Genomic DNA, 288,358 nt, shown 5'->3' with positions numbered 1-288,358 from the left:
ATAGTTGTTTACATAGACCCTGGAGATGAACGTTCTAGCGGATTAGGTGAAGATATACCAGAGGTTCCCAAAGTTGAGAGCTTATCAAACGGAAGCAAATTTTCTGAGTTCCCGAGTAGTTTGTCAGATGCTTTTACAAAATCAAATCAGACCGATATAGAGTTTAACAATTATTTAAATGAAAAACCTACACCGAACAAATCCGTAGCTATTCATCTTGCAACGGCTTCAATCAAAGAAAATAAAACAATAGGTGTCTTATCAAAGCTCGAGATAAATGGAAAACTAAAAAAAGGACAGCATGACCAAAATTCTGATTTAAAAACGTACGAACACAATACTACAAGCAATCAAGCAACATCAAATCTATCTGCTTTTAACACCACTCAAATGATAATTCAAAAGCAAAATGAGAGTGCTCCTCCTGGAAGATCTTCGCATAAAAACGTAAAGCTATGTAAGACAACAGATCGACTTTATAATACAACTTTAAAATATGGACTTAAATCGGGCATTTTTTTCGACGAAGGAATGGTTGCTAGCTTTGATACCTGCATTAAAATGTGTTGTAAGAAAAGCGAATGCAATATTGCTTTCATGCTTAAGTCACGGTGTTACTTAGTTGCATGCAGCGAGTATGATAAATGCACCCCTATTTTGTCAAAATCTTCGTACTTCTCGCCGAGAATTGCATATGTTCCGAAATCCGAAGAAATGAAACAAACATTTAAAAAGACAGTGAAAGAATTTCAAGATAAAAGTATGAAAGATAAAAAGATAGTAAGACATGAATCTGAAACCACTCCTCCAAAAATTCAAGAAGCTGATTACGAAAAAAATCCAGCGACCGAGGTTTTAAAGAACAATCAAAATTCTTTAGCCCATATACCAAACAGTCAGCATTTTTTTCTTAATTCAAGCTTTCAGGTTCCAGCTCCATCAATGAACTTGTCAAGCATACTTTACTTCATTAATTTAGAACCCAGTGAACTCCATTTAAACGGAAACAATAATCAAAGCTCGGAATGGAAGTTAAGCACACCCTCTCTAATTGACAACGGTTTTGAAGCTAAAAATCTTTCTGCAAATAGCAATCCCATTTTAGCAACGTCCTTACTAAATATAAAACCAACCGAAAGAGTAAACTCTTTAGAATATAATACAGAAAGCTTATTTCAAGTAAAAGCAACAAATTCAAAGCCAGCTGTCCAATCAAATATAAGAAATTTAACGTTAAATCCTAAAAGTTTAGAGAGCTCGTCTAGCTACTCGCATAGTAATGATAATGATCTGAGTCTCGTTTTAAAGTCATTAGAGTCACAGTTTGGGCGAATAATGTCATTAATAAAAGGCCAATTTAATGACTCGGAATACAGCAAAACAAGTATAATAAATATCTTTAGAAATTTAACTCGTGGCAATCAAAAATCAGAGGACGAAAGTTTGAAGCTAGTTATAAACAGCTTAGACATTATTCGCAAAAACTTGGAAAACATAAAACCGTCTCATGTAAGTTTGGACAGCAATGATAATGGGAATACGACTAAATTAATGGCGCCCATTTTACCTTTGCTACTTTCTTTAAATACTACAAAAGATTTTCAGGGTTTTTTGAAACCGGAAAAGTTAGAAAAAACAGATCTTAAGAAAGACTTAGATCTAAACAGTACTTTAAACAAATTTGCTGAACATATTATTGGGATTTTAAAAAAGGATTTCTCGACAAACCATGTGATATCTCCAACGCTTGAATCAAATCTGCAAACCCATAGTGAAGATCTTAATTACAAAGTTAACAATACTTTATTCAGACACGGAAATCAATATGCACATTACGTCTCAAAATCTCCTCACGGAACCCCTGGATCATTCAAAACGCCCAAAATATCTAATGAAAAAAGCGAAAAAACAATAGAAAAAGTTGCTAAACTGGTGGAAAAAATGGAGTCATTCGTTGATCACATAGACATTATTAACAAAAAACTTACTAAAAATCCACAAAACAAAACAGAACACGACGAAGAGTTTCTGAAATATCTTCATAAAGAAATTAACGTCATAAATATTACAGATATACTAACTAAGATACAAAACCAGGTAAAAGGATATCTTCATGAGGAATCCGAGAATATGAAACATGTGCTTGTTGAACCACTTATTGGAAGAATTGATGCAATTATGGAAAATATAACATCTTTTGAAACAAAGAGAGCTTCTCCCACCAATGCATCCTCGTTCGATAAAAGCTTTCAATACACTAAGCAGTCAAATTCCAAAAGTTTTTTAGATTCAAATGATAAAATAAAAAGAAATCAAATACAAAATGCAGCTTCCAGAGCCCTCCTTCAAACTGAAATGGAGTCCATTGTGTCAAACTTAAGACAAGAGTTGCACTCAATGAGAAAAGAAGTTCACAAGTCCATATTCAAAAATAAATATGGAAAAAATGATAACAGCATTTCTAGAGATGATAACGAAGATAATTTTCTTGCATCAGTATCTAAATTACCTTCACTGCAATGCAGCCACACTTTACCGTCTGTTGGATATACTTTTGCGCAAGGAATAAAAGCTATTGAGTATTCAAGCGTAGGAAAGATGAAAACCTTTAGCGAATGCATTGAACATTGTTGTCAAAATGACGTATGTGACATAGCTTTCATGATAAATAAACACTGTTATTTGATTCACTGTAACTTACCAAAAAGTTGTCAGATTGTCAAAGCCAGAGATTCGGTTTTTGAAGTCAAGCTTGCCGTATTAAGTCGATACAACGAAAAGCAGCTGAAGATACCATTAACCAAAATAATGCCCTTAAACAATACATTACTTAAAGTAGTTCCATTGATGGTCACAACAAAAGTGATACCAACCAGACATCCTTTTACAAAAGAAAACTTCCCAAGCGGGAAGAGCAATAAGAATGAAAGCAAAAGGATAATTGAGCCAGAGAAATTACTCACCAAGTTCCCAAAGTTAATGCCAACTACACATATCAGAAAAACCACAGCTAAGCCTTATTTTCAAAAACTTTACACGACTCCTAAAACACAGACAATAACTTTTGCTAAGCCCTTGCATATACCTGAACCATGTATACATCAAACAGTTAAAGATGGGTTTACATTAAGTAAAGGAATTAAAGCAGGAGTTTTTTCAAAGGCAGGAACTGTAAATGATTTTCCTCAATGCATCGAAAAATGCTGTCAATCAAACACGTGTGATATTGCATTTATGATTAAACACATCTGTTACAAAGTACGTTGTCATCAAACAGATAGTTGCGATTTAGTACCCGCTGTTAAATCCGAATACAATCCCAAAGTAGTCATTATGAAAAGGTTTAGCGACAAGCTTTTAATTGAGCAAAAAAACTTTGTAACGTCTGAAAATAATTTTATTCTCAAAAAACTTTCTGATTTTAAGACTCCCTTACGACTTTGTGACCATATGGCACCAACATTTGATGAAACTCTAGAAAGTGGATTGGATATAGCGAATTATGAAAGTATAAGTGGTGTTGAAAACTTTGACAGATGTCTTGAGAAGTGTTGCGTATCAAAGTGTGACATGGCTTTAATGATCGATAGACATTGTTATCTAATTGATTGCTCCAGACAAGATTGTAGGTTAGTAAAAACGAAAGACTCAATAGTTACTCTATCAATTTTGAAAAGGTACTTTGATAAAATACTACTTAACAAAACAATATTAGAGAAAAAGTTCCATTCTCAAAAAAATACACCCAAATTATCATTAGCAACAACTTTTTCCCCGTTTTCAATGAAGGATAAAATTATCAACATCATTTCGAATATTACTCCATACGAGTTATGCAATCATGGTGCTGTTCTGTCTGGTTACACTCTTTTTGGTGGTGCAAGCTCGGGAGCTTATACATATCATGGAAAGTTAACTTCATTTGATGAATGTTTGAATCTATGCTGTCATGATGAATTTTGTAATATTGCTTTTATGATTACAAATTATTGCTTTACAATACAATGCAACAGCGTCACCAGTTGTAGATTGGTTCGATCCAAACCATCTGGTTATATACCTTTAGCCTCAATTGTACGAAACTTTGTAGAATCAAAGTCTCCAAAAAATCTAACTAAACTATCGTCTCTTAAATCTCAAGGAAAAGAAGTTCCAAATAAGTTATCCAATGTTCCTATACAATCGATGCGTGGATTTTTTGATCAGCGAGATGAAGAAATCATAAATAGCTTATCTCCTCTTTGCAAACACAGTGTACCGAAAATAGGTTATACTTTGTTTGGCGCCATGGCTTCAGGAAACTTTACTAGTTTAGGTAAAGTAACTCAATTTAAAAAGTGTATAAAAGCTTGCTGCCATTTCGAACTTTGTGATATTGCGTTTATGGTAAAAAATCATTGCTATGCAGTTCACTGTATGGTTGAAGAAGAATGTCATCTTGTTCCAGTTGCAGAAGATACACTATACTTTCCCACTGTTTCCATTATTAATGATGAAAAAGTAACTATCCAAATAGCAACAACAGTATCAGCACCCGTAAAAAGTAAACTAGGCTCAGCATTAAAAGCCACACCATTAACATCTTTGAAGGGGTTTCTCGAAGAAACAGTCACGACAAAGACATCAACTTTGAAGATAAAGGAATTGGCAGCGAAAAAAACAACCCCAAGACTGCTACCTACAGTGAAACCCACAATGACAACCACAACAGTATCAAGAACAGCATTTAAAGCAACACTGAAAACCACTACAAAAACAACGCCGAAAACAACTACAAAAACTACATCGAAAGTAACACCGAAAACATCACCGAAAACATCACCGAAAACATCACCGAAAACATCACCGAAAACATCACCGAAAACATCACCGAAAACATCACCGAAAACATCACCGAAAACATCACCGGAAACATCACCGAAAACAACACCTAGAACAGTACTTAAAGAAACGCAAAAAGCAATGCAAAGTACAATCCTCAGAACAATAAGCAAAGCAATGCACAAAACACCGACCAGAAAAGTGAAAGCCATAACTTTTGTTCCAACAGGTAATAATCTTAAAACGGTTTCAAAACCAACGTCTGTGTATAAAAAGAAAATTACTTATGATCAATTAAAAGTTACCTCAAATGAAGAGAGTATATATTCAACCAAAACGGCAAGACTATTACAAAATCTAAATGAAGATAAAAACATACGACGCCTTATTGCTGGATTTACACCAGAAATTGATTGTAAACATAATTCTATAAAACCCGGTTTTACTTTGCTGAGTGGAGCAAATGCAGGGCTCTTTGTACCTATGGGAAAAGTTAAAGACTTTGATGCATGTATTTCAAAGTGCTGCAGTCGAGCAGATTGCAACGTTGCCTTTATGATAAAGTTTAAATGTTATGCGGTACATTGTCGATCAAGGTATGACTGCAGGCTAGTTAAAGCAAAACCTTCTGAATTTTCTCCAATTGCCGCTTCTATGAAATCATTTTACAACGAAGAAATTAATGACTCTGGTAAATCTCCTGATAAAAGTATTACCAATGACTTTATGCAAGAGTTTGGATTTTTACTTAAGAAGAGAAAACTAGAAGAAATGAAGAAAGGAAAAGAAGAGTTAGAAATCACTCATCAATTCAATGGTAAAGATAAAAACTTGAGAAGCAGAATTCCAACTGCAGATGTATTAGGTGATGATCAATTAGAGAAGGAACCCCTTTTAACAAAATCCCCGTCACATTTTTCTGACATTAACAAGATAAATACCATGTCCGGGCTACATGGTGGATCCACGACACACAAATCTTACACACACCAATCTACTAAAAATTTGGCACATCCCCTGTGTCATTATAGCCCGGTTTCTTACAATGTTTCGCTGCGTCATGGAAAGGAGTCGGGCTATTTTACTGATCAGGGGGTTGTGAAAAATCCAATCCACTGTGGAGTGAAGTGCTGTCAAGTTCCTAATTGTGACGTAGCGCTTATGCTAAAAAATAAATGTTATACAGTTTCTTGTATAACGGCGAGGGGTTGTGAAGCAGTTGCGGACTCTACTCTACCGTTCTCTTCGGCAGTGGTTTACATTATGCATAACAGCCATCACGGTACGTCTGAAAATCTAATTGATTATCTTCGTAGCTCAAAATCTAACAGGAAAGCTTTTACAACTCTTAATCAGCTAGAATCAAGACTTAACAACAAAGAAAACACTCGAACAACAAGTACACCAACCGTAACAGTACGTATTCCTATGCCGACTGAAAATTTAACTACCATAAATAAACACAAAACAGCGGCTGTAAGGTTGTCGGCCGACGATATCGTTTTTCTTAAACAATTAAAATCATCGAGTTCTATGAACTTTTTCCCAACAAAGGCTATGACAAGAAGTAGAGCAAATATGGTTCTTCACGACGATGAAGAGGTTCCAAATCATTTTAGTTCGCCTGAAACAAATAACATTGGTCAAACCAAACATACAAACAACTTAGTTACGTCCACTAGTACTGTTGATCTTAAAGAATTTGGTTCATTAGGTTCAAATAGTCAAGATGGAAGCAGGGTAACTAAAAACAAAAAAAACTTTCCAACAAAAAAAAATTATGCTGCATTTACTTCTTCGTCAACGCCTTATCACTTTATATTTACGAAATTTTCTACACATAAAGAAACAAATAAACCTCAGATAAAAGAAGATCAAAACATTGAAAACAGCCCAGAAATAAAAATTTTTATTCCTGAAGAAGATTACCTATCCAATATCGATTCAACATTAAAGGAATTAGGCCCAACAACTCCAAAACTTGATCTTCTTTTAAAAGAAAGCTTGAATTTAACAAAATCCATCAGGACTGGAAACAATTTTACAACAAGTAATTCTAAAATAAAGAACAGTATTTATGCTCCACAATGTATTTTTGGTGACCTTCAAGATTATGTTACCTTAAAAGGCGGGTTGAAAGCTGGTATTTATTCAGATAAGGGGATTGTTTCGAACCCATCACTATGTGCACTGTATTGTTGCAGTGATATAAAATGCGATCTAGCTTTCATGATACTAAACAAATGTTATAGTGTATCATGCTCCAACTCAATTTCTTGTCAGACCGTCGATGCTGCTGGAAATCCTTATCATCCACAAGTTATCTTTGTTTCAAGAAACTTTGCACCTTCCGACCTAAATCAAGACACTTTTTGGAAAGAAAATACCATCAATACATTAAATAAAGTTTTCTCATCAACCAGTCCTCCACTGATACCGACATCTACACCGCCATCGATGCCGGCATCACCTACTCCGTCACCATCATCCTACGCCAACGTTTATTCACTTACATCCTTAAAAGCGAAAGAAAACCAACTTACACAAATGAAACTTTCTGGTCATAGGAAAGATATTTTGCCACTGAAGACCGATGTTTTATCAGAAAAATTGTATTTTCCTACAAAGTTAACTACGATTGTCGAAGAAAATGACGGCTGTTTGAAAACCCCTTTTATGACTAATATCTCGTTCACAAACGGATTAAAAACAGGGCAATTTAAGGAACATGGTCCAATTAAAAGTGATTTACTCTGCCTTGAAAGTTGTTGCAACGATAAAGGTTGCGATGCTGCTTTTATGCTAAACAACTATTGTTATTTAGTAAAATGTTTTAAAAAGCCGTGTGAAGTATCCTATTCAAAATCCCTTCTGTTTAATCCCAGAATTGCATTAATAGAAAAAGCCAAAGAAGTTTTGAGAAAATCCTCCATACCTACCACACCTCTAGGTACTGATCAGGGAGACCCTTTACAAAAATACTTCAGTACCTCTGGTATTGCAAAAGAAAATAAAAATACCATACAAAGTGCGATAAGTATTGATTTTGTTGCTAAAGAACCAAATAAATTGGAGAAAAAAATTTACAACCAGGAGACAAGTTTAAGAAGATCTCAAATACTCTCTAATAGATTGAAAGAAAAGCCAAAGAAAAATAAACCAGGAGGTGTTTATGACTTGGGAGCAACAGATGTTGACTTTAGGGCTTGGGATAAAAGCAGTATCCCTGATGAAAATGACAGACCAATACAATACGATGACGACCTAAAAACACCACCAATTTACGGAACTCCTTTACATTACAAAACAAACGGAGGTGAATTAGATCCGACTTTTTTAAAAGGAGACGAAAGTGTTCCTGTTATAAAGTTTATAAATGACGACGATGATAATATTAACAATGACAGTTTTAATGAAGATCTAGAAGACGAGGGTGATGATGACAGAAAAGATATTGATTCGCATTATAGAAACATCGATTCGCTAAAGTTATTTAATAGAAGAAAAAATCGAAACAACACGTTCAGCTCTGAGAAAAAAAACACGAAATCAAAGGCACCAGCATTGGTTGTTTTGCAAAGTTTTACTAATGAAGGCTTAAAAACAACAAAAAAAAAGTTGAAAAAGAAACATCTACAAAGACACGGCATATACGGTAAGTTAAGTTTATTACTAACCCATCTTCGTCTTTTTGTTTTTAAAAAGAATATTGAGTAATAATAATGTTGATATAAATAGTTGTTTAGTAAATCAGAAACATTTTTAGAAAAAGCATACGGAGACATTGTAAAACCAGCTCCACACGCGCATAATATTGTTCGTGTTATGACTACACCTGCTTTGGCTACATCAATTCAGATTCAAAGTTTTGCAAAACCCCTTCCGTTACAAGATTACGTTAAGGTACACAAGTACGAGAAAAAATTTTTATCTCCAGTACATGATGATATTTCACCGGATGAAGAAAGGTATGTGGTAATTCCAGATTATAAAACAAAATATTTAAGTCTGCTGCATGAAGATAAGTTAAATGACAATTACGATTCTTATTTATCAAACACCCACAATGCAAAAACCAACTTACACGATAAAACCATAAACACAATGAGTAGTCCAAACGATCTTTTACATATTTCTAAACAGATAAATGAGCCATTGGCTTTAATATCTCACTTCAACAACAATTCAGTATATTTTAATAACTTTGAGCTAAAAAATTCCGATAAAAACAATTCTATAGATTCACCTGCACACAACATTACTTTTAACATGCACTCGCTACTACATGAAGATACTCCAATTATAATAAGCTCAAACGGGGAGCTAATCACTCCCATGGAACTAAAGACCTTGGACAATAAGCCAGTTTATTTGTTGAAACCAACTGCTTCAGCTTTAACAAAAGCTCCGTTAACTTCATTTTCGACTGGAGAACGAGTAATTCAGGTTTTGAAAGGTGTTCTTGATGAAAATCGTAAATCCTTGGAGAAAAAATTACAAACGCATTTTTCAACAGAAAAACCGATGATAAATAAACCTGCATTTACAGGTTTTACTGAAAATCAACTTTTTGGAATTATGAATAATGCTCTTCAAGAAGGAAAAGAAGTTAAAAATTTTTTTTCCACTAACAAACCACCGACCCTTTCGTCAGCAGAAAGAATTCTAAATGCCGTTAAAACGGCTTTGCGCGAGGAAAAAGAAGAGCTGTTAAGAGCAGTAAAAATCACCCCTTCTTCTAAAGTGATAAGTCGACCCACATCGTCAGCTAGAGGTGTAGTTATATCTGAAGTCAAAGTTGAAGCTGCAATTAAAACAACGAGCAATGATGACAAAAGACACTCTCAACTAACCCTTAATAAAACTACATATTTTTCGGACAATAAAAAACTGTCATCTGAAGAAAGAATAGTAGCTGCAATTAAAAACTACGTAAAAGAAGAAAAAGAAGACATAAGATCAATTTTGAATAAAACGCGCCAAATAGCCAAATCAACTGCAGCTCCATTGACCAAAAAAGATAATGAGGAAGATAGAATTATTTACGCAATTAAAAAAGTCCTTGAAGATGAGGAAAGAGAAATAGAAATGTTAAAGAATGAATCTAGACAACTTTTCACAACTCCAATTACCAAATTTACAACGCAATCGGTTGACGTAAAAATTGCTGACGCTCTTGAAGGTATTCTCAGAAATAATTCGCAAAATCTTGAACCTGAAAACGGAAATTTACGTTTAACTGCTGAAGAAAGAATTGCTATGGCGATAAAAAGAGTTCTCAGTGTAGAGAAAAGAGAAATCGAAAAGTTGAAGAACGAATCAAAGAAAATACTGCATCCGACTACTCCCCCGATTCATCCAACTCTAATATCATCTGAGGAAAGGATTGTGTCTGCTATCGAGAGCGCGCTCAATGAGCAAAATAAGAAGAAGAAATCAAAAGAGAAAAAAGTAAAAAAAAAGCAGACTGCACGAAAAAAACAATCCAGCAAAAACAATCTTATTTCAGAGATAAAAGACACATTTCGTAAAGAACGAAAAGAAGTTGAATCACTAGTGCGTAATTTAAAACCACGTTTAACTCCTTCTCCACCACCCTCAACGGTTCTCACAATGAAAGATAAAGTAGCAGAGGAAAAACTAAATACCAAAGTTCCCCAGACACTTCTTACAACGCCTAAAACAATCACTATAGTAACTCCTTTGCCAATGGAGAAAATCATTAAGGTTATAAAAAACGAAATTAGAGACGAAAGAAGAAAAATAGAGACCTTAGTACGCAAAATTGAATCAACTGCAACTCTATCAACAACTACTTCAACACCACTAACAACTAAAAACACACTGCTTGAGGATATTAAAGCAATTATCGCAAAAGAAAAAGTCAATAGCAAAGACCCTCGGACCCTTTTACCAACAACTAAACCTATTGTTATACCAACTCCTGTACCTATGGAGAAAATCATTAAGGTTATAAAAGCGGAAATTAGAGATGAAAGAAAAAAAATAGAAAAATTAGTGCGCAAAGTTAAATCATATGCATTTCAATCGAAAACCACTTCAACACCACTAACAACTAAAAATACGCTGCTTGATGATATTAAAGCTATTGTCGCAAAAGAAAAGCTCAGTAGCAAAGGCCCTCATACCCTTTCACCAACAACTAAAACTGTTAAAATGCCAACTACTATTTCAATGAAGAAAATTATAATGACTATAAAAGAGGAAATTAAAGATGAAAGGAAAAAAATAGAAAAATTAGTGCGCAATGTTAAATCAAGTGCAACTTCCTTAACAACCACCTCAACACCGGTAACAATTAAAAACACACTACTTGGTGATATTAGGACGATTGTCGCGAAAGAAAAACTTAGTAGCAGAGATCCTCGAACACGTTTACCAACAGATAAATCTATCATAATACCAACTCTTGTACCAATGAAGGAAATTGTAAAGACTATAAAAGAGGAAATTAAAGAAGAAAGAGAAAAGATTGAAAAACTTGTAAAAACTGAATTAGCAAATTTGGAGACAACCCCTTCAACAAAAAGCTCAACAAGTATTGCTAATAACACTTTAGTTTTACTAATGAAAAACATATTAAAAAATGAAAAAACCGAAACTGCTTCTCAGTCTCCCTCTTTGTTAAAAGGCGTTGCAAATAGCATAAGTGAAATTAAAGATTTGCTAAAGGAAAGTAAACAAGATATTGAAAATCTTGTAGAAAAATCTAGAACGATAATTCAAAGTAATCCAAAAACCTCAGCACGCAGAAATAATGAAAGTAAAATGGTATCAGACATTGAACAAGCTATTCTAAAGGAAAAACAAGACATATCAACTATGTTGAACAAAAGTTTCTCGAACCCTCCGAAGCCAACGATGCAATCAGAAACGAAACCTTCGGAAGTTCAAGTTCTGTCTGAAATTAAAAATATCCTTAAAGACGACCAGTCAAGTATCGCGACTCTACTAAACGCTACTCGCAATGCATTTAAACCAAGTTTGCCACACAAAAAGGAGGAATCCAATTTAGAAGCCGCTGAATTAATCTCTACTATGAAAGACGTTTTGCAAAAAGAGAAAACTGATATCAATGGCATAATCCAAAAATTAAAACCTTCAACCTCGGCACCGACATTTTACCCTACAAAAAATCCGTTAGTGGTAGAGATGAAAAAGGCATTAAGTGATGAAATTCAAGAATTCAAATCAATCATAGCAGAGGTTAATCCAACCATAACCACTGTAAGGCCTAGCGTTTCGTCTGCCCGGAAGTCTACTAAAAATGCTCCAAACGATAACATGGTTGAAGTTTTAAAAGAAGTTTTTCTAAAGGAACGTAAAGAAATAGAACAGCTAAAAAGGAATAATAAACCTTCCGAACAGATCTTTAAAAAAATTGATGACAGAAACAAAGACGCAATTGTTGTTGAAATTAAGAACGCCTTGAGTGCAAGCACTAACAGTATTAAAGATCTTATATCAGAGTCAATGCAAAAAACCCTTTCAACAGCACGAAAACTAACTCATGATACACAAACAACGAGCAAACCTTTACAAACAACTCAAGCGTTTATTAAAGCAATAACAAAATCCAGCATGTTAGGAGAAGTTAAGAACATTCTTTTATCCGAAGAGTCATTAATTAAGGAGATAGTAAATCAAACAAAAACCCACTCACAAACAACGCCAAAACCTTTAACAACAAGTAACAAAACAAAACAGATATCATCGCATGATGCCGTAATGGATGCAATAAAAGAAATAAAAAATTTTCTTGATGAAGAAAGAAACGGGTTAAAACTTGTTAAAAAAAGCTATACAACACACTCTCCAACTCATAAGATACACACAGTATACGCACCAACTCACAGACACCATACAACTACAAGCAAACCAAACATTAACTATTTAAAACCTGGATTTAGGCCAAAATCCCGTCAAGATGAAGCAGCCAGTAAACACCAAATTGTATTAATTGAAACTAATGATTTAGCCAACGATTTATTTGATGGATACCCACCTCAGTATAGAACGGAAAATCCAAGGAAAGTGTTAATTGATGATTTGAAAAAATTGGAGGAAAATAATAATCTTGAGAAAAGATTTAGAAACATTGAAAGAATTTTAAAATCCCAAGTTAAAACTCCTCGCTTGTTAAATAATGAAGCACCCCGATATTTTCCCACTTCCAGACAGGTAAAATTAGATACAACTAATGCTTTGAGCCATATGCCTCCTAAAACTTTGCAAACAAGTTTCACTCCAGCTTACCGCTCCACAAAGCATATTAGAGTGCAGACGACAAGGCATGCGCCAGTTCGTAGACACACAACTCCACATCCTTCTACAAGAAGAAGAGGTCAAAAGATGCAGCAGCCAACTCAAAACCTCAAGATTTTGACACCTCACGGAAACAGACGTTTTGTTAACCACCATACAACTGCGAGACCAACAAATGTTTTCAAACACACAAAAACTGTTTCTTCCCAGAATCACCCAGCGATTGCCAGACATGTTGTTGAGATTTCTCCTAGTAAAGGTTTTCCTTTTATTTCATTTTAAGAAACTTTTGTGTTTTTTAACAAATATTTCTCTTTAATGTTTAGGTAAATACTATTTTCTTTTTAGCAAGTAAACTTGAACAAAAGCTTGATAAATTAACCCGTGAAATGGAAATATTGGAGAAACTTGAAAATGATTATAGAAATGCAAAAATGCGAGCAGTTGAAACGACCACTACTTCATCAACCACCACACCATCAACAACTTTGACAACAACAGTGATAACGATAAAAACAACTACGAAGACTAAACCCCCAGTTATCACTACAACAACACGACCGACAACACGACCGACACCCACAAGAAAACAAAAAAGAACAAAGGCTGCTTCGCACCATAAAACTATAGCAACAACTTTTAGGCCGACCAGCTTCAGAGCAGGAATACAAACACTAAATCATGAAACAACTCCTCGCCACACGAAAACAACAAATGCAAACGTTTATCATAACAAAGCTGCAAAGTTAGCATTGGAACTTGGAAAATGGGATACACCAGATGATGATGAAAGAGGTGATGAAAGCTTTGCTCGAAAAAAGGAAAGTAATCAAGAATTCGATCAAGCAACCAAACAAACAACACCGAATCCTGTAAGTGAAAATTTCATGAAGTTTGTAAAAAAGTTAAAGAAAGTAAAAGCAACATCAACAATCAAAGACCATGCCTATATGAATAGCTCTACAAAACCCCCACATGTTCATGCAGATTTAACTCCTAAAAGGAAAGTTTTCCATATTTCTAAATCAAACGATTATATTTCGCAACACATGTTTAGTGAAAGTCTAATTCCCAATGAGTTTTCTAACCAGCTCGAAAAGTTAGATGATAATGTCAAAAGCAAAGTTCAACTTTCAAAATCCGATGTAACCCCCCCGTTACAGGACTTGTTGGCAGGATCTAAAATGCCTACAGAAACTGAAATGAGCTCTATTAGTTTAAATAATGAGAATCAACTTCCTGGACTTGAAAACGTTAAAAGTCAATTGAAGGTTGACTCTGAAGGTGAAAACAGAACTAACGTGAACAGCAAAAGTGAGGATATAGTGGTTGTTGTCAATGAAGAGGATGACAATGAAGGATTAGGAGATGTTTATGTCGCAGAGAAAAGTTCAGCTGTTGAACCTCACAAGGAAATACTAAACGAAGATGACACAGATTTTAAACCGACGTTGGGAGATTTTGCTCTTCCTAATTCTGAAAATAAAGATACAAAAAAAATATTTAAAGCAACCTTGAAAGCTTCAAAGACTTTTGAAAGTATAGCTTTAAGCCCAGAAAACCCTGTTCCCCCAGATAATGTTATGCTTCCAGACAACACCACGGTTTCGTTCATTTTTCCTACGCAAAGATCTACTAAGTTTTCTGTAACTGAGTTTCCAGTCACAACAAGAGAGCCAGAAACGGATCGAGAAGGACCTTCTGTTTTTGATATAACAGAAATAAAACTTCACCGACCCGGAGTAAATCAAGATAAAAAGTCAAACGTTCCAAACGAATCTATCTCTTCAAAGCTTATTTCACAACTTGGAGTAGCACATTCAAATATGAATCTTAGTATAAACAAAGTGAATTTGTCAAATTCTACCTTAAAAATGCCTTTCAATGAACAAAAAGTCTCCATGATAAAAGAAGCTGATTCTTTAAATCACAGTGGTAAGAAGTTTTATGATATCCAAAAAAGCAACAAAAAGAAATTTCAGTACGGAAAAGATTTAATAACTTCAATACTATATCCTACTAACCCTTATAAAACAGACTTTGAGAGAATTGATAAAGGTCATATTTCTCAAGCTTTTGGAACTGATCATTTGGAACATAATTCGAAAAAAGACATTTTAGTGCAAGGTAATTTATTACTGAATAAAGATTTTTCTCTGTTTTTTCAAAAATTTCGGTAGAACTTTATATATATTTTTTTGTTGCTATGTTAATGCTATCTTTTAGCATTAGCATAGCAACTATCTTTTAGCATTAGAAACGTCCGCGCGTTTTTTCAGCTGCTATTTTTTAGGGGACGCATGAATGAAACGAAGCGTATCAAATTTCTACTGAATACTTAAACGCAGCGTCGCTCAAGCGTAACTTAGTAAAGTTAGCGCCGTCGAAAGTTTTATTGCTGATTTCTAAGATGTTGTAGCTTCTTACCAACGCGCTGCTTTGAGTTGATCTTTTTTGTTGCTGAAAAATTTAAATTAGGAAAATTTAGTTAGGCAATCACAGCATGATTTTTTTTTCATGCTTATACATAACAAATTTATTATCGTAAAAATTGAAACTGGGATACTATTATTAATTGCTTGGGTTCTATTTATACTGAAACCATTTTGTTTGCTGCAGTATTTTTGTTATGGTTACTTAGCGGTAAGTTGAGTTGCTCTTTACTAAATATTATATGCGATATTTAACTTGTTAAAAACTAGTTGAAGCTTATCTACTCCCAGGGTAGCATAACATTGTAAGAAACATTTATTGCCTCTTACACTGCTGTGCTACCCAGTGTGTAGAAATAAAAATTCACTAGTTTCAATGTAATAAAGATTTGAAGATAATCACCTTAAGCGAGGAAATAAACGAGTGCCGTACCTAATACTTAATCAATATATTTAAGGTGCCGGCTCGACCCTTATCCATTATGGCTTTGAGAACTACAGATTAAATGAAATAAAAGACGACAGTGGCAATAATATCAACGCAGTTTTAGTTGGCGGTGCTCGTGTTACAAAGTCAGATTCAAAATGCGGAGCTGCTGTGGAGTTGAGCGGTGGGGAAATCGTAATTAGCAATGAAGGATTGGTTAACAAAGAAATAGAAGCGATTACAATAGCCATGTGGATAAAACTAAAGCGTGATGAAGAAAATCTGTCACTGTTTAGTGTTGAGCCAGGACCAGACAACCAAGGGGCATCATTCTCTCTTGAGATAAAAGATGGCAAAGTCCATTGGAGTCATAACGACGAAAATGAAAACAATATATTTGATCTGTTGATTGTTCAGCGATCTTCCATGCCGTCAGGTCTATGGACACACATCGGTGCTTCGTATGATTCACATAACGGCTTAGCGAAACTTTATATTGACACACAACTAATAAAAACGGAAACAGGTGCGGGACGTATGTCATCAAAGTTTGTTGGAAAAGTAGCTGTTGGAAAAGGCGGCGCATTACCAGGGTTGGTTGATGAATTTTATTTATTTTCAAAAGCTCTAGTTCCAAGCGATATTAGAGATATTTCAGAACTTTGTAACCTTGATGCTAATTATCCGATTCCCATGGAAACTAGTACCTTGACTGGTTCAGAAATGATGAATTTAGATAATCGTTTAGCCCATCGTCATTCAAATATTGAGGTACTTAATTTTTCGCAGTGTCAATTTGTAATATTTATAGTCCTTTATTTATAGTATTTTTAGTGTTAATGTTAACAGTGTGACTCTTTTATTACCTTTACTTCTTGGTTTACTTAAAATTTATTCAAAATTTTCGCGGCAAAAAATAGTTTAAGTTATTTTCACTTTTTATATTCCCTCACTTATGATATTTGAATTCCTCAATTTGTGATTTTTTATTTTATTTCTTTACTTGTAATTGTTCAGATAAAAAATGGAGACCACAGTTATGCACAAAACCAATGCAACCGACAAGCGGTTTTTTTTAATACTGATTTAAGTGGAGGAAAAACGGCCGGCGTTTTTGTATATGATGGAGATACAAGTTCAATTGAGGAATGTATTCAGAAATGTTGCGACTCGTCTAAATGTCATTTAGCGTATCTGGAAAAAAATAGATGCTACAACATTATTTGTCATTTTCCTGCTTTATGTCAACCAATAAAGGCTGGTAAAGCGCTAATTACTTTGGGATATATCGTGAGAGATGGAAACTCAGTTTATGAGCCAGGTAAACTAATGCACTAGCTACACTTATGCTACGTTAATAGATGATTGCATGATATTTGAATATTTTTATTTCTTTTTATAGATGAAATACCAACTTTAAAGCCAAAGCCAAGTATTCAGCCATTTACCCACGTAACAATACAACCCGTAATCCATCAAAAGTGTTTACAAAGCATGGTATATTATGGCGTTGCTTTGCGTGGTGGTTGGACTTCAGGAAAGTTTACAGATATGGGCATTGTTCCCAGTCTTCAAAAGTGTGTCCAGTTATGTTGCAATGATAGCACTTGTGATCTTGCGATGTTAATGAGCCAAAAATGTTTCACAATTCATTGCTATTCACCTGAGGATTGTCAAACTGTTCCTAACGGACATGCTCAAATTGCTTATGTTACTAGAGAAGGCTATGCACCGATAGGTAAACATATTGGTAGCAATTAAAAGATATAATTTTAAGTTAGTATAAATTAAAATGAGCAATAAAATTTTAATCAAACAAGATATTTCATCCATAGTTCCTACGAAACCCACAACTTTGCTAATTGGGCATAGGCATCAACACAAGACAACGTCCTCTCCGTCATACCGACCTGGTGTAACATTTTCACCAACAATAAGCCGTAAACGTTCAGATATGTCGCTGCATTTAACATTTGATCACATGGATGAAGATGAAGTTTTGGATGAATCAGGTTACAACAATAACGGTCAGATGAGTAACGGTAAGTTTTGGTTTTTTTTTTTTCGTTATAACAAATAATTCTTTCCCACCTGTAAAGAATGTAGTACCTCAATATATTTTTGCTTACAAGGTAATGCATACTTTCTTCACAGGAACTAATATCTCCCCCGGAGGTGGCATTAGAGGAAATGGTGTGATGTTCCAAGGCGGTGTACTATTGTTAGATGGAGGGCAATTTAGTCCAAAACCATTGAATGCAATCACTATTTGTCTGTGGATCAAGCTTAGGGATGTTAATGGAAAACGCACGCTTTTCGAAGCACTAAGCAGTTTGTCGCAACCCGGAGTATTAGCAGGGATATTTTTAGAAGTAAAAGATGGAAGAGTTCGATGGTTCAGCAACAACGAAAATGGTGTTCAAATATTTAGCGTAGAATCCGGTGACGTTATACAAAAAGACACTTGGTTTTTTATAGCTGTAACATATGACAGTGAGAGTGGCGAAGCAAAGATTTTCGTTGACGGAGGTTTGCAGTCAATTAGCGTTGGACGAGGTATCCTGATACAAGATTGGTCATCAAAAGCAGGATTCGGTGCACATCAAGAAGGAAGATCCCTCCATGGATTTATGGATGACATTTATATATTTACTAGCGCTTTATATAGAGATGAAATTGTAAGTTACATAAAGAATTTTAAAGAAAAGCATGATATAAAGCCGCCTGCTCCTTTATTGACAGAATCTACTACAACAACTACAACTACAACAACAGTATTAACTACTACTAAAACAACAGCTACAACACCGCTTGAAATCAAAACAACAAGACGACCAAAAACAACTGTTTCACATAAACCTCCGAAGGTTTTTCGACCAACAAAACCTTTATTTAAACCAACAACACACAAAACAACCCCACATATTGTTAAAACAACGCATCATACTGCCACCGGTGCACCTTCCTTAAGAGCAAAAAGTAAGACGACGCCTAAAAGATTGCAATCGTCTTCTAAGAAATCAACAACAACCACCCCAACAACAAAAACAACGACAGTTGCAACTACAAAAACTACAACACCCACAAAGTCATCAACAGCGCCTTTATACGCCCCAAAACCTACTGATGGCGCTGCACCTGTATGTAAAAACGGTAACATTTATCGGTTTACAGACCTAAAAGGAGGGTTAGTAGCTGGTAATTTTTTAGACCGTGGTTTAACTAGCGGAATTTTACCGTGTATGGAGTTATGTTGCTCGCATCGTAACTGCGATCTTGCTTACATGATTTCTGGAAGATGCTATTTAGTAGAGTGCTACACCGAAGATTTATGCTCAATTGTACCCAAGGGAGTAGGAATAGTGTCACCAACAATTGGACTAGTTGTGCGTCCCAATGGTCCAAAAAGTGAGTTCTGTAAGATGTAGTTAAGTAGCTTGTAATAAAACTTAGGTTAAAAAAAAATTCTTTAAAATATTTTAGCAAATACAAGTTAAAAAACGTTTTGATGAGCTTAGTTAGTCTAAAAAAAATTTCAGTTTCAACTAAAAGATATAAGCATAACCAACTATTTCTATGAATATCTAAAATTAAAGCGAATAATTTTTGTTAGTTCCAGAATTGAGCGACGCGTTAGACACTCTTCCGAAGAATCAGCCTACTTTAAAAGAACCTAGTTCAAATAGTTTTATGAATGATGTAAACGAGTTAGAGTTGGAGCTGGGAACGGCATCGAACGGAAAACTTCACAAATGCGTATTTCAAAACACCCTTGCTCATACCACATTTGTTGGAGGACTAAGAGCAGGTAATTTTTCCAATAAAGGAAGAGTTATCTCGATGAAAACATGTCAAGATCTTTGTTGCAACGATTTAAAATGTGATGTTGCGGTGATGATGAAGCAATCATGCTTCTTAGTTGCATGCAACAGCATGGAGTTATGTCAGCCACGAGCAGCAAAACTCGAGAGATTTAGCTTGCTTTTGTCTTACCGTGATAGGTCCGCTGAAAAAGAAGGTATCCTGAATTTGATCATTGAATTGAATTTGATGCGTAAAACTAAATATTATGAGTGATTTTAATCTTCTTTTTCTTTTCCTTTATTACTTAATTTAAGGTTTTTGTTTTGTTTTTTTTTAAGATGTAGATTCGTCTGCTATATCTGTAAAACCAGTTTTCATAACTGAAACAGCCAGAATTACAACTACAACAACGACCGTTAAACCTACTACAATATTAGGCAAACAAGAGCTATCAAACGAGACTATTGATATGCCTGAAGCATTAAAACCTGACAATGAGGTGAAATCTTGGTGCGCAAAGTCGTTTATTCTTCCCGGAATGCGTCTAAATGATGTCTCAAAGGCTGGGGTATATCAAAATTTTGGAATAGTTTCTGATATTAAGGTTTGTATTAAATATTGTTGCGATTTGTCAGACTGCACGGTTGCATACTTGGATGAAAATATGCACTGTTATGTGGTAAGATGTTTCAATCCAAATCTATGTAAAGCAGTAATTGGTGCGGCAAGCAACAAAATTGGTTATGTTATTAGAAACGGTTGGTCGTTATTTAAAAATGAAAAAGAGGCAATTGAAGACAAAGTTTTAACGGATGATGATACCAAGAATATTTCAACTTCAAAAGGAGATATTAATGTAACCACACCGTTTACTAATAACACTATGCATTTGACAGAATCAAAAGTTATAGAGCCTGCTAATAAAATTGGTTATTGCAGAGAAAAGGAAATTCTTAAGGATCGCCGATTTATTATGGGAATGAAGGCAGGCATATTTACAGAGCATGGTGAAGTAGTAAATTTCCCTTCGTGTCTCGTCTACTGCTGCAGCGATAAAACGTGCGACATAGCTTATATGGTTGATAAGACCTGCTACAGTGTAAAATGCTTCACCAATAGCTCATGTGATACATTTGCTGTACCAAACTTCTTCCTTAACCCTATAATGGCCATTGTTTCAAGATCACCAAGTAATGAAGGGCTAATGATTTCAGCTGCTATCAATATTTCAGAAACAAACGTTGGCCATCATTATACCGTAAGCGCATTTCCTGGATCAATTAAGATGGATAAATTAAAACTTAAGATCACTAAGAAACGCAAACCAAACCACAACTACAAACCAACAGCCATTCAAAACCATCGCAATGTTAAGTTTTTAAATAGAGGTCACAAAAAAGCGAAACATGTTCAACTTGTTCACAAGAATAACAAAGAAGTTAAGCCTGATGATAAGAATATCATAAGTAAACTTGTTCATGAAATGCTAGGAGAGAGTTCTTCAGCATCTGGTGAAATAAGTAGCGTGGAGTCAGGAGACGGATCAGGCACTCACAAGCCTATAATTTATCATGAGGCTCGAACACATCGTAAAAAAAATCTACACCAGCATCACCATAAAAACCACAAGCATAAGAACAATAAACTGAAGAAACTTCATGGTAAAATGCACCAAAAACTTCGGGAAAAGATTAGCTTTTCTAATTTACCTTCGTTAGCGTATTTAAATTTAACCGAAGACGTAAATCCTGACAAAAAGCATTATTTTCCCATGGAAAAAGTCGATATTCAAATGATTCAAGCGCTTAGTCCTGATAAAGGTAATTTTACTCACAACAACTCATTGACGTTTTAGCAGCTAAACTGTTTATCTGCAAAAAACGTTTTTTAATAATGTGATCCTATTAAGGAGTGTTGATAGAAGATTTTTTTAGCAATTTAAAAACTGATTTTTTAATTAGCGACAATTGAAAACCAAAATTAAGTTAATGATTTTATAATATTTCAGATTTCACGAGATGCGATGCAAACAAATACGGTTGTGAACATTTTTGTATCAGTCTTATCCACGGAGGTTCACGATGCATGTGCAATATAGGGTATAAGCTTGCTCTTGACGGTAAACACTGTCTTTATGAAGGCGATTGTGACGCTCGAGCACACGGATGTCAGCAAGCTTGCAAGTTTAACGAAGATGGATTCCAGTGTTTTTGCCGCAGCGGTTTTTTGATGAAAAAAACACAGGAAAATGAATGTCAAGGTATGGCAACGAAGTTGTTTTTAGTACTTTTTTTGTTGTTGCTATGTTTGGGGTGTTGCTATTTATCGTATATAACAATTTTTTTAAAACTAGATATGGATGAATGCACTATGGGTATTCACGGCTGCAGCGATATATGCATAAATACAATCGGCTCCTATCTTTGTCAGTGTCATGACGATCTTACCTTAAGCGATGATGGTATGACATGCGGAAAACATAACGGTAAGTTTAAATTTTAGCAATATAAAATTTTTAAACTTCCCTTCTACTTTTTTTAGAACATCATTTTTTTTTTTTTTTTTTTTAGACTTGAAAAAGAGCAATATTGCACATGTGAACGACACCTTCACTAGTAAGTGACTGATTTTGTTTTTCAAGATTTTATTTAAGTATTGTTTTATTGGTGATATGAGTTTTAAAAAACTTAACCTTGTTTAGTTCCCGCAATGATAGTTTCTGCGCAAAAGAAATCAACCTACGTTACACAAGGACACAGCGTAGTTCTTGAATGCAAATCATCAGGTTATCCAACGCCAACTATTGTATGGGCGTACCGTGATAATAAAACGTATGTTATAAAAGATGATGACCGTCATAGGAATGTAGGAGGAGGTGCTCTTGTTATCCAAGACGCATCGATGAACGATACAGGTAAGAGGTTGTTTTCTGCTTGGCAAAAAAGCTTTCTCTGCTTACTCTAAGCATTATCTTAAAGATTTTTTGTATCCTCACAACACATTTTATCAATTTCAAATCAATAGGTGCTTATCTTTGCATTACTTCCAACATTGCTGGTACTGACTCCGTCACTTACAACTTAAACGTGACCGATTTAAATGAATGCGAATTGCCTGTCCATAAATGTGAGCATGTTTGTCAAAACACTCTCGGAAGTTATTATTGCTCTTGTTACAATGGTTATTTGCTATCTGATGATCAAACAAGCTGTATTGGTAATTATCCTTATTTCTGCTAACTATTTTGAAGGTAGGGACTGAAACAGAGGTTGTTAACATCATATGTTTATATATATCATATAGATCGTAACGAATGTTTTGAAGTTAACGACTGCGAACAAGTTTGTCAAAATGCTGTGGGGAGTTACCAGTGTGAATGTTTTCAAGGTTTCCATCTTGCAGCGGATAGGAAAAGCTGTCAAGGTATTATTAAGATCTGTGTGATAGATAACTCAACTAAAAATAGATAACCTCTACTAAAAATAATAATAACAATAACAACAACAACAATAATAGTAATGATAATAATAATAATAATAATAATAATAATAATAATAATAATAATAATAATAATAATAATAATAATAATAATAATAATAATAATAATAATAATAATAATAATAATAATAATAATAATAATAATAATAGTAATAATAATAATAATAATAATGTTAATAATAACAATAATAATGATAATATAATTAAAAATTTTCATTAAGATCTGAACGAGTGTTTGAGCAATCACACAAATGCCTGCTCTCAAATATGCAACAACACCGTGGGTGGATACAGTTGTAGCTGCTTTCCAGGATTCCATCTATCTCGTGACAACAAAACTTGTGAAAGTAAGTTGCTTTCTTTAAGGACGGTAATTAATATAATCAATTTTTTTATTTCTAATTGAAATAGATTTTTTGGTTCGAATTCAAAAAGCTGTTACCTTTATCTTTTTTTACCTAGAAACAATACCAATGCCTCAGAGACACACTCAGTTATTTCTCAGTCAAGTTCTAAATGGTTCTTATGCTTACATATTGTTGACGTCATTCACCCTCTTATGTCTCGCGATGTTATGTGGTACGATCATTTACTTGGTACATCGTTACAGAAAACAAAATAAACTCCGCGAGGAAAACTGCGGCAACGAAATTCCTCCAGTAAGTATCTTTCAGGAGATTGTTTTTTGACTTAGCGTTTTTTAAAATCTGAATTTTTAAATTTTTTGTGTTTAATTCGAAGTTTTTTATTTAGATTAATACGCGAAGTTCAGCAATATTTTCATGGAATAACTAAGAAATGTAATTAAACGCAGCTGGAATCAAAATGATAAACCTGCTTTATATTGCAGATTTATTTTTTTTTTGGTACTTAAATAACATATTAATTAGAAATACTTTTCGTAATTTTAGTACATAATAATAAACCCTTGTATATAAGTCATTTATATCACTGATGAACTGCATTGTAAATACATGAAATTGTAATTTAATATTTATAAAAATAAAATATAAAATTGTACATTTAGGTCTTGCATAAATATGACAAGATCGTGATTTCATGCTTTTATTGTTAAAATGTATATATATATATATATATAAAATTAAGAGAATTTTTAAATAGTGTAAATAAAAAATCTTTGATTGATTATGCTGCTAGTGAAAATTCTTTGAAATTCAAACGGTTGACGTGCCTAAAATGAAGTTTAATTGGTTAAAAGTATATAAAAAAAAACTCAAAATAAATAAATACTTAAACTAAAAATGACACTGAAAATTCTTACAAATAGAAAATAAACCAACATACCTATTGACATTTTGGGCAATAATAGAACCACTGGTCATTGACTTAGTGCCGTGAGATGGACGGAATATTTTTTTTTCACTAACATCAACTGGCTTTTTTACTATGTAAGGCTCATTGGAATGAGAAGGATATTGAGTAAAGCATCCAGCTTTTGAACCCCCTATCTATAATTAAACACAGATACAAAAATTAAACATAATAACCAGCAGAAGATTGTAAGCTAACTTCAAATTCAAGCTAACTAATTTTAAAGAATAGAGGCATCTTATTCCCCTATTATACTATTATTAAGAAAGATCTTTTTAAAAATCTTTTTACAAAAACTATTTTAGACCTCTTTGCCAGGGGAGCTGGGCTTGAAAGGCATTAAACTTATGTTTTGCTTGAAAATTTCTTTAAATGGTGACAAGGAAGCTAAAACAGAAATTTTAAAAATATATTAAGAGTTCCATTTCAGTATAAAAATTAAAAACTTATTTCATTACAAAACAATATTATGATACTAAGTGCTTAAGGTTCTTTAGTTCTTAAAATTAGAAACTCAAGAACTTTCAGATTGTTCAAAACAATACACTAAAAAATATATTTCTGTTGTTTGAAAGCACTTTTACTTACGATTATCAGCTTTATTAGGATTAGAGTCAAAGAATGCTACAGGATGCAAACTTGACTTAAAAGGAACTCCCATCATCATTTTTTTACTTGCAGCATCATCTTTCTAAACAGTTTATAAACAAAATTCTATAAAAAAAAATTTGTTAAATAAATCAGCTACAAACTTTTTTTTATAAACTTACAGCTCTAATTTCTCGTGCATGATCATAGGGTTCTGAAACATAATGTTGTGATTTGCCTATTAACACATTAGTATAACCATATCCAGTTCCTTTCTTGCCAGGGTTTGTAATAAAATTTCTTCCAGGTGAAATATAAGGAGTTCTATCCTTAGATAAAGGGCTAAATGTTGATATTGGACCAGAGAAGGTTCCAAAATAACTGCCTGCTCCAGAACTGAATCACAGAAACCAGATTTTAAAAAAATCAGAATACGAAGAACTGAAATTTTTATTTACAATCATGCATTTATTCATCAAAAATTCTAACTTAATTTTTATAAAACTATGCAGTTATTAAAATACTTACGGTTTTTTTCCTGCATGACTTGGCATAAATGCTTTTCCTAAATTCAATTTACTTTTCTCTAATCTATCTTGTCTGCGGCGTTTCATTGGATCAGTATAAGCCTCTCCCTCCATAATACGGTTGAATTTTTTATCAAAATAACCTACTTGTAAAGCACAAATTTTCTTACTGCTGCCTGGTAACATTTGTTTGCCTTTGGATGCTGAAACATTAAATGGCTCTAAAGAGAGAGAGACTTTAGGAGATAGAGATCAAAAGAAAAAATGTTTTTATATTTAAAGAGTTTAGAACTCTTTTAATAGTATTATTTATTAACAATATTATCAATGTTATTGTTAAAGAAACTAAATTTTCAATGTTAATAATTAAGTTCCTAATATTAATAATGTTGAATAAACATAACATAACTTGCTTTTGCATGACTTATATTGACTTAAACTACTGTGCTAAAAAATCTTGAACTTTGCTGAACTAAAAACATTTAAATATGGTAAAATTCAAAACTTAATTACTTACTCCCAAAAGTATCCTGAAATGGATCACCAATTGAAACATATCCTAATTCACTGAACAAGCCAACTCTAATTAAATCATTCTTTGTACTAGTTGCCATAGTTACTAAATATTTAGCACTACATAGGTACTATACCTTAAAGATAAATTAAAATATTAAGTTAATATATGATAGTAATAAAGTACTAATCTCATTCCAAGATATACATACCATTATATATATATATATATATATATATATATATATATATATATATATATATATATATATATATATATAGAGAGAGAGAGAGAGAGAGAGAGAGAGTGAGAGAGAGAGAGAGAGAGAGAGAGAGAGAGAGAGAGAGATTGAGAGAAAGAGAGTTATGGTGTTAGCCTATTCATAAACAAACAGAAAAATGACAAATTTGGAGTTATGAGTCTTGTATTAGGGATTCGATATGTTAAATGAAATATTATCTTCAATACTGATAGTTTTAGATAATATATAAAATAAAAATAAAAAAAATTAGTTTATTTTACTCTTGTTTTTTTTAAAAAAAAAAAGCAAAATAACAATGTTATTTCTTAATCATTTCAACTATAAATTAAGGAATATCAAGTTAATTGATTTGTTTTTCTTAAACAATTAACTAAATCACCTAAGCTAAATCGCAAATGCTTAGAAGTTTGAATTCTCTCAAAGGTACCATATTGCAATCTTGGTTGCTATAGACGCAATCTTTCGGGAGGTGCAAGTCAACATCTTGGAAAGAGATAGGAACCTGCGTTCCGGCTAAGTTTGATCATGTTTAACCGCAAATTCCGGGTTCCATCTGAACCGGGATTTTTTCTACTTATATGAAACTACGAAATTAACACATTTCGAAATTTTAAGTTTTCAATAATACCTAAAACGAAACTTTCGAATAAGAACTTTTAAGTATTGATTTTTCAACAACTTTCAGTTTCTTCAGAAGTCTCTTCAAAATTCTAATTCCGACTAAATTCGGAACTTGTTATCAAACGCGATCAAAATCGGCCGGAATGCAGACCCCTAGTGAGGAGCAAGGGAAACTGTCAAACATCCGTGCCTCTCATGTATGTAAGCCTGATTCCGCTGTTTTAATTTTTTAATATTTTGGTTAGTGGAAACGGAGCTTTATTTTAGAAAGACTTGCTTTGATAAAGCTTCTTTTTCACTGACCGATTTTTTGTAACGTAAACAAATTTCTATTAAAGAATATTACAAAACGCAAGATTTGCACTTAAATTTGCCAGATCGTATACAAGTAATCTCAAAAATAACTTAATTACATAATAAGTATACTTAAACTTCATACAATTGTAGTTAGCTTTTGACTTTTTTAGCTGCCTGTAGCCCTAATAGAGATGCAGTTCTTCTTTTTCTTTTTTTTTTGATATTAATAATCAGCATTTTGTTCTTATTACTACCCAAAAATAGTTTGATTAGATACAACCTTGCATCTGTGCAAAAATTTAGTTTCTTAATTGCCAATATACTTTGATCATAAAAGTGTTAAATATCAATATTCAAATATATTGCATTTTTTAGCACACAAATTATGATCTAACTTCCAAAAAAGCTCTATATATCAGAACAGTTTATAATCAGCCATCTTTAAAACAGATGATGACTTAGTTAAAGTTTATATAAGTTAAAGTTTTTCCCAGTTATTGTTAAAATAAATAAACAAGGAAGAGTTAAACTTAACACAGCATCAAGCCTCTGTGTTTTAAACTGTATTGAATAAACCAGACTAAGTTCTAACAACAGTCTCATCTTTTAGGAACAGTCTGAAGACTTGAAATGAAAATTGAGAGATAAACAGTTTTTTAAAGAAAATCCTTCTGTATTAGTTTCATGTTAAATAATTTTAAGAATTTAGTTTACTCATTAAAAATTTTTTTTCTGTTAGAGTAATTATAAATTACCAAAAATTAAAATGGCTGATGTAAAGGAAAAAGAGAACGATATTTTCAAAGAAGCAAGTAGTCCAAAAGTAATTAACAAGAAAGATAAAAAGAAGTATCAAGCATTTCGTTCTGATGATGATGATTCTTCAGAACAAGATGAAGCTGAAGTATCAATAGCAAAGTAAGTCTTTTTATGCATCTAGAACTAATTAATTTTTGTTTTTTTGGAAATTGCGTTTTTTTTTTTGTTTTTTTTTTATAAATGTTATAAAAATTTTTTTTCTCTTTAACCTCTGCCAAAAAAAAATGTTTTTGTAACTTCAAATCTAATCAACCAAGTGAAAATCTGTAGGAAGAATGATAAGTATTTATTTCATATGAAGTAAAAACTACTCCCAGGTCTGACAAGATATCTATGCATAAATATTGTAATCTAACATATTGTGTATGTGAGAAAAAATAGGCCTTATTGTCTCAAGTTTATACAGTAAGTAGCAAAATCAAATAAAGAAAAAGTTCTCCATTCATACTTAAGAGCTTTAAAAGTGACCAAAGAAAATAAACCAAATATAAGAAATTTGTTTTTAATTTAAAAAAAAAATGTTTTTTCAATAAAGTTTGTTAAATACTTATGCTATGAATATTAACATATGTATAGATCAGCTTAATACTGGTTATTTTTTGTTTTAAAAAAAAACAACACAAAGATAGATATTGTAATCACCTTTAAGATAAAATGTTTCTTAAGTTATTTTGACTTTTTTCATTCAGCAAAATCATCTAAAATTTGTAATAGACTTCCTAACCCTCTTTAAATTTAGAATCCTCAGGATTATCCTAAGTAAACTCTCGAAAACTTTTATCTTCCTGATTACAATCCTAATAGTTGACAGCTTCTTTCTTTAAGTCGAATGGAAGGTTTAATTGTTCAAAATTATCATTTATAATTATTAACTTAAGTCCCATTAAATCACTTTACATTTAAAATACTCTTTTCTACCTTTAATTCCAAGTTTATCTTATTTTTTTATGTGAGTTTAATTTTAAAAAATTTTTATTTTAACCTCAGTATATTAAAAACTTCACCGTGGGAAACTTTCACTAAAAATTTTATTAAAAAATTAGTGTTTTGTTTCTCTAATTTAAATATTTCTTTGAGATAAAAACCTGCAACATAAAAGTCCATAATGACAAAAGTGCATCAAAAATGTTTCTACTTCAAAATTACATTCTTGAGCAGTATTTTTTTGTTGTTGTTGTTAATTAAAAATAGCTGCTGTTTAATAATGTGATAAAATTATTGTTTTTAGATTATAAAGTATTGCACTCAAGCATTGTCTGCTGTGTCAAAGTTTCAATCCCTAAAACCTTTAAAGTTTTAGGGATTGAAACTTTGACACAGCAGACAATTTCCAAAGTGTGCCTTCTTTTTTTTTTTAGTCCTTTATGATTCCTAGTAGAAGAAAATTTACCAATCTAATGTTTTTAAATGATATATACAATTTTATAACACACTTTTTTTTCTTGCAGGCTTTTTTCTGCTAGCTTTTGTCTAAGAGAGTTTTTGTCTTGAGGGACTTTGTCAGACACTCTATAGTGGATACAAATTTTAGTTTGGTTTAGTTAAAAAAAAAAAATGCCAAAAAAGAGATTTAAGAATTAAAGTAGGTTTTTTTAAATTAAGAAAGAATAGAAGATAAGCAAAAAAGTTGTTAAAAACTTTAAACATTTTGACTAATATATATACATAAAGTTTTTTTAGAATTTAAAATTTAGAAGAATTCTTCACAATGGTATTAAAGTTATCACTTATGATTTTTATATTTTGTATTTTTAATTTGACCTGATTGTGTTATAGTAACTGTTATTTTTGTTAATAAACTTAAAATATACATCCGGCAAACATCATCAAAAAGTAGCCATATAAACTTTTTTTGGACCATGAGAGTGCATGAATTTAACTTTTGCATCTTTGTTCTTGCTGTCAATATGCCAAGCCACCAAAAAATATAATACTTGCGATCTCCAAATTCAAATGGCAACATTATATAAGTAGTCAGCTTTTGGTGAGGAGTTTCAACTCTACTATTGATTATATTAAAATTTTGGAACACTGTATCTTTGTTTGTTCTTTTGAAAGAAATCACTGTCTTTGAGGCAGGTTTATAATGATAGTAGGATCTTGTACCAGGTACTGTTTTAGCTGCTACAAATCTTACAGCAAGGTTGATTCTGAGTAATTGTAGAACATTTTCAGTTTTAAAATCTTTTCAGTAGCTTCTATTTTTCATTTGCTTCAAGTCCAAAATTAAAAGTAAAAGAGTGTTAGTAAGTTTTTTTTTTATGTGAAAACACAAGTATAATTTTTTTGACATCTAATCATTAACTGAGTCTAAACCAAGCTACACTCAATATCATAGAAAAAAGGTGCATAAAAAGTTCATAAAGTCAAAGATTTTTGTTGTTGTAAATTATTCAGCATATGAAAGCACAAACAAGCTAAGATACTTAAATCTCTTTAAGCCAAATTAACTAACATTGGGGGACAGCCAGAATGTATTTTTCCAAATGATTTTAAGAAGGAAAAAAAAACTTTTTAAATGTAAACCTTGGTACAGTAATAATATAGATTTCAAACTATATATCCCAAATAATTACTGGTAAAATATTTTTTGTAATTAGGGTGTTGAGCATGTAGAAATAATTAGACAAAATTGTTGTTTCAACAGAAACTGGTTACTCAGAAAATGTTGTCACAACAAAGAGTGAATTACTTTTAAATAATAATCAGATCTTATTTTGCCATCCATTCATGTATGTCACTAATTAGATGATGAGGCATTTGCCTAAAAAATTATTGAAGCATTTTTAAATATACTCTTTCAGCCTTTTTTAGCACAATGTAGGTGTTGTTATTTTTAGAATTGGGAATAAAAAACTCTTGTACCACCATCTTGTACCCTGTATTATTCATTAACATGTTTTTGTTTAAATATAAACTGATTTGTGTTTATGTAAAAAGTTAAAATTTCATGGAGTTTTTTCAAACTCAAAGAACAATATGAAAATATTTTAATTTTAAGATGATTTAATATGAATAAGTGCAGATTTGAGGTTCTTGATATTTGTTAGTTTTTTCTATTATTATTGATTATTATTATTAGTGCTATTTTACTCCTATAATTTCTAGATTACAGAAACTCAAAAAAGATCGCAATTCATTTAAAGTAAAAATAAAAAATATCAAAGGAAAGAAAAAAGACAAAGAGAAAAAAAAGAAAGTGAAAAAAAATGTCTTAAATGTTGAAGATGTGGAAGATGGAGCTGTTACTCGTGGTATGTCTTTTTATTTATTTAATTTTTTTTTCATAAGTGATTTTTCTAAAATAATTTACGCTTACATTTTTCATTTTGTCCACAATGTAAATTACCTTAGGTCAGGAAACTTCATAAAATAACTGCAGCAGTTAAAGCAAAAGTAACAACTCTCTGTTGAAAAAAGTTGAAAGAGTTGAATGCAATTTTAAAGTTTTTATAGAATTCATTGGTTTTTAGCTTTTAAAAAAATTTCAATATCTGCTATAATAGTTGCTTTATGAACACAAAAGTGTGTGACTAGTTAACAAAAGGATTATGGGTCCTCATTAAAGAGTTCTCTGAATTTCTGTGCTTTCTGTGTCAAGAAATTCTTTAAGAAATTCTGAAATAAGAAATTCTTTTGAAAGAAATTCTTTTAAGAAATTCTCTCTGTTGTCAAAGTTTTTGATCCTTATGAGAAACCTTAAGTTTTATCTAGTGCAGTAAACATTTGGAAATTTAATTGGGTTTTTTGAATCTTGTTTTTCCCAATCCCTAAATCTTTTGATTGAACTGTGATAAAATTTATTTTGAGATAAGAAAAAAAACCCTATATGTTATCCTACCCTCCTTCATTGCATTAAAAACATTTGAAATGCAAAGTTTCCTTTAAAACAATCCAATTCTATTGAAAAGCAATTAAAAAATTTTATTTTATTTCTGTTTTATTTTCAAGTATTGAATGGTACTGCATCTGAAGTATTTTATTTGATAAAAAGTTTTTGAAGAAAAAATAAAAAAATAATTGTTACTTTTTTTTATAGAACTTATATTTGGTGTGCCATTAGAATTAGCAGTTGAGCGAAGTGCTTTTCCAGACAAAATTGCTCTACCTCGTATAGTAAGGGATTGTATACAACATATTGAAGAAACAGGTAAAAATATGATTTCATGATATTAGTCATATGTGTTACATTTTTTGTAATCTTTTTTAAAATTAAATTTGAATTTGATTTTGGTCTAAATGAAATTCTCATCCCTGGCCCTTTACAATTATGTATGCAAAAAGTGCATGTTAAATAAAATACATTATCTCTTGATTTAGTCCTAGCATTTCATTGTTCGCATTGTCATGTTATTGTAGTTTCTTAAAGCAAATAACTTTCTTTATAAGATAAAAAAACTTTTTAACACAAATAATTATCAACCTAATAAGTAATGAAGTTTATAATCTTTACAGGTTTTAAACACCTATCTATTTTTATTTTTCATATTTAGTAAAATCTTGTATAAGTGTTTGATGTAATTAAATGCACTTTAGATTCGAATAGTGATAATTTTACTTATATGTTTTATGAAAAGTCAATTGAATTAATATTTACTTATGTACATTTACATGACAGATTTCTAGCATGTTTGGTGTAAGCAATTAGAGTTATTCTTTCAGAAGTTGTCTGAAGTAGTCATCATTTTTAGTTGGTGGAAAAGCTGTTGCAGCATTTTAGTTACATAAAAATATAGTGTAATAACGTGAGCTCTGAAGGGTAAAATAACAAAATGTGTAAATGTGTAGTTTAAGAATTAGATATAAGTTATTATTTATTATTTATAAATTATGATAAAGAAAATTAAGGCTAGGTTTTTTCTTTCATTACAATAGGTCTTGAAACTGAAGGTTTGTACAGAGTTTCAGGGGTGAAATCAAAGGTAGATCAGTTAAAACAACTATATGATGAAGGTATGTTCATAACATTTTTCTCTAAGGTAAAATTTACCAATATCTATTTTTTAGGTTTTTATTGCAGTATAAGTTGCATTTTGTACTCATTTTGTATTCATTTTGTTAAATAAAGTCTTTTGTTAAGGGAAATATTTTCATAAAACAAAAAAGTTTTTTTTTTTAAACTCTTTTTTAGGAAAACCTGTTAATTTGAGTGATGTTGATCCTTGCGCTACATCCAGTTTATTGAAATTGTATTTAAGAGAGTTACCGTCAAGTGTCCTTACTACAAGACTTGCACCAATATTTGATTCTTGTGTAGGTAATGGTTTTGTGTGGGATTTTTTTGATTATTTTTTTTATTTTATATTTTGTTGATATATTGATACTGTTTTTATTTCCTGCATTTTAAATACCCCGGAGTTTTAAATTTTTGAAAAATTTTAACAGGGTTGGATGATGTAAACGAGCAAGTTAAAAGGTTCCAACAACTTATCAATGACCTTCCTTGTCCTAACAGAACTCTGTTAGCATGGCTATTTACGCATTTCAACCATGTGATGCAAAAAGTAAAATTTTTATTCTTTATAGGTTTTTTTTTTAATGTGGTTGATTTTTTGAGACTAGTTTTATATAACTAAGTTAGAGAATGATAGAATGTAAAGGATATTATAATTAAAGATAGGATTTTCATTGTTGATTCTAATATTGTTGATCAAATAAAAAAAATCATCAACCTTTTTATATGAAACTTAATGAATTAAAGTGTTGTTTTTTTTATTTGTCTGTGTTTTTAAAGCTTTTTTTGAATGATTTAATTTATTAAATAATTCAAAAAAATTTACTGTATTTTTTAACATAATTTTGAGCTTTCAATTTTATTATTCATTAAACATATTGCAATCTCCAAAAAAAAAATTTTTATTTCTATTTTTTCTAAAAAAAATTGTCAACAAAGTTAAAAATATGTGCTCTTCATTGTAAGTTTGTGAACTGTACTAAAAGAAAAAATAGAGAAAGTATGTTTTCTTTTTTATAGCACTCTGCAAACAAGATGAGTATTCAAAACTTAACAATTGTCTTCAGTCCTACAATGAGTATTTCTCATGGAGTACTTAATATTTTCTTTGAGCACACGGAACAGTTTTTTCCTGATACAGAGCTTGTGAGGTAGTTATATTTTGTTACAAAAATTGATATTTGATCATTTAATTTGTCTCTGCTGATTCGATTATCTAATTCATTACAATATTCTGCTAAATTATAGAAAGTCATGTTACTTTTAATAATTTTAAATGTTAAAAATAATAAGGGGGAGGGGGGGAGTTAAAAGAGAGAATTTTTTGGTAGTTAAATTTTTTTAATTGTTAAATATATTTTGGCTAAAAAATTTTTAAATGCACTTTGAAATTTAAAGAATGTTTTAAATTATAGCAAAAAGTTATAGCGAAAAGTTTTTGAGAAAAATTACAGTGAAAAAGTAATCCCATTAGGTTAAGTTAAACAAGCAGCTGATTGATGGACAGCACATGATTCAATGATAGTTTTTTTAAGTTGATTTTAGAAGTGGTAACAAAAAATGATTAAAAATCATTTTTTAAACTGTTATTGTAAGTTTGTAAAATTCAAACCCCAATACTGAAGAAGAATCAATTAGAAAACAATATTTTTTTAATAAGTTTATAAAACTGTTATAGGAAGGAAAATATATAGAAATAAGAAAAAACTAATTTTTAATCATTTTAGAGCTTGTTTATAACATCCTAATCAAACCCATATACAAAAAACTAATAACTTCAAAGCCAAATCAGAATCCAAAACTGTTTTCTTTTTTTTAAAAAAACTTGCATCAAAATAAGTTTTTACATTTTATGTTATTTTTGCAATGGCGAATGAAAAATTTTTAATTGTTTGGTTAATTCTTTAAACACCAGCAATAATCTCTCCAAATAACTTTGCTATCAAAAAGAATTTTGGTTTTAGAAAAAAAATGAATGCAAAAAGAATAAGAATCAATTAAAAAGGTTAACAGCAACTAAATATAAAACAAACTAAATATAATTAGCTATAAAAATCAATCCAAACATTTCAGAGTAATAATTTGCATATTGGTAACTTAAGATCGATTAAAAAACCATCTTCCATCCAGAAGTCTTGCAGAATTTACAGTGTCCAAAGTGAGGAAACTTGGAGAAAGAACAAAGCAAAATGGAACAAAATGTAGATTCAAGAATTGATTTTTAAAAAGTTTTTTAAAAGTATTTGTATTGAATAAAAAAATTGTAGATGTTTGTTTAGATGGTGATGATAAATGCAAATGCAAATTAACAACACTCCACAACAGCAAAGAAAAAAAATACGCAAGCAATAAAAATTAGATTAGAAACCAGAGAAAAAGACAAAAAAAGTACTTATAATCTTAAAGTTGACAGTGTAACATGATGTATTTCCAGCATTTATTTATAATTTCTGGGGAAAATGTAATACTTTGGTAATATTTGAGCTACTGTTAGATATATTAAAAAGATAAAGATATAAATTTAAATTAAAAATAAGTTTTGATTATGAATTTAAGTTGTAAGCACAAATTGAAAAATTATCAAATATGTTTAAAGAGCTGTCAATCATTTACTTCAGATTGCAGCCTTTTTTTTTTTTCTTTTTTTTTTGTTTTTTCTTTCTGTAACTAAATATAAAATTTTACTGAGGAAAATTCTGTTTTATTACTACAAAATGTTCTTGCTGTTGAATAAGTTTTATTTATTTATTTTTTTTTTTCAATTGCGAGAACATAATTTTTAACTGCATTAGAAAAACTGCCATTTTGTTTACTTTTTTGCAAAAATTAAATTTTGTTGTCATTACTATGTTTTTATTTAAAGGGCTTTGTGTATGTTTATTTAAAATTTATGAAAAATAACTGTTACTTTTAAGTTATATTTATAATAAATATTGATTGATGATTTCAATAATTACATTGATTTTATTTAAGATATGTCCCTCCTCTCAAGAAAGAAGATAATGAAGATTACCCAGAGGCAGTTATGTTAGTTTTTAAATTTAAAAATGATCAGCTTCTCTCTCATTTTAATGAAAAGAGAAAAGAATTCTTGATTGAAATCTCACAGTTAAGCACTTTTCTTGTATGATCCTCATACATGATGATCATCAATTTACTAATTTAATCATCAATTTATTTATAATAATGATATAAACTTTGTACCCGTATTATAATATTAATAATGTAAAATGATTGTTTTAGAGACTTACAAGATGCATTGAGGGAAAATGAAAAAGTATTAGCTGATTTACACGATCGTGTGAATCAAGGATGTCAAGTAAAGATTTATACATGTTTTACATTTCAAAAAATGCTACATATGCATGTTTTATATTTCAAAAAATGCTACATATACATGTTTTATATTTCAAAAAAATACTACATATGCAAAAAAGATTTATTAATAGTTGACTCCTTTATTTATAATTAAATAAGTTTTGAATAAGCACAATTTTACAAATGTTTGGAAATAACTATGATGCAATAATATTTTTTTACAATTAAATAGGTGATTTGAATAATCTTTTAGCATTCAGTCATCAATGAGATTTTAGAAAAATGTTAAATTTTTTTCCCAATTAGGATGAAGTTGTTATGGAGGAATTGTGGGATCGACAGAGGAGATCAACTCAGATTAAACGGAAGATTAAAGTCAAAATACAAAAAGAAAAACAATTGCGGGAAAATTTAGCTCTCCAAGTAAAAGAGAATAATTTATCAACTGTAAACGAAAAACCTGAAAAATTGGCTTCTGCAACCAAAGCACTCTCTTCAAGTCAAAGTTCTTTAAGTTCAAAAGAAGAGTTGAAAAGATTAAATAGTAAAAGCTTACCTAAAAAAAATTCTGATAACAGCCCTAGGACAGTTGAATTAGTTAAATCTAATATTGAAAGTGAAGTTCCCCCACAACAAAATCTAGACTCAGTAAGTGAACCAAAAGTAGTGCAATCAAAAACATTAGAAAGAACTGGTTCTGTTAAAAGTGTCTTACCCTCTCAACTTGATCCTATGAAAAAAGGAGAAATGGAGACTGAGAGACTTAATGAAGAACAAACCATAAGCCAACCTCTGAAGCAACAGATAGATGGTTATATTTGTCTTTTATTTGAAATTTTCATACTGTTGAGCGCCATAATACTTATAAATTTATAATGTATCCATTTTTTTAAAAACAATCATTGTCCTTCACTTCTTAAAAACTATCAGTTGCTTAATTAGTGACATCATTGTGACATCATTAGTGACATCTGTTATTTTTAAGCACATTTTAGAATTCTATTTTTTAGTTGAATTTAAGAAGTTGCTGTTTGAGGAACAACGACTTTTGTTTGAAAATGAGGTAGTTTTTTTTTTTCTTCTTGTCTGACGTGCCAACTCAACTGAAACTAAAAAATTACACTTATAAAAATTTTTTACTGTAATTTCTTAGTTTCAATTAAGTTTGCACCTTTTCATTTTAAAAAAAAATTTTTTTTGTGTATATTTTTAACATTAAGTTATTAGTATTAGATAAATAAAATTTTTTTTTATACTAAAAAACTTTTTTTTTTATACTAAAAGATTTTGTTATAATTTAATTTACTTCCTTGAAAGGATTCTAGGGTGAAAAAAGATTTTCAGGCTTCTAGCAATATCATGATACTGTAAGATTAATTGAAAAACTAACAGCTTGAAGCCACTTATAATTATTACATGTAAAATTTGTTATAATTTTCAGTGCTAGAAATGGGAGCAAGTATGTTTTAGGAGTTGTTGATAATATGTATCAATTAGTAGCTATTTTAATATTTATTAGATAAATATTTTAGGAGCTGTTGTTAATTGGAGAATTAATACAAAAGAAAATACAATGGGAAAAATCAGAAGTGGATCGTTTAAAAGTTAGTTATTTTATTATAGTAGTAAGGGAAATGATTTGCTGTATCAATGTTTTGAGACATTTGGCTACAGTAAGAGATTCATAGTTACTCCCACTGTTTATACTCCTATGTCACAGAGTCAGACTAGAGTCAAGCTCAACAGGGTCTTCTTTCCCTTTGATTTTGCCAAGGGAACAGCCCTTGGCTGTGGTTTTGCTAAACAGTAGATAGAGAAAGTAAGAATCTTGTCAATCCATTTATGCGTGTCACTAATTAGATGAAGAAGTTATGGATCCAAAGAAAATTTAAATAGAAAGCTGTATCAGCAAAAAAACAAGTGGAAAACCAAATTTAGTTTGTTACATCAAAATGATTGCTATATCAGGGATAAATTGTTGCAACATTAATAACTAATCAAAGTTGTCTAGACAGTTCCTATAAGTCACCCTAAAGTGATACTGTGTTTTCTTTAAACATACTGTTAGTTTATGATACATACTGTTATGTTAATTATTAATAGAATTTGTATATTTTTGTTGTCGTTGCTTCGATGCAGTTTTTACTTTTTCAAAGATTTTCTGTTTATTGATATATTTTTTACTGGTACATAGGCACAAATTTCAGAGTTCGAAAATCATAAAACAAGTACTTCCTCATCATCATGCTCTTCAATAAATTCTTCCTTTACTGATGAAAACATTGAAAAGCTATCTGTATCCTTTTTGAAGATGATTTATGTAATTACAATATAATACAGAAAATTTAATTAACAGAAATAGGAAGTAGATAAATTTTGTTTTTTAAACTTTCTTTTCCAAAATTTAAAACTGTCTTTAACACTTGAATCAATTGCAAAGGATGAAGAAGAAGACAATAATGAGTTAGGGCGAATTTTAGAAGATCTTGAGTCCAGAAACAAACAATTAGAAGTATGTCACTTTTTACATAAATATCATTTTAGCAACAAAATTATTTTAAATTTTTTTTTGTCTATTATTAAATTATTATTAACACATTTTGTTTATTTATTTTTCTTTGTTTAAATATTTCTAATGTAAGTCAATTTAAATTAAAATACATTATGACAATTTTGAAATAAACTGGTTAATAACACAAGGCAGGAAAAAAAAATGGTGTGAAAACTTTTTAAATAATTGCAGCTGAATACGTGTTGAATGTATTTTTGGATGCTACTATATCTGGCTTCAATTATTTGCATCATTGACAACATGATTTCTATTCTAATTAAAATGGGGCAAATAGACTATAAACAAAAAAAAATTACCTGATATTGTACTTTTCTTTAATTATAGATTTCATTTGATTATAAACTTATCACATATATAGCAATATCTGTTGTATCTGTTTTTACAACTACGGGTAATGCTTGTAACTTGTTCTCAAATAAATGTAGACTGTCCTCAGATAATTATAGGCTGTCCTCAGATCACAAAAGCACAAGCCTTTATATATAAAGGCTAGACTTATTTATAAAGGCTTGTGCTTTTGTATTAATTAATGAAATGAGTTTTAGCTAATATTTATTTATTATAATGTTTTGTAACACTAATTTATTTATTAATTATTATATTTTATAAGGATAAAGTACTGAAACTCTAAAGAAAATATACTTCTTAAAAATCTTTAAAAAAACTAAAAAATTTGCTCTTCTAGTTCAGCGAACTCACAAGAGGAAAATGTTAAGGATAATTAGATCAAAAAAAGTGATGATAATCTTTTTTTAAAAATAGAACTCTCAAAGTTCAGCAATGGATTGACCCATCAGAATTCTTTTTCTGTAGAGAGGGTAGCGTGATATCAGCAGATATTGACAACAATCATGATTTACTTCTTAGGTCTGTCAGACTGATAACTTGAAGGAATTAGATCAAATAAATGTCATTCTTTTCTGTTAGAGTATTATGAACTAGTTGAACTGATATTTGTGATCTGTTTAACAAAAAAAGCTTAAAGACTGGACCATTTTCTTCCCTAAGGAGGACTCTATATGTGCTGACTAAAAAAAACATGGCTGCAGAAAGTCTGACCACAGAAAGCCTGACCAGGTTTGTCTGGTGTAAGTTTTATGTCAGCAATAGTATCCTTGAGTTTTGCAAGAGAACTCTAAGAATTGGAACATTTACTAAAGGCGGTTATCAAACTATTTGTATTCTACTTTGGGACAGAGATTTGAACATCCATTTCTGTTAATCTGGAGACTGGAAACCAAATAGTTTTCTAAAATTTCAATACTCTATGTTCTGTGCTTCCTTAACTCCTATAATCAATATAAATTTGTCAACTTTTAAAGTAATCTATGTTAATTGTGTGTTTTACCGCAAGCATATACAAACTAGCTGTCCAAAAATGTGAAAACTTAATGAAAAATTTTGATGTGAATTTTTTTAACTGTTTTATATTCAATTGGATTTTACCAAAAAACCAATTTTACAACTTGCTAATTTAACAATTTCCAAATTTTTCTAAATATGTATCTGTATTAAATCTGTCATTTTGGTGTTTATAAAAGTGAAAAGTTATGGGCTCCCTATTTAAAGCATCTTGGCATCATATCATCATATCATATCATAGTGTGAAATGCTATTTCAATTGCACCTTATCTATCTTCTAGTAGCAGATGTACCTTTTAACAATCTTGTATTTACTTTATCTCTATGTATCCTGCTTTATTTTTCCTACTTTCAATAGTTTTCCATGTGTTGCTCTTCAGATCTTATTGCATACCTGGAATACTCCAAATATGATTATTTACTAAGTTGTGCTCAAAATCATTGTATTTGCATAATTTGAATGAGTTAAGTTTTATTTTCTATAGAATTTTGATCCTTGGTGCTAGTTTTTCCATTTTAATTTGTGACAAAGATTGATATTTAAGTTTACCTTATAACATTTTACCTTATTATTTTTAGCAAAATTCTCATAAGTTCAAATATTGCTAAAAAAAAAAAATGAATCTTCTGATTTTGGTAACTTAGTAAAACAAAAAAAAATCTCATAAACCTCCAAATCTTCAGTTGTGTCTCAAACTACTTGCATTAAAAAATTATTTTTTAATTTGTTCTTTTGTCTGTCTGCAAATTTTATTTTTATTTTAGCTGGAAAGTAATGAGATGATTCAAAAGATAATCGAAGAATGTAAACTCTGCGCAAAACTAAAAGCTGAAATTCGGCTGTTTGAAGCAGAACAATTACTGTATTTATGAAGGCGATATTTTTTCATAATAATTATTTTCGTCATAAATATTTTTTCATAATAATTTTCATCATCATAATTACTTTTTCATGATAATTATTTTCTTCATTATTTTTTTGCTCATGTTTTTGTTTTTTTTGGTTTTCCTGTTTAAAATTTCAATTTTTGTTTTCTTTTAAATAAATAGATTTGCATCAAGTTTTCTATTGTTTCTCTTTATCTAAATGGAAGTTCTTTAAGTTTTTGTGTAGAAATCCTGAGAAATTTTTCTCCATAAGCTGTATATATTCTAATTATATATTAACTTATTTTTAATGATTTTGAAAAAAAGTTAAGCTTTGTGTTTTTTGAAGTTGCGATATAGCGATATATGAAGATAAGCAATGCGGTGCACACATTTTATTGAAGATAATCAGTTTAATACCATGAAGAATTAAAACTAGCATTATTAATGTTTGTATAACTTCATCAAATAAGTTCTTCAAAATCAATCATTCCATGTCATAGGCATTCACATTTCAAAGAACTCTTTAGTTTTATTTTTTAAATTTTTTAAAACTAATTTTTATTAAATGTTTTTGAAATGGTTTGGTTTTTGAAAATGTATTTTATATCATTAAACACATTTTTTTAAACAATATATTTTTGTAGATTTTAAAGCAAAATAAAAATACATAAAAAGATGGCTGACTCTGAAAATGTTACAAATGAAGATACACTTGCATTGCAACTGCATGACACCTCAACAACGTCAGAGGAACTAAATTCTTCTTTGAGCGATTTTGCTTGTGAGTTTTATTTTTTTTATATATTTGTAACTTGATTCAAATTAAAATATAAACTATGTAAATATTTTTGATTACTAGAAATTATTTGTATTTATGTGCATGTTAAAAGTACACCAAACAAATGTAAATAAAATGTTCAAAGTATTTTTAGTATATGTTGGCAAACAAGTACAATCAGTCCCTTTAATTTAAGCTACTTTAACACAACTAAAACCTGATACTGTTGAAATTAAAACAAGTTACAAAATTGATGTTAATCTAGTTGGAGTTTATTACCACTGTATTGTTAAATGTATTGTTAGTTGTCCTCTGACATCAAACATTCAAATTACACAGTGTGCTGCAAAACTTCTGATTGTAATACAATTTTGTTTGTGTTTATATTTAAGTTTATTCAGGGTGGTGCTGGTAAATCAGAATGAACTTTATTGTCTTTCAAAATCTACAGAAGCTAAAACATAAATATAGCAATGTCAATTGAATATGAAAAGAAAGCTGCCATTATTGTTACTCATTGTGCCTGGAAGAACACCCAAGGAGATTATTGAGTTCCTCATACTACAAAAGAACTTAGTTTACTGAGTAAAATGGGATTGTGATGCTGTTTAGACTCAGAAGACATTAAACCCTGCACATAATAAAACTTACCAGTTGCTGCAACATAAAAAGAATGAGTCATTTGTCACATCAGTTACTGATTGACAAAAATCCAGCCAAGTCCATGTGAACCATTGCCAAATAAATGAATATAAACCACAAAACCATCTCCAAAATAGTCACAGAAGACCTCAAGTCTTCTTCCATAAGAACTTGTTAGCTCCTGACAGACGCCATGAAGGAGACATGCAAAGTAAAAGCTGCTACTCTGCAATAAACCACAATCATAAAACTGCCAGCTTGATAAGATTCTTCTTTGACAAGTAGGACATTGGGGGTGGGAATGTGTGGTGGGGGTGGTTAATTATATTGGGTAAACTAATTACAGCGTCATTGTTTTTCGTGTTTAAATTTACAAATAAAATAAATATTTGTTTTATAAAATGTTTTTATTTCATGGAGCATTAGCTCTAATTTACCGGTGGTACCCTGCATTTTTGAGATATTGTTTATAACATCTATTTTTTGTTTATAATATGTATATTTGTTTATAATACTACATTTTGTTTGTAATACTTTTTTATTGTTTATATAATAAAAAAAGTATTATAAACAAATATATATATAAATATATATATATATAAGTATATATATATATAAGTATATATATATATATATATATATATATATATATATATATATATATATATATATATATATATATATACACATATATATATATATATATATATATATATATATATACACATATATATATATATACACATATATATATATATATATATATATATATATATATATACACATACATACACAAATAAAATGACCTTTATAGCTCCTGAAACATCTTGTACTCAGACTTTTTCATCACGCTTTCAACAGAAATCACTTCCAGAAAATGTTTTAGAAGAATCTTGTAAACAAATGACAGAAACGGTTGTGGCATATCTTAATGGTGAACTAACAGGTTTTGAATTAACTTTATCATTTTTAAAATGAGAAACTTTTAATATCAAATTTTTTCAGGTGTCTCAAAAAGAATGGCGCATTTTTATTGTTTATGTATCTCAATTTTTAATGAAATCGGTCTAAATATATATTTTTTTAAATTTGCTTTTTTTTATCTTTAATATACTTCACTTTCATTAATGCAAACAGTTTCCGTTGTTTTTAGGCACACGAAACATTCATCCAACACACATAAATTTCTGGCACGTGTTCTAATTTAGTTTGTTTTACTGCCAGCTTCAATTCGTCAATTGTTTTCTACTATTATACTTTTTCCTAGTTTATTTGGTAAACAAATTCGTCCCAAAAAAAATAGTCTAACAACTTAAGGTACAGAGAGTTTTGCATCCATTTTTTTTTTGTCAATTACATCTTGAAAGTTTTCTGTACACCGTTTTTGGGATAGGTGATGGGTGTGAGCCATTGAACCGTCTTGCTGAAACGTCCTATTATCAAAGACTTGGTTGCCTTATTTTTAAGCTACTGGCAAATACAAGCCTAACTACACTATAACGACATTGTAATCTTTTTTTGCTTTACACTACCTCCATTGGCTTCTTCACGATTTATAGCCCAGATTTCGTCTTGTGCATTTAACAGGTCATTTTGCACCCAATTGCAAATTTAATTGTTTTGGTTTTTTGACTATCCTTTTCTGGTATACCCGATTAGATCACTTTTAAGTTTTTGGTGAATCGAATCCTTTGAAGTTGAAAGCTCTCCGGCTTGTGTTCTGTGGAGCACCTTTTTCCTCAGATTTAAATGGTTTTTCAGTAGGCGAGCGTTTGTTTTTGTAGGTGCGGTCCGTGGTCAACCAGGTGAGTGACATAAGTGGTTTGCACCATTTAAACCATTGATAATCTTTGATGGTGTGTCATTTTTTCGGTACTTAGAAAGTACTACACTTTAAGTTGATACTCTTATCTAAAATCAAACATTTTTTAAGTTGAAGAGAAAAAGAAAATTTTCTTTGTAGAGAATTAACGAATAAGTCTTTGCTATTTTTCAATTTCTCTACATTTTTTTCTCTACAATTTTTCTTCCTCATTCATTTTCTCTACAATTTTTCTGTTACTTATTTTTCAATTTCTCTACAAAGATTTCTTTTTTACGTATTTCACTCAAAACTTGAATGAGATATGTAAAAAGTAAAAGTGCGCCAAACTTTTTGTGATACCCGTTTTATCCCGTTGTTACGGTTTTTCATCATAATTGGCCATTCTAGGTTGTACTTTTTCTTTTTATCACTTCACTTTGATCTTACCTAGCGACTGTATCAGACTACCAACTTCTCACTAAAATGAATACTTTAACTGCGAACAAGTACGACGAAATGTCATCGTCAGCAATCACTTTAATCTCGAAAATGGCTGAGATGAATGAATCATGTATGTTCGTTTGCTCTTTTTAATAATCTTATTTTGTCTTGATTCTTTTTTATTTTAATGATTTTTAATGATTTGATATTTTTTTAGACAACCTCCTGCAACCTTACTTGATGCAAATTGATCTGCTTGAAGAGAGCGTTAACAAATTGGAGCAAACAGCGTACAAGCTAGACACCTACTCAAAACAGCTAGGTTGTTGTTTGTTATTTTTTCTAACAAACAAATCTTTGTTGGTTTATTGATGAAGTATTTGAACCCACGGTTATTGGTTTCAAATCATGCTGCTGCATTTTATTATTATAATTTTTATTATTATTATTATTATTATTATTATTATTATTATTATTATTATTATTATTATTGTTATTATTATTATTGTTATTATTATTATTGTTATTATTATTATTGTTATTATTATTTTTATTTATATTATTATTATTGTTATTATTATTATTGTTATTATTATTATTGTTATTATTATTTTTATTTATATTATTATTATTGTTATTATTATTATTGTTATTATTATTATTATTTTTATTTATATTATTATTATTGTTATTATTATTATTGTTATTATTATTATTATTATTATTATTATTGTTATTATTATTATTATTATTATTGTTGTTGTTATTATTATTATTATTATTATTATTATTATTATTATTATTATTATTATTATTATTATTATTATTATTATTATTGTTACTATTATTATTATTATTGTTACTATTATTATTATTATTGTTACTATTATTATTATTATTGTTACTATTATTATTATTATTGTTACTATTATTATTATTATTGTTACTATTATTATTATTATTGTTACTATTATTATTATTATTGTTACTATTATTAGTTTTTGTGTTTTTTTTGACAAGGAGAGATGGGTGGTGTTTTGCAGGTTATATTTTTTAACGCTGATAATTATTTCTAGAAACAAAATTCAAGAAGATGGAATGGAAGTAGCAAAACTCCGTAATGATTTAAAATGGGACAAATGAAATTACACATAAGCTAAGAAATGAGGTTTTTAACGAAAGCTGTTGAAGCAAAAAAAAGTCACACTTTCGGACAAACTTTTCCCGAAGAATGTTATTTTTCGGACGAACTTTTCCCGGAGAATGTTATTTTTCGGACGAACTTTTCCCGAGAAATGTTATTTTTGTATTATAAAGATTTTTTTTTCGACGAAAACTTTTTTAATAAGTTAAAATTGCACTTTTTTTTTTATAAGAAAATATAAAACCATTCACTGACGGATGCTGTACGCTCCACACAGATATTTTTCTGCTAATTAGAAGTTGTTTTTTCTGAGTGTTTATGGCTTTTTTATATTGCGCGTTTGCGTTCTAGTGTTTTGGAATGTTGAAATATTTAATATAACAATACAAGCGATTTGCATAAGATTGCATAACATGAATAGTTAAATAACCAAAAACTTGATTTTTATCGATAATAAACTTCGTTTAAATGATCCATTTTAGGTCAGTTATGGTGGTTTGTATGTTGTAAGTTTTCCGATTCTACAAAACCGATTTATAAGCTGCTGTTTCAACTCCATTTTTAATCTTATAGCCTCTAGAAAGAAAAAAAAAATCGTAAGTAAAAGAATTATTTGATTGCAACAATAACATGCTATAGCATGATAAATGAATAACAAAAACATTTGTAACATTTTATATTGTAGTCATGCTTCTACTCTTCGAGGGAGGATTGAACTTACAAAAGGAGTACTGTCCTCCCTAAAAGAGCTCGATTGGTCAGCTTATCTAAGATATCTAAGAGTCCTTACGAATTATTAAAAGCATCATTAAGAGTAAAAATCGAATCAAATCTTTTTCAAGCTGTGAAAACCAACCAAACCTATGCAAAAAAATTCAAAAATCACCAAACAAATTCAAATGTCACAAGTAAAGAGCAGTAAAAAGTTCTATATTTTATGGAAGAATCCTTATTTCTTAAAAGTTGCAAAATATGACGTTTGTTTTATCCCCTATTGTCTTTCAATACCCTCAAGTTGTTTTGAAAATAGATTTCGTTTCTGGAGATCGAGTTTGATATCCAGAAACGTAACCGATTTCCAAGAATTTTAAAATTAGTCGTTCGATTTCTTTCGAATCGAAACGGCTAAACGTTTTTTATTCCAGAAACTGCCATTAAAATTAAGTATTTGAAAAATCTTTACCGAGAAAATGCCAGTAAAATCAACTTAATGGATGACCTTCGGTTGATTATGTCTAACAATCATTACATATCCGTTTCACTTCAGGGTCATCAGAAATAGGAGAAGGGGGGGGGGGGGGTTGGGGGTGGAGAGGATATGTGAAACTCTTGATCGATTTTTTAAAGATTTGCAAATTTTACTTGCATTAAGCGTTTGAACAAGTTAAAGTTGTAATCTCGCAAAGCTTGCTGGATCCAACAATTAAGGTGGTCCTATACCATCAAGCTTGTGTCGCTGACGGTTGACCTTAAAACACTTTTTACTGCATATAATAGGATGTCCAGGTATAAAAAAAGAAAAAAAACTAAAAATATTTAAAAAAAAAATTTTACCGGGTTAATAAACCATGTTTGAACCCGAAATACCCCAATTACTGTTTTCTTAATAATTTTTAACCCATATTTACTTATTGAATAAAATTTTACAAAAATTTTTGTATTACTATGAAGAACAATTTGAACTAAAATCAATAAAATTTATTGAGTAGTTTGTATTTTATAGATAAAAGACCATTTATATCAAAAAGTGACTATAGTTGTATTAGTTCTTAGACCGAAATTTCAAAAAATACAAAGTAAAAAACTTTCATTTTAGATCAGGCTGTAGATCAAACTTAAACAAATAACTTGGGAAATTTTTAGGTCAAACTGTAAAACCTAGGAAATTTTATTCTGGAAACGGTGACTAAAAATAGGCAAAAATCAAAAACTGAGAAAAACGAAAATAAGAAAATAAATAGAAAATAAGAAGCATCAAAATAACATCACGATAACATCAAGTTGACAAACTATACTTTAAAGATGCATTGGTAACATTTTCAAACATTAATTTTAGCAGAGGGTAAAAACGTTTTTGATTTTAAAAATGCCGTTGCTAGAGGCGTAACTACGGAAAACAATTTCAGCACTTTGTTTAAAATTAAAAATATACCAACTTGTGCTCTGAATTTATTTAAAATTATTAAAAAATCTTAAACTAGTATAAATTTTGCACAAAATTATTAAAAAAAAAAATTGGAAATTTTCTATTTTTAATGGTATAGGACCACCATTAAATAAAACCCAAATTAAAAAAAAACTAAGTGAGCGTAAAATCATTGAGTTTTTAAAGCCTTAACATTTGAAGACTGCAAGGGGAGACCCACAGTCATCCACTTTTTTAATTTTTGAGAAAAACGGAACTTCTTATTTGAAGATACCAGAAATATTTAATGTTAAATATTTTTAAACGTCTCGATTGTTCGGGTTAATCTCGATAAAGGTGGTTTTTTGCTTGTATACTGTCAGAAGTAATAGGTCAGCACCAATACATGATGAAACAGACGCAATAGCGAAAATAGGACATTTGTGGTTTTTTTCCCGTGCAGTTTTCAGAGTAATCTTGAAAAGGTTTGTCCTGTTTAAACATCTAAAGGGGAATTTACGAAAAATCTTCCGTCCAATATTTTTTTTGCGAAGGAATTGGACTTCCGTCCAATTCCTTCGCAAAAAAAAATTTTTTTTAATCTAATATTTTGCGTAAGATGAACCTTAAAAAAATGGTATTCGCAATAATTCCTAATTGAACTCACAAACAATCTAACCCAAATTTAAGGACAAATAAACAGGTTCAACCAATATTTGAAATAACTGTTTAAAAACCCGTGTCACTAATTTTTAAAAAAGTCTTTTTTGCACAAACCTATTTTCTAGAGGTAGGCACACAACTTTAGCTATACATAAGTCAGGTGTGTGGGGGTTGCCCAAATTGAATTTAAAAAATAGAAAAAAAAGACGAAACCGAGGGTTTTTACCAAAAACTTATTTTTTTCCAAAATTCTTATAAAAATACTTTGTTCTTTAAAATGAATCTAGAAAACAAATGACTTTGGTTGAAATGAGTTTAAACAGTACTTTATCTACAGATAATAAAAAGAGAAAGAAAGAGGCCAAAAAAAAAAGAAATTCAGTTTAAAATGCTCGCGCTAAGAGAGCGGGGTACGTAAATTGGAACAATAATGTTGGACTTGTAATTTCCTTTGGTTTAAGTAAAGATAAATAAAGATTGGAAGAGAGTGCCAATATTATGTGTATGGATATGTATGAACTTACCTTGTTTTGAAACTAAGAATAAATAGTCTGCTTGGTATACGTTTCTGTTGAATAAACTTCGTTATTTCTTATAGTTTAATTGCTTTTATATTTTTTGTAAATTGTAGAATTAGATATGTAATTTTAAGTCTGATTTATTTTCTCCTGTAGGTGTAGGATAAATACTTTTTCTAAAATTTGTGAAAAAGATAGCTATATGATAAAAAAATAGGATATTTACCTAGTTAATGAATCTACTGAACCATCTCGAAGTTGCATTTATATTTTCATTCCTTTTGCCAAGTCTTTAAAGCAGCTTTTATAAATTTGCATCGAATTAAATGCAGTAGAGTTCGGAGACTTAGCACGTTTGCTGTTTTACGTAGATCATCAGTGAACATGAGAGGAAAATCTGCATTAAGAAATGTTAACCAGTAATTGAAAACCTGGACAGCATGGTGAGACAACACATTTTTTTGAACCTACCTCAAGAGGTGGGAAGACTTCCATTTTACTGAGGTATGTTGGGTATAAAATAAAAATCATACTTTAGTTTGATTGATACCATCTTTAATATCGACAAAATGTTTTCAGAGAATCCACAAATACTTTCTATTTGAAGAAATTATTTTTTGCCTAGCGGCAGAAATTTTTCTTTTTTAAAAAGAAAATCTAAAAAAAACAGACAATTTACACGAAATATAAACGAATTTACTCAACTAAACAATAAAAAGCTCCTCCACAAGGCAAAAGCTTGAAGTGTTTATAGCTGAAATTAATGACATAAAAGACTAAAAGAACTCGTGGTCCCAATATAATAAAAAATGATGAATTCTGCAAAAACCTCTAGAAAAAAATGCTACATTTTGATGAAAGTACATTTTTACTCAAAACAATAAAATAAAGCTTATAGAACTCCCGTTTGCATTAGGGCAATCCTAGTATTAAATAAACAAAAAAAAACAGAAGCTCTTTGACTTCCAGATGAATTTGCATACTTTAAAAACAATTTTGTTAACTTGTTTTTCAAGACGTACAATTAATTAGTGGAAAACGTGGACAATTATCAATAATAATAAAACCTTATTATTATAATGAAGACTGTAACCTTGTGAATGTAATATAGACATTTTTTATACAAAATTTACTTTAATCATTTTCATTAACTATCATTTTCAGATCGATTGCAACTCTTAAAGCTGTTCAGAAGTAGTGGTCGGCGGATTCGTATTCAGATACTTTGAATCTACGACTACTTGTATTTCTAGGATTCGTTTTTGACTGAAACGAATCTTGACTCAAACCTATTGGTTCGGGTTCATAGGACTTGTATAATATATGGATTCATAAATACGAATCCATGGATTTGTGTTGTGAGTCCACGTCTAACTCGTATACGAATCTTTTACCAAACCATGAAAAAAATTTTAAATTATTGTATTTTGCATTTAATTGCTCATGTAAAGATATTTAAAAATGAAATAGTTTAATTTCCATGAAATTTCTTATTCAAAACGGCCTGAAAATTAAAAACGTAGTTATTAAGGAAAAGATCCGAACCAATACAAAAACCCATGGAAAAACGCGAGGCTAACTATAATATTTTAACTAATAATAATTTGAAAAAAATTTAACTATAAAAATGTTTTAATCTTTTACTTAATCAGGATTATCTAAAAAATAATTAGATTTATATCTCGTCAGGTTAGAATTAATCTGTTCTATCTTCCATTTTAAACGTTGGGAGAAAATGAATTTTTAATTTTACTAAGTAATGATCACTTTTAAATTACATTTTATTTTTAAATCTTTGACTGTTTAAATTTCTTACTGTTGCGTTTTTGTCTTTTTTTTTTTAAAAAAAAAAATATCCGAATCAAAGTCTTATGCTTAAGGCATTTCGAAGCCGTTGACATCAAAGTCGTTGTTTCTGAGTCTTTGGAATCTCCATAAACATCGACGAGCACATTTTGTGCAACAAAAAGTAGTATTTCTTATGAATGTTGAGCTGTTCGCACATTTTCTGACAAATTTAAAACAATAAAAGGAACATTTGCTGAGTGATCCCGGAATCATCAGCGATTGTCCGAATCTCAGATAATCTCGAAACAACGATATGGATTGACCACATAGCAATTAACTGCAGTCTAAGTCCTAAGTGAGGCAGTTCCATTTCATAAATTTTCAATTCCTTTTTGAAAATATTTTCAATGGTGAATTCTATAGAATGCTGCTGTTGGAACAACCAATTTTTTTTTTTTTTTTTGTTATCGGTAGAATGATGCTATGTTAAATTACTAGAACCAACTCATGCATCATCAGACTATTCACACATTTATATGCCAAGCTCCTTTAAACTGTCTACAGATCATCCTCGAATAAGTTTCGGTTGTTAATAATGTTCAGTCATAAATAATGGAAATAAAAAAACACCACTAGCAAAAATATACAGTTATATTTACAATTAAGACACTGAAGAAAATAAAAGAATACTTAAACGCAATTATTATTACAAATCATATTCTAACCTTTTATCTTATAACACGCATAACTGACTAAATTAATATACAAAAATTATACAGCCACAAACAGCGTGCTTATGTCAATTTATTACTCATTATATGATCATTCATATAAAAGGAGTCGCAACGACAGCCAGTTCTCTCATTTCCTCCATTATTTAGAACTTATGAAAACTTAAGAAACATTTAAACATCAATATTCACATAAATACATAAACAAGAAGTCATAAATAAAGTCGTCATAAATAAATCCCTTTTTAACTGAAATCTCTGTCGGGCCATAAAACGGGCGCTAAAAGCGTCCATATGAAAATACCGAAGCATGCCCAGCAAGATACAATCTTGACCCATACTGTGGACCAGTTGCTGCTAAGAGTTCTGAAATTTGATCCTTCAGGGCTTAAAGACAAATAACGTAGTAAGGTAAAAACAAATAACGTAATAAGCTAAAGACAAATAACGAAAATACAAATGAAAGTACAATAACAAGTGTTATAAGTAACGTAAAACGAGGGCGGGTGAGAACAGCGTACCTGTACCAGTTTGTCAGCATCATCATAATGTAAAGAGATGCCAACATGAATGTTAAATGGAAAAATGAATAACTGTATGCCACTTGGTCTTTCTCATCATCGTACACTTTCTGGCCTTTCCTTTCATGATCCTAAAAAAATTAACAGCTTCTGGAGATGAACTGTTGTAACTTTAACTACCCATAATATTACATAACTATTACGAATTATAATTAATACTTCTTTTAAAATCAAGAGTTAGGGAGTTTCAAAGATTGGTTTAAATATTTTCCTAAAATAAACACCTCATTTTCATCACTTCCATCTTCAATTAAAATATCCTCCATTGCATCATCAGCTTTAATAGATAGATTTTTGCCATTGCTTGTACGCAAACATGAATATACCACAGTGCAAAACAGTACAACTGCTGCAAATGTTGTTTGACCACCAAAAGTTGGGACCAGATTCAATTTACTACCTATAAGAAGCAGTTAAATGATAAAAAAATTATGAATTGCAAATTTGGAATCCAATCTTGACAGCCTAGGATCATAAAAATTCTATAGGAAACTTTATATTTGTATTCTTCCCTGATTAAACCTCTTAAACAGCATTTGTTTAGGAAATTCTATCTCAGCATAGAATATACTCAGGACAATACTTTTAAAATATACTAGAGGCTTCAAATCAATTTTTCAAATAACCATAGAACTCTTAAAAATAATTTACTCGCAGGCAAATGTCTACAGCCTGTGCAAAGCAATATGGTGTAGTTCAGGGGTGGGGAACCTGCGGCCCCCAAACACTCTTTGTGCAGCCCCGAAATGTAAAATTAAGATTTAAAATTTTTTTTTAAATATTTTAGAGAAAATAATGAAATTTAAAAAATTACTTTATTTTTACATTTTAGTTATAGTAAACTGTATGAATGCTAATGTTAATTAAGGGAAAAAATTGTTTAACTTGGCAAAGCTGGTACAGTAGTAATTGATCGACAGAAATAACAACAAAACAAAACAAAATGAATAAATAAAAACACCGTACGGATTTTTTTTTGTGACAGTAGAAATCAATTGACTGTAAGTTTCTGTATTATAATGTATATCATGGTTTTCTATTTGTCTAATTTTTCAACTAGTATCAAAATGTCAGTTCTCCCTTTTTGGTCTTTTAATGAAAAATGAGAGGAAGATTACTTCATGATTTCAACCAAGGATAAAATGCTTTGGTTGTTGTGTGACCTCACAATTGCTACTTTGAAGAATGCTACTGCAAAGAGACAAAAACTTTCATAAGGTTCATAAGTATGCAAAATTAGAGGGAGAAGGTCGAAAAAATGCATTAGCAAAACTGAAGTCTCAAAAGAGCAAACAACAGCAGACATTTTCAATTGTTCAAGAACATGGAAATAGAGCAACTGAAGCAACATATAAAACTGCTCTCATTCTTGGCAAAGGAGGAAAACCATATAGTGATATTGAAACCTTGAAGGCTTGCCTCATTGAAGCAGTGTCATGTATGGATCCAGATAAAGTGGATAAGTATAAGCAGCTTCCGCTTTCTCGGCGAACAATTACGGACCATCAACATGAGCTTGCTACAAATAGTTCTGAGCGATTAATCTCAATATGTCAAATGGAGGACGCATATTACTCAATTGCTTTAGATGATTCCACTGATGTGACTGATTTTGCCCAACTTCTGTTATTTATTCGGGTTATAACTGCAGACTTCAAAAGTTATGAAGAGTTGTTTTCTTTAGCAACACTAAAAGGAAAAACATGAGGCTGTGATATACTTGCTACTTTCAAAGAAAAAATTTGTCAGGCTCAACTTCAGTTGAAAAATCTAGTCAGCATTTGTTCTGATGGAGCTCCTTCTATGAGTGGAAAAAATGAAGGGTTCATTGCTTTCCTGAAAAAAAAATTGCCTGATCCAGATTGTCTGATTACATTTCATTGTATTCTCCATCAGCAAAGTCTTTGTGCAAAAGCTGCTACTTTGGATGACACATTAAAAAGTTATAGGGATTGTAAATTATATACAGGCAAATTCTTCACACCATTGACAGTTTTGAAACCTTCTGCAATCTGATGAAGAAACATATTCTGTGGATCTTCCTTACTATTCCAATGTTTGTTGGCTGTCACAAGGGTTATTAATGCAAAAATTGCTTGAGCTTCGAAAACAAATTGAGGAGTTTTTTACAAGTCAAAAGGAGATCTGTGAGCTTTCTAATCCAGAACTTTGTAGAGATGCTGCATTCCTCTGCGATCTGATGGAAAAGCATAACATGCTGAATAGTTCATTGCAAGGTAAAACTAAGTCAATCTATGAAATGTAGCAACAGATTCAGGCATTCAAGAAAAAAGTTGTTTTTCTCAACGATGTTATTTCTAAGTCAAATTTATCTACAGAACATTTCCCAGAGCTCACAAAAATTATTCTTGAACAAAAAAATGAGAAAAGGTTGGAAAATAATGATATATCAAGATATGAAACAGCCCTGGATTCTTTGATTGCAGAATTTAATGACAGTGGTTTAAAGACTTTGAATTGACATGGTTTAAAGACTTTGAAGAACATAATGAAACACTGAAACTAGCTTTTCATCCTCATCTTGTTGAAATTTCAACAGCTCCAGAATATTTACAGATGGAATTGATTGAGCTTTCTGAGGACAGTATACTAAAATCTCTCTTTGACAACAAGAAGGATCCATTGGAAATATGGAAAACTGCAGTTGAGTATCCAAAACTCCGTCAAATTGCCAGGCATCTTCTGAGCTGCTTTGGTACCACCTACTGCTGTGAATATATGTTTTCACACATGACATTTATCAAGTCTTATTTAAAGTCACAGTTGACCAATGAGCATCTGGAAGACCAACTGAAGCTTAAAACTACAATAATAGAGCCAAATATTCAAGTTCTGGTTCAAAAGAAACAGAATCAGAAAAGTCATTGATAACTTTTGTGATACATGATACATTAAGAAATATTGTAATACATGCGTTAAGATATATTGTGATACAAGATGCTTTAAGAAATATAACATTAGTACGAGTACTATACACCAAATTTGCATATTTATTAGTGCGGCCCCCAAACAATTTTTTTAAGGGTCATGCAGCCCCCAAGCTCAGAAAGGTTCCCCACCCCTGGTGTAGTTAATCATATTGCAGTAACACTAGGACTTTAATACTGAGAATAGATTCCATATTTGTACCAACATGATCATTTACATGAAAACACAGACAATTGACCTAAACATAATCAAGATTGAATACTGATATTTTGAAAGACATATTTTTCATTTTTGCAATTGCTTTTGTGGGTTCTCCTTGAAACATAAAAATCATGAAAAAATAAAAATCATGAAAAAATAAAAATCATGAAAAAATAAAAATCATGAAAAAATAAAAATCATGAAAAAATAAAAATCATGAAAGATTACAAAACCTGGGTTACACAGGGTATCAGGCTCGTTTGATATAGCAGACCATGTGAGATAAGAAGTATATGAACTAATGCATGCTGCTTGCAATAATCCAGATGTAGCTTGTGCTTCTTGGACACTTGGATGAATTGACATGAAAGAAACAATAACTGATAAAAACAGTGTCAAACTGATGAAGAATTTGTTCAAGGAGCAGCCAGCAGACTAAAGAAATCATAAAACTATTTAAACAACTTGCAATTAAATTTAAAGTTTTTTTTCTTTGTTAACCTATTTGTTTTCCAAATTAAAATGTCAAAGAAAATACACCTCTTCATCAATGTAAGAATCATTGACCATGAGTATAAATACTAATGATCAATAATAATGATAAGTAAAATATCTATGCAACATCATGAATTTTTTGCATATAGTTCATACATCAATAATATTTATAATAAAACTATTCTACATGTTAATGCTAATAACAACTTTTGATAATATGCAAAAATTCTGATAGTGTTTTAAGTATTATTGATGGTGTGCCCTAGAAAGTCTCATCAAATTTTGTTTGAAAATTGGATAAAACAGTTTTTTTTTTGCTCATGGTAATTTTTTTGGCAGCACTAGAAAAATCTTTATTAGTTGAATCTAGGATACAAAAAACTTTTGTAAAAGGAAATTTTATTTTAAGGAATATTTTTTTATTTGTATTATTATGTATATTAAGTGTAAACTTTGCAAGCCCAAACTTGATTGAAAGAGATGTGTAGCTCCAAAGAGTTGTTAAAAGTTGTTAATGGGATTTTGAGGTCAACACCAACAAATGCCATAACAAGCTGAAAGATCTTTTAATTGCCATTCCCATATACATTTAGCTAGTGTCATTATCACTGTCACAATGTTTCTTCTGACTCTAATGTATCACAATTGAAATGTGGTTGATAAGCCAATGACTTTAAAGTTGATTAGCCAAATATTTAGCTTAGCTGTTTTCTTTAATCTTCAACCTCAGCATATTTTATACCTTTACACTTTACTTTTCAATATTTTACAATTTCATTGTATGCAGTTGGTAGCAAATATGTTATAAGGAATATTTCATTAGGAGCAATTTTAAATTTTCTATGTGATGTTAAAAGTCGTTAATTATTTTTTCTAAATTATTATTGAAAAATATACAAAATAAAACTTAAAAACTTGGTAAAAATATAAGAAAAAGAAAGTTTATATAGAAAATTTGTTTAATTTCAAGTCTCCTTGTTTTGATCAATTTAGAATTGATTCATAATGAAATATATGCTTTCTTATATTTTTGAAAATAAATTTAATTGATAAAAATAAAAAAAAAGCAACAGAAAAACATTAATCAGGTTTTTTTTTGTTCATTTGTGGAACTATAAAGAAAAATTAAAATCACAGTGTATCAGCATATGTTTTTATATATGTCTTTAGGATTTTAAAAAATTTAGAGGAAAATTTTAAAAATTTAATACCAAAACTTACAGCATAAAAAATATAGCAACACACAATAATTGCAATTGCTATTAAGTACATCAATCCAGTGCTCACTGCCAAACCTAACAAAAAAAAAAAATATGAAAGAAAATGTAAACTACCATCAAAAAAAGATTAAATATTAACAGGCCAATTTATCAATCTTTCAGGCAGATTTTATATTAACAAAACCAGTAAAATGTAAGACATTTGAAAAAAATTAGCAAAAAGAGTTGGGTGCTAATTTCAAAGAACAATTTTCTAAAATAAAAACTTAAAAATAAACCACCTACCAATAAACCATACCTTGTTTTCACTTTCCTCATAATTAGTAATCCTTAAAGATAAGGTTAAATATAACTCCAAAACACAAATCTCTAGTAACATCATGGATATTTTAAAATCTATAAAAATATACTAAATTCTATCAAAAGAGATTAAAACTATACCATTTTTCAGACCATCGATGAGCAAAATCAATCAAAAAAACAAGTTGTATAAGTATAAACAAGAATCCTCCAACCAGCCCAAAATACATCCATACTAAAAATCCAATAATACCAATCATAAATTAACGCCAGGTAACATTGCTGTTGAAATTTATAAGCATCTCAAAAATTCAGTTTCAGTTTTAAATTGCTTTATGTACTGTAAATATATCTCAATTTTGAATGTTTTGATGATTGTAAGAATTAAAAATTTGTTCAAAATGTGAAGAGTGATGTGATATGATTTAAACAACTTACAAAATATTATACTCTGAAATGATTTTCAACATTTTTAAAAAACAAATGTAAACATTTTTTAAAATGTGGAAAGATGCACTCAAAATACATCCTCTAGAAAGTGAAAAATACACCCTTTAGGAAGTGAAAATCCCAAAATAATATGAACTGAAATGGTTTTTTTTATTACCTAATTGCTAAAATTTTACATCAACACCAGTATTAAGTTGTGTATATATACATCCATATAAAATATATGTGCATAAAATATGTGTATAATATACATACATACATACATATATACATACATACATACATACATACATACATACATACATACATACATACATACATACATACATACATACATACATACATACATACATACATACATACATACATACATACATGTGTATACAGTCTGTATACACATTTACACATATACACACATTATAAACATGAAATATACAATACTTAACTTTATAGATATATACAATACCTTTTGAGAAATCACCCTTAGGAATGAAGAAAGCTCCAACTAGCAAACCAATAAAATAAAGGAACTTAATACCCCAAAACCTAAATATGAAAGACTGCAATAAAATTATTAAACAAGGAACAAAAAAGTTATTTAGGTTTACTCCAGGATAAGGAAAAAATAAATATGAAAAAATTGAAGAGTAAAAAATGTTTTACCAGTTTTCATTTTATTTTTATAAAAGATAAAAGATAAAAGTTAAAAGATAAAAGAAAAAATTAAATTCAAAGTAAAAAACAAAAATTTCATCTCAAAAGAAAGTCCATCAATTCTAATATGCAAATATTACATCATAAAAAACAAATTTATAAATTCCTAGAGTGCCTTGGCATCATTTTGTAGCATTTAAACTTCGAGTTCTAATGCATACATTTACCTAAATTTTTGATGCTTTATTCTTCAAATAAATTATTATCATATCCAGCAAAATGAAATGAAATTTTTAGAAGCTTACTTAGCACTTGGTGCTTAATGCAGCCCCAAGAGTGTCATTTGGGTTCAGCCATTGGATCGAAAAATAACTTAAATCATCATCTATTATTTTAGGGTATTATTGCCTTTTTTTTCTATTATTAAGCCTAGTTGTTAAAAGTTCAGGACAACTTGGAATATTTATAATGGAAAAATATTTTAATACTTCTAATGCAAAACATGCAGCATAAATTCAGAAGTGACCTGGACTGTTTTTTTTTTTTGGTTTCAATTGATCTTTAATATTGATTTAGTTTTGTTTGTGTTAACATTCTAAATAGTAATGCTTTTATCAGTTATCTTCCAACAGTTATCTTCCATTGAACGCATTTTTTCACAGCCAGATGACCATGCATTAAATTTCTTTGTGAAAGTTTTTGCATCTTAGATATACCAGCCCGTCTGTTTGACTTCACATGATTTTTTTATTTGATGCAAACCAGCTTGTATCAATAACTTTGCATTCAAACTGCAAAGTTATTTGAGGCTGAATAATCGCTGAATACCTTGCATACTTTCATAAAAATTTATACTGGTGTAGTTAAATTACACCTGGCTTCATCAAAATTTAGGAGCATAGGATAGTTTTTGCAAAATTTGTAGGGCAAAGTAATGTGTAAGATAATTGAATATATTTTCAAAATTAAGTGTTAAATCAAATTTGGGCCCTGTACTAGTACTAAAGCTCTTTAGAAAAAAAAAAACTTTTGAAGCTTTGAAAGCTACTCTGGGTAAAACACATTTTTGAACAAAATTAGCCTGCTGAATATATTCATTAATTTTTATGGCTACACTTTGTATATGGATATACCAACATCCTTGTTTTTCTATTCTTACATTTATAGCTTAGGTCACAACAATACAAAAAAACTTGTCTTTCACACACTTACTTTATCATCTTAAAAAAATATGCTTTTTCAACTTTTTACAGTTTAAAATCAAACATTTTCCCCAGCCTTAAAAAGCATAAAAAATTCTTCATTTACTATGCAACCACTTTTTAGTTAATTTTTGAAAAAACCATAACCATGCTTAATCATTTGCCACACCCACTTAAGTTACATATCTTTAAATAATCCTGAACATCACAAATATCAAAAATAGCCAAAACTACAACAAATTGGCAAAACCATATGAAATTACTTTTCCCAGCTAAAAAATTAAAAAAACTCAGTCTTTCAGCTCTTTTACTAAAAAAAAGACCTTTTTACTTGTTTTCCCAGCTTTCTCATCTAGATTGATAAATTTCCTTCACTTTAATTTGAAATATTTCACAAAATATAATAAAAAAAGTTAAATTTATACTAAAAATAAAATAACTTAGATGGTGAAATTCTATTCTATGAATAAGATAAGAAATGTAAAATATAAAAGTTTAATGAGTTGTTTTTGCATTTGGGTAATAATTAGGGTGTGCTGAAGTCATTTTCAGTTTTATATTGTTTAGAAATCTCATTTGCAACTGCAATTACTTATTTTTAGTATTTGTTCACTGCCACTCTTGCAGCTAATTTATTATTCTTGATGTCCTCAAGAGGTTATTTCTTGTCAACATTTTGTAATAAACATTTTAAAAAAAAACAGTAATTATAAAAGTAAATTTTAGATTAAATTTTTGATGGTGGTAATTTTGGAAAAGATGTTATTATCTTCTGGGTCATATGAAGAATAGCTTGGTTGGAGCTAAACTGCCATCAGTTGGTGAGGTAAAGTCCCTTTATCTGCATAAACTTACAAGTAGTGCTAAAAACAAACATGAGGTTACATCTCATATAATACATGAAGTGGAACCATTCTGGCACAGGACAAGAATCAAAAGACTGTGTCATCATGTTATTGAACAGTTGGAACAGTTAACTTCCGAGTGGAAAAGGCTTAAGAAAAGCAAATAATGTTGAACTAGAACACAGATGTCAAACAAAGAAAGTTTAACTGATACATTCTCTGACATATTTGACATTACTCACCAAGATGCGTTAGTATTATTTACAGTGGAAAAAGACAGAGCATTCCTGCTAGCACAGCATGAAAAAGGTAGGAAAGGTGCAGGTGTGGATACAAAACTGGTGAAGAAAGAAGCAGAACTGAGGCAAAAATTGAATAAATGCTGCATGTGGGAAGAAAAACAGAAAGTAGAATTAGATCTTTTCAACCAAAGGATTGCACTGTCATCAAATGATGATGATACTGATTCTGAACCATTTTCAACAGAGAAAGAATTTGGAAGTTCAGTTGTAGGAAACAAATTAATCAGAAAAAGAGGAAAAAGTAGCTTCTGCAGTGCAGTGCACACATTTCTGCTAATATTTATGGTTCTGGGCAGAATGTCAAGGACTTCAATACCAACCACTTTTCAATCCAGCATGCACACATGAATCATAGTTTACTCATCACAAGTGATGTGAAGGCAAAGCTTGATCCAAAGAAGACATTAACTCTTCATTGATAACAAACTGATGATGGATTCAACTCTTGATGAAAATGTTGACTGTCTTCAGATCTTTGTGTTTGGACTTTATCAACTTCTCTGCATTCCCAAATAACAATTGACATCACCAAAAACCATGAGATGCAGTTTCATGATTTTGTGATGATGATTTCAAAGAGGTTCTTTCACTTGCTGTCAATTCCTTATGTTTATGACAATTTCTAATTTTTTAAGCAAGATAACTGTGATATTATATAATGAGCAGCTGTGCAGTGGCTACAGACTATATTTTAATTTATAATCTGTTATGTAAAAACTATGTTTTTGCAAAAAAAATTGTATGCCACACCCTAAATGTCAACTGATCTCAATAAAACTTTGCACACTTCTTTCATTTGCATGGAGACTTTGAGAGGGTGAGAGGTTTAAAATTCCAAAGTTGAAATGCAAGGGTCACCCTGAAACAGAACTTAAAATTTTTCTAAGGAGTACTAATTAATTTTAAATTACAAAAAATTATTATAGAATATTATAAAAGCTAAATTTCATTAAAAATAATTGTTAACAATCAACAAATAAATTTATCATCTTTCAGCAACAAATCAAATTTTACAACAGAAGTAAGTTTTCTTAATAGAATGGAACATTTCAAAATTAAAATATCTTCACACAGATGGAGAATTTGTAAAGCAAAACAAAGGTTCTCTCAATTTTAGATCTTAAAAATAGCAAAATCCAAAGATGAATTTTACAAATTCCTATTTCTCAATATACAACTGGAAAAATATCTGAGATTAGTGTTGAAGATGAGCAGCAATTTTTAAATGACTTGCATTCAGATAGGCTCTGGATTAATCAACAGATTAAAAATAAAACTCAATTGGCACAATTTATCAGATATGTAACATCAGATGTAATTGTGAAAGAAGAATTACTAGATTTAGTTAAGCTAAAAGACACTATTAAATCATGGAATTGATATAAAGGAGCCCTTGAGACAGTTCTGGTTAAAGCCTACCAATAGATATGTTAGTGTTGCTACAGACAGTGCAACAGCAATGGTTGGTAAAACATATTTAACTTTATTAAAAAGGGATCCTAAGTATCTAGAGCTTTTTCCAGTTTATTCTGGGACTCCAGTTCTCGGATTCATCAAGAACATTTAGTAGAAAAACATTAAAACTTTTGAATCATTCTAAAACTAGTGTTGGAAAATGTAAATTACATTTGAAATGTAAAAAATCACAACTTAAAATTTCTATTAACGAATTGAATCTTGCTGACAAACCAAGTGAACCTGTTGTTTTAATGGTGCTGTAAGGTGGCTTTTAAGTATGATTCAGTAAAGTTATAATAAGATTGAACTATTCAGGAAAAAACTACAGAATTTACTAGAAGAGTTTCAAAACAGGTTTGTATTAGATTTTCAGAAAATAGTTCCTGAAGTTATGTATTCTCAACTGAAAAAGATTAGTATAAAATTCATTTCATTTTTTGGTTCAATGTACACATGTAAATCTTTATTTTCCTAAGATTTGTCAAATCAAAGTGTTGTACAAATCTAACCAGTGAGCATTTGTCAGAATTACATACTGTCAGAGTTACTATTACACCAACTACAAGTTTCAAACCAGTAAAGTCCAGAATCTTAATGCCTTTTGATTATTTAACAACTGCCCAAATTATTATGCATGAAAAATTCTTTAAAGGTGTAAAGATGTTTTTGCAAGGTGTTTCACAAAATAATTGATCTTTGCTGAATGATAATATTTTGTTGATTGCAAATGTAGTTTTAAGAAATTCAATTTTATTTTTACTGTGAATTAATTTCATAGTCATTATTTGGAAAAATGTTCCTTTTATTTTGTAGAGGTTTTTTAATTTGTCATTTATTTGGCATTTCGTAGATTTCATTAGATTTAACAATAAGTATTTTTAGCTAATAATTTAATAACAACAGTAATAATAACAGTAATAATAATAGTAATAATAATAGTAATAGTAATAATAAAAACAATAACAATAATATTAGTAATAATAATAATAACAATAATAATAATAATATTAGTAATAATAATAATAATAATAATAATAATAATAATAATAATAATAATAATAATAATAATAATAATAATAATAATAATAATAATAATACTAACAATAATAATAATAATAATAATAATAATAATAATAATAATAATAATAACAATAATAATAATACTAATACTAATAATAATAATAATAATAATAATAATAATAATAATAATAATAATAATAATAATAATAATAATAATAATAACAATAATAATAATAATAGTAAAAATAATAATAATAATGATGATGATGATGATGATGATGATGATGATGATGATGATGATGATGATGATGATGATGATGATGATGATGATGATGATGATAATGATGATGTGATGATGATGATGATGATGATGATGATGATGATGATGATGATGATGATGATGATGATGATGATGATGATGATGATGATGATGATGATGATGATGATAACAATAATAATAAAAATAAAAATTATTATAACAATAATAATAATGATAATAAAAATAATAAAATGACAATAATAATAACAAAAATAACAACAATGATAATAATGACAACAACAATAATTTAGTATTATAAACATAACTATAATATTAGGTTATAAATGCTTCACTCAGTAAAACTAGAATGAAGACTAAATTTGAGTTTTAATCAATGTGGAATGGGCCAAGGAACTATGTTAATAATGCAGTAAAAATATCAAAAAACTTATTTACAAAAAGTTAAGAAGCAAGTATAAAATTTATTTATAACAGGCAGTCTTTTATTGAACTTTAAAACAATAAATTATACCCATTTTGGATCTTTGCTCTTGGGTCTCTGCTACTTCGAACTCTAAACATAATAACTGCCATTAATAAAAAAAATGCTGCCATAGCAAAACACACTCTGTACACAGCCATATAGCCAACTAGTTTGTCACAGTTCTCTTCTCCAACTTGAGAACACAGATGAGGCACCTTATTCATCTTTTCACGGATGCCAGGAGTTAACATCACACAAGACATAATAAATCCAATAAAAAGGATAAAGACATAACCAATTCTTGCTGCAGTTGAATTCTTGCATGATGGGCAGGCTTTACAGCATAAACTACATGCTGCTGAACCACAGCAGCAAGCAAGCTAAAATTAATTAGTTTTTAAAAACTTTATAATAGCTTAAGTTGGTGTATAAGTTGAGTTGCACTGATGACTAAACTGTTTAGAATGGGTCAAAAAATGATCTCAACTTATACACTGAGTTGTCTTATATTTTGACACTAAACTAATTAACATTAAATGCCATAAAAAAGTCAGGCCTAATTTCATACCAGCTCTGATTTTACTTATTATATCATTAACAATAAGTATGAAATGTAGCCTAGAAAAGTCTAGAAAAAATCTGAAGCTGATCAGAAATAAAAGTAACTTAAGCTTTAAAAATATATATAAAAAAAATTTGGTCTGAAAAACAGAAAAGCTACAATATGTACCAGCTTCTTCTTTAATGATTTTAAAGAAACAGAAAAGTCAGAAAAATATGAAATGGAAAAGATATCTGCCAGTTACATTTGCAGTTTGTTTGGGTAAAAAAAAGGAAAAATCTATAGCGTTTTTGAAAAAACAACATTCAGTGGTAAATAACTTAAACTGTTAATGGCATAAATCATCTGAACAGATATTTAACTCTATAATGTATTGCTAAATGTCTATTATTTTTAAAACAAACATTTTACATAAAAATAAGATAAAGATATTGAAGTACATTTCTGTATATAAAACATTTTAGTTTTAAGGTGAGAATCCTTTAAGTTTAACTGTTGTAACTATAAACAAATCTTCCAGGAAAACTCTAAAGCAGATATTATACAAATAAGTTAACCTCTGTAGTTGAATAAAAAGTAAAACAAAGAAAGTGCTATGAAGCTTTGCAAGTATGTTGGTATATCTACTGTTGAAGTGAACAATGTCATTAACCTGATGACATCATCACAAGAAGAAATTTAACCTAAATGTAAAATAGAACAGGATGTCTTTATTAGAGATGATGAGGCTGTAACAGAACTTATGCATGGTTCTAACAAATTGCTCAGTATACTATGGTGGAAAGATGCTTTCACCTTCTCTGCACTATTCTACACATATCCATTGACAGAAGTCACAAATTTCTTAAAGCAAATATAAATTGATAAAACAACAAAAATATATTTTTACTTACATCAGATATAAGTGTTTTATTCTGGCTAATGTAGAAGACATATTCAATTATAATGGAAAATCTTGAATAGATCGCCTCTGAATGATGTTAGTTATAACCTGGCATATGACTTAAAATTTGCTAACATTTCATACCTTCTTGTAATATAAAGGTAAATATTTTTGAAAGAGGAACTCCAAAAACTTTAGGTTCTCTTAATAATTGGTACAAACTTTGTTATGCTTCAAAATTCAATATGTTGAAAATGGAGGAAAGCAATCATAAATGGCAGACTTTTTAAATGTGTTTCATCCTCAACTGCATTTTTTAAATAAGAATCCTCAAGTTGAAATTCATCACTTAGTTTTGTCTCCAGAATTACATCTTCTTATAACGATTGTAACAATATATAAAAGCATATTTGAATGCAAAAATGAAGTTTACCTGGAAAGTGTATGTCCGCATTATTTTCCAAACTTGGATAAGTTGGGCTCAATATAAGTGAAAGAACTGGATAGAAAGGTTATGCAAAGCAATTGAAATTTATTTCTGTTACTTTTTGAATGATAGTATGGTTTTTAAATATAAACATGTCAGTGTCGTATTTTTTTTGCTTACACCAAAACTTTGTGACTGTTATGCTGATTAGGGCATAAATGCAGTAAAAAAAAGATTTTCATCTCATTTCTGATTGACTTCAAATTTGTACTATGCTCAAAAATAACTTATCAAACCTGTAATTCATTATATAAGAAAAATGCTCATACCTGAGTTACTAAACATCCTCCAATCGATGGTAAACAGCTTGTTACAGAGAAACCACTTAACAGGCCTATGACACCACCCATGAATCCTTAACTTTAAATTAATTCTAAAAAATACAATATCCAATTACTTGTCATAAAGTGAATTAATACTTAACAAGTATATATCTTAAATGCATACATACATACATACATACATACATACATACATACATACATACATACATACATACATACATACATACATACATACATACATACATACATACATACATACATACATACATACATACATACATACATACATACATACATACATACATACATACATACATACATACATACATACATACATACATACATACATACATACATACATACATACATACATACATACATACATACATACATACATACATACATACATACATACATACATACATACATACATACATACATACATACATACATACATACATACATACATACATACATACATACATACATACATACATACATACATACATACATACATACATACATACATACATACATACATACATACATACATACATACATACATACATACATACATACATACATACATACATACATACATACATACATACATACATACATACATACATACATACATACATACATACATACATACATACATACATACATACATACATACAAATCAAATTTCTTTCTGACAAGGTACTACTACCGAGTGCCGTTCCTAAGTTATCCGATATAAACAACACTTTAGCCGGTTCTTGTTTATTAATATAAAACAGAACGTTGTTATACGGCCAGGAAATTTACACTCTCCACCCTTTCAAAACCTTATTTTTGAGCCCATAGTTTTTAAATTTTAAAATCGAACAAACTTACTTATTGCAATAAAATTTTTATATTGAATAATCTATCTTGTTTCATTAAAGCAAAAAAAGGAATCTTATATTTTAAGATTCCTTTGTTTAGCTATAAAATAATGATGGAAAATCTTTACCAGTCCCCCTTAAATCACCATGTGTGGAATCAGCATTATCATGCGTTCTTTTCCTAGCAGTTGCTGTTACGCTAACCTTGTGTTCACTTGTAGGCTTGGGGTTTGTCGTCGCAACGACTCCTAAACTACATTTAAATGTTATAAAAAATATTTTAAAAAAATTAAAAAACAATCATTAAAAAAATAAAAAAAAAAGAAGACATTAACTCATCAAAAGATTGCTTAGTTGATATATTATCGTTTTGAAGGATAAGACGAAGTACTAAACAGCTGCGTTTCTACAATTTACAATGCAATCAGGAACACAGAGTTATCCAATTGCCTCACTGTATGTGGGTGACTTAAACCCTGACGTTACAGAAGCTATGCTGTTTGAGAAGTTCAGTCAAACTGGTCCGGTTCTATCAATTCGCGTATGTCGAGACTTAGTTACAAGACGTTCTTTGGGTTATGCCTACGTCAACTTTCAACAACCAGCTGATGGTAAGAAACTGTCTTCATATAGTTCCTCAGTAGTAAAAATTATGTTAAGCAAATTTTTCTAATTGAATAGTTTATTAACAAAATTAAAAGAAATAAAGTTTAACTTTGTTTGCATAAATAATGCAAAAAAAAAGGCTTTAAATTGAAATTTAATACATAGATAAGTTTAATCAATGACAAAAGAAAGTGTTAAAATTTTGTAAATATGGAATTTAGTGCTTATTTTTTGTAGTTAATATTATAAATACATTATTTTAGCTGAACGAGCAATTGACACTATGAACTATGATCCCATTAAAGGACGTCCTTGTCGAATTATGTGGTCACAACGCGATCCAACTCTACGACGCTCTGGTGTTGGAAATATTTTTATTAAGAACCTAGATAAAAACATTGATAACAAAGGGCTTTATGATGCTTTCAGTGCTTTCGGAAACATTTTGTCATGTAAAATAGCCGTAGACTCAAAAAATGTTTCTAGGGGTTATGGATTTGTTCACTATGAAACAAAAGAAGCTGCTCATGAAGCTATTGCTAAAGTCAATGGAATGATGTTAAATGACAAGAAAGTGTAAGTTATTTTACTGGCATATTAAAAAAATCTCTTTTACTTTAAAGTTTTAGGGTTTAAGCTGATTTTTAATGTTAACTTTTATTAATCAATATATTATGTACTTTTCTAATTTCTATTTGCTAGACACATCCTTAAATTTATTTTGTATTTTTTTTAAAAAAATGTTTTCAGCCTTCTTTTGATTTCAGTTTCGTTGGTGAGTTTATGTCTAAGCGCGAACGGCTTGAGAAACTTGGTGATCAGGCAAAGAAATTTAAAAATGTCTTTGTTAAAAATTTTGGTGATTCATTGGACGAAGAAAAGCTGAAAGAAATGTTCTCAAACCATGGAGAAATAACAAGTTGTGTTGTAATGGCTGATTCAGGCAAGAGTAAAGGCTTTGGGTTTGTTGCTTTTGAGACTCACGAAGCTGCTGAAGCTGTAAGTGAAATTTTTTCTTAACCTATACATATAAATTAATTATAAAACAAATATATGCAGTGAAATTGCATGTTGTCTAATTCTATCAAAGTTCCTGAAGCTATTACAATTAATTGCTGAATCTGGACATTTTAAAAAGAAACTTACAAATAGTTTTTTCAGTATTGTGCAGCTAACTAGGCCTCATTTGCCAATATCCATAACATGCATCCTTTGAACTTTTACTAAGACTTTGCAATATTGATTAATTCTTGTTTATAGAAAAGTAAAAGTCTGATATAAGTGCTGGTGCACATTCAGGGATGTTGATTGATCACTCTCAGTGAGTCTGCAATCTGCTTGTTCTATATGTACACATATACTGGTGAGTTATATGAGGATTCGGGATTGTTTAGAGGATAATCATGTGAAGACTTAGTAGGGCTGTAACTGGTTAAAGAAATATATTAAACCAATATTCTATTAGTCATTTATCTGTTCTGGTGGGCTGTTCTATGAAGTTAAAAATGTTAGTCTCTGATGGTGCATATAGAGTCAGGACAGAAGTATTAACGAGATCTCTGTAAACAACTCATTGTAAATAGGCACTTTATGATAAAGAGTAGTTTTGCTATATTAAGATCACTTCTTGTTTAAATCAAATTATAAATAAAGACAATGGCTGATGGTTGTCTTTGAATGAATTGCAGTATTCTGGTCAATATTAGCTCACAATTCAGAAATGCAGGAATGTTTGGTCTTTGATTTGTCCAAACATTGTGGAAACCTTTCCTGTAACCTATTAACTTATTAGCATAGTTTCTACATGTAAACAAAAAAAGTAAGTTACCCAACTGCTGCATAAGAAGGAGCATGCATCATTATCTTGATCTGTATTACTAGGTTTTGGTATCAATAGCCATTCTGACTTGATCTTCAGTTGTTCAGAGTTCCTGGTGTTGTTTTTGTGTCCTCAAGTATTTTCGTAATTTTAAATCACCAACTGTAACTCTGTCTTAAGTTATGTCTTAAAGCAATTTTGACATTTTTGTTTCTACCATTTTCATTTCATATACACTTTCTGATGTTATTGGAACAATTATGTTCATTACTATTTTAGAAACTACTTAACATAGTTGAGGTACTTTTTATGATCTGCATTTTCCAAAGTTGTTGGAATAATAATAATAAAATGGTCAATATATTGTATTTTAATTCCATTTATAAATCTTGCCTGGGTTTTTTTCAGTTACGCTTTTTATTCATTTGATTTTTTGCTTATGTTCATGTAAACAATGCTAAACATTAGCTTCAGCTCGTTTTTAACTTTCTTATTCACAAAACGTCTTTTGGTTTCTAGATATATTCTTTTTCAGATACATGTTTTGTCTATAATTGTTTTCAACAGTAAATGATGTTCTGATCCAGAGAGTTTTCAAGCTCATTTCTATATAAAAAGCCATTCGTTTGCTGTCATTTTTAAACTTTTTGTTGGCTGATGACAGATATCTATCTTGTTCTCACACAAAAAATTACCGTTTTTCTTAATGGCTAAACTTTCTGCAAGTTTCTGCTCTGCATGATGTTGTGATAAAATTAAATTCTTCTAATAAAGCGCTGTAAACATTTACATTTTCTTAAACTTACATTTCCCTTAGTTAAAAAAAATCTTCTGTGTTAGCCTTTTTCCTGAGATAATGAATTTCAGAAAAAAAGGCTGCTGTGGAAGATTTTTTGAAATCTTTTAAAGAAATAGCATCAATTAGAAAGCACTAATGCACTAAGACATTAAACAAAATGTTTATTTCTATTCTGTAGAAGTATTGTTGAAAACATTTTATCTTAATATATTAAAAAAATTACAACAAAAATAGATAGATTTTATATAGATGTATAAATAGTAAAAAACTGTGTTTGCTAATGTGTGTGTATGTATGTATGTATATAATAGGCTGTGGATCATTTAAATGGTCTGGAGATAGATGGTAGAAAGCTGGTTGTTTGTAGAGCTCAAAAAAAAGCTGAGCGTGCGTTGGAGTTAAAAAGTAGGTTTGAAGCACAAAAGATGGAAAGAATTAATCGATATCAAGGTAAGATTTTTAACAGATTTTAACAAACTTTTGTTGATTGGTTTATAAGTATTGCCAATTTTAGTCATCAATATGAGCTTGCAATCAACTTTAATAAAACAGAAAGAAAATAGAGTTTAGTGTTACTATCAATGAGAGGTAAAATGTAATTGGAGCCATTTTACAAATCCTTAACAAATAAATTATAAAAGTAGTGGTAGCTATAGTTCTTGAAAACCATGTTCATTAGTTACTGCATATTAAGTATTTTTAAGCATGGGAGTTTTCTTTTTTACCTAAATAAACAGAAAAAAAAGTTATAAAAAGTACCTAAATTAGGTTTTGCTAAATAAATCTTTTTTATACATTTATTTCAATACAAGAATAACAATAGGATCTTGAGTATATTGTTTTTAAACAAAACACATTCCATTTTACACTACTAAGTTTATGAGAAGTTAACTACATGTGTAAAACTCTCAATATGATGTAAACTTATTTTAGTTCACTTTTAAAAGATTTTCTAAACCCTCAAAGTCATTAGGCTGGAAGGCATGCTTTCAATATTAAAATTTGTTAAAACTATTGTTTTCTATCTAATTGTAAGTTTAGCCTTAGATTGTCATTTAATTTGAAGAGTTTAGCTTCATAAAGTTGTTATTTACAGTTGGGAGAATTTGGTTTTGGATAGTAGTTGAAACAAATAAACCTCTAAAATGTTAATATACTTATGTGGAGCAGTAAATAAACTTGAAATCTCCTACTTTAAATTTTAGAAAACCATATTATAACTATTGAATAAAGAGATATTTAATTAAAATGCTGTTTTAAAAAATCGTGCACATGTTCTATAAGGTTGTCTCCTGTTCAGAAATTCTGCTGTTAATTTTCAAACAAATGTTTCTTAGGTGTTAACTTGTATATTAAAAATCTTGAAGACGGTTTGGATGATGAGCGTTTGCGATTAGAATTCTCTACCTACGGCACAATAACAAGTGCTAAAGTAATGAAAGATGAAAAAGGAGTTTCCAAAGGCTTTGGTTTTGTTTGTTTCTCTTCTCCAGATGAAGCCACTAAAGCTGTTACTGAAATGAATGGAAGAATTCTTGTTACAAAACCATTATATGTTGCACTAGCTCAGCGTAAAGAAGAAAGGCGAGCACAACTCTCTACACAGTTCATGCAGCGTGTTAATCCACTTAGATATAGTGCTTCTGGAGTATGTTTGTTTTTCTCCCATCTAAACTTTGATTTAAAAATGTTTTAGAGTGTTACATTTTTTGCTAAAGTATGCATGAATGTTAATGTTATTATACTTTTTTTTTCTATTATCTTTCAAGGCTATGCCACAAGCAGGTTATTCATTTCAAGCTGGTGGTCAACCTGGTTTTTACATCCCAACTGTACCACCAAATCAACGTCCATTTATTGCACAATCAGTTAATCAAATCACTCGTCCACGTTGGCAAACCCAAACACAAGTACAACAAATTGCAGCCAATAACACTCCATATCCATCTCATGTTAATCAAATTAGAGCTGGCACTGCTCAACCTAGACCACGACATCAAGGTGCCCCTAATATTGCTCGACGTGATGCTCCTTATCAACCTGGAATGGGTGCTAGAACAATTCCAAGTCAGCAGGTCCAAATTCGTCCTAATGTACCAGCAGTTTCACAACAGCGTGCACCATACAAATATACTGCAAACACACGTAACCCGTATCCAGCAGGACAAATGATGGTTCAGGGACAGCCTGATCAAGCTGCTGCTTTAATCCAGGTACTGGTGTTAAACTAAATTTGTATTATCTTAAAAACTTGATTTTAATTTATAGTAGGTTAAGTTTATAAAATTTTTACCATTGGGAGTGTATATCTATGTCATAAGTCCAGTTAACTAGCATGTAATCAGATATTGTTTTGTCAAAAGACAACCTGGAACCTTCTTTAGCATTAAAAAAATTACAAAATTTTGGTCAAAACTCAAAAATATATACTGTCCCTTAGAATCAACTCATTGTATGTTAATACTTTAAGTATGCTGTTGAAAACTTTTCTTATATAGTTACATTGACATGTTTTGTATATATCTAGGGTCCAGAACAGTTGACTGCAACAATTCTTGCCACTGCAACACCAACTGAACAAAAACAGATGATTGGTGAGCGTTTGTTTCCATTAGTCCAGGAATTCCAACCTCATTTAGCTGGTAAAATTACTGGCATGTTACTAGAGATTGATAATAGCGAATTACTGCATATGTTAGAGTCACGTGACTTGCTCCGTGCAAAAGTAGAAGAAGCTGTCCAGGTCCTGCAAGCACACCAAGCTAAAGAGGCTGCAGCAGCTGCGGCTGGTACAGCAGTTGATAAAAATTAGGTTTTTTTTATGAACAGAAGTATGCAAATAACTGATATTTAATAGATACAGTGCCACTTTTGTTAACAATTTCGCTGTGAATTTTTTAAAAGTCTCTCTGGGATTTTAAGATCTCGATAAATCAGTAGTCCCTTAAACCTAATAATTTTTTTAGATTTCTAAATTTCAACTATTGTTAACAAAAGCGATTTTATTTTGAATATCATTTTTAAGAGAAAGTATAGAAAAAATTTTCGGTTGTAAGTTGTTACACGTTTTTAACAACTTATAATTGATTGCCAAAAAAATCATTAGATTTATCTTTTAGTACTATATAATGTGAAGAGTGACAACTGATTATTGTTAACTCTTTCCCTTTGAATCTTATTCTTGTCATCTTCCATTTTTTAGTTTTAAAGGATTTTCTTTACTTTTTTTTTTAACGCATAAATTGGTCTTTTTTGAAATAGTATGCCTCTGGATTTTATCCCATGAAAAGCATTATTGTTCTCTGTAATTATATCAGAGAGGATTGTTGGAAATAAAGATGGCCAGTTTATGATTGTACTTGGAAATGTCGTCAAATATCTATTAGAAAATGTTAATGTGAAAGCATGCTCGCGTTGCATAATGGAATAATATTATCTAAAGAACTTGATAGTTTTTATTCCTTTCACTGTATAACTGTCAAAATCCAAATAGATAAAGTTGTCTTCTTAAATTTTTTATTTGAGATTTAAATTTTAGGTTAGGGAATTACATGAAGGTTGGTACTGGGAGCTAATTAGGGGTAATTCACGTTTTGCAGGTAAAATTTAAAAGTTCATCAACATCAAATGCTCTTTTTGCACCTTTTGGTCAAAAAATATAGTATAATTTCAATTGAAATAAATTCAGTACTGCTTCAAGGACCATAAACTTCTGGTTCAATATCTTCCGAATAAATTTTCTAAATTATAGTTAGTGTATGAAGTATCTTTGACCCCTCTGTAAGTTATTTTTTAGACAACTTTTTACTAATAGCGTGTTATTGTTCATACTTAGGTATGTCATTAAGTAATCAAGAACTTAAACAAGAACATTTAGGATTCTATCAGAGCAAACTAGATGTCAGCAGTGTTAAGATTTGTGGGGGATTAATGGGTGGTGTGAACAAAGATTTCGTTCATTCAGGAAGAATATACTCTTGGGTGGTGTGGACAGAACAAGCAAATCTAGAGCACAGTTAAAAATTCGTTTTGAAAGAAGAGGAGAGAAATAGACAGTCTCGAAAATTGAGTCTGTTCTGACCTGGCCACATCATGTTCAGCATCAAGCAATTCTGATCATATTAAATCTGAAAAGTTTATCCAAGAACAATATAAAAATATTGTTGAAGATCACTGTCAAGATTCAGTCAGCATCTAAGCGAATCAAAGTCAGTACTTCAGATATTATTCCACCAAATCTTGCATCTGCATTGGAACTGCAGCAGCAGTGTTGTATCGTATTAATGGCGTATCTAATTTTCCACTGTCGGTCAGTAGCATTTTCAGAAACATGATGAAGAACCGCTCAAGTTAAGTTTTAATTTTCCACTGTCTGTCAGTAGCATTTTCGGAAACAGGATGAAGAACCGTTTTCAACTCTCAGCAAGTGTAAAAGCTGATGGACAAGAGAAAGAAGATCGAATTGCCATTGTTTCGGAAAAATAGGTAAAAACTTTTCGCCATTCCAAAAGTTGCTCAAGGAACAAGTGATCTAGTTGCACAGGCAGCTGCCACGGTATTTAACGAAAAAAAAAAAAGCAATTGAAAATAAATTTGTTGCAATATCGCTTTACACAAGACCATCCAACACAGATCGCCTGAATGGAGAATTTGTTTTTTTAAATAAGAAACTCGAAAAAATTTTAGTTTGACCAAACATTTTGGATTGTAGAAACCACACCCATGAGGTGTTGGTTTCATGGCGATATTTGGCATTACAATTGGTCGAAAATGTTCTACTGTTTCGCAGATTCAAATAGTATTGGTCTCGAATTGATCAGTAAGTACAGCCGTATGATAACTTGTTATGGCTACCCTAAGTTTTTCTTGAAAACTGTAGGAAGATATGAACTTTTAATGGTAGTTCGTAATTTTTCGACTTAAAAGTTATCAAAATTTTCAAAAATGGGATTTCTAATGACAAGCAATGTATTATTTACTTTTGATAACATGTTTTGTTGAAAAAAAGCTAAAAAGTTGAGTCAAACAAATTTAGTTACTTCAACTTTTGCCTCTATGACAGCTTTTACTCTTTTCGGCATGCTTTAAATACATTTTTCAATTTTATGGAGAATTTAGTTTTAATTCCAGTGATTGATAATTTTTTCGATCAAAACAACTTTATTTGTGATATACTCATTTACGTTCTCCATCGGATTAAGGTAACCAGGCCAATTTAACAATGGAATATTCCAATAAAAAACAATTTTTTAAAATTAATTTAGACCTATGGCATGTTGCCCCATCTTTCATAAAGATTTTTTTTTTACCTGGACAAAACCATTTCGCTAGTTAGGGCAACAATTTCTGTTCTAGATTGTTTTTATACTACACATGATTCAACATTCCTTCAACAATATAGAGCTTTCCCACCCCTTTTCTACAAATAGCAGACCAAATCATAACATCGACTATGACCAAATCATAACATCGACTATGAACAACTATTTCGACTAAAGATCTTTGATCTATGGGAATAGAAACAGTAGAGATCAAAAGTCTTCTGAAAGCCGTTTACCAAGTGCAACAAATTTGGCATGAAAGTCTAAGACATGTCCATACTGATCCAAGACATGGTTTAAAGTAGATGAAAGGCTCTTCGTGACGTTGTTTGATCTTTTGATCGACCTTTACTGAAACCATGTTTGAAGCACTGATGCAAGGACTTAGATATGAAAGTTTTAAAGACTTTGTAAACTCTAAAATCAGAAAGAAAAATAGTTTAAATGTAATAATTAAAGCAAACACTTAGTATGAGACTAAAGGATGAAATTCTTAAAGATTATCAATATCCCTGAGTTTGAAAAATGTTAATTGGATGCAATACATAACTGAGTTTTTTTTTTTTTTTTTTCAAAAACAGTTTTTAGTTTACTAAACAAGTCAGGTATATGTGAAGTGTAGCATAATAAATTTTATTGCAGCTCAACGAAAATACTACTTTATTTTATTGTAATTATAAAATTTTTGTTGCCAAATAGAAATTACAGATTAACTGGTAATTTTTCTGTGAATTCTGCAAGGCTTATACTTTTAGAGTATTATGTTGCAACTTACCCCGTTCACTGTTGCAACTTGCCCCGATGCGTGGTAAGTTGCAACATCTTTTTTTTTATTTTTGTTTCACTATTGCGGAATAGCTAAGTTTTATATTATATTTATCAATGTTGGATTAATATGTCATTAAGATCTATTTTATAACCCTGAAAAAAAATTTCAAAAATACTAAAGTTTAAGGAGGTAACTGCTGTTTTTTAAATTTTGTTGCAACTAGCCCCGGTCTCTTCTACTCTTATCTATAAGGTGGGAGTCAGGGGTTCAGAAAAGTAATCAAGGGGTTAATTATTTTTAGTTATTTTAAAAGTGAGTAAACAATCATTACTTATCTCTTTTAGGCATTTTATAGAAAATCTTTATTGTTTAAACAGGTTAGATTCTTAATTTATCAAATGATGTTTAACAACCTATATTCAGCTCCCCCCCTCCCCTCCCCATTCCTCTTATCTTTAATTTAAAAATTCTTAGGCTGGAGTAGGGTTAGGACTATTGTAATTGTAATTGTAAAAATTAAATACAATTACACATTACAATACAATAATATTGTATTGTAATATTACAGAAACAATAAAAAAATTTTATTTTGGTATTGTAATGTTGTGATGAAAAACAAGTACAATAAGTATTGTATTGTTTTTTTTTTTCTAACAATACAATAAAATTCGAGAACTATGGTATTGTTTTGTTTTAATGAATTAAAATTACAATAGCTATTGTATTGTTTTGATGAAAACAATTACAATAACTATTGTAGTGTATTACTTTACATTAAAGTAGAAAAGCTAACATATTTTAACGTATATTCATCTCTGACGAACTTACTATTATTTTTGCTATTTTTTATTTACGGATTTGAAATATATTGCAAATTTTATTTTTTACATATTTAGATTTCGCATCACCTATCTTGTTATATATTTCTAAGCTCTAAATGGCCGCAAAATATTGTCTGTCTGATGATAGCCTTACTATTTAAAGTTGCCCAATTTACCATTCTGGCACCCCTTCCCCCTCCCATTATGTTTCAGTAAAATAGAATCAATCATTAAATATTAGTTGTAACCTATTTCAAGGGTACAAGGGTATAAAGTTGGCAACTGGACTATTAAAACATTTATTAAATTTTGACAATAAAATAATTTTTTAAATTACAATAACAATATATTGTTATTGTATTACAAAGACGAACTACAATACAATATTTATTGTTATTGTAGTGGGTCATTACAATAGATTTTTTTTCAGATATTGTTATTGTTTTATAAAGATTAATTGAAATACACAATATTTATTGTTATTGTATTACAGAATTACAATTGTTGTAAATCACAAGTATTGTTATTGTTTCTAAATTAAGTTAATGCAACAACAATAATTATTATTACTGTTATTGTTTTCATTACAATTACAATAGTCCTAACCCTAGGCTGGAGCACATAAGTAAAATTCATAATAGTGCACAAAAGACAAGGGGGTGGTTTAAGAGATTCAAAACAACACTTTTTAAAACTTTTTAAATTTATAATATCAATGAAAAAAAGTTTTTTACTAAATGATTTTTGATATTCTCTAATCTAAGGGTGGGAGAAAAACTTAGACGACTTTTGATGCTTCGTAATCTAAGGGTGGGAAAAAAACATAGACGATTTCAAAAATCGATAATAAACGAAGCGATACAAAGCGAAGTTTACAAAGTTTAAAGGATTTTTAATTTTTTCAGACTTCGGAAACCACCATTAACTTTTGTTAAAGTGGAATCAAAATTGAAAAATCTTTATTTAACCAACTTCGATCACCGAATTCGGTCTCGAACATCGTCTAACTTCTTCAGAACACCATTAATTTTGTTAGAAATGCTGTTTTTAAAGTCTTACCCTTTCTGTCGATTTATAAGATGAAGTACAGTTTTCAAAAATTTTTTTTTCACATTTATTTTTGTAATTATTTTTGTTGTCTAACTGAAATAACTAATCAAAGGGGTTGTATTCTTGGAACCAATCAAAATCGTCGCTCAGTTGCTGTCGAGCAGTGTTGCCAGACGGTCGCGCCACAACTTATAAAATCTTTAGTATTTCATTTTTGGTCATAAGTGAGTAGGCAGTTTTCAAAGTTCGACTTAAATGTTTCAGACATCATACTTTTACTTAGTTAAATTCTTTTTATCATCAAAATACTTTTTATCGTACATTTGACGAAGAACTTCCGATAAAAAGATATATAAAAAAATCATATGCATGTTAATAATAATTTAACAACCGGGTTTTCGGAAAATGAAAATCTAAAATAGTTGACAACTTTGATTTTCCATTTCTCTCTCTTTCATATTTTTTAAACAGTTTATTAAGTAAGTTTTTGTGCGAAATGTTGATGGATGATTAGTTTCTAAAATATAAGTTTGTATTTTATCAACTTGATGAGCAATTTCTAAAGCTTTATTATATTTTCCCATTCCATACAAACAGTTTGCTATGTTAAGTTTTGTATCCAATGTTGATGGATGGTTGGTTCCGAAACTATTAGTTTGTATTTTATCAACTTGATAATAAATTTCTAAAGCTTCTTTATATTTTCCCATTCTACTCAAACAGATTGCTATATTACTTTTTGTATTCAATGTTGATGGATGGTTGATTCCTAAAATATCAGTTTGCATTTGATTAACTTGATAATAAATTTCTAAAGCTTCATTATATTTTTCCATTTCATTCAAACAGGTTGCTATATTATTTTTTGTACCCAATGTTGATGGATGATTGATTCCTAAAATATCAGTTTGCATTTGATTAACTTGATAATAAATTTCTAAAGCTTCATTATATTTTCCCATTTCATCCAAACAGGTTGCTATATTACTTTTTGTGCCCAATGTTGATGGATGATTGATTCCTAAACTATCAGTTTGTATTTTATCAACTTGGTAATAAATTTCTAAAGCTTCATAACATTTTCCCATTTCATCCAAACAGTTTGCTATATTACTTTGTGTACCCAATATTGATGGGTAATTGATTCCTAAACTATCAGTCAGTACTTTATCAACTTGATAATAGATTTCCAAAGCTTCATTATACTTTCCCATTCTACTGAAACAGCTTGCTATATTACTTTTTGTATTCAATTTTGATGGATGATTGATTCCTAAAATATCAATTTTAACTTTATCAACTTGATAATAAATTTCCAAAGCTTCATCATATTTTCCCATTCTATACAAACAGCTTGCTATACTATCTTTTGTATCTAAAGTTATTTCATTCTCAGCTCCATAATATTTTGTGTTATAGTTTTGAATGGCATCAAGTATGTTTATTGCTTCTTGAAAAAAACCTTTATTTGATAGGAATGTTCGGATTTTCTCACTCTGTTGATGGAACTCTTCACACATTTTTGATTTGTTATTACGAAACATGTGAATAAAATGGTTATAGAAATGCTTCCCATCGTCAACATGTTCCTTTACGTCTTCAAACTGCAATTTTAAAAAATTGACGATGTTTTCGTTGGATATTTCTGTTACTTCTTTGCATTTTTGATAACATTTACACGCTAACTGTACCATTTCGTGCATCGCGAAACTGTTATCGTCGAAACGATCAAGTAAAGAATAACTTACCAATAATCCTATTGCTTGATTAATCAAAAACTCTTCGTTTGTTTGCAGGTATTTTGAAATACTGTGAATAAATCTTTTTGTAATTTGTTGACCATCGCAATACAATAAATGGTTTAAAAGTTCTAGTGATTTTTCATTCAACGTTTCTATTTTATTTAATACTATGCTAATTGATGTTATTGCAGACTTTGTTTCCGCATCGGTGGGGATACCTTCCTCGAGCATTTCAATCGGGTATGATCGAAAAAGATCCAAATATTCCTGCAAAGAAATGCTGTTGTTATTTATATAGAGAATAGCTTGATCAATCGCGAGTGGATGATATCGAAGCACTTTGGTTATTTCTTTGAGGTTTTCGTCATCGTTTGTTAATATTTCTTTAATATTTCTTTTTGCGAAAAGAAGCGCATCTTGATGCGAGAAAGAATTAACTTGCACTTGATGAATATTAGTAGACCATGATTTCGATTGTGAGGTTACCAAAGTAAATGCATTTTTTTTATTCGACACGTATTTTTCAAAATTCTCTATACTTTCATCATCTACGTTGTCAAAGATTTATAAGGTTTTTACTCTTTCAAAATAGTGATGTATTTTTCTAGAAATTACTTCAATATCGAACGGATCGCCTTGAGAATTGTTTATGCTTAGCCCTAATAGGTGACAGAGATTAGTCATAGAAACTTGTATTTTGTCTAATGCTGCATCCACCAACACAACAATATCAAAATACTTGTTGTAAACTGCTGCATACTTTCTAGCGAGCTGAGTTTTTCCTACTCCAGACATTCTAGCTAAAACCGTGGTTAATTTACCCGAATTGTTTGTTTCGCAAACGTGTTTATGAATTAGACTAAGTTCATCATCACGTGAAAAGAACGCTTTTGACGGCGGTGGGACAATTAAAATTGAGCGTCGAGATAATATTTCTAAAATACAAAAACATTTTCTTTTTAATCGCGCTATAACTTTGTTGAGGATTGTTTAAAAATTACTTAGAGCGCTCATTTTTTCACTACTTTTTTCACCCATTTCTTTTTGTTTTTGATAGGAGAAACATAACAAATTAAATCAACGTGATATATATATAAAAAAAAAATTATTACAAACTTCTTAATGTATTTTTTGGATGCGCTTGCTGTTGCTACGGTGAAATATTTTATTTATGAATTAGTTTTATTTCTAAACTATTTCAGTTATAAACGGTATTTAAAGCAATCACAGTTTTTTTTTAGAAAAAAGTGTTTCACACGTAAAATTCTCCCAGTGGAATATTTTTAACATTAATTTGAGAATCTTGCAGTAAAATTATCATCCTTTCGAAATCGAAATCGAATTTCTGAATAAAAAAAAGATTTTTAAAAAGTTGAAAAACTTTCTTTACGTAAGAATCTTACTCGGTTATCATGGATCACGATACTGCCAACCTAGCTGACCCAACAACGCTACTTATATGGGGTGATAGCGTACACATCAAGGTACCCTGTGATGCAAATTTTTAGATCATTATATTTTGTCCGCGGAAAGTAAAACTTCATTTGAGTGCTCAAATTGAGTGAAATTTTGACTTCATAGTGCGCCAATAAAAATACCTGTAGAATGAGAACCACTCAATATAATTTGATAAAATTTGGTGCAAATGTTGCCTATAGCCACACTAAATTTTGGATAAAATTTGAGTCGGATTGGTTAACGGGTTACGGATGGCAGTTTCAGTTTAAATTTTGTTTGTTTTTTGTTACTTATACCTCAAAACGTTACCGATTGCTGTGATATTTGGTCACTATTTTCAAAATTATGGTTATATGAGTGTTCTACTATGCAATACCAACAGTTTTTATTATAACTGTTTAATTGCTACATGTACCATTTTAATTTTATAGACCAAAATATTGGTTTGCTATTTAAAGCGTGGTTTGACTTGCCTTATACCTATCGTAAAAATCTCGGCATTTCCCAAGATATAAACTACTGCCAAAATGCAAAAACACACTAAAAAATGATTGAAAAGCTTTTCTAAGGATACTTACATATAAAATAAAAAAAATTTATTTCTGTTAAAACAGAAAAACTGTGAAAAAAGCAAATATTTGTTATATTGACTAAAAAAGTTGGCTTAAAAAATTTAGATAACTTAGATAACTGACCGATAAAAAGTTCGGAGGGCCAGTCTGAGGAAAATCAATCTTTACAGATTGGGGTTTTTTTGAAACAAAAGTTTTAAAAATTTTATAAAAAGAATTTCAGAGACACAAAAAGAGAAAATCTCTATTAAAAGTTTTCTAAAAGTGTAATAGTTTTTGAATAGAGAAAAATGTGATGAAGGGCAGAATAGTTCTTTGAAGAGCAGTAAAAATCGTTTGTAGTACTGTCTCATCAAATAAGATCTCTTCTAAATTGTCATTGACAAGTATCATTAATTTAAATAGTTATAAGTATGTTAAAAATTGTAATTGTTAACAAGTGTCATTAACAATTGTTAACAAGTATCAATAATATAAATAATTATAAGTATGTTAATAATTGTAAGTTTGTTAAGTGGATTGTTATCAAACATAAATTTAGGTTAAATTTTGTAAAAGACAGAGTTTGATTTAGTAAAGTTAGATCAAGTGAATTAACACAATGCCAAATCAAGCAAAGATTCATGATGAAAATCGAAAGTTTGTGTGCTTGATCTGTCTGAAAAAATGGTTAAGACAGCTAACTGTTTTCCTAGCAGATCGAATATGCTAACTATACAAGACCAAGATCAGTATCAGTGATTCTCAGGTACTACAAGGACTCTGCGAATCGTGCATAACTACTTGCGCAGGAAAAAACAGGGGGAAGAAGTTGCACTCCCCCCTTTGTTTGATTTCAAGTCAATACAGTTGAGATTTGAAACATGAGGCAGGACGTCTCATTGCCTAATCTGCTAAATTGGTTGTTCAAAGCTGCAAGAAAACATCCTCTTGAAGAGGAAACTACCATTGACAAAGAACCAAGTGTGCACTGCAGCACATGCCTCAGCCCTTTAGGAAAAGGTTTGCCACACCAAATTTGCTCTCAAATAAAGTACAGGGAAAATCTTTAGCAGCAAAAGATCGCAAAGCAGCCGAAAAATTTGCATCTCGAGTTATTTCCAATAAAGAATTATCCCCGGTAGGAAATATTCGACTTGCTAAAGCATCCGGCGGGCCTCCACTTTCAATAACCCCTGGTAAATATTTATACGTAAATAATTTTTACATGCATATATTGAAAGAAAGTCTTGACTATTAAGAAATGATGCTAGGTAGATTTCAGGAAACATATTTTTGACAGTTTCTAATCTCTTTAAAAACGAATAATTTAAAAGCTTTAACAAACGTCCTAAACAAAGTTTATAATAAATATTGTGCCCAGCCACCATCAAGCGTTCAGCCACCATCAAGCGCTCCAAAATTGACCACTCTAGCTTTTGTAAATGTACAATTAAATACGGGCTTGTCAAACAACGGACTAAAAAAATGGTCAGAACTGTAAACAAAATATCAAGCAACAAGGTGGTAGAGCCAAATTTTTACATGAATTTCCTAAGAGCAGGTCAACACTTAAGTGATTTCTTCACCTGTAGTGACTTAAAAATCACAGAAGAAAAAGGAGATTCTGGCACAGTTTGGGCTGTTGCTCACTGCAATCATTTGTCAAGTCTTGTGAATCATGTTATTCAATCTCGCAAAATTTCTGGTAGCTATTTTATTAAACTCGGAACTGATGGTGGTAAAGGTTTTCTCAAATTTTGTCTAAGGATTTTCAATACTGCGTTCAAAGATGAAACCAGCTCACCGCCACAAAAACAGCCTCTCACTCAAAGGACTGGTAAAGACAATGGAGTCAAGTGACAAATTCTTGTTGCGGTATCAGAAGACTTGCCAGAAACTCACTTCAATGTTGAACAAATCTGGTCACTAATTAATGCAAACGGGCTTAAACTAATTTTGGCTTGTGATATGAAAGTTGCAAATTTAATTTGCGGTCTTCAAACTCATTCAAGTACGCACCCTTGCACATGGTGTGACGTCAAATCTAAGTGTCTTGCCGAATCTTGAAACTTGCGAACACTGGGCTCAATCTAGCCGCGAGCCTTTTCAGCAATCTGGCGGACATGTTGCTAATGCAAAGCTGTTCGTCAATTTCATTCAAAAGCCAATCATCAACGGGCCTGAAAATGTTTTGATCTTGGAAATCATCCCACCAATGGAATTGGATCTCCTCATAGGAGTTGTCAGTCATCTTTTCAAGATCCTTAAAACTGCTTGGGTAGAAGCTGTAAAGTGGCCAGCTGCTTTCCACATTCAACTTAGCCCTATCATGGGGGGCAGTTCGACGGAAATGAATGCAGAAAGCTTCTTAAAAATGTGGATGTGCTGCACCAACTTACTGATACAAACTTGGCTTCCAACATCTTTCACATAACTGAAGCATTTAAAAGTTTCAATTTAGTTGTCAAAGCTTGTTTCGGATTCATCCTACAGCCGGACTTCGCTAAAAGAATTGAAAATTTCAAATGGTGTTACTTAATGATAACTGATGTAAGCGTAACACCTAAAATTCACACCTTCTTCTACCTCATCAAGGATTTCATCAGCCATAAAGGATCCCCCCTGAGGCCTTATAGTGAACAAACTGTCGTAACCGCTTATCAAGATTTTTATCAACATTGGTCAAGGTATAAGCGAAATAATAATCAAACCAGAGTACAAAGAAAGATTGTTGTGCTGCATTACTGATCTAAAATGTAAGCATCTTTAAAGAACTGCTCGCATGATTTGAGTTATCAGAGATAAACAGCAGAAAATCATAGCTTACGGTTTTTAATGAACATTTTAACCAACTTTATCCTTAAATGCTGTTAATTCAAAAATTATGAATTTTGATATTATACTTAAAAATAGTTGTTGTTAAATATTTTAATAAGTTTTTTGTGGAGAAAATCAAAAAACATTTCTTAAATTGTAATCCGATTTAATGGTAACATAATGTAAAAAAATAAGGACTTTAATGGTAAGTTATTGGTTATTTAATATCTATTAGCTACTTTATCACTTAATTTTGAAAGTAAATCTATTTAAGGAGGTTTCAAGAGTCAATAAAAATATTTTAACAGAGATGTATTTTTTTTTTTTTTTTTTTTTTACCAACTGGTAGTCCTTCGACCAGGTTTTTCACTTTTTTTAGGGTTTATTTGCACTTTGGCAGTAGTTTATACCTTGGGAAATGCCGAGATTTTCACGCTAGACATAAGGCAAGTCAAACCACGCTTTAAATAGCAAACCAATATTTTGGTCTATAAAATTAAAATGGTACATGTAGCAATTAAACAATTATAATTAAAACAGTTGGTATTGCGTAGTAGAACACTCATATAACCATAATTTTGAAAATAGTGACCGAATATCACAGCAATCGGTAACGTTTTGAGGTATAAGTAACAAAAAACAAACAAAATTTAAACTGAAACTGCCATCCGTAACCCGTTAACCAATCCGACTCAAATTTTATCCAAAATTTAGTGTGGCTATAGGCAACATTTGCACCAAATTTTATCAAATTATATTGAGTGGTTCTCATTCTACAGGTATTTTTATTGGCGCACTATGAAGTCAAAGTTTCACTCAATTTGAACACTCAAATGAAGTTTTATTTTCCGCCGACAAAATATAATGATTTCAAAATTTGCATCACAGGGTACCTTGATGTGTACGCTATCACCCCATATAAGTGGCGTTGTTGGGTCAGCTAGGTTGGCAGTATCGTAATCCATGATAACCGAGCTTATGCATTTACGGCGTTTGGGTGAGGGGCAGAGGGGAGGAGGGTTGAAAACGTGCAACGCATGAGGGTGGCAAAAAAAAAATTAAGGCAACGAACTTTGAGTCCTGTCAAGCGTTCAGTTTTTATTATATATCTTTTAAATATTAAGACTGTAAACTAAACCAAATTTAAGTATACATAAATTTATATTAAAAAAGTTAATATAAACAAAGTTTACTATAAATAAAGTTTAATACAAATAAAATTTAATACAAATAAAATTCAACAAATAAATTAAATTTAAATATAACAGTTTAAATATAGCAACTGAATTAAATGGAATAATGCCATAAATGTCTTTTTTTTAAATTAATTACAAGTGTGAATTTAAATCTGAAAAATTTCTTAATGCTTTCGCTGATGAAAGGGCTTGAAAGATTTGCGACAGAAAATCACCATTAGAAAAAATAAATTTCGAAAATGTATGTTTTAGGTAAAAAAAGATTTTTCTACCCTATAGTGCTTTGGCCTTTTTTTATATATTTTGTGTATTTTTTTTTATCTTTAAAAATTTTTTAGGGGCACATGTGTATAATACTTGGCATATTTTAACTTAGTATATCTTAAAACCTTTAAAATATAAATACTTGTAGGTACATACATACATACATACATACATACATACATACATACATACATACATACATACATACATACATACATACATACATACATACATACATACATACATACATACATACATACATACATACATACATACATACATACATACATACATACATACATACATACATACATACATACATACATACATACATACATACATACATACATACATACATACATACATACATACATACATACATACATACATACATACAGCTGAAATTTTAGGAGGCTGAAAAAAATCCATCATTTTCAAAAAAAGGAATGGTATGAAGGTTTTTGTTCCCAGTTTCTTTACAATCGAAAAAAGATACTTTTACAGAAAATCTAGTGAATTGTCCATAAAAAGAGTTAGTGAAGTTTGGTTGGTAAAGTTTGGTTGGTGAAGCAAGAAAAGGATTTTCTGAGCAATATTCTCAAAAAGCATGGAATACTTTGGAGTGCGGATCCAGGAATTTGTAACTGTGTGGCCAAATATTATTTTCACGGTTGAAATTTCGATAAAAGATCGATATTTTAATACTTTTTCACAGCATTTATTGATTGAATAAAACGTCGGTAACGTATAATAAGAACTGTTGCGGCCATGGCAGGAATCTCTATTGCCAAAATCCGTAAATTGTAGCAGACAAATTTAAATTTTTAGAAATATTCCTTTGGCGAAAAAACCCAAAACTAACGTGGCTACCGTTAAATTTAAATTATGTGGCCATTGTGGCAATGGCCACATAGTTTAAACAAAAAAATGAGAAAAAAAAAATGAAATTACCTCAGACTGGCCTTAAATCACTCGAGTGGGAAACATTAAAAATATGTAGTTACCCTTAATATCATCGTTCTCCATGACAGCTTCGTCTTCTAAAATTGTCCTGTGAAAAAGAAAGTCAAAAAAGAAAATTGGTGACGATAAATTTCATTAAAACGCTCTTGAATACATCAACAAAATGTTTTCGCGATAAACAAACGAGTGTAAGGAAACCGGCGCTGCGACAAAATTATCGGAGTTTTAGAAGTCAAATATTCCGTTTGATATACTCCAATTCAGATATTTCAGAAACCCTATCAGTCGTTGAACACAAACGGTTTGAAAATGTAATAAAGTTGTTTTCCCAGTAAACCTTTTTCCAAGTAAACCTCTTTTTGATGGAATATTCTTTTAAATATCCTTCAATTAGAAATTTAATTGACTGTTTAAGTGGCTTAACTTACGGGGTCTGGAAAGATAGCAATAATCCATCTTTCCTACAGTAACTATTTTAAAAGAAACTTTAGCAATTTATGAATAATGCAACTCTTTTCCTCTTTTTAATCTGCGCTGATGAACTGACGTTAAAACTCCTATCGTCCGAACTCGTTTTCTTTTCAAGTTTTGTTTAAAAAAGCAACAAAGTTAAAATCGTAAAAATTCGCGAACCAAAAATGTTTTTTTCGGCAGAAAATTCATAACTGGCTGATGGTTTTTTTTTTTTTTTTTTTTTTTTAAAAAAAAAAAGGCTTTTAAAGAATAATTTAGGAACTTATGAAACTGATTTATGTTGTTTTTCGTTAAAGTTGTGTCTACCTCTAAAAAATCAATTTGGGCAAAAAAGGTAATTTCTGAAAAATATTCATTTATGGGGTTTTTAAAAGAGCTGTTTCATGTTTTTTAACGAAGTTTCAAAAAATGATCGGAACTATTGGTAGTTTTTGAAAGTTCTAACTCTTTTTCGAAGTTTCTCTCCTTTTAGAATGTTTGGCGTTTGGCGGAAGTTATGGATAAAAACTAATATTTCAGCTTAATATCTGATAATGATTTCATTTTTTTCCTTATATCTGATAAGGATTTTAACCGCATCTTAATTATTCTATTAATTGAACTTTTCTGTTCAAAATACATTCAACTATTAACGAAATAATCCTCGTTTCTTTTTTTTTTTTTTACCTTTTAACTAGAACTTTAACAGTGTACTTTGTAAAAACATCATGAAGTCACTCATTATACTTCAGCGAACAAGTAGATTTTTTAGGATGTAATCCGTGAGGAGAGGAATAGATTTACAATATGTCTCAAGAGGTACAGTTTCTTGTACACCATCTAAATAGACATCTTAACGAAAAAAGAGATTGTTATTAGGAAAAAACTAATGGAAGCTATTTCAAAAATAGGAAAACACAAAATATAAGTTTGTGCTGTTTCCCTTAGTTTGTTCCTGAGTTGAATTCAAACGTAACCTCAATTTTTTGAGGTTCGGTAAAATATCAAGTAAAAATACATTCGTAATTTAATAGCAAGCTATGGAAATTTCAAAAATTTTCTTTTCTATTTTTGTTGATAGAATTTACTAGATTTATCAAATTCTTAATTAAAAGTTAAAACTAATATTATAAAAGCATAACTTATGATAATTTATGCTGGTCTTAAACTAAAAGAAAAGTAGCGAGGAGAATGAGTACTAGCCAATTTTCCCAATAGAGATTGGGAAAATAGAACTGTAGGGTTCTTTGGGAATGCTTTTACCTAATGAGATGATAGAGTAAGGAAACGTAAAATTTCATTATTGAGCAGATATTGCAGCCTCTTTTTCATAAAGTTAAAGAAGCATTCTCTGAAACTGTTGTCTAATATTAACTTTCTGGTATTAAATTTCTCATATTTATGTTCTGATATTCAGTTACAAAATTTGTTACAATTTATGAACTCTCGCTTTATTATGCTTTATCTATTCATTTCTGGGAAATCATTTTTTTCATCTACTTTTCCCGGCTTTTCTAGCAATGAAACAAAAGTTAAAGAATTTGGTAACAAGTAACGCAAGTAGAGCAAAAACAGATGACGTACCAGCTAGTTTCGAGCTCTGATATTTCCATTTTCCTTACTATAAGTATTCTTTTCTGCGATCTTTATGTGAACAGCTGGTTGATGGACAAAACCAGTGTTTGTCTCAATACTTTTTCTTGAAATTGTATAAACCAGCACATTAAAGAATTTCAAATTGAAAGTTTAACCTCAACGCTACATAGAAAACACTGAACCAAACAACAGCAAACCATAAAAAACAAAAAGCAAAACAAAAACCTACATCAAATCAGTAAAAAATTCAAAATAGTTTAGTAGAATGAAAAATTACCAAAGGAGAACTTTAATGAGCCAAACTGAGATCGGTGTGATTGTGTTTTAATTGATGAACTTCCCACTTTCAAAAGTTTCAAATAAATGAACTCTCCTGCATTGAGATTTAACTAAGTTTTTACTTTTTTTTAAATTGGTGTCAAATTTTTTTTTTCTTATATATATATATATATAGGTATGTGCGTATCCGTCCAATTGCGACACCGATTTTGTAATCAAAACCTACGACCATTTTATCATTGCGTGCTGGACGTATGTTTTCTGAGAATCCGTTTTGTCGTGTTAGTTAAATATATCTTTACTTAGAAAATAACTCGAAACATATTTTTTTTATTTATCTAGCCACAAATCTATTTGGCTTTCAAAATAAATGATTTTCAAAGACTATTCTAGAAAAAAAAAAAAAAAATTTTTTTAAAACCTCCTTTTCACCTCTGGATCCACTGTGACTCTTATTTTCCATTTGAAACCTTCTCTGAAACAAATTTGTATAAAGGAAAGATAATGCAAAAATCAACAACAGCTGTAACCCTTAACATCAAAAACAGCAAAAATGTTTATACCATTTTTGTTTCTAATATACCTTTGCTACATTATTTTATGCATCGTTTCATCCCTTTTTTCATCCCTTTGCTTTCCATCTCTTTTTGATAATCCCAAATTATAACATGAAATTTTAGAGAAAAAAAGATTTATCCATATATCTGTAAAAAATGAGCAAAAATTATGGAATACAATTTAACACATTAAAAAACTGTATTTGTATCTGTCATCTATCTTTTTTTTAATTTTTACCTCTCTTTTTTTTAGCTATATATATATATATATATATATATATATATATATATATATATATATATATATATATATACAACACGTTTTTATATATAACATATATAAACACTCCCATTTGTACTTGCATATCCTATAAAGTATAGATTTCCCTTCCCGATGTTAAAAATTTCAAAGAGTTTTAATCAAATTTTATGTAGTTTTCATCATAACACAAAATATACCGTCCATAAACGAGGTATACCATCCTTGAACGGATTTACCTTATTTTACAGTATTTGTGGAAAAAAAAAAGAATAAAATAGATATTTTATTATCGACTTAAGTCAGTATATGACCACAATAGTAGGCAGGTTAGTCATTAATTGTACCAGGTTTAAATGTTAAGTTTAAAACCTTATTCAATTTAATGATAATAAGCATATAAGTAATGTAAACATAACACATTTTAAATGCAGCTTAAATTTTAATACAGTTATTGATGTAAACCAGGCTTAACTAGAAAAACGTTTTTGTAAACACTCAGCTTTTTCTAGGAAAGTTATGCTTAGTTCTCGGAAATAAACTAAGGAAATAAAGCAACAAAAACGAAGCGTTATCCCATTTGATTGTTAATATCAGACTTACAGTAAGAATGTATTAGCAAAAAAAAAACTTATGGATTTTCGTTTCATTTAAATGAGAACATTGCAATTAACTGCAATCTGCTTGATCCACTTATTTCGAACTTTTAAACCACTCACGACATGTTTGTCTGCTTTTTTTAAAAATATTAAGTATACACTACATTCAACTAAGTCTTTCCGAATTATTTTATTTTGATGCAGATTTTTTATGATAATATCCATGTATAAATATGATATATTTTGTTACAATCAGCTAAATCAGATAAGGAGTGTGTTAAAAAGCTTTTTAATCGATTGCTTGTCTGTTTAATATCTATTTTATGTATTCTGGTTTTAGTTTGTTTACCATTAAAATCGTGTTAAAATAAATAAAACCTTTTTCTTATCAGAGTTACAAGTGTTTAAAGACAGGATTGCTTCACTTAAATAAATATTAAAAGAATTGAAGACAAGATGAAAGAGAAGATTAATCAATGCAAAGGTAACTTTTAAGTAAGATAATTTTAATTCTTTATTGATAAATTTGATTGCGTTAAATTTTTTGTTCTATTATTTATTTTCCAAGTAACCTCTTGGTATTTACAATATTTATCATACCTTTGAGTTTCTGTATATATTTTACGTGTCACTTTGAACGGAAACTTATTTCTTCGTAGGTGTCAATCTTTGTATAAAGAACTTAGAAGATGAAATTGATGACGAAATCTTGCGATTGCAATTCTCCAACTATGGAACAGTGGTCAATGTGAAAGTAGTAAGAGATGAAAGAGGAACTTCAAAAGGTTTTGGTTTCATTTGTTTTTCTTCGCCTGATGAAGCTTCAAAAGCTGTCAGGAAAATGAACGGGAAAGTTCTTGTCACGAAACCTTTGCATGTTTCATATGCGCAACGTAAAGAAGAGAGACGTAGACAACTCGTCGAAAAATTTATAAAACAATTTGATCGAACTGTTTTTAATACTTTTAGATGCATGTTATTTGGTATTTTAGATATTTATTATTTGAAATATTGAAGTATATCTTAAGTTTTAAATTAAAAAAAAAAAAAAAAAAAGAATGTAACCAAAACAAGTGAGCATATCCTCTCGTTAAAAAAATTTTATTTTGCTTTTTACCAAATGCAAACTTTCACAGCTTCAAAAATTTTCACTAAGTTCATTAAGTGCTATAAATACTTTTGGGCAGAATAACAATAAAAGTAAACCATTTCCAGTAACCTGTAACAAAACTATTGATGAGCTTGCTTTTGATGCTATTGTAAAATATTTTTATTAAGACTTTTTCTAATTCAAATAATTTGAAATAAACAGTTGTAGTGTGATGTTGTTAACACTATAGTTTTTCTTTCTGATTTAAGACCATGAGTTTTTATGTTCTTATTAAACTATTTTAACCCTTAAAGGACGGGGAAAAAATTTCGTTATGGCCAGGGGGTTTTACGCTGGGGTATGAAACTACCTGACTCAAAAACTAACTTTTTGTAAATATCATTTTTGTTTATATTAATTGTTTATCTACTATCAACAACTGTTTTTTTATAAAGTTTTTTAGAAAGAATTAAAGAAATTTTTTTTAAAAATGCATTAAAACATTTTTTTTCCTAAACAAGACAACTGTTACATACAATCTTGCTATGAGCCTTACAAACTGAATGATTGCATGAAAAAATTTGAAGGTGACTTTTTTCTGTCACTTACACGAAGACACATAAAACATCTTTTAATCTGCTGTCTTTGTATTGATCGAACTGGTTGCTGTAGGTGTAGAAGATTCTTTTTTTGGAAGAAAATTCTTTTAAAATCTCTCTTCTTCTATGTGAAGCCCCTTTTATAAATTGGATGAATTGACAGAAACAAAATTAAAGCATTGTATGCTGCAATATCCAAAATATTACAAAACATTGTAAGTGCTCATTAAACGACTCAAATGGTATTTGACAGCCTGGTCTAATGTGTAAACAACACCTTTATACTTGTTTTAAGCCAGAATAATGAATGGTTTTTCATTTTGATCCATAGCAACTTCATTATTTTTATGAAACTTTGATAATAATATAACAGCTTTATTTTTCTTAGAGATATAAGAAACAATAGTAGAATTGTTTTGAAAACCAAATATACCAGAATTTACAAGTCGCTGTGATCCTGGCAATAAACTGTGAGGAATTCCTCCTTTATTTTTATTATGGTGCCAATGTAAGACAGTTTTTGTCCTAGAAAAGCATGTGCAAGATAAATATTAGTGAAAAAATTGTCTGCTGTTATACGTTTACCACTTCCATTTAAATGATCAGTTAGTTCAAGAACCACTCTTGCTCCACACTCTACCAATTTATTTCACTCAACCAATGCACTCCACCAATTTACTTTACTCAACCAACACACTAAAATTTTTTAGTTTACTTGACCAATGCACTCCACCAATTTACTTTACTCAACCAACACACTAAAAATTTTTTAGTTTACTTGACCAATGTATAATTGCAGGTTTATACAGTAAGAGGATACAGAATGACATAAACCCATATTTTCCGCGCTACTGCAATTTCTTCCCCCCCCCCCCCCACCCCCACCCCTTTTTTTTTTTATGATTGATTATGATAGAGAATTTTACGCTGATTCAGAAAAATTAACGCAAAGTGCTCTAATTCGAAGTCAAAGTTGTAAAAAATCCCACTAAAAATCCTAAAATTCGCCATTCACTGTTCTCCAAATTGACCCCCAGGTTGAAACTCTCCCCACTCCTGATTTTTGTACATTTAATCAATCATATGCATTAGTAAACACAATATATGTTGTCAGAAAAATCTGAACTAAGTGCTAAATATGTATACTTCCAAAACTAAAACGCATAATTTTTGGCTTTTTTTCTTCCAAAGTTTTAATAAAGTCAGCCATTATGGTTGTCAAAATAACCCATTAGTATTTATTTCATTTACAAAAAAAAACCATAATATAAATACATTTGTATCCCAAATGATATAAAAGTTAATGCTTGTTTAAATTAAAATTTACCACAGTAGGTTTTAGCTTTTCTCCATAACTTTTTTGTCCTATGTTTCTTTTATAGTTCATCCAAGTTTTTTAAAGTTTGTGATGAACTGATTCACCACATTGTTTTGCATAGCTACCTATGCTAATATTATTGCAATCTACAAAGGTGAGAATGTGACACACTAAAATATGTATTTTCCATGAAACTGTCAAGTCATAGCCAAATACATCTTTTGTATATAGTTGAAGACTAAAAAATGAACTTTTGAAATCTTCAATTTTAACAGAAATATCTGTACCCATTTCCAAACCAAACACAGCTGATTTCACTAATGAAAACTTATGCAAGCAATTCCTTATTGTTAAATTATTGATTGCTGCAGTTAAGGTAACATCCCTCTCCAAAATATCTAACAGGGGCATAAATCAATTATGATTGTTTCCATCTAAACCTACACCATGATACCCTCTCATTAATATGTAATGTGTTTTCAACCAGCTTTGAAAAGCTGGCCAAACATATCCACAACTCCCATCATAATGTGAAGCTCAGGTGACGGAACAATATGTTCAAGAAAAGTTTCTTGATCTTCTTTTAAGTAAATGAAATGAGGATTTATTACATTTTTGTATTCCTGCATTTTCAATCTTTTTTTTCCACCATATACATATTGATCAAAATATAAGTCTATGGAGCCCAACGTTCTTAGTTTTCCTGCTTCAAGGGAGCATTCTCCTTCACAATACAGACAGGCATACTTGTCAGAGTGACTTGAAAGTTCTAAAAACACTTTTTGCACACTTTAGGTCAAATGCCATACTGAAGTTCACTTCTTCAAGTTGAAGAGGTGCCAACAATTTTTGGAGATTGCCATTATCCTTTAAGACCATCTCCACAATGGCAAGAATATAGCATTGCTTCACAACAGAATCTTCATATATTTCAAAGGAAGAATAATGATTTTTTGGATCGAAAACATAAATAATAACTGTTAAGAAGTTTTGACCACCATTTAAAGATATTCAGAGTTTCCTGCAATTCTGTCATTTTAACATTAATAATCGATTCTACAGCACTTGTTAGATTCCTGTGTAAAGTAGAACATGATTTTTTTGGTTTTATTTTTAGAGAGTTCTAATGCATTTGATAGCTCCATAATATTTTGGAACAAGATATGATTTACTTTCTTTCTTTTTGACTTAATTTTATTTACTCCAACTGTAACAGAGAGAAGATTTCCACCTGTAGACATCTTGAACTGCTCTACACTTACAATGCTTTCACTCTCCATTTTATGCTTTAACAATCCAGATGCTACTTGTTCTGCATGTTTATCTCCAAGTGATTCACTAATATCTATGATATTGGTTACAGCTTTACTTTTGCAACAATCATGAGAAACTCCTCTAAAATTAATAGTAAGAATTTTATAACAATTTTTGAAATAAGTAAAAACAGTAAAAAATCTATTGAATCAAACTATAAAATAACATAAAGAGAAAAAATGTTTTAACTGATCTTATTTTAACCTTTTTTTTAAATTATAAAATCATAAATATAAATAATCTATACTAAGATTTAAATAGCAGAGTCCTTTGATTTTTTCAGCCATATTTAAAGTATTTGACCCTGGCTAATTATTTGTCTGGATACATATCAGTGAAGAGGTTCGCCTAATAGTACTCCTATTTATCTGAAATACATTACTTTCTATCAAACACATTATTCTGCCTGAAGTATATCATATAATATCAATATGTGTGTGTGCGTTAATGTATATATATATATATATATATATATATATATATATATATATATATATATATATATATATATATATATATATATATATATATATATATATATATATATATATATATATATATATATATATATATATATATATATATATATATATATATATATATATAGAGAGAGAGAGAGAGAGAGAGAGAGAGAGAGAGAGAGACACACACACACTGGCTAGAGAGTATATCAAAGGTACTTTAATGTATATATATGTTAATGGGTATTTTGACTACCATAATGGCTGACTTTATTAAAACTTTGGAAGAAAAAAAGCCAAAAATTATGCGTTTTAGTTTTGGAAGTATACATATTTAGCACTTAGTTCAGATTTTTCTGACAACATATATTGTGTTTACTAATGCATATGATTGATTAAATGTACAAAAATCGGTTAGCAGATAAAAGTATCACTCAAAAGGCGATCAAAGTCCACTTGCAAATTATACTTATTTATGCAAAAATTATTCATGCAAAATTATACAAATTATGCTAAACTTGAGTGCTTTAATTGATACACGTGCTTGTATATGAAATAGCCGCGAAAAAACGAAAGAAATCTGCTAGGCATTCAGGAACGTTTGGAAAGCAAAATAAATGAATGGAAGAAAGCTGATGCCTCTGTAAATATCTTTTTCCGACCTAAAGAGAGGGATACCAGTGATGAGCTCCTGTTTATATACCAAGTATTTTGGCAAAAAAAGCTGTTAAAAAAATGTGGGAATGAGATGGTATTTTTGGATGCAACTTATAAGACCACACGATATTCATTACCTTTGTTTTTCTTGTTAGTCAAAACAAATCTTGATTATCAAATTGTAGCTACTTTTGTGAGTGAACGTGAAACTTTTGAAGCAATAACTGAAGCACTTGCCATCATAAATCTTGGAATGAAGACTTTCAACCTCTTTATTGCATGACTGACTATTGCACTGCTGAGATACGTGCTCTGAAAACTATTTTTGTTGGTGTGTATTTATGCAAGAAGTTTAGTTTCTCTTTTTATTTTTCATAGAATTAAATCATGTTAACATACCTGTAATGCATAAACTCATTTCTATTATTGCATTTCTATTATCATCGAAACACATTTATTCTGAATCCATATGTTTAGGATGTGAAGTTTTTATCTGTGACTTTCACAGAGAACAGTCTTTTGGATCGTTGGCTGAAAAAGTCCTCCAGTGGTTGCTGTGCCAGAAAAGATGACATTTTGTGTCTCTTAGATATATTGCTTGGTCAATAATATGAACAATTTATTTTTTGTACTTATGTGTTATATTGGCGTTTATTTAGACACCCTAAGTGTTATTTTTTTTACGAATATTTTTGGGTTTAACTAACAGTTTCTCAATTACAAAATATATTGACTTTTTGGGAGGCATTCATGCTATTCTATTTTGATATGATATACAGTGAGGATAAAATGCTTCCAAATCCAACTTTTTCAGTTTTGCTATGAAGCATACTAATTTTTATGTAACATTTTTATTTAACAGATTTATTCTATTGTATAATTATCTTATAATATTTTCAGTTGTAAACAAACACATTATAATGTAAATTAAAGTTATGTTTCTACGGTAAAATTTACAATTCTTTGTTGTATTTAAATTACAAATAGTAAAGATAAGAAGGTTAAAGAAATAAATTAGCAACATAGGACATAGGTCGCAAAAGTCCATTTCAGCTTGGTACATATAAATAAGAGTGCGTCATTTATCTCTCTGTTAAGATTGGAGATAGGTGTAGACAGAAACGTCAACTTTTTTCCATTCATTTGTTTTGTTTCTTTTAAAGTCTCATCATTTTACTGTAATATTGTCTGAAAAAAGAAAACTGTTAGCCAAGGAACAATTGTTTGAACAGAATTTCTCTTTTAAAATAGTTTTAAAAGATTTTAAAAATGTCTTATAGCAACAGAAATCTATTAAATGGACAAGAAAAACTAAAAAGTATAATTGGTAGGCTTACCACTGCCCTGCAGTTTGAACAAACTGAGTCAGAATATTCAACAATTCCATCACTAATAGGTTGATTTTGGTAACTTGTTAAGCAAAGAACAGTAATTTTCTAAGTCACAGGCTGCAACAAATCTTTAACTTGATTTAGACTGTTGCTTATTGCTGTAATCTCCCAAAAACTGAATTAAAAAGAGCAGAGCCCATTTAACACTTGACAATCAATAATGCAATTGGAAACAAAAAAACGATGGTAAATGTTGCTTGTTAATGGCATTACAAAAGAATTGCTTTATCATGAAAGTATTCAGACTTGACATATTAGTTCAACTTGGCAATGAAGCAAATATTTATCAACATTTTTTTTCCTACAAAATTTTCATCACTTAAAATTTATTAAGAAGCTCTGATGTTTGAAGCTATTTGGGAACATTTAGTTTAGCATAATTTTTATGCTAAACTAAATGTTCCCAAAGAACAACAAGGAAAGTGAATACTTCACACTTTAAAAAATCATTTAATTAGAAAATTTATGCACATTTAGCAAAAACTGTAAAATAAGATTTGCTTTTAGGAAATATGCAAATGTATTTACTTTTTTCTTCAAATTTCCTTAAAAAATTGATGATAGATGAGTGGTGGCCAAACATAAAATCTTTTCAAATTTGATATGTGTAGTCACCCTGCAGTTTCATCAGATGTTGTTTCTACTTAATTCACAATATGATTTTCGATTCATTGAACAAATTTTTACTAGCATTTTAAGTCACTTAAAGAAATTATTAATCCATATCTAACTAAAAAATATATGTGGGAGTAAACTATGAGCATTCAAACTAGCAAGGCAAGCAATTTCATTAAACATAGTTTAATTTTAAATGCTTAAGTGTTTTAACATAAAGTTTTTTTTATTTATTTTATACTAAATATAATAACTGGAGAGCTACTATCTATTAACTTTTTGAAATCACTAATAAGTCTCTAAAAATTTTATTCTTAATTAAGTTTGTTTGTTAACAGTCTAAAATATGTTTTTCCTGTGAATATATACTTTTATATTTACTTTTCAACTCCAACATTGTTTGGGGTTAAATGGGTAGCAAATTTAACAGCACTGTGGATACTGAAAAAACTGATCACTTTTGAGATGTAAATATAGATCTAATATTTTAGATTATGTAAGATAAAATGAATTATGCTAGCTTAAAGTAGATGAAAACTTTATTAAAACAATAACAAATCACAAGGAAAAAGAAAAAGTGAATAAAACCTTTCAAAATTGAACCTTCTTTAACCTTCTGCTTCTTTAACTGATATATCTGACACCTTCATCTGACATCTGATTAGAGTTGATAGAATAATTCGAAAATGGGTTAACACATTTGTGTGATATATTTACAGCACATAGTACTTTATTTGAAAAACATGAAGTGAAATTTCGTTTAAATTATCTAGCTGATTGCGATTAAAAGGAAAAATACACATCTTTTTCTACTTTACACATGATGTATGGCTGCCTCGTACTGTTTTGAAATTGCGCGTTAGTGTATTAGCACTTGAAAAAAAATTGTTTTTGAAAACAGAAAAACAATCTGTTTTGCCATTTTTAAATGTTTTTAAATTATTCTACCACATTCTTTTATTATCGGAATAATTTCCACATCAACTATATTAAATTAGCAAGTGGACTTTGATCGCCTTTTGAGCGATACTTTTATCTGCTAACCATACATCTTAATTCACCATTCTTAACTTTAGACAAAGAAGAAAATACTTTACATGACAAAATAAATTTCTTTCAAAATAAAGAAGCTACATATGCAACAGACGGATGTGACATTAGTTTACCAAATTCTAAAAATCTAGAGTTGTCAGAAGAAATAAAAGAAGAAAAAAGATGTATTATGGATTTAAAAAAAGGAAGTGTTTCTACTTGGGACTGTAGCGAGCTCCTTAGTTCAATCAAAAATTAATTGTATGAGGTAAATAAAAATGCCAATCCTTTCACAGAAGTATATAGTCTGTTATTGAAAGCGTCAAAGCTTTTACAAGAAAATACTATCCATGAGAGTGATATACCTATTAGTCAGCACCAACATGCTAAATATTTTAAACTTTTAGATTTGCCAAAAAAACGTAAAAAAATTACATACTCGAATCGTTGTGGATTGGCTAAAGACAGAAAAATAGCTGCTGCCAAGATAAATTTTACAACATTAAAATGTCATGATGTTGATTTAGAGGAGGAAGTAGTTACGGAAGACATTGAGCTAGATGGCCTTCCTTCATTTACTTCTAATGTACCAAATATGTCTGTAAAACCTGAGGGAGAGTTTGAAAAAATGCCTGCTATAAAAGAGAACTTCGAAGACACCTCCTATCTTTCAAACCCTTGTTTCAATATCACCGACCAAGACTTAAAATCAATTGGTAGCAATGAAATGCTAACTGACAACATCTTTGTGTGCCAATCCATAAATAAATAAATTGAAAAACATAAATGAATAACAAATTAGATAAATAAAAACATTGACTTTTGCATCTTCTATGCTCAAAATGTGATGCCTTTTTGTCAAGACAGTATTGAGAGCATAATATCAAGATCATGAAAAATATTTTATTGAAAATAATTTATTGTTTCATGTAGCTGGCAATAAAAAAATATTAATGTTAAAATTAAATGTTTATAAATTATTTTAGATAAAATATATTGATGTTAATTATTGTTACATTTTTTAGGCTATAAAGTTATTTTGACACTGAGTCAAAATAACTTTATAGCCTTTAATTTCTATCCAAAACAATCAAATTATGTTTATTTACTAACATTGTATACCATGCAATGGCTATAGAGAGATACTGGTATGTAGCTACATATCAGCTACATCTCTATGTAGCTACTACAAAAACTATGTGGATTCCCCCTATATTTATAAACTGTTATTACTACTGTTTTTATTATTATTGCTATTACTATTACTATTTTTATTATTATTTTTATTATTATTATTATTACTATTATTATTATTATTATTATTATTATTATTATTATTATTATTATTATTATTATTATTATTATTATTATTATTATTATTATTATTATCATTATTATTATTATTATTATTATTATTATTATTATTATTATTATTATTATTATTATTATTATTATTATTATTGTTTTAAAAAATTTAAATTCAAAAAAAAAATTACCCTGACAAATAATTAAATTAAAACAATCAATGTTATTAGTATAACAATGACTATAATACTTATAAGTATGATAATAAGTTACTGATTGATAAAAATGGTGTCACTTATAAATAATCTGATCAGAGGACAACACTTTTTATGTCTTCTTCTAGCACTTAAACGACTAAAAAGAATTTAAAAAAGTGTAATGTTACACTTATTTTTGTTTAAAAATAGTAATAAAAACAATTTTTGTTTAAGTGTATTTACACCTGTATTTGTTCAAAAATAGTAATAAATACACTGATTGTTTTTATTATTGATCTTATTATGATGTTCTGTTAAGTTTTAACTTTCTATTATCATTTGCACTATTTGTATATACTAATTTCCTTGAATGTAATACTTTTCAGAATATTTTAAATTTGATTTAATACGGCTGTTAGTTTATTTGTTTATTTTTATTTGCGCTTTGATTATCCAAGGACGTATTAATAGATGGACGTTCAACGCATTGTTTTATAAAAAAGATATGCGTGTTACGCTATTGTTTAGATAACAAAAGCGAAGCAATAGGTGATAATTTCGAAACCGGGGAGTATTTTTATTTTTTTCGACGTCGGAAAAAGATCGTCTCGACTATCCAATAAAAATATTTTTAAAAGTATTTTACTGAGCATCGATACATAAAATGAGTATGACAGAAAACTTTGCTATTAATCAAGATTATTCTTTTTTGCTTGAAAGTATTGATAACCAAATTGAATTAGTTGTGGATGATTTTATTGAGATAGATCTTGAAGAGTTAGCGGAATTGTTATCAGAGGATTTTGAATTGGAGCTCATACCACCAGCAATTCCTATAGAGAAGCTGATTGCAGAAAAAACCAAAATGCTGAAAAAAAACAGAAGAACGCTTAATAACTAAATTTACCTGTCTGAAATGTTACAATAAATATCTTAGAGAATCGAATTTTAAAAAGCATGAAAAGAAATGTTACATTGCCACTAAAGGTGTGCTTATACTCACATGTTGTGGAGCTTAACGCCTAAACGGGTGCTAATTTATATTTGCAAATACTCCCAGATTATGAAAATATTGTAATAACTCTTAATTTTGATTTTAGAAATTATTCAAAACTGTAAATTGTTGTAATGTACTATTGAACTTCCATATAGAAAAATGCAAGTTGTCTTTATTACATTTTTTACATATACTGGTGTAAGAAAATGTACACAGTTAAAAAATGGCTAGTTAAAGGTAATAGATGATTGACATTTCTCTTTAACCTGGGTTCCATTACAGCCAAGTTAGTATGGTAGATGGTACTAAAATCACAACAGATTTCTAAACATATTAATGAACAACCTTTATGTATAATAACTTTAAAGTTTTCAACTGTATTGCCTTCTCTCGTTTCAATTATTCCAACATCCTCATTTGATGTGCTTCGGAAATTTTTAAAATCAGAAAATTTATTTCTGATTACAAAAAAAGATACTGGAAGTCATTATTACATTTACAGATGTTTATGCATGAAATGTTGGAGAATATAATATTAGCAGATTGAAGATTTAGTTGATCTGGAAGAGATTTGTTAATATTAATGGATAATGGTACTTCACAATTTAAAACAATTAGTCTCCACATGCCATTTGATTGGCGATAACTATTGATTTTAACTATTACAAAATAATTTTTATTATTTTAATTGTAACAGTCAAAACCATGTTTTGATGCAAATGCTTTTAACTGTTGATGAATATTTATCGCATTTACTTTTTTATTTCTTCCAACTCTTGTGAGTGTGTTACATACATAACAAGTTTTTGTGTGTTCAGAAAAAGTGAAGAATTTATCATTCCTCTCAACTTCAAAGCCTTTTTTTGATTTTAAGTCTAACCTGTATAAGACCATACAACATGATTTGCATAAATATTCAGGATGAACTTTTTGATAGTCTGAGGTTGTATCCAGCTTGTAAATGCTAAGAATTGCTTGTTTATAGATAACAAAAGGTTTTATTTGATAGTGACTGTCCTGCTTTATTATGCAGCCACACTTTCTTCATAAATGTTTTAAATATTCCTCATGAAGACTCATTATTTATCCTGTAATGAGATAATAAATATGAATATAAGATTACTTCTTTTGATATAATATTTAAAAAAGGTTAAAAATAAGGCTATGCATCACTTGTAGAAGGCTCAAGAATATGCAACTAAAAGTATGGTCTTATCATTTTTATTATTTCTGTTATTACTATTAGTAACAACAGTAATATTTAAAAAAATAAGATCATTATTAATTAAAGTCTCTACATGACAGTTTAAAAATGCTTAAACAAAAATGCTCATTAAAAATACATACTTTATATATCTTTCCAACTCCTGAAACGAATAGTATTTTATGAACTTTAAGATGCTTTTAGTTATAATACCTTTAGGCAAAATGCAGTTTAGGTATCGAAAGTAAGAAATTTTTTAACTAAGTCGTTCACGAAAAAAAAAAATCACAAATTCAAGAGAAAAAAAAAAGCGAGGCAAATAAGTTCGACATTTCCGACAAAAATAAGAAATACTCTCTGATTTGAACCTTAAAGTGGGAAGCATAATCTGAGAGTGGGGTGAAAAGAATACTAAAAATATCTTTTTCGACCTTTAAACTATATCATAGCAGCTTCAATTTAATAAGGAAAATTTGTTTCACTTTACTCTATCCATTCTAGTAAACCAAACATAGCCTTTTTGCAAAAACCTAGTTTTAGACGTCAAAGTTTAAACACAGCTAAATTTTTATTAAGCAAAGTTCATAGCTCAATTCAACCTTTTTCAGATTTGTGAACTATTCTTGATTAATTTTTTTGTCTTTTATAACCATAAGCTTCAGTAAATGCATAATTATAATGGGTTTACTGAGGGAGGTTTTTTGACGGAAATTTGACGGGTAGAAGTCGGAGTATCTGTATCATGAATTTAGAAAATTGACGGTAACACGCATAGCTTTTAGCTGATTGGCGGCACCTTTGATCTATAACAATGCGTTGAACGTCCGTCTATTAATACTTCCTTGGATTATCCAATAAATTCACGCAAAGTTAACTGACGTAACGACAAAATTTGCATAATTAAAAGTCACATCGTGAGCCATTCTATCTTCTGTTTACCCTAAAAGCGAAACTGCACACACACCGTATAAGTAAATGGCTTTGAAGAAAAAACTTGAAGGTGAGCAATATTGATTTTATAACAGGTGATCAGAAAGTTTTGGGACAAAAGTAAAATGCTTATCTCTACATCACTTTTCGCTTTCATTTTCTAATAATTTCATCAACCATTAACTGATACACAATTTCTCCCCCCTTTTTTTATGATTGATTATGATAGAAAATTTTATGCTGATTCAGAAAAATATAACAACATAGACCTGAAATTTAACGCAAAGTGCTCTAATTCGAAGTCAAAGTTGTAAAAAATCCCACTAAAAGCCCTAATGTTCGCCATTTTGAAAATAATAAGTTTATGATCTTTTTGCTGACAAAAGCAATACGTTAATAGCATGGTTTTTATGTTAAAAAAGTTGTAAAAGTATGATTATCTTGCGCAATTTTTTGTGGCAATGAAAATAGCCGTTTTTTGATTTATTAGAGAATAAACTATATTGCAAGTAATGTACTTTTGTAATAAATTCTAAAAAAGAATTCAACAGTTTTTTTTCCTAAAAGAAGAACTTTTGAAACTTACTAAATAGTTGTTTTATCACATGTAAAATTTAGAAAATGTAACCTTCAAACCGTTTTTTTTAATTAAAAAAAAACCAGCGTACGATACAATAATAATTATTCTTCAATTTTTTTACATTCTCACATTCTACGTTCAACCCTATATTTGAAATCATCCATTAATTTCATTTCGTTTTAACACTTTCGTTATAATACTTTAAAATAATAATGCGAAGGTTGATGGAAACCAGGTCTGTTTATTGCGCAATGTAACGGTAATTATTTTTCGTTAAAAATGAAAGCGTTTTGAAAAAAAAAGGCGAATATCAACTTTTTAGTGGGATTTTTTACAACTTTGACTTCAAATTAGAGCACTTTGCGTTGATTTCCAGGTCTATGTTTTTATATTTTTCTGAATCAGCATAAAATTCTCTATCATAATCAATCATTAAAAAAAAAAAGGGGGGGGGGAGAGAAACTGCAGTAGCGCCACTTTTAATGATTGTCTTTCATCAAGAAATTCATTTTTTCAGTTTTGTGTAATATAGATGTTAGCATCAACTGCTGGTCCTTTTGTATTAATATGGTGCTTAAATTTCTTTGCTGGATAAAGAATTAGACTAGTATTTTAGATTTAAATTTTTGTTTTGATTTGTTCTTTAAAATTGATGAAGTATTCAATTTTTCAAAAGATAAAGATCTATTATTTATGAGTATATCAGAACCTGACAATATAGAGTAGTTTTCATCATTAACAATGATAAAAGTTTAAGAAATCATAACTTCTTAGTGTAATTTCTGGCTCTTGCCTGGTACTTTTTCTGCTTGCTTTTTACTATATTATAGTGTACATTGTCACTTGTAGTATTTTAAGCATAGTGTCTTCAAATTTTCTAGAACAGTGATATAAAAATTGACCAATTTAACTTTGAAACCAGTCTTCTTTTTGTCAACACCCAACAACTAAAATTTAAAGCTGTTACTCTTTATTATACAACTTTTATGGGCAACAAAAAAAGGTCAACCATGTAATGACTATCATTTCATTACATGCTAGACCTCTTTTGAACCCATTGTGGGTTCAAAATTGTTGATTGTGAAATGCCTTCAACTTGATAATGTTTAACATCAGATTTTATCCATTGTCCAACTAAAGAACAGATGTGTTGTCTAATATAAGCTTTACTTTCCACACAGGAACTCATCATTTAAATATGTTTTGCACATCAAGAATGATGTTTAAGCTGGTTACAAATCTATATAAAAAGGTGTTTTTAATTCAAACTTTAAGATGGATTTTTTTGACCAGATATTTTGTCCTAAAACTTTCTGACCGCCTTTTATGTCAATAATGAAAAATATGTTGTTTCAAGACCTCTTGCATATGTTCTGTAAGTTTGTGTCTCCTGCTGAGAAAATCTGTTGTTGATTTTTAAAAAAATGTTCTCAGGTGTCAACTTGTACATTAAAAATCTTGAAGACGGTTTGGATGATGAGCGTTTGCGATTAGAATTCTCTACCTACGGCACAATAACAAGTGCTAAAGTAATGAAAGATAAAAAAGGGTTTTCTAAACACTTTGGTTTTGTTTGTTTCTCTTCTCCAGAAGAAGCCACTAAAGCTGTTACTGAAATGAATGGAAAAATTCTTGTTACAAAACCATTATATGTTGCACTAGCTCAGAGTAAAGAAGAAAGGCGAGCACAACTCTCTACACAGTTTATGAAGCGTGTTAATCCACTTAGATATAGTGCTTCTGGAGTATGTTTGTTTTTCTCCCATCTAAACTTTGATTTAAAAATGTTTTAGAGTGTTACATTTTTTGCTAAAGTATGCATGAATGTTAATGTTATTATACTTTTTTTTTCTATTATCTTTCAAGGCTATGCCACAAGCAGGTTATTCATTTCAAGCTGGTGGTCAACCTGGTTTTTACATCCCAACTGTACCACCAAATCAACGTCCATTTATTGCACAATCAGTTAATCAAATCACTCGTCCACGTTGGCAAACCCAAACACAAGTACAACAAATTGCAGCCAATAACACTCCATATCCATCTCATGTTAATCAAATTAGAGCTGGCACTGCTCAACCTAGACCACGACATCAAGGTGCCCCTAATATTGCTCGACGTGATGCTCCTTATCAACCTGGAATGGGTGCTAGAACAATTCCAAGTCAGCAGGTCCCACTGGCAAACCCAAACACTAGTACAACAAATTGCAGCCAATAACACTCCATATCCATCTCACGTTAATCAAATTAGAACTGGCACTGCTCAACCTAGACCTTGGCATTAAAGTGCCCCTAATGTTGCTCATTATAATGCAGCTCCTTGCTACCAATAATACTACCAAAACATCAAAGTGGTTCTAATTCTTATAAAAAATTATAAAGTAAAAATGACTCATGGGGTATGAAGTCCCATTTATATGCAATTCACTTTAAATATACATTACTTAATGTCAGTATATATTGCTTGAAATATACTGACGTTAAGTAATGGATATTTAAATTCAATTTGAAAATTTCTGACATAGATGAAATGGAAATTTCATCTAATCCAGAAAATTTAGAAACACCAATTTTTTTTCAGTTTTTAAAGCATAACTTTTCACAAACTTTCTAAAATCAGCTGAAATTTCTACCTGATGTTCCTTATTAATTCAATTCATAATATAAACCACAAAAATTACAACGGTTAATTAAAATTTAATTTTTTTCAAAAAGGCTTCGATGCAAAAGTTTAGAGACAACTAAATTTCGAAAATTTTATTTCAAAAGTTATTAAAATGTCAGTTTTTCAATGAGATTGATTCAATAAGATAGCTAGTATTCGATAGCATATCCATTTACTTTTAAAACAGCATTACAGTGACGAGGCATCGAATCAGCTAAATTAATGAGCATCTTGAGGAATGTTATACCATTATTCTTTAATTAGACCAAAGAAATGGTCTTTGTTGGTTTTCTACCAACTAATTGGCGGTCGATGTACTCCCAAAGATGCTCAATAGGATTGAGCTCTGGGCTCTCTGAGGGCTATTCAAGAACTTTTATTTTTTGTTATATAAAAAAATCCTTAATAGTTCAGGCATATTGCTTTGGATCATTATCTTGTAAGTTCCATTTGTGAGTCATTTTATCTTTTGCATGTGGCAACGGCCTTCTTCATGGTGTCTAAAAATCTTTTTGGTCCATATTACCTTCTATGCAGTGAATGGGACCCACATTATCACGACTAAAACATCCCCAAACCATATTTCTTTCGCCATGTTTAACAGTGAGTAACTGATATTATGGATTGAGTCTGTCTCCTACAGGATGTCTGACATACCCAATTCCGTCAATACTGAATACCATAAACTTGGATTCGTCAGAGAAAAGGACTTTTGACCAGTCATTAACTGTCCAATTAATATGATCTACTGCAAATTTTAGCCTATTTTAAAGTAATCGATGTTTAGTTGTATTGACGCTACATTTTGTGCAATGAAACTGATGCATAATTGTATTAAGTTCAACAGCAGTCCTGTGAGGATCTTTCTTGGAATACCTTACCAATAATCTATCGACCTTTTCAGCTGTAACTTCACAAGGTAATTGAATTATAAAATTTCAAAAATATTTTGACGACTACTTATATTTCACTGCTTTTTAAATATTTCAAAGTAATTGAATTATTAAGTTTCACAAATTTTTTTCGCCTTTAATTTTGCTTGTGTTTACAAAAACTTGATTTAATTGTACTTTAATGTACTGTGTAAGTGTTTTGTTTCTAAACTTTTGCACGGATGGTTCTTTAAAAACTGAAGAAAACTTGGTGTTTCTAAACTTTTGCACGCTACTATATTCTTAAAGAAATAATTCAGGATTTACCTTAATCGTGGTTTGTGGCATTAAGATCTTTATCACGTGATATGTGCCATTAAGATGTTTATGACGTCTGTTAAAAAAGGAGAAACTGTTTTTGTTTTTTTTGTATAGTTTTTTGTATAGTTTTTTGTATAATTTTTTTAACAATTGTATGTTATGCTCTAATTTTAATAATTACTCCGCAATTTTTTTCGTTACATATAGCTGTTCGTACTTTTAGAGCTGGTGTGTTTAAATATTGTATATGTTATGCTATAGCAATAAACTGAGAAATGTTTCAGGAAATATATAATACTATTTTATTAATTTCAAATTATGTAATTAGAATTAAAGATAAAGCTTCAGAAATATTTGATATTTCATGTTACGTAATGCGCAAATGGCGAGACTTATTTTCGGTTTGGATGACCTTTTTTTAAAAAAATTAAATCAAATTAATGTCTGATCACTTTTGAACAGCAGTTCAGCTGTCTATGATTCAGGATTAAGAGGCTACAAAAACCAGTATATACACAGAAATGTATATAATGGGTTTTTGTAGCCTCTTAGTCCTGTATCAAAAGTGCGAAAAGGGCTAAATGTCGGAAATTTGATTTATTGTCTCAAAAGAGAGGAAGTATTGCATGCAAGCAATAAAACGACTGCAGTGGGTCTTTTTAAAACGGAGCAACTAAAGTAAATTGAACGTAACAAAACTAGAATAGGCAATCCAATAAATATCTATTAATTTACAATGACGGATTGTAAAAATCTATTAGATTTTGAGCAAAATACCTGGAGAAGAATAAGTAAAATATTCTGGATGTAATCGAAATTTTCAAAAATTTTTTCACAGAAAATGTTGTAACAATTGAAATAAATGGAAATCCGATGTTACAATATTGGACAAACATGGTGGGTAAGGTAGTACCTCTCACCCCAATTTTATTAATTTTTTCCAGGGTTCGTCTTACAGCAGTGCGGTCTTGCATTATCGTGTTGCAGAAAAACGCCTTTTCTGTTGCATTAAAAATTGAATTAATCCATTTCTAACAGTAAAAGTCTATATTTACAGTTTGAACAGGTTTCAGCACTTCAAAATGACCGATTTCGCGAATACTTCACCAAACACCCAAAAATGTAAACAATGTAAACTTGGGCTAGCAGTACTTCGTGGCGATTCATTTGGAGAGAGCCACTGCCTTTTGCGTTTTTGATTATCATAAAGGATCCATTTTTCATCTCCAATGATCAAAAAACGCTTTTGTTTTGAGCTGTTGAATAAGTTGGATGTGGTAGATCGGTTAGCTTTGTTTTGTCCAGACAGATTATGCAAACCCTAAGACCTGCTATGCATAATTTAGCAATCTGCTGCAAATGTTATATGATGGTCGACCAAATTTGGTTAAGAGCGTTTGACAGTTTTTCAAATGTCTGACACGGATTTGCTTCCATTTTTGTCATTAACACGTCATCGTCTAAAGTTGTTCGTCTTCCTGATTGATACTAGTAGGATCAATAATGGATCAACATCGCGAATCTTTTTGGTAGTTGTATTACCCTTGTGAAACTCAAAAAGCATTCAATGCTGGGTATAAGAAGATAAGATGAGTTATTTCCTCAGATTGTTCATCATGCCATTCTGAGATTAATTTAACGGTGCGGATTGCGGCATTGTCATTCCGGAATATTGCGTTGCCTTCCAGAAACAGTGCCATGAAGTGCCATGAAGGGATTCTATTGGGCCGGCTGATTTCCACAGTGTTGATTCCCAGATCACCACAGATCCTCCTCCGTGTTTCACAGTAGGTATTGAGAGTTGTAATTACGTAAATATAAATTATATAAGTGTGTTCATATGGAATATATTAAAGAAAAAGCGCACAAAAAGGAAATGAAGAGACATTAAAGAGATTAGAGTTCGCTTAGTATTTAAAATTGTATAAAACTAGTTTTGTTAATTAATCTTAAAATAAATATGCATAATAAAAGCCCAGTGGTTTGAGATAATGTAAATAACGATTCATCTGAGAATATCACACTCTTCCACTGCTCCACGGACCAGCCCTGGTGATTTTAACACCACTCTAAGCGTTTTTAACGTTTGTTGTTGAGAGCAAAGCTTTCCGTATAGCAGTTCTTTTTTAAAAACCGGCATTATGAAACTTCCAACGGACAGCTTTTGTAGAAAAAGGTTTTTTTTCCATCCGGAATTGTGCTTTGGTGACTATTTTTTACCGTACTTTTCAAATGCTGTCATTGCTCTCAATACTGTTGCTCTTAAAATATTTAGCATCTGGGCTGTTTTAGTCGCGCTTGCTCCTGCCAGATAGGCACCGACAATGTGGCCTCTTATAAAATTGGATAGGTCTGTCATGTCCGAGTAATTTTATTTTGTTAAACCAATTTTATCTGAAAAAAAGAAAAAAAAAAAAAAACTTTAGATATGTAGATTTGGAACATTAGAAATAAATAGTAAAAATAAAATGTAATGGTCATTGACAGCTTTACAGACACTTGAAAATCAAGTCACTTTTATTAGTGGTGTTTCCATTATTTTGTCCAACAATACGTTTGATTGTGCTTCCTGATTGTAATTCGATTGTAAAAAGCGATAGAAATCTTTAAACAGCTGCAAATCGAGATTTTGGGCAATGGCCCTTTCAGCTTCAAGCCACAGAAAATTACCCACTCACAGAATGCTTTCAAATGCCATTAAACTAAAATCTTTAAATTAAATTAATTTTTCTAATTCGGTAAATTAATTACATTTACTTAAAATTTATGAACCCCTTGGAACCAAATAAATTACAAGCTAAGAAAAAGAACTGAAAATTAAAATGAAGTCTATTACACTTTTTTGTTAACTATATTTACTAAAGAATAAACCCGTTCCATGTAACAAGTTTGGTAAGCTAAATGTATTTACTAGTATTACATACTCATACAAAACATGTACTTAATACTCACATTTTATAATTAAAAGCAACATAATTATTAAATGTAAGAGATTTTGCGAAGATCTGAAGTTACTAATAGAAAAGAGATTTTTGAAGCTCCCGTTACAAGCATCATTCTGCTGTTTGAGGTTCGTTCGGGGGAGCCAATAACCAGCTCTACTCCTTATAATACAATCGAGTTCAACCAGTCTTTCTTCTAAATTCCTTTATCAGCGCCTACGCCTACAAAATAATGTAAAACGTTTGGCTTGGACTAGAAAACACAAAAGTTGGAAGATTAACTACCAGAAAATCCTTCGCAGAGCAAAAAAATTGAAAAATTGAGACAAAAACAGAATTTTTAGAATAATAGAGCGTTTAAACATATTGCATTTACTTTCAAACCTTTTTCAAATGAATTCTTTTTTCACTTGATAAGTTAAATGATTATTATTCGTAACAACGCATAAAATCATTAAGTTAAAACTAATACAGTTGCTATTTTTTTTGTTTAAAAAAACTTTCGTTGTTGACATCATTTTGAGTGGGTGGTGTGTAAATTAAGAAGAAAAATGAAATTAGTAAACAACTTTAAAGTGTTTAAGTTTCTCATTTGTCTTGTGAAGATAAATGAGTTGAGCAATTTTTTATTGACCAGTCCAGTCCACAACGAAAACGTTTTCATTGTGGACTTGCCATTTTAACCGCTAGCCTAGGCCTAATTTTTCAATTTCAATTAATTTCCTAGACTTTAAATCGTATATAACATTTTATTTTTAATGAAAGTTTAATTTCTTTTATGTATATTTAGGTTTTTCAACAGTATTTCTACATTGTTTTACTTTTGTACTCAGGCCTATGTTTTTGAAGTGAGTTGTTGATTATGCATGATTATCATGACATGGTGCTCTGCGCCAAATAGCAATCGCTATGTTGTAACAAGAAAATAGTAATTACTATGATGTACCGTATATACTCGCGTATAAGTCGAGAAATTTTTGACGAAATATTTACTCTAAAACAGCAATTCGACTTATATGCGGGTCAGAAAAAAAAACAAATTTATTCCTAGAAATTTTTTTTTCGTATTTCTTATTTTTTTATTAAAAAATGTTTCATTCAAATTCCCACTTCGACTTATATGCTGATCGACTTATACGCGAGTATATACGGTAACTAGAAAATATTAATCGCTATGATGTAACAAAAAATTAGTAATCGCTGTTGTAACAACAAAATAATAACCTCTATGTTGTAGCAAAAAAACATAGCTTAGGTTGACGACACAAATTATCTCTTGATTTCTCTTCTTTCTAATCTGAAAAGCGAATTCTAAACACCCTTTGATGATAAAGACATTACTTCTGAAATATTTATTTAAGTTAAAATATTTGGTATCGTCCTAGTATAAAAACGGGTCAAGATTTAAAACAAATCTATGAAGGATGATTTAATGGATCAGATGATTTAATGAAGAATTACCCGTGTATTATTATGTAAACTATGTGAAATTATCTGTTTTTTATCATGAGCTTATTCTTTTTTGATGTTATTTACATCTTCATAATATTTAGTGAATCACTATTTGCAATTACTTCTGTTTTGTAACATTCTTATTCACACGATATATATGGATATTGATTGATGTTATATTTCTAACTTGGTTAAGTATCTTGGATAATGCATATATCTTTAAGACGTTGCGCCAATTTTTTTACAAATATTACTTATTAATTTGAAAACAAATTTTTTGCGGGTATTTACTTACTCAAAATGCATTTAATTATAAATAATTTCAATGATTGAATTTATAAATATCTTAAAATATTTTAACATTGCTTTTAATCATTTATCAACTTATCATAAATAATTAATCAGCGAAATGGGCAAATATTGTTCCTATTCTGTTTTTTGTACATTTTCTTTGAGTTTTTAAATTTATATAAAACATTCATAAATGATACAAGAATGATTTATCTATCCACCAATTAAGATTGCACAACCTTTTTGTGCAGTTTTAAAAAACATTTGCAACATATAACAGATTTTTTATTTATCAGGCTTTTCTCATATTTAAAGTATTTAACAAAAAAAAGAGGTTTTTTTTCTGTAAAAAATACATAAATACCAAATCATTGCTTCAACCATTATTTATTGGGTAATAATGAAGTAATGGTTAATTATTTTTTATTTAAATATTATTTATATCTTTTATATTAAATTATTAAATTTCTTTTGCAATAAATATTTAAAATTTATAAATCTATTGAAGTAAAAATCAATAAAAAAAAAAAAAAAAAAAAAGTGCTGTACAAAACATTTATCACATTTAAGTATACTACACATATTTATGCATAATATACAACACATATATGGATTGCGCATATGTATTTAATGCAAGTATGTATTATCTAAATGTACAATCCAAGTCTATTAAAAATAAACCTTCATATTATCTGTTCTTAACTTTCTGTAAAAATAACTAAAGATGATCCATAGGAAATGTTATAAAATTGCTTTAAGTACCAAGATTAGCTTCTTCATGATGATGCTTCAATTTATATTATTAATGGAAGGTTTATGCAAAAATTAAATTCTGCCATAGGATTGAATTTGATTTACTTTGAACAGTTTATCTGTTAAGATAAAGTAGCCTCGTCTAAATTATCATTACTTCCATTATAGCTAACAACTTTATTATCATGTTTTAAACTGGCAGTTGTACAAGTTAATGTTGGTCGCATTAATGTCTCATCACTTGTCATTAAAATGATACCATTTGATTCTGAAAATCTTTTGAAAGCTTCCAATTTAAGTAAAGCATCGTCTCTTTCTTTTTTAAGAAGTTCATTTTCACGCGCATAATGTTCAAGCTGTTCCTCTAATGTCATTTTTTCATTTTCTAACAAGTTTTTTTGTGTTGTTCTTTTCATTCTACTAGTTTGTGCATAGCCTCTATTCTTTATAGTTCTTCGCTTTTGCTTCAGTTTTAAAACTTCACTATCTGGAAGCCCTCTTAACAAAGAATTCAGGTCTTTAACAGGTATTTCTGCCAGTTGCTCTTCAGTCAACACAATTTGTTGATTTAAAGGCTCCTTTATTTCATTAATAACAAAGTTTGGGGTATGATTAGTGGAAAAGGAAGAGCTTTCATTTATAGTTGAGTAATCTCTTTCCAAATCATCAGTGGAAGAGTATATTTCTGGGCTTATGATTATCTTTTCCTCATCATCAACCATTTGAAGTGCCTCCCCATCAGAAGACACATTTCCGAGCTTAACAATATAATCATTAGGTTTGTGCTGTTTTGATAGAGGCGGGAATCCTACTGAGTGCTCTAGGACGTGATTTGCTGTGTCAAAGGATCTTTTTGATATATTTTTAATATTAGCTTTTGCTCTGTCAGCTGACTCTCTTGATTCTGTTTGAAGATTGGCAGCGATAATTATTTCTTTAATAAGTGTTTGAGCATCAATTACTTTTCCTTTATTGTCGTTTTTATTTGAATTCATTGATAGATGTGAATAAAATATAAAAAACAAGCATGGGTTTGTTTACTTCTTCCAGACCTTTCCTGACTCAGCTTCCTTGTGCCAACTCAGCATTCAAAAACATAAAGCGTTATCGAAAAAGTGCAGCTTCAAAATCGCACAAACAGAGGCCAATTAACAGCTCGACTTTAAATTCTTTACGATGGAGAGTGGCACGCACTTTTTTCGGTCTTTCCTTCGTTAATACCATATATTGGAAACTATTGTTATTAGTCTTAAAAATAAACGTCCTTTTTAAAAGGGAATTTTATATATATATATATATATATATATATATATATATATATATATATATATATATATATATATATATATATATATATATATATATATATATATATATATATATATATATATGTGTGTGTGTGTGTGTGTGTTAGGGTGCATCAAACGCCCCAAGGTTTTTAAATATCCTTGTACCCATTTTAAAAAGTTTCCTTTTGAGCCAAAATGGTATAATATAAAATATTTTTTACTTACATTAACATTTAGGGGGTCCTCCAGTCATTTGAAAAATTCACATTTACCTACCATAGACTATAAACTGTTATTAAATTATTCAATGGTTTTTTATGTTTAAGTTTGAAATAAATAATGTTAATTTAGTTTAATAATACTATATCTTTGATTATTATATCCTTGCTGTCTGCATTTGACTGAATTAAATATTTTTGGACTTCCTTATTAGAGAAAAATCTGGGATTTTTTCCTGTTTTTGAATATATTAGTTGGTAAACAACTATCTTTTTTAATTGTATAATAAAAATTTTACATATTTACTAATTTTTATCATTTTTCATAGCATGAGTGATAATAGGGAAATTTAGTAGCATTAAATAACTTCTCATTATTATTTACAAATTTACTTTTAATGGCTAATGGTACCTGTGGTGGTTTCTTTTACCTTCAAATTAACACTACTTACCTTAACTGTAACTTACCTATTTTTTGAGTAGTAATGGCATATCCTTCCAATTAGTAGTAATGACCTGTAATGGCATCTCCTTCCAATTCACAATCCAAAGGTACAAGGATGTCCCTTGCAATATTTGGTTTGGGTGAAGCTATTTCGCCTGAAGATGCAGTGATCACTGGTGCCCGGATTCCAACCAGACGTCAAATACTCCGTTGCATGATGTACCACACAAATGTTCTAAATAAAATCACTAATGTAAACCGTTCTTAATAGAAAGCAGCAAGACTAGTATTGAACCAACTAGTGGTATTTTATGGCAAAGCAAATTTTCTAATGATTTTAGAACTCAAAGCTTGTGAACACATCATACAACTGCTAAAGGAAAATGCTAAACTCAGGGCGATACCAAAGGAACGCAGGTTAAATGCATCAGTTGTAAGCAGGATAAATGCTGTGAAAGCTTCACTATGTGAAACTTTTCCACTCTGGCCAGCTGATGTAGAAAAGCTTCTTGCAAATGCTGAAGATATGGCATTTCTCCACTCCATGAAAACTAACAGAACTGCAACTTTTGGATCAAAAGATAGCATATTAGATAAAAAGATTCAACAACGTAATGTGCGAAAGCAATTGGCACAGAGAAGAGCTGTTAAAGAGAAGCAAAGATCAGATGAAGAAGGAGAAGAAACAGCAACTCGAAGCCTATTAGATACAGATATTAGCGATGAAGAAGAATGTGACATGAGTTTTGAGACTCCGAAGATAAGTAAAAGATGCCATCACCGTTCCTCACACACTGGGACATCTGCATTTATTTCTCATGATATATTGAAACGCCCCAGACTTTTTGCTTTAGCAACACGCTTGAATATGTCTGCAGCTCAACAAGTAACATTTACAGCAGCTTTGATTGAAGAGTCACAAAGAAACAGTTCTATGAGTCTACTTCTTATGCTACTGCAGACAGATCCCGAAGAAATGTTGTTCAGCAATTGGCAGAAGACTATAAAGAACAATGGGTTGCACCAGACTTGGCAACTCTTCATTGGGACTCAAAATTGATGACTTGTTTAACTGATAAGAACGCGTCTGAAGAACGGCTTTGTGTAGTGGTTGGAAATGCAGAAAATTTGAAGCTACTTGGCGTTCCAATATATCCATCTGGCGAAGAAAGCTCGGGCAACAAAATAGCTAATCTAAGATTTGATTTGTTAAGTTCCTGGCATTGTACAGAGTCAATTGTCAATATGACATTTGACACAACCGCCTCAAACACAGACCACGTTTCTGCAGCATGTGTGACAATCCAAAAAAGACTTGGTAAAGTCTTGCTATGGTCTAGCTGTCGCCATCATATTGGGGAAGTTGTGCTTTCACATATATTTGAAGATCTTAAAATTGAAACTTCCAGATCACCTGATGTAGTTCTTTTTTCAAAATTCTGAAAGAACTTTAGTCTTATAGGTAAAACGTTTAAGAAATCGTCTCTAACACGCTTTGACTCGACGAAGTCTTACAGTCAAGAAGCCTAAACTTTTCTTTCCTCATGCAGTTCTGACGTCCTGAGGGCTACTCAAGCTGAGCTTAAACTGAGACGTAATGATTACAAGGAGTTTATTTATCTATGCACACTCTTCATTGACACAGACGATAAAGAAGACAGAGTTATCACCTTTAACAGACTGGGTGCATTACACAAGGCAAGATGGATGGCCAAACTAATCTATTCTATCAAAATATGCCTGCTGCAACAGCATATTAACAATCTTCCTCGAGGGAGTATTACAACCGCCCACCAAGTGCAAAAAATATATATGATTTTGTTGTATTTGTGACACATGTCTATAGCACATGGTGGATGACATGCTCATTAGCTGCAGATGCTCCTTGGAACAATCTTCAGCTCTTTCGCAAACTTTTGCAGTATGAAGCAGTAAATGCTAATATTGCAAAGAGTGTCATAGGTGCATTTCAGGACCATTTGTGGTATCTAACTGCAGAAATGATGCCTCTGGCTCTATTTAGCCATTTTACACCATGTGCTGAGAAACGTCTGCTGGCCGACCGGTTGTTCGAAATTCAACCAGCCGTACTAATTACATCCCCAAGAGGACGATATGGGACAGGTTTTGGGAAGCCACAGTTCCCTTCTAAAAAAGATATCACATTATCAACTAAACTGGCAGATTTTGTTCTATTAGATTCATGGTTTACGTTTTACGCACTAAAACTGCAGCCAAGCTTCTTAAATGAAGACGTTTCTCACTGCCCTGAATCTAGAGCATATCAAGCTTAATAAAAATTATTAATATAATGTTTTCCAGCTGTTTTTCTTACTATAATTGTCGCGTAATACATTATTCGCTATGTTAATCTATATACAAAACTTTGCATCAATGGAGGAGCCCTTAAACACTGACTTTTCACACAAAAGCTTAAAAAAATATTTGGAAAAAAATTAACTTAGGTACAATCAAAATTTTTAATATTTACAAAAACAAGGGGCGTTTGATGCACCCTAATATATATATATATATACAAATTTCGATTTTCGATTTAATTCGAATTAGTCTAATAGAAGAAAATTATAACTTGAAGTAAGAAAGCAAATGGTATTTAAAAATGCCGAATATCAATTTTTGTACGCCAATTATTTTTCTACAAGGTTTAATTTAGAGCATATTGTGTTGTTCAAAAAACAAAATGATTACCAATTTTCAATAGAATTAGTTTTTTAATTCTATAAATTGAAAATCACTTCCATGTAAAAAGTAAACGGCTTGTTTTTTTTTAATTCTTAAAACTCCACAGAATTGTTTTTGTATTTATTATTGTTGTTCATTGATTGTAGTTTTTAAAATTCATATTTTTTAAATTTCTGTATCGAAAATATAGAAATTTTTAAAGAAAAATAGTTATTCATCACATTAATAATTTTTTATGAAGTATTTCATAATGAATTTTTTTAATGAAGTATTTCTCATATTCACATGTATGTTTTTATGTGTTCATTAAAGTCCCATTCCACGTCCTATTTTAAATTTATATGCTGTGACTGAAAAACCATGCATTTTAATATTGCATGAAATAACGTAACTAATATGATTGCGGTTGCGAAAGTGAACAAGCGCCCAATTTTCTTCATTTTAAACAATGTAATAAAACTTTTTGTTAAAAAGGGGCAAAGGAGGGTGTGAGTTGTGCACTACGCCGAAGGTATAAAAACTTATCAACTTTAAATGTTTTTTAAAAAAATTTAAAAATTTGCTTCCGACATCAACTTACACTATTACAGCTTGTATTTGTTACGGTTGTTACTTGTAGTTTATTAAAAATCCTTTAACATGAATTCAAGAAAAAGAGTATGTAGCATTAACGTATTTTGTTAAGATGATTCATAAACACAGTGTAACCTGTAATGTACATACTTTATTAAGAGAAATTTGTTTGATATTTGATAAATGCTTTTATTTCTTACCAATAATTATATTAAGAATTATCATTAGTAATGTTAGCTTTATTTTATGCTATACTGTGTTTAAATACATTTTATGATAAATGAGTAAAAGTTTGAGAAGTTTAAAAAAAAACTTGTTTATTCTGCTTTATTGCTTTAAAAGTGTTCATGAAAAAAACTTACATATATTTAAAGGGCTTTTGTAGATATTCTTGTCTTACTTTGGTTAACATATTATCTCAAGAATGTTGCTATTTAAATGTGTTTCAGCTTACGTTGGCAAATCTCATCAGCTATGATATAAATGGAAACATTTAAACCATTGCGTTGCCAGTCTGATTCATCTACAGAGCCACAATTAGCACATCATTATCATGACAATGATGGACAAAATCTTCGCAATAAATATGGGATTGAAGTTGATGGAAAAAGTATTCCTAACCTAATGTTAACATTTGAAGAAATGGACCTTCCTTACTGGTGTATGAATTTCCTAAAGGAAAGAAAAAAATTTTCTAAGCCTACACCTATTCAGATGCAAGCTATATCATGTATATTGAATAATCGTGATGTTATTGGCCTGAGTGCAACAGGTTCTGGAAAAACATATGCTTATCTGTTACCAATATGTTCCTTTTTAAATAAGCAGAAAAATATTATGCAAACAGAAATATCTCCTTTATGCTTAGTAGTTGTTCCCACGCGTGAGTTAATGTTTCAAGTTAAAAACGCCTTCATGGAAATCCTTGAAGATTTTCCATTAAGTTATACAAGTTCACAATTTAATAATCAATACATACCACAAGCTGCTTTCTATCATGATACTCAAAGTAATAATTATTCTGAAAATATGTACAATTTACCTTTACATTCAATTCAAAGTAGATTCTTCCAAAATAGTATACCTGATTTTTCAAACTTAGCATTTCCTTCAAAGTCAGATTTGGTCAGGAAATCATGTGTAGCAGGTTTGTGTGGTGGTATGTCTGTTAGTCAAGATGCCTCTCAGTTAACACCATACACTAAGGTGATTGTTGCTACTCCTGGAAGACTAATTGATCTCTGTGAACGAAATCTTCTGTCTATGGCTGGTATAAAGTATTTAGTTATTGATGAGTGTGATAAAATGCTTGATGAATTTGGAATGGAAGAGCAGTTGCGAAAGATAGTTGCAATGGTAACTATTAATGAAAATGAGTTGCACACATCTCTTTGGTCAGCTACTTTACCTGCATCATTAGAACGTCTTGCAAGATCTGCCACTATTAATCCTATTTATATATGCACAGGTGTTGAAATGAGTGTACCTAGAAATATTAAACAAAATGTTATTTTTATGCATACTTATATGAAGCATCAGAAACTAGCAGAAACACTCCGTCAAACACCTTACCCACCAGTTATTGTGTTTACAAACTCAAAAAGTAAAGCAGATGATTTAACTGAATATTTACTTTCAGAGCAGTTTCACGTTGCAGCTATACACTCAGGTAAAACACAAATGGAACGTAATCAAATCCTTACAGATTTTAGAGACAGCCAATTTGACGTTCTTGTTTCAACTGATTTGATAAGTAGAGGACTTGACATAGTAACAGTCACTCATGTTATCAACTTTGATACTCCAGATACTATTGAGGATTATATTCACAGATGTGGGCGTACAGGCCGTTTTGGACGACCAGGATTAGCAACTACATTTCTAACTTTAGATTGTAAAATCAGTAAAGAACTTAAAGAATTGCTTGAGGCCTCAAAAAGTGATATTCCTATAGAGTTAAATGACATAAAAAACTTTGGAAGAAAAATTTTAGTTACTGAAATGGGTGATAAGGTTATTGATTAGTTTTGTAGTTTAGTATCTTTCTGTTTTGTTTTTTTACTAAATATTACCCTATTAATACCCTATTAATTAATTATAATTGTTAAAATATTACTCTAAGTAAAATTCTGCTTTTTGGGATTTTTTAAAACCCTAAAAACTGAGTTTTGGGGGATTTTTAAAATCCATAAAAATGGATATTTTATGCGCACCATTGACATGTACATTTCATGCATGAGCGTTTATTTGCATGTTAGGTTTGTCTATACATGTTAAAAATAGTTTTAGTTAAAATATTTATTTTATTATTTACATTATAACCATTTTGATGACTTCCTCTGGTAAAGGTTTGATAATTCTTATGTTTTCTAAAAGTTGTGCTGGACATAGGTACAAGTTAAGTATTAATCCCTGTACAACAAGCATAACTGTACGGGGATTGCTTGTACCTTCTTGTACACAACTATGTACAGATATTGCCCATACAATGTGTAATTTGCCTGTATATGCTTGATAGATTTTAAGTACATATTTGTTATACTCAAATATGGCTGTTAAAAAAAAGTTAGATATAAGGTTTAATAAAATCTCAGAGTGAACTTTTTCTGTTTATTTATGTTTCTCAGAGAGAACTTTGTTAAACAGAAAAAGTTCACTCTGAGATTTCAACTGAAGACAACAGAGACACTTCACACCACATAGTAAAAAAATATTTTAATCTCAAGTTCAGTATTTGGCAGTATTAAGTTCGGTATAAGACTCTTCTCTTCTCTTCTGCTCCCCTTGCTCTGCACAGTCAGAAACTTTGAATTTTTAATAAAATTATGAAGTTCTTAGTTTAGAGTTCAGAATTACTCTCCCCATAATGACTATAAATTGAGAAACTTTCAGAGTTCAACTCTTATTGAAGTTTTTGATTTATTCAACTACTTTGTACTCATGTGCCCATTCACCAATTTTCACCATATCACTCCAATCTGCCATTTAGAACTTCTCCTCTAAGCAAGAGGATTCCAAAGCAAAATGCAATCTATGCTCCAATCTTGTGTCCTGTATCAAGGCCAAGGCTACAACCATGAGGAACCATCTTAAGGGTGAGAAAGTTATTTTTATTTAGCTGTTTTACTACTATTTTATTTTAAAATGTGTTTTATTTTATTATACTTTGTTTTGTATGACCGTATATGGGCAATTGCCCATACGTAATGTATTCTATTTGTAAAACTATTTGGGTGTTTATTATTATTTAGGTGTTTATTATTTTGTAATGATTTCATTTGTTTTTATGTGTTAGTGTTATTTATTAGGATGTTTATAATATTGTTTTATAATAATTTTATAATGATTGTTTTTTCCTAGGTATTCATCCTGGATCATTTGATCAAATCAAGGCTCATGGTACCCAAATGCAACAAGTAAGAGCTGAAGCAGTCTTACAGGTAACTCAGGCCCAGTCTCAACCTAAAACTGCTGCCAAATTTCCTCTACAAAGTGTCAAACAATTGGACTTTAACATAATAATCATGGAGTTTATAGTGGATGCCAATTAACCATTTTCTATTGTTGAAGAAAATAGCTTCACCAAAGTTATTCACTATTTAGACAACCGTTTTCCATTATAAGGTGCCTCAACATTTACCAAAAAAAGACTGTCACTGATGTACAAAAGCTTCAGAAATGCTCAGGTAAGATGAATTCCTTTATTTTTTTGTAAATTTTTAAGGGCCTAAACAAGTACTGCCAGTTCGTAATGAGTATTTCAAAATTTATCAAGTTTTTACAGTTTTTCAAGTTATTTTGTTTTGGGCAAGAACAAGTATTATTATGGTGAGGTGAAATAAAGTTAACATTAAAAGTTTAGTCCAACTTAGGATTTCTTTGAATCAATTTCTTGACTCAAAAAAATCCACATGATAATTTTTTAGATAAGTTCATCATACAGTATTAATTTCATAGATGTTTTGTTTTCTTTTTTTTGTTTATTTTGACTGTTTTTCATTTAATAAATAGTTTAATTTCTAGAATTCATTAAAATATTTTAAGAAATATTTTGAATAACATTGGACACATTTAACACCTATGTTTTTATAACTTTCATTTACTTAGATTTAATTTAATTATGTAAGATAATGACATCTAGATCCCGTTTACGTTCGTACACGCTCGTTTATAACAAGGATTTAACGAGTAATTTTACGGTTTATGCTCGTATATGCCTGTTCTGAACATAATATTCGTAATATCTTTTTTTTTATTATTTCAGCTAGAAATGTTCAATGCAGACCTCCAGGATGCAGAAACTTTGCATCAAATGATGCTTTCACAACACACCACTGGACATCTTGCACAGGAGATGATTAACAATTGTGCACAAGTTTATGAGGCCACGAAAGCTATAGTTTGGGATTTTAACAATATTTTTATCTTCATATATTGATGCATTAGAATTATTAGTTTTGAATAAAAATAGACGAGCACTTTTTTTTTAGTAGCTTTTCTGCTTTCACATTCATTTCATTTACACGCTTTAAGTTAAATAAAAAAAAAAAGGCCGAGGTCAAGGAATGAATTTTTTTTATTTTTCAAAAGCATAATTGTAAAACATTGTTGTAAAAAAGTTACACTAAGCCTACCACGTGGTAGACTTTATCTAACTGTCAGACCAGTTCGACTAGTAGAGCCAAGTTTTTAACAAAAGTTTGCTCAAACTGGGCAGAAGCTTGGTGATAACTTCACAGTAACCAAGAGTTAGTTTGTCTGACAGCAATTAGAAACGCCAAATTGTCCTATAAAAATCTTTTTAAATAACTTATTACGTTATTTAAAAACTAAAAATAAAATGAAAACATATAACTTTGGGTATGTCAACTTTGTTGATTAATATGAGAAAACCTCCCCAACAGTTTTAAAGTAACTACATATCTATAATTTTTCTTCATAAAACATGAAGTAGGAATCTCAAATATAAATCATAAAGTTTTGTACTTTGGGTTAAACATTCAAAAAAAAGAAAAAAAGCTGCACCAATTTGAAAGAGCCATGTAACATATATATAAAGATGACTTCTGCTCTGTTGTCAACTCAGATATTCTAAAGAAATGATCTTTTCATAAAATCTCATACGAATTGCATAGTGGAAGTAATTTAAATTAAAGAATTAGAAAGTCGAAGTTGTACTTTGGTCTACTTAATGTTTAATTGTTCAATGGTTTTTAAAAGTCAAGCTCTATGTATTGGTAACATGTTATTGAGTAAAAAGAAATTTCTCTCTTAAACTTCAAGTTTAAAAGTATTTTTGGTTATTTCTACTTTATAACATCTATTAAAGAATGTGAAAACTAAACCTTTTTCAAACCAGTTCACCCTATTTAAAAAAAAAATCTTCCACTTCAAATTCTCGAAGCTAAAATTAATTTTTATCAAGCTAAAAAGGCAGTTTTATAAAAAAATTTATAACGTTCAAGATTCTTTTTTAAAAACTGAATTTGGAAGTTCAGGAAAAAAGTTATGAGTGAAAAAACGAAGAAACGTTCGGGAGAAAAGTAAGCATGTTAATTATTCGTAATTCATTAAAGCATAAATATGATTTAAAATAAAATTTTTAAAACAAAATTGACTTGTACATACAGTAGCGTCCAAAAGTAATTGGACAAACACCTTTTTTGTTATATTTTCTCATTAAGTTAACATTTTTAAATGAAATTTCGCGTAAGCGTGTCAAATTATACTACAATTATGAAAAACAAAACAAAAATTCCCTTTTGAAAGTAATTACTCAAAATTTTGCTAAATGAATGGAAATGATTGGCTCAAAAGTAATTGGACAAACTAAATTCTAACAATGTTGATATAATTTAGACTATTTTAACTTCTTTTTCTGAAGGCAGATTTTTATAAAAACATTCAATTATCAATAATTTGCAATGGGACATAATAAATATTTAAGCGAGGCACTGAAAAAGTTGATTGTACATACGTCTAATAATGGTAAGACTGTGCGGCAAATGTTAATAGATATGAACATTCCGCGATCAACAGTTGGTTATACGTTAAAAGTTTTTCAACAACGGAGTCACTTTCAAAGAAGTCAGGACGCCCGTAATCAACAACTTTTCCCCAAGATAATGTTGTAGTAAGATCGTCAAAGGCAGATCCGCGCAAGAGTGCTAAAGAAATTCATAGAGAATTTACTCAGTCACATCAAAATTCTTGCGCTTATGCAACAGTAAGGCGTCGCTTGAGACAAAACAACCTTTTTGGCCATCAACCTGTTAAAAAACCTTTTGTTTCTGCAAAAAATCGTAGAGAACGGTTAACATTCGCTAAATTAAACAGCAAACCAATGGTTGAAAATACTATGGAGTGATGAGTCAAAGTTTAATATGTTTGTTCCTGATGGTATTAAATCTGTTCGACGTCCATTAGGTGTTCGAAATGATGTTAAGTATCAAGTTCCTAGAGTAAAGCATGGTAGTGGTTCAATAATGGTTTGGTCATGTTTTGGCCGTGATGGAGTAAGTCCAATCTATCGATTTCAAGGCATTATGGACCAAAACATGTATAAAGGAATAATCAAAGATATAATGCTGCCACATGCAAAAGACAAAATGTTGCGTGGTTGGACTTTCCAACACGACAACGATCCAAAACACACCTTCAAGCTAGTCATGGAATTTTTAGCTCAAAAGAGAGTTTGTATCTTGGAATGGCCGTCAAAATCTCCGGACCTGAACCCAATCGAACATCTTTGGGAACATATTGAGAGAAAAGTTAGTGTTCGGAAACCATCTAATCAGCATGATTTATTTGAGTTGATTAAGCGCACTTGGGAAGAAATACAAATTGATGTTTTATTTAATTTGGTTCATTCAATGCCACGTTGATGTAATGCTGTCGTTGTGGCAAAAGGTTTTCCAACAAAGTACTAGGATTATGCACAGATTATATACATTATGTAACAGAATATAACACTATGTAACATTATGTATATTATTTAACAGAAATCTTCATAAATATTGCTGAAAATTTATCCTTTGTTGAGAAAGTGCTTTTTTTAAACAACATATTTAGTTTGTCCAATTACTTTTGAGCCAATCATTTCCATTCTTTTATTAAAAATTTGAGTAATTACTCCCAAATTAGGATTTTTGTTTTCTTTTTCATAATTGTAGTATAATTTGACATGCTTATGCAAAATTTCATTTAAAAATGTAAACTCGATGGAAAAATATAACCAATAAGGTGTTTGTCCAATTACTTTTGGACGCTACTGTACATTCACAAGTAACTTACACTCAAGAGCAATTGCAACACTTCACAAGACTTGAAGGCAACTTGAAAAATGTTTAACAGCGCCACCAAGTTGATATAAAAAAAACAACAAAAAAACACTAAAAGAGTCAACATTCCGAGAGTTGAAGGCCAGTATCTAAGTATATCTGAGGCACTCGAGAAACTAAAGCAAGCGATGAGGGCAAAATGTCAAAGGAATTAAAGAAACGCAAGGATTGACTTTCAGCTAAGCTTCAGATGAAATTCAGTAAGCGTAACATTTAAAAAAAAAGGATAAGATACATCAAGTGTCGTAATGTTTGGGAAAAAGCAGTAGCAACCCAAAACAGCATGTGGTACCAATTTGCTGCTTTTGGTTGCAAGTTTAGGGTTTATAAATTGTGCTTACCCAAAAAACAAAAAACTAGTAAAGAGATTTTCTGGCATGAAAAATATTAAGCCTTAAAAAATGTACATCGGTCGCCGCCATCTTTGAAGGCCAATTTTGGTTTCAACCTTTTTTGAAAAAACAATAGAATACGCTACTCTAATTAAGATATTCCTTATTCAACTTCTTAAACATTTAATAAAATAATAAGTAATATGATTAATATTTATTAAATATCTCTTATTCAATTCTAAAGGTAGTAGTTTTATTCAAATTAATCGTCACTTTACGAGTTTGTTTTATGAACTTAAAGTATGAGAAAGTATTAGATAAGGAAAGCATTAGTATTAATACTTCGAATTTATTCTTTAACCCTTGGTTCTCCGTTGTCGCCGCTTTTGCGACATTAAAATGCTAACATTAAATCCACTGTCCCGACTACGGGGACACGGTTGTTTAAAAACAGTAAATCAGCAACGAACAGACATCAGAACACGGATTCAACGGGTCAATAATTTTAAGGATTATATCAATTCAAAATTTGCGGAATATTTTGTACCTGGACAAGATGTCGTTAATAAAATTCAAAGGTAAAATTAGTTTAAAAAACCTACAAACCGAACAAGCCTACTAAAAGGAGCATACGCGTATACGTTTTGACTGACTCAGAAACTAGGTATGTGTACAATATTCTCCCATATTATGGTAGTATTACCTCCGGTAATCTTTTTTAAATCTCAAATTGCCTGTCAGTACAAGAATTCGATTGCATCTGTATAAGAATTTAATGTCGAAAGTACCAGATGCTCAAGGTTATCGTATGTATACAAATATATATTACACTACCATTGTGCTGGCGGAAGAATTACAACAAATGAAAATCAATTACAAGGGCATATCCGATCCAATAGAGAAACTTAAATTTGGTAAAAATAATTATTTGCTTACAAAAAGGGAAGAACGATGATATTGCCAAGGAAAGATAAAAGGTTGGTTACGCTGATAAGCACCAGTGACAGCACTAATTACAAAAACAAGATTTGTAAGAGAATGTGAACAACAAAAATGTGGGAAAGCCAAAAATTAACTACGCGGCTTCAATCGTGTTAATTGATTCTCATCATCCTTCTGTTTCCAAAGAAAATCTCTTAAGTGGTGGAAGAAAATGTTGTTTCGGGGAATGGAGAGATCCGTGTAAAAAAATGTAAAAAAAACAAACATTTGAAGTTCATCAACTCGTGAGTTCCGCGAAGATCTTCCATTTCAATACACAAAACAAGGCTGGGCCAGAAGACCACACATATTGCGAAAACACAAGGAAAGAGATTGTCTCGGGTGAACCAATAGACAGTAAAAAGGTCAAAGATGCGAAACTTCAGAATACTGTGATACTTGCTGGAGTTATTGGTAGGGGAGAACCTTAATGAATGGGACGATTATTGAATTGGACAAACTCAGATTCTTATACAAGCATCGATGTAAGGATATTCAAATTTCTGTAACAAAGAGTGATAGAAACAAGAACTCAACTGACCGACTCATCCATCCTATTGCTCTATGACCGTAATGACAATGGATGTTTTCGAATGTAAAAAGTAACTTTTAAAAACGTTTTTTTCTTCTGATTTTGCAGCAATTTTTGAAGTTACGGAAAATAAAATTCCATGCTTAAATAGATAAGTCTCTAGTACTACAGTGAGTAAAACATTCAAGCTTAATTAATGGTGTTATTGGTTTGACTAATCATTTTTGGATAAAGTGATGTGCATATTGAATGGGACAAAATACTACCTATTGAATGAATTTAACAAAGTATTATTTACAGCTCAGCAGAGGGATGCTGCAGTCCCTTACTTTTATCCCCATGGGTAATGGGTATTATTTGCACGCTTTTATACTGCAATATTTTACTTAAATAAAAATAACTAAATATAATATTCTAAAATGAGAAAGTTTGCTTTGATTGAAATTTAATTAGAGCTAAAATGTTTCAAGTTAAAAATATTTTTTGTATGGTCTTTATGTATCTATATTTAAATTAAATACGTTTATTTTTAGTTCTTTTATGTTTGTCCCATTCAATGAGACATACTTAATGAATGGGACAAATGTCATGCTCCAATAAAACTCTCTATTTTCCATTAGCCAAATGCAAATCCAATTTTTGTTTTACTATATCATTGAGCAAGAGTCGGTTGTTATCAAACATAGTTAAATATATATATTAAACAATTTTATCTACGTTTAAAAAGCATTTTGCAAAAACTGTCCCATTCATTGAGGCTTTCCCCTATACTCTATGAGTTACTAAGACTGGAGTGCAAAGGGTTAATTAGTAAAAAATCAGTCATTCATATGTAAGCAAGTTATTCTTTTAACACACTAAACGTTCAATCATTTCATTTTCTAATGACTACCTAATATCATAAAATATCCTTATCATACACTGAAATTCAATTAAATATTTAAATTTGGAAAAATAAATTCGAAAGGCTGGTGCCACCAAACAATTCTTAACTGAAGACAACAGAGACACTTCACACCACACAGTAAAAAAATATTTTAATATTAAGTTTAGTATTTGGCAGTATTAAGTTCGGTATTTAGCGGCAGCTATGTTTGCTAACATCCGGTTGCCACCAAGAAAAGTTATACCGCCGACAATGGCAAGTCCTTTCAATGTTTGGAACATATCCTAAAAAATATGTATTTATTGTAGTAAATTGATAACAAGAAACTAACAAATAGTTTAGATTTATCAACAGAATTAATTGAGATAATTAATTTTAAGACAAGCATTTAATTCTCTAGTTGGAGCATTTCTCTGACAGGCTGTCATTTATTTTTTTAAATTTTTGAAATTAAAAAAAAACAAAAAAAAAACAACTTGACAGCTAGAGCTCTGATTAAAAACCTATACAAAAACAGAGTAAACACAAATGAGCAGTTCAGGAGTACATATCAAATATAAAACAATTACAATGAACAAAAAAAGGCATTTATGTTTATTAAAGATGGGCATTTACGTTTTTAAAAGTTAAGTGGTTTAGGCAGCTGTTTTCAAATATCATTCATTGAAGTATTTGAACTGCAGTCCCATGTTTTTTAAACATTTAAAATTAGAAATATCATTAATTGGCTTAAGATTTTTTTTTAACTGCTAACTGCTTAGACAATTCTTAGAAGCAGTAATGGAATGTATAAAGAAGAAAAATTTGAATTAAACGTTTGAATTTTACAAAAATTTTACTTACTAGTTGTATCCAGAACATGTAGTAGAGAAAAAATACACCAGCTAATCCAATATGAAAAATGATTGTAGAAAGAGAAAACTCAAAATGGGAAATATTAGCCCCAATCTTGAACCACTAAAAAACAAAAGGCAAAATTATAACCCTCATGATTTAACTTCAATTCAATTTTAATTCTAATAAATTTTTAAAAATAATTCTAATAATTTTTTTAAAAATAAAATTACCATAGCAAACATAACCAAGAATGGAGATAAAGCCAATAGTGTAAATGCAGAGGATACTACTGCAGGAGGGCGAGTTTCAGGTACTCTGAACAAGTGCTAAAAAATAAACTCAAATTTTAATACTTATAAAAAAACTAAGAAAAAAATTAAGAAAGAGGAAGTTAACAAATATAATAAATTCACCTCAATAACTGGTTTTGGAGTCACAATCCTTTCTTGGCGCTTGGATTTTTTTGGCTGACCAGCAAAATTAAGGACAATTTCACCCTAATATTTAAACTTAAGAATTTAAATTTAAAACAACTTTTACCTTAAAATAAAAAATAGTTTATTTTACTTATTGCTTGCATTTAGACAATAGAAATTCATAAACAATTTATTTAGTTACAGATCTTGGCCACCTTCATTCCGTCCTAGAGACTCATCATTTAAAATCAGTTCACTATTAAGTATAATCATAAGGAGGCTAAGAATTTTATTAAAAATACGTATAATATAAACAATGTCATCCCACTGGGTAATGCTAGAAGAAAATTGGATATCAACAAGCGACCTAAGAGGGTGATTTCACTATTACCATATAATGACTGATGAAGATATTAAGAAATTTCAACAGCTTCGAATATGGTTTTCAGCTATAAATATAGAGGTTAGTATAAGCTAAATAAATACTAGTTAGCTTATACTAAGTTTTAATAAATGCAAAAATAGAAATAGAATTACCAATGACCAACTTATTGGTACTTGAACTGTAGCATCCCCAACAACAAGTGCCTAGTTTAAAGAAAATGATACTTTATGTAAGAGATGACAGAAATAATTATGTTGAGTCAAAATAATTTGATTAGTTGTATTCAAGGCATGAAGCAACAAATCATATTAAAAAATGACTGTTGAGATTAACTTGAGATTTATATACCCTACAAACAGAAAAGCATTATCAAGCCTAAAAACAAGATCAAATGCCAAAAATTGCCTGTAGGTAAGTATCTAAGTAAATCAACCAACAGAAAATAGGAGCTAAATTTACCATTTTATATTTTCCTGATAAATTATTGAAGGAATCCTTAGCTGTTGCTCCAACATCCTAAATAATTCAAAAATAGTCTACAACTTGCAACTAATTTTTGATAACAAAATTAGCATTTTAACAAATATTATATAGAGAAAAGGATTACCAGTGTAAACTTGTAATGATCATCACTGTCAGGTTCACTCACAAAGAAAATTTCTTGACCAGTCAGTTCATGAACAAGACGGATAAAAGCCTGATGCACAACAACTAACTGACCAGTGTTAACATCTTTTAAATTAAATTTCATCACCAGATTTTGATGGAAATCAGCCTCTAAAACTGATGAAAGCTTGTTTGGATAAGTCAGCCTAAAACATAGTTAACAAAAAGTAAATTTTTAAAATGGTAATTATTTCCAATAAAATCTTAAGATAGAAAAATTGCTAACATACTGGAACTCATGCTTTTTAGATGCTTGATCTTTTTCACCTAATTCAATTAAAACATCTTCGACTGCAATTTTGGCCAAAACTTTAACATCAATAACATAAGGATCTTTAACAATGTATTGAGCTTGATCATTCAACAATTCCACTTTAACTTCACACTTATACATGCCACGTGAAGGGTTAACACTACCAACATCAACCCCATAAGAATTAGCAGGAAAATAACCTCTAGCTACTTCACCTTCAACTATTATATAATCATCTTTTTCAGGACTTTTGACAAATGGTCGGTTATCAAAAAGAGTTGTTCTTTCATCAGAAGTAACAAAAGATTTGACATTTAGTTTAACGTTGGCCAGTGAAACATCCAGTAAATTAGTTACACGAACTTTCAACAATGGGCTTTCTTTAGTAATAGTATTTGAATTAAAAACAGAGACAAGCAAAGGAACTTGATGCTATAAAGAAAACAACAAAAAGATAAGCAAATTAGTCCAAGATAATGTAAATCAGAATCTCAAAATTTAAAGAAACCACTCAGATAGATTATTAATTTTCATTTACTCAAAGTGAGCTGAGAATTTATCATCAGTGTGGTAGTAGACAATACAATTTTAAACAATTGATGCTATTTTACATTGATTGCATTAATAGTGAAAAAAAAAAAAAAAAACCTTGTTGCCGGATAATGCTGATAGAACAGAAGTTAAATGATGTATATCTTTGAGCGAGTAAACATGCTTGCGATTTAAAAAATAGCTTGCAAATTTGTTAACCTGCTCCTAAAAAAAAATTTTTTTAATCATAATCTGAAAAACTCAAACTTTGAGTTGAGGATAAACATGAAAATACATAAATCAGTGTAGCTAAATTCATAAGAATAAGTTTAATAAAAAGAAAATGCCTCAGTATTTTATATCTTACAAACATCTTATAAAGTCTAAAACTTTGTCAGGGCAAGGATAACATACATCATAGGCATATTTAATTCTTTTGTTTTGCATAAAGAAAACATACTTCTTTCATTAATGGTTTTCCTTGCTGGTCTGCTAGATTCAATATTCCTCTGACAATTTGTGATGTTAGAGCCAAACCACCTTCAAACTAAGATATAGTTAAAAACTGTTTAAAAAAGACATCTTTTTTACAAAAACCAATAATACTCTCAGAGATTAGGAGAAACCAATTCCACATAATTTTCAGTAAGTACACTAAAATTCATCACGGAATGTTATCAACACACAGCTTCAAAAACATAGAATTGCATATAGTAGAAAGACTATTTATACTATAGCAATTTAGAAAGACATCCTCAGAAATTAAGGGAACCAAATCCACATATATTTCAGATAGCGCATGGATTATAAATCATCAGCGAATGTCTATTTTATCACCAAAAAAAACAAACAAAAAAACAAACAAGTCTAACCTGTAAATATTCATTATTAACTTCATCAGCTTGTGCAAGGATATCCTTAAAAAATTAAGTTAAAGGAGGGTTAAAAGTTGACTTTACAATCATTTGTTTTTAATCTATAAATATTATTCAAAAATTGTCATTTCACCTCAGACTGACGTGCTTTCAACATAAAGCTTATGACAGGGATAACTATAAATCATCATTGGTAAATGACACAAATTACATTAAAAATTGATTATCGTTTAGCTAGCTCAGTGGGACTGTTGAATTTTCATAAAATCAAAGAAAGTGCTTCTTCAAAGCCAGCAATAAAGTTTTGAAACTGAAATTTAAACAGATACCTCAACCATTGACACAATAGGTGTCAAATCATCTGATTTAGGCAAAATACTTGCTGCATAAAATAACACTGCAGCACTAAAAAAAATTAAATAAAGTAAAAGTAACATCAAATTTATATTAAGTACTAGAAAAATCCAATAAGAGATTTGAAAGGGAAACCAATACCTAGCTGGTGTGTCATTTTCTCTGGCAACTTTGACAAACTTCTGAACCAACTCCTTCGGAACTAAAAAAAAAAGTATTTGAATAAATACACACCCAAAAAGACTTAAATTGACTAGCAACTTGTCACTTGCTACAAAAAAACAACAACAACAAAAAAAAAACAAAAAGAAAACAGCCACCTACTCACCTGAGTGTCCTAAATTCACCAAAGAAACAACAGCACGTGAATATGCAACTGAGTCACTATCATCATGCAATAAGTTCAAGATGCTTATTGATGGAACATTCTAAATACAAAATAAATGATTTATTAACTTTTTTTTTTTTTTTCTACTGTTCTTGTGACCATAAAATATAAGGAAAGGATATTTGGATTAAAAGTTAAAGTATTATGACATCTCAGGCTGACGTGCTTCTCAACATATGGTTATGACAGGGATAACTATAGCTCATCATTGATGTCTTTAAAAAAAAAGAAAACAAACTTACCTTACACTTTAAAATTTTAACAATTTCTGAGACTTGATAGATGTCAACAATGGCTTTATCATCAAACAATTTTAATGCATTGCTACAATAACTTTCAGAATGAGCAGGCTCTTTACCAAGTGAGTTAAGAGCAGTGACTGCATAATAGATTGACTTAAGGTCTTTAAACTCTTGTTGTAATTGAATGGTTATTCTTTGCTGCTCACCAAGAGAAAGAGGGGTCAACAAGCAATAGGAAGTACTAACCAAAACTATTAAAATAACTAGAAATAAAAAAACAGGGTGTTAAATGTTGCTTTAACTATTTAAGAATTGAAATTACTTAGATAGAAAATCAAACAACACAAAAAAAAAATTGATAGTACGAATTAAAATTAGATATAATAGAAATAGGGTTTAGCCCAGGCAATCCTGAGGCTTTAATTTAAGTAAGAACAATAAGGATGTTTTTTAATTTTTTAAACTTTATCTTCTACTTATAAGAATGTAATGTTTAAACAACTCGAGCAGACAAGAAAAATTTACATCAGGTATCAGCAGGAGAACTGGCATTACCGATTTCTTCGTAGTTTATAGAGTTTTTTTTTTTTTTTAAACATTAAATAGAAATAAGTGTTACCTATCGTTTGCTTCGTCATCTCGACTGCACTCTTTAGAAATCAGTCAGAGAAAGAATTATGATGCATAAATAACAATGTATAAATTGAAGAAACTGGGAACAAGCTATATGTTCACGTGTCGATTTAAACTAAAAACCAAATTCGATAGGAAATATTTTAGTAATTATTTCTTGTTTCTCTTTTTTTTGTATTTTTATCCAATAAAGACATAAAAATTACTCAATTTTATATTAAACTTAATATCTTTATTTAAATAATAGCGCAAGCAAATTTAAATTTAAAATTTAAAAAAATATATATATCTGTCATGGTTTGAGCACGGCTGCTCAAGTAACATTTGTATTTAATAAACAAAAATGGAAGAGGATTTCCAATCACCAATATATCTGATTGAAATTGCTGAAACTTGTCCTGAATCAAGTTTAGAATATTTAAAAACATGTTTAGTTTCCTCAAGTTTATTAGTAACTGATGAAAAGCTTACAGGCCACAGAGTTTTATCTGTAAAATGCTCATTTTCTGATCTTTGTCATCAGGTAAGAAGGGTTAACCATCCCACATACTTGTGTACGCTGTTTAGTAAACTATCACATGAGGAATTTAAATACTAAACTGGTACTCGCTAAAAGAAAAACACTTTAACTTTTAGGCTGAGAAATTGGAGCTTCTCAAAGAGGTTGATGGTCCAGAAGGGGTATATTTTAAAAATCGAAACCTCAGTATCTATCATGCAACTGCAATTATTATGTTGCATTTAAAATGCACTGAAATAATTTTTCCTTTTGTTAAAAACTCTATTGTTTGAAAATGAAAAATAGCTTTTTATTTGTAAGTAACATCCTTCTAATGCTGAGAATGGAGTCTAGTGGTATTATTTTGTTCTTGTCTGCAGGTTAGAGAATTTACTCAGAAAGATTTACAGTTATTTAAGTTTGATTCAAAGCAAACTTTTTTTACTTCTGCAGAACAATTGTTTCTTCTTGAAAACATTTTACATAATATCACATACTGCAAGGTAAGGATTTTTTGTTATTTATGACAGTACTGTAAAATTTGGTATATCTTAGTTGCTTAATTCCTTTATTTTTGATTTTTTTTTGTTAAACTTAAAATACTTTAAAATTGCATTTAGAAATTTGAGCAAAAATTGACAGATCTTTAAATAATTTTAATCATATGAAGAAACATTACTGATATAAATAAAAATGGACTCCTTATAGTTTGGGAAACATTTTTCACAAATTTAAAGGGATGGGAAAATAGAAGAAAGAATGACAATATTAAAGATCACATTGCTATTTTTGTCAACCTAGTGATGAGATTGATAAGATGTTGAAATGCAAGAAAATCAACAACTGGATAAAAGCTCACAAAACAAACCAAATCATGAAGACTTAGTTCAAAATTTAGTTTAGCCACAGAATTATTAGAGCTGTTATCCTTGAGGCTTGCTGAAAAAAACTTTTTACTTTTGAATGTTATAATACCATTTCATAAACAATTCTAATAACCTCAGAAATTTTGTAATGAAGTTAAGTTGTCATGGGCAAGGCTTTTGTTTGTTGTTATTGACCTGTTTAATTTTTATTTCTGAACTTAAGTTATAGTTGATAACAGTTTATTATTATAGTAAATATCAGATTAAAATTTCAGGAAGAATTTTTGAAGAGTGGCATCAAAAGTTTTGGTGCCAGTGATTCTATACTTACAGGATGTATGCACTCTAAACCTGTTATCATTGAAAGCTACATGCCTATGCATACACAAAATGAGCTAAAGAAATTATGGCAAAAAGTCTTAAGCAACCCTTTTACAATTCCAGTGAATGGTTTTAGAGATTATTATGGTAGGTAATTCTTTTTTTTTATATATATATATAAAAGTATGAAAGACAAGTAGTCACAAATGCATATTTCTAAAATAGTAAAAAAATAATAATAATAATTTGAGAATATTTTACAGAATTTTTTACTATGCTTATTTTAGTAAATATTTCTCAAAGTTTAAACTTCTTTTTTGTTTACTGTCAATAATTGTAAAGAAAAAATTTCAAAAAAAATGTCTTGAATGTTACTGAAGACCTTCCTAATTAGGTAGGTTACTTAAGGGTAGAGAATCCTTATTGTCCCTAGAGCTCATTTGTAGGATATTTTTGTTTTCTTTGCAATTTCTCTAATCAAATAATGTTCTTTGTGCAAAGTGATTACTGCACCTCAGTTTGCAATACTTATAACCTTTAATTTTGTCTGAATGGTTTTGAACAAATCATTCAGATAACAAAATAAGACATAAAATGAAAACATTGATGCCAAAAATTAACACATAACTTAGATAAAGTATGATTTGTTATTGTACAATAATAACTTTGTCACTTGTTTAGCTTCACCATATAACTTTTTTTTAATTGTTTGTAAAAAGTGTTTTAGCTACAATAAAATAGCAATATATAGGAATATTTCTTAAATGTTATTTAGTATTATCTATTTAAACATGGATACTATACAAATAATAAACCTTGCAGCAAATTAGAATATTGAAATCAGTTTTTTCTCATAGAATGAATGCTTCCTGTGTTGATGCCAGTAGAAATTGTTTCTCTCCTTCATTCTTTGTTAAAGAGGAATTATATTGCATCAGAGTAATTGCCCTCTAGACAAAATTAATGACTAGCAAACCAAGCAAATTCCTGTCAGAGTGGCAAGGCTCCACATAGTCCTTACCTGTTATGCAATCTGGAACTCTAAGTAGCATCTTTTTTTTATCACCACCTGTGAAAAAAAAATTTCAACAATTTTTCTGTCTATAGTTTCTTTTTTGGGTAATAATTGCCACTATAATTAACAATTTGGGTAATAATTTGCCACCAATAATGTTGGGTTATAAATTGCCACCCCAGTGAAGAAATAATGGTGCTTTGCTCATCAATTATTTCAGGAAAAAAGGGTAGTGTCTGAATCTTCTATCTGATTTGTAGACACTGAATTTAATTGTTTGAATCATCAAATGATTCTTTCAGAGATTCAGTTGATCTTGTTTCCCAAGCCTGTCTTTCCTGGGCTCAAGTTTATCTTTAAGATAAGAAGCAATCATTCTCCCTAGTTCTCTGCTAATCTAAAAAATTTTCTTTGTTGATTCAAGTTAATCAATTAGTCTTGAGCTCCATCTGGTTCTGGAAAAGTTATTCCAACTATTGTATAACAGAAGTTAAAAAATATGGCAACATAAAAGTTTTTTGACATTTTGTAAACTGCAAACTAAAATTTTTTTAAACTCACATTTGAGCTTGCATAAATTTGTTTTAAAAAATAAACTTTTCCTTGCTGAAATATTTAATAAACTTTTAATAAACTTTGTTTTTATGTGTTATAATTTAAGTAATAATGTAATATAACACTCATGACGTCACTTCTGAATATTTCTGACGTCTTCTGAATATTACAGTTATTAGTAACGCTATTTATAAAACCTATTATACATACGGTTACTAGTTACGCTATCTTATATACGATAAATGTTTGTGGTTCTTGTATAGCCTTTTTCTTATATTTGATAAAAGCCAAAATATACATAAAAGACTTTTTTATTATGGTTTACAACATTATGTTAAACTTTTCAAGATAAGAATGGAAAACTTACCCAGAATTCAACATTTTAAAAAAGTTTTTGTTTGTAGTCCAAAAACTTTCCTTGTTAATATATTTGTTATTGATTTGAATTAACATTTAAGTTATTGTATATACTTTTAAAAAACTCATAAATGGGATTTTAATTTTAAAACTTAGTGTGTTTTATTAAAATGTTTTTTTAGGAGAAGATGTTGCCTATTATTTTGCATGGATGAGCTTTTTAACCTGGGCTTTAATACCAATAGCAGTACTTGGTATCTTGATTTTTCTTCATCAGCCAAATGAATCAGCAGATGACAGCCATTACTTGCCTTTTTACGCTCTTGGAATGGCTTTATGGACAATAATTTATATAAAAGTAATTTTGTTTGTTTAATGTTTATATATATATATATATATATATATATATATATATATATATATATATATATATATATATATATATATATATATAATTCACATTTTATTTACAAATTATATCAAAAAGTTTGTAATTTTTTATAAGTAATTTACTTTTCAAGAGCAAAGTAATTTTAAAGTAATTTTTTTTTTAAGCTGTGGAAAAGACATGAAAATGTACTTGCACTTTTATGGAAGACTTCTGATGTTGAAAAAGTTGATATGATTCGACCTGAATTTTTTGGCGAAACTCGACAAAGTCCTATAACAGGAGTTAATGAAAAGTACTTTCCTGCATGGAAAAGAAGAATTCGCTATCTTCTGAGTTTCATGATGTCTATACCATTTCTATTGTTAGGTGTTGGTGCTATGATTATCTCCTTGAATCTTAATGGTTATATTAGTGATCATGACAGTCCTATTCATATACATGAACTTGCTCATTATTCAGATCCAGTAAACTTTCCTACTATTATTGTACTAAAAGCATTTAATAGTGTGTGTTTACACGCACACACACAAGCACAGTTGTGCACATATTTATAGATAAACTTAATTTTTTTTTTTTGTCAGATAATCATAAATTTCAGATATCAGTTTATCAGATAAGGTTATGTTTTCCATAAAAAAACAAAAATGAATTAAGATATTGTTTTTAATTCCTTTTATTACTGATAGAAAAAAGCACAAATTTTAAAAAATTAAAAAAAAAAATTCTTTAGCTTAAAAAATAAAAAGAAAAAAAAAAAAGAAAAATTGAAATTTGGGACCAAACTCTCTTCAACTCTTGTTTAAGATTCACATGAACACTATCTTGATAAGTACCATTTTGGAATCCATATAAATGTTCTTGATTAGGTTCAGGTCACATTTACCTGAAAGATTGAGCGCTTCACTCATCTCACAGTTCTGTTTACCAACTTTCACCAAACCAATAATTTGCCATGGGACTGTTTTGGATATGCTTTTTTTGGCCACTATTTCTGCAAAAATTACCAACTTATTGTCTGAAATAACTTTTAAACTAAATTATCAGTTTGAACAATTTTTTTAGTTTAGGTCCTATTAACAATAAAATTTACCAAATGAATTTTTTAGAAATCAACCTTAAGTGGTTTTTCCTTAATTTTTATTTTTTTATTTTTTCGTATATAAATATGTGCAGACTTGTTTAGTCTCATACTAATTAACACTTTTGTTTAAATCCAATTATTTCTCAAATGACAAAGTACATACATACATGTATACATACATACATGTATACATACATACATACATGTATACATACATGTATACATACATATATATACATATATATACAGTTATATACAGTTATATACATACATACATAAATACATACATACATACATACATACATACATACATACATACATACATACATACATACATACATACATACATACATACATACATACATACATACATACATACATACATATACATATATATACAGTTATATACAGTTATATACAGTTATGTATATACATATGCACACATACATGCATACGTATATATACAGTGGTTTTCTTTTCACTGTTATTTTAGAATTATTGCTGTTATTTAGGGAAATATCTTTGCAAATGACAATAAATATTATGGATGGCTCATACCTACAATAGCTCACTCAATTGTTATCAACATTTTAAATAAACTTTATCGAACAGTTGCCAGTTACTGCACTGATTTTGAAAATCATAGGTAAGTGCAAGTTGTGTTTCTGAATTATTAAGTTAATCTCAATAAGTTACCCTTATAGAATTTGTATCTTAACAAGTTACCTTTATAAAGTTTTGATTTCTGTTAATTTTTTCTATTATAGTTTTAGCCACTTGTTTCAAATTAAATTAAGTATTTTTTAAATTAAATTTGAAGATAATTATTACTTTACAGAACAGAACACCAGCATAATGATTCATTGATTGTAAAGCGATTGCTCTTTGAGTTATTTGACTGTTACCTACCATTGTTTTATATTGCATTTTATCAATTGGATATTGTATCCCTTAAGCGGGAACTCATTGGATTATTTTGGGGTATTTATTTTCAATTTAATTTGGTTTCAATTTAATAAACTACATTTTTAATGTTATACTTTATAATAAATGTCTTTTTAGGTGATGAAATTCGTCGTCTGGTAACAGAATCTATAATTCCATTTGCTGTTGAAAAAATAACTGCACAACGCCGTCTCGCAAAAAGTGCTTTAACTAAGAAAAATGAAGATCTGAAGTCTAATGATAGTGAAGTCAGTTTTTGGATGTTTTTTTGTTTTAATCTGTTTTGAATCTATTTCATTGATGAAATTTATGTGTATGTTTTTTAATTAGATACTCGAAAATTTATTGCTTGAAGAATATGAGCCTTTTGATGACTATATAGAAATGGTTACTCAATACGGTGTATGTAGATTTGATAATATTTTTCAATTGTTTTAATATTTTTAAATATAGTTTTTAGTTTCAGCTATTCCTTATATAGGTTGCATATCCTATAGAATGAAAGGTTTTGAATATTTCATAATTCATTTTTTTAAATATTATTAATAATACATGATAACATAAATAGGGGCTTTTTCTCAATTGGGTATTAAAGATAATATCTTTTGATGTTTCTAGGTCAAGATGCTTCTAGGTCTACTAATGAATACTCAATCTTTAAAAAGTTTCAAAAAATTAAAATTGCTGCATTAATTAAATGCTCCTGAGAGAGTATGTTATAATCTCTCTTACTCCTGAAAAAATACTCACTCTTTTGAAAACCGAGTTTGAGGATAACAACTGATTTTAACAACTTTTTAACAACTTTTTAACAACTGATTTTAACAACTGATTTAGAGAATCTTTCCACTTTTGTTTGATATGTAACATAATTTATGTTTACCATTGGCTTAATTTATAACGGTGTATGAGCCTATAATCCTTTCAAATGCTATTTTGCACCAAGTAAGTCTAAGTTGCTGTAATTCTTGTAAATAAAATGCTCTTGGATTTTACCCCAATCTTACAGTTTGGTTTTAGCTGTTAAAATGAGTTTCATGCTTCATTGTAATTGGGATTATATTTATTATTTTCTAATGAAAAATTGAATTACAAAGTCTATTCACTACTCCGCTCTTCTGAGACTCCCAGGGTTGATATTAGTTCATCCTAAATGTTTTTGCTTTAGTACAGCTTATGTGTTTAGGAAAGTGTTTAAACTGGTTTTTAATATCTAAACTAACTTATAAGCGTTTTTTTATTAGAAAAATTGATTTATCCTATAACCTTTTACAACATGCTGATATGCATACTTATGCTGATACATGAAGGGAGTAGATCAATCAAAACACTTCTCTCTAGACCAAAGGTTCCCTATTTAAGTCTCCACTTTTTACATTTTCTAAAGGTCTAACTTTAACCATGAAAGGTCATTTTAACTAAATCATAAAAGGGATCTTTTAACCAAGACTTTTTTAGGTTAGAAATTGAAAGTGTGGTTGAAGTTAATTTTATACATGTTTAAAAATATTTGACAATTTGCATTTAGTCAAAGATTTACTAGGTAAATATAATTTTATCACAAAATGTATTATTTTTAAAAACACTTTATACAACTCAAAAGAAAAAAAATTAAAAATAAAGAGGGCTGTGACTAAAGAAGAGTTTGAAACTTTAAATCCATTAAATGAAATTTTAAAAAATTTATGATAATTGTTTATATAGCTTATATTATAAAAAACTAATAATACTTAATTATAATAACAATTAAATGAAACTTACAAGTTTAACAAAGTATGAAAAAGATTACTTTAAACTGTTTATTCTAAACTCAATCACACTTTTCTTTAGCTGTATTGCAGTCTTCAATATATAATATCTCTTTAACCCTAAGGGAGAGATAATGTGTTGTACGATTGTAAAGGTTTGTTGAGATACACACTTCATGTAGAAATACATTTCTTAAGTTCCTTTAAATAGTTAGGCTTGCATCAATCTGCAACAAACTTGTTGTAGTTGACATCAAAAATTGAGACATTTGTTCTTTTTTCTCCAACCTTAAGAATACTTTCCCCCTCACACCAGAGACTAAATAAAGAACTATCACATTTATGATCAAATGCTCCTAAATATTTTACATCATTCAGACCTTTCAATAGTTTTTCAATGGTTTCAATAGTTTGTTAAAATTTCCATCATGTTCTGAAACATCTTCAACTAAAGCCAAAATCAAGTATCTCTTAATATCTAGATTTTTAGATATTATATGATTGCATGGCAAATAAAAAATATTTACAATACAGTGAGATTTTTTAAAATTTTAATATGAAGATCCTGTCCTGCGTCTAATGGAATCCTTGCAACAGTGCAATAAGGATTTATTTTCATACAAAGAATTAAATCTGAAGTATCTTTTACAAAAAACTAAACTGCAAATCTCTACATCCCCTGAAATGAATGATTTAGTTTTGAAATTATAAAAGTGTGAAAATTAACTACATAGCTCTTCAATCTGACTGAATATATTAGATTTTGACACTTTCCTGCCTAAGTTTCGTCACAGTTTGTAGAAAAGGAGCTTTATTTTTCTTTTACTTTGGTTTACATAACTGACATTTCTATTATAGCTTCTAAAGATAATTTTTTAAAAGAAACGCTCTGCTAGATCTATTATCTGGTGCACCAACAGCAACAAGAATGTTGTTTCCAAAAGTCTTTAGAAAAACCTCGTCTCCAGGTTTTATGTTGTCTTTCTCCTTTTTTTTTTTTAGAGTCTCTGAAGCAATTTGCTCTCTGGATACAATTCCAAGACCTTCTGTTAGCTTAATCAGATTTTTAACAGCTTCACTCTTACAGCAGAAGTGAGAAATTCCTTTGGCTAAATAAAAATTGGAATTATGAAAATAATTTAACCCTAATACACTATTGATAATTTTAATACTTTATAATAAATTTTTGTAAAAATTAAAAAAAAAATTGTTTACTTTTTAAACATAAAAATTTAAGACATACCCTATTTAAATAAAATTTATTAAAATTTGTTTAAATAAATCTATTTAAATGTAAGGATATGTAAGATAAAGCTAAAAGATATATCTTAAATTAAAGGATATATCTTTATATTCTTTAAATTTATCAACTTATTTATACTAAGTAAAATATAAATATGTTATTTTATTATAATGAAATAACAAGCAGAAGTTAGTCATTTTGTTTCAGTCATTTTGATAACCTTTTAGAACACTTTACTAAACCCAATAAAAAATTAGGGTAAACTAAAGTTTACCTTGGTGGTCTTAGGAGAGAACAGTGTCTCAATAAAATGATTGAATGGCGTGTTTCAAAGTACTGGTACAAATGAATTGGAATGTTGCTCTCCATACCTTTTGCACTAATTGTGATAGAAATCCCTCAGGTTTTAGTAGAAAAAAAAACAAACAGAAAAGATAATTTTTTAAAAACAAACCATTTCTGCAGTTTTTGTTTGTTTTGTTTTTTTTCAGAAAAAATGGGAATTGCAATATTATTTTAAATCTTTAGTGAAAATAAAAATTGTGGCAATAAAATAGGCTTTAATAAAGAGTTAAATGTATGTCCAGATTTTATCAGTTCTAATGATTAGAGAAAGACCTTTGTTGAATAAAAGATCAAGCAATTTTCTCTTAAACTGAACACCATAGTTCAAGGTTACAATGATACTATATTTTTTTGTTACTAGAATTTTACATATTAAAATGTAAAAAAAAGTTCCCAAGGTTTAATTAAAAATTGTTAAAAACTTTTTAAACAAAAACATTTAAAAAAGTTTTGTGAATTTTTTACAAAAGAAAAAAAAAGTATTTTTATATGTTTTTTATTTATATTAATTGTTTTAAGGAAATCATTACAACTGTTGCTCTAGTCATGCTCTAATGAATCTAATTTGTTGTTCAGAAAAAACTTACTGCATCTGAGTAATTTGCTGAACTCTAGTGCTGTAGTCTAGTGTATTGTGGCATTCTGAGGCATTTAAACTTGAAATGTTAAGTTTTAATGCATGTATCAGTACTTGTGTTTTGGAGATTTTGGCGCTGCACTACTTGCCAAGGGCTTAAAGGATTTTCTTTAGTTTAATGAGATTTTGCGAGTTAATGTCAAGTTGCTAGAAGATTAAATCTTAATTTTATGATGATCTCGGTGTAAATTGACATTCAATGATGGATGATGAAGCTGCAACAAGGGGCATTATTTGTGAAAGGTTCTTTTGAATATATTCAGAGTATTATGAGCGGAAAAGTTATAGATCATCTGTGCATATTCAGAACTATTGATGGAGATCAGTGATTTTTTAAAGTAATTGTAAATGGGATTGATGAAAACAACAAAGATGTGTTTTATTCTAACTATTGTAGAAGACATCTGAAATCTGAAGATAATCAAAGTATATTATATAATCTTGAATAGATTGAATATGGATGATGCTAGTTACCTTACAACATTTTTATCTTTCTACTCATTCTGATAAATATGTCTGCTTGTGCTGTGAGGGTGAATGTTCTTTCTCCAAGAACATTAGGCTTTCTTGATGATTGATACAAATATAGGTTAAAAATAGAGCATAGTGGTCACAGGTAAAAAAAAATTTCAAAAATGTGATCAATTTTATTGTTTATTTAGATAATAATCCTGAAGCTGAAGTTCATCACTTAGTTGTATCTCCATAGTTAAAACTTGTTAAGAGAATTCTCTCAAATAATACTTCTTGGGAGGCAACACCTAGATTTTTACCATCTATTTATAAATTGGTTCACAACATCATAATACATCGATGTAATCATGGGATAGACTTTGATGGAAACAATGCAAGTAACCTACTGGGAAAATATGAATTTTTTAGTGAGAGATATGTTTGCCTCTCAACTTAATTTTCTACCTATAGGTTACTGTATATGGAAGTTAAAGTAGTGCATCTTTGCATTAGAATTAGGCAACAATGTTCCACCAGTTTTTAAAGAATTTAATAGGTTAATTTCTGACCTGTAGAAAGCACTTAAAAGTGCATTTGAATATGAAACTGAAGGTTACCTGAAAACTAAATTATTTGCCATGTTCTCCTGTTTGAAGAAATGAATTATTTTTTTATGGCATCTTACGCTGAACAGATGCACCTGTGCGCAATACCTTCAAACCAAGTTGAGCTCTATATAAGTGAAGGTTGTACACAAAAATTATCCCTAGCAATTGAAGTCTGATCCTTTTTATCAGGACAAAATCTACTTTGTAATTTAAATTTAACAGAAATCAGCAGACTAAAGCAAATAATTATCAATAATTGTCTTTTTTATTATAAAATTTCTCTTTCTCAACCTCAGTAATTTTTCTTTTATTTAGCTTTTTGTCTCTCCTGTAATGTTTGTATTTTGAACTTGTTTTAGTCTGCAGAGCTATGATACAAAAATATAAAAATACTTTCAATGTCGTATTTTTCAATGTTATATTTTTGTTACAAACATCATTATAAGACTTCAAATTTATTTTATGCTTGAAAATAAAACTTATAACTAATTAAATTTAAAAGTCAGAGGTAGGGAGAAGTTGAATCAGGCTGTCTATATGTAGCACACTATTAGATAATAAATTCATATTAAAGTTTTCATTATAATTTTCTAAATAAGAACTAGTCATGTATTCAAGCCCTTTCATTCTCTATGCACCACCCTTCAGTTGTTTTATAGTTTGATTTTTACTCAGAAGAGAAAATTAAGTAAAAAAAATTTTTTTGCTGGTTTTTTTATGCTTTATGATGTTTACTGTTTTTTTTTTTCAGTATGTAACTCTTTTTGCATCAGCATTCCCATTGTGCTCAATCATTACAGTTTTGTTCTTGTTCATCGAGGCACGTTCAGATATCTTCAAATTAATGTTCTTGTGCAGAAGACCTCATGTTCGAAGGTTCATTTACTTGCTTTAACAAGCTTTTTTTGATTAGGAAATGTTTTACTTAAAAAGTAAAGCATGTTGCCATATATTTGACTTGAAAAATTTTTTTTTTTTTATGCAAGAGAACAATGCATTAAGAACATCCTAAAGTTAAGAGACAACACTTTAACATTGTAATTTACATTAAAATATTCATGATCTGTAGAGACTGCAATATTGCAATCAAAATATTTTCAATGAATGTTATTTTATTTATTATTATTAGAGCAAGAAGTATAGGAGTTTGGTACAAAGTACTTACCCTGATGACGCTATTATCTATGGTAACAAACTGTTTCTTGTTCGGATTTGCTAGTGAACAGTTGGCTGAGTGGGTACCAGAGATGTACGAAACACACGCTGATGGTGACCAATGGATAAAGCTTGGTTCTGGAAGGTCAGTATTGTTTTCATAAATGCAATTCTTTTACTTTATGTGTTGTAGTGTGTGTCATGTAGTGCCACATAAAATTAGTTTAAATTCCTGTCGTCATTGCGTGTTGGAATTTAGTTTACAATTTTTACATTCAGATATATTGTCGGATTGGTATTTGCTGCTGAACATATCCTTATATTGTGCCTTATGCTTTCTCATTATTTGATTTCCAATGTGCCTATATCCGTTAGAAATGAACTTGCAAGACGAGAGCATATCAAGAAGCAAGAATTTAAATTTTTAAAAGAGAAGAAAGCCCCAACAGAAGAAAATTTCTAAAACTACTTTTTGTGTTTTCTAAAGTGTTGGTGTTGGTGATGTTATTTTCTACTTTTACACGGTTTACATCAATTTTACACGGTTTGCATAGTTAAATTGTTGATGCAGTCTTTGTACTTGTTCTAGTTTTTTTATTTTGCTAGAAATTTTGTTTATATTTTTCTACATAATTCTTTTTCCCAAATTTTTATATTTAGATTTTGTTTTAAAAGCTTTGTAAATTTGTTGTAATTTATTTTTATTAACTATTAAAATATTTTCTGATATACATTTTTTAAATACAGAGTTAAGGTCTTCTAAATTTTGTGCCCGCCTTAAAGACAAAAACACACAGTAGTTAACTTGACCTAGTTGTCGCCAAATACTTGTAGCAAATTTTTCAACAAAACATGGTTGATTACGTTTTTTATATAATCAAACTTATTCGATAATGTACTAAACACAGGAGGTATAATGAAAATGAAATGAAAGAGAATTTACGAATTTTAATTAGAAAAATCAAATAATTCGCATTTGACAATTTTAAAGAAGAAATAATTTATCGAAATGCCGATTGTTAATATAATACGAGGGTAGTAATCGGGTAACTAAAATAATCCCTAGAAATAATGTTCGACAATCTATGATTTTATTTTTCCTAAATAATACAAAAAAATTCTCAAAACGCTGATAGTAAAGAAAGGAAACAAGCTCTTATTGTTTGTATTCTGATGCGTCAAGTTGTGAACCCTAAAAACAGTTCAAAACTTAATTTGAAGGCATATGTTTAAGATATTTGGTAACTATAATTAATATATTTGACACTGTATTTTGATTTTAGATTTTCACTCCTAAGATCTTGAAAAAAGGTGCTCTAAATTGATTTTTTTTTGTTTGTTTTTTTTTTTGTTTTTTTTTGTTTGATTGTGAGTTCGGTTGAAAAGATTCTACTAGATACCATGGCAATTTTAATATTTTCCCAGTGATAGGTATATATGAAAGCAGGAAAAAAAAGTCAGTTGCTCAAACTTTCCCTAAATCAATATACAACCTTTAAAAAAGTCGAATGTAAAATTCTGTATTAATTATCTTTCACAAATTTTTCAGGTTTGAGCAAGAGTTTTTGAATGTTGGTTTTTGAGATAGTTTATCACAACTTAAAAACCAGCATTCAAAAACTCATGCTCAAACAAATCTTGCGAATTTTTAAGCCTCAAAAACCAGAATTTGCATGATTTAACAGCCTAAATAAAACTTGCGTACATAATGACGAATAATAGTTCATTACTTACATTCATTATGAAAAGAATGCATTAAGTTCCAATGATTCAAGAGTTAGGAATTAATCTTGATAATTTACCCGAGGCTCTTCTAGTTTAGTTTAGTAGATTAGAGGGTCTAGACCATAAAAGTTTTAATGAACCTGAAATGATAAATCTCAAGAAAACTCTATCAATATTTAGATGCAAATTAAAATCTAAATTGGTGAAACATTCAAGAAGTCTCTCAAGACTTCTGGAACAGAAAAGACGTTGCAGCAGGTCCAGGTAAAAAGATTAAGAACTGGGAAGATCTAAGTGAGAGAAGCAAAAGATCTAAGGTGGTGTTAAATCAATCGAATTCAAACCAATTCAAAAAGTAGTTTACTCACTTAAGTATTAAATATTATTTTGTTTGAGGTTACCAAGTTCGCTGAACATACTGATGAAACTTTGGCATTTGATTCAATAAGAAAAGCCTCAGGATATTCTAACAAAAAAGATTTTGTTGTCATGAAAAATGCTACAAATCCAGACAAAGTTAAAAGCATGGAGGTTAGTTTTCCAATAAAAATGAAAATTGAAGATGCGTTGAGCTTAAAAATTCAATGTGATCTTTCTGATGAACAGTATCAAGTTATCAGAGATTCATCCATAATACAGAATGCAGGTATTTATCCTTCACTTCATGAAGTTAAGAATGAAAGACAGAAACTTTTGCTTCAACTCCTCTACAGAGTATGTTTGATCATACTCTGACAAGTATACTAACTTTTACTGAATGCCAAGACTCTATGAGAATAATTGCTGAGAGTGGGGAAAGTTTGAAGGTGTACTTCACTTTAAAGGGGATTTTAATGGTGCCTCCAGTCAAAGTGTGTATAAACAAAAATATACTTATACAATTATTGGAGAAGCCCTAGTTAACGAGCAAAGTCTTTTTCAGGCAACTAATGTTCCACGTAAAATAACCATCATGAACAGTATGGTTGAATAAGAAGCCCTCTAGTACACATTACTGTAGACCCCTACATCTCCAATATCAAAAGGAAATGAACGAGTTGATCAGAAATGAATATGAACATCTTAAAGCTGCAATAAATAGACTGGTCGAGTTTGAGGTAAAGTTAAAAGTAGCAGAAAGCAAACCTGATATAACCATCGATTTAAATTTCAAAATAGGTTTAACAACGTTTGATGGTAAAGTGGTGAATGCTCTCACTAACACTCTGTCCTCCCAATCATGAAATAATTGTGGAGCCAAGCTTTGTGAATTTAATAATTCAGTATCGATCAGATCTAAACCAGTCAATGAAAAGGCTTTACCTTTGGGGCGTTCTTCTCTGCATATCTGGCTCAGATCTTTTTAGTATATTTTACATTTGGGATACAAGATGGAGATTAAAACATACTTTGCCAAATCTTCTTCGGAAAAAGCGTAAGTAAACGATAGAAAGAAGAGCATTCAACAGAGGTTTAGAGATGAGCTAAGCCTTACAGTTGAAATGTCCAAGCAGGGTTTTAACAACACTAATGATGGGAACACTACTGCTCTTATAGCCTATGATGGCATACTTAACTTTAACGTTTTTCTGAGTCATTACCTGAAAACTTAAAAAATAATTTTTGACATGGGTGTATTCCCTCTAGCATGCAGAATATTAATGAACCTCAGAATTTTTACTATTTTGCTTTTTTATAAGTATATACCGTTAAAAAAAAAAAATACAAGTATGCTATAATAGGCAACTAACTGCTCCTATGATGGCACACTTTAAAGAAAATAGACAAACAAGAGTTTTTTTTGTTTTTTACTAATGGAAACATAACTTATCAAAAAAACAAAATTAAAAATAAATATTTGGTCTTTAAGCATAGTTCACATATAAATTGTTTTCTACTTCTCTTTATGCTTGCTGATAAACAAAGACACTAAGATCCGCATTTTTGACAACAAATCCATGGTTCTTTAGAGCAAGACAGCGAATAAAGTTCATAACAATACAAAACTGCTGTATCAGGTTCAAAATCCATTTTATATTTACTTCTTTTAATCTCCTCACTGCAGTATTTTTCTTCAACAGTTGTCTTTCTTTTGGTTCTTCTAACAAATTTTTCCTTTTCTTTGTTATCTTTTTCTTTTGGCTTATCTTTTATTTCTTGAATATCCGGTGTGGAATTCAGAGGTCCAGTTTTCCCACGTTTTCGTTTCCCTTTAAATTCGATTTTAGAGGTTGTTAATGGCACCGGGCACAACTTTTGTATACTAGATCTTATTCTTTCGTTGAAACAGAAGATCCAGTGCTTAAGGAAGCTTCTGATGGGGGAGATCTCATTTCCAAATGTATTGGTATCTCAAACTCTTGTATTTCATCTTTGTTCTAAGCCTGATCACTTTTTTATGAGCATTAAAATTTATTTCAGGCATTTTTTTCAATTCATTTTGCAGACTTTCCTATATGGCAACTCCTCGGTATGCCATCATAGGAAAGAGTCATCATATTTATTAAAACAAGCTGTATCTACCTTATTCTACAAGTAGCATTAAAATAAGTATTCTAATAAATGTACAACGCCTGCAGATGAAATGCATGAAAATTTCACTTCTGTATGATCTATAATAAAATTGTAATCCTAAATATATGAGGGCATTAAATCTACAACACCACATGCGAAAATTTATGTCTGTTGATTACAAAAGCATTATTTATGACGGAGGGATGAGTTTTTACCAGAAGTAATGAATTACTAATATACACATTTTGGTCTAATCACTTATACACCAAAAGTAATATTTTTGGAAATATGACCAGTATGCCATCATAGGCGCTATGCCATCATAGGCACCTTTCCCCTACTAGAAAAGTATTCTTGGTATGTGATTCCTCCAACTGTTCATAAGCTCTTAGAATATTGGGTGCAGATATCTGAGGCATTAGAACTGCCTATCGGTTTTTACTCTAAGGAATCACAATAAAGCTTTCTTCCCCAAGAGTTTGTCTTTGTTAATGACTTAATAACAAAATAAAGCTATTTTTGCTAACACAAGTTTTTTCTTTTTTTGTTTTGGTTATAGAAAAGTAAGATAATATTTTGGTTTTTTAAATCCAAGTTTATTGTTCTAATTTTTGTTTATGTGCACGTTTTCGCTTGAGGAACCCGAATTTTGTTATTTAAATCAATCTTTGTGCGCATAAAGACTCCAACATGCTTAAGCGTGTGTAGTACCCGCTTTAAACACTCGTAAAATTTATTTAAAAAATACGTGGTATTCTAATATATGGTATTTGGATATTTTCTAATATATCGTCGTTGTCGGAAGCAAACCACTGAAGTCAAAAATTTCGAAGTTTATTTTGTTAATGAAAACTGTTGTTTAGTACAAGGAGCATTTGTGTTATTTATTTTATTTATTTGTATCATATTTCAACTATTGTTACAAAATTATTGAATTCACAAAGATTTAAAGCTGATTACATGATATTGACAAAATAAACAGTTGTTTTGTATGTCCTTTAAGATTTAATTTTTTGGACGCGTTTTGCTTGCTGCAACGACTATATGGTATTTGGGATCGAGAAATCCGAATTTTTTTAAAATTATAATTTGCGCGCGTATTATAAATGACACTGACATGCGTGCGTTCCTAATACGTGTCTAAAGTATGTGTAAAGTTTATTTCTTTAAGAAATTTAAATTTCCTGACCCAAAAACGCCAGTATTGATGTACCGTGGTGTGACCTAACAAAGTGCTATGCTTTAAGAAAGTCCTAATTAAAGAAATGACAAATTTCGTATACATAAAATAAACATTTAGAGAAAAAAGTTTAGTTTTTTTGTCTAAGTAATTAAATAACTAACTAATTATATTGTCTAATTAAAACTAAGTTATTTTCGGTATCACATGTTTATATTTGATGGTCATAGAACTTTTGCCGTTTTTTCACTTTTTTGATTCACTGTGTGACGATAAGTTGTTAATTTTATGGGACCTTCTGCTCTTGACCGACTGCAAAGTTTAAAGCCAAGTCCAAAATCTTATTTTGCTCTAAGTGGCTGCACAATCTGATTAACTAAAAGAGCATCGAGAAGAAACTTATTCTTTTCTCAGATGCACATCACTCTAAAAATATCTTTTCTGGCCTACATCTAATGATATCACATTATGCAAATGGAGTAGTTTTGTATCTTGAAGAGGTCGCAAAAAGTTTGTCGCCTGATCGATGAATTTGGGCTAATTTTAAAAGAGTGGTTTACGCGACGAGCTGGTATGCTAAAATAAACATGTATTCGTAAATCGGCTTTCCTAAAATGCTCGCTTGAGTTGGAAAAAAACAGAAGAAATGGTGTTTCGAAAATGTCTGAGATGAAATAAAACAGAGAAGAAGAACTCCATCTTAATCTTTTTTTTTTTTTTTTTTTTTTTTTGATTTTAAAAAAAAAGGAATTATGGCCTTTTGAACTATCCTAAAACTTTAGTAACCGTGCGTTAACTTTTGTATTTAATCGATTTGTAAACACCAACGTTTTTTAAAACGCTTCAATTACGAGCATTCAACTTTACTTAATTACAATTGCCGATATCTACGGTGAAGAGCACAGTTTGTTTTGAAATAAAGCCAACTTATCGTTTCATAATAGAGATACTTTTGTATGTCATTATTCAAATAACTAAGCTTTAAACACTTTGATATATACGTAAGTTTTTTTGTTTTTTTTAACTGCTTTTTTATTTGTCTTAATTTTTAATTACATTTTTAAAATATTATTTCTTTTTTATCTTTTATCTTTTACTACCAATGTTTTTGTGTCTCACCTTTTAGGATTTGCCATTATGAATGTGTTGTGGGCGATAATTTGGTTTATTGTACTTTTATTTATTGCTTGGCCGATTGCAGGATTTTGTGCGAGTTGGTATGTCTGCTGCCTTCCGTTTGAAGTTTGCATCGAGCAACTGAAGCCTCTAAATGAGATTTTATTCAAAGGTGTTAAAATCCCTTATGAAGTAGCTGTTCGCTTAAAGGATGGTAAAGAGGGTTGGTAATTACTCTAATGTCTTTCGGCAAAGTTTATATCTCAGGACCTTTTCGCAAAAGATTTGACTAAAAACAAGCTGGAATTTGATATCACCAATACAGTTTTTTTTTTCTGTTATGTTCGTTAAATTGTTATTTGTGTGACTTTTCTCTCTCTCTTTTTTTAACCCATATTTATGTAAAGCAAAAATCAGTAAATATTTAACTAAGAAATTAAGTTCTGATTAGCTCGGCGAATGTACGATTAGTTGGGCGATTGTACGATTAGTTGAGTGATTGTATTTGGGTCTCAAATATTCATAATTATCTGGTATTAAAGGAAATATCCGGCCTGCTTAAGATGAAAAGAAGTGCTATTCATTAGCTTAAAAAAAGTTCTTGCAGGAACATTTTCTTTTGTGAAAAAGCTGTTAACCGTGAATAAAGCCTTTAACAGAATCAATGTTTACATTGATTTCGTTTGAGATATTTCTTTTAGTTAGGTGCCAATTTGATGTTAAATTTGAATTTTTTCAGATTTATGTATTCGAAACTATTAACAGTTTTCACAATGCAGCATCTACGCATATATCATGCAGTATCGACATATGCACAAAAATGAAAAATGTTTTTTTTACATATTAGGAAGGAAGGATACTTTCAAACCGCATTACAGTTAATTCAAAGACGTCATTTTCTCATATTTAGGCCAAAAATTTTATAACTGACGCCGGTTTGTTATTTTAAATTATCAAAATCCAACTCGATTAGTTTCTAAAAATATTTCTTTTTTTTCTTCTTATAAATTTAACCTCCTTAATTTTTATGGACTAAATTTATTTCCAAACAAGTTGTTTTGAGACTTATTAACTATTAAAGTAATTGAAAAATAATTTAAAAAGTGGAATTATTGGCAGTACTTCACTTTCTAAAAAATAAAGTCCTCATATTCCGTAATTTTCAGATGTGAAAATGATGCTGGGTGATGCGACTTTTTTATTATTACTCACGGGCTCAGCACACATAGTCATAAGAATCCGTAGGAGATGGTTAAAAAAGATTTTTTTTTTTTTTTTTTTTTTTTTATCGCTGGCATGTTTTATTACGCCTTGCTTTCATCAAGAAAATGCTTTTGACCACATTGCATGAAATAATAAATAATCTTTTAATAGAGTTAAACTTCTAAGGAAGATAAGCGGAGAACGGGGGGTGGGGGTGCATAATTGATTTAAAATTTCCATTTCCTTTATTTTAAAGGAAGCAGCGCAAGTTTTGTGCCTATTGTTTTATCAAATCAATAAGTTGACTTATCAAGGCAACATTTTGACTCAATATTACACACATACCAAGTAGACAGTAGGCAGTTTTAATATAAAAGCAGTATAGGACATGTTGATACAGTAAAGATTTTTCTTCTCATGAGCTTATTTTGCTATATTTGCATAACAGCAATTGGTTTTACAACTGATTAAAATGTGAACATGCAATATCTAAATTACTACCGGTTGTCTAATAGACGTTATTTAAATAAGGGTTTTATGAAGCGCCCTACGCATATCCATGTACTAATTTAGTCGTCCATGTTAATTAGAGATTCATTATTGAATAAGTGACTTAAAAGTCAAACCTCTCAAATATCGGCTTTTATTAGTTTTTGAAAATGTAAGAGCATCCGAACGGTTGTTAGATTGTATGATTCCGAACGGTTATTACTACTGGTCGTGTAATTAACTAAGCTTTATTGTTTTGTTTTTTTAAAAAACAAAAAACAAAAAAAAAAATGTGAGAAATGAATATTCTGCTCTAATAAATTTAATAAGTATCTTAACTGTAAAATATTTCATACCGCAGCATTTTTTTTTATTATTATTATTAATAAACCATGCTCAAATGGAGTCCACACGTGACAAATGAAAACACTCAATGATAAACTAATCGAAGGTAGGCCATGTGGAAGCCATCAAACTTTAAAAGTTGTCATATTTTGGGTTTACATATTTTTCAGTAACTTAGTAAAATAGTTTATTACCATCAATTAGGGTGACTTTCGCCACTATTTGTTATTTTGTTTTCCTGAAAGTTATTTCTTGTGTTTCTTGGTTTTAAGTTCTTTTTATGTAGATTTCTCTGATCCGCTCATTTTTAGTGAATAAGAAAATAATTTGCAGCAAAAAAAAAATCACAAAAGTGTCACCTCAGTTGACGGTACTAATTTGTTTGAACACATGCGATTTATTGTATCAACGCGTCGGAATGTAATCAAAGAGCCGAATGATTGTTGTAACAACAATCCTCATCCATTGAGTCTTTCATAAAGTGACTAATAAACTGAAACTAATAAGAGGGCTTCACGATTAGTTTATATTTTTCACTTGTGTCACATTAATCTTTTTTTGGATTCTAGAGCGAGAAATTTAATTGAATGAATTTCGTTGCATGTTTTGATCTCAATACCGGTTTTGGTTTTAAAAACAGGTTTTTTTTTATTATAACAGTAAAACATTTAAGAATTTTTGAAAGATTTGGAAAAAAAACTTCAGGGGAATCAAGTTAACATCCAAATTTTTTTGCAGTTTCCTCTACCCAACCCCATCCCACCCACCCCCTATCAGTGGTATGAAAAAAAATTAAGTTATGTTCAAAATTATGACTGACTTTTTTTGGTATAAAAAAAAACACATAATGAGAGAATTTAAATCACAGACTTTTCTCCATCCATGGAATTATTGCTAAATGAATGTAAAGATTTTTTTATTTTCTTCTATACAAAATTTCTGTTATATTTTTAAACTTTTATTAAGAGAGTTCAAATTTAACAAACATTGTTAGTATCTTCTTGTAAGAACCGTAGGTTACCATTTTTTTTATCTGTTATTCAAAAATTAATTCCTAACTAAAATGATAGAAATGTTTTCGTACACAACTACTTCCATTATGTGTAATTACAGGTTTTAAACTGAATAATAATACAAATTTTTAAGGGCGGCTGCTACCGGCAGTGATATTTGGTTTTTTTAAAAAATACACCACATGAAATTTCGAATTTTGCACAAAAAGTCAAATATTTCTTCGCTCGTCTACTATCATTTTTCAGAATATTCACAACTTTTAAACTATCAACTAAACTATGATTTGGATACAGTGTTATGCAATGGAATTAATATATAAATTGTAACGATTTAATGTTAACATTAATTGACGATTTAATGCTAACGCTGTCGAACTTTTGTTAAAATACCGTTGGAACGGCTTAATTTGCTCGAAGCCATTGAACGAGGCTAGCCTATATCCTGATTAGTATATCTTTTTTATTCTTTTAAGAGAACTTGTAATTGAAGATTAGTATCATCAGCGAAATAAATGTTTGATAGAAAGATCAAGAGCATTGATATAGATAGTAAAGAGGAGAGGACCTAATAAGGATCCCTGAGGGATACCAATTAGAACGCTTTTAAATATCTGAGATGCCATTTAAAGTTACAAATTGTTGACGATTGGAAAGGTATGATTTAAACCACTGCAAGTGTATGGCGTATACCATAATAGTTAAGCTTTAATGGGAGAATTTAATGTGTTATAGGATCAAAAGCTTTTTACTAATTAATAAAAACCCTAAAAACATTGTTTCAATTATCAATAGTTACTCTAATATTTTTTATAATTTCGATAAGAACGAGAGTCGCAGAATGCTTTTTACGAAAACCAAACTGGTGTTTGTATAAACATCACTTTTTTACAGACTTTGCTCACATTAGAAAAGAAGATATAGTTGGTGATTTTTCATTCTGCAGTTTTTTTTGTTTTAAATAATTTTTGTGAAGTTTTTTTTTAATTGTTATCGTTTTGTGAATACCTTTCGTTAACCAAGGTTTATTATGACAGCTTTTTCAGTTTTTCTTTAGCTTTTTGAAAAGGTAATTGTTTTTCAAGGGTCATCCCATCCAATATTTGAAATTTCTTAGATAAATTCAGCTTTTTTAAAGTTTTTAAAGCCCCACCACGAACAGGTTCAGGTGAAATTTGCGTTTTGGAATGTGGAATTATCAACTGAGCAAGATTATCAGATATTGAAGTGGTGAGGTTACCTGAAATTATTTCAGGAAAATAAAAGTTTAGAAAAATATTATCAATTATTGTCTTAGAATGAGTGATTATCCCTACAGCCTGCATAATAAAAGGAAAAAGAGGATTGGAAACCAGCCATTTTAAATTATGTGAAACCTCATCGGAAGTCAAAACTGAAATCTCCCATTAACATATTTTTTTTTGTCAAAGCTAATTTTCTCAATAAGAAGATTTAGGTAGTGATTAATCATTTCAGATGGACCAATTGATGGGTGACTATGTAAACCATTAGTTTCATTATAATAAACTATATACATAACTATATTGTCTAAACTTATAGAATAAAATATGATCTTAACTAACATAATTTTTGGATAAAACTTATCATGCGTTTAACTTTTTTTTTTAATCTTAACGGGTTTTTGTGATATTCTTGTATTTGTTTAAATTTTGACTCTGAAAATGATTTTTATATTTACTTTTTATTCCTTTTCTTTTTCTTTAATTTTCCCATAAAATTTATCTTTCAACTTTCAATAAAAAGGACGTTTGTTAAAGCTTTACTATACACCACGTTTAATTTTATTACAAATAGACTAAACGACGTTAACGATGTTGATTTTTTCATTACCGTTGCAAGCAATTAATTGCAATTATTTCATTTTGTATCCTTCGCAAAATGAAAAATATCCAGTAAAAAATGACGTTTAATGACGTTTAAGTTGGACGCAAATATTCGTCCCTTGTAATACTTACTTAAACAATCATTAGTTTCTTTGTTCGAAAATAGAAAAGTTCGATTTTTAAAAGAACTGGTCTCACAAATAAAAATTTAATATACTTTTTATATTTGTAATAGAATAAAGACTTAAAGAAAGGGGCAGAAAAATATTTTGAAATAATTTTGTAAGAATTTTCTAAAAATTCGTCAGAGAAATAATATCATGTTAATATTAATTTGCTTTTATTATTTTAATGATAAAAGAAAAATTTTAAGGGTGCAAGTCGAGCTTCATTAGTAAATGTATTAGAAAAGCTATGCTTGTTATTTCAATTTGAATTTGCTGTATGTGCAGTAGATGCATTTAGTAAAATCAAGAAATATTTTTTCATATAGTTTATGATCTTAACATTGTGTAGATGGTATTGAATTTATTTATGATGTTTGAAATGAAAACATTAAATTGCATAAAACGGCCAACAGTAAAAATGGTAGCGACCTTAATAAAAAGTTGTCCTTCAGAAGAAAAAAATAAAAACATTAATAGGAGAAAGTAAAAAGAACAAAGATTCATTTATTTACCAAACGGAAGGCTTTGTAGAGAAGAATAATATCCCTTCTATCAATCCATGATTTGCATACGGACGGTGTTTTGCATAACTAGGCCACATGGCTTTTTATTTTTTTGAGTTATAAATACCATCATAGTGTTTTTCATGAGTTCTACATTTTACAATAATATACCAGATGATAGCTAATGAATCGACTCTTTTAAAGATTAAAAGAGTATGTTGCAAAATTTGGAATCCTACAGATTTCGAAATTTCAAATGCATTTTTTAACAAAATGCGAAAAAGCCGTGCGATCGAGTTTTGTACAACACCGCCCATGTATAAGACTTGTCGATGAAACATTTACAGTTTTATTTAATATCTTATTTTTGAAATGTATTTAGGGTGATTGAGGCTGCTGAACGAGTGAAGAACTTACGAGACAGGTTTTACCTAAGAAAGGTAAGAATGCCGATAGTTGGCTTTCATACTGTTAATATTTTTCAGCGCATACTTGTTTTCCTCTAAATTCTTAATATTCTTGATATTTTAGGCCTATGAAATAAACTTTTTGATATCATCGCAGTCAACTGCTGTGGAAGCGGTGCGCTTGCAAGCGCTTGTCCCTTTAATTCCTATAAAAATAGAATTTAAAGATTTATTATCTAAAAAGCAGGTATAGTTTTGATATAAATAGTTGAACTAGCCGCCATTCTATTACGTTTACATAAAAATTGTTAAAGAAACAATTTTTTTTTACAATTTTAAATAAAACAGCCTTTAAATTAATTTATAAATTAAGTGATAAAGATTGCAAACCTTAATTCTCACTCCGATGATGAATTTTATTTTATTTTTGTTCTGCTAACTAACATTTATTTAAAAGGTCACTTTTCGATAAAAAAACCTTATGAATGAACCTCCACATCCTAGATTATGATCTCAAAACAAGCAATAAAACGTTAATATTAACATGGACAAAATAGTTTTTCCAAATCCTAAATAAAATTTTAAGTCATATTTAGATAACTTGCTTGTTATTTTCCTTATAGCGTATACGCGTTGAAGCGTTGATGGAAGATGAAATTGGGCTCGAAACCGGACGCATTTTGTGCTAAACAAAAAGTTTTTTATTTCTAATGAACAATAAAATGTCAGAATTGAAAGTTTTTCTTTTATTTTATCCACCTTTTTTTCTCTGCATTCACTTCTTACTATTTTTCGTAACTGAACAATGTTAATTGTTTGATCCCTTTCTCCCAAATCCTTTACTGAGCAATATTTCAAATCAGAATACCTTTAGGCTCAACTCGCGAGGTAAGAATTACTTTGTTCTATCTCCTATTTTAAAAGTTGGGAGAAAATGAGTTATTTATTTTAGTAAGTAATAATTACTTCTAAAATGCGCTCTATTTTACAAGTTTTTTTCTAAATAACTTGTTTAAACAAATTATTTAAAGCATTAGTTATTATTTTTTTAAAAATTAAGGCTGAAATTTTCAATAACCTTTACTTTAAGAAATAAATCAAAAACTTTCTCCCAACGTTTAAACTTGGAGATAGAACAAAATAATTCTAACCTCGCAAACTGTTGGGAGATAAAGTAGAAAAGTACTTTTCAAAATACTTTTAAGTTCAACTTTAAGGAGATAGTGTAGAAAAGAAATGAAAGACGAAGAAGAAAAAAAGGTTATGATTGAGATGAAACTTGAAAGAAGGGGATTATAAGACCTTTCATTTTTTAAAATGAAAACTTAAAAACTTTCCCAACAAAATAATATTCGCGCAAAATATTTATTATTATTTTTTAAGTTTTTTGAGCTCGTGTAGTGTTAAACTAAAAGTTCTTTTAATACAGAAAAATTTTATTGTACAAAAAAGCTTTAATGTTTACCAATGAAGTTTATTAGCTGTTATTGAAAATTTGGATTAAGTTATGATTTTTAGTATGTGCGGTATTTTAAGCTTATAAATTCTAAATTAAGGTATGCTTAACATATTAATTTTACTCTTTTTTTCTTCTAGTCTTAAACTTTTTTTTTATTATGGTAAGATTAACTTAAAATTTAAGTATACTAATGATAAAAAATTAAGTTTTTCGAAAAGATCATTGAAAAATAAGATTAATGAAACATAAAAACAATCGTCTAGAGCTGGCTCTGTTAGGTAACTTTTGTCTCGTGTCCATGGAATTTCCCATTTCACTTTAACCGGGCCACGGTGGAGTATTTATACGAAAAAGTTGATCAAAAGTCAATTTTCAAAATTTTGTCAAAATCTGTTTTTATTGGCGCATTGTTAAAGCTTAATAAAGGTTACGTCCCTAAATGGTCATTTCGGTTACCCATCTCCCTCCCACCTTATTGGGGCAGCTTTAAAAATCGAGTAATTGTGGTAATGAATTCAATTGTTTTTCAACGTTCCTGTTGACGAGCATTATTACAAATCGTTTTTTGAGTTTGTGGTTAGTGACAAATTTTAAAAATCATAATGGATATTGAAAAAGAAAGTAAGCTCATACTTTTAGTATATTTATTTTTTCTATTTTATATGTTACTGTCACATTTCTCATCAATTATATTTGATGTAAAAAATTGAACGTTTTTTTTTTGCATACAAGATATTAAAAAGTGTTTTTGAATATCAATTAAGCCTTACTAAGCTACGAGCTTGTGCTTCACGTAAAGCTCAGATACTCTATTTACCATTTAAAAAAAAAAAAGTTGCGCATGTGCGCGCCCTAAGATTTTTTTAACTTTTTTATTCAATAAGGCAAAAACATTTTTTTGTGATTAAAATTTTTATTTAATTTAATTCATATTTTTATTGCAGAATCTCAAGCTATCACAATAGAGATGACTAGATAATCACTTTACGAAGTTTTGGAACAAAGTTCCGAGAAAAAAATTGACGACAAATTCGTGTTTTTATTAGAACACCTTAAAAACATAACTAAATGCCCTGCAAATGAAGAAAGTGCACTAAAAACCATTTTTTCACCTTTTAAGTTCCAATTTAAACAAAAATGGGAAGACGCTAGCCGTAAAAGAGAGCGTTTTTTAAAAAATAATAAACAATAGCTCAATACTACCATAGCTCTACCAACTTGGACGGTAGCAAAACCCGGCCGACTGTCAAAAGAATTTTGTTAATCGAGTTCACCAACGAGAAGGCGAAAAACAAAGGTTTTAAGGGCACATATACCTTGTGAGCAGTTGATGTATGCTGCTCAAATGAGTCAACGTGCTGCAGGGAACAGTGACGCGTCTAACGTTATAAAGGAAATTTTATTTACACCAACAAAAGCCAAATAATATAGAAAAAGTGACACATCTACTGAAGATATCATTAAAAAGCACACAACATCAGAAGCGTTGTCAATTTTTGTGGAAGCTGATATGACTAAAAAACAATATGAAATTATTCATGCAGCCAACAAGAATATCTATCCATGTTATTCACTTATAAAAAAAAAGCCAAAGTGGAATGCTATCCACCAGAAGAATTGATAACAGTTACAGAATCTTGTTCAGAAATTAAATTACAAGATTTTCTGGATCACACGTCTAGACGATTATGATGTTATTTGAACGAAATTATTGAAACTTTAAATGAAAAAGAAAGAAATAATTTAGAATTAATTTCGAAATGGTGTTGTGATGGCTCGCAACAACAAACGTTTAAACAAAAGTTTCAAAACAGCGACGATAGCGACGATAGTGACGCTAACATATTTCAAAGTTCTTTTGTGCCCCTACGGCTCATATGCCATATTGGTAACCAAAAGAAGGTGCTTCGGCAAAATCCAGCACCATCATCTACAAGGTATTGTCGACCAATAAGAATACGTTTTATTCGGGAGAGCAAAGACGTAACGAATGATGAAATCGAATGCGTAGAGAACCAAGTAAAAAGCTTGAGAAAAAGTGAAATAATAAACGCTTTTGGTGGTAGTTTGCAAATAAAGCATGTATTTCTTTTTACTATGATTGATGGAAAAGTTTGCAATGCTGCTACAAATACGACATCAATAATGAGATGCTATATATGTGGGCAAACTTCAAAAGATTTTAATGACTTGAATAAAAAAACCACAGAAAGTTGTGAATCACTGAAATTTGGGCCATCAATACTGCACGCAAGAATCAGATTTTTTGAATCCTTGCTGCATATATCGTATAAAATACCAATAAAAAAAATGGCAAGCAAGAACAGAAGAAGATAAAAAATTAGTAGCGGAAACAAAACAAAAAATTCAAAATGCCTTTAAAGATGAATTAGGGCTGTTGGTTGATATTCCTAAGGCTTGATCTGGGAACAGTAATGATGGGAATACATCAAGAAGATTTTTCGCCGATCCCTTAACCGCTTCCCGCATCACAGGGGTTGATATAACTCTTATAAAAAAATGTAATGTCATTTTGGAAGCAATTTCGAGTGGGCATCAAATTAATTTTAAAAAATTTAAAAATTTTGCAAATGAGACGGCTAAACTTTATGTTGATTTATATGGATGGCACCCAATGACGCCGACTTTGCATAAAGTTTTAAGACATGGCACCACAATAATTGAACAGGCTATACTGCCTATTGGCCAGCTATCAGAAGAAGTAGCCGAAGCCAGAAACAAACATTACCGTCTTTATCGGCAGAATTATGCGAGGAAGTCTTCGCGAAAAAACTGTAATAGAGATATTTTAAACAGACTTCTGCTAACTTCGGATCCTTTGCTAAGCAGTATGAGAAAAAGAGCTCAGAAAAAAAGAAAACCGTTCTCCAGTGAGACAATAGGACTCTAGATGCCGGAAACATTAGAAGACTCACAAGCGATGACGATTGACGACATATCATATATTAATTCTGATTGAAAACGATTGCATTGACATGTACAAAATATTTTATTTTTTTTAGGATTAAATATAGGGGTATAATAATAAATTTAAATTGTTAATTTCAAATTGTTTGGTTGTCAAATCATTAGTCCCTTGTAGCGGATTAACCATAGGATTTAATTCTTTAACGAAAAATAATTCATGACAACAGATATAACCTAAGGATTAAGTTCAGTGATTAAGAAACCCAGTATAGGTTTAAATGCATCTTTCAAGTGTGATTATCCTTTTCAGTATTATTAATTTAACTATTTGTCATTATGTTAAATAGTTGTAAAGTTGTAGATATTTGTAAAGTATGTAAGATGTATAAAAACATGTATTTTTTGTTTCAATATATAAATTTTTTACATTTCATGTGTGATCAATCGTTTTTAATACAATATAATGACCCTAAACTTCTTTTTACTACATATCACATCGATAATAAACACAAAATAATTTTGTTCAACTTTTCAAGTGAAATACTCCACTGTGCTGATAAATTGTTTGTGCTACGTGATAATCGAGAATAGTTTTATTTTTCGAAAAAATAAAACTATTCTCGATTCGTCGGTTATCCTTTAGCTTCCGGGTTATGCATATCTATTTTATAAGCATAATTATTATTGTGATATTACTTCTGCAGCTACATGGGTTATTACTCGGTTGTTAATCGTTTCGTGTACCATTAAGAAAAGCCAATCTTTAATATTTTCAAATAGAAAAATAACCATACTGAAATAAAAAAAGTTACAAATTTTATTAATGAAATTTTTTCAGTGCATTTAAGTTTCTTATTTTATTGTAAACTAGTGCAACTTTTATGTGCTGCTGTTGCGGTCAGATGGCTTATTGTTGTATTTGGATTTGACTTTCAAACATTTAGAATTTAACACATGTGCATTTAAAATAAATATTTTCAGCCCAAGCGTGCTTGGGTCTTCACATGCAAAATTCTAATTATACCTAGGATCCTGGTTAAATTAAATGAAATCCTACTTAGAAAGAGTTGCTCGCTTCTCATACATCGATACTTTGTTTTTAAGAAAATTTTTTAACTAGAGATCTCCGCCAAATGAGCCAACCTGCTGTACAGATTATAATAGTTCTTTTAGGTATACGAACGAAATAATAAATCCCCTGATACAAACCTTTTTTTTTTTTTTTTTTTAACATTATTAGGAAGAGCAAATGTTACTGTGGATCCAAAGTGTTACTAGCATTGCAAGAGTCACTCCCCTTCAGTCTGTTCGTCCGATAACTCAAACAAAAAAAATCCTTATCATACTTTTAAATAACTCAACTAAAAAAAAAAAAAGCTGTGCAGAGTATTTAAAACAGAGAGTTTATTATATTTTAAGAACTTATTTTGAGGTATATTTTTATTTTAGATATTATTTAAAACAAAATTGACTAAGAAAAAGGGGAAGAGCTTTGCCAACTTTTAAAATTTTACTTTTCTGGTCTTATAGATATAAACTCTTGGATAATTTTGACAATTTAGTGAATTCGCATATTTATTCTCAATAGATGTTATGCATAAATTTGCAGATAACACCGTAGAGGACCTGTATCATAGAGGATCTGAAGTAATTGATTGTTAAATCAGTTTGTTAAAACTGCTTTCACACGAGACTACAATCACAGGAACACATGATGCTAACGTGGCATGATACTGCAATCACAGGAACACTCAAATCAATACTCGCGAATACTCAAATATACTCGCAATGCTATTTCGATGTTGGGATAAAGACTTTGAATTTCATAACCATGAATAAATTTTTTAACAATTCAAGTAGTATTTAATCCAAGTCATTCAGTACTAAAACGTCTCTTTGCTCTTTTTGGACAAAATGTTCACACCTCAGGATTAATGTGGTGTAACTTAGGATTAATGTTGGGGGGTGTAACTAGCATTAAATTGCATCGGACCGCCTTATAACTATATTTATGCTGAAGCACCATTTCCCACTATAAATCAGTATGTTAATCAGGCATTAGTGGACAAAGATTTATGCCAAACTCAAGAGGAGTTTACTGAACCATTTGGAATGAATCAAAAAGCGATTTCAAACCGTCTCGAGATCATGAGTGTGGTGAAAAACAAGGAAATTGAGTTCCGTATGAACTCTAGCCAAAAAAAGGTCGAGCGTTTTTTTTTTCATTTGTGAACAACTGCTCCAAAATCCATATTGGAAAAGTGTATCTACTACGATAACCTAAAGTACAGAAAACTTTGGGTAAACCCAGCCGTGCATCAACTTTAATGGCAAGACCGAGATATTTATGAAAAGAAACTAATGCTGTGTATTTTGTAGGATCAGCTCGGAGTGATCTACTATGAGCTACTCCAGCCTTACAAAACCATCACTGGGAACTTTACCAAAAACAATTGATACAATTTTGTCTAGCATTAAAGCTCAAACGCCATCAATATGCCAAAAGATGACTGAATGATCTTTCAGCCTGACAACGCTCGGCTACATGTTGCAAAATTGAACCCGTATGTTGTCTGAAAAATGGGGAAAAGTTGTAGCTAACGATGGATAATTCTTTAAATAAAATACGTTGTACCATGTTCTCTAAATAAAGCTTCTGAGTTATTGAAAAAAACTTCAAATCCTTTTTGTAACTCTAATAAGTAATAATTTGTAAATTTAACTGAACACATTATGTAGCACAAAACAGTAGAATTTCGCATACTTACCTTATCATATGTAAAATGTTATTGAACTGTATTAAATACAGGAACAGTAAACTTCGACAAGAGGCACTTTGTTTCCAAAAGGGGGGCAAACAAATGACAATATCTCTGTGCATGGTAAAATGCATAATTTTTTTTAGTTAGAACAAACAAAACTGGAGAACATTAGTAATACTAAAAGAATTGATGTAAAAGTAAATTTTCTCTCTTAATATTTCCAAACTTTAGTTGATTGGTATTTGAGTTAATATTATAAATGTCTCCAATATAGCCGCCCTTCTTTCGTTTTCACACTCTTCTTCTAAAACTTGTTCATTGTTTATAATATTTTTTGTAGAAATTGAGCTCTGGTTTTTCCTCCTTTTCGTTCCCGAGGTGCAGTAGTATCAAGACCACAACTGGGTTGTTTTTGTTGATTTGAAAATGGTTAACTTTCTTCTAGGTCAACAAGGAGGATACACAAAGTTCCTTGTTTTATTTGTCTCTAGGACAGTCGCGACAAGAAACACCATCGATCAAAAAAAGTTCGGTCAGTGCGGAAAGAGCTGAATGTTGGTACAAAAAATGTTATAAACGTACCTTTTGTTAGCCGAGACCGCATATTCTTCCGCCAATTCAACATAATGAAATACTCGACATAATAAAACACTCGACAATGAAATACTCGATATAATAAAATAAAATTTATTTGAATGGGAGTAGGGAAATTCCTTTTTCAAAAATGGTGAAATTCGAATAAGAATTTCATTAAAAAATTATTTTGTACTAACTTATTATCATAATAATCTAGAAAAATTTATTATCGTAATAACCTAGAAAAATTTCCTTTTAAAGATTTACAAAACAAAATCAAAAAAATCAATAAAACTAAAAAAAAAAATCAAAGTATCCTAATTACATGTTCAAAAATAATATCTCAGTATCTATAATCAAAAACAACTTTTGAGATTAAAAAGTAATATAGGTAAAAAATCTTTAAAATTTGAAAAAAAGAAAAAAGAGAGATAATTTAGAAACATTTTTTTCTTCCAACAAAACCAGCCATTTGAGATTCTAGTTCTAAATAATCGGAGAGCTTACACGAAAGACTAAACGGCAACACCCTACAATGGTAATAATAATAAAAGATTCAGAAAAGAAACAATTTACAAATTATGTTTAGAATTACAGACACTTGAGCATAAAAGAATTCTAAAGAGTTAAAATGAGAAATTGAAGTCATTACTGAGAACAAATGATATATATATGTACACTAGATAACTAACTTGCAGGATTCTATTGGACGAAAAGTGAAGCCGCTTTTTTTTTGTTTACAAATTTAATCCGCCATTTGTAAAAAGGGCAAAAACTATATCTGACGTGTGAAATAAAAGTTAAAAATGCATGTTGAGAGCATTTAAAGTTCCCAATAAATTAAAGATCATTGAAAAACTTGTTTTAATAATTACTTAGTTAAGTTTTTTTTATGAGCCTAGGTTTTTTATATTATATCATAATCCATAGAAATGCTCTAAAAGTGCCTGTCCCAAGTTAAACAACTTGGAGTTTTTTTATTTTTTGAAATCTGTGAAAAGGTATGTCACTTCCTTTCATGTATCTATTAGAACAATCATAAGTAGCACAGGAATTCACCATTTAAACGTTAATTTTTAAGGTATCATATAGCTAGATAAATTTTTTTGCCCTAATTAGAAATGGCTTCCACAACATTATGTCATTCGGCTTCACTTTTTGGATAGAAGTTAGACATCTACTATATGTAATATATCATTGCCCAGAACACAGTCAACAATAAAAAAAAAACATTAAAAACTTACTGTTTTAAAATAATCAAAAGAAAAACTTTTCTGGGAATAACAATACGCGTCTCATCATTGAGAACCCCAGCCACAATACGATCAACAGTGTATTCTGGATCCAACATTGGGCAAAGCACTGGTAAGCTGAAGTGAAAGTAAAGTATATTTCCTAAGAACGTTCTTTATTATTGAAATGGATCAATAAAAATACAATGTTTAATAAAAAATATTTTTAGTTAAACTCATAAACTCCATCAATTTTTTGTCAAGATTAAGTCAAGAGTTATGTGCACTAAGACACAGATGCTAAAAAAAAAAAAAAACAAGATTGATAGTTGCTTTATATATAGTTATTGGCTTGAAATTCCTCACTTAAAAACATTTTTATAGAACTTTATCTTTTAAAATCATTATACAGCGCTAAAAACCTTTCTATGAAACTTTATTTTTTAAAATCATTATACAGAGAATTTGTGTGTACGTGTGTATCAAAATATAAACATTTTAATCAAATAGCGTTTTGTGAAAATTTGCATAATTAATGAGATTTTCTAAATAAAAAATGCTATATTGGTATTTTAAAGAAATATTCAGATTAAGTTGCACATTTTTCAACCTATAGATTTCAAACTTGAATTTCAGAATTGCAGATAAAACTTTTAAGCTAACAAGTCAAACATTACGGGAGTCAGTGACCTTCCAAAACCATAAAATTTTGACCTTTTGAGAAACAGTTTAAAAAAAAAAAAAAAAAAAAAAGATAACTGTCACCAAATGAGAACACTCTGCACTTGAAAACTAGTTTGCTCATAATTGCTTTTTTTTAAAAAAACAAAAACAAAAACAAAATGCCCATAATTTGTTCAAAATGTTTTTGTCAATAAAACTGCTCATTCAAATCTTTTACTTAATAACTAGAATGCAACTTGTATTCTTCTCTATGTTATATGGATTATAACTGCATTAATTATCATACAAGTTATGCATAATTTTAAACAAATACTACATACAAAATATACCTATTTATGTAAAATTAGAATATGCTAGAATCTGGTAACAACTTTGAATTAAATTTGGAAAAAATGAAACATACATGAAGCTTTTATAAACTTATCAGTCGTATCTTACTTTAATTATTACCTGCTCTTTGCTCCTTCAAACATGCCAGTTTTTATAAACCATGGACACACTGATGTTGTTTTTATGCCTTTTGCATAGCCATACAGTTCAAGTGATAAAGCTTCATGCAAACCAACTGCTCCAAATTTGCTTGCACAGTAGTCAACAAGTTGAGGGGTTGAACCATAGCCAGCAATAGATGCTATTGAAATAATATGACCTCTATTATTCTTAATCATTGAGCCAAGGAAAGCTTTTAATGTCTAAAAATCAAAAAAGGGAAGTATTTAGCAAATAGAAAATATAACAAAGTTTTACTTCTTCAAACAACAAAGGAGCAAAATGTTGTTATATTTTCTCAGCTTCAATTTTGTCTTTCAATCAATTTAACATAAGGGGCATTCCACGTCAAGTGGAACCACCCTTCCAACATCAACGACTCAGATTTTGATGAAAATTGGCTCACATGTTGGGCATATGGACAGAAGAAAAATATGTAAGTTTTTTTGACTTAGGTCAATAATTTCCTGAGATATGACCTTTCAAAGTCTTGACCTTTTCACTTGACCTTGGTTTTTTAAAACATCATAACTCTTTTGCTATTATACTTAGGAAGTTGATTTTGGTGGCAAACAGAAGCTCTTGCACAGACAAACAACTTTGTGTCTATACAAAAAGTTCAGTAGAAAAGTTATTGGTCATTTGACCTTTGACCCTGGTCAATGGCAAAGGTCAAAGATCATAATTTATTTTTTACACAATGCTTTTTCTCTTGTGGAGGTCCCATAAAAAAATCTTTTTGGGATTCCCATAAACAGCTTTGGGATTAACATTAAAGTATGAGTAGGTTCTAAAATATTTATCAGCCTTACAAATGTGCTATTTTGAGATCACTTTCTGTAAATAGCCTATTGTTGATATATATTAGATATAAATTCTCAGTGCCAGGAAGTTCTTCCTGGCACTGATAATTTTCATCTCCCTTGTCACTACAAATATCTTGAGATCTGGAACTGCCTTGAGAATCTGACTCTTTATTACAATTTGCAGAGTTTTCATCACCACATAATTCTATTTCAAAAGGTAAGCCAGTAATCCTCTTTTGGGAAGTATTGCATAATTTTGCTCCAGCCGTAAGTTTTGAAGGATACATAGCTACTTGCTGACTAGTAACTACCCTTAATATTTCATATTATTTTTTCTCATGGTATTGGAAAGGATTATAACAATAGCGTTGTCTCTTCTTTAACTCTTTTACTTGCGCTTGAAATGCCATTTTTAATCTAAATTTAACTTGAAAGTTGCTAAAAACTTTCCTAAGTTGTCTTTTGATGACTAATTCAATGGAAATGAATTGATTACTTTAATATAAATATATATAGCTTTAAGCCTAATATAATTTAATACTGACTTAGTATGTATATATAAAACTAATAATTAAATTACAACCTAGAAAATAAAAGGAAAAAAGGAAATAATTAATAATATATATCTACAATAGGCTATTTACAGAAAATGAACTCAAAATAGCACATTTGTAAGGCTGATAAATATTTTAGAACCTACTCATACTTTAATATTAATCCCAAAGCTGTTTATGGGAATCCCAAAAAGATTTTTTTATGGGACATCCACAAGAGAAAAAGCATTGTGTAAAAAATAAATTATAATCTTTGACCTTTGCCATTGACCAGGGTCAAAGGTCAAATGACCAATAACTTTTCTACTGAACTTTTTGTATAGACACAAAGTTGTTTGTCTGTGCAAGAGCTTCTGTTTGCCACCAAAATCAACTTCCTAAGTATAATAGCAAAAGAGCTATGATGTTTTAAAAAACCAAGGTCAAGTGAAAAGGTCAAGACTTTGAAAGGTCATATCTCAGGAAATTATTGACCTAAGTCAAAAAAACTTACATATTTTTCTTCTGTCCATATGCCCAACATGTGAGCCAATTTTCATCAAAATCTGAGTCGTTGATGTTGGATGGGTGGTTCCACTTGATGTGGAATGCCCCATAAGAAAAATAAATTTTATAAAATTGATTTTTTAGAAATAGTAAAAGAACCCTAAAAGATATTTCATTTTTTATTTGCAATAACTAAAAGTATTTTACTTATATAAATATAATTATTATATGTGTAAAAAAGAATCAATATACACAAAATATGTATTCTCACCCAGAAATGAGATATTGTGTTAACTTCCATTGTTTTTATAATAAGTTCATCTGGGCATTCCATAAAATGACGACCTGTGACAATCCCTGCATTATTGACCAGCATGGTAACTTCACCAATTTCATCACGAATTTTTTCAGCAAGAGAATAGACTTTTTTTCGATCTGTGACATCCAATTGAAAACTGTGAGCTTTTCCACCAGAGGCTTTAAAAAGAATCATGCATTTTTTACTGATCAAAATAAATAAGAAAAAAAAAGTCAAACATCAAACACCTTAGTATAGAGAACTAAATCTACAGGAAAATACAATTTATCATATTAGCAGTCTCCAGAGCAGTGGCACCATTTAGATCAGTAGCTATTATAGTTGCTCCACATTTTGCAAACTTAATTGCCATTAAACGACCAATTCCACTCCCTGCCCCAGTTATAAACATTATCTAAACAAATGAAGAATAAATGTAGGTGAAATTAAGATCTCCTACAATTTTTACTGAAATAAAATTTTTTTATCTATGAGTTTGTAAAATAACTAACTGTATTAGATAGGGATATAGTTTTAGCATCAAACTCTAGTTTATTTTGTATACAAATCTACATTTCTTTTGAAATACAATAATAGTAAGAAGAGTTAAAAGGTCATTTGCTTTAGTCAGTCGAATAACATATTAACTCTTAAAATGCTATATAACAGAAATAATGAAAAATAACTTTGTTAATCATTTTTTAAAAATCTTTTTAGAATTGTATTACAGAAAAATGTTTTTTAAAAATTTTACTCAAACAAAGCTAATTACTCACATCATTGGAGATATCTTTCCGGTTTTTTGGTAAAAATGATTTGATTATTTCCCAGGGCCAAAAGGAAAGTTGAACCAAAAGTACAAAAAAGCTATATAGATCTTGAAGTATAGCCATCTTCTTTATTCACTAACAAAAAAAATAAAAAAAAATATAAGAGTTAGTTAGCTGTGAGTATCAAACTGGGTAAAGCTACAGTTAAGCGGCCTAAAATAAATTTAAATTTTCGCTTTTAAAAATACGGTGGAGAGTTTGAATGCATTTAATTAGAACAAAAGTATGCACGCATGAGTGATTTCAAAAAAGAAATAAATTTTAGAAGTGGAATTAAATAAAGTTTAGAAGAAGTGGAATAAAAGTAGTACAGCGCGCTTGATTTTAAATTACTATATCTTAAATTTCTATAAAACTTAAAAAATTGTCAGGTAAACACTTGCTATTATAATACGGCTATTTTCATAGCCACATGTCTCTTAAAAACACATCAGCATGAACAATTATCATTTAAACTTATATTCTTTAACTATTACAAATAACTTTAGTAAATAAATAATCAAAAATAAATCTCCGCATAACATATTAAAGTAACAAAGTAAAAACAATATCATAAAAATCACATAATAACAATAGAAAATGTTATATAAAAATTATACAGTTCCAAATTCAAAAAAAAAAAAAACTAAAAAAACTACTTTGAAATTTATCTACTTTGGTTTTATCTACTATTCAATGATGCTTTTAGTCTCCACGAACGAGAGCGCAAAAAGCGAAAATGTAAATTTATTTTAGGCCGCTTAACTGTAGCTTTACCTCAAACTGTATATATCAAAGTGTTTAAATAATTATCTAAATATCGTAACTCTAAACACGCTAGAATATAAAATGATTAACATTTTAACATCAATAGACCAAACTACTTACAGTTTGAGTTTGATTTTTTTTCTTTCGATTTCATATATTTGTTAAGGAACTTTTTTTTTTGTCTTTAGATGGATTAACAACTCTCCTAGACAATCGCAGGAAAGTTAATAACTCAAGCCCGCCAAAACGTCTGACTGGATTAGCTCGGCAAAAAAAAAGTACTTAAAACTAAGCATCGGCGGTTAGTTTTTCCACGAATTACGAATAATAACGAATAAAGTACAGACTATATCCGTCTTTAAAAATGAGCCAAATTTTCTGAAGTTTATCAAAGAATAAAATCTCTTTATGGGTTAAAATCAGCAAAAGTTTATGGTGCGACAATTTTTTTATTAACAAAAATTTTTTATTTTTTAAAAATTAATTCAACGGATTTAATCGAATAACATTTCTGCGCATTTTCTTGAAAGGTTGAAACAAAAGTATTACATATCACCTTGTATTTTGGTTTACTCTCTTAAAGTTCTATTTGTTTTGTTGCATCTAAAAAAATAAATTGTTAAGCAACATTAAAGTATATGATTATAACAAAATTTTTTATTCAAATATTTCGATTAAATCGACTTTTAGTCGACTTAGCCGATTTTAAAAATGTATTAGTCGATTTTTGTCGACTTTGAAGAATACATTTATCGATTTAGTCGACAATCGAATAATTTCAAAGTCGTAACAACACTAATATTATTCGTTATTATTCGTTGATGGAAAATCAAAATGTTGATGCTTACTTAAAATGTATTATCAGTACGCTCACATTTATTCTCAAAATTCACAGGCCCGAAATAAACTTTCAACGATTACGTCTGATTTTAATGTTTTTTTGGGTGCAACGAGTCCGAAAGTAAAAAAAAAAAAGTCGTCTCACCCACCATTTTTTTGAACTTTGAATATACGGATTGTAAAATTTCAATTTTCTTATACCAATTATCTGGGCTTTTTAATTCTCAAAAAACAAACAGTAAAATTTTAGGAAATCTACGTTAACTGTGTTGGTAAATGACAACTTCAATACTTTTTCTTTTCCTCCTTGTTCTTCTTCTTTTCCTCCTTGTTCTTCTTCTTTTTCTCCTTGTTCTTCTTCTTTTCCTCCTTGTTCTTCTTCTTTTCCTCCTTGTTCTTCTTCTTTTTCTCCTTGTTCTTCTTCTTTTCCTCCTTGTTCTTCTTCTTTTCCTCCTTGTTCTTCTTCTTTTCCTCCTTGTTCTTCTTCTTTTCCTCCTTGTTCTTCTTCTTTTCCTCCTTGTTCTTCTTCTTTTCCTCCTTGTTCTTCTTCTTTTTCTCCTTGTTCTTCTTCTTTTCCTCCTTGTTCTTCTTCTTTTCCTCCTTGTTCTTCTTCTTTTCCTCCTTGTTCTTCTTCTTTGCTTACTGTAGTTTATTTTCTTTCAGTCAACACTTTTGCCCATGTGCTCTAAGTATGGTCAACATTTTTGTTATGTATGTGGTCAACATTTTGTAAAAAAACATCAAAATTTTTTAAAAAAGTGTAAAATGATCATCTTTTACACATTTATACGTAGGAGGGTCGAATGGTTATGTTTAAAAAAAAATTTTACTAAAAAGAAGAACTCTTTTTCAATAAAACATCATTTTCAATAAAACAACATTCTGAAAAAGATTTGTTATAAGCTAAAAAGTTAGCTGTCCGGTTTCACCAGAACATGATGGAGAAGCGTTACCAGGGACGGTAGAATACCAACGAGTCCTTTCATCGAGAAAAACAATCAAACAAAAAAAAACTCAGTATATATGCATTTTTATATAAGATTTGGTGAGTTAAATAAGGCCTGCAATAAAACAAAAACTTCATAATAAATCCATAAGATTAATCTGCATTTCTCTAAAAAGTATTCACGCCATATTTTTTTGTTGCCCTGTGATGTTAAAGACCAACTGATTTCTAAACTCAGATTTACATACTTTTAGGCATTAAAAAATTGTTTGACAAGCTGATCAAAAATGCAAAAAAGGCAAATTAATGCTTTTAAAAATGAATGGGGAGCAGAGATGAGAAAAGTGGTAAAGTGGTCACTGTGTTATGCACATGCTTCCTTTGCCAATCAGTTATATACTTAAATAAGTGACATCATACACGTGATGGTTTTGGGAGTTGATTTCTTTTCAATTGTGAATCCTTCTTATCACTAAAAATGACATTCTTTGGATTTAATTTCGCGTGCTGAGCCTTCAGAAGATTTGCTCGTTGGAGTCTTTCTTGAGAGCACCTGCTGCATAAGGCTTATTCTTCCGACATTTGAATCCCAACATATATAGATCATCTTTAATAATACTTTGAACTGAAGTTTGTGATAAATTGTAATCACAAGCTAGTTTCTGCTTGGAATAAGTTGGATTTTGACAAATTTTCCCCAATCAACTAAATTGCTTTCTTTCTAGTTTTTGATGCACGAGAACTTCCTCTCTTTTTTCTTTCGATAAATTCAATCTTAAGAAACCTGTGATAGATGTTGTACACATTCTTGCGTTGATTTCGTGTAAATCCCAGCTTCTGTATGACCGTGGAAGAAACAAAACAGCAATTGCAATACGACGGTCTCTTTCATTCGTCGCTACAGTCTGAGGAAAAGAGAATAAAGAAAATGTGATTGTAAATAATCTCTTTATCCTTAGCAGACATTTTAATCATTAAATGAATACAATTGGCACATGCACTACCTATAAATAGCATATTACGCTGACATTTGAGTGACTGAAGAGTCCTTTAGAATTTCTTGTTTTATTAGTCAGCTTTAGTATTCAAAAAGTTTTATTTTCCAACCTTGAGTGTCAAATAAAATCTAAGTATAACTTCAGGAATTAGTGGATTATTTTAGGACTGATGATGGTAATTATAATAGAGGGTTCATTAACAGACATCCTGTTACACAATATTGCTTACATTTTAAATTCTTTTAATCTACACAAATTACTAAAGTGAACTTAACAAGTACGTTGAACTACTGATTGAACGTGCCCCTTTATATTTGGTTGAACGTACTCCATAAAAGGGGTGGGTTTTACATAAATTGTTTTTTGTCATAGTTAATAATTCAATTGTAAACTTTTATTTTTAAAACATCAAAGAGAAGGAAATGAGTAACTAAGCTATATTTTTTGACATTAAACTAATTTTTCTTTACAAAAACTTTTAGTTCAAAAGAACTTTTAGTTAAACAAAAATAAATAAAGGCACATTAATGTTGCTAAAACTGATTGGAGAAGGGATCATACGCAACCTCTGTCCCCAGCTCTAACAACCCAGCAATACCTACTGAACTTGTACCTGTTTTGTATGGAAACATCGCAAATAGTTCCAAATAAAATTCCAAAAATAATTTGATTAAAAAAGTTTATTGTTTAATAAATCTCAAAATGAAGAAATAATTATAACCAATAAAAAGCTTAACAAATAAATATTGCTTTTTTTTGTTTGTTTTTTTTGTTTTTTTTTATAATAATGATTAAATTTAAGATCTAAACGAGAAAAATTTATTTGTCCTTGAAAGACAATCTTTACTTTAAAAAATTGCGTTAAATAATTACAAGCTTTACTAAAAAAATCTTTTGAATTTCAGAATTCCAAAGTTCTTTCAAAAACTTATGAAATCAAATTCAAAGCCCAGATTTTCATTTTGATCATCATACCTGTAATAATGACATAAATAGAAAACAATAACAAACTTGTCAAAAACTATACAGTTCAGCCATTACTAATGATCAAATTTTTAAAATTACAGCGACATATTTTAGATCTCAATCAACATGCGGGGCATTTAAGACGATGACGAAGTTTACGTCACTACCTTTACGTGGAATACGGTTAACTTAAAAATTCTTTAAACAGTTTTTTTAAAAAAAGGTAATTTTAACAACCTTCTACTAACCAAAGTGTCACATATTTATAAAGTGATCTAAAAATTTAAAACAAGTTAACCCTTAAATTATTTAAAAAAAAATATTTTGATCGACCACTGAATTTTTGTTAAATGAATCAAACAAATTATTTCATCGACATTATTAGTTGTCTTCGAGCTGTATATACTTGTCTTCGACAAACAAAACTTGCGGACGCGTAGGTTTTGCACAGAACTCTAATAACTCTAAATGTTGATCTGCGATTTAAATTTTGAAACGGGTTACCTATAGCAACAAAATGATTTTTTTATAACGTTTAAATTTATATAATCGTCTATTGCAAAAATTAAACCTTTGGTTTAATAAACATTGTATAAGACATCCAACACAGCTATTATTAAGTCTTACTTATTAAGCTTAGAAAAACCGTCATTTAAGAAGATTTTAACATTAATCTCACGTTTTTATCTTTTTATCTTCCGCCTCACTGACGCAGCTACATTTATCGGTTTCCTCCAAAAAGACGGACGTAACCAGCCACCCTCGTACCTTAGTTATAACTCCACCATGTCAGATGAGTAATCTCAACTTCATAAGAGATTAAAAAATAAAAATGAAGCCATTTGAAGTTATAGCCGCAACTCTTATTGGTCGTGTCTATTGTATTTTATTTTACCTTAAGAGAATAAATATGTTAAAAAAAAAAAAAAAAAATTCTAACTTTTTAAACAGTATTTTAAGGATAAAAAGTCAATAAAACTAAGTTTATGAAATGTGTAACGGATTTTTTTATAAAATTTATAAACGTTTAACAAGACTCCCGTTGAATCCCAAAAATCTATTGAAAGAATTACCAAAGAACTTTTTTGTCCTGGTTAAGCGTGCTTGCATGTTCGTGCATATATATATACGCTAATGCAGATGGTATGCGCGCTATGACAAAAGCTTTTTATAATGTCATTATAAACAATTACACGATTAGTTTTTCCGATAGATATAAAAAATATGAAAGTTTTAAACATGCAAATCTAATGAAAATTTTGAAATTCTTCAATGGCACCATTTAATCCTAATGGCATTTGGCTTAAAATAGCTTGTCTGATTATTTGGCTTTAAGTATATGAGATTTGTTCTAAAGCAAATGACTTTTGCATTTAGAATAAAAACGTATGCTGAATTCCATCCATTGTGCTAAATTAATTACACATTTCCCGTAAACAATCTTCAAAACAAACTAAAAGTAAGAACTATTTTAGCGTGATGTAACTAAAAGTGTATTTTATAATTTTTTTTTGCAAAAATATCGACGAATAAAGTTTCTTAGCAATCATGACAAGTTTCGAACCAATTACAACAGAACAAGCTAATGGAGAGGTTAACGTAAAAAGTGAAGATATTTCACATGACATAATTGTCAACAACACTGTTTCGAATTCGGAATCAATTAAAAATGACAATGGCTTGTCTCCGCATTCAAAGAAAAAAAACAACCAGGCCATAGACATCACTAAAACTCGTCAATATAAAGAAATATATGCAGATAACTTGCGACAGTATGGTTTTTTACTAGCAAAGGTGATTTTCGTAATGTTTTTCTGCAAAGATTATTGGTTAAAATGGGTGCTAAAAGCATTAACATGAATCTTTTTCATTCTAGCAACTTGGCATTTCAAATCAAAACACCATCGAGCTTCGCAAGCAATACATGCTCAGTAGACATAAAGAAAGCGAAAGAAGAGCTGTAGCTAACCAGAAAAGAACCGAAGATAAAAAAGGGGATTTAGAAGAAAGACGCGATCGATTTTATAAAAAAAGTGTAACGCTTTCAACTTTAACTCCGCTTAACTTAAACAAATATCGTTGTAATATTCTTCGAAATGGGAGCTGTCCAAACTTACAAAGTCCAGAAGATGAAAAGCAAATATTTAATGATGACGAACGTAATGAAGACAAAGATACAAAAGATTTGTTTTCAAAGTCTGCAAATACTTCTCCACGATGTTGCAGAAAATATATAGGCTCTATGACGGATCTAAAAGATATTGAGAATGATTGTCAGCGCAAACTGATCACTACAGTGAAAAAACGGAAAAGTAGGGTTGAGAATAAACGATATTTCAATAAACGCCTGTCACAACCTGATATCAAAGTAGATCTTAGAATAAAAGAGACAATCGCACGAAGCGAGAGAAATCGAGCTCAATCCTTAAAAGACTTATCGTTACTTAACGATGAAAACAACCTCATAATAGAAAAGGTTTGCTTTTGTTCTCATTCCCTTGTTCTTGATAACTTATTCACAGGAGAAACATTTGTAAGCAAGTAATATTTGTTAAAAAAATTTTCTACTTAAATTCCTCATGATGAATAATTTTCTTTTAAAAATGATTCTCTTTCAGCTTAATTTATGACATTTTTTTAAAAAAATAATTTAAACTTTTTTGTATGTAGGAAAAACTGACGTCCATTGCTGATTGTACATCTCAACGCCAACGTGAGGCCCAGGAAAGATATCATTGGCGTTTGAGTCGACTGGAATCATTTGATGGGATATTAACAAAAGCAACTTCCTTTATCAATGAACGAAAGAAAAGTTTACATTCCAACTCAACAAACCTCAAATAAAAGCATCCGAGTTGTTAGATTTTATACTTCCTTTTAACGGAATTTACTAATTGTAATTTACACCTTTTATATTTTGTATAGATTTATATAAGTAAATTAAAATACAAATTTAAATGTTTTAAAAAAAAATGTGTGGCATGCTATAAACCGATTTTTTACGTCAGACAGTATGGCTCTTAATTTGAAGGGTGTAATATTTAAGTCGTGACATCTACAGATATAATGTAGAACTCAGCAAATGAATTTCATTTGTAAATGCAAAGTAACACTTCTTTAGAGTCTCAAAAAAGAAACTTTCTGAAAATTGATTTAAACAACTTTTTTTAATGGGAAAACGAAAGTGAGGCGCTAACTTTGCGATAAGCTAGAAACTTTTCTTTAAGTCATTTTCATGATGCATAATAACAAAATATGATAAGAATAGCTCAAGACTATTTGATACGATAATGTGCGATAAATTTTTAATATGGAAGTTATGATGCTCTTTTTCCTTGGCAAACATAAGTATAAAAAGATGGAATCAAAAATATACTTCGGGCGTTCTGATGAAAGATTTTCAGAATCCTGTAAGGCATTGAATGAAAGTTTATTTAAATTATCCAAGACTTAAACGATTATAAATTTTCTAATACCATTAGCATACCATTCTATGCGAAGTGAAAAACATAAGAATGATTCAAAGCACTAACTTTGCAAAAAGATGGAAATCTTTCTATAAACCATTTTGCATATTAACTCATAATGAGAGTTACAAAAGATACCAAATACCTCGACACGAGTTGTCAAGTTTCAATTAGATTTTTTTCAGGTTCGACATCATTTAACTAATGGAAAAAACATTAAAAATTTAACAGTTAAAAAAAGTGAATGTGAAAAGAACAGAAAGTGATGTTAAATTTCCTTCCCTCCGATCAAACACCTTCCATTAAACATGGATTTCTAAGCATTTAAACCAGATCTTGAATGTCTTTTTTTTCCGGTTAGAATAGCAAAAGAATTAATTTAAAATAAAAGTTACATAATATTTGCAACGGCTCACTCAGTACTGATAATCATAATTATCTCCTGCAAAAGATTAGTAAAAATAGAACAAATAAAAGCCGCATAACACATAAAAATGCCATGCATAAAATAATTTGCGTAATGTTATATTCTCTTTGAATACACTAACTAGTTGCACTCTACTTTTTGAACCTTTCGGAATATATAGAAAAACTTTGCTTTTAACATAAGAAGAGTAGTAACCAATCCCCCGAAACGACAATGCTGGTCAAAAACCTTCCTACATAAACACATAAATCGGACTAGTAAAATCCAAAATTTTATTCACAACTCATAGAAGTTAGAGACAAAACACTAAGTTGAAAGAATTTTTTGATAGAAGTTATTACACTTAGTCACTGTCTTCAACAACTCGATTATAACTGTCTCGTTTTTTGTATTTGGTATAACTTTCATCGTTTTTATTGCTCCGAATGTTTTTATATTTGTCTCGATCATTACGTTTACTGAAACTACTCTCACGATTGTCATTACTTCGATAGTTATTTGGATTTCTAAAACGGTTTGTCTTTAAAGTCAATGTTTCAGTACTGTACTCTTTAGGACCGGAATACTCGACCAATTCAGGCAATTTCGAAATTTTTTCTAGAGTCGCATATCTATCCCCTTTCCAGATTTCCTGCAAAAGGGAAAAAACTTATAAAAAAAAAAAAAAAAAAAAAAAAAAAAACAGCAACCAAGTTTTTTTTAGCTTAAGAATAAAAAACAGAAATACAAATGACATTTATAAAAATAACTTTATAACAGAATTAACAAAGAATAAAAAAACAAAACAAAATAAAAACAAAAAAAAAAGACAAAAAACTCATCACATGCGAATTAAAGTGATAGAAAAATTAAAACCTTTATAACTGCTATCTTCTCGGTAGGAACATCAAATACACACCCCTAAATTGACCGTCAAAATATTCAAATGTAAAATTTCAATTCATTCAGTTTCATCAAATGCATGTAAAAAAAACAAACTGATTTACAAAAATCTTCTATTTTATTTACAACTGTTGATTTCTTTTACTTTGTTAATGTTAACTTGATCATTTTCCAAAAAACGGTGCATAAAATTTTTTTTTTAAAGGTTTTGAAAGGATTTGCATCGCGAGAACAATCTTAGATTTTTAACCAAAGTTAGTTATCGTGAACTTACCAAAACCTTCAACGAAACTTGCAAAATTAGTTTCTTTAAGTACAGTTAAAAAAATGTCTATTTAGGAAAAACATCAGTGTTTATGCAGCCATTAGAAAACCCTGATAGCCATAGATAAGCTCACAACATTAAAGTGGTGTAAGAGGAGAATTGTGTGATTTTTGGGAAAGTGGAAAAGGGTTTTAAAAAGGCAAATAAGTACACTTTTAAAGTAACTTTCTATTTGCAGGAATGTTGTTTGTAAAAAGTAAAATATTAAACCTCATATGAACAAACGTTTAGCATGATTTTGAAATGAAAAATATCAATCATAATCTAAAAATAAAGACCAGGAATTTTTTTACGGTAATAAGTGATTGTAGGAAACCCTACTTGACCCCTAATAGCCCTTCCCTAGGGTATAATTCCTAAAAACCATTTTCAATTTTTTTTGTTTTATATTAAACTAGATCAAAATTCATTGACAGATTTCAAATTAAATCAAAAAATAGTTTTTTTTTTAAAAAAATAAGACCATTTAAAGTTGTTTCAGAGGATAATTGGGAGTAATTTTAAGCTGTGCATGGTTATAAATCTTAAACGAAAAGAGATTTTTTGATGAAATTTGAAACCTGTCGATGAATTTTGATCTAGTTTATAATAGAACAAGAAAAATTTTATGATTAAAGGAGACATTGCTCTAGAAGGGGGTAGTTAGGGGTCAGGGCGGGGTTGGCTTAGCTCCAATTACCCTAATTTCTTGCAAGTCATCCTCATTTGATACCAGTATCAACATACTAGAAATTTGAGTATGCCCCATGCCTCTTAGTTACCTATCTTGAACAACAAAATTCCTGGACACTCCCTTAAAATATGTGATTTCTCCCCAGGCCCCCGCTAAAAAAACTTGTTTACAATTTTTGAATGAGCGAATATTTTCTGATGACAATCAAAAAAAAAAGTTCTGGGGATGTGTTGCAAGGTCTTAGAACATGTTACTATGCATCGTGTAATAAATAGGGAAAGCAAAATTCTTGATAAAAGATTTAAATCTGAAAAGTAAAGCAGTTGCTTTGTTGCAACCCAGGTTGCAAAGTGATGGTGAAAGAGTTAGTATTTGGAGCTAAAGACATAGCACCAGCAAATTGAAACGAATGGTGGCATTTTCTTAAAGATATGACCTCATAGTCAAAGCTTAGATGAAAGGGAATGATATAAATTTATTGCTTTTGCCAGCTCAATTACCAGATTATTGTTGTTAAAACCCAGGCTTATTACAAGTACAAATCTTAAGAAAAACTGAAGGCCGATTAGTTCAGTAAAGTAAGTGGAAGATTCTTCATATTATATACAACATACACAACATTTGCTCAAAATTAAAAAAAAAAAACAAAAAAAACAAAAAAAAAAAAAAAAAAAACAAAAAAAACAATTATCTTTCCTAAGACTAAACTGATTATGCCTTTGAAGTTTTGTTACTAATTGTTCTACTAATTATTTAATGGACAAAAAGTAAAGTGCTATTAACAGATTACCAAAAAATCCAGAAGATGCAAAGAATAGTAAATAAGTTCTGAGCATTTGCCTTTAAATTTCAAAAAAATATTTAGGTTAGGAAGAGACCTTCTTCTCTATTCCCATTTTGGATCACCATATGATCTTCGTCTGCATTAACTACATTCTCTTTCCGAATTGTTTGAAATAATGGATTATAATAATGATCAAAAAAGATCAAAATACTGACTGTTGAAACATGTAAAACAATAGTACATACATTTAAAGTTTAATTAGCAAAATATTTGTTAAGAACATCACACAAATTTGTAAAGCTTGTTGACTTTACATTAGAGCCCATTGAAACAGCTTTTAGTAAATTGCACCAGGGGTCCAGTAGTGCTTATTTTATTTCAGACCAACTGAGATTTTATGCAAATTTATTTTCTTTTGTTATGTACTTTTTATTGCATTGGATTTGACTTTGCTAACTCTTTATTATATCATCTTCAATTAATTGATGGTTTCTTTCTTTTTTTTTAAATCAAAATTTCTTACATGAAAAGTTATAAAATCTCGTAAAACTTTTTTAAAATTAAATACTTTTAACACGTCATGCTCTTTTAACACATCATGCTCTTTTAATACATCATGCTCTTACAATGAACAATAATTTTAAATATTGACTAAATTAAAACTTGTGTTGTTTTTGTTATTTTGCTTAAAAGCTTTTAAGAATTTGTTCCATGAAATCTTTAATAAAATTCCCTGCTTAATAATAAAATAATTCTACCTTCAAAATTTTTAGTTAGATATTAACTAATTCGTTAATACTAGTAGATAAATAAAATTAAAATATTTAATAAAATGGCACCACTTAAGAAAACAAACAACAAAACTTACAAATTTATCTTGGCACATTCTCATACCCTTAATATCTGCAATGAATTCATCATCAAAGTATCGTCTCAGAGTATTCCATATTAAAGTCGGATTTCGTAACAGCACTGGCTGTCTCATAAGGTATGTAGTGTAGCCCTAAAGTCATTTCAGTAAAAGATAAAATTTTAAAATACATGGATACTTAATCAGTGATGCAATGGTTAGAAAAACACAACAGGCTTTTTTTCAAGTTAACTTTAAGAAACACAATGAATCAGTGATGCATTGGTTAGAAAAACACAACAGGCTTTTTTTCAAGTTAACTTTAAGAAACACAATGAACCTTTCTAGAGGTAAGAAGTGATCGGTTAGTAAGTTCTGTTGTTCCAGAAATAAATGCAAGAGCAGCAGCTAGTGCTTCTTCTGCTCCTTTTTTCTCTATGAACTCTTTTGCAGGCTTAATGAAAAAGCTAATGACATCACTGTTTACTTTTTCTAAAGATCTAAGGAAACAAATGTATTTATTTAAAAACAGATTTTCATAAATATACTGTTATTATAGAAGCAAAAAATTATAACTTAAAAGTAATCACCTTATTGCATCATCTGCAGAAGAGTTTACAATCTCTTCAGGGTTTGGAGGATTAATTTTTTCAAATACAACACCCTAACAGTTAAGAAATTTATGAAAGAAATATTAAAAACAGTAAGTCACAATAGGAAAAAAAAACAACAACAACAAAAAATACATAGAGAATATTACTCCTAGAAAGTAAAAAGTGGAAACAAAACTAACAGTGTGTTTTTCAACAGCAGCAAGTTCAGTTTCCTGTTCTGGTTTATAAAATACAACACAGACACCAGATCTTCCAGCACGCCCAGTGCGGCCAGCTCGATGAATGTAAAAATCAATATCCTAAAAGAATGTTATTTGTTGGTAATTTAAACAATTTGGATATTAAATCTTGAGGATGAATTTTTTGAAAAGCAAGTTATATATATTACTATATTTAACATAAGATCATTTGAAAACCTAATCTGTTGAAGATAAATAAGAGTTGTAAAAATCATACCGCAGGAGGCTCTGTTTGAATAACTAAATCAACTTCAGGTATATCAAGACCACGAGCAGCAACATCAGTGGCAATTAGACAGTTAAATTTGCCATTACGAAAACTCTAAAAAAATTTTATATGTACACTACCATTCATAACTATTTGATTTTAATTTTTCCCTTCATTTTTAAATACAGGTGTGCATACATATATATACAATGGTGTGAAAAATAAAAGAATCACCTTTAAACTTTATTGATTTATTTGGCTGAAGTTAAGATTTTTCGGTTTTATATAGTTGAAATCAGTAAAACTTTTTATTTTGCTAATTTTAACATCAAATTGTTGAAAAAGAAAGGAATTTTGCAATTTTAACCAGTTTATCAAAAATTTGAGATTTTAAAGTTTGTCTGGCTTCCTAACTTTTGTACAAATGGGCAGGTTGTCTGAAGATACAACATCCTTACATTTTTCAATTTTTTTTTTCTACTATGGGACAGTATTTGCGTAACTTGTAGCTTTAAGACATTTAATCTTTGTATATTTCATCTTTAATCTTTGAACAAAAAAACATTAGAACCATGCTGAAACTTGATGCATTCTCTCAAAAGAGATTGCCAAAAAGTTGATTTTAATCAGAGAACAGTTCATAACAACAACAGAAGAGTTGATATGGGACTGACATCATATCCAAAATGCTGAACCTAGAGTTGAAAATTTTCTTTGCATCTTTTACTAAGCTAATTTTGGTGTTGAAATGCAGGATAAATAGGAAAATAACTAGCAAGCAATTTCTGTCAAAACCTGCTGCTCACCAACTGAAAAAGAAGTCTGCTGAGCAATAAGCAAAATCCATTCTAGAGGACCAAGGATAACCAATATTAGTATGCTGATGATTATAGCATAGTAAATTGAATGACACAAGTCTGTTTTGCACTTTTTTTTTAAATCGGATTGCTACACTTTTCTAATAATTTTACATAACATTGGTCATACAGTTTTTATAGTCTATTAGATGACACCTAACTCAACTGGTAGAAACTTTGATATTATGCTGTTGCAACTTAGACTGTTTGAATTTTTACTTATGGCACAAGGCAATATAACTAATTTCTGACAGAAAGTTCAGCGAGATGATGTCAATCCCATATCAAGTTTTCTCTTGAACAGTATAAGCTGCATTCTGACTAAGACCAACTTTCTTTGAAGGACTGCAGAATTTTTAATAGGAATTCAAATTTGCTGCTTTTTCTCATACTTGGATCAGTAACTTTGCTGATTGATGAACACCACGATTTAATGATTAAAAAAGAAACGTACACAAATGGTGTCTTAGTCATAAACAACTTGAAAAATCATGTAAGAATATTTTGTCATTAAGACAAAATATTCTTACATGATTTTTCAAGTTGTTCAAATATATCTTACATGATTGTGTTATCTGTCAATACACTATGAACAGAAAGTCTGTTATCAAATTGTATCTGTACAAGCATTTATTTCACCAAATTTGTTTACATCCACTTCTGGAACAACCGGAACAACCTTATCCAATTTGTAGACATGAAATACATACAAAACTGAACAAGTTGCAAGAAAACATGTTTTATCTTCATCGAATAATAGAAAAAGATTTATTGAATGTGCTGAGCAAAATGACAATTGGTTAAACCGTAATATTACAGCATGGACATTTGAGAACCACTTTCAGTTTGGGTAATATTACAGCATGAACTGTTAAAGGGTTTACAGTGACTGCAGTACTATAGGAAAACAAGTACAAATTCTCTAAACTTTTGCATAGTATCAATTTAAAAGACTATGATTATTTTCATTATATGGCCAATGATTTGATTGGTGGACCTCATATTTGATGTCCCATTTTGATTTTTTTTTTCTTGTAAAAAAAAAAAAAAAAAAAAAAAAAAAAAAAAAAAAAAAAAAAAAAAAGAAGTAAAAAAACAAAAAGAAACCTGAAGAGTAAGCTCCCTTTGATTTTGAGATATATCACCATGCAGAACCTGAGAGGCCTAAAAACAAGTTCAACAGTCACAGAAATCTAAAAACTGAAGAATAAATAACAGTTTAAATACTTAAACACTATCTTACAGAATTAATGATAGGATCCAATGAAAGTTCATTTGCTTCATGCTTGGTTGTAGTAAAGATAATAGTTTTTCCAAACTTCCCACAGTAAAGCTACACCAAAAAAGAAGAGATGTTCAGCTACATTTTAAAGTAAACAAGTTGGTGTGAATCAATATAATAATTTACTTCAATCTATGAGACTTATACTTTTAGGGATAAACCAATAATTAAGACCTACACAGGAACGATCCTTTTTGCCCCATTCACTCCCTTATTAAACTAATAATTAAGAAATGTACAACAATGATAGTTTTTGCCCTATTCACTCTCATTCTCTACTCCCTATTCTTTACTAATCCCATTTTAATATTATCATGTTTTACTACTAATCATTAACAAAAAGAACTTGCTTTTTTTTTTGGGAATAACACACTCATCACTTTCAGACTAAAAGTATTACAGATATCATGATGGATTGTCACAATGCATATTGTTAATATCTATAACACCTTTTTAAGAAAATATAAAAAAAAACAAAACAAAAAAAAAACAAACTCAAAACAAACATTAAAGATTGAAGCAGCTTTAACTGCAATAAAATTTCAAAATAATAATTTAGTTTAAAGAAGCTCAAGTTAACACTTAGCATAGTTATATTATATTATTACCATAGTAATATTATATTAGTACTATTTTCAAAAAAGTTTTGAAAGTAGTACTAATATAATATCACTATGCTAAGTGTTAACTTGAGTTTAAAACTAAGTATTACAATGCTACACTTTGAATTCCAACTTGTAAGAAAACTCAATAAAGTCAGTATTAAAAAATGCCAAAAGAGTATTTCAAGGGACATTTCTCCCATGTGAATGGCATACTCTCTTTTACCAAAGCTTTACCTTGATTTGTTGGCAAAGTTTTCAGTTTTCATGTTATTAAAAAAGTAATGTATGTTATATTACAGAAAAGTAACCATTCCTACTGTAAACTGAACCAATAAATGTTATCTAGTTATTACAAATAGATCAACCTGTAGAATCAAATATTGTTAATAATATTCTTTAAGTCACTTTTAAGTTCTAACAGTTTCATACTTTATAACTTTACAGGTATTTGAAAATGTATACTCCTGGTCTGAACTTGCTGGACACACTGACTGGCTTAGTACAAGCAATTAGCTATTGTGTTTTCAGTATAGCATTAAAGCATCAGAGATTACAATCCAACTTAAAAAATTAAAAATACCAAGGAAGATTTGGAGAGAATAAGAGATTAAGTTACAAAGTGATGACTTTGATGGATTTGATGGAAAAAAGGATATGCCATTAGTGTATGATACCAATTGCCATAGAAGTATAAAAGAGGAGACAATGTTATAGTTTCCTTTCCAGAAAATGTGTTGATCATGTATTTCCAAAAAACAATTGAGCTAACGATGTTGCCAATTAGATCATATCAGTCCTAAAAAGATCTGCAGACAATTTAATGAAACAATCACCAATACTGGTTAGAAAAATTGGGGAAAAGCTTGGAAGACAAGGGCTGGTTTGTCAATCATACACAAATGAATTAATATTTAGAAAACATTTTTCACATGTAAATGATGGATGCTATCTTCTAAATATTTAACTATGCAGGTAGGATGTGTTGAAGTCAGTACACACCATTTCTAGAGTGTAGCCAACAAGGTAGTATAAATCATGTTAGATGGCTCAAAAAAGCTAGCAGAGTTTTACATTTGCATGTCACAGACAGTTGCATTAAAATCATTGCAGAGACTAGATAGTTTCATAGCTAATGTCTATGGCCATATATGGTCTTACATATAATGTCATGATGGGTCAAAAAAATTATTTTTCCTTATCCAATAAGCTAGATCAAGATATTGTGTTTTTATTACTGCAGAACAACAGTTATTTTGCTCACTCTAAACATTTGTTGATAGCTGCTGTTTGCATTGACAATTTGGGTATTTGCAGGCAAGCAGCAGATTTTACAATCTCATCAAGACAGGGAATAAAACCTAATCCTGTTAAGATTTTTGATAAAAATAACAATAAGTTGAACTTCTATGCTGATATATACTTAACAGATGGATTGGAACAACTGCCAGGTAACACCACCTCCTCTGCTGTCACATATGTCGACCAATGACCTTAAGACATGTCAGCAACTTTTCTACCAACAAATCCATCCCATTCACAAGCTGTTGAACTGACAATCAAAGATGTTTCAGCATCCAGATAAAAAATCTGTGGATATATATAATTAGCTCCAAGAAGATTTGTATATTTTTTGTCTTAACATACTTAAACATTATGCAACATTACTTAATCTTATAACTTTATTTTCTGCCAAGTACAGAAAAAAAAAACAACCAAAAAACAAAGATGTTTTATACCTGCATGACATCTTTTATGAGTGAAGTTCTCTCCCAATATGTACATTTTATTGCTTTATGCTGAAAATAAAAAAATATTCCATAGATTTATATATTACACTTGTGTATTAATTATTAAATGTAAAAAAAAAAAAATCTTTCAGCTTGTGTAACTAATTTGAAAACAACATTATAACAAATATATGAAACATTTAATTCAAACTTGAACAGTAACAGCAGCTTTATTTTTGTCTTCGCCAATCAAATCAAAGATTTTAAGGTTTGAACTCAAATACTTTTTGGAGTTTTGTTGTAACCATGCTGGCACAGTTGCAGAAAACAATAAAGTCTGTGGTTTTCTTTCTGTAAGAGCAATACAAACATATCTGCAGAAATTATAATATATAAAAAGGTAATTTTACTCAATAAAGTTTTTTTTCTTCCAAAAACTCCACTAAAAAGACAATATTCAATATTTTAAAGGTATTTAGAAAAATGAGCATTCTAAATGATTTTAGAATTAAAAAAAAAAAAATTATTTAAGTTCTATATCAATATATAGTTCAAAATCATAAATATAATTACTACTGCTACTAAACAGTAGCAGTAATAACAACAATTTAAATAAATTTTTAAAAAATCACAATAGTTAACCTGAAGTATATGAGTGCTTTAATATATCTTCTACTGATTCTTGAAAACCCATGTCCATCATTCTGTCAGCTTCATCAAGAATAACATATCTGTTTAAAAAAGTCAATGAAAAATTAAAAGGAAAAAATAATAATAGAAGGGAAATTAAGAGTAGATAGATTAAAAAAAAACTCAAGAAAAATTAAAAAACAAATATTACTTGAGCTTAGTTAAATCCAGTATCCCTTTTTGTATGAGATCAGCAATTCTTCCTGGCGTACCTACTAAAAAGTCAACTCCTCTTCTTAACTCACCCTCCTGTTTCTCATATGATGATCCACCATAAAAACATGAGACTTTAATATTATTTGACTTAAACTTTTCAACCTGTTGATAAATCTAAAGTTTAAAAAAAAAAAAACAGCTATAGATTTTTACTTATTTCAGAGTAAAAGAAATAAAATAATGGACATTGTTCTATTTTTTTTAAAAAAAGTTGCAAGATGACGTTTTTTTTTATTAAATCAAAGCAGTTTTTTACTTAATCAAAAAGAATTCAAGTAGGATTTGACTTCAATAATTTTTTTAAATAAAATAAATTCATGACATTTTGTTAAAACTATCTTAATTTTTATATAACAAGATAAAGAAAATAAAAGAACAGAAAAAGAGTACTCAAAATTTCAGCACACTTTTATACAAGCAAACTATCTTGAATGTATTCATTTTAACAAATTGTAGTAGATTTGAGTTAATTTTCCATGAATCATGCAATTTTCTCATTATACTACCTAAATGGACCTTCAAAACCAAACTAATGCTAGATGCTATTTTTTAAAAATTATTGTAATGCATTTCTCTGAGGCTATTTTCTTTCTAGATCAAGATTAATATATTAACATCAAAAAAGCAAACAAAGTAAATTATTAAATCATTAAAAAAAAAACAGTTTCCCTTTGTAAGCAAACGGAATTCATATCAATTTAAAACTTTTAAAAATCATCCTAAGTCAAGTTGTTAAATAAAAAGTAGGGGAGACCAGGTCTAGTTGGCTGCAGTTCTAGCTTTTGAGCTCTGTGCAATTCTGGTTGAATATTTTTGAAAATTTCAAACTGCAAGTTTAAAATATAAACGAAGAATTTGTGAAACAAAAGCCCCCCCTCCCCTCCAGAGAGTATAGACAATCTATACTAGTAAACTGAAAAGTGTATGCAAGTTTGCTGCTTAAAATGCTTTCTTGAATAAGCTGCATTGTAAGAAATTAGACTTAAAATCTTTAAAAAAAATTGCTGCTAATATTTTGCAAGTTTAATGTTAAGTTTTTTCTTTATTTTTATTTTGTCTTTTTCTCTTATATCTAAGTTTTTCTCTTTTGAATACTATTTTTCCCTTTTTAAAACCCTAAGGGAATCTCAGAGACTCAGGGATCCTTTAGAATTGATGTGCTTCCTTTTTGCAAGTCCTTTTTAATCAAAACTCTTTTTTTTCTTTAGCTTTTTTGAACGGTTTCAAATCTTCAGTTGGCTTGTCTGCACTAAGTATATCTATTGTCTAAAGATGATATATGATATGGCTCTAAATCTTTTGAGCAATTAGCTTCTGGCTTGTCTTTCTCTGATATTGTTAAGTCAACATGAGTAACATTATTTACACTTAACACTACATTTTCCATAACAGGGGTCTTGTTCTGAATTTGTTCTATCAGCTGTGAATTTGTTTACAGTACATGCTAGAGGAAATGAATCACCCACAATGAACAAACAGAAACACCATTTTCTTTGCATTAGTCTAAAGCTAATTGAGAGGAGGGAGTCATGATTGTCTAATAGTAAAAATTTTAGCACTGAAGAAAAACAAGATTTTCTAGAGAAGATATGGCTTTTCTTCATCACTTGTTTACTTGTATAGGCAGGTTAAAAAACCTCCCTAAACTAATTTTTAAAAAAATATACTAAATATATGCAATGAATATGGATTAGTGGAAAAATCTATACTTAGCTTATATTTTACTTTTAGAACATTCAGCCAAAGGTCAGTCATCATGTGACTTTAGTTAGTGGCACATGGTTTTCCAGTAACATCTGTTTTTTTAGCAAGCTATATAATCAGGATAACCATGATAATCTGGCAAAAGTTCAAACAAAATATTTTTTGGTCTGTTGAGCTGATACTAAGTCTAATTCAACAGTAAAATATTTCTTTTCTGAATGTTGATTTACACACATTTCTAGTGGAAAACTCTAAAGTTGCAATGTGTCAACTTACCCCGGTAACCAACTAGTAATGGTTCACCCTGCTATAGTTAGTGTTCTATATCACAATTTATTTTCTACCCATTACTACTTCAATATTAGTACAATATTTTCAAAACACTTATCTTAGCACAACAACAGGGTAAACATCTTTCTTAATGTAGAAAGATAAAAACAAACAACAGACTTTCAGTTGATAACTTTTAAAGTTGATAAAACTGTTTTATAAAAAAAAGAATTAGGAATATTTAACTTTTAACCCACCTGTATAGCAAGTTCCCTAGTAGGTGCTAAAGCAAGGACCTGAAAGATTAATAATAAAAAAAAAACTAAAAAAAAAATATGACAAAATAAAATGATACAATTTTATAATCACGTTACTATTGATTCTTCTGATGTTATAAAACATATATATATTTAAAAAATATAACATTTAATATAATGTAATACAGAACAAAATGCTCATATGAATTGACCAAATAACAACAGGTATATAAATATGCAACAATCACTTATTAATTCATTGCTCTAAGCACATTAGAAAATAAAAGACTTTCTTCATAGGAACTTATAAAGTCTTGGTTTGCTCTTGATATGCAGAGCATTTAACTAAGTAGTACAACATTGATCTTTTGTACAGCATATGTCTAATGCAAGTTGAATAATGATGTTGGAAGTGTTGATATCATAATGAATAAATTGATTCCCTATGCAGCAAACACTAATTTAATGGTTTAAAAGTGACAAGATCTAAGACAGAAAAACATGCATATGATTCTGAAAATTCCTGCTTCCTTAAATGCCAATATGGGACTTCCATACCTTTTTAGTAAGGATTAGCAACAAAAAAAAAACAAACTCATTTTGAATTAAATGTATGTCTAAGGCGGTGTCTAGGTTATGACAGCAAAGATGCAGTTAAAGTGAACTTTGATCAGTTAAAAAGCAGAGTGGTTTCCAATTGTAAAAAAAACATCCTTGAGTCTAAAAAAGAAGAATACAGAGATATGATGGTTGTATGCAACCATTAATTTAATGCAAAAAAAAAAAACAAAAAAACAAAAAAAAAAAACACCCTGATATCCATGGATTTCAGGATCCCTTACTAGAAATCAAACTTAAGTTCAATATATGCAAAGGGAGCTTTGTGCAAATTTTATGTGATGGCAACTAACACTGGTTACAGTAATGTAGCAATGAGTAGTACAATATATGTAATGAGTAGTAATTATGAAACTTATGTACGACTCTTTAGCAACTTCTACTAATGTTTCAACACATGTTAGAATGCAAATAGCAGAATTATAATGACAGAAAAATAGGACTTAACAATAAGGATTCGAAACTTTTAGAAGCAAAAAGGGTTGATTGTGGTTTCTTTTGCAATAGCCAATCCATCATCACTTTGCAAATGAAAAGATCCAGTTAATATATACCTCATATGTAGATATTTGTAAGTTCTAACTTGATATTATCATCATCTCTCTTTGTAGAAATTGTGAAAAGTCAGTTTGCTTACTTATATGTGATTTTTTAAAAATTTTACAAAGAGATAATGCTAATATCAAGTTAGAACTTTAATTTGATATATCAAAGCAAAACAATCAGCAGAGAGGACAATCAGATATAGAAAAGTAAAATCGAACCAAAAACAACTTTTTTGAATTTCATAAGTTGGATGCACAAAATCTAAGAAGTAAAATAAACACATACTCATATAAACGTAAACATGGTTAAGAAATTAAAAGCTATACAAATTTATATGTATAAACTCACCAATGGAACTCTTCCACGTTCTGAAAGACTCTCACTGTTTAAACGCTCTATTACTGGAAGTGTAAAGGCTAGCTAAATTTGAGAAATCATAAAACACATGGAGTCTTCAGAAAGAATATTTAATATAAATAAATTTCAACAAAGCCAAACTCACAGTTTTTCCAGTTCCAGTCCCTTAAAACAAAACAAAACTTAATATACTAACAAAAACATATTTCAGCAGTGGTTATTTGGAATTAAAGAAAAGTGTAAATTTATATTAATTTTCTTATAACAATTGTTTTTTTCAACCAATATTTTCTCATAATAACTAACTGTAATCAATTCTAGTTCTATTGTATTTTTGTATGTAACTTTATGTGACTAAAATCACAAAATGTTAAACTATTTTGTTTTTTAGCAAGGTCAAAATTTATATAAAAAAATAACTATTAGTCTATAAAAACCAAAACAATCATAATAAAAACTTACTAGCTTGAACAATTACATCTGAACCTTCAAGAATAGCATTATAGGTGGTAAATTGAACTGGAAAAAACTTATCAATACCATTTTCTAAAGTGAAACCATATTCAAAATATTAAAAAAATAAAAAAATGTAAATAATGCATAAATGTGAAAAAATACATGTTTGCAGAAGTATTTTTATTGCTTAAGATATTTTTTTTTAAAATAAACACTGGTTATTTAGTAAATACTTAGCAGTTTTGTTAAATTTTATTTACAAAGAACCTAAGTACATTTTATAATTGTTGTTTATGGAAAGACTATTTTAGGCAAGTGTAAATAATGGACACATTAAATTCTTTAAGTTTAGTAATGAATGATGCCAGATGCACTGAAACATCTTTCAGCTTTAACAGAAGATGACAGAGAAGAAATAGCTGAACAGCTACACTAGGAAACAAGCTTCCCAGACTTTTTCAGTTATTATGGGGTGATTCAGGTGTACTGATTACAAATATGTCACCCTTTTAATTGTACGACATCAGGTTTTAATGTTATAGCTAAAAAACATTATGAATGTTATAGCCAAAATGTTCAGCTTTACTCAAATATTTGAAGCCATCATTTAGAACAAAACAGGTACATATAATGATTGTTTTAGTCAAATAAAATTATTACATATTAAATGTCTCAATGTCATATTAATCAGACAACTATAACTTTAAAAATATTCTCTTGGTGATGATGTCTTACGCTTATATTCAATATCACTTTCATGCTGTAGAAACCGACAGAAATCCCCCATTATGTCACTATCAAAATGACCCTGATACCAGTGTTACATAACAGAAATTTCCTGGTGGAATCATTCCCACTGTTCGTAACTAACAGCTCCTAGTTTGACAGGAAAGAAGCTGAGGTGGGAATGAAGGAAATGAATTTTTACAGACATTCTACAACCCATGTTTTTGTATGCCACTATCAGGTTTTCCACTAACTGCATGTAGTCCTCAGATCTGTAATTCCCTAAAAAATTCTGAACCACTGACACAAATGCCTCCCAAGCCCTCAATGCTACAGGCTGTAGTTGTACTTTAAAACAAGGATCATGAATTACTTCATGTATCTGTGGTCCAGTGAAAACCCCCACAGTTATCTTTGTGTATTTATCTTTAAGAAAAATCTGCTAGAATCAGTAGGCAGCACCTTGACAAAGTTTTTAAATACTTGTTTTATATGAAGAGGTGGAAGGAAGATTTTGGTAGGATTCACCAAAGATTCGTGCAGAAAGTTAAATTGTCCAGGTACATGATTGATTCTTGCAGGCTAGTCTTTAACAAGATAAATATTTGTATCATCATAACTGTTCCAAAGACACAAGAAGCACATGTGCTTTGTGTACCCCAACTGCATTCCAAGAAGAAGAGCAGCTACCTTGAGACCACTGCTGATATTCCAGTTGTGATCAATGTACTTGATAACTTTAAGAAAAGTCTTCATCGATTTGTACATCTCCTTGAAACCCACTGCATGGGCTACTGGAATGGACAGTTTAACATTACCATTATGTAGCAGAACAGCCTTTAGACTGACTTAACTTGAATCAATAAACAGACACCAATCTCCAGGATCATATTAATCATCGAGTTCTGTCATTAATCCAGCAATGTCCACACTGTAACATATTATTTGCCTTGTTATAAAATTTCCCATATTCATTGTGTCAGTTACAAAAGTGGGAAAAAAGTTCATTGTGCTGGTTACAAAAGTTGTTGTTCCTTTAACCAGTAAATTCCTTTGCTGTAATCTTGACCTCAGGAGTTCAGCTTTCTTTTTTTGTTAACCCAAGGTCCCTTACTAGACCGCTAAGTTCGCCCTGTGTGATCATGTGAGGTTTATTTTTGTCATCATCTGGTTCACATACAACACCGCCCTTTTCATAACCACTTTGTTCTTCTTCCTTACTATCAAGAGTAATGTCAGTTGGAGGGGTTGCAACAGGATATTCAACACTGTGGGGAACTGGTTTCATTGCAGATGCACAGTTAGGGTATACAATTGAAGCTTTGGATTTCTTAGAACAACCTGTTATATTTGTCATGCAAAAGTCCAAATGATAGTCTTTCAGCTCTTGCCATATCATTGGTATGGCAAACGGTATTTGCTTTCTTTCCCATTTAACCACATCAGACCGACGTAGCAAACACTACAGCAAATATGTGGAGCCCAGGTTCTTTCTTGATCTACCACCTTTACTCCAAAGTAATGGTAATAGGTAACCTTTACTTTGCATGATAAACTTTTCCACTGATCACGAGTCATAAATGTTCCACAAATACAACAAAAATTGTCAGATTCGTTCAAACAACAACACTTAAATTTCTTTATTTCCATTACTGCAACAATTTATAACTCTGTAATAAAGAAAACAAAACATTTAGACATTTGATATACAAAAAATTAAATTTAAGTTTGAATACAGAAAAATATCAAAAAACTAAAAAAACTAATAACTTAAAAACTTTACTTGATACAATATTCTAATTACATTTTAAGAATCAGCGCAATAAACTTGATATGTTGAAATAACTTTACTCAGGTAGCAGACACAAAGTTTAAATTAGTTCCCTAGTGTTACAAAAGAATAGTTATTAAATTCTAGATTAGCACCATTTTTATTTGAATCATTTAAAAGGTAATTCTCAATTTTGACCAAAAACGCTCCACCTTGTCTTTGTATCAAGAATCATTGGTAGTAGTTTTATGAGCTATGATTACTAAGGTCACTTGGTTGAGCTCAGTTTCCTCTACAAATACTCAATTTAACTCAGTATTCTCTATATCAGCTGACTCTTGCAGATCATCTATTTCCAGGCATAACTGGTCAGCCACAGAACCTAAACCTATTAAATGCTTCAGCATGCATTTAATAGAGGAGTAACCTTTTCTATAATTATTACCATAAAGTATAAGTATTGACAAATAAGTTTTCCACGCATTTTATTTTTAGACAATGCTGTTAAAGAATGTCATTTTTTGTTGGAGGACTCATAAAGAATTTAGCAATCTTTCTAATTTTTACTAAAGTTTCATAAAAACTATCTGTTAATTTAATTACATCAATGTTGTCAGATTCTTTTTGCCATTCTTAGCATTGGTCATTATCAGAATCTTTCATTATCACCATCATAAGTTTCTTCTTCAGTCTGAAGTTCTTTTAAACATTTGTTTTTGTAAAGGATATCAGCAACAGAGCTGATAAACAATATTTATTTTTTCTAATTTCTTCATGACACTGGCACCATCTGTCATTAAGCCAAAAATATCCAACTTGACAATGACAGTTCTAATAGAAATCTCACATGCTCAAAGACATTTCTTCTATAACAAAACTGAAAATAATGTTAAGTCCAAAACTTATTCATCAATTTTGAAAGCATTGATAATAAAAAAGGCCTGCATAATTACCACCTTTAAGAAAGAATAAAAATCAAGACAGTTTTGTGAAGAAAAGACCAATAACTAGCAAACCAATCAAGACCAAAGGTTACTAATATTGATCCCTATTTTAGGAAAGAACTCATTAGCAAGGCAATAAACGTATTGATTGGAATTGACAACCTAAATTCCAATCAAACTAGTGTTCTGCTTAGAAGAGCATTTAATGGTTAAACATTGCCAAAACATCCAAAAAGGTTAGGGATCTATTTGTGAAAGTGTTTGTTAAAACTATCCTTAATATTAAGCAATATGTATATAATCAGGGAAATTTTTCTACCAGTTTTGAAAAATCTACTTAGGCTTGATGTTACATGAACTTACATAGTTTATATGGTTTCCAATCACTAAGATATCCAGTGAAGCAGGAAATCTGAGAGCCATTCAGCTTATTAGCTCAAGATTGTCTAAATTCAAATTAGATTCAGACTATAACATTGTGGGAATAATCATTGTCTGTCTTGTGCATTCAATCTATTGTTGTTTTTGTGATTTGATTTATTTGATGAGCAATCCTTTCAATCATAATAAACTAATGACGACTACGATAAGGAAATGAGAGGAAAATAAAAAATCAACAGAGAAGGGAATAACAAATACAGCAAATTGCAACTGGTCATGTATGCATGTGTATGTATGTGTGAATATGTCTGTCTGTCTATGTTTTTATGAAGTGATTACTTGTTTTAGATTGAAAAAAAAAAATCCTACCAATTAATTTTGTCATAGTTGACTTTGAAATATCAAAATGTTTCAAGTCTCCTTTCTCAGCATCTTCTTCATGCACTTGACTTGCTATCTTAAAACATATTTAATTGATAAAGAACAATTAAACACAACAAATGACAGTAACAATATTAAAACAAACTTTACAACTAAAACTAATAATTGATATTTAAAAATATTACTATTAGAAAAAGAAATTATTAAGACTTAGCAAAAACAATTTACCTGTGTAGAATAAAGTTTAACAACTTTATTTGAAATGCTTGGATAAACTTTAGCAAGGCGAACTGAAGAATGACGCAATGCAAACAAATAGCGACATTGTGAAATCATTTTGGCGGAAGTTTTTTTTAACTACACTTAAAATGAAAATTTTTGAAACTTTTTAAAATTAAAAATATTTTCAATAAAAAAATTAATTGAAAAAAAAACAACAAAAAAACAAATAAAGAGTGTAGAACATTTGTATGTTACATCTATACATTGATGTCAAAAATTTTTTTAGATAGACACCCAACCTGCCAAACTAAATTTCACAGTTAGCTTGGCTTTGTATAAATTTCTTCCTGTAAAAATTTTTGACATTAATGCAGTCTTTATCTTCACCTTATTTTTTCACTCAGAAAAAAAAATTCAAAAATAAACACTAAATATATTATTATTTTCTATATTTTTGTTTTAAACAGAGTTCACACAATACTTTGACACAATTACATTTTGTCAAATAAAAAGCTTGGTTTTTCTGAAATTTCTGGAAAATTATTTTACAAAGCATAAAAATAAAAAATTAAGGCAACCACAGAAAGTATTATTAACTTTTATTCAAACTCCAACTTCAAGTGAAATAATAAATAGGCGAATTAAAATGTTTAAAATAAATATTAAAAATTTCTTTGTCTTTTATTGCTGCTATTATCATTATTATTTGACTGGCTAAAAGTCCTTTTATTTCCAAAACCACCACGTCCACCCCTGTTACTATTATTGTTCCAACTATTGGAGTTCGAGTTTCTGTACCCAGCACTATTATTTTGTGTCTGAAAGCCTTGGACACCTTCAAGAAGTTCAGGAAGCTCAGTGATTGGTTCAAGAGTTGAAAACTTATCCCCTTTCCAGCATTCCTAATGAAATTAAAGATTTAAATAATGAAAAACATTTTTTTTTAGCACAATTATATTTAGCATATTCATATTGCACAATTAACAAATCATGCAATAAAAGTGAGTAAAAAATTTCAGTGAAAAACAAACCTCAATCACTTTAATACTGTCAGTTGGAACATCAAAAACACATCCCTACAATAAAAAAAAAGCAACAAAACAAATATTTTTAATGGAAACAATTGTAATATTGTCTCAACATAAACACATTTTGGAATTTCTAGATAGTTAGTGGCAAATAAGCTAAACTCAGGGAGACTGAAATAGAAAATTAAAGTGATTGTCAAAAGATCAAATTTTGATAGAAATTCAGGCTAAAAGTTTTATCAGTTATAAAGCTTAAAAGCAACAGCAGAAGTAATATAAAAATATTAGTTAAATATTTAAAAAGTTAAAAATAAAATGTAAAAATTATTTTTAACCAAAATGTTTGATGCATTACTTTTCTACTAAACTTACTAAAAAAATTAAAAAAGCTCCATCATCAAGGATGAAAGAGGGGGAAAGAAGATCAGAAATACCCTTCACCTTTAATAATTTACTGCTTAACTATTTAAATATTTTATCCTTTAATCTAGTCAGTTGAAATTTGGTTAAAAAATATTTACCAGTTTATCTTTACATATTCTCATTCCTTTTATGCTGTCAATAAATGTTTGATCAAAATAACGCCTCAATGTGTGCCATATTAAACCTGTACTGCGAAGCTCCAGGTTCTGCTTCATTAAGTATGTTGTATAACCCTAAAGAACAATTTAACACACATGCTGATTGGCGTGCACATGACATCTGGGATTATAACATTTCTAAAAAACAAGCCACACCAATGTAGCAATATTGGCTGTTTTAAACTTAAAAATATTTAGGACAAAGATATATTCCTGATTCCTTGCAAAAGAATTTTTGACTAATAACACCATAAACTTTAATTTGGAAAAATAAATCTAATTTTTTTATAGAGTGTTTTTACAGCTTGTTAACAAAACTGAAAGTAAGAAAGTGTTGCTAAGAAAATATTTTATAAGGAACTTTATGCTGATTTTTTTATACAAGATTTAAAATTAACTCCTATAAAAGATAACAACATAGAGCTTAAACTCTTCAAAACAAAAATAATTTAAACAGGTAACTTACAGGTTGAGATGTTAACATAGATCTATTGACAATTTCTGTTGTTCCAGAAATATAAGCTAATGCAGAAGCAAGAGCTCTTTCTGCCCCCCTTTTTTCAATCAGTTCTTTTGCACAATTAAGAAAGTGCTCAATGACATTTTCTTTCACTTCATCTAATGATCTAAAAAAAATTGAGTGATAAAAATAAAAACATGAATTAGAAAACAAAAATTAAAAAAATAAATTTCTTCTTACAATTTATTAACTTAAAAAAAAACAAAAAACAAAAAACAATAACTTACACAGTGATTTTAAGTATAGATTTGATGAAATTTTTTACTTGGCAAATTGCTTTTGTCTTACTTCAGCAAATAAATAATATTTTTTATCATATTTTTGGCAGATATAAAATCATTTTTAGCCTGTCTGCTGAATTTGTATTGCTTTTATGCAATTAATGAAGAGCATTTTTTTGGTATGTTTAATCAACTTTGGCCAGAAATAAGGGTAAGCATATTAGAATTTGTCATAAAAAATATAAACTTCTAGCAAATATTAAGTAAATGTTCTAAAAATATATTTTTATTATAATAGTCTAATTAAAAAAATTTTGTGAGGTTTTTTGTGAGGTTTTTTTTTGTCACTTGGCACAAAATTTTTTTTATCTTTATACCACTGTTGAGGAAAGCAAAAACAATGTTGCTTATAGTGGGTCTTAAGAAAAGGTAGCAGATGAATCTGTAGACACTCTTGTGTATATTTTGGTGTCCTTTTTTTTGTTAGCAGTAGTTGACTTTATTCACAATGACAAATAGCCTGCCAAAATAAGAAATTTTCCTTGCAATAAAAACTTGTAGAGGATATTTTAAAGTTTTTTCTATTGTAAATTTGTGAGCTTGCACTTTGAATTTCATTTCTTAGATAAGGTCCATCATTCATAATGAAATATACAATTCCTTTTAAGAGTAAAATCATGAAACTGTCTTCTTCTATGTATTTAAGCTGAAGTATATTGTCTTGTATTTCTATCTGCCAATTTATGTCATTAAATGTTGTTTTTTTTACTATTATTTTACCTATACTTCAATTTTATGTTAAATACAGCTAAGTTTCATTACTTTTTTTTCTTCCAATATTCTGAAACTTGAAAGATTAATGCAAAGGTTTTTGAATTTATTTCCATGAAAAAAAATTTTGATATAATTTTAAAATTGTTATTCTTTCCTAATCTTTAGTAGGTGAACAATAACCATTATACAAAAATAACCAAAATAACCATTACACAAAAATGACCAAAATAACCAAAATACAGTTTTAGAAACCTTTTTGTAAAAATTTTACCTGACGGCATCTTCAGCTGATGCAGCAATCAAATCTTTCTGCTGAGGTGCACCTATTCTGGTAAATGAAATCCCCTAAAAAAAAAAAGTTTTACACAATTTGAATTTTTAACATATTTATTGTTTCAGGAAGCCAGATAAGTCATAATGGTTTTCTAGCTAAACACTGAGTCAACTTACATTTTAGATTGAAGTCTTTTTTTGTTTAATTAAATTTTTTAAATTTGAACTAAAAGATGCTTCTTTTTTTTTTTTTTTTATCTATAGTTAATTTACTTATACACTGAGTTGACACACTAGTACAAACACTATTATTTACATCAATGGAGTTAACATTAAATTGATTTTTGTTGTTGTTGCTGTTAAAAACAATATAATCAATATAAACCTTGAAAATTCTCACTTAATACAATCATATATCCTAATTACATAACACACTTTGATAAATTAGGACAATTTCACAACATGTTTGAAATCTTTTACAAGCTGCTACCATTGAAGAATTTTAAAAGTATTTAATATTCTTTGAATAAATAACTTGGTAAATTAAACACCAAGTCTGCACCATTTATATAGATGGCTTAAAGGTGTGACAATGTTACATAACTGGTCACATTTGTTATCAATATTTTCAAATACAAAATAAAAAACTTACAGCTTTGTGCTCTACAGCAGCGACGCCCCATTCTTGACCAGGCTTGTAAAATATAATACAAACACCTTTTCGACCAGCACGACCTGTTCTTCCAGCTCGATGAATATAAGAATCTACATCCTTGAAAGAAAAAAATTACATAAAAAAGAAAAGCAAAATTTTACGATTTAAAATAATGGCAAAATGATGTTGTGCTCACTTTAGGAGGCTCTGTTTGAATAACTAAGTCAACTTCAGGTATATCAAGACCACGAGCTGCAACATCAGTAGCAATTAGGCAATTGAACTTGCCATTTCGAAAACCCTGAAAACAAACAGAACAAAAAATAAATTTTTTTTTTTAATTTGTTTGGATAAATTTTTGTTATTTGCATGCAAAATTATTGTTGGAGATGATATCTATTGCTTTATTAGCACTTGTCAAAACATTTTTTAGTAAAAATTATTCATAGTAGTTTTCAAAGTAAAATTATTATTCTAGAAAATTTTACCAACTTCATATTAGCACAATGGCTTTTTAAAGATTTAAATGTTAATCCACCATTTAAAATTAAAATGGAAATAATTCAATTTAAACGTAAAAAAAACCTGAAGAGTGAGTTCCCTTTGTTTTTGTTGAATGTCTCCATGCAAAACTTGAGAATCCTAAACAATGGATAAAAGAATAATTTTAGTTTTTAAAGTAGTATATGTTGTTAAGAACTATCAATGCATGCAATTAAGATATTTTAATGAGTCCATATTTGCAAAATAATAACTTTATAGAAAAAAAGAAAAAAAGATACACACCATATTGATTACTGAGTTTATTGCAAGCTCATTGGCTTCCTGCTTAGTTGATGTAAAAATTATTGTTTTTCCAAATTTCCCACTATATTGCTGATTGAAAGAAATAGAGATAAGTATATAAATAATTATTACTGGTTCAAATAAATAAAGTATGTATACAATATATACTTTAAAGATAAGCATATAAATACTTTTTTTGTTTTAAATTTGAAATAAATTGAAAAAGAAATCAAAAAAACTTGTATTAACAACTTTTTAAACTGAAAACCATTTACAGCTTGTTATGAAGAAAAGGAAAGCAGAAGCAATCAAAAAGTGAATTCATTTACAGCTTGTTATGAAGAAAAGGAAAGCAGAAGCAATCACAAAGTAAACTCATTTACAGCTTGTTATGAAGAAAAGGAAAGCAGAAGCAATCACAAAGTGAATTCATTTACAGCTTGATATAAAGAAAAGGAAAGCAGAAGCAATCACAAAGTGAATTCATTTACAGCTTGTTATGAAGAAAAGGAAAGCAGAAGCAATCACAAAGTGAATTCATTTTTTCTTTTTTTAACTAACTATTTTTTCATAATTTTTACTAATAGAAAAATCATTTGAAAAAACTACCTGTATAATGTCCTTTATTGTAGATGGCCTGTCCCAGTATGTACATTTAATTGCTTTGTGCTAAAATTATAAAAATAGTATTTAATACATACACATTATTTTTATCAATATAGCACATTTTCTAAACTATTTATAAATTAAACTATCACATTTAATATATAAATTTTAATTTACAACAAACATAAAACTTAATTTACAGGATTATTGTATATTTCTAATTATGTTCTTCCTTTGTTTACAGTAATATATGAGATGTTATTTAAAGTGAGCTGTAATAAAAAATTTACTTCAACTGTAGTTGCACCCTTATTTTTATCTTGGCCGATCAAGTCAAATGTCTTAAGATTATTTGTCAAGTATTTCTTGGAGCTTTTCTGTAGCCAAGGTGGAACTGTTGCAGAAAATAATAATGTCTGTGGTTTATTATCTAAAGTAAAAAAAGAGAAATAAACTAAAACTTATTGTAAACAATAAAATAATAGAATGAACAAATAGATTAAACTTTGTCACAGATTACCTTCTGTGTAAGCATATGACAAAATTTCTTCCATTGACTCTTGAAAACCCATGTCCATCATTCTGTCAGCTTCATCAAGTATTACATATCTAAGTTTAAAAAAAAACTTTTTGTCTGTAACAACAAAAAACATAGAAAATAACAAATATTTGACTTTTTAAGGTATAACTATCATACTTTACAACCTATAGAAACAAATTTTCATTTGGAAGAAATTGATTTTGGGTTTACTTTATGAAGAAAATAAGATAGATAGTGTTTAAGACCTGAATTTTTTTCACTTTTTTGGTTTGATATGATGAACTTTATGATTTAAGAGCCAACTCTCTGCTAGTTGACATGTATTTGCCACTGCTTAGAGGATACTTGCATAGTTTTAAAATAAAACTTTTTGCACTTTAGTTCAATATTAAGCTTTTTATGAACTTTCTCCCAGATAAAAATATTTTTAAGATATTTTCCAAAACAGATATTCGTATCTCAATTTTTTTCTACTGCATTTCAAAAACCACTCAATCATTTTTAAGCTTATAAGACTATACATTTGGAGTTTTTGAATAATTGTGGGAAAATATTTTAAAATAAAGTGCATGTTTGGATTACAAACACAAGCAAAAGCCAAATTATGATTGAGCCATCAAATGTAGTATAGTATCTTTTGCAAATATACTATACTATATTTTTTAAAATAATGACTAAGGCACTGCGCTAGAGAACTTTAGATTTACTTGTACATTTCACTTGTATACAACATTAAAAAAAATACACACACTCAATGTATTAAAGAATAAAAGAAAAATTTACTTTCAAATTGCAATTGGTAGTTTTATGCACTAGTAAAAATTTTGCAAAAAAAACTAATGCAAAAGTCCTAAAACTATCAGAAATTGTTGTTATTTCAAACCTTTGTCTTGTTTGTGTTGTTTCAAACCTTAAACAACTTACCGGCGTGTATGTGTATATATATATATACCTACTAGTAATGAGTATGGCTATTAGTAATATTCCTTGTTATAAACTTTGTGAATATTTTATAAAAAATGGCTTTATGTTTCTGTTTTATGTTTTCAATGAAAAATTAGATAACTAGTTATGTATGCATGGTTTACCAACATTTGCACGATAAGTACATTGAAAAAATTAAGTTTTAGTAAATAAAATGTTAAATAATTTTAAATAATTTTAAATAACCACTAGAAATGTAACTAAGAGAAAAAACTGTTGAAAGGGAAAAAAAAGCAATCAAAGTTTATCATGATTACATCTTCTAGTTAACTGACATTAACTGTGGCAAAACAACAATTTAAAGTAAGTTTTCTTAATGCTTCACAAGTAATTCAATGCCAAAGTATTAAAAACACAGGTATTAAGGCATGCATTAAAACTTAATGCTCTAGTTTTTAATGCTGTAGAATGCTGTGAGGCACTACAGTAAATCTTAACTCACTTCAATTTAGAGACGTCAAGTCTGCCTTTGTTTATATGATCAAGTATTCTTCCAGGTGTTCCTACCAAAAAGTTGATACCATTTCTTAACTCTTGTTCTTGCTTATCATATGGTGCACCACCATAAAAGCATGAAACTGTCATTTTGCGTGGTTTATATTTTTCAACTTCATTACAAATCTGCAAACAATAAAAATGATGACAATGAAAAAAAATTGTAATTTCATGAAACTTCATAAAGAAAACTTATTTAAAAATTCCATTGCAAATCTATGATCACAAAAAAAGAATGATCCCACTAGTATCAGCATTTCACATGACAATATAGCATGTATGAAGATTTCATTTCAACATTAAGAAAAAAAATCACCAGGTGGCAAGGAAGAAAGTAATATTGAATGATACGCATTCAGATTTCTTGAAGTGTGATAAAATAAATACTTATTTTATACTTTAGAGATTAAACATTAGACAAAGTGCCTTGGATAATCTTAATAAAAGATTTCAATAACTTTGTACTTTTCTTCCTTTGAGTATGTATACCTCTTGATTCTTTTAACTGCAAACTTGTATATAACCTTTTCTGAACAGATATGAAATTCTTCAAAAAGAAAGATCATACAGTTACTCACATGACCTTGATTGGATAATCATAACTTTCTCTATTTTAGCTTCAAAAGTTTTTTTATAACTTCAAGTTTAATTTACCTGTATTGCAAGTTCTCTTGTGGGAGCTAAAGTAAGTACCTGTAAATAAAAAATCTATGATAATTATTTCTGAAATGATAATAAACAGATGCATTAAAGTAATCAAGTAAAAGTTTGAGAATTTTTAAAGTTTGAGAATTTTTAAAGTTTTTACCATTGGGCTTTTATCTTTTTGCTCACTATCCACTTTTTTCAACTTCTCCAATACTGGCAGGACAAAGCCAAGCTAAGGCAAAAAAGCATTTACAAGCAGAGTTAACTATAGCAAATATTTTTCAATTATGGCTCTGATATAAGGTTAATTAAAAACTCAAAAAATAATAACTCACTGTTTTGCCTGTCCCAGTTCCTGAAAGACAATATTTTTTTTTATATTGAAAACAGATTGGTTAAAAAAAGATAATTCAAATACTTTCAAATTGAAGATTTTTAAATGTTAAGCAAATTTTGTTATTCTGATTTATTACACTCTCTCTCTCTCTCTCTCTCTCTCTCTCTCTCTCTCTCTCTCTCTCTCTCTCTCTCTCTCTCTCTCTCTCTCTCTCTCTCTCTCTCTCTCTCTCTCTCTCTCTCTCTCTCTCTCTCTCTCTCTCTCTCTCTCTCTCTCTGGTTCCTTTGTTCTGAAGTATGTAGTACAAGGTGTCCTTAAGCAATATAATTTGCTCACACAATTTGATTTTAGTTTATTGAAAAGAAGATTCATAGTTTTAATAGTAAGCTTCTACATTAGAAATGTTTTACTTTGAAAACAAAATTTTATTTCAGCATTGGCAAATGGTATAACAGAATGTCAAATATCAGAAATTTTGCATTTTGGGAATTATTTTGCCATTAACAAAACATGTTGGGACAAAATGAAAAAATAATGCCAAAAAATGGGATTTTTAAAAAATATGCTCTTGGGTTATTATTACGCATTATTAAACATAATTTTTATGGCTTATCAAACTTCAGGAACCAGCTTGATAATTCCAATTTTCATCCTACAAATCTGTAACCAATAATACAAAAACTTTAAGGTGCCCAAAAAATATTCATGAAATTCTATGTGAGTATGTACACTGACAACAATGAACAAGACCCTAATGATCTGAGTTAGACTACTGATTTTGATTAAGTAATGTGAAACCTTGTTCATGATCAAGCTTTTTTTTAACCATATCATTCATTTAATCATCAGATTGTTCAAATATTTAACCTACCACTTTTTATCTCAAAAATTGAAAAGATGATCTCATGGGGTTAGATTTTTTTTTTCTCCCTTTCTTCTGCGATTAAATCTTTTCTAAAACAGATTTTCCTCTCATTTGTACTATTGTGCAGGCACACAAATAAGTTTCAAATGAAATTAAAATTTTTTTTTCAACATTCTAATATAGTAATTTTAGGCATTTGTGTAGAAAAAATATTGACAAGGTTTATGTGATAGTAAGTTTCTGCATTCAAATTATTTTACTTAAATTAAAATTTGAGACCTATTGAAGATTGAAACTTATTGAAAATTAAAATTCACAAGTGTGGTTATTAAAATCAATTTAATTAATGATTTTCAGATTTAAAAAAAAAAAAAACAAAAAAAAAACCTATTTTTAAATACAAAAAGTTTTCAGAATTATTTGATCTGAATTAAAAGGGTATATTTTATCTGAAATTTTTCATGAGTTTCAGTTGGAATGTTTACCCTGAAAAATCTAATTGGGGGTGAAACAAAGATTTTAATACAGGTGCTTAATGATAACTTTTTCTGAAAATTTAAATATACTATTTTTCAAAAATTACTTACTGGCTTGAACAATAACATCTGAGCCATCAAGTATAGAATTATATGTAGTATACTGAACAGGAAACAATTTATCAACACCATTTACTAAATTAAGTAAATGTTAAATGAGTTTATTAAAACAAAACAGTTTTTGTAATGTAATATATAAAGCATGGAAGTATGCTAAACCAAAATATAAACACCATCATAATTAGCAACAGTCATCAAACCTATAAACAATCTTTTAAGGGAGAAAAATTTTAAAGTAATTGGTCACATTTTAAAAATTAAAATTTTAGTTGGTGAGATCCAAAAGATTTAAAGACAATTTTTATTTTAATTATGTTACAAACACAACAATCAGCAATAAAAGAATATTTTTTTTATCGATGGGTTAGTTTTTCAAATTTCTTTACTTAAAAACATTTGAAAAATAAGTCTAACTTTTTTGAGTTCCTACAGAAAATATAAATGGTAGTAAAATTACAAAATATAAACAGCTTAGACAATAAAGAGACAATTAGTACTAATGAATTAGTTAACAAATCTTCACAAAAAGATGTTCAGTTTATTACAGAATACATATTGATTTTTAAAACTATTTTGTAAATAATGTTTCAATCTTTTTTAAAGTCACAGTTCCTATACCCTCCAGCTACATAGGTATGTTAGTTAAATTAAAATTTTAAAGTTGGAGATTTTGATTATTTGTTATTATTTTTATTACAGGAAAAGGATAGCCAGAAAAACATGAAAACTAGTTTAAATGATATAAATATAATAATCATTAATGAATGAATAACAATTAAAAAATGAGACAAAACTAAAAAAAGTACTAGAATGTCAAAAAATACTAACCAATTAACTTTTTTACAGTTTTCTTTGATATTTCGAAGTTTGAGAAATCTCCAGGATCAACTACTTTTATCTTTTGCTATAATGTAGGGTATATATGTTACATATATAGTGCCAAAGTATGATGCCAATTTCAAAAAGGACTCATTCATATTATCATGTCATTACTGGTTTTACAAAAAATTGATTACACATGTTAACAGATGAATTGTAATTGTGATTCATAGCTACAAAACTGTGAAATATCAGTTGCATAAGATGTATTTAACTGTAATTTTTTAGTCTAATTTCTTCAAGAATAGTATTAATGAAAAGAATGAAAAAGAAATAAAAGAAAAAAAAAGTGCTCAACAAATAAACATTGAATCAAATAAAAATTGAATAAACATTAAAAAAGGAAGTTCTTGAAAAGCTCAATCTCCAAATCTTATTCCAGTTGAAGTAGAAGCTAACATGCCTAATGCTAGTGTCTTTATTATATATAATTTATATCATGTTACATAACCCATTTCTTTTTGTAAGAAATTTTTAATTAAGTGTCAGAGATCATTTAAATCCAAAAAAATTTAGACAGAAATTAGCAACTGAGATGAGCTCAAGTCCATCATCAAAAGTGAACAATACCTCAACTGAAGTTACCAAAGAGTTATTCAATTCACCAGTTCAAGAAATAAAAAGAAATTAAAACTGAGGCATCGCAGATTCCAGTGATTAAAACAATGATTATATATTATATTTGCTAACTGCTATATACAAAACTCTTAATAAGTACATGGAAAAAATAAACTTCTGTACTTTTATTAAAAGAAAAAAATAAAAGTTTTACAACTTGCCTAAAACTAACTTTACTGATGTATTATAAATTACACTTGTAACATATATAATTATATTTTGTATTACATAATAGCCACTCTTAACTTTATTTTATTAATAAACTGTTTGCTACATATCGTATTTATTTTAAACTTATAATACCTTTTAGACTCAATCAAATTTCTTGTTTACTGAAACTAAATAGAAAATTATATTTACTTTTTAACTAAGAGTTATTATCTATCAGAGAAGTCCTGCTGTCGTTGTTGCTGTTTTCTTCTGCTATTTAAAAGAAGAACATGCATCTAATATCAGGACTTTGACAAACTGCATAAACTTTTTAAATAATAATTGGTGAGCACTGAAGAAAAACATCTCATTTTTATCAAGAGCAGGTAAAAGGACACTTGAAATATACTTTCCTCTTTCGACAAGAAATAGACAAGTAATCAATGAAGTTCAAACTAATGCAGCAGCTTTTGATGTTTTAGGCCAGAAATGTTTTAATTTTTACATCTATATATTTACACTTTTTAATCTCTTAAAGAGAAGATTTTCATTAAGAGAATTAAAATGTTCTAACTAGGGACTGAAAATTATTTGTGATTATTGATCTCTTGAATTACTGGATCTTTTCATCTTCCTAAGGATTTTATTTCAGAAAAGATATATGGTAAATCTATCTTCGCTCCAAAAAAATTACTGCTAGTATGAAGTAGAATTTATTCAAACTTTTGCACAATTGGCTTGAATGTGAATACTGAATCTTGAATTCATTCTTGCCTGCCTATACCTAGCTAATAACCTTTGTTTTCTAAGAATAATATTTGAACTCGTAATCATTAACATTGTTAAAGCTGGAAAAGTCTTGAAAAAACTCAGTGAAAAGCTGTCATTTTTGTTTTTCAATGTATTCCTGACAACAACAAAAAATACAGAATACAATTTGCTGAAGAAATAAATTTAAAAAATTCTATAAACAATAGGATTTTTTAGAATTGGAATGGACTATATTTATGATGATACTTATAACATTTTAAGTCTTATAACCATATCATTTTTAATCTCAAAGTGCATAATGACATTGTTGGTTGCATAGTTATATTATTGTATTTTGTGCAAAAAAATGAGGAAAAAATACAATTTACCTGTTATTTAATTTAGAGGAACAAATTTTTATAGATTTCAAGAAGTCTTCTCTAGATACAAAACAGAACAAACTTACCATAGCCTTTGCTTGTTTGGATGTTTCTAGACACTTTTAGAACAAACCTAATTTAATTTGTAAACTCAAAAGAATGATTATTTTTTTTGTTTACCAGCTTTAACAGTTGATTCTTTAATGAGTTTTTTAATTGTTGAAAAGTCTTCTATTTTTCTATATTTATAGTCATTTGAATTAATATATTTTATTGGCAATCATTTATATTAGTTTATATGCAATTATAACAACCTTTTCTTCTTTCATATCATCAACTTCGGACATAGACCTTGTTCTTGGTCTTCTTCTAACTACATTACTTGATTCTTCTACATTTTTCTTTGACTTCTTTAGTTTAGTTTTTTCATTTAGTTCAACCATGGTATTCATGTAGTTTTTTTTTAATTTAGAAGTTGGTTCAGATCAAAACACGTGCGATGTTTTAGTTGATGCGAGTGATGCAACTCCAAAAACAGTCACGTGATCAAATATTTTTAATTTCGGTTCTCGTAAATTTTTAATAACTAATTGTGATTACGTAATTAGCACAAATTAAACAGAAAAGCAAACCATGAAACTGATTGCAAGTGATTAGGCTAATAAAACCTATAGTTAACCCAAAATTTTGAAAGCTGTCTTAGAAAAAGAGTTGGTTTATAATGATTCGAATAAATATAACTAATTGATATTGTGATAATAAGGAATTGTAATAATCAAGATCTCAATAATCAATAAGATTTTTTATAAGTCTCAATAAGTCAAATTATGTGATTTTATTAAATTTTTAGCTTTTCTTGATCAGTAAAATAGAACGCTTACATCAATTCTATATAGGAAATACATTCTTCACAAGATTTATTGCTCAATATTAGAGAAATTCCATTTTTATCATTTAAAATTGGTATAGACGAGAAAAATTCGGTGCTAATCTGGTTTCACACACCCCTATTTTTTTTTTTTTTTTTTTTTCAGATTCAGAAAAATCTTTGTTTGAAACGGAAAAAAATGGTATTCATTTTAATTTGTGATAAATAAAAAGTACTTTAATTCACACTTGAATATTCCATTTTTCCTGTAAAAACAACGCTCTTTTTAACTCAATTTGAATCTTCTTTATGAAAGCTTTAAAACCATTAGTTAAAACCGCTGAAATTATTTACCTGGTTTTTAAAATAGTAAAGAAACAAAAAGAAAAAAAAAAGAATGGAGTGTTAGTAACAAAGCTGTATGAGTTTTTAAGTAGTTTTTGCACTCTATCTCCAATTTTTGTCAGTATTTTGGTCCACCACTGGCTAATATCAGTAAACAACAGGTGAATAGGTATAAAATTATGAAGAATTTTGCCTAACGGTTTTAATGTTTTATAATAATTCGTTTAACTATTTCGTTTCACCAGTTTTTTATAAAGCGGTATAAATTTTCTAAATGGCTTGAAAACCAACCGTATATGAATTTGATACAATCTTATTAAATCAAATTGGTGCTAAATTTATGAATAATCGCGAAGAATGTATGAGCTGGTTGAGAGAATTCGGTTTGCTTGCTAATGTAATGATTTGTCTTTATTGCAACCTGAAGTTTAGCGAACAACTGTATACGCGCAGTGTAGATGGAATAACTTGGAGATGAACGATCAAAAGTTGTAAAAAGACTATAAACATTCGCTAAGGCAGCCTTTTTGAAAAATTAAAACTGGAGTTGTGAAAGATTATTGGAATAAGGTACGTATGGACATGTAGCTCTGGGAAAAGTTGGGAACTGCTGCTAAAAGATATTCAAAAAGAATTGGATATTGGATGCAGGGAAACAATAAGCAATTGGAACCAGTTTTACAGAGATGTGGCAGTAAATTACTTTCTGAATAATCCTGTAAAAATAGGCGGCCCTGCTTGTGTTGTAGAGATTGACGAATCTCTTTTTCTCGCCGCAAATATAGCAGTGGCAGAATTGCTAAAAGCCAATGGATGTTTGGTAGTTACGAGCCAACAACAAAACATGGTTTTTTAATCCCCGTAGCTCAACGTGGTGCAGCAACTCTTTTACCAATTACACGTCGATGGATGAGGCCAGGCACGGAAATTTGGAGCGATGTGTGGTGTGTCTATCGCAGCAAAGCAGCGTTTAAGGCGATGTTTGGAACACTGTTTGTTTTTATAGGAAAAATGGAATATTCAAATGTGAATTAGAGTACTTTTTGTTTGTTACAAATTAAAATGAATACCATTTTTTTTTTCGATTTAGACAAAGATCTTTCTGAATCTGCAAAAAAAAAAATAGAGGGTGCGAAACAAGACAAGCGCCAAACGTTCAGTTATATAGTAAGTTACCAAGAAAAAAAAAAAAATTGTTGTAATAAACTATTTTTCATAGATTCAACAACTATTGAGAGTTTAATATCAGAAATTTTTATAGTTTTTTATGTTTAGAAATTTTTATAGTTTATATGTTTAGAAATTTTTATAGTTTTTATGTTTAGTAAATGTTTATTTATATTAAATAACTCATTAAGTTTGGTAATTATTGCCATATTAATTGATAACAACATTAAAATTATTTTTTTTGTCTGAAGTTATTTTTAAAGGGATAAAATAAGTAAATTTTTCTAAAATAGAAAAAAAAAAAAAAAAAAAAAAATACTGATACTCTGTTGATATTATAAAAAACGTTTTAAAAGAGTTCTGTGTGGAACAAATCCAGCTTTGTTTACTTGGAAAAGAATTTTGATTCGTTGTTTGATTTTTCTGCAAGTAAATGTAAACTGTGGCTAAATTTTACATTCAGCCACAGGTATTGTAAAAACCAATTCCTTAAGTTTTGAATTTCTTTAAAAATTGTTTGCCATATTAACTTACTTTGAGACAATATTTTGCATAATTTATTCTTAGTTGTGTAGATAATATTTAGCAATTCGAATATAACATTTCTGCAGACTAGTTAGATGTAATATTAAAGTCTGCAAAAAAAAAAAAGCTGTTTTATGCATTTCTAATGAAGAAAGAAAAGTGTTTAATAATACAATTTTTATATTAAAATTTAGTTAGTGATTATCAAAAAGCATTGTGTTTTTAAAAAATCTTTAAATACTTGTGAAGGAAAGGGACTTAAAGGAGCAAAGAGATAAAAAAAGGTGCAAATGGGTCTCAGATTTCAGATTTCAGATTTCAGATTGGCAAAGTTGATCAAAAAGAATAAAACATAAGGAGAAACTAAGTAAATGGAACATTTAATAAACAAAAATCATATGTTGAAAGTCTTGATGAATTGAATTTAGAAGTTAGTATAAATATATGTATATTGGTTCATCATAATTTTTTCATTTTTATTTTATACTAAATTTTTTACTTTTGCTTATTCTTGAATTTTTTAGCATTTTGTACTTGTACTTAAGTACTCCTCTTCTTACCCAGTGAAAAAGGTAGTAAAGTTCCGTTAGCGGCGCACCGACGCTAGTTAAATACAGATGGGCCAATAGTGCCATGCAAGGCCCGCTATTGGCCCATCTATATTTAACCAGCGTCGGCGGGCCGCTAATGGATCTTTACTACCTTTCTCACTGGGTAAGTACTCCAGTCGTATAAGTTTAACTGAATTATTGGTGTAGGTAATTTTTTTAGTATAACTATTTTCAAAATATATTTTTAAACATCGTTCTAGACGAAATTTAAGTCGTGATGAATGTGTTGCAGTTGTTGTGAATGTGTAATGAATGTGTTGCATTTATTACTTAGTCTAATGAAGGATTAACAAATCGCGAACTTGCTAGAAGATTCGGAGTGTCTCATACAACAGTCGGTAGGGTTCTACAAAAGTTTTTAGAGATAAATAATCACGTTAGACGACTTGGCCAAGGCAGAACAGGAGCTACCAATGCCGTGAAGCATCAATTTTTAATGCTTCAAACACTGAGAGAACGGTTCGCTACTGCACAAAGTCTCCAAATATAACTTGCTGAGGTTCATGGAACTGCTGTTAGTCAAGATACCATAAGAAGAAGACTTCGTATTTTAAATTTACGACCTCGGGCAGTAGCTACTGGTCCCAGATTGTCTGTAGACCACCGAAGAAACAGACTGGCTTTTACAAGGAGGCATATGAATTGGGAAATACATAATTAGGGACAGGTCTTATTTACAAATGAGTCAAGGTTTTGCCTTTTAAGTTCTGATCACCGCTTAAGAGTGTACAGAAGACCAAATGAAAGATATTTCGGTTGCAACATTCGAGAAGCCACTTTATATAGAGCCGGCTCATTGATGGTATGGGGAGGGCGGAAAATCTTAAACAGCTCACACAGAGCATTTTATTGTTGATGATGGACGTCTTACTTAATGGGACGCCGTGTTAGAAGCCAACATCCACTACCTAACAGCCTAGACGAGCTTCAACAAAGTCTTATCCGCGTGTGGGAAGATATCCCTCAAGAAACGATTAGATCTCTAATTGAAAGTATGCCACGGCGCTGTCAGGCTGTAATAACATCAAGAGGTGGTAAAACTAGTTATTGATAAGCCAAAAACATTTCAATTTAAGCTGTATTAGTGTAAATAACAATGTATAAAATAATAACTCACCACTGGTTTTTCTTTTCTTACTTATATATATATATGTATATATATATATATATATATATATATATATATATATATATATATATTCTTATATATATATATATATATATATACAGTAGCGTCCAAAAGTAATTGGACAAACACCTTTTTTGTTATATTTTCTCATTAAGTAAAGATTTTTAAATGAAATTTCGTGTAAGCGTGGCAAATTATACTACAATTATGAAAAACAAAACAAAAATTCCCTTTTGGGAGTAATTACTCAAAATTTTGCTAAAAGAATGGAAATGATTGGCTCAAAAGTAATTGGACAAACTAAACTCTAACAATGTTGATATAACTTAGAATATTTTAACTTCTTTTTCTGAAGGCAGATTTTTATAAAAACATTCAATGATCAATAATTTGTAATGGGACATAATAAATATTTAAGCGAGGCAGTGAAAAAGTTGATTGTACAAGCATTTAATAACGGTAAGACTGTGCGACAAATTTCAATAGGTATGAATATTCCACGATCAACAGTTGGTTATACATTAAAAGTTTTTCAACAACGGAGTCACTTCCAAGTATCAACAAAGTCAGGACGCCCGAAATCAACAACTTTTCGCCAAGATAATGTTGTAATAAGATTGTCAAAGGCAGATCCGCGCAAGAGTACTAAAGAAACTCATAGAGAACTTACACAGTTCCATCAAATTTCTTGCTCTTATGCAACAGTAAAGCGTCGCTTAAGACAAAACAATCTTTTTGGCCGTCGTCCTGTTGAAAAACCTTTTATTTCTGCAAAAAATCGTAGAGCACGGTTAAAATTTGCTAAAGAACATCTAAGTTGGACAGCAAACCAATGGTCAAAAATACTATGGAGTGATGAGTCAAAGTTTAATATGTTTGGTTCTAATGGTATTAAATATGTTCGACGTCCAATAGGTCTTCGAAATGAAGTTAAGTACCAAGTTCCTACAGTAAAGCATGGTGGTGGTTCAATTATGGTTTGGTCATGTTTTAGCCGTGATGGAGTAGGTCCGATCTATCGAGTTCAAGGCATTATGGACCAAAACATGTACGAAGGAATAATCAAAGATATAATGCTGCCACATGCAAATAACAAAATGTTGCGAGGTTGGACTTTCCAACACGACAATGATCCAAAACACACTTCCAAGCTAGTCATGGATTTTTTAGCTCAAAAGAAAGTTCGTATCTTGGAATGGCCGTCACAATCTCCGGACCTGAACCCAATCGAACATCTTTGGGAACATATCGAGAGAAAAATTAGTGTTCAGAAACCATCTAATCAGCATGATTTGTTTGAGTTGATTAAACGCACTTGGGAGGAAATACAAATTGATGTTTTAATTAATTTGGTTGATTCAATGCCACGTAGATGTAATGCTGTCGTAGATGTAACGAAGTACTAGGATTATGCTCAGATTATATACATTATGTAATAGAATATAACACTATGTAATATTATATATATTATTTAACAGAAATCTTCATAAAAAATGCTGAAAATTTATCCTTTGTTGAGAAAGTTTTATTTTTAAACGACATATTTAGTTTGTCCAATTACTTTTGAGCCAGTCATTTCCATTCTTTTAGCAAAATTTTAAGTAATTACTCCCAAAAGGGAATTTTTGTTTTCTTTTTCATAATTGTAGTATAATTTGACATGCTTATGCAAAATTTCATTTAAAAATGTTGACTCGATGAGAAAATATAACCAAAAAGGTGTTTGTCCAATTACTTTTGGACGCTACTGTATATATATATATATATATATATATATATATATATATATATATATATATATATATATATATATAAGTAAGAAAAGAAAAACCAGTGGTGAGTTATTATTTTATACATTCAATGTGGTGAATAATTATTTTGTATGTATTTCGATTTAAGCATTATTGTCATTGTTGTAAATATTTTTATTGAAAAGTATCACCACCAGAGTGTTCTCACACTCTTATCCCTCGTTCTCAAAAAGACCACCCTTATACTATTCCACCCTCCAATACTCTCTTTCTGCGCTTCTCAAAACCATCGCTCTTACTGTTGACGCCTTCACACTCTCATCTTCTGCACTCAAAAGCTCCGCCGTCACAGTAGAGACAAGACAGTTCTGTAGCCTTTGTACTCCATCGACCCGCCCTATTGTAGAGGGAACTTTTAGTATTAAAGGTGAAACCGTGGACTTATTTAAAACTAACTTTGAAAAAAAAACAATGACATTGGTATATTACATAAAATCTCAGCGGAGTTGTCTGGAGTATCAATTAAAAATGTTGCTACTCAAAAATATACTATTGCTAAGACCTTCTTCAAATATGCTCCAATTACTTCCCAATATGCATCTATTACTTCTGTTAATGTGGAGAGAAGTTTTTCTATGTATAAAAACGTTTTTTATATTTGGTTATGGTATATATTTGTTTGTTTTAAATTGATATTGATTAAATAAATGAGTTGCTCTAACATAAATGAAATAAATGAATATCTAATCTAATCTAATAATAGGTGAATATCTAATCTAAAAATAAAAGTCATGGTTCTCTAAAACAGCTTTTACCAGTTATCTTTTGATTAGTGTTCGTCTCAGAATGGCTGCAGAATTTTCGCGAACATTTCTAATTGAACTATAACCGTTTTATCAGTGTAGTTTCTTAGTTAAGTTTTATCAGTGTAGTTAATCGTTTTATCAGTGTAGTTACAATTGATTTTTGGTAATTTTTGCGAAAACAATTTTAAACTTTAATAGTGTGATTAATTTTTATGTAACTACACATGTGTGACCACCTGTTGTTTTTACTGTCTCGACTTTTCTTTGAGCAAATGTTATATATTTGAATCGGGTAAAGCTTAAAGATGATGTTTAAAATTTCTTTCATTTTCCCTCCTCAAACTACTGAGAAAAGTTGTCTTTGTAGGTCAGAATTTTTTTTTCACATGTGAATTTTGTTTAAATTTGGTTAATGTTCAAGGCCCCCATTTATGTCAAGAATACTGAAGTTACACGGTTTTTGTGTATATTTTTCAACTACTTTAAAGTCACAATAGAACTTTAAGAGATACGGTTAGTTTGAACAGTGAACACGAGAATAACAGTTCAACTTGCCATATACCCCTCCTTGGTTTCAATATTTTTATTTGCATACTTTCTCTTCAAGATTTCTGCTGATACAATTACTTCATGTCTTCATCCTCGGTTGCCAAACCCTTTTGAGAAAACACTAGTCATCTCCTTTACTGTCTAATTATGACTGCCTAATTATGACAAGGAAATTTGAAAATTGGAGCTACTTCAACTAGCTGTCTTAGTTCCTCGTCTGATATGTTATTTAAAACAGGTGATAAACAATTTTGTTCGTTCCAATCGATCAGGTCGAAGTAATTCTCAGCTTGAAAGTTAATAAAGAAATTTGACTTCGAAACATCTAGCTACTAATACTTTCTGTAAGGAATCTTGCCTCACGTGAGTGTTTTCATCTGACATTGCTGATACAAGAACATTTTCTGGGTGAAAAAAATAGCTATTTCTCTGAAGAGACTGCTGGGCCACTTTGTGTATTGATTTGTCACAAGTTTGACAATTAATGAAACAAGTTTATATGAAGGAATGACAACCATAACAATTCTTAATTGACAATATAGTGATTAGAAGCAGATGCTGTTCTATGAAAAAAACGTTGTCTTCGCAATTTCGGTGGCATCAGAAACTTTTATATAGTGCGGCATCAAAATAAACAACAAAACGAAACCTTTCTCAAAACCTTCACCACCCAGCAAACATTGGACGTCTAGGACGTCCAATATTTACTGGGCAAGAATCTTGACAGATTCATCAAAAAACCACGCAATAGTGTTATGATTGGCTTTGTCAAGTTCTGCGGGGTTCAATAAAAATTTTTGTTTTGCAACTTTTTTCATCAGGACCTAATAATTCAATAATAATATTTGTTACGCGTCTCCATTTTTTTTTTTTTTTATTAGTTTCGATACATGGACTGTGCTCATCTTTAACATAAAGTTGTGCAACGATTTGTGCAAAAATAAAAATGTTTTTGCTAGTGAAGATAGCCCTTGGGCTCTTTAATAAGGTCCTATTTTTATTGTTTCAAATACAAAATATTTAACACAAAATAACTTTTATTCTAATACAATTTTTAATACCTACAATAATTTATACTTTATTAAGAATAATAACATTAATTTTTAAAAATTGATTAATCAGTTTTTAATCAATTAATCAATTGTAAATAAAAAATATGAATTAATCACCCACCTCTATTTGCAACTTTTAAAAATATTTTCTGATTGTAATAAGGAAATAAGGCCTAATCTACACAACAAATAACTAAATGTTTAAATCAAAAATAGTTTATAGAAAACATGAACTTTTAAATTCGCTAGAGAAGAATTTTTTTTAAAGTAATAAATTATTAAGAAGTAATTAATATAAAATTAAATTATTAAAATAGGTTAATAAAGCTATTAAATTTCTGAACATTTTTTAAAAAAGTTCTACAATAGTAAGCTTTTATGCTAAAATATGCTTAAATATACTATAAAAAAAACATGCCTTTATAAAATAAATATGCTTGGATATATATAAGTAAAAATGTGCATTGAAGAGTCAAATATGGAAAAATATACTCAAGCTAATAAGTCTCCAAATGCATCTTCTTTTAATGTAACAGACAAGTATCTTATTTATAATTTTACAGGATAAAAGTATGCATTTGCATGCTTTTGGTCGCCCCACTCACAAGTATCACAGAACTTATTTCGGAATTTATTTAACATATTTTCGTAAATATGATGCTAAAGATTATAAAATTTAATCTAGTAAATATGATAATAAAATCTTGTAATATGATATCATTTAATCTTGTAATATGACATTATTCTTGTGTTTTAATGTTATCTCATAAACACGACACTCATATTATACGAAGACTTTTAGTACGTGTTAAATTTTTTATGTTTATCTAAGTAAGCCAGATTACTGAAAAAATTTCTGTTCATACTATCATAAAAGATTTATATTTATGAACTTTTAACACCAAAAAAAAAAAAAAAAAAAGATTTGGGAAAGTATTCTTTCAAAACTTTAAAAAAAAAAAAAAGGTTTGGGAAAGTCTAAAAATAGTCTAAGCATTAAGGTTTAAGATTATTTGAGAACATATGCACTTAAGAGAAAATGTAAAGGAAGCGCCATACAATGAGAATTATTTTAACAAGGGAAAATTTTTTAAAGAGATTTAACAAGTAAATATTTTGATTAAGTTTATTTTTTTTAAAAAACGGAATCTTTTAACGATGGGATGTTTAAATTCCTTGACCGAATAACCTTTATAAAAGCAGGTAACATTTAACTAAGGTATATTTGGCTTTAAACAAAAATTCAACTTGATAATTCAGGTTATTTTATGTTATTAAATATTATAAGTTTATAGGATTTAAAAAATATAATACAGATATCTTCGTTTTTCTGATCAGTCTTTGTTATATTTCCAAAATTTGAAAGACCCAAGATACAAGAATAGTTAAGTTTGATCCTATTTTTTTTTTACGGAGCATAACAGTGTTCTCATTTTCTGCTGAAAAGAAACCTTTCAATCCGATCCCATCTTTCAGAAATCATTATAGTCCTCAGACTCACACAACCAAAACAGTATTTTTCTATTAGGCTAGGAGTACATGATAAACACTCAGGATCATAAGTAATACAAAATTGCGCAGTAAATTGCGTGAAATTTTCCATCACTCGTAGAAATATCTATTAAGTCAAAAGTGTCAAAAAAGATCGACAAACTTTATTTATATGAAGCAGATGATAGCCAATCATTTGTTACAGCTATTCGTAGCTAATGAAAACGAATAGTAAAACAGCAGGGGAAAATATGTAACAAATAAAATTAATTGGTTAAACAGAAGAGAAAAAGAAGATAGAAAGGAGAGCCATTTTACAGTTTAATGTTAAAAACTGCTTCAACACTCATTCGGCCATTAGCAATCCAATTTGATGCTTGACTTACTCCAGGATTATCTCTAAAGTTGGATGTATAACTAAACTTTATAGAACTTAGATGCAAAGAGTTTGGATGAAATAACGCGAAGAGTAAAGCCATAAATTTTCCCTGACTCTAAAATTTTCTAATAATTCAGAAGAAAAAAAGAAAATCAGCAAACTTATAAATCCATTAGATAACTTCAACTACTTACATTCATCATGGAAACAGCGATATTAGTTTTTACAAACACTCTAAAACAATTACAATAACTCCCTATTCCATTCAAATTCAAAGCAGTCCTTTGTTTTGTCATTCTACTTTGATAGTGAATTTAGAATAACAGAATTTTAGTGTGTATTTCTAAATCAGCACTCTAAAACTCATGAACTTGTAAGTTTTCTGCCATTACCTTCAAACAAGTTCATTTTAATACTTGTCGCTTGCTATAGATGGTACTGGTAATTACATCACCACCCACACTGATTAGAACATGGTGAATATCTTAACTGAGATTCGTCTGGATGTAAGAACCCTAAAGGTATAAGACTTTTCCATTCATCTTCGCCATCACAACAATCGCATATACCGTCATTGACTGAAGATGAGCGAATATAGCGCTCTTCTATCTTGCAGAAAAACCTTAAACATGCAAGACAAACTTAAAAAAATTAGTGAAAAGAAAAGAGATAATAATAATTTCAAAGGATGATTTAAAATCTACAATTGGATACAAAACTTTCAATAATATATACTTAGAATTATTTATCATATTTAAAAATGGAATCAGAAAGAAGAAAGAAAATCAATTATTTAATCAAGCAACCTTCAAATAAATAGAACCCCCTGTTTTTATATACAAAAAGTTAAAACTAAAACCTCAGTCATAAAAAAAAACATACTTTCCATTTTCACAAGCCTCTGTTCCAGGCTCATCACTTTGATCCTTGCAATCACAAAAGTCATCATTAAAATAGTTGATTGGAATTGATATGTTATCGCAGACAAATTCAAGAACATGATGATGACACAAAGGATCATCTGGCTGAAGTCCAAGACAAACTGAAAAAAAACTTTTGCAAAAGAAAAATATTCCTTACTAACTACTCTTGTTTACAGGAATAGAAATATATTTAACATATTCAGAAAGTCTTAGCAATTTACACCTTTACAATAATCATACAAATGTTTTAGTTCCATTTCAAATCAATTAGCTAGTATTAACCTGAACAACTGCAGCTTGGCCTCCTTAAATTCTTCTGTAATTAATCATAAAAAATTGTAAAATCAATCAACATGTTTCATTAATCAGTCAATAGGCCTATAGTCTGATCTAAACAAATGTAACAGGTAGGTGTTTAAAGATTTGAAGTAGCCACTCTCCAAAAAAATGATTTTACAAGATGGAGATTATATTACATGGAAATATCATGCTTTCTAATGTTACTATTATGTAATAAAAAATATTGGTTAATTTCTAAGACTTTTTGAGCAAAGCAATTTTAATCAGCAAGTAATCCAATGTTGAAAGATATCATGATTTATATATACATATATATCATAAAGATAATTTATGTATGTTAGATATTCTATATATTTGATGCATTACCTTGCGGATAATTAAGGTTTTGTATCACCGAATGGCTAACTTTTCTTTGGTTTAATGTTGTCCAATTCCCAATGTTCAATATCGACCAATTAAGATAAACTGTAACAGCAAAAGTTAAAAAAATTAACAACATGTATGATTGTTTTCGACAAATGAGCCATCTTTTCAGTATCAGTATCATTCGAATAATCTATTAAGATAAATATAGTTAATCTTGGGTTAGCTCACGTCAACATCATCTAGCTGAGGCACTTTTACTTTAGAAATTATTCATTTATCATGATTAAGACCAATGTTCTTGATATTTACAACTTGTAAAAAAAAGTTTTGGTACAACACTTTAAAAAAATCTTGATAAATAAACTTTAAAAAATATTGTTTAACTTTGTTTATTGAATTTTAACAGGGATTTTTTAAATTAAAGTAATGGCTTAACTAAAAAAGCATACAATTTGAGGAAGTTTATTTATAAACAAAAACTAATATATATATATGCACACACCCAATATATGTATATAACACAGAGTTATTTTATATACACAACCATTAAAACTTTATTAACAATACTAAACTATTCAAATGAAACAGAATATATTATTGAATTATATTTTACATATATGCTTGTTTCAAAACTAGAAAACAAAAATACAAATTTATCATAAATTTTTTATTTTTATATAAACAATAATAGTTAATTTTAAATTTGAGCATCAATAAAAACTTTAATTGAAAGTTTATAAACAATTCAAAATTTGTCTTAATACTAAAAAAATACAATTTATCATTTATGGTGTCATATGATTATTGCAAATAATGCTACAAACAGTTCAGCTTAATGAAATAAAGAAGAGGAAACATTGAAAAGTTCAAAAATATTAATGCAGTCTTGACCCAGAGTTTTCTGAACATTTTCTACTCCGATGTGAATCCTGGCTACCTACTTTGAGAATATCTTGAATGTGTTCAACAATTAAACCAATAGCTACTGAATTATTTACACCGCGAGGAATTATAACATCTGCATACTTTTTAGTTGGAAGAGTGAAATCTTCAAAAGATCGTTTCACAAAGCGAGTATATTGACTCAAGACACTATCAATGTCACGTTTATGTTCTATTGTATCTCTCAAAACTCTGCGAGCTAACCGAGTATCACAATCAGTGTCAACAAAAATTTTCATATCAAGATTTTCACGAATTTCTTTGTTGTAAAGCACAAGAATTCCTTCAAACAATATAACATCTGCTGGGTAGATTGTCTCATCAGTATCAAGACGAGAGTGTGTTACAAAGTCATATTTTGGAATACTAACTGGCTTTCCTTCTTTTAGCTTTTTTAATGTAGCCAAAGCTAACTCATCATCAAAAGCTGATGGATGATCAAAATTGAATTTTCCTAATGAGGCTAAGACTTTTTGTTCATCTGTCAAGTTACAATAAAAATTCTTATGTCGCAGCATTATAACTTGCTTTCTTCCACTGTTGTTCATGTTTTCTATTTCTTCACATATCTTTTTGCAAACTTCAGTCTTTCCACTACACGTTCCACCAGCAACGCCAATTAAAAACGGTGTTGCAGCTTTTACTGACATAATGCATCTAAAAAAAGGCTAGTTATCAAACAAATATACTAATTGACAATAAAAACACACTAATATACATATTTAAATTATATGCATATAAAAAGATACAACAAGCAAAAAATATTTATGTAACATAATTACAAAGTAAATTAGTTAGACAAAATAGTTACAATGTGAAATATTAACTATAAATAAATTATGTAAGCCTGTAACATTAGTAGGAAACTTTCACTTTCAATAAGAATTGCTTAATTAATTGAGGTTTTAAATTTAAAAGATTGAGTGAAAAGAATCTTAGATTTATAAAAACCTCATTAATTAGGATTGGTGATTTACAAATATACACTGTTAGAACTTCACAGTGCACTAAGATATTTCGAAAGTTGTTAAAACACAAATATTGAATATTGAAAGTTCCATAAAAAAGGTTTGATGGGTTTTAGAGGAGATGAGAGCCACTTATTTACTAGGAGTCATCAACATTGAATAAAAAATTTAGATTTCTAAATCTTACCTGTACCAAAGTGAAGATAAGTGTAAGAGGTATTTCCAAATAAAAATAATCACAGCTTTATTCCACCCGTAGCAAACTAATGAAGTTTTGAGTAAAGGTCATAACACACTACGTAAAACATTTTAAAAATAATTTCACGCAACATTGGCGTAAATATCAATTACATTATTAGGACCCGAGGTCGATGTAATAAAACTTATGCCGTTGAAATCCCACTTTCGTGAAAACGTAAAAAAGATCGTACAGTAAAAATATCTTCGTGTTTTAAAAATGCAATAAAAATCTTCGTGATTACAAAAGAAAATCAGAAATCCCTAATTACGCACACCTTTTAAATTTTAAACAACGACAAAACTGTTTAATAAAATTGGCGTAGATTTTGATTTTTATTCGTCAAGTCAAGAAAGTTCGCTAAAATACGTGCGTATTTGTTTTCTAACATCAACACCTGAGGTTGAAGTTGTGAAAAATTAAGTAGCTATATGCTATATGTATATAACTCAGAAATTAAGTAATGATGAAAGTATGCTATGGAAAAATACAAGATTTCTCATGATTTAGTACTTTTCGAGTAGCTCTAATAGACATGGTAATGTTTTTCGAGATTTTATCTTCAGTTCTTTAATGTGAGACTTTAAGTATCTAGTAAGACATTTATAGATGCAAAAAAATTAAGAGATTAAGTAATTATTAGATATATCACCTTTAGGTTGTTCATGAAAAATAGTAAATGATATTTTCTCTACATTTAACTTATACCTTTTGATTAAAACTTGGTTAACTATTTTAAATATTTTTATATTTTTATGAGAGTAGAGTAGATTAGAATCGTTTGCAATCAAAATAAAATTTAGAAGATTCGATGTTAAGTATAAGATGTTAAATACAATAAAAACAAATCCTAAAAAGGAGCCTTCAATACCTCCCCCCTTCCCCCCTTCCTTCTCCTCCCTATATTGGCTGCTACTGTTTCGTTGAATATGAATTACTTTCTGCTTACCAAATGATCTTTAAATAAAAGTTTGCAATTTTTTACTTTATTGTATTCAAGTTTTCATTGGTCTCCCAAAATACTTTAAAGGGTTAATGAAATCTCCCAATGTTAATAAATGCTAAATACTTCAGCTATTTGATCTATCAAATCAGTTGCTACGTGTTTTCGTGTTAATTTTAAAACTAAGAGAAACAGCATGTAGTTTCCGTTACATGCTTACTAAAGCCTATTATACATTATACGCTCTAACATTTTTGAAAAACAAGTCAATATACAATTGCGTATAAAAGTTTAGAAACACCAAACTTTTTCAGTTTTTATAGCAAAACTTCTCAAAACATTTCTCAAACCAGCTGAAATTTTTACCAAATATTCTTAATATTATAAAACAAACAAACCAAAAAAATGATAAATTATAACGGTTAATTAAAAATTAATTTTTATTTAAAAAGGTTTCCGTGCAAAAAGTTTAGAAAAAACTGAACTTTGTTAAAAATATATTTCAAAAATCATTAACTTGTCATTATTTTAAAAAAGACAGTTTCAATAAGACAGTTAATAATCCATTTTCCTTCAAAAAAGCATCACAGCAACGAGGCATCGGCCACATTGACTAGACAGTCATCTAAGTTAATGAGACCATTCTAAGGAATGTCATACCAACTCTTTAACTAAAGCAAATATATGGTCTTTGTTAGTTGGTTTTCTACCAACAAATTGGCGGTCAATGTACTCCCAAAGATCTTCAAGAGGATTGAGATCTGGGCTCTTTGAGGACCATTCAAGAACTTTGATTTTGTGATTTCAAATAATCCCTTACAGATCCAGCACAAGCTTTGAATCATCGTCTTGTTGTAAGATACATTTGCGAGTCATTTTATTCTTTGCATGTGAAAGCATAACATTCTTCATGATGTCCAAATAAACTCTCTGGTCCATAATACCAACTATGCAACAAATGGTCACGACTAAAACATCCCCAAACTATAACATTTCTCCGTCATATTTAACAGTAGGTAACTGATAATTTGTATTGAGTTTGTCTCCTACTGGACGTTTGGCATACCTAATTGCATCACTACTGAATAGCATAAACTTTGATTATTCAGAGAAAAGAAATTTCGACCTGATTGATCTATTGCAAATTTTATTCTGGCTTTCAAATTTCTCACAGATTTCAACGGTTTCTTAACTAGACAATTTTGACACAATCGACGTTTAGTTGTATCAATTCCACAGTTTGTGCCATGAAACTGACGCATAATTGCATTAAGCTCGATAGAATTCTTGCGAGAATCTCTCTTGGAAAACCTTACCATTAATATATCGATCTTTTCAGTTGTAACTTTAGGTCTTCCAGTGCGAAGGTTGTTTTCAATAGTTTTGTGCTGACGAAATCTCTAGATAATGTGACTTATTCTTGGCTTTGAAATATCATAAAGCTCAGAAACCTTTCTATGAGACATTTTTTTCACTGTTTTTAAAAATATACTCTTTATTTCATTTGAAACTTCCTTAACTTCTCCCATGCTTTTGAAATAGCACGAAGTAATTGAATTACAAAATTTCACAAGTCTTTCGACGATTAGTTATAGGGGAACCTGTTGTATCTCTGACCAGTTTTTGCTTCCGGGCGTTTTTTTTCTAGACTATTGAATTAATTTAAACCATTCAAATTTTGTGTTATCCTCTTATATTTTGCGCAAAAATTATGCCGAGAAAAACTTTGACCGAGGTGTGTTGTTCCCCTGTCCATGATGTCATTAATAGGTAATCATGAATTATTTGGACTATTACAGCTTTGTTATATGTTATAAAGAAATTTCTGGCTAACCACATGTCAATAAAAGCTTATATAACGATTTTATAAGCAATCAAAGCTGTCTAAAATGAATCCAAAAAATCAACCCTTACAACTTAGGTTTTCCGCTAATTTTTACACGTAAGAGCAATAACGAACAGTCCATCTGATAAATTTGATGAAAATTTTCATAAAAGCGGCCTCTTAAAGTTCGCAAAAAATCAAAGCGCAATATGAACCAGTCAAAGGTACAACGACCTACGCTGGTCAAAGGTACACGATATGGGTTTCTTTAACAGTTATCATCTCAAACCCCATTTAGGGTTAGAAATAATCATATAAACTTTTTCATAACAAAAAAAAAAAAGATATTGGTTAATGTTAATAATAACATACATTTACCAGAAAACTATTTATGACAGTTTATAAAAATAAGATAAACATGAATATTTACTTTTAAAGAGCTAAAATTTATAATTCCTCGTGAATCAACACAATCTATCCTTAACATTGTATTTTACGGTAAAAAGAGCCGTCATGGACTAATATTTCAAATGGCACATCATGTTTTTGTAAAATGATAGTAGTAGACCAACAGGACGGAGTGACTAAAGGTACAACGTGGTCAAAGGTACAACAGGTTCCCCTACTTCACTGCTTTTGAAATATCATTTTTTATGTTGAAATATTCTTGAAGTCTTATTAAATTATCAAATTTCACAAATATTTTCGCCCTTAATTATGCTTTTGCTAACAAAAACTTGATTGAATAGCAGGGTATGATGCTGTTTCTAAACTTTTGCGCGGAAGCTTTTAACCGTGATAATTTATAGTTTTTGTGGCTTGTATTGTAAATTGAATTAAAAGAAAAAAAACGTTTGGTAAAAGTTTCACCTGATTTGAGAAAGTTTGTCAAAAGCTATGCTTTAATAGCCGAAAAAATATGGTATTTCTAAACTTTTGAACGCTACTGAAGATACGGGCTGTCATTGAAACATCGCCAGTCTTAAAAATCTGTGCACGGGAAATAAGCTTTTCGGGAAATATTGGAAATATGATAAAAGAGTGACGAAATCATTTTTTATGATAAAAAAATTTTAACAATTTCGAAGGCAAATGTCACTACATTCACGCAATATTTATTGATTTCTGCACTTATATTATTTATGAAAGTTTGGAACGAAGTTCACTTTTAGATTAGATTTACAAGAGTTTTATCGAAAGGTTATCATCTATCAAAAGGTTATCCAAAGGATTTACCATCGATCAAAAGAACATCATCTATCAATAAAAACACCTATCAAAAAGTTACAAACTATCAATCAAAGCATCTATCATAAAGGTAATGGGCAAACTATTTAAACCATTGTTTTTGTTATAATATCTTTGCTTAATGAAACTATTTTGCTTCATGAAACTATTTTGAGTATCTTAGTGTCTCTAAATGAATTACCATAGTTTTCGCAACCTTTTTAATTTTTGTAAGTTTATTATTTAAATTAAATTTCTCTTACAGTTTTTGTTACTTATTTAAAGATTTGGAAAAAGCATTTGGTGGTCAAATAACCTAACTCACTGACAGTGCGGCCTTAGTAGCAACAGGAAAAAGGCTACTGGCAACCTACAAATGGCACTGCATGCAACACGTTAACAGATCGTAGAAACTACTAACTTTGGTTTCATATTTTCACAGATATTTTCTTCATTTAATGATGTCTAATAGAAAGAAATGTTTTTGCGATAAAACAAGCACCAGCGCTTTTAAAATGTTCTTGACATTTAATTCAGCTACAGGTGTGGTATGAAAAGCAATAAAATTGTTTAAGTGCTTGGAGCATAAATTTTGAGAGGCATTCGACCTCATTATTGCATGAAGAACAACTCAATTGATGAATTGTAAGCCAGAATTGCTGTCTTACAGCACACAACTGTATTGCAGTATTATTCCTGTTTGTTTTTTTTACCCTTTTTAACGTTTCATATCACATTTTCAATGTTTGACTTAACAAACTAAATCTCAGAAATTTCAGTCAGCTTCAGTCAGTCAAACTCATATGTACTATAACTTATAACTTGATTATCTCAAATAAGCATATAACTTATAACTTGAAAATTATAATTAACACATAAAAGGTTGGTCTCACTATACCGTCCTTGTTAAGATTATTCCATCACGGAATCAAAGATGGAATCACTGTTCATGTTTGTTGCTGAATGCACCAAGGCTATTAGGGAACTTTCCATGTTCTCCAATTTTATATGTAATGAATGTAAAATGATGCTGTCTTGTTTAACAAGGGGAAAGATCCTTATGATGGCATACTTAGCTTTATCGTTTCTTTGAGCCATTACCTTTAAACTTAAACTATAATATTTGACATGGGTGTATTCCCTCCAACATGCAGGATAATAATGAACCAAAGAAATTTTACTATTTTGCTTTTTTTATAAGCTAATACCATTGAAAAAAAATCTCATTACTGCAGTATTTTTCTTTAATTATCATCTTTTTTTTTTTTTTAATAAATTTTTCCTTTTCCTTGTTATCTATTTATTCAGCCTTATCTTTAAATTCTTGGATGTTCAGTGTGGTTTCAGAAGTCCATTTTTTCCACATTTTTGTACCATTTTCAATTTATTTTTAGGGGCTGCTAAAGGCACCGGAGTACAAATCTCCTTTTGAAGCGCTTTTTTATACTTTCACCGCAACGTTGTGGTAGGAAAGCCCCAAAAGTTTTGGCAGGTAATTGTCATCCCTTTTTTTTTCCCTAATGTTTGTTAAGACTGAGTTTCAATTACTGGTTCTTCCTATTAGTGTCTTTTCATGTTGTTAACACCCATAATGATTTCATAATTATTAAAATATGCTGTTAAATAGTTTCATAAATTATTGACACACATACATACATACACACATACATACACACATACATACATACATACATACATACATACATACATACATACATACATACATACATACATACATACATACATACATACATACATGCATGCATACATGCATACATGCATACATGCATACATGCATACATGCATACATGCATACATGCATACATGCATACATGCATACATGCATACATGCATACATGCATACATGCATACATGCATACATGCATACATGCATACATGCATACATGCATACATGCATACATGCATACATGCATACATGCATACATGCATACATGCATACATGCATACATGCATACATGCATACATGCATACATGCATACATGCATACATGCATACATGCATACATGCATACATGCATACATGCATACATGCATACATGCATACATGCATACATGCATACATGCATACATGCATACATGCATACATGCATGCATGCATACATGCATACATGCATACATGCATACATGCATACATGCATACAAATCCACTATTGATACATGCATACAAATCCACCATTGATAGTCACTGTACTTTAATTTTGCGCAAGTTCGGTCATGTTAGTTAAATGAACGTTATCATTTACCTATGTAATCTAGGTCAGAACTATTTTCTAAATTAAACAAAATATCACTTTCTGATGGTTCAACCAATGGATTTTTTTCTTCTCAGTCTAGATTGGACACGTGATTTGATTCTTAGGCAGTAATTTAAAAAAATCTTTTTTGGCATACCAAAAGGCATTTACTTATGCTCAGACGATTTTTGTAACCAAGCTGCAAATACAATTTGAACAAGTCAAGCAAATCGCATTTGCCTTTCATTATTTATTTATGTCATCAACCTTCGAATTCTTTCTTTAGTAATGATGTAAATTTTTATTGGTGAACAAATTCTATAAACAAATCAGCACAATTTCTGCAACTTCCAGAAGCCATATTTGCTCAGAACTATTATAAAGTAAATGTTAGGAAAATAGCGTAACATGTCAGACATGCTTGATGTAATATTCTTACAAAAGCAAGTAAAATGTTTTTACTCAGTGTACTCAATATTTTATTTTAACAATAAAAACCATAAACAATTTATTTATAATTTAATAATTTCCTTTATTTATCATTATCAAAATATTGAATAATTAGTAAAAAGTTTCACTATAAATTGGCAGCATAATTACTCCAATGCAGACACCATCCAGATTATTCCAACAAAGCAATACAAATGTGCTATAACTTTTTCTAAATCAAAAAAAATCAAAATCATTGAAATTCGTTGGTAACTTAAAATAAATCATTTTCAGAAACCAAAAAAAATGTCTTCATAAAGTAAAACAGTAATTATCCAGAAGAATTTCCTGATAACCTAATATATATGGCTGGCAAGTGTTGACCTCCTCTCTAACCTCTTCAACAAGCCTGCTTTTGACAAAATGATGGGCGTCATCTGCCCAACAAAGATCATGAGGCAATCCTTTAACTGTTAGGTTCAAATTTTTATGTAAATAACAATTGTTAATTCTACAATTATAGTAAGTTTAAAAGAAGGCATTAAAAAGAATAACTTGAGTAAAACTTGAACCAACTAAAGCAATTATTAACAAACGGTAAACGTAACTTTAGTCACTGACGAAAAATAACTATCAGTATATGTCACTGACAAAAAGTTTACAACCAATACTTGTCACTGATGAAAAAATAATCATCATGATTCGTCACTGTTGTAATCAACAATTAATGTTTTTAATATCAGTTTATTCAACACATTTTTTTTCTATTCTACTCTAGGTACAAGATAACCTTTTTCTGTACCAAGTAATAAAAGGTTGACTTGGTGAACTCCTGAGCGCGGAGTTAGGTGGCCTGTTGCACAAAGTTAGATGGCCCTAACATTATGTAAGTGACTCAAATGACGTTTATCAAGCGACGGCCTTGCATTACATCAATGATAAGTTAAAATTAAGAAAGTGGGTTCTGACTATCAGTCCCACCTCTATGTACCACATTAGGAAAAACATAGCGGAGTAACTGACGAGGGTAACGAAGCTCTTAACTTCATCCAGCATCGAGTTTGTGTAGTTAACCAGACATTAAACATGAAGGCTGTACTCCTTTATGCCTACAAATAGAGTTTCAAAAACAATGGTTCAATCTAGTGTACACACTATTGAGAATGTTGATGTTTTGAACTCTGCTAATATGCCGGGAAAAAAGTTCAAGCCATGTTACATCACTCTCCCTTACACAGCAAAAGCTTCTTGCCGAATTGGGTTATAGAAAAACTTTTGGTTGTAGTTATCGTGAGAAACGTCAATTACGAAGTTTTATGTTAATTTAACAAGAGATTGTAATAAATTATTTGATGGTTTTCGAACTTTTTAAAATCAATTTGGAGCAAGTTCATTAATTTACGCCAATTATAACGAATCTTTCGAGCAAAATAATTAAAGTTACGCAGTAATTCAATGAATTACTCGTCATAATCTAAGTTTCCCAATTTTGACGTTACAGTAACATTACACGGTGCATAGGAAAATGCTCTAAGACCTTGCAAGACATTCCCAGAACTTTTTTTTTGATTGTCATTAGAAAACATTTCCTCATTCAAAAAATGTAAACGACAACTATTTTTAGTGGGGGCCTGGGGAGAAATCACATATTTTAGGGGAATGTCCAGAATTTTGTTGTCCAAGATAGTTAACTAAGAGGCATGGGACATACTCAAATTTCTAGTATGTTGTTACTGGTGTTGAATGAGGATGACTTGCAAAACCCCAAAAACTCTCCGACCCCTAACTGCCCCAATCCTAGAACTACGCTTCCTTTAATAGAAATTTTTTTTTTGTTCTATCATAAACTAGATCAAGATTCATCGACAGATTTCAAATTTCATCAAAAAATTTCTTTTCATTTAAGATTTGTAACCATGCAAAGCTAAAAAGTACCTCCAATTATCCCCTGAAATACTTTTAAATGGTCTTAACTTTTAAACGAAAAATTATTGTATGTATAAAAAATTGAAAGGGTTTTTAAGAACCATACCCTAGGGGAGGGCTATTAGGGGGTCGAGTAGGTTTTGCTACAATTATTTATTACGGTATACAGTTTGGGTTGTGCTCTCCAACTTTTCTCATTCGCCAAAACTGATTGAAATCCTGATGAATAGGTTCGAGAGCTTGTTCGGTCCAGTAACCTAAGCCTATAGAATATAAGAAGTACAAAAGAAATTTAAGTTTATTTAATAAATATTCGTCATAATTTATGCAAATTTTACGATTCAACTGTTGAAATAAAGTACTTAATTACTAAGATTACAAATTATTTTTTATCAACTTTAAAAGCTATTTATCATACCGAAGGCTCCACCTTTCATGTCGATGAATTCGATAATATGTTGCTCAACTATGTGTATCTTCAAAGGAATTGCAGCCCTTAGATTTCTATAGCTCGCGGAGAACTCCTCTGATTCTTTGACATATGTAAAGCTTAATGATTTTCCAAAACAACCATGGACTATTTTTTCAATATCTATAAGTACCTTAATGTATTTGGCAGCGGAAGCTCCAAGATTAGACTCCTGAAAAAACAGTTCTAAGCTGTCTAAGTTTTTAAGCAATTGATTTAGGCATTGCCTTCCAAACAATGCTGCCCCTGCTAGGACATTCTGCAGATGTTTATCTTAAACAGATATTAGTTAACAAACTGTTACCCACACTCCTTGTTTTCAAATAAGTTTTTTTCAATCTCTTTTAAAATTTTGTCCACAACAACAAGCAGTATATGTAGACCAGGAATATTTACACGTTCTAGTTTTTTTTTTTTTTTTTTTGTCGCCAGTTAATAAAGAGGGATTAAAAACATTTGTGTATTTATTTGCTTTTTTAAAATCTACACCATCAGCCATCCATAGGTCGTGTAATCTACACAAATATTCTGGAGTATAATGATCAGCTTTTTGAAAGTCAAGAGATGACGTCATGAAATACTGACAATGGTGCTTTGATGTTGCAGTTTGTTTTCTAACCATTTGAAGCAAAACCTTTAGATCTTCAGATACTGTGTAATCTAAGGATGAAATGTTCAACTTATCCAAAATTATCCGCAAACTATGGTATTTTTCGTTCAATAAAGGTAAAATGGCCAATATAATAGTTTTATGGACAATTGAATCTTTAAAGTTTTTGCTCGCATATCCGTCACACTTGCTTAGTTCCTGTGGAATTTTATGATTTTTTAACTCTGGTTTTAGGGTTATTGACAGTGTAACTTTAAGGAATCCCTGCCCTCCATCTACACCTAATTTGATATCAACATCATTTGTTCCTTGACTTCTGTGATGAAGACATTACTACAAGCTCTTCAATGTCATTGTAATAGAAAATAGGATTATTTTTTTCTACCAACTATACATTCATAAAAAATCAAAATGAATGATACAAATTGCAATCTAGAAATCAAAAAATATTTTTTTGGTAATAGTTTACATCCCTCTTCGCTTTCATTTAATTCTTATAGCAATGGGAGTTTATCACAATTGAATAATTTTTCTATCATTTCGTTGTTCTCAATCAGTTTAATATTGAAACCAGATTCCACACTTTTCCGTTCTCCCTCACTTCTCAGAAATTGTGTAACTTCTATAATGTTTCAATCAAGTTATTACAAAAATTGTCTTTAAACTCATAACAAGTTTATTTTTAAAAGTATTTTTATTTGAAGTTTGCTCAATTTATCTAAAGAAAAGAAAGGTTTCTTAACCTCAGTCTTTCCGAAAGAGACAGCGAGTTGCTTCGGACCAAAGGTTTTCAAAGCTAAGGTGTTTTCTGAGTCATTTGTGCTGAAATCTATTATAGAATTGGACAGAACTTTTACGTTGTTGGGGAAGTTTATTTTAAAATGGCAATTCTTTTGTCTTTCTAATTTCGTACAGGGATGTGGAATTCCTTGTCCCAATTGGGCATAGCAATCTTGACAAATAAGTCTTTCTGCAGGTTTATTTGAAACATCTTTAGCGCCTTGGTAAATGAGTTTTCCTAACACACATTCAACCCTAGGGGTCAATATTTTTTCCATTTTTGATTTGCGCCCATTTTCACAAGTAAAACATTTACATTTTCTCCCTCTAATAACTCTGGTATTAAGGTTTAAATTTTGTAGCATATGTATAGTAACTATAATAACTAAAATAACATAACTAAATTTTCACTAAAGTAAATTAAACATCAATATAGCTATAGTTACCTTCATAACACGGCCGCATAGTGAAGTAAGGATCAGTCCCTGCACGCTTTTTTCTACATTTCGAGCAAAGCATGGGAGGAAGGTTAGGGTTATCCGCTGAAAAATCTTTCCAGAATATAGTTTTGATAAGGCTTGAGTAGTCATTTTTCTTTTTATTTAGATTTAAATAAGTTGTTTCAGCATTATTTATTATTCTTAAATCCTTGCCTTTCCTGAAGCAGCAAATGCAAAACCTTTTTAGATCTGCGCTTTTTTATTAACAAACAAACAAAAAAAAACCCTTGTGAGAAAATAAAAGTTTTAAAGTTAAATATTTATATTACAACAATAAAAAAGCATTTTTTATTGTTCTAATATAAAAATTTTAACTTTAAAAAGTCCAGTATCACTTTTGGGAAAACGGTTGTTCCTGTTAGTTGGAAGGATTTTTGGATTCCTATGCATATTTCTTCTTCATTAATTTTTTGCCATATACTTTTATCGCCGAACGTGAACATCATTCTCTCAATATAAAGTGTTACTTTCCTAGCTACCTTTTGTGTAGCTAACGGCTCAATCCACGAGTTTCTGCGGGTAAAAGACTCAGAAACTATTAAAGGATTCTTCTGGCCAGCCAACTCATAACTAATCTCAAATCGTGCATAGTGTAATCCAGAATTTACTACTTTAACAAGGCCATTGAATTTGATGAGCTTCTGATTCAGGTTGCTAATGGTCAACATTTGTAATATGAACTCTCTCATTTTCCTGGACGGCTTTGCTTTTGGGTCATCGCGTTTTACTAGCTGACGAATAGCGAGTTTTGAATCAATTGTATCAGTGAGTATTCCGAATCCGTTCATACCTATAGAAGTTTTCATACCAGCAGTGCCAAATAGCTTCTAGAGCTGTGCGAGATTAGGTTTTTAATCTTTGATCGAGTTCGATCGAGATTACAAAAAATTCGATCGAGTTCGAGATTATTAAACAAACTAGTGAAAGTGTACATTCGATTCATTTTAAAATGTCATCATCATCAACAAACCATACTTATCCTAATGCTCAAAGTCTACAAATTTTTATGAAGAAAGGTAAGTTCTTCTATATGCTCTGATAGAAGACTGCAGCGTTTAATGGAAACGATGTTCCCAGATGTTCAGTTTAAACGCTCTGAATTGACACTAGTCACTGGGATTGCCAGAAGTGATTGAGCAAGCTTAGCGAGACAAGAAACTCGACTTTTATTTTGCCTCCACCATGTCAGTGGACAACCATTGGACCCAATTGCCATATCTTTCAAGTATGTTTTCATCAAGCGCGCTCGTACTTGACACGTCAGCATCAGCAACATTGTTGTTGATTGCAGTTACTGTCATCATGTTATCAAGAGATTTCCACAAGCCTGTTGATTGTGTTTCTAATTTCTAGAGAAGACTACGTCATTGAGTGCTGAGACTGGACTGGCTTTGATCCTGAACCTGGTACTGTTGGAAGTTCATTGAGTAATTCACAAAGCTATAATAAGTTGGCCGCCAGCTTCTCAGGTTGTTTGCAGTAAAGTGACTTGTACCTGGGATGTACCAGTGTGCAAACTGCACCTGGCTGAACCTAATAAAACATTACAGAAAAATGAAATGGTTGTGAAATAGTTCAAGGAATATAGATAACTAGATATTAATATATTAGATGAGTATGACCATGGTCTGTAATGCAGTTGAAGTAAAAGAAAGCTTTATGTGGAAATAGGTAATTAAAAATTAGTGCGTGATTGATAACTGAAATAAACACTTATAAACTAAATCTCAGTATATAAATAATTATTTATGTTACCTCGTCAAAAGAAGGAAACCTTCTTTCTAAAGATGCCACAAGTCTCCGCACCAGTGAAACTCTAGAGCCTCTATTTGCAATATCACTGATGAAACCTTGCAATTTCTGGTGTAATCCATGTAGAGCTGGTATTTTCATAGATAACGTTGGGTAACTTTCACCACACAGCTCTCTGCTAGCCTGTTCAAAAGGAATAAAAATCTTTACATAACCCTCGGCGAGTTTCCATTCGTTCGTAGTGAGATTCTCCACCTTACCAGTTAATGCGATGTCGGCTGATAAGGGCGCTTTCTCTTCCATAAGGCGTTGAATAATGTAATAGTCGGAATTCCAACGCGTTGATACACTCATTATGAGCCCACGTTCATCTCTTTTTAATTTGTTGTGCATACAGCAACTGAGAAGATTGAATACTGTGATGGTAGTGCGAGACAATTTTTTTACATTTCGCTATCATACTAATCATGCCTTCAATTTTATATACTGCATCATTAATTGATAATTGAAGCGCATGAGCAAATCAAGGCAAGTCCATAAAGTTTTGGCACATGTTCATGGCTGCTCTCATATTACTACCATTGTCTAGAAGAACGTATGCTGGTACTGCTCTTGGTGGCGACTAATCTTCAATTGACTTCTCAAGAGATTCTAATATTGCTTCGCCCGTATGTGACACAACCACAAATGTAGATGATCTCCAGTGTATATGATCGCATTTGAAAACCAGCAATTAAATGTATCAAACAAAATGATATATAGAAATCCAGTGCGCGAGAAGACCATATGTCTTTGGAAATGCAATAGGATGGAATGCCAACAAACTCAGTAAGTAATGCGATCAATCATTTTTCGTTTCAAATTTTTGTACATAGTTGGCACAATACTGGGAGAAAACGTGTTCCTGCTCGGAATATGATACTCAGAAACAACCAATTTCATAAGTGCCTGAAAACCTTGTCCTTCTACGAAGCCGTACGGCAGGTAATCGGAAGCCAACATGCGACCAATAGCTCGTGTTATTTCTTTAGCTTTTTCGTGATCAGACGTCCATGCTGTTTTCTTAGCCCACAGATCTGTGACACTAACTGACAGTTGTTGTTTTTTTTATTTATTTTCTTCCTTTTTCATTCTTTTTGCTTCTTATGCCTTTTTATCACTTTCTGTTGTCGATGAAGTAGGACAAGATATATTTTGACTGCATTTTCCAATTTTACAAAAACCAAAAATAGTATCGTTAATATTACGCCTATCAAAATAAATCCAAATAACGCTCCTTACTCTCTCATCCTCCATTTTTAAGGGTTTTAATATTATTTTACAGCGACTTTTTGAAGCGTTTTAACACCATTTCACGGCAACTTTTTAAATATCGAACTTTAGGTTCGAAATTCGAATTATATTCGATTCGAATTATGTTCGATTATTGAATAAACTCAAACTCGAACTCGAAAATTCGAGTTTCGCACACCTCTAATAGCTTCATGAGAAAACTAGCTGAACAGGCCGACGAAAACTAACATCATCAATAAATTAAAAGATCTTGATAAAAAAACTTACAAATTCCCTTCCTTTAAACTGAAGCAGAAATATGCAGAAAGCCTGCTAATAAAGACTCGCTTCCCTAATCAGCAATGCTTGAGTGCAAATATTCAACTCATTAATTAGCTTTTCTGCCATTTCCAAATCTCTTTATTTTATGAATATATATAAATATGTGTATATTGAAATCCAGACAAATGAACTAATGTATACCAAAATGGTACAAAGGACTAATCCCTGTGAAGAATTTATGCCAGGTTTGGACCTCCCCGGAATCCATGTTCAGGGTGCTTATGGCTGGAACAAAGTTTCAGCATCCTGGTTGCTTAAATATACATGCAATACTACTAGGAAACCCGGGTTCTGGCTCATTTTCGTTTTTGCATATATTTTTTACGCATGGCGCGCATTTTGTGATCTTTGATTTCGGGCCATTAATTATTTTTCATTACGTGCGGTGATGTAATGAAATTTTTTTAAACAATATTATAAAATTAATTTTAAAAAAGGTATGCTTGAGAATGGAGAGTTTGGTCCTAGCAGCAAACCAGAACCAAATATATGCACATTTTTAGAATCACCACAAGGTATTGACAATGTCTTAAAAGTTGTTTCCTTCATTGAATTTTTTCAAGACGTAAAGACACAAGTGACCACAGTAAGAAGTGTCGCCAAACTGAACCCTTTCGCTGTTGTAAAAGACGGGGCTTTTCAAATATTCAATTAGCTCTACAAGAGGGGGTTGAGCATAAGAGTCAAAGCTGAATTTTTTGTCACCGTCTTTATACCAGCACACCCAATGAAATCCGTCAGTGCTCAAATCCCCCGTGTTAACAATTCCGCATTCTTTTCTACTTAACTTTTTTGGAAGCTCATCCCTAACAAAAGCGCCTTTAAAGTTTTTTATTTTCAGCTTTTTTACCGCCTTTATCAATTGAAAGTTTATTAAAGCCTCGTCAGGCAGGACAATTCCTTCCACATCAATCATTTTGTTATTCATTTTATTTACATTATTTTGTTGTTTTTAATCTGTAATGTCCGTAAGCCAACTTGTGAATTCCATCTTCTAAAATGATTCTTTTATCGTAGTCAGCGCTGAGTGCGACTTTGTTAATTTCTTCGGTGTAAATTTTATACAAATGGGAACGGATGACGTTCATTTTCATTAGCTGCTGATTTTTAGTCATTAAGCAGTTTTTGTAGTTTTCGTTAGTGATTTCTTTTTGGACAACATTTCTCTTGACCCCTTTGCATCCTTTGTGTTCTTTTTTATGGAGCTTGTAAGAGTACAGTTTGGACCGGAGTCCAACAAATTCTTCAAGCTGCTTTCCTGCGGTTTTGTCTTTAAACATTCCGATGACCTTTTATTTGCTCAGACCTTGAAACCAACGCTTTGAATGGTGGAATGATTTTTGTCAAATTCGTTCGTGTCAAATTCTCTTTCTACATCCTCAGCAATGTCTTTGTAAAAATCGTCCGTTTTTATTTCATAAATGAGGAAGTCCGTATCGGTCATGAGCAGCTTTGCTTTATCAGAGTACTTTTTCTTGATGTAATCGTAATGGAATTCAAACATTAACATTTTGCTTAAATCCAAGATGCACAACCCTAAATAAATTGGCTTGTCATAAACCAGCTTTGTGGTTTTCATGTGCACAGCGATTAAGTTTTCATCGAATCTCGTGTATCGTTTGAAATTGGGGTTGGAAGACAATTTCTCAGCTTCTTTTCTTGATGTGACAAGTCTCACGTCCACTCTTTTTTCAATGTTTTCCATGGTTTTTCCAAAGACTGAATTGTTCATCAGCTTGAAAAAGTCCTTTTCAAAGTCGTTAGTAGCAAGAGTTCTTAAATGGGTGTTAAGATCGATGTATTTTTTCAGCCAATCTCTTTCCTCAAATTTGATACCTCTGTGCACCTCAGGGCTGTGGAGTCGGTAAGCTGCTGTTCCGACTCCGACTCCGACTCCGACTCCTTGATTTTATCATGGACCGACTCCGACTCCGACTCCGACTCCCGACTCCGACTCCGACTCCTTCATAAGTAACCAATTTCTAACAACAAATAGTTGTTTGTTTTACTACAGTTATTTGTTCGTAACAACAAATAACTGTAGTAAAATGTTAACATCGGCTATTTCATCACTATGATACAAATAATCCAACCACTTAGTGCTTTAAACAATATTTATAAGAAAACAATTTCTGAATAAACAACTGTTCTGAACTCTGGTTATGCAATAAACTCTTATGCAGTCGCTAATAACATTATGAATTTGTCAAAATCATCTTTGAAATATTGTCAGTTGGACAATATTTCAAACATGAAAGAACTTGTTCTTCTTTAAGTTCATATTCTTTAAGAATCTTTTCTACTGAGACCTGGAGAAATTCGCTGGTGTGATAAGTTTTGGCGTTTTTTACTGCCAATCTCTTGGTAACTGCTTCATTTTTTTCAAAAAAGAATTAAATATTGGTTGCAAAATAGTTCACTCTGTTAAGAAACACAAAGCGTCCCTTGAGACATTCATTAAGTTCTTCTTTTTGTTTAACAGCTTTTTCAATCACTAATTTTCTAATATTCTCTCTCTCCAGAGAAACAAAGCTAATTGAATACTTACAGTCTTTCTGTTTGTGGAGCAACTCTTTGGTGCTTGGTGGTGGCATGCCTAGCTTTCTACTAAGAATATGTAGTGTTAATACGACAACTTTGTTTACTTTTATTTTCTACTGTTTTTATTCAATTCTCTTACAACTTTTATACAGAAACAAAAAATTCTCGAGAGCGTAATTATGTACAAAAATAGCGTATGACTTGACTAACAACTTACATCAATTAACTTTAATGACAAGAATTTTATAAACGTAATAATAAAGTTTTATAACGATCAGCTATTATCACATCACCCCAAGAACTAAAGTTCTTAAGTAACATAGTCGTTTAAATATATCGGCTTTCTCCTTTCTCTGGTTGATCGTCTTATCGCTGGTAATAAATTATCGACGATTTCTCTGCCACCAGCTTCCTCCTCAGCGTCAACAACTGTTTCTTCGGTTTCTTCCTCTCGTGCAGCAAAAATGTCTAAATCTTCAAAATCACTTTCGTCGCTGTCGATCTCTTCACTGATAATAGTTTCTCTTGAAGCGTTTGAAACATTTGAGGCAGGAGCTATTCTCACATCTCGCACATGTCTTGGTACACCATCAATTTCAATATTTGTGTTTGTGAGTATGTCAGTTACAGTACCAATTTTCCAAACTGAAGTGCACTTTGCATCAGCAGGGCGAACGTAAACTTTTTCTCCAATTCTATAAGTTTCCATAACTCGTTGTGATCTTTCCTGAGTTTTAGTGTTTTTCTCCTCTTGAATTGGAAGACGCCAGACGTACATATTTTTCTGAGAAGCAGGTGCAGATTTCTCATTTGTTCCCACCGTTGGTGTTGCATTGTACCAAAATACCGCTAGTAACGGACATATTTGTGCCCTCGCAGCTGTTCGTTTTACTGTGCGGTGGTTACGCTCCACTATCCCATTCCCTGAAGGTCTGTATGCACATCTATACTTCTTTTTTACACACCATTTTTCACATATGTTTGAAAATTCCTTGGATTTAAACACTGCTCCATTATCCATCAACAGTTCTTGCGGTGGGCCATGCTCCCTAAATACGGATTCCAATTGACTTACTACACTTTTGGTATCTTCGCACGGCAACTTTCTCCAAACTGCAAACCGACTTGGTCCACAGTCAATCATTGTTAAATATGGCGACCCTTTATAGTGAGTCACGTCACAAGCAATTCTATACCATGTGTCTGGTACATCTAGCACTCCATTTTCCCATTTTACTGGTGCTGGATCAATTGAATTACATTGGCAACAATTGCGAACACATTCTTCAACGTCTTTTCTTAATACGTGCGGAAGTCTTCGTTGCACTGTAAACATTGTCCGATTAATGCCAAAATGATGCTTTGAGTGACAATTACGAATTTCTTCAGCAATACTTACCCCAGCTAGTTCTTTAGTATTTCTTTGTGAAAGTTCATTTATCCAAATTTTTGGAACTCTTGTCAACACGTCAGCTTTGTTTTTGGAGGACGGAACCCATTTCAATGTGATGTTTATATTATATTCTTTTATTAAGTCTTGCAATAGAGAAAGTCTCCTTTTAATAAGCATTTCTGATAATCCATTTGATCGAACCCTATGACTTTCAGTCAGCATACTTTTTAACCATCCATGAACTGTTACTGAATCAGTGAATACTGACAAATTCTTTATATGCCACTTAGCAGCTAGGTTTATCCCACGCACCACAGCATCTAATTCAGCAATATTAATATGCATGACATCATTTATACTTCGAAGCCAGGCAGCATCCTCAATTATTACGCCATTGTATTCTATAGCAACCCCCATTGCCATGCTGCTTGCATCACACCACAATGTCGCTCCATTTTGAATTCCTTCAGCATTCCATTTTCCTCTCACAGAATCACTAACTTCCAATCGGCGCAATATTTCAATCAACCATGACTGAGCTTGATCTCCGATTAGATCATCCCAAGCATCTCCTTGACTATGTCGTTTTATAAAACTGCAGGCAATTCTGAGCCAACCTCCAACATGATAGTGACCTAATAAGTGTCCACATATCGAAAAAAGTTTCCGTCGTGTTACTTTTTCAGTTTTAATATCTTGTGACTTTGGAATGGTGTTTCCTCTTTTCCAACAAAGCTCCTTTTTTTCATTTCTAAATAGTTGCAAACCCAACACTCGTGCAGTATCGCATTGCTCTGGCTCTTTGGTTACCAATCCATAACGCGCCAAATGATTTACGACCTTTTCAACTGATATTTTTTCCAAATTAACAATTATATCGTCAATGTAGTGGTCAGTTGCTTCACGAATACCTGCATCTAGATTCAACACGCTGCCTAAGATTGAAGACATTATTTTTGGAGCAGAATTTAACCCAAAACCAAGACGTGTAAGATAGTATTTTTCTTCTTTGTATATTACCCTCTGATGTTCCCATAAACTCGGATCGATGTGTACTTGCATATAGGCGCATCTAAGATCAAGTGTTGCAAATTTGTCACCAAGAGTTCTCCATTTTCTAACTTTTTCATCACATGCATCACTTGTGGCATTATGCGAATTAACGTACTGATTCAATTCGCGAAAATCCAGAACAGGTCGTACCTTTCCTTTATTTTCCTGCTCAACAGCCATTAACGGGACAATCCCTTCTGTACTTTTTTCTTCTTTGTTGCATGGTTTCAACCAGCCATTTTTCACCCATAAATCCATCTCATTACTAAATTGAGGTATCAACTGGGGTTTTACCTTGTACTGCGCGACAGAATTTCTCAGTTGTGGTTGACCTTGTTTCCATTTATATTTAGCAGTCCACTTTGTACCATCAAAGTAAGCATCAAAATCCTTGTCATTTATACCAACACTTTGTTTCTCTGTATAAATTGAAACAAAACCAAATTCAATTTTTCCATTGTACAAGTGCACTCCTCCACAGCGATTAATGACATCCATACCAATAATAGCATCAATACCGTTGACAACGCTTTTTAGAATCATTACTGATGTTTTGAGCTTTTTTCCTTCAATGATTAATGTTACCGTAGCTTCTCCCTCCGTTTTCACAGCTTCTCCATTAACAACCAACACCATAATGTCATGTCTTCTAATACGAACACCAGCTTTCCGAGCTATGTCGTTTGAAATAATAGTTCGGGTACATCCGCTATCAACCAGTGCTTTTCCTGCAAAGGTGTTCACCTGCACAGTGCATATTGGAAGCGCCGTTAGTTGTTTAGGGAAACAGCTGGCGCTGGCGATTCCCCATTTGAGTTTCCCTGATGCAACAAACAAAATCTTGCAATGTGTCCAGATTTTCCACACCTGAAACATTTTATCCCATCACTGACAATTTGTTTCTTCGAAAAACAGATTCGAGCAACATGTCCAGGCTTGCCACAGTTGTAGCAGATAGCATCAGTAGCGGATGGTTTCTTAACATTTTTATGGAACTTAGAGATGGTTGTTGAAACATACTCTTCTTTTGTTTTTTCTGTCATGAGTACTCTTGGATGGTTTAATGCATCCTGTAAACTGATCCCAAACATTTTCACTTGTGCTCGTAGCTGCTTTGAAATTTCACCCGGCAATCCAGTTATGAACGCTCTTAGCAATAATTCTTCGCTTTCAATATTGGCCAAATTCATCAGTTGACGCAAACTGGCCAAATACACATCGACAGATTCATCGTCAATCCATCTCCGATCTCTGAACTGCTCGTAAGCTTGGAAACCATCAACTGCGAATGCATCTAGTAGGGCTTTTTCAATGTCCTTAGCGGAAGTTTTTTGGCTCTCCCCAAGTTGCTCATATAATGCGAACGCACTGCCTTCAAGAAACAACAGAATGATCAAAGAAAGATTGCCCAACTTTTGCAGCTTTCCCACCAGTTTGATCTTTTTCAACCACACTACAACATCTCCAGATCCATCAAATTTTCCAATCATTTTTGCCATGGATGCCATACTGCCGAAATAGCTTGTTAATACGACAACTTTGTTTACTTTTATTTTCTACTGTTTTTATTCAATTCTCTTACAACTTTTATACAGAAACAAAAAATTCTCGAGAGCGTAATTATGTACAAAAATAGTGTATAACTTGACTAACAACTTACATCAATTAACTTTAATGACAAGAATTTTATAAACGTAATAATAAAGTTTTATAACGATCAGCTATTATCACATGTAGCACAGTGCCAGACAATTTAAGTCGGGAGTTAGGGGATCACGAAGTTATATAGTTTAATGGAAGCTAGAGGAGAGCGCAAGGGAGGTGATATATGATTCTCAGTGATAAGCAGCAAAATACCCTATTGCTTATCACTGTTTTAAAGGCCTAAAAATAACATGTCAAACTCCTTGTCCTCCAGTTGTTGCAAACTACAATTTCCATTGTGTCTGGATATCCTACAGCTTTCAGAGCATTCTGGGACTTGTAGTTTTGTAACAACTATAAAATCCTTATGAAAATTATGAAACTTTGAAAGATTTTTTTTAAACCGGAGTCGGAGTCGGTACAATTTTTCCGACTCCGACTCCGACTCCGACTCCAGCCAAAATGAGCTCCGACTCCGACTCCGACTCCACGACTCCGACTCCGACTCCACAGCCCTGCGGTTTACAACAGCCTATACGGTTTACAACAGCTTCATGCAATCTACATCCCATTTCCCATTTTTACAAGGTCTTGAATTCTAATCGCATTCTTTTTTGTCATTTTCTTTCTGTGAATGGATGAACCAAACAATTTTTTTGCAATTCTTCCATCGGATGAAAAGCCTGATCTGTCTTTGCCTCTTCGTTCACAATCGTGTTGACCAAATGTCTTGGATTCACCGTCCCTGTCTTTGCGTAAACTTTCTCAATCGCTTTTTTGCTTTTGTCTACGGCGACGTCTTTAGCGGTGGAGATGGCAGAAAAGGCCAACTCTTTACCAGCGGACTTAGCCGCCATAATCGCCTCTCTTCCAATTTCGCTTTTTGCAGCATTTTTAAGCAAATTTGCTGTTGCTTTTGACATGCTTGAAGCTGCTGCTCTTCTTAAAAAATTGTTGTGCCCACAATGCCACCTCCACAGTTGTGTCCACAATGCCACCTCCTCCAACGATGTACTTTTTAACATATCTACGATTATTTATGATTTACATTTTTTAAAATGAACAATTTTTTAAAATAAGTTTTTACATATCGATACACCTCATCAACGATTTTTATTGGTCTTTATTTATCTCTCCTTGCCTCAGCAGCTTATCGAATATGGACACAGCGTCATTTCTCGACCCTGTATTTCGAGCATGCCAAGCAGCCACGCTCAAGTCAAGTTTTTTGCTTTTGTACAAGTGCATTCGGATCGCTCGGAAGAAAAATCACTCCATGACCTTTTTTTCCCTTTTTAGAACGCGCCATTTTTTTCCAAATGGGTGCAATCATTTGTCGGTGTTTTTCGCTCCTGGGAGCTTTCGGCTTGTTTGGATATGAATCAGATCTTATGGCATCACTGTCGATCAGAACTTTTTCATAATTTCGCAAATCTTCATCGGTAACTTTGCTCCATTTTTCGGGAGGAGTAAATTTGGTTACAAGCTCCCAAAGACCATTTGTCCCTTCATACCTCTCTCCGCCAACAATAGTATCATTTCCATCCACGGACATCTCCATTTTTCCAATATACTTTTTATCTCCAATTTTGTTCATTTCGAAAATTCTTTTCTTTTTTCGGTTGTAAACCTCATTGTACATGTTCAAGTAATGGGACGAAATATCGCCCAAATTCATGGTGGACTCTAGATCTTCATGCGGATTTAATTCTGGTAAATTTTCGACCTTCATGCTATTAATCATCTTTTCATTGCTTTCGATTAGAGACTTGTAAAGCTTGCTCAAATCAGTTGAAAATTCGACTCTAAAATATTCTTATTGAGACTGTCCTGATAAATTCTCTTTCTGCTCTTAATCACTCACAATCTCATCCCTTTTATTCGGGTCTTGTATTTTAAAAAAAGACATGGTTTTTAAAATACGCGGAAAAAAATCATAAATAAGTTTTACGTTAATGTTGAGTGAAAATATTATTTTTTAAATATTATCTTTTGAAGATGTTGTTGAACGCTTGAATCGCGTCCTCTCTCCCTTTATTGATCAAAGACTCTTTTGTCAGTTCGTCCATGTTGCTTTTAGTTTTTGTTCTTATTTCCTCCATCGCATAACGCTTTTGAAATAAGGTTGCTAATGGTGTTCAATTTAGACTCTACAAGAACTTTTAATTTTTTATGCTTCTCTGCTTTCAATGCCAGCTTGACCTCCGACAATGGATAAAAACCCCACTCCAATGGCAACACCCTCGCACGCAATCGCTGCTGGACTGGCAATAATGGTGCTCAAAAGTCCAATTCCCACAGTCCCCAGAGCAATCCACAAGACCTGCATCGAATTGTCCACATTCGATATGGTTCTGAAAGCGCGATGGTACTTTTGCTGAGAGCCATTCTCTTTGCTTTTTCATCCTACATTTTTTTTTGGATCTCGCTTATTTTTTGAAGGCGGTAAATGTGCCCTTCATCCGCTGGAGCCGTTGGAAGAACCGGATAAATTTTATTTATGTTTTTAAATATTTCCATTTTTTTAATCAATTCATAATTTTAGTTCAAATCAATGCGATTAATTTTACAAAGTTTTTCGCCTATTTTAACAATGACATCCTGATTGGTGTAATTGTGAACGACCATGATGACGTCATCTACAGACTCTGAAAGAATAACATCGTTTTTGTAGTAATTCAATTGATCGCTGATTTTGTTCATTAAAGTGACGACTGCAATACTTTTATCCAATTTCAGTCCAACTGACAACGATATCGTCGTGTGCGAGAGAGCTACAAATCTAATGTCTTTCTGAGCAAAAATCTCGAGCTTTCCGTTAACGTTGTAGTAGGTAGAATGATTCAACTTTTTTATGGGCACAATAATGTTGCTCGGTCTTCTTTGCTCCAACTCTTTAATCCTCTCTTCCAAATGGCTCAATTGCAAATCCAAACTGTGGACTTCTGCTGAAGCAACATTTTTAAACAATTTGTGAGGAGCATGCATTTTGACATATTAAAATAAAATTTTTAGATCATTTTTGCAAACTGATCAATTCTTTATTATCTACCCAAGAGTTGAATGAGTCTGGATATCCTTGCCATTTAACCAATGATTTGTTCTTTTGCTTTCGAATGATTTTTTCAATTCTGAATATGTTTTGATGGGTCTTTTGCATTTCCTGCTCGTAAAAATGTTCCTTGTATTTCTTCGACATTGGCGTCGGTGATTTTTCATGTAGGTGGATCCGTGTACTGAATTTTTGACACTGTGAAAATCTCTTCAGCAAGTATGTTACACCGTTGTTGAATTTTGAAAACGATTTCATGTCGACTAAATCTGCAGCCCATATTTCATCAATGTCATTCACAATCACCCTTCTTCTTTTGAAATGATGAATCACTGGTTTGTGAAGCTCCTCTGCAAGCTGATCCGTCCATTTCAGATCACTCGTGGGCATTTTTTTTTTTTACCGACACCCAATCCGAATTTGGCCTTGGGTTTGATGACGGGAGTAATAAGTTTTCTCTCGTTAATTTCTTTTTGCGTGGGGTTGGGTATGGAATTCATTTCTTCAAGCATCATTTCCTCTGCCAAATTTCTGTTTTGCCTGTCGCTGAAATATTTGTAAGCAAGGTCATGATGGTATGCTGCATTATCCACCCTGTCGACGGGTTTAATCCATTCCTGGTACATGTCGGTGGAAGTAAGTCTCTTGTCTAAATTTGTGCCAGGCCCTGCAAAGTCCATGCCAGGGATGTGCATTTCTCCAGGAAATTTAGCCCACGGAAGCTTGATTCTGCTGGACAGTTTGTTGAGCGATTCTACCAAGTCGCCTTCTTTTGTGGATCGAACAAATATGTTCTAGATCGCTCTGCAAACTTCAAAAGTTCCTTTAAGCATATTCCTGTTGTTTCTGGATACTTCGTTCCTCAAGTGAAGAGTTCCCGTTCTTCTTTTGCATTTAACGCAATACATTTTTTATATTTAGAAAAACTTTTTTAAGATAAAAATGGAAATTACCGATTTGTCATGGAATATTGGTAAGAGCAAAAGGAACAATAACAAGCTTTTGCCAAGAAGTATACGAGAAATCATCGTCGGAAAGTCCGGTTGCGGAAAAACAACTTCGCTGCTGAATTTGCTGCTGAGACCGGGCTGGCTGGATCACAACCATTTGCAGGTGTTTGGAAAGTCCCTTTTCCAGCCAGAGTACAAAGTACTCAAAAACTCCTTTGAGAAAAAACTTCCAAAAGAGATTATCCTCGAATTGTTCAAGGTACAAGGGGAAATAGAAAAATTGAATTTAAATCCTGAAATGGTGATTAACGACCTTTCCAAAAATTATGATAACAAAGAGGACATAGAGTGTCAGTTTTTATGATAACAAAGAGGACATAGAGTGTCAATTTTTTGAAACAGCTGACGACGTTCCTGAACCTGAAGATCTTGACGCATCGAAAAACAATTTAATGATCTTTGACGATTTGCAATTGACCAAACAAAACAAGTGCGAAAAATATTACATCCGAGGTCGACATTCCAACGTCGACTGCTTCTATTTGGCTCAAAACTATTTCATGCTTCCACGTCAGACGATTAGAGAAAATGCCAATTTTATTTGTCTGTTCCCGCAGGATTCAAAAAACGTCGACCACATTTATCGAGACTACGTCGCTGTCGACATGAAAAATGAAGAGTTTAAAAAGTTCTGCAAGCATTGCTGGTCTCAAACCCACGGATTTGCCGTCATCGATTTGTCCTCCAAAAAGGATCATGGAAAATATCGCATCGGGTTTGACGATTTTTATTTTCCAAAAGATACAATTTAAAAAAATGATGTATAATAAAAAAATGCTAGGAATTATAATCGATGTGGATGGAAAATCAAGCGTAATAACAACAGAATTTTTAGGCAAAATCGTTTTTGAAAAAGGAAAAAGTTACGAAATGGCTTTTCTCGGTCTTGAGACGTACAACAGCATTCCAAATATCAATAGCAAGAACAATTCTTTCAGATACAGCATGAACAACTGATACAATTGGGAAAACATTGTCATTTCAGATGGAAGTTACGACATTAAAGATATCAATGAGTATTTGCAAAAGTCTGTTTCAAGCACAATAAAAAATTACTCGGCTCAACGTGGAAATTATGTCGCTGCAAATAAAATTAATTACTCTCCAAACAACATTCAAATTGGAATCAATCCTAATACTTTAAAATCATCCATTAAACTTGGATTAAACTATTTAATAGATTTGAACGTGGAGAACAGCATCGCTTCAGTTTTGGGATTTACTAAAAGACAGTTGAATTCCAATTCTGAATACGAATCTGAGAATATCGTTAGAATTTCAAGCATCAACAATATCAGAATCGTCAACGACGTCGTCGGGTCATCATATATCAATGGATCCCAATTAAATTGCACTTACTCATTTTATCCAAACGTGGGTCCAGGTTTTAAAATCATTGAGAGACCCACCCATTTGCATTATCTTCCCGTGAAACTGTGTGAACTTTCGACAATGGTCACTCGCATTATCGTGGATAAAATCGCAGGACGAGGCGTTGTTTATTTGAAGAAAAATGGTAACGGAATGAAGATGAAAACTATGAGCAGAGACGGATTGTTTATAACACCATGGGTAAAAGGAAGTTCAATAAAAGATGAAGCTTATGTAAAGAGCGGAAGAGGGTATGAAGCTATTGGTTCTGGTTTGCTGCTAGGACCAAACTCTCCATTCTCAAGCATACCTTTTTATAATATTGTTAAAAAAAATTTCATTACATCACCGCACGTAATGAAAAAATAATTAATGGCCCGAAATCAAAGATCACAAAATGCACACCATGCGTAAAAAATATATGCTAAAATGAAAATGAGCCAGAACCCGGGTTTCCTAGTAGTTACAATAAATGAATTCGCCATTGTCATTTCCGGTAACCAAACAAACTCGAGAGACATTATTCTTAAGAAGCGACATGATTTTCTTTAGAGGATAAATGAGCTCCACAAGACTAGCTGGAATGCCCTGTGCAACGCGCCGGGTATTCCAGCTATTCATGATATTTTATAGTTTTTTTAATTTTCCGATATTTTAAATTTTTGAAAAATCAATCAAATTAAACAATCGAAAAATCGCGCAACCTCACACAGCAGCTGAAGTAAAAAGACTCAGTTCTTTGCAAACATCCAAGTTGTGTTTAGAGAGCTTCCCTGATTATGTACAACATCCATTGGTTCTTCTAATTATTACAACTCTCTTTCTTACAAGTTAAAACAACCTAAAGACTCTGAATAACTTGTAATGGCTGTTTAGTTCTTGCTACACTAAAGCCTATAAGGCAACATTATTCCAATCAGAAAAATGTTGAAATACCTCATCCAGGATTTGGCAAGTGCTGTTAATACCTCATCTAGGATTTGGCAAGTGCTGTTAATACCTCATCTAGGATTTGGCAAGTCCTGTTAATACCTCATCTAGGATTTGGCAAGTCCTGAACATAGGCTCCCCTAAGTATGGGATCATGGGGTTTATCCACGTGGGGACTGATCGAAATTAACGAAAACTTTACAGGCAAGGGTTTTTTTGAGATTCTAATCACCACCAAGTTTCTCTAAGGTACCAATTGAGGGCAGAAGAAAATGATGCAGAAGAAACAGATTTTATTTCATCCTGGATTAAAGGCGCCTCTGCACCAACAAGAATAGATAAATAAACATACCACTATATATATATATATATATATATATATATATATATATATATATATATATATATATATATATATATATATATATATATATTAGTATGTTTATTTGTCTATTAGGAATGTCTAGTAGGAATTTTCAAACATTGATACTGCTGTCTCAAAAAGTGGGTCAAATTGACTTATGCCCTTTCTACCCGGGACCAAAGATATATGTATATATATATATATATATATATATATATATATATATATATATATATATATATATATATATATATATATATATATATATATATATATATATATATATATAGTCAGAAAAATAAGTATCCGAACAAAACATTTCATTGTGAAAAATAAACTTTGTCAGGTTATTTCAGAAAAACATAAGTTTTTGATAAATACTTTTATAATTATTCTAAAAGCAAATTTAATCACGATTTTAGCAAAACATTAATCAACGGTAATTAACACGCGTTACTAAAATTTAACGATTCCCAAAGGAGTGTTAAAACTTCAACGAAAAATAATTATCCGAACATGTTGTTTCGTAAACGATGTTTTTAAATTGATTACCGTGGATTTCTCTATTTCCGAATAGCTTTAGTTCGCTTATTGTTACTTATCTTTTATTTTTGTGGGATTTTTAAAAGGAGAACTGATTAAGAAATTGGATGACTAGGGTAATGAGAATATGAAAAAACATTTTCAAAATATATATCATTAAATTTTTTAATTTCAAACAAAACACTTTTTAAAACCCTGAAAAACCAACAATTTAAAACCGACTTAAAAAAAAAAAAGAAAATTTAAACTGCGTACTTTTCGATGTAGAATTTGATGGTGATGATTTATCTGAAGAAAAAAAGTCAAAAATTAGCAATACTTCGTAAGATATCTTAAAAACGGTACTTTTCTGCTTAATTAAAACGTTTCCCAAACTCCGAATAGATTTTGGAATGCACTTTTTTTATGCAAAAATAAGTGTTTTTACGTGCAAGTAATTAACAACAATATTTAACAACAGTATTTTAACGACATTAGTTTAGAAGCTTATAAACGCTCTTAGCCTTTTTATTAAATTTCTAAACGTCTTGTTTATCTTTTGTTAATAAAAAAAAAAAAGGTATAAAATAGATAATGCACACTCAGCACCAACACAATGTTATACCCTTACTTTAAAATAAAAGTAATTTTAAATTTTAAATATCTTTTTATCTAACTCTAAGCTAGAGGTCTACGCCAGTATAAATGATTTACCTTTTTAAATTAAATGCCATTTTTTGGGATTTGATATGTACGTTCGGAATTAGGAACACGTGTTCCTAATTCCAAACAAAAACTTTACTTTTTGAATTTAAAAATTAACAATATTTTTATAATAAATATACTTGTTGCTTAATATGGTTCGAGTTTATTTATTTAAAAAAATTAATGTGAAATTCAAAAAGCAAGCGGAGTTATTCAACTTTAACTACGATTTTGTTCGGAATTAGGAAAATCTACGGTATTAAAAAAAGTTTTTAAATCAAAAATTTTAGAAATATTGTTGTTTTACAGCGAGTAATTTTTAACAATTGACTGATATTCTTTTAAATTCATTTGATTTAGCATTGATATCATCAAGTATGGCAGTTAAAATCAAGGAATGGTCCCAAGCTCAGCGCAATATGGTTATTGGCTTGCTCAAGCAAGGTAAAACATTTAGGTCGATAAATAAAGCGACTGGATGGCATTAGGAACCATTAGCGATCTGATTAAAAAGTATAATGTTTGGACATGTGAAAAATCAGCCAAGATTCGGAGCTAAGCGTAAAACAACATCAAGAATAGATCGACAAATTGTCAAGATGGTGCAAAAAAACCGCTTTTTATCAGCACCAACCTAGCAAGCACACAACGTTGAAATAACGTTGATCGACGTTGATCAACGTTATTTCAACATTGTTTCAACATTGTGTGCTTGCTGGGAAAAGTTTCAAGCCTCCTTGAGAAAGAATTTTGGTTACAAGTGAGCTCATGTACTATTTGAAATCGGTTGAAAGAAAGTGGATTCAAAGCAAGAAACCATTCCTTTCAAAAACCCATCGAAAACAAAGACTTGCATTTACTTAAAAAAAAAAGTAAATATGCCGATATCATTTTGGAGGAAAGTTTTGTGGACGGACGAATCAAAATTTAATCTTGTGAAGTCCGATGGAGCTCAAAAAGTATGGAGAAAGAAAGGTGAAGCATTCACACTTAGTCGTATTCGAGGCACAGTAAAGTTTAATGGAGGCAATGTTGTGGTATGGGGATCGATGGCTTGGAACGGAACAGGAAAGCTGGAGTTTATTGATGGAAATATAGACTCTGAGGTTTATGTTAACATTCTCACTAAAACTTTTCTGTCTTCAACTAAAAAACTGCGATTATGAAAACATTTTATCTTCCAATAAGACAATGACCCTAAACATACGTCAAAGAAAGCAAAAGAGCTTTTTGTCCAAAAGCAAGTTGAGTTACTTGAATGGCCAGCGCAAAGTCCAGATCTCAATCCAATTGAACATCTCTGGGCTATTCTGGATAAAAAATGAGGCACACAATGTCTAAAAAGAAAAGAAGAGCTAAAGATCATGGTACAAGAAGCTTGGGCTGATATCGACTCAGATACGACAAAGAAATTAGTTGAATCGATGCCATGTCGTTTTGCAGAAGTCATAAAAGCTGAAGGCGGTCAAACCCGATATTAAAAAGTCAAAAAAATAATTACTCGGAGAAGCGTTTATCTTTAAGCCTAAATCCTTAAAATTTTGTTCGGATACTTATTTAATGTTAAAAAAATTGCATAGCTTAAATATATCTTAATTTTATATTAATTAAATATTATTATTGATAATTTTTTTTGCATATTGAATTCGTATTAAAATTTTCTTTCAGAATATGCATTTTTTTATGTAATAAGATTCTTAAACTTCGTTAAATTAGAGACGTGAAAATACATAAATGTTAGTGTCAAGGGAATTAGTTTGTATATAAATTATGTTGAATTTCAGATAGATACATCGGCGTTTACGCATAATTAAAAAAGGTCTTTTCTATGTGAAACGACAAACGTTTAACTTTTTTTTTAATATGGTTTAGTTCCTAGATTGCTACCCTTGAGGTGTTTACTTGAAGTTTGCAAGGCTAACTAGGCTGATGATGTTTATTTTAGCGACTTTATATTGTTTTAACTCTGGAAAACTCGAAAATCTATTCGCACTAACTCATTCCGAGATAAATTTCATTCATTTAGATTTTGCATAATCAAGAAGAGGACTGTTTGAAGCTATTTATTTTTTGAGCTTATCTTTAATAACTGAGAGTGTCTAGAACAGTCAAACTTATTGAGAGCTTTTTTGTGTTAACCAACGTAGAAACTATTTTTAGTGAATTCAAACAGTGAGTAGATTAAAGTGATGTGAGTCGAACGCGAATGCGAAATTATACATTTCCAGTTTCTTGCAATTCTTTAACGTTTCTATTTTATCAAGCGATTCAATCAACGTAAGCTGAACCTCTTTCATAGACCTGAATAATTTTGATTCACAGCTGTTGGAAAAGGAAAGTACTTACCTATACGCTGTGAGTAAAAAGAGAGTCTTCAAATTAGCCAAACAAATGCCACTTGCGTGTCAACTCAAAGTCTTTAACATGGCATGAGAGCAGAGCAGCTTTCAATAAAAAAGACTTTCAACCTTTAACCTACTCAAAGTTAGTTTTTCAAAACGATCTAATTTAAAAAGCATAGAAAGCTAAAATCTTTCTCTGACATTTTGAACAAGGAAGGGCTAACACAAATATGGAAAAACTTAAGCTTGGAAAAATTACGAAGATTAGTTGGGACTTTCTCCCGAATTCGTTTTTTTAGGGTCTATTTCACAACTACGCCGATTCAAAATGACATCGGTCAATTATAATTTAATTCTCGCTAAAACCGACGGAAGTACATTCACCAGGTAATCAATAAAATAAAAAAATTAATTCCAACGCTAAAGTTGTTTAGTTAAATAGATTTTATTTTTTGTTTTTGTTGGTGCATTTTAATGAGAAGAAAATGTGAAAGCTGTTGAATGTTCTAAAAATAAAAAAAATCAATACTTTTTTTATAATAATGAGCTAAAAAAAAAAAAACTTCTTGACAAGTAACGCTAAAAATCGAGATATTGAAAAAAATTTGAAAATATTTTAAAATAAAAGAAAGTTACCACATTTTCATTCATTTTAAATTCCTTCTCGATCTGAGCATCATAGTGTAAAAGGGATATCATCAGCATATGAGTTGATTTAGGTTTTAGAACAAATACTTCAATTTGCAAAGTTATCGAAAAATGGCTATCCTATGTTCTTACAACCTTCTAAAACACTATACTTACTAGCTTCTAATTCGCAAGACGAGCAGGATTTTATAAAATACAAACCTACTGTTTTTTCGGTAGATATTTGAATAAGCTTGTTTATACCATAACATTTACTCTGTCAAAAGTTCAATTAAATCTGTTGTTGACAATTCTTACCAGGGAGTTCTATTGCATTTCTATAGAATTATGATTGGTCCAATTTGTATAAGACAACAATAAATTGGATTTTCTTTTTTTTTTCTTCAGGGAAACAAGAGCGGCAATATATCTAATCATTTAAAAAGTGAATGAAAACCCGATTCAAAAAGGTGAAACCAAATTTTAAAGACGTTGTCTTTTGATTGTATCTTTAACGAGTTTTTGCTGCGACCCAGTCATCGATTTTCTGGTAATTTAGATTTTTTTTTATATTCTACCAATTTTTCTGCTTGCCAAGTATCCTTGTACAACTCTCGTTTGAGAAATCCCCGAAACCCTTCAGATGTACGTATTTATGGCACGTTTGCAACATTCGTGGTTTTTGTTATGTGCAGAATCTTGTTGCTTTGAAACCATATTCCAGCTATATCTTCTCCATTATAATTCACTAGATATTTCTTCATTTTCTGTATATTAAATCTGAACAATACTTTGTACTATACAATCTTTACTTCAGTCAACCCAAATTTTACTTCTCTTTCTTTCCTTGAATAAAGTCTTATATGCTTTCATTACAGTCTTACTGTAAAAAGAAAAAAGAAAAGCTATTGTTAACGGTATTAATAAAATATGGGCAGCTTATCTTGTTAATTTACAAGCATTCTCCAAACACAACATAGGCATAAAATATTTTTTGGCAGTCATTTATACTTTTTCTATAAATGACGAGTTGGTCCCTCTAAAAGATAAAACTGGTATCTCTTTATTTGTTTATGTAATTCATCAACGAATGGAGCAGAGTAGACCTTGCGAGACCGCTCTGGTATTTTGCACTAGATTTTTTTGCTTTTTTTGATTTTTTCAAAGATGTAGTCAACCCCATTCCAAATTTTATATTTGTTCGAATAATCTTTTAAACAATAGACTTGTCTAATTTTTCTCTAAACGAAGGATTATCAATACCATCCACTTCTTCAAACATTTGTTTACATTATTACGAGTGGATGTGTCTTTATTCAATAAATAGCATATATCATGATGATATGCAGTATTATCAATTCTATTTATAGGTTTGCTCCATTCTTTTTGTGTAAGATCCTCATTCAATATTTCATCTAGTCTTTTACCAGATCCAGTAAAATTATGACTGGGTAAATGCATTTCAAACAGTAGTTTGCTAATAATGGAATTTCATACTGATCCACCTTCTCTGCCTTCGAATTATTTATAGTAGCTTTAACTAAAGAAGAGTCATTTAGAAGAGGTTTTGCAAATCGAATTTTTGTAGTGCCACATACTTAATATATTTCTTTTCTTATGGTACGATCATTTTTGAAAAGTATAAAATAGTTACCATCAGGTTCAGTAACTTTTGTACATTACATGCAATACGTTTTTATATACAAAATATTTTTTATCTCTGAAATAAAACGTTTTTTGTGTCTGTATGGTAGTGTATGTATAACATCATCCATAACTATTCTTTTATCATCATCGAAATTCAGAGCCAGTATATTTACTTCTTCAGTGCATACTTCGTGTCCATGACTACGAATCACATTCATAGATTTCATTTTTTTCATTAGTCTTCAAATGAAATGCTATTTTTAACAACTGGTTTTTTTTTTACAGATTTACACGTCTTGTCTACTCTTCCGTCTTGCATTTGGAGTGATTATACTTCAGACTTATTTCTCCAAGTTTGAACCTTTTATTATATACAGTTATAGTTGGACTTGGATGATTTAGGTTAAACTTACTTGTATCAAATAGCCCTTATATTTTCAATACTTTTTCCAAATCCAGAATTGTTTATTAGCTTATAAGAGTCCTTTTCAAACTCGTTTTTAGCTTTTACTCTCATATCAATTTCAATTCTATATATTGCTTTAATCATAGTCTTTCATTAAATTTTATTCCTCTATGAGCATGTATAATTATAACATCATATTCTATATATAATTTTAGAGTCTTGTGATGAACAACATATTTATTTTTATTATTTATATTGGGTACCATCTTACCAACATTATCTATTCGCATTCTTTCAGAAGCTAGAGAGTAGTCATTATGTAAATCATGCAAATGTTTTGGATATTCCAAATCTACTTTTAAGATGCAAGCATAATTCTCCTATAAATTAAGTTCATCTTCAATCATCCACTCAAAGCCATCTGTAGGTAGAGGAATACACATTGCACCTGAGTAGAGGCCATTTGCATCTAGATAGAATACACTTGGGTGGATCTTTTTTTTTTATTTTCATTTCCCACATATCTCCCTAAACTAAACCAAAACTGTAAAAAAACTAACTCAAAGTCGAAACTTCCTACATACCTAGATGCATCTTTTTGAGTAAGATATCTTAAATTAAATGCTTTTTTAAAATGGGTTAACAACACTAACAGATGATCGTATAAATAGTAACATCTACCTGGACAATAACAAAAAAATCCACAAAAAATGTTAAGTTTTTCAACGAAGCTGGTGTTTTTGTGTTAGACCGAACCATTTACAGAAGGTATAATGAAGAGGAATTGATGTATCATCATCCAGCCAAGAAACCAGCACTAACTCTTTCTAGGAAGAAAAAAAATTGTAGTAGGCTTGAAACCACGGTCACAAGTTTGTTGACTAATAATAGACAAAGCAGCCATTGACCGTCAAAAATCAAACAATAAGTTTCATCCTAATATGCAACTTGACAAATAACAAAGAGTGTTATGGTTTACTTAAAACAGAAAAAAAATGATGCATTGCCTTGGCTTAGCAACTCATCTGATTTCCACCCTTTCAAAAACATTTTGGTGCTGGTAAAGCAAGAGATCGGAAAAGTAATTACAAGAAATCAGAAGATTTTAAGGAAAAGATAATCAAGATATGGCACAATGACCCAGAGTTGACCAAATCTGTAAAAAACTAATTGCAAGAATGTCACGGCGCATCGACGCTGTTATTGCAAGTGAAGGTGGCTTTACAAAATGTCAAAGTCTTAAATATATTCTTATAATATCCAATAAATATTCAAAATGTTTAAATTTTTTGGTTTATTTTACATTAAGTTAAACTTTGTGAACTTTGTGTACAAGCTTTAAATTGCACCATCAATTTTTTTTTTTTGCTTGAAAGATCATCCTTACACAGCATTTACAAAGTATTACCCCCTGGTTCTAATGTGATGGACTCCGCGATCTTTTTTAAACTGTTTCAATACTTTTACAAACTTACTCAAGTTTTTTGGCATTGAAGGGTAAACATAATGTGTGTTTTGCAGTCGACCAGTTCAAGCTTAATTAAAAGTTGAATATATTAACTAAAGACAGTACAAATTTTTGGTTGAAACCCTAACCGAAGCCCTAATCGGAACCGAAAAAAGTTCCATTACCAGTTCGAGCATTTAAAATCTTTTTAACTGAACTGTTTTGTGATTTAACCCGGGACTTTGATATAAGCTATTATATTAATTAGGTATAGTTTGATATAAGCTATTGTATTAATTAGGTATAGTTTGATATAAGCTATTATATTAATTAGGTATAATTTGATATAAGCTATTATATTAATTAGGTATAATTTGATATAAGCTATTATATTAATTAGGTATAATTTGATATAAGCTATTATACTAATTAGGTATAATTTGATATAAGCTATTATATTAATTAGGGTGTGTAGATTTAAATTTAGTATATCGGCAAAATCATAAAATTCCTTTTTGTCAAGTATTTGCAGAATCGTAAATTATTTTAAAATTACAATTATAATTCAAATGTAGGAATGCCACAGATGGCAAATGATAATTTGAGTAGGAAGCTTTATGTTTTGTGTATAGATGTCTTATTATTTGTCTATAATTAGTAGTTATTTACATTTAGTACAAGTAACTATGTTCTTGGTAACCAATTTTTATATGAAGAAAAAATGAAATAAAAATCTAAGTTTAAATCAAAAATGTTTGTTTTTATATATTTTGCTTTTTTACTGTTTACATTTTTGCTTTTTAGAGTTAAAGTACAATATATTATTTCTCATCCAAATAAAAAGTCCGATCATGAAACAAATGTAAAAAAGATTTTTTATTTTTCTACACATAGATCCTCAAGACCATGAAATCTTTAAAGAATTTAGGAGAAAGTGTCCACTCGAAGAGAATTCGAGAGGAAGTCCCTACTTGATTAAGATTGTCATAAGAAATCCACTTGGCGCATGTAATAAATGTAGAATAAATATTAAGTTTAGCATAATATTATTTTAAAATTCGGCAGAGGTCGGCAGAGGTCAGCTGAGGTTCCTTGAAACAACGAGAGAATATATTTTTTTACAGTATTGTTTTTAACAAAAACATTATAGAAAATATTTAAATTCACATTTTTTTCAAAACGGTGTTGATTAAAAGAAAAAAATGAAAAATGTTTTTTAAAAAAAAGTAAGGGTAAAAATCTGTAAATGTAATTCGAGCATTTTTAAGCAAATTTATTTAATTCCCTGTGAAAATGAAAACACTTCGCTTGACTATCGATTCTGTGCAATTTTAAGCGAGCAACGGTTTTACAGCTATTGAAAACCAGTGTTAAGGTCAAAAATAGAAAACTATTAAATGAGACACACTAGACGTGTATTTCAATTACAAAAAGAACAAAATGGACCATTCAAAGATTTGCATAAATAAACTTCGTGTCAAAAATAACGTTAAATAGCAAATAAACAGAAAGATTAAATAGGAGAAAAGCACTAAATAAAGCACGAAGTTGAGCAATTTCATAGCGGAAGATTAAACATGCTAAACCAGTATGAACGAACATGAAAACTGGGACAAAATCTTTTTGTGCGTTATGTTAAAATGTTTCATATTTCAAAGTAAAATGTTTGTAATGCAATATTTATCGTACTATTTATTTGTTGACATATAAAAATGTGGTTACAACTATCGAATTGAAAATTTTAATTGACACGTTTTAGAAATTTTTTTTTTAGTTTCCTTAATTAGAAGTTATTTATTTACTTTATTTGCATATTACTCAATAGTTTCTCTTTTGCAATGGTTTGCATTCCAGTCGAATTTCCATTGAAGAAAAAAATATCAGCAATGCTGTATTATTTTATTATTATTTTTTTTTTGGCATATAACTACTAAATCATTTTAATTCACTTGTCACACAAAAAAAATATTTTAGCACAGCAAAACTCAAACACAGTTTGTTTGAAAAACTGTTTCTTCGTTTTTTTTTAATACCAGGTGGATTAAAATTAACCTCAAAAACGTACAAAATGACAAATCAAAATAAATAGGAATCAAGCTTTATTGACTATATGTAAAAGTAATGGAAAAGTGATCTCTTTAATTTTGTTCAAAAATTCGAAAATGATAATTTTAATTTTTTGAAGGTTTTAATTTTAAGGGCGTCGAGATGACATTTCACTCATGTTACTAAATAACCATTGCACCGTCCTCTTTTCTTTGATTTCTTCTTTTTATTAACATTTTGATCACAATCTGAAAACATTGCTCCTCATTCATAGGGCTCAAACGCCACGCGTCCTGTTACATAACAGGGTCGCTTAAGAGAATTGATTTGTAAACATCGATCACATTTCTTTTAGGCATTATGTTTTTGAACTAAATGGAAATGAACTTTAGGACAGAGTGGAAGTGTGTTCTGATTTCTTTACTTTTAGGAACCATTGCTTTAAATTAATCCGTAATAATCTTAAAAATGTGCAAACAGAACAGCAGCTAAATTAACATTTGGCGAATATCCATGTAAACATGTCAGCTTTAATCTTGAATCATACGAAGTTTGCTACCACTAAATTCTGTTTACCTTTCTTTTTTTTTTTTGGATGTTGTCATATGCATTATATGCTAATTTTATAAAAATTGTATATGCATTATATGTTATTTTTCTATGAAGCATACTCACATCGTATTTGGGCTTCATAGATGTTTTACTGGTTTGAAATTTTACTTAAAGAATGATTTGAGAATATTTTTCAAACTAAATGTGAATATAAAAAATACGAATTTCTAGTTTAATAACATTTTTCAAGGTGAAGAGTAAGGAAAAAGAAAGTCCGAGGAAAAGAATGAAGAGAGAGGGAGAGAAAGGAGGGGAAAAGAAGAGAAGGGGATGGGATGGGAGGGGTGGGGTAGAGGAAAACGAAAAGCAAATTAAATTTTATTCCCAAAGTGAAGTTATCACACTCTTTTTGTTATCTTTTTGTTTCTTGTTATATTTGATAAAATCAAAAGCAAACAACTGCCATCAGTTATCACTGACTTTGTTAAAATAAGCGAAGCTTTCTTTCTAATTACAAATGCTCACTCCTTGGCAGTTAAATTAAAATGTCTGTACCTCATGTAAACTCCTATAACTAAAACTTATTCATCGAGGCTAGTTTGGTGTTCCTTCAATACGTTGAATAAAAAATGCAGGCTACTCTCTTTTTGATTTTTAAAAAGAAAATAAGATTTAACGAAGTTCTTGTATAACAAAAAATGGATATTGATAAAATATTTAGGAAAATAATTTTAGAAATCTACATGCTTACTATATTATCTACATATATGTTCTTTGATCGATTGGATATTCAACGCTGCAGTCTTGAGTCTAATGCTCATTTAAAGAGATATTTTGTGTTTAGAATCCTCCAGCAATTGCCTCGTAAACTTGTCTACCTTTCTCCGGGGAAGAGGGTAGACAAGTTTGATCCATTACAGATTGGACGGAAACTTGATTTGAAGCATCAGTTTAATACTTGCACGCTGGCCTAGACCGGCTCATACCCTTGATCTAAGCCATTAGGCCGAGAAGCACTACTTGTTTAAAAATATACTTCCTAAAGAGGTACCATCTAAGTTGACAAAATTTTTTTTAGATTCTAAGTGAAATTGCCATTCAAAAGGCTTGTAGAGACATTCATGTCTCTATTTACTGGATAACCGTTTGATCCTTTAAATACTAGTTTTGTATTTTTTTGTTAAAAGCTTCCTAAATTTAATCAGTCCGTATATTTTTCTAATCATCAAACTCCATAATTCAAACTCAATGTAAGGGAGAGCGAGATTCTCATACGAGAAAATACTCACCTAACCAAGCTAAAAGTTTATCTTCAGAAACTCTTAAAGCTACATTTTTATAGTTAAACTTTTAAAGTTAAACCCAGTTAGGAACTTGATACAAAACATAAACATTCCAAATAACTGCACACAATTTTTTTTTTTTTTTGAGGAATTTGTGCTGTGTTTTTTATTTTACAATCTTTTTGTTTCTTGTTATATTTGATAAAATTAAAAGCAAAGAATTGCCATCAGTTATCACTGAGTTAAAATAAGCGAAGCTTTCTTTCTATTTACAAATAACTCAGATTTATATTTCTGCAAAATTATTGTTTTGTAACTTTAAGTAAAACTTAAGAGTTGGAGACTATATTATGAAACATCCATCAAGATAAACTTTACAGGTCCATTTTTGTTAACCTCGATGAAATTTGAGTACTGTAAAACCCTGTAACCTGTAACTGTAAAGCCCTGTAAAAGCCGAAAGCTTGTTGTTTCTCTTCATGCTGTTTCTTCAACAATAATATTGATCATTTTTGTGTTTGTTTTCATAAAACTAGATTATTTGTATTTAAGTATTTTTTTGATACAGTTTGATTGAATTTTTAGCGTTGTTGGTGTTCATTTTCTTGTTTATGTCTGCGTTAATTATTCATGTAGAAGCAGAAGCAAAATATCTGATAAAAATATTACGATAGACTAAAACCAATTTTCTAATAATATATCTATAATAAGCAACTAATATTACTTATTAGCACTTGCTATTGCTTGTTGTTAATATTTAATAATCATTATTTAAATTTATATATATTTGAATTTTAAACTAACTATATTTAAGTTTAACATTTTGTTGCTGTTTAAAATTTAAGTAAAACTTCTCATTAAGTAAAATATTTCATTTAAGTAAAATTTCTCATTAAAGTAAATTTTCTCATTAAGTTTAATACATTTCGTATATTTGATATAAGTGATATATTTAATTCATTTGAAATATTCTTTACATTCAATATATTTATTAAATGTAACATTCTTTAATTATACTTTTGATATACTTATTGCATATTATAAAATTACTCGTGTTTAAGCTCATAACTAATTATAAGGAACTTTTAAATTTCAATAAATATGGGTACAAAAGAAAAAAGTTTAAAATTAAAAAGAATTTACAAAGAATATATAAAAGTCTAAATTTAAAAAAAGCAATTAAAGAAACAAGAAAAAAAAAAGGTTTAAGTTTAATATTTTCTCTTTCATTTTATTCAACTTTACTACAAGGATTATAACCAACCAAAAGGGTTCAACCAACCTTTGCTACAAAGATTATACCAACCCTTACCAAAAGTATTCAACCAGCCTTTACTACATAGATTCAACCAACCATTACCACAAAGGTTCAACGAATCTTTATCATAAAGTTTATACTAACCTATATCACAAGGGATTGAAAATAAGATGATAGAGAAAGAAAAAGAGCGTTGGCTGCATTTAACCATGCTGTTTCTAATTTTCTAGGAAACTGCGAGGTTGAAATTGCAAGGAGCTATTTGATAAACGGCTACCAGAGGTTGGGCTGCAGAATCTTACTCAAACAGCATCATTAAAATCTTATCTTAAACTTCTTTCGTTCGAATCGAAATTTCGTTCGAAGTGGTTTTTTAATTGAGAAGTAGGAGAAAAAATTTCACCTTTCAGAAACAAAGATGCAAAAATTGAACTGAAACATTAAAATTTCAAATAAATTCAACTTTCATGAAAAACTTTATATTTTGGTGTCATGTTGTTACTCTTTTTCGTCCTGTAAAGCAACTTATGAATTTGAAGACTTGATTAAAAATGATATTTGCGTCCAACTTTTGACAAAATAGCAATTTCAACACGATGTTTTGAAAAGAGTTCTACAAATGTTAACGAATTCCCTAAGGATTAAACTTTTACTTTAAATTTTATTCGAATATTTTACAGATCAAAGATGACGTTTCGCTTATTCAAAAAAAAGTCAAAAAAACAAAACAACAAAAGCATTAAATCAATAGTTTGACTTTTAAATTCCTTTTTTTTCACTTTGTAAAATGCTCAAAAATAAATACAGTCTACTGTTGTATTAAATAAAAGCTATTAAAACATTATAATTATAAATATTATAGCTATTTAGTTTACGTAAAAGATCTTGCGATAAAAGTTCTTATTTAACACTGTAAACCTCCGTGACCAGCTAGATTCTGAAAAAAATTTATTCCAGAATGATAAAAATTGAAAATATATTTGTTATAACGCACTTAACGTGCATTTCAATTACAGAAAGAGTAAAAAAGCTAAAAATTTTCCATAAAATAATGCAAATAATATCTTTCAAATCAAATACGTTGGTGAAGCACGAAGTAATTACATTTGAATTGCTGTCGACGTGAACTAGTTTGAAAATCGGAAGAATAACAACAACCCTCGTGTCTTACGTGCGCTTTGTAAACATCTCAAAGCAAAAATTTTTTGTACTTTTTTCTAGTTTTGTTTACAAAAATAGAAATGTGGTTACAGTTTCAAAACGACCTTCTTTATTCAATTGACGCGTTTACAAGCTTTATTTCGTTTTACGTTATTTCCTTATTTGCACATCGCCCTCTTATGTAGAACAAATCTAATTAACATTTTTTTTTTATCAAAATGGCTTAAGAGCAGCAAAGTTTAAAATTTCAATAATCTACATTTCGTCAGATCAAACTTAACTGACATATTTAAAAGGCAGTATGTTATCGTATGCCGTCAAAACGTCACTTATAACAAATATTATATTTAAAACGTTTGAATATAAAGGTTCTCTCCTGAACTATTTTATTTTTAACAGTTAGGTTAGTTTTGCAGTAAGGAAGACGATATTATTTACTAACTATTTATACAGTATTTACATATTACATTAATTATGTATAAACAAACGAAGCATCAAACTTGAAAATAACTTTTTTTTTATTGAACTGATGTGCATTCAAGTGGATATTTCAAGTGAATTTCATTGATGAAAATGAAAATAGTAATTGATTTTGTTTACTTAACGCGGAAAAGAACTTGTTTTGACGAAAGCGCTGCCACTACAAAAACAAAACAAAAAATGACGTCATCTTAACACATAACCGCACAACTTGTTAAACTTTTAAAGAAAGCTAAATTTTTGATTTTATTTATAATATAAATATGAGGTTAAGAATATCATGTTATAAGTTTGAGGTTACAAATTTTATTTTGCGATTTTCCTAAATTTACCAATGTCGCTTTTTCTGTTAACTGATTGCATGTTTCCTCGATACATTTTATTACCCGCTCGTTGCATTTTTTTTTTTTACCTGCTCGCTGCATTTTTTAGTCTCCTTGATGCATTTCTTACCTACTTCATTGTTAACCATAGTTATGTTTAACAAAATACCTCACATCCATGTATACATAATTTTTACTTGATTCAATTTTATTTTCTCAAATTCAAATACAAGTTTTTTTTTATTATTTTTTAAATTGTTGTTTTAAATTATTATTTATATATTATCATTTAGATAATTAACCACTTCAAAATGTTTCATCAATCAATAAATGTTACCAGTTGTAAAATAAAGAAAAGCAAACAAAATGTAATTCAAAATACACAAGTTATATTCGCCAAAGCAAATACTAGCAGAAATAATTCAATTTTTACCCACCAACAATATATTATTTTTTCTTCAATAATTTTTTTTGCCAAAAAATCTCTGGTTCTGTAAATTACTGAACCACCTGAACAAAAAGACGTTACACAAACCGTTAGCTCTTAAAGTTGTTTAAATAAAGGGTAACAGAGTCATAATAAAGGGTAACAGAGACATAATGTCAAAAAAAATACTCAGGTTAAAAATCAGCAAAACACAAAGTAAATTTTGTATTTTTTGTACACACATAATTAACAAGATTTTTGTACACGCATAGTTAACAAGATTTTGTAAAATGGGAAGTGTTTCCTAACTTGAATAATTACCTTGAATAATTAACTTGAATAACTACCTTAAATAATTAACTTGAATAATTACCAAACTTCAAAAAAATAATAATTTAGCAATAAATAAGCAGGATTTGATAATGTAAAAAGTTAAAGTGAGAAATATATAAATATTATTCAAATAATTTTCATTTAAATTAAAATAAATAGAAGAAAAAAAAGTATAGCTCGAAAATCGATGGTAATATTTATTAGCAAATTAAATGTTTTATTTTTAAAGGCGTCGTAAAGACATTTTACTCTAATTACTTGATAACCTTTGCAACCTACTCGTTTCTTTGATTTTTTCTTTTTATAAACATTTTGGTCACAACTAGAAAACATTGCTCCTCATTCAAAACAAAGAATAATTATGATAATTATGATAATTAATTAAAGGGTTCAAACGCCCACTCGATCTCGTTACATAACAGGGTCGCTTAAGAAAATCGATTTGTAAACATCGGTCACATTTCTTTTAGGCATTATGTTTTTGAACTAAATGGAAAGGAAATTTAGGACAGAGTGGAAGTGTTTTCCGATTTCTTTACTTTTAGGAACCATTGCTTTAAATTAATCCGTAATAATCTTAAAAATGTGCAAACAGAACAGCAGCTAAATTAACATTTGGCGAATATCCATGTAAACATGTCAGCTTTAATCTTGAATCATACGAAGTTTGCTACCACTAAATTCTGTTTACCTTTCTTCTTTTTTTTTTTTTTTTTGGATGTGCATTATATGCTAACTTTATAAAAATTATACGTGAACCTTACTAAAAGTATAAATATGTATTTGTGCTAAAGCAAAGGTATTACTGATTGGAAGTTTTTAAGACAGAAATCCATAGCGAATTTTTTTTTTTAATTAAAATAAAATTGATTATAAAAAATGTAATCTTTGATATTACTCTCCAAGTAGAAGAGTAGGTGAAGAGGAATTAGGGGAGGGACTGTGATCTAAGGAGTGAAGGGTTAATTTTTACTACAGAGAAGGGAAGAGAGGGTTAAATACAATGCAGTTTTATTAGATATTAGAGCAATGGTATTAAAAGAAAAATTATTTAGGTTACTTCAAAGTTTCGAATTAAAGTTTTCTCTAGTTTCACTTTTATTAAACTCGTTTATTTTTTAAGTCTCAACGACAGGTCTGTTGTTCGAAGTTCCTAATTTTATAGCCATAATAAGAAAGAAGACTATCCTAAACAAACGTCAACATTTCCAATAAACATAACGTTTTAAAAATAATTTCAGACGGCTTAAAAGTTTTTTCTTTGACAATAATAATCGTGGTGGCAATAAAGTGTAAAAAAATCTTTTGAAACTAAACTAAGTTCAACATTTGACAATTTATTGCAGATTTTTCTGGAATCTAAACACTTTTTATTTACACAAGCGAAATTATCACACGCTGCCGACGCACACTCCTAGACAGTAATATCGTCATCTCTGTACCTTATGTAAACACTCGTAACTGGTATTTATTCGCCGAAGGTAAATGGTTGTTCATTCAATACATTCGTTTGGGAAACAAATTGGTGTAAAAAAGATTAAAAAATGTAAGCTGCTCTATTTTTGAATCACGCAAAATTTTTATTTTTTTTAAATCCATGATAAAAACTAAATACTAATCTTTGACAATACCTTTGAAATTTTTTTGTAATAATGGATTTTATTTAAATTTCTCAGGAAAATATTTGTAGCAATCTGCTTACTTAGTATGCTATATACAGACGTATTTTGCGATGTGGTGTGCGATAAAACCTGCTATGTTGCGTCTAGCACCTGTTTAGAAAGTATACCTCCTACGGAAGCACTAAGAAATGGTTATAAGATGTTTTCGGATTGCAAACGAGAGGAAAAAAAATGCCTTCAAAAATGCGGTTTACGACCAATAAAGTAAATGAGATATTCTGTACCTAAAAGTAATAGATAGGCACATGCTGCTGAGAATAAAATCATGATGTTCCATTCTGCATCAAAATGCATGCAATTGCTTTGATTTCTTCCAATCTTTTGTAAGTAAATTGTAAATAAATTAAGTGTAGATAAGTTGTAATTATAGAAAGTGTAATAAAGTTAAAATTTTAAGAAATCAGTCACTAAAAAACCTGAAGAATAAAATAGTTGTATTTTGGTGAACTAAATTCCGTCAAAGTTTTTAAATCGTTGAAACAAGAAGCAAATGACGTCCTATTAAGTGCCAGTGTTGTTTTTAACGGCTTTTTTTTTTTTTTTTTTTTTTTCATAAAATACTTTGTATATAAATATAAATACATATGTAAGATTGTAAAAAATTGTAAATAAAAGTTGAAGTTTTTGAAACTTGTTTTTTGTTTATCATAACTGCTGTTACTTGTCTTACGAAGAATAAATACATGCTGCTTTCACATACTTTTTGCACTATATAACTTCAATTATAAAACGGATATTTTTCAAATTATTTTGGTGCGCTCTCAAAACTTCACTTATATAAACCTTTTTATTGCAAAAATATTTAAAACGTAACAAATGAAAACTCTTTAAACTTGCTTCTTCCTAATGGTGGTGGAGATGAGTGATGGTTAAAACTTATAGCATATACCTTTTTTTTTTTCAATTATCTTAAAAACCCTACGTAGTTAAACACGTTCCAATATTGTTTGTATAAAAAGTATTTTGTAACCCTTTTTAGGTATGAGTTTTTTTTACAAACTATTTTTTTTACCTTAAAAACCGTCCGACCGCAGTGGACTTTGAGAGTAGTAACGCATATCACGAGTAGCAGTTGCTGACGTATGTTTAAAATTTTTTAAATTGCATTAAAATAACTCCGCATAGGATTTTCAGACTTAAAAAATAATTTATATATCTGGCTCTTATGTCGGGTCTAAGGAGAAAGAACTCACATTTCCTTATCAAAAAATTAAATAAATTCGGCTGAATTAATTTCCATCATCTGAACTTGACTTTATAAATTTAAGACTTTTATAAAATGCTTTTAAGGCAATCTAAGTTTAAAGTTGATTTTAACTTTGGTAATTTTAAAAATCGTTTGGCTTTCGCTATGAAGTTATTTTGGCTTGAGATTACTTATTAGTAACAACAAAAAATTTATTTTATGGTTGAAAGCGAGAAGATTAAGAACAATGGATTGAAAGGAGTTCACACCCAGTTAAAATCTTCAAAGATTTTTCTTTAGAATTTTCTCAATGAAAAGATTTCAAAAAGTTAGTTTATTTTATGGGTTTTCTGGACCATTTGGAATAGTTAACTCTTACGATCCATCATATTAAGCTGTCAAGCAAGATAGGAGCTATGGTGATTCATGTTTATTTACGAGTGTTCCTCTCATGAAACTTCAAATTCTTATTTGTATGAATATTGCGCAAAAGTATTTCTCAAATTTATCCAAAAACAAAATTAGTAAAATCTTTATTTAATATAACTTAACATCAACATTTAAAATAAAGTATTGCTTTTTAACATTTTTATTTTATATTATCATTTAATGTTATTATTTAATAACATATTCAATGTAATTTGTTAATACTTTCTGATACGTAACATTAAATCCTGAAGTTGAAAAATATCAGTTTTGTATTTTTCTAAAAAATCATTCAAGTTTAAAACACGTTTTTACAAACACATCATTTTACTTCTTTTTACAAATACATATATTTGTTTACCGGTCAGGTGAAAATTACAAGCGTTCTGGCACCGGATAAGTCTTTCTTTTTAAATTTATAGAATATTTGCCTAGCAAAGTAAAAAACAGTGTTGTATATTTCTATCATCTTAGAAATTCAATTATAAAAGTAGCAAAATGTTGACCAACTTTTTTTTCTTTTAAAATCTTAATTTAAATATAATCAAAAATCTTAAAACAGAAAAAAAATCCGGAAATAATTTATTATATTACGATATTAATTGCCAATTACATTCATCATAAAGGTGTTTGAAGTACTCTAATAAAGCCCTCTGTGAAACGAATTATGAAATATGAAAGTATTTGTACAAATATGTTTTGATTAGTTATTTATATTTTTATTAGTTAAAAAATTACTATTTTTGATTGGTATAAAAAATTATTATAGATGTTTAATAGAATATTTGAACTTTTCAAACAAATTGTAGAAAACAAGGTTTTCTAAAACTAACAATATTTTTATTTCCAATTAATACTATTCTCATCAATGAAACAATAAAGAAATAGCCCCCCTTCGCCCCTCCTTTACTACCAGATTGGAGCTGAAATTGATTTCATGGATCTATTTCAGCTCCAGTCTAATAATAAGTCGGAAGAGTCGAGATTCATAAGTATGTTTTCAAAGTACGTAAGTCATTCTTTGAAGACACGTTATAAATCTCGATTTCTAAAGTTCAATCGTGTCAAACATCACGCTTTTCAAAAATTCCAACCTTATTCTTTTAGAAGTTATAAATTTGGAATTTTTTCAACTTACGTAACTTACTTTCTTATGCAGCAAAATTGAAATCAACATTTCGAATGCGGTTTTAATCTTTGAAAGTCATAACGAAAAAAGCTTTATTTGGGTTTAAATTGAATGATGAAACAATTAAAAAAAAAAAAGGCCTTTGTTAAAAATTGCTTTCTTGAAGGTATTTTGTTGTTTTATTTGATTAAAGTGGTATCTTTTTCGAAGGTGAATTAAATCTTGGTAATCCGCAGTAACCGCGTTCACTCCACTAATCTCAAATTTGGGGATGAATTGCCGCTTTTAAAACTCGTGTTATTCAAACTAACAACCATAACGAATAATTGCAACTAATCTTCTCTTATGTTTTCTCGAGTCATGAAAATTTTTTGAAGTTTCATCAGTCGTTAGGTTTAAGTTTAAAAATTTTAAAAACTTCAATATTTTTAAATTAAATACTTTAATAAGAGGAATTTTCGTGGGAAGAAGTTTTCGCAGATCAAATTCACCGCGAAGTTTTCTAGATTTCTAGGTTAATTTTTTTTTCCCGACGATTAGCCGAGATCAAGAATTTAATTTCCTCAATAATGAAAATTGAAACATTTCAGTTTCGCGAGGAATTCTTCCAGTGTAAATTTAAGGCGCTGGTAAGCCCATGGCCGCCGAGAAGGGGGTGGGGGTGGGGGTGGATGGGGAAGATTCCCGGGGCCCCGTGTTTTTTTAACTATATAAATTTTTTAAAACAATTTTCAAAAGATTTAATCAGTTTTAACTTTTAAAAGCTTTAATTAACTTTTATTTTTAATTTTCAATGCCCAGAGCACGCTTCTTTTGGTTCTGGGTATATAATTGATCATAATGTGGGCCCCTTTAGAAAACTTCCCCGGGGCACGAAATTTCTCTCGGCTGCTATGAGTAAGCCATAACTAGCCGATTATCGATAGCCTACTCTCGGCCAGCCAGCTCTGCTAAAGATGCACCAATAGTCTTTTCATGACTAACCTGCTCTGGCGTACTAGGAACGGGGCTTAGACAGGTTTTTTGCGGTTTGAAAGTATGAGGTTGCAGTTAAATAGCCAAAAGTGTTTTGCTGATTGGGCGGGGCGCGTTGTAAAAATACTAAAAAAGCTTTAAAAATAAAAGTTGCCAAAGTATAACGAGTTGAACTTGTAACACAGTTTAACATATGTAGAATAAATATTCCAGTTTTTACAAAGTTTTGACTACTTCATTTATTTATCGGTTCAAAGTGGAACAACACTATTTAAGGGCAGTAAAAACAAAAAAGAAATAAGTTCTTAAAATTTTAAATTCTAAAAGTTTGAATCTTAGATTATGAATGCCATTTTTTCTTTTTCTTTAAAATGAATAGAAAGTCTCTAAACTAGTTTTCAACGCCACAAGGGAATTTTCCCATCACAAGCAAAGGCCTTCAATCGTATCTGTTCATATTTTAGGCCAGCTTAAAAAAAGGATTTTTAACAAAAAACAAGAGATTTAGTGTGGTAAATCGTATTTTCCTGGCTTGTGTTGATTTTTTTTATGAGAGATATTTTTAACTTAGGACTTTTCTTTTATTTTAAAAACCGTTTTTCTCAGTTATACATTTTAAAAATATTTCTAAAACTAAAACGTAAATATCTCAATAACTATTTTTTTTTTTGTAAAATTTCTTTTCATTGATGTTGCAGAAAGGCTTGTTACAAAAAAAATGATAAAGATTTTATTTTTTAGGTCAAAATACATCTTTCTTACCCCCAATAACCATTTTTCATGACAGCTACAAAGCTATATCTATCATTTAAGAAGAGACCAACTATTTTGATAAAATTTCAAGCGCAAATCTTCAAGATCAAGTTATTTTTACAACTCAAAAAAAAAGAAAAAAAGCTATTTATTTATGTTCAGCTTTTTAATTAGTTTTTTTTTTTTAAAAAAAAAACAGTCATATTTTTAAATATGTCAATAATTAAAATTGAAATAACTTGGAATGAAAATTGTTTTGGAACATTTTTGAAATATTTCAAGTTGATTGAAGGGTCAAAATCTATAAAATAGGGCTCATGCAACCGAGTGAAGCCGTTGCCACTTTTATTTTTTGCAAAGTATTTTAAGAAATTTTTTAACCTTAGAAATCAAACTTATAAAGCAGGGCCCACGCAACCAAGTGAAACCATTGCTCCCTTAGTCAACCTGTTTTTTATAAACTTGATTTCTTAGTTAACCAAAGGAAACAAATTTACAAAAAGTAGTAACAGGGTTTCGTGATCAGAATCCAGGTATACCATTGCCATCTCATCACTTATGCTGCTCCTTAAAATGAATTCGTCAGAACTTTTCACAAGGAGCTAACTGGCAAGGTATAACTTGTGTATGCTGCTAATGAGTTCATTGATTTAAAACCACGCAGAAAAAACGTTTTTAGAAAATAGTTACGATAGCATACATTTTTTAAGGGTACTTGTGAATCAAGATTTTGGCTTTCTGATTTTCTCCCCAACACCTTAAACAATCGGTGTTATTCTTCTCTCAAGCGGATATTAGAAACTTGCATAAATCAGACCTTTAAAATTCGCAAATCTCTTTAGTTTTATCTAGAAGCATCAAAGAAATGTGGGTCCTTCACTTCAAAAACTGTTGCATGGGCCGTGGAAAATATGGTAGTTTTTATCAGCTAAATTATTGCTAAGGACGTCAGCGTAATTTGATCAACAAAAGGTATAATTAATAAGAGAGAGAGAGAAAAAAACAACAAAAAAGTAAAGCAATTCGTTTCTAAACGAGGTTGATTTTCTGATACGTTTGAGATGGTTTTAACTACATGTGTTTTGGTCTTTTTTTTAAACAACTTTTCCAGATAGTGCTTATTGTAGATCTTTAAAAAAAGATTAAAAAAAAAACAAAAAAATAGATCTTTATTGATGATTAAGTGCAGCCAAATTTTTAATTTCTCTTTTGGTACGATGATCACAAATCACCAATATAGGGCCAGCTTTTCCTGCTTTTCTGATTTATACTATAAGCTAGGGAAAGGAAAACCGGTTTCCGGAAACTGCAAAATTTTTGGAAATCGATAACCGAAAATGTTATTTTCAAAACCGTTTTTTTTTCAAAACCGGTTTACTTGGTTATTTGGCAATTTTAAAACTCTTTTCTTGATGTGTAGTTGCTCGAGAAAAAAAAAAAAACATTCAATTTACTTTCACTTGAACTTTAACAGTAAGTTACTGCTATTTGTGATGTAAAAAAGTGAAACAATATTTCACAAAAACGAAAATGTCGTTTTCTGAAGTCCACAAGGATAACACACCAGTTTGGAAGCAATTTTTGCACTAAAAAAAACTTGAATTGGCCAAGTGTGAGCTCTGCGACCAAGAAATTAAGTGCAAAGGAGGAACTACAAGCTCCATGAGGAACCACCTGAGGACAAAGCACAACATCACATTTGCTGCTGTTGTTACTCCTGAGAGGAAACTCGAAGTCATCAAACCCATTGATTCATTTTTTAAGACAAAGGATCCTGCTGATGTTGTTTTTGCTACGTTTATTTCATGTGATGGGCTGTCCTTTCGTATTTTCTCAACTAGTCAACGTTTAAGAACAACTCTAGAGACACAAGGATATAAATTGCCCAAAGATGCTAAATCGATTAAAGCTCTGCTGATGAAACATTATGAAAATATCAAGAAAACATATCAGCAGTAATTTGCAGAAAAGAAGCTTATTGGTCACAAATTTAGCTTAACCCTTGATGAGTATACTTCATCCAGAAACATAAGACATATGAACATAAATGTTCATATGGAAGGTGATTATTGGAGCCTTGGAATGATCAGGGTACATGGGTCTATGCCAGTAGAGAAAGGTTGTGTAATTGTTGACGAGAAACTGAAAGAATTTAGACGTTTAACAATATCACGTTTTGACATTAATATTGTTGCAGTAGCCAGACGGAGCTGCTGTAATGAAAAAATTTGGTAGTTCAATTTTACTAGACCATCAGCTCTGCCTCGCACATGGAATCCACTAGGCTGTCTGTGATGTTCTATACAGGCCATCTAGGAAAGAAGATAATGGCACACCTGAGCAAGTCACTATTCTAGAAGAGGACCAAGAAGATGATGACAGCGATGAGTAAAGAGGGTTAGAAGTTTCAGCAGAAGCAGGTGAATCAGCTCTTCCAATGATCTGGGAGGATGTCACAGAACTCACCAACAAGGTCAGAAAATGTGTGAGATTCGAAAACTCCAATTAAAAATGACATGGTTCTGCAAAAGCATGTCCAGTATGAGTTTGGAAAGGAGCCACAGCTAATCTTAGACTCTAAGACACGTTGGAACAGCTTACTAGATATGATTTCAAGATTTGTTAACCTTAAGAAATGTATTCAAATTTCTCTGATTGAGTTATCAAGCGATGTTATAATTTTTGAGTCTGAATTTACCACCTTACAATATCTTGTAAATGCTTTAGAACCAATCAAGGTTGATGCTGAAGCGCTTTGCAGAAGAGATTTGAACTTGCTCTCATCTGAGGGGATTCTGAAGTTCATTTTCAAGCAGCTAAAAAGCCACGGAAACACCTTTAATCAAGAGCTAGTTGACTCATTTACTAAATGAGTCACTGAGAGGAGGATTGCAATTTTAGCAAACTTAGTGAAATATCTGGTAAACTTAGTTAACAATTCTGATGTCATTAATGGAGCATCTCATGACATTTTCGAAAATTCCATGCCAAAGAGAAATGCAACTGCAACTAATGCATCAAGTTTGTTTAATCGTTTGTTTGAGCAAAAGAGAAGTGAGTCTATAGATGAGGAAAACTTATCAGATAATGAAACTAGTCGGGAACAAGGACAACAAATTTTTTCTTCCTTGGTAGAAGAGCTTGAGTTCTCCATCAGAGAGACAGTCAAAGGGGTTTCACCAAAGAAACAAAAAATAGAATCAACTTCCAAGCTAATGCTCAAAGAAATGGCAGTATTTGAGCTAACAAAAAAACGAACAAGCAACTTAGATTTGTTGCACACGGCTTTGAAGTCAATTTAAGTAACAAGTGTGGAGGCTGAAAGGTCATTTTCTGCAAGTGGTCTATTTGTCACTAAACTAAGGTCAAGGTTAAATGATGAAAAACTTAATGCTTCATGTTTTTTACGCGCTTATTGTCTAAAGAAATGTAAAACTAACCATTAAAAAGACTTATTTGTTTGCTGCTCAGTTGTATATGACATTGTTGCTATATATATTTACGTTTTTGCTGCTATTATTCCCCTGAAATATGTTATAAAAAAATACACTAGAAAACCGGAAAACCAGTTTTTAAAACATTAAAAATCGCGGTTTATTCGAATAACCGGTTTTAAAAAAAACTTAAATATTTCTTTTCCCTACTATAAGCATTTGCGTCAAGCTGATTCATTTAAGCGTTTTTTATTAACAAGAGGTAAAAATATTTAAAGTAAAAGCTTTTTTCAGTTTTTACGAAGACGAATTTTTTTTTTTTTACAAAAAATATGAAAAGCCGTTTAACAAGCAGCCATAAAAGAATTAAAACTTCGTTAATTAAACCTTAATTGTATTGGCGTTGTTACAAGTAGTATGAATGCAATCATCTAATTGGTGGAATATTGACAACGCGGGATCACAATACTGATAACGCGGGTCACAATAAACGAAATCGAAACTGTCGTTTCAATCTTTTTGAATAGAAAACTGATTAACGGTCCAATTTACTTTTTGTTATGGCGAAGTTGATACAACTGCTCGACCCAAGATTTAACACTATCATTTTGAAACGTCCCTAAAAAGTCGAAAAGATCAACGAATAACTTTACCGATGGAAAGTTTTTACGCATAATCGTTAAATATATATAATATATAGTTTTACGCATAATCGTTTAAATTACTCAAAAGCAAAATTACAACTTGCCGCTTGTACCAGCGAAAAAACTCTCCAGCTCTCCGTTTCGTTTTAATGCTAGAAGTAAAAGGCAAACATTACATAAACATGAAAAGAATATTTTAGGCAAAGAAAATAACAATAAAGAATGGATGAATGGCATTAAATTTGTTATAAAAATGAAAATGGAAAGGTAAAAAAAAAAAAGAGTATAATAAAGCCAAACAAGATAGCTAAATAAGAGGTAAAAATTTGAGCATTTTTGAAAAAAGAATTTGTAATTACTACGATTGACTAAGATATACATGCTGTAATAAAGAAGTTAAAGATTCATGCTCCCTTATTTCTTTTTTTGCATTTTTAGCACACTTATCAATAACCTTTTTCATATTCAAATGCTTGAAGTATCATTTCAAAACGATCTAAATCTTTCACAGCTTTTGCTTCTGGTGTAAATTGCTCAGAATATTCCTGAATATATCATAAAAATAAATACAAAAATACTTCTCAAACAAAACTTTTAGACTATTTTTCTAAGTATATCATGCAAGTCACCTAACTTCGAAGAAGAAAAAGAAACTGAACCTGCCATAGCTCCATGATTTCAAAAGCCACCTAAAAAAATATTTATAAAAAGCATAAATCATGAAACAGTTTTAAAAATTATAAAAACAAAAAACTTTATAGGAAAAAGTCTTTTAAGAAAAAAACAAAACCTTATCGTTTGGTAACAAGGAGCACAGCTGTTGCATTGCAGCCTTCAATCAAAATAAAAAAATGCTTTTTTTATTAATCTGAAATATTTGAACATATGTTCAGCTACAAAAAAACTATATATTTATATCATACTTTTTCTTTTAAATACTTCTCTTCGCGTGAAATTCCACAATATGGAGTAATATCTCCCACTATGCATTCAGCCAGGTCATGCACAAGAGCAATCTTTATGCATCTAGTGAAAGAATTCTGTATCGAAAACATTCAATGTGTTATAATTTACGACAAAAGATTTAGAAAAAGACTAATATACAACTAACTGCAATGTATTTAGCTGGTTATCATCCAGCAACATGGCCATTATGGCCATTCGGTACATGTGATCAGATATGCTCTCAGGATTTGGTACATCGTTATTAATCCATCCAGTTCGCTTATTTACCTGAAATTAAATGAAATTCTATATATAAAACTTTTTTTGTTAATAGGATTCATATTATTTATTACAATATTGTGCATGCCAAAGGTCAACACAAGGACTAATCTTTTGTAAACCCCAAATTTTTGCATACTCAAATTTTAGAAAGTGACTTAAAAATTCTTTAAATAAAACAAACTTTAAATTCAAGATGAAATTACCTTTAACTGTCCCACCAGTAAGAAAAATTCTAATGTACTTTCTGCATCAGAGCTACTGCTTAATTTTGCATTACCCACATTACAAGCCATATTTCATAATATTCCACTGCAGAAAAGTGCCAAAATTATCTCACTTACTTTAGTATTACAAATTATAAGTCACTGAACAACGTCTTATAGCATTTGCATTATTTCTAATAATTTATAAAATTTTCATTAGAAAATCTTCTTTTAAACCTATTTATCATGAAATATAAATTTGAAAGAATAGATAAAAAAAACTAGCAATAATATTTGTAAAATATAGTTTAATTTCTACACATATAATTTTCCTAATTGTCACATTACAGCAATATATTTATTACACGAAGATCAAAAAGTAAGAAAAAAGTTAGGAAATACAAACAGTTTCAACTTGGTAAAGCTGGCATTTCAAATTATACAAATATTTTCATTTGATCAGTTTATTACACAAGCTGAATGAATAATTAAAATCATAACTTTAATTCATAAACTATACATAAATATGTTTTTACCATAAATAATGCCATTGAAAACCAGACACCAAAGTTAAAATGAAATTCTTATTCAATCAGCTGGTGAACTCAAAAGTTTCAAGAGTAAATTCTTGGAATTTTTATTTGGTTTAATTTTGGTCTGCACAAAGTCAAGATGATGCAGTGAGTGGGTACAACCTGTGTATGCTAATATCTAAAAATTAATCAAAACTGTTCTGTTGTATCATGTTGAAAACTAACAGAAAAAATTAGTTTGAGCACTTTAAATAAAGAAAATCTTTTAAAAATCATTTCTAACTGAAAATTTCTAAAAAAAAATAAAATTACCAATTCCTCTGATACAGCATGTATTTTGGGAGTTTTTTTGCCAGTTTTATCACTTCTAACGGATTGCAAAACAACATCTTCAACAGGTCGGGACAACTGGTTATAAAAAAGTTGTGATAGCCTGTCATGAAACTTCACATCACAAACTGAGGTAGACACTTTACGCAAATACTGATTATATCTATAAAATTCTTCGTTCTGGTAATACAGCTTCTTTTCCATAATATTTCCTTGGACACAGCTACTTAACTCTGAAGAAAGTTTTTGTGTGTTTTCTTTCTCAACTAAACAGGCTTCTCTTTGAGTTTCAATATTTGTAATTATCATTTTTGAACTAGATGCTGAAATATTTTGAATTTGATTGTGGCTTGAGTTGTTTAACCTTCGTTTTTTTTTATTTGCTTTTGTTGAATTGCATTTGTATGCAATATTTGTGGACAAAAGATCAGAACTTGATGTGTTCAGAAGTTGAGAACTTTGAAAATTTGCTGTCATGCTGTTTTGAATCAAAAAGTTTTCATAGCAAAACTTCTTGTTTCCATTCTCTAACTTTTCTACTTTCCGCTGGGAATGACTACCAAATGAAATATTCTAATAAAATCAGGCAAATAAAAAAGCTAAAAAAACTTTCTTACAGGAACTACATTGAATTTTAAAACACAGAAATACAAAGTAAATTTGAGATAAAACCTACTGGGTCTAGAAGTGAAGAAAAAGATAAACATTCTACATCATCTGGAAGAAAACCATCTGTATTTATATAAGAAAATTCTCTTTTCAATTGACTAACTGTTTGTGTTTCTGAAGAAACTTTGTTTTCTGCTTTTATACTTTCATTTTTTAAGTCATATTTTTGACCACAACTATGTAATAACCTGTGGTTCTGACAGATTAAGGATTTACCAGGAAGTGAGGGAAATGTCAAACTAGGTATATTTAAATGTGGCAAAGTTGATAACATATGGTTTTGCCCTGATTGTACTAGAGAAGGCTGCTGGTTTGACCAAGTACTTTGTGCATTAAAATACTTATAATCAGAAGGGAGTGAATGAAAAAGCATTGGAGATTGTAGCATTCCCATAAATGTGTTTTCAGATGGATAAATGATTGCATCATTGGATTGCAAGCCATGAAAAGATAAAAGTGGAGCTTGTTGAAACATTTTTTCACAGATTGCAATAGTAAGTAGAATACCTGAGCACTAAAAAAAAGATGAAAAAAAATTTGTAAACTTCCTAGCAAAACACTAATACTTATATATCACAAAACACATCCTAGGCATCATATAAACCTAATCAAAGTATGATCAATCATAATATTTTATGGATAATCACAATTTTTGAAAAAAAATTTAAAATATAAAAGCTAAATGCTTTTACATCATTTTCTGTTATTAATTTTCTAAATATTAAACTTTATAAAAAAATATTATACTTCTCTCACCTATTCGGAGTGAGATACCAGATACAGGAAAAACATTTGTTAAGACAGTGTGATACTTTTTTATTATTATTAACATCAACCCATAAAGTTTATAAAACTGTTTTCGATGTTCAATAAAGAGTTATCAGTCGATATCTTTTTTACTTTTTATGAAAGCATTATATTTCTTTACGAAATATTTAAAGAACGTATTTAAAGAACCTATTAATTTGAATCTCACTTTAATAGTTTAGAGTATGGATGTAATTCCATATACAATTTTTTTCTTTTAAAGTTTCTTAAAAGCCAACGATTAAGGTTCAGCATTTCCAAGGATAGGTAACTTCTACACGCTCGATTTGAGATTTTACCGCTCTTGCAAGGAAAACACATGGGAGGACGGAGAGGGAAAAAAGCTTATTTAGAAATTTTTTGTTATAGCTGATTGTTTAAATTTTTTTAAAACGTGCTATTTACTTTCTAAAAATCTTTTTAGTTTTTCTCTTCTCAACAAGTCAACATTAAAAATGGAAGTTTTAAAGTTTCCCACACTTGGAAATTCGGTATTTTGCCCATACCAAGACCAATGATATATTATACATATACTAGATGATTAACTTGCGGGATTTTATTGGACGAAAAGTGAAGCTGCTTTTTTTGTTTACAAATTGAATCCACCATTTGTAATAAGGGCAAAAGCTATATCCGACGTGCGAAATAAAAGTTAAAAATGCATGTTTTAGCCCGAAATAGAAATGGCTTGCACGGCTTCACTTTTCGGATCGAAGTTAGACATCTACAGTGGTGGCCAAAAGTCTTGGAACAACATGTTTTATGTTATGATAAATTTTTATACTAAAAATAATAAACGATAACAGTAAAATAAATAAAAAAAAATAAATAAGTTGTAAGTATTTTTTTAAACAACATTCTCTTTAAAAATATACCTCAAACCTTCAAAATTTATACTTTAGATCAAAAATAAATTTTTTTGATCGTTAAATGTTTTGTTCCAAGACTTTTGGCCACCGCTGTAGTATATATATAATATATCATTGACCAAGACACAGAATGTCTTGTATGAGCAAGTAAAAAAAACCTCTTATTTTCTGTGGAAATTCAATATATTCAAATTACAGAAAGAATAGAATTGAGTTTTTAAAAATAGTGACTAACAGAAAATAAATAAATTGTCCTTCTTTTAGCAAAGAATCAAATATTACGCCAAAAGCAAGTTTTGTTGATATAGTTGAAACATTGTAAGTAGAAAACATCTTAAAATTGATAAAGAATTTGTTTTAAGCAAAACTTTTTTGATGTCCTCTTGGTTTAAATCCTAACAAAAGTAAAACATTAATTAAACGAATTTCTATTTCTCAAAGTTAAACAGCTATTATTGAATGACTTGAAAAACTGTAAAGCATTCAATTTATGCTCTTGATAAGTAAGCTGGTGATGTTGTTAGATGAATAAGATTATCTGTAGTTGTGAAAAAAAGGGCTACAGGTGTTGTTAAGCGAACATACATTACCCGTGGAGTTGATGTAAAGGCAGCCCTTGAAATAGTTCTGGTTAAAACTAACGGACCTACAATATTGTTGTGGTTAAAACCAACGGACCTACAAGATTGTTTGTGTTGTATAGACTGCACCAGCAATAGTTTTTAACTATACTCGATAAAATGCGAAAAATTATAAACTCTTTTAAAACTTTACAAACGAATTGGCTTACAAACCAAGATCTTGTTCTTGTTCAGACAATTTTTTTATTTTCATAAAAAAATCACCTTATTTTAGATAAATCCTTCTTCTAAAGCTTTTAACCGTTTTTTCTCAAACGAAGATGTTTCAATCATAATTTATGATGTTTGATAATCATAAAACTGAATATCATAGGGAAAAACTACAGAGTTTACTAAAAGACTTTCAAAACAAGTTTAAAGATTTGTACAAGCATCATTTTTTTAGGATTTATAATAAAACCTTTCTTATTAGATATTATTAGTTATGGAACTATTAGATCTTTAAAAAGATCAAGATCTTCTAACGCTGCATTAAACACTGATTTTTAAAATTCAGTGACTGATACCAAGTATTCTCAACTGAAAAAGATTAGTATAAAATTTATTTCAATTTTTGGTCCAATGTACAAATGTGAATTTCTGTTTCCCACTATGAGATTTGCACAAATTTAACCAGTTGTTATTTTTAAATTTTTTGTAAACGCTTCTCATTTTTTTATATTAATCCCCTCAACCCCCGTCTGAACATGGCTCCATCCAATCTGCACAACGGAAAATAGTGACACTCAACACGTGTGGGGATTATTAATGGTACTTAGAGTTACACACTTGCTATTTTATTTCGCCTCATTCAAACACTTTTTTTATTCAGCTTCAGGCTAAGAAAAATTACAATAGTTTGCTGTAGTCCAAAAAAAAAACAACGATAAGTTTTGTAGCCTCTTACTACAGACCGGATGGAAAGTTAATTGAAATTAATTCTTCAGTAAAAAAATTTTTGGACCCCTTTTGAAAAGCATACTCTGTAAATTTCAGTTCGTAATTTTAACAACACTTTCAATAAATTATCACTAATCATAAATATAAAAACGAAAGGCTTAACAGTTTTTAACAACGCATGCCGATAGATTTGAAATCCAAGGATAACTTTCGACATAAATAATCCTTGCAAAAAATATTAGAATTTTATGGCATTCAATAGTTCAATAATGTAACTTTTCCAAAAAGTAATGCAGTGCTGTTTTTTTTTTTTTGTCGTTGTTTTTTTTTGTTATTGTTTTATTTACTTATAAGAATATAGAAGCAACTTTAGGCTCAGATTAAACAAATAATAAAAGCCTATTCAGAGATAGGGAGCGGCTAAATAATTCGATTCATAAAAAATGAATAAAAATTAGTTAAAAAAAAACAACAAGAATACGACAAATACTTTGAAAAAATGTTTGTAGGAACCAGCCTTGCATTTTTTTAGTAGTTTTTTAAAAATGTTCAACCTTCCATGGTAAGAAAAATGCATTTATGTCAAATATTTTACAGAACGCATTATCTACGATAATATCATAGATAATGCGTTCTGTAAAATATCATAGATAAGGAGTTATCTATGATATGATGTATAGTTCTAAGTCCCGGTTATTCAAGTTTTTGGATTTGTTCTTTTATTTACATTGTTCTTTTCGGAAAAAGACTTCCTTTCATTAATGTACACCAGCATAAAAACTAAATGACGGATAGAAAACGAAAACAATCCTATGAGAAGGAAAAAAATATTTCCAAAAAGGGTGAACTGTTAGGGTGCCACCATTTTCACTTTAGCATTTTGTATTGTTAGAAATATCAGTTACCGAAGTATGCAACATTTATTACACCGACTCAGGTGTATCAACACGTGCAACTGTCTAGGAGTGCATCTTTTCCGCAAAATTCGTACGGATCTTTTTATCTCGTTCTTGCAGCAGCTTTAGCATGAGTGTAAGAATAGGTTAAAGTATGGAGAGAAAGTAGGGAAAGGGTTTTGTGGCATTATGATATGGGAAGCATTAGTAAATTAGTTCATAGTAAACTTAATCTAAATAAAGTCTCTCTATCACAAAATGTTTTAGTTTGTGGCTTGTGATTAATATATTTGAATTATATTACAATTTAAATATTAAGATTTTTTGAATAAATTTCTAAAATAAACTACAAAAGTGTTTTAAAGCAGACTTACTCAAATCAAAACTCTGCGCTCTCTTTATTATTTCCAAAAGAGTAATTTACTAACAAACTTTATTCTACGTTTTCCTGCATTTAGCGAAACCTAGCTGTAAAGCGAGTACCTGCTTTTTTACAGTTTCGGTTTGGTAAAAAAACGTACTTTCTAATGAGGTGAGCATAATATTTTTTCGTCTATATGTATTTTGTTTTTAAGAAAAAATGTTAACAATTTTAAAGAAAAAACCAAAAAAAAAACCAAAACAAAAGCATATACTCTGTTAAACAAACGAACTCTAAGATCCTCAAGACAGAATAGTTACAGTCAGAGAAATAAGTATCTGAACAAAACATTTTGTTG

At 30.0% G+C, this 288,358-nt stretch overlaps 22 protein-coding genes, 4 long non-coding RNA genes, 1 other non-coding gene and 3 pseudogenes across 43 annotated transcripts in view; 14 read left to right on the top strand and 16 right to left on the bottom strand.

Moving 5' to 3' along the window:
• LOC145189105 (uncharacterized) overlaps window positions 1-24,323 on the top strand; it is a 48,223-nt gene extending 23,900 nt beyond the window's left edge. For both annotated transcript variants that reach the window (XM_090086708.1, XM_090086709.1), the window contains exons 8-26: window positions 1-8,476; window positions 8,588-13,366; window positions 13,456-15,234; window positions 15,998-16,737; window positions 16,984-17,287; window positions 17,369-17,704; window positions 17,802-18,008; window positions 18,121-19,374; window positions 19,580-19,984; window positions 20,109-21,590; window positions 21,779-22,030; window positions 22,124-22,255; window positions 22,341-22,385; window positions 22,472-22,684; window positions 22,795-22,986; window positions 23,074-23,193; window positions 23,490-23,615; window positions 23,731-23,927; window positions 24,022-24,323. The exon at window positions 1-8,476 is cut by the window's left edge and continues 3,422 nt beyond it. In XM_090086708.1, the coding sequence (XP_089942834.1) occupies window positions 1-8,476; window positions 8,588-13,366; window positions 13,456-15,234; window positions 15,998-16,737; window positions 16,984-17,287; window positions 17,369-17,704; window positions 17,802-18,008; window positions 18,121-19,374; window positions 19,580-19,984; window positions 20,109-21,590; window positions 21,779-22,030; window positions 22,124-22,255; window positions 22,341-22,385; window positions 22,472-22,684; window positions 22,795-22,986; window positions 23,074-23,193; window positions 23,490-23,615; window positions 23,731-23,927; window positions 24,022-24,063 (21,081 nt within the window). In that variant the 3' untranslated portion in view covers window positions 24,064-24,323. The remainder of the gene's footprint in view (window positions 8,477-8,587; window positions 13,367-13,455; window positions 15,235-15,997; window positions 16,738-16,983; window positions 17,288-17,368; window positions 17,705-17,801; window positions 18,009-18,120; window positions 19,375-19,579; window positions 19,985-20,108; window positions 21,591-21,778; window positions 22,031-22,123; window positions 22,256-22,340; window positions 22,386-22,471; window positions 22,685-22,794; window positions 22,987-23,073; window positions 23,194-23,489; window positions 23,616-23,730; window positions 23,928-24,021) is intronic.
• LOC145189440 (ralA-binding protein 1-like) overlaps window positions 1-41,497 on the top strand; it is a 138,052-nt gene extending 96,555 nt beyond the window's left edge. Inside the window, exons 2-17 of one of the 3 annotated variants that reach the window (XM_090086714.1) lie at window positions 28,149-28,327; window positions 31,337-31,482; window positions 32,268-32,378; window positions 33,104-33,181; window positions 33,360-33,485; window positions 33,614-33,732; window positions 34,203-34,333; window positions 36,156-36,209; window positions 36,426-36,501; window positions 36,807-37,311; window positions 37,511-37,563; window positions 38,033-38,104; window positions 38,695-38,796; window positions 38,941-39,012; window positions 41,200-41,331; window positions 41,364-41,497. In XM_090086714.1, the coding sequence (XP_089942840.1) occupies window positions 28,176-28,327; window positions 31,337-31,482; window positions 32,268-32,378; window positions 33,104-33,181; window positions 33,360-33,485; window positions 33,614-33,732; window positions 34,203-34,333; window positions 36,156-36,209; window positions 36,426-36,501; window positions 36,807-37,311; window positions 37,511-37,563; window positions 38,033-38,104; window positions 38,695-38,796; window positions 38,941-39,012; window positions 41,200-41,307 (1,905 nt within the window). In that variant the 5' untranslated portion in view covers window positions 28,149-28,175 and the 3' untranslated portion in view covers window positions 41,308-41,331; window positions 41,364-41,497. Of the gene's footprint in view, window positions 1-28,148; window positions 28,328-31,336; window positions 31,483-32,267; window positions 32,379-33,103; window positions 33,182-33,359; window positions 33,486-33,613; window positions 33,733-34,202; window positions 34,334-36,155; window positions 36,210-36,425; window positions 36,502-36,806; window positions 37,436-37,510; window positions 37,564-38,032; window positions 38,105-38,694; window positions 38,797-38,940; window positions 39,013-41,199 lie in introns of those variants that run through there. The other 2 variants (XM_090086713.1, XM_090086715.1) reach the window with 2 other exon arrangements.
• LOC145189103 (cilia-and flagella-associated protein 96-like) lies at window positions 24,307-27,004 on the bottom strand. Of its 2 annotated transcripts, XM_090086720.1 has the most exons (8): window positions 26,871-27,004; window positions 26,233-26,365; window positions 25,717-25,936; window positions 25,371-25,584; window positions 25,189-25,291; window positions 24,908-24,987; window positions 24,574-24,737; window positions 24,308-24,460 (listed from the first exon to the last, which is right to left on the bottom strand). In XM_090086720.1, exons 2-8 carry the CDS (start codon window positions 26,327-26,329, stop codon window positions 24,415-24,417), a joined length of 924 nt encoding a protein of 307 aa, XP_089942846.1. In that variant the 5' UTR covers window positions 26,330-26,365; window positions 26,871-27,004; the 3' UTR covers window positions 24,308-24,414. The 2 variants fall into 2 exon arrangements, with proteins under 2 accessions (XP_089942847.1, XP_089942846.1); XM_090086721.1 differs by lacking the exon at window positions 26,233-26,365 and having other exon boundaries at window positions 24,307-24,460; window positions 26,871-26,988.
• A 427-nt stretch (window positions 41,498-41,924) lies between the features above and the next one.
• Window positions 41,925-46,324, top strand: LOC149888863 (biogenesis of lysosome-related organelles complex 1 subunit 2-like). Its single transcript, XM_090086722.1, has 5 exons — window positions 41,925-42,085; window positions 43,539-43,670; window positions 44,980-45,099; window positions 45,187-45,291; window positions 46,046-46,324. The coding sequence occupies exons 1-5, from the start codon at window positions 41,980-41,982 to the stop codon at window positions 46,075-46,077; spliced, it is 495 nt and encodes a 164-aa protein (XP_089942848.1). The 5' UTR covers window positions 41,925-41,979; the 3' UTR covers window positions 46,078-46,324.
• Window positions 46,325-51,840: 5,516 nt separating this feature from the next.
• LOC145188836 (putative serine incorporator) lies at window positions 51,841-67,313 on the bottom strand. 3 transcript variants are annotated; one of them, XM_090086706.1, is made up of 11 exons: window positions 67,250-67,313; window positions 66,560-66,663; window positions 64,407-64,738; window positions 58,601-58,680; window positions 57,826-57,919; window positions 57,670-57,713; window positions 57,386-57,459; window positions 55,903-56,104; window positions 52,744-52,919; window positions 52,460-52,590; window positions 51,841-52,325 (listed from the first exon to the last, which is right to left on the bottom strand). In XM_090086706.1, exons 2-11 carry the CDS (start codon window positions 66,638-66,640, stop codon window positions 52,184-52,186), a joined length of 1,356 nt encoding a protein of 451 aa, XP_089942832.1. In that variant the 5' UTR covers window positions 66,641-66,663; window positions 67,250-67,313; the 3' UTR covers window positions 51,841-52,183. The 3 variants fall into 3 exon arrangements, with proteins under 3 accessions (XP_089942832.1, XP_089942833.1, XP_089942831.1); XM_090086707.1 differs by having other exon boundaries at window positions 67,287-67,305; XM_090086705.1 differs by having other exon boundaries at window positions 67,254-67,277.
• Window positions 67,314-67,582: 269 nt separating this feature from the next.
• Window positions 67,583-74,111, top strand: LOC145188829 (polyadenylate-binding protein 1-like). Its single transcript, XM_080065326.2, has 7 exons — window positions 67,583-68,054; window positions 68,313-68,625; window positions 68,817-69,048; window positions 70,979-71,117; window positions 72,005-72,315; window positions 72,437-72,880; window positions 73,195-74,111. The coding sequence occupies exons 1-7, from the start codon at window positions 67,862-67,864 to the stop codon at window positions 73,477-73,479; spliced, it is 1,917 nt and encodes a 638-aa protein (XP_079921452.2). The 5' UTR covers window positions 67,583-67,861; the 3' UTR covers window positions 73,480-74,111.
• A 4,873-nt stretch (window positions 74,112-78,984) lies between these two features.
• Window positions 78,985-89,855, bottom strand: LOC149888862 (uncharacterized). The gene is made up of 3 exons (XM_090086703.1): window positions 89,660-89,855; window positions 87,664-87,710; window positions 78,985-81,305 (listed from the first exon to the last, which is right to left on the bottom strand). Exon 3 carries the CDS (start codon window positions 80,599-80,601, stop codon window positions 79,042-79,044), a length of 1,560 nt encoding a protein of 519 aa, XP_089942829.1. The 5' UTR covers window positions 80,602-81,305; window positions 87,664-87,710; window positions 89,660-89,855; the 3' UTR covers window positions 78,985-79,041.
• Window positions 89,856-91,349: 1,494 nt separating this feature from the next.
• Window positions 91,350-92,481, top strand: LOC149888861 (embryonic polyadenylate-binding protein B-like). Its single transcript, XM_090086702.1, has 3 exons — window positions 91,350-91,370; window positions 91,758-91,849; window positions 92,025-92,481. The coding sequence occupies exons 2-3, from the start codon at window positions 91,822-91,824 to the stop codon at window positions 92,378-92,380; spliced, it is 384 nt and encodes a 127-aa protein (XP_089942828.1). The 5' UTR covers window positions 91,350-91,370; window positions 91,758-91,821; the 3' UTR covers window positions 92,381-92,481.
• Window positions 92,482-94,664: 2,183 nt separating this feature from the next.
• Window positions 94,665-95,783, bottom strand: LOC149888860 (uncharacterized; annotated as a pseudogene).
• A 4,121-nt stretch (window positions 95,784-99,904) lies between these two features.
• Window positions 99,905-100,614, top strand: LOC149888859 (uncharacterized; annotated as a pseudogene).
• A 3,809-nt stretch (window positions 100,615-104,423) lies between these two features.
• LOC145188846 (polyadenylate-binding protein 1A-like) lies at window positions 104,424-109,205 on the top strand. The gene is made up of 3 exons (XM_090086701.1): window positions 104,424-104,545; window positions 106,490-106,800; window positions 106,922-109,205. The coding sequence occupies exons 1-3, from the start codon at window positions 104,521-104,523 to the stop codon at window positions 107,273-107,275; spliced, it is 690 nt and encodes a 229-aa protein (XP_089942827.1). The 5' UTR covers window positions 104,424-104,520; the 3' UTR covers window positions 107,276-109,205.
• A 518-nt stretch (window positions 109,206-109,723) lies between these two features.
• Window positions 109,724-112,349, bottom strand: LOC149888858 (uncharacterized). The gene is made up of 2 exons (XR_016452698.1): window positions 112,242-112,349; window positions 109,724-112,079 (listed from the first exon to the last, which is right to left on the bottom strand). It is a non-coding gene; the product is annotated as an uncharacterized LOC149888858 (long non-coding RNA).
• A 1,858-nt stretch (window positions 112,350-114,207) lies between these two features.
• On the bottom strand, window positions 114,208-115,497 carry LOC145189406 (uncharacterized). The gene has a single exon (XM_080066030.2). The coding sequence runs from the start codon at window positions 115,346-115,348 to the stop codon at window positions 114,476-114,478; it is 873 nt and encodes a 290-aa protein (XP_079922156.2). The 5' UTR covers window positions 115,349-115,497; the 3' UTR covers window positions 114,208-114,475.
• Window positions 115,498-119,924: 4,427 nt separating this feature from the next.
• Window positions 119,925-124,065, top strand: LOC145189253 (putative ATP-dependent RNA helicase DDX41). Of its 2 annotated transcripts, XR_016452299.1 has the most exons (4): window positions 119,925-121,594; window positions 122,571-122,676; window positions 122,942-123,267; window positions 123,846-124,065. XR_016452299.1 is itself a non-coding variant. In XM_080065841.2 (1 exon), the coding sequence occupies exon 1, from the start codon at window positions 120,065-120,067 to the stop codon at window positions 121,604-121,606; it is 1,542 nt and encodes a 513-aa protein (XP_079921967.2). In that variant the 5' UTR covers window positions 119,925-120,064; the 3' UTR covers window positions 121,607-121,619. The 2 variants fall into 2 exon arrangements, 1 of the variants encoding a protein (XP_079921967.2); XM_080065841.2 differs by lacking the exons at window positions 122,571-122,676; window positions 122,942-123,267; window positions 123,846-124,065 and having other exon boundaries at window positions 119,925-121,619.
• Window positions 124,066-129,591: 5,526 nt separating this feature from the next.
• On the bottom strand, window positions 129,592-135,334 carry LOC145188808 (dolichyl-diphosphooligosaccharide--protein glycosyltransferase subunit 2-like). The gene is made up of 16 exons (XM_090087866.1): window positions 135,219-135,334; window positions 134,600-134,862; window positions 134,298-134,397; window positions 134,111-134,171; window positions 133,945-134,020; window positions 133,613-133,657; window positions 133,201-133,287; window positions 132,858-132,965; window positions 132,187-132,641; window positions 131,898-132,102; window positions 131,750-131,806; window positions 131,443-131,493; window positions 130,903-130,986; window positions 130,720-130,815; window positions 130,496-130,609; window positions 129,592-129,936 (listed from the first exon to the last, which is right to left on the bottom strand). Exons 1-16 carry the CDS (start codon window positions 135,235-135,237, stop codon window positions 129,832-129,834), a joined length of 1,926 nt encoding a protein of 641 aa, XP_089943992.1. The 5' UTR covers window positions 135,238-135,334; the 3' UTR covers window positions 129,592-129,831.
• On the bottom strand, window positions 133,743-133,814 carry LOC149888857 (small nucleolar RNA R38). The gene has a single exon (XR_016453070.1). It is a non-coding gene; the product is annotated as a small nucleolar RNA R38 (small nucleolar RNA).
• A 145-nt stretch (window positions 135,335-135,479) lies between the features above and the next one.
• LOC145189334 (anoctamin-10-like) lies at window positions 135,480-148,178 on the top strand. 3 transcript variants are annotated; one of them, XM_090086699.1, is made up of 13 exons: window positions 135,480-135,755; window positions 135,869-135,913; window positions 136,112-136,234; window positions 136,860-137,065; window positions 139,028-139,203; window positions 139,401-139,700; window positions 140,830-140,963; window positions 141,156-141,298; window positions 141,380-141,510; window positions 141,593-141,664; window positions 147,048-147,172; window positions 147,426-147,596; window positions 147,731-148,178. In XM_090086699.1, the coding sequence occupies exons 2-13, from the start codon at window positions 135,900-135,902 to the stop codon at window positions 147,912-147,914; spliced, it is 1,779 nt and encodes a 592-aa protein (XP_089942825.1). In that variant the 5' UTR covers window positions 135,480-135,755; window positions 135,869-135,899; the 3' UTR covers window positions 147,915-148,178. The 3 variants fall into 3 exon arrangements, with proteins under 3 accessions (XP_089942825.1, XP_079922071.2, XP_089942826.1); XM_080065945.2 differs by having other exon boundaries at window positions 135,485-135,755; window positions 136,873-137,065; XM_090086700.1 differs by lacking the exons at window positions 147,048-147,172; window positions 147,426-147,596; window positions 147,731-148,178 and adding an exon at window positions 144,013-144,140 and having other exon boundaries at window positions 135,485-135,755; window positions 136,873-137,065.
• A 1,014-nt stretch (window positions 148,179-149,192) lies between these two features.
• Window positions 149,193-150,149, top strand: LOC149888856 (uncharacterized; annotated as a pseudogene).
• A 3,569-nt stretch (window positions 150,150-153,718) lies between these two features.
• LOC145189058 (uncharacterized) lies at window positions 153,719-154,323 on the top strand. The gene is made up of 2 exons (XR_013847194.2): window positions 153,719-153,850; window positions 153,976-154,323. It is a non-coding gene; the product is annotated as an uncharacterized LOC145189058 (long non-coding RNA).
• Window positions 154,324-159,315: 4,992 nt separating this feature from the next.
• LOC149888855 (protein LKAAEAR1-like) lies at window positions 159,316-160,665 on the top strand. The gene is made up of 4 exons (XM_090088542.1): window positions 159,316-159,506; window positions 159,909-159,966; window positions 160,058-160,180; window positions 160,557-160,665. Exons 1-4 carry the CDS (start codon window positions 159,373-159,375, stop codon window positions 160,620-160,622), a joined length of 381 nt encoding a protein of 126 aa, XP_089944668.1. The 5' UTR covers window positions 159,316-159,372; the 3' UTR covers window positions 160,623-160,665.
• A 7,092-nt stretch (window positions 160,666-167,757) lies between these two features.
• LOC145188838 (epidermal retinol dehydrogenase 2-like) lies at window positions 167,758-177,485 on the bottom strand. Of its 2 annotated transcripts, none has more exons than XM_090088273.1 (7): window positions 173,801-177,485; window positions 172,984-173,165; window positions 172,490-172,622; window positions 172,181-172,386; window positions 170,025-170,266; window positions 168,903-169,028; window positions 167,758-168,188 (listed from the first exon to the last, which is right to left on the bottom strand). In XM_090088273.1, exons 2-7 carry the CDS (start codon window positions 173,098-173,100, stop codon window positions 168,095-168,097), a joined length of 918 nt encoding a protein of 305 aa, XP_089944399.1. In that variant the 5' UTR covers window positions 173,101-173,165; window positions 173,801-177,485; the 3' UTR covers window positions 167,758-168,094. The 2 variants fall into 2 exon arrangements, with proteins under 2 accessions (XP_089944399.1, XP_089944398.1); XM_090088272.1 differs by having other exon boundaries at window positions 172,984-173,112; window positions 173,905-177,485.
• Window positions 177,486-178,913: 1,428 nt separating this feature from the next.
• On the top strand, window positions 178,914-180,480 carry LOC145189585 (uncharacterized). Its single transcript, XM_080066256.2, has 3 exons — window positions 178,914-179,328; window positions 179,411-180,010; window positions 180,205-180,480. The coding sequence occupies exons 1-3, from the start codon at window positions 179,083-179,085 to the stop codon at window positions 180,376-180,378; spliced, it is 1,020 nt and encodes a 339-aa protein (XP_079922382.2). The 5' UTR covers window positions 178,914-179,082; the 3' UTR covers window positions 180,379-180,480.
• Window positions 180,481-181,683: 1,203 nt separating this feature from the next.
• LOC145188828 (nucleolar RNA helicase 2-like) lies at window positions 181,684-200,196 on the bottom strand. The gene is made up of 19 exons (XM_090088072.1): window positions 200,020-200,196; window positions 199,780-199,867; window positions 195,595-195,678; window positions 195,278-195,297; window positions 195,124-195,195; window positions 193,612-193,650; window positions 191,316-191,494; window positions 191,117-191,205; window positions 190,686-190,825; window positions 190,484-190,543; window positions 188,104-188,193; window positions 187,968-188,024; window positions 186,013-186,117; window positions 185,736-185,855; window positions 185,533-185,606; window positions 185,283-185,442; window positions 184,961-185,095; window positions 182,284-182,328; window positions 181,684-182,059 (listed from the first exon to the last, which is right to left on the bottom strand). The coding sequence occupies exons 1-19, from the start codon at window positions 200,125-200,127 to the stop codon at window positions 181,772-181,774; spliced, it is 1,953 nt and encodes a 650-aa protein (XP_089944198.1). The 5' UTR covers window positions 200,128-200,196; the 3' UTR covers window positions 181,684-181,771.
• A 251-nt stretch (window positions 200,197-200,447) lies between these two features.
• Window positions 200,448-213,254, bottom strand: LOC145188830 (nucleolar RNA helicase 2-like). Its single transcript, XM_090088073.1, has 19 exons — window positions 213,015-213,254; window positions 210,752-210,827; window positions 209,915-209,998; window positions 208,461-208,480; window positions 208,286-208,357; window positions 208,132-208,170; window positions 207,425-207,603; window positions 205,978-206,066; window positions 205,748-205,887; window positions 205,461-205,520; window positions 204,852-204,941; window positions 204,651-204,707; window positions 204,262-204,366; window positions 204,063-204,182; window positions 203,409-203,482; window positions 202,089-202,248; window positions 201,563-201,697; window positions 201,045-201,089; window positions 200,448-200,915 (listed from the first exon to the last, which is right to left on the bottom strand). The coding sequence occupies exons 1-19, from the start codon at window positions 213,150-213,152 to the stop codon at window positions 200,676-200,678; spliced, it is 1,923 nt and encodes a 640-aa protein (XP_089944199.1). The 5' UTR covers window positions 213,153-213,254; the 3' UTR covers window positions 200,448-200,675.
• A 9,497-nt stretch (window positions 213,255-222,751) lies between these two features.
• On the bottom strand, window positions 222,752-225,208 carry LOC145189298 (uncharacterized). Of its 3 annotated transcripts, none has more exons than XR_016452926.1 (4): window positions 224,963-225,208; window positions 224,256-224,415; window positions 223,568-223,995; window positions 222,752-223,393 (listed from the first exon to the last, which is right to left on the bottom strand). XR_016452926.1 is itself a non-coding variant. In XM_080065900.2 (3 exons), exons 1-3 carry the CDS (start codon window positions 225,141-225,143, stop codon window positions 223,824-223,826), a joined length of 513 nt encoding a protein of 170 aa, XP_079922026.2. In that variant the 5' UTR covers window positions 225,144-225,208; the 3' UTR covers window positions 222,752-223,823. The 3 variants fall into 3 exon arrangements, 1 of the variants encoding a protein (XP_079922026.2); XR_016452927.1 differs by having other exon boundaries at window positions 222,752-223,209; XM_080065900.2 differs by having other exon boundaries at window positions 222,752-223,995.
• Window positions 225,209-225,584: 376 nt separating this feature from the next.
• LOC145188840 (uridine-cytidine kinase 2-like) lies at window positions 225,585-227,210 on the bottom strand. The gene is made up of 2 exons (XM_090089280.1): window positions 227,060-227,210; window positions 225,585-226,561 (listed from the first exon to the last, which is right to left on the bottom strand). Exon 2 carries the CDS (start codon window positions 226,552-226,554, stop codon window positions 225,838-225,840), a length of 717 nt encoding a protein of 238 aa, XP_089945406.1. The 5' UTR covers window positions 226,555-226,561; window positions 227,060-227,210; the 3' UTR covers window positions 225,585-225,837.
• Window positions 227,211-233,944: 6,734 nt separating this feature from the next.
• On the bottom strand, window positions 233,945-259,237 carry LOC149888854 (uncharacterized). The gene is made up of 3 exons (XR_016452881.1): window positions 259,003-259,237; window positions 255,596-255,628; window positions 233,945-234,020 (listed from the first exon to the last, which is right to left on the bottom strand). It is a non-coding gene; the product is annotated as an uncharacterized LOC149888854 (long non-coding RNA).
• Window positions 238,026-240,559, bottom strand: LOC145192473 (E3 SUMO-protein ligase ZBED1-like). The gene is made up of 2 exons (XM_090088263.1): window positions 239,829-240,559; window positions 238,026-239,606 (listed from the first exon to the last, which is right to left on the bottom strand). Exons 1-2 carry the CDS (start codon window positions 240,216-240,218, stop codon window positions 239,514-239,516), a joined length of 483 nt encoding a protein of 160 aa, XP_089944389.1. The 5' UTR covers window positions 240,219-240,559; the 3' UTR covers window positions 238,026-239,513.
• Window positions 259,238-271,555: 12,318 nt separating the features above from the next.
• LOC149888853 (uncharacterized) lies at window positions 271,556-272,290 on the top strand. The gene is made up of 2 exons (XR_016452615.1): window positions 271,556-271,902; window positions 272,033-272,290. It is a non-coding gene; the product is annotated as an uncharacterized LOC149888853 (long non-coding RNA).
• A 7,922-nt stretch (window positions 272,291-280,212) lies between these two features.
• LOC145189462 (5'-deoxynucleotidase HDDC2-like) lies at window positions 280,213-288,109 on the bottom strand. Of its 5 annotated transcripts, XM_090088363.1 has the most exons (9): window positions 282,552-282,677; window positions 282,016-282,121; window positions 281,697-281,818; window positions 281,509-281,611; window positions 281,376-281,417; window positions 281,245-281,274; window positions 281,040-281,130; window positions 280,690-280,737; window positions 280,213-280,560 (listed from the first exon to the last, which is right to left on the bottom strand). In XM_090088363.1, exons 2-9 carry the CDS (start codon window positions 282,103-282,105, stop codon window positions 280,490-280,492), a joined length of 597 nt encoding a protein of 198 aa, XP_089944489.1. In that variant the 5' UTR covers window positions 282,106-282,121; window positions 282,552-282,677; the 3' UTR covers window positions 280,213-280,489. The 5 variants fall into 5 exon arrangements, 3 of the variants coding, with proteins under 3 accessions (XP_089944489.1, XP_089944488.1, XP_089944490.1); XM_090088362.1 differs by lacking the exon at window positions 282,552-282,677 and having other exon boundaries at window positions 282,016-282,262; XR_016452790.1 differs by lacking the exons at window positions 280,213-280,560; window positions 280,690-280,737; window positions 281,040-281,130; ... (2 more) ...; window positions 281,509-281,611; window positions 281,697-281,818 and adding exons at window positions 282,861-283,451; window positions 283,555-284,061; window positions 288,014-288,109 and having other exon boundaries at window positions 282,552-282,726.
• Window positions 288,110-288,358: the final 249 nt, after the last annotated feature.

Source organism: Hydra viridissima, unplaced genomic scaffold (assembly GCF_058129835.1).
Source record: "Hydra viridissima isolate aposymbiotic clone 2 unplaced genomic scaffold, HvirCarnegie_v1 scaffold_5, whole genome shotgun sequence".
In the NCBI taxonomy this organism is placed as follows: Eukaryota; Metazoa; Cnidaria; class Hydrozoa; order Anthoathecata; family Hydridae; genus Hydra; species Hydra viridissima.
Note: the sequence above shows the minus strand (reverse complement) of the source record. Positions and strands in the feature narration are given on the sequence as shown.

Excerpts from the sequence above, each read along its gene's own strand:
- LOC145188830 (XM_090088073.1), bottom strand. The coding sequence starts at position 213,152 with ATGAATACCATGGTTGAACTAAATGAAAAAACTAAACTAAAGAAGTCA. Across the intron at positions 208,358-208,460 it reads GAACTGGGACAGGCAAAACA|CTTGGCTTTGTCCTGCCAGT; the intron begins GTGAGTTATTAT and ends TTTTTGCCTTAG. Across the intron at positions 204,367-204,650 it reads AAAGGGAACTCACTCTTCAG|GGTTTTCGAAATGGCAAGTT; the intron begins GTTTTTTTTACG and ends GTTTGTTTTCAG.
- LOC145189253 (XM_080065841.2), top strand. The coding sequence starts at position 120,065 with ATGGAAACATTTAAACCATTGCGTTGCCAGTCTGATTCATCTACAGAG.
- LOC145189406 (XM_080066030.2), bottom strand. The coding sequence starts at position 115,348 with ATGAATTCAAATAAAAACGACAATAAAGGAAAAGTAATTGATGCTCAA.
- LOC145189585 (XM_080066256.2), top strand. The coding sequence starts at position 179,083 with ATGACAAGTTTCGAACCAATTACAACAGAACAAGCTAATGGAGAGGTT. Across the intron at positions 179,329-179,410 it reads ATGGTTTTTTACTAGCAAAG|CAACTTGGCATTTCAAATCA; the intron begins GTGATTTTCGTA and ends TTTTCATTCTAG. Across the intron at positions 180,011-180,204 it reads ACAACCTCATAATAGAAAAG|GAAAAACTGACGTCCATTGC; the intron begins GTTTGCTTTTGT and ends TTTTGTATGTAG.
- LOC145188838 (XM_090088273.1), bottom strand. The coding sequence starts at position 173,100 with ATGGCTATACTTCAAGATCTATATAGCTTTTTTGTACTTTTGGTTCAA. Across the intron at positions 172,387-172,489 it reads GACTGCTAATATGATAAATT|CCTCTGGTGGAAAAGCTCAC; the intron begins GTATTTTCCTGT and ends TTCTTTTTAAAG. Across the intron at positions 168,189-168,902 it reads CTTTTGATTATTTTAAAACA|GGTGTTGCCGTTTAGTCTTT; the intron begins GTAAGTTTTTAA and ends TTACCATTGTAG.
- LOC149888855 (XM_090088542.1), top strand. The coding sequence starts at position 159,373 with ATGGTATTGAATTTATTTATGATGTTTGAAATGAAAACATTAAATTGC. Across the intron at positions 159,507-159,908 it reads AAAAACATTAATAGGAGAAA|GGTGATTGAGGCTGCTGAAC; the intron begins GTAAAAAGAACA and ends AAATGTATTTAG. Across the intron at positions 159,967-160,057 it reads ACAGGTTTTACCTAAGAAAG|GCCTATGAAATAAACTTTTT; the intron begins GTAAGAATGCCG and ends TTGATATTTTAG.
- LOC145188836 (XM_090086706.1), bottom strand. The coding sequence starts at position 66,640 with ATGGGTGGTGTCATAGGCCTGTTAAGTGGTTTCTCTGTAACAAGCTGT. Across the intron at positions 57,920-58,600 it reads TAAGGGTGATTTCTCAAAAG|TATGGATGTATTTTGGGCTG; the intron begins GTATTGTATATA and ends TTGGATTTTTAG. Across the intron at positions 52,920-55,902 it reads TGATACCCTGTGTAACCCAG|GTAGTAAATTGAATCTGGTC; the intron begins GTTTTGTAATCT and ends TGCTTCTTATAG.
- LOC145189462 (XM_090088363.1), bottom strand. The coding sequence starts at position 282,105 with ATGGCTTGTAATGTGGGTAATGCAAAATTAAGCAGTAGCTCTGATGCA. Across the intron at positions 281,275-281,375 it reads CCTTGTTACCAAACGATAAG|GTGGCTTTTGAAATCATGGA; the intron begins GTTTTGTTTTTT and ends ATATTTTTTTAG. Across the intron at positions 280,738-281,039 it reads AGCATTTGAATATGAAAAAG|CATTAAAACGAAACGGAGAG; the intron begins GTTATTGATAAG and ends TTTTACTTCTAG.
- LOC149888862 (XM_090086703.1), bottom strand. The coding sequence starts at position 80,601 with ATGCTCGAGGAAGGTATCCCCACCGATGCGGAAACAAAGTCTGCAATA.
- LOC145188840 (XM_090089280.1), bottom strand. The coding sequence starts at position 226,554 with ATGTCAGTAAAAGCTGCAACACCGTTTTTAATTGGCGTTGCTGGTGGA.
- LOC145189103 (XM_090086720.1), bottom strand. The coding sequence starts at position 26,329 with ATGGCAACTAGTACAAAGAATGATTTAATTAGAGTTGGCTTGTTCAGT. Across the intron at positions 24,738-24,907 it reads CCAGCTCCCCTGGCAAAGAG|ATAGGGGGTTCAAAAGCTGG; the intron begins GTCTAAAATAGT and ends GTTTAATTATAG. Across the intron at positions 24,461-24,573 it reads ATTGCCCAAAATGTCAATAG|GCACGTCAACCGTTTGAATT; the intron begins GTATGTTGGTTT and ends ACTTCATTTTAG.
- LOC145188808 (XM_090087866.1), bottom strand. Across the intron at positions 134,398-134,599 it reads TTAAAATTTTAAAGTGTAAG|AATGTTCCATCAATAAGCAT; the intron begins GTAAGTTTGTTT and ends TTTTGTATTTAG. Across the intron at positions 129,937-130,495 it reads ACATGTTCTGGATACAACTA|GATATGTTCCAAACATTGAA; the intron begins GTAAGTAAAATT and ends CATATTTTTTAG.
- LOC145189298 (XM_080065900.2), bottom strand. The coding sequence starts at position 225,143 with ATGATACTGATACTGAAAAGATGGCTCATTTGTCGAAAACAATCATAC. Across the intron at positions 224,416-224,962 it reads AAACCTTAATTATCCGCAAG|TTTGTCTTGGACTTCAGCCA; the intron begins GTAATGCATCAA and ends GTTTTTTTTCAG. Across the intron at positions 223,996-224,255 it reads GAGGCTTGTGAAAATGGAAA|GTTTTTCTGCAAGATAGAAG; the intron begins GTATGTTTTTTT and ends TGCATGTTTAAG.
- LOC149888863 (XM_090086722.1), top strand. The coding sequence starts at position 41,980 with ATGGCTGACTCTGAAAATGTTACAAATGAAGATACACTTGCATTGCAA. Across the intron at positions 42,086-43,538 it reads TTCTTTGAGCGATTTTGCTT|CTCCTGAAACATCTTGTACT; the intron begins GTGAGTTTTATT and ends TGACCTTTATAG. Across the intron at positions 45,292-46,045 it reads CACCTACTCAAAACAGCTAG|AAACAAAATTCAAGAAGATG; the intron begins GTTGTTGTTTGT and ends AATTATTTCTAG.
- LOC145192473 (XM_090088263.1), bottom strand. The coding sequence starts at position 240,218 with ATGCACAACAAATTAAAAAGAGATGAACGTGGGCTCATAATGAGTGTA. Across the intron at positions 239,607-239,828 it reads GGTTTCCTTCTTTTGACGAG|GTTCAGCCAGGTGCAGTTTG; the intron begins GTAACATAAATA and ends ATGTTTTATTAG.
- LOC145188829 (XM_080065326.2), top strand. The coding sequence starts at position 67,862 with ATGCAATCAGGAACACAGAGTTATCCAATTGCCTCACTGTATGTGGGT. Across the intron at positions 68,626-68,816 it reads ATGTTAAATGACAAGAAAGT|TTTCGTTGGTGAGTTTATGT; the intron begins GTAAGTTATTTT and ends TTTTGATTTCAG. Across the intron at positions 71,118-72,004 it reads AAGAATTAATCGATATCAAG|GTGTTAACTTGTATATTAAA; the intron begins GTAAGATTTTTA and ends AATGTTTCTTAG.
- LOC149888861 (XM_090086702.1), top strand. The coding sequence starts at position 91,822 with ATGAAAGAGAAGATTAATCAATGCAAAG. Across the intron at positions 91,850-92,024 it reads GAAGATTAATCAATGCAAAG|GTGTCAATCTTTGTATAAAG; the intron begins GTAACTTTTAAG and ends ATTTCTTCGTAG.
- LOC145188828 (XM_090088072.1), bottom strand. The coding sequence starts at position 200,127 with ATGATTTCACAATGTCGCTATTTGTTTGCATTGCGTCATTCTTCAGTT. Across the intron at positions 195,679-199,779 it reads AACTATGACAAAATTAATTG|AAAATGGTATTGATAAGTTT; the intron begins GTAGGATTTTTT and ends GTTTCACTTTAG. Across the intron at positions 190,544-190,685 it reads AAGCTGCTGTTACTGTTCAA|CATAAAGCAATAAAATGTAC; the intron begins GTTTGAATTAAA and ends TTTTATTTTCAG.
- LOC145188846 (XM_090086701.1), top strand. The coding sequence starts at position 104,521 with ATGGCTTTGAAGAAAAAACTTGAAG. Across the intron at positions 104,546-106,489 it reads TTTGAAGAAAAAACTTGAAG|GTGTCAACTTGTACATTAAA; the intron begins GTGAGCAATATT and ends AAATGTTCTCAG. Across the intron at positions 106,801-106,921 it reads TTAGATATAGTGCTTCTGGA|GCTATGCCACAAGCAGGTTA; the intron begins GTATGTTTGTTT and ends TTATCTTTCAAG.
- LOC145189334 (XM_080065945.2), top strand. The coding sequence starts at position 135,576 with ATGGAAGAGGATTTCCAATCACCAATATATCTGATTGAAATTGCTGAA. Across the intron at positions 137,066-139,027 it reads TGGTTTTAGAGATTATTATG|GAGAAGATGTTGCCTATTAT; the intron begins GTAGGTAATTCT and ends ATGTTTTTTTAG. Across the intron at positions 147,597-147,730 it reads ATAAAGCTTGGTTCTGGAAG|ATATATTGTCGGATTGGTAT; the intron begins GTCAGTATTGTT and ends TTTTACATTCAG.